Source organism: Saccopteryx leptura, chromosome 13 (genome assembly GCF_036850995.1).
Source record: "Saccopteryx leptura isolate mSacLep1 chromosome 13, mSacLep1_pri_phased_curated, whole genome shotgun sequence".
Lineage (NCBI taxonomy): Eukaryota > Metazoa > Chordata > Mammalia > Chiroptera > Emballonuridae > Saccopteryx > Saccopteryx leptura.
The window spans coordinates 29,448,464-29,710,068 of record NC_089515.1 but is presented as its reverse complement, the minus strand read 5'-3'; the positions used below and the strand labels follow the sequence as shown (position 1 = coordinate 29,710,068).

Genomic DNA, 261,605 nt, shown 5'->3' with positions numbered 1-261,605 from the left:
ATTAATAACCCCACTTTCCAGATACAGGTACTGAAAGGGGTTAAGAAAGATTAAGTAAGCACCGGTGAGGGGACTTGAACCCAGGTAGTCTGGTTCTAGTGTCAGAGAGGAGAGGTCTGGATTTAGAGCCTGCAGGCTTAATGGCTATAGGTGGGGTGGGGTGGGGGCTCAGAGAGGTCAAGTAAGTGGACCTTGGTCACATAGCTAATAGGTGAAGGAGCAAGGATTTGAATCCAGGTGTTGGGCTCCAAAGGCCAGGGCCAGGGCAGGAAATGGAGTTTGGAGAGCATACCCCCTCTGGGAGCCAGGAGGAGGAAGGAAGTGAAGGACATATTCAGGGAGGCATAAGAGAGGAAGCAGGCTCTGGCCGGTTGGCTCAGCGGTAGAGCGTCAGCCTGGCATGCGGGGGGCCCGGGTTCGATTCCCGGCCAGGGCACATAGGAGAAGCGCCCATTTGCTTCTCCACCCCCCCTCCTTCCTCTCTGTCTCTCTCTTCCCCTCCCGCAGCCCAGCCGAGGCTCCATTGGAGCAAAGATGGCCCAGGCGCTGGGGATGGCTCCTTGGCCTCTGCCCCAGGTGCTAGAGTGGCTCTGGTCACGGCAGAGCGACGCCCCGGAGGGGCAGAGCGTCGCCCCTGGTGGGCGTGCTGGGTGGATCCCGGTTGGGCGCATGCGGGAGTCTGTCTGACTGTCTCTCCCCGTTTCCAGCTTCAGAAAAATACAAAAAAAAAAAAAAAAAAAAAAGAGGAAGCAAACTCAGGAGCCAATGTTTGAGGTCTTTCCCTTCTGTCTGGGTCCTGCCTTCCATTGGCTTCCCTGTGGGAGGAGCTTTGGACAAGAGGCTTGTGGGTTCGGTGGCTCCAACTTGGCCTCCCAGCCTTTTGCTGGAACAGGGTTCCCTGGGGAGGTGTCTTGTAGGAGGACTTGGGGTGCTCTGCGGCTGGCTCTGCTGGGAGGCCAGAGTGCCGGGGCACTTGTCCCCCTCCACACCTGCCCTTTCCCCTCACTCCCACCCCCACCCCATCCTCCTGAACTTTTCCAAGGCTCCTGGCTTCCCATGGTTCTGTCCTGGATCTGTCCTTGCAGTGGTAGTGGAGAGAGGCACTCTCTTTTTTTTTTAAATTTTATTTATTGATTTTAGCGAGATAGGGGAGAGAGAAAGAGAGAGACAGGAACATTGAGCTGTAGGCAGGAACATTGAGCTGTTCCTGTATGTGCACTGACCGGGGATCGAACCAGCAACCTTTGCACTTTGAGAGGATGCTCTAGCCAACTGAGCTATCCAGCCAGGGCAAAGGGCTGCTCTTAATACTCACCATGCATGGAGCACCCACACACACAGAAGGGGTTACAGAAATGCAAAAGACATAGGCTCAGCTTCATCTGATCTAGTTGTGAAAAGTCAGAAGGCAAAGGAGGCAGAAGAAAATTCAGCCAGACAGAAGTGGGGGTGCGACAGAATATCTTTTTTTTTTTTACAGAGACACAGAGAGAGCGTCAGAGAGAGAGGGATAGAGAGAGGGATAGATAGGGACAGACAGACAGGAACAGAGAGAGATGAGAAGCATCAATCATTAGTTTTTTTTGTTGCACGTTGCAACACCTTAGTTGTTCATTGATTGCTTTCTCATATGTGCCTTGACCACAGGCCTTCAGCAGACCGAGTAACCCCTTGTTTGAGCCAGCGACCTTGGGTCCAAGCTGGTGAGCTTTTGCTCAAACCAGATGAGCCTGTGCTCAAACTGGCAACCTTGGGGTCTTGAACCTGGGTCCTCTGCATCCCAGTTCGACGCTCTATCCACTGCGCCACTACCTGGTCAGGCCATAATATCTCTTGATTGCAGATGACCCAGTTGGGTCCAGGTAGAACAAGCTGAGGATATTTCCTCCCCCTCTCCCCTCTCCCAATCCCCAGCACAATGAGGTTCTGTGGATGACTACTCAGGAGGTGAAGGAATAGTTCCCACAGGGTCAGACAGCATAGTGTAGTAATGGTGCAAGAGTCTGGACTCTGCAGACAGAAAGAGTCAGGTTCGAATCCAAGAGCATACTCACTGAGTGACCTCGGGCAAGTATCATACTTAGCCTTTCTGACTCCCGATTTCCTTGTTTGTAAGCTGGAAACTCCTCAGCAGTTATTGTGAGGGGCAAACAAAATGATGTATGGAAAGAAAGTCCCTCCCACAGTGCCAGCACATAATAGGCACCTAGGACTGTTAGCTCTCCGAGGGATGTGTGATTACAGGGTAAAAATACGGTGTGAGTTCCAAAAGCTTCCCCAGGACACCTGAGCCCTGGCTCTGGTTTGGGACCAGACTCTGCATGCCAGCTCATCCCTGAGCCTCCCTCCTGGTTTGGCCAGGCTTTGCTGTCCAGGGGAGGTCTGGCCTTGGGCACTGGGTGGAGAGGGACGTTGAAGCTCCCCAGGTGGTTGTACGAGGTGCTGACTCCTTGGGCAGCCGGTCCCCTGCGCTGTTCTCGGAGTTCCAGTGACTGGCCTGGACAGAGGCAGGCCCTGTTCCTGCTGCTGGTTATGTAGGAACTGCAGGTGGTGCAAGAGCAGTGGGTCTGTGCCTGGCAGCTTCAGGGGCTCTGAGGGGCCGAGGGCTCAGGCTGGAAGCCTCTTGGAAGAGGAGGATGGGCAGTCTTGACCCAGTTCTGCCTGGGGAATCCTTTAGGCTCCCTCACATGGAACCCATGATGAGATCAGGGAGGGAAGCTCTTCACAAGAAGGGTGCCCAGGTGGTGGTTGCACCCTGGGGCAGTTCTTCAGGGAAGCTCTCCCTCTGAGGCCAGGCCGTTTGCTTCTCCTGGCTCTGCAGCCTGAGGATGGAGGAGGCTGCTCTCCAATGTGATGCTCCTTTCTTTTTTTTTTTGTATTTTTCTGAAGCTGGAAACGGGGAGAGACAGTCAGACAGACTCCCGCATGCGCCCGACCGGGATCCACCCGGCACGCCCACCAGGGGCGACGCTCTGCCCACCAGGGGGCGATGCTCTGCCCCTCCGGGGTGTCGCTCTGCCGTGACCAGAGCCACTCTAGCGCCTGGGGCAGAGGCCAAGGAGCCATCCCCAGCGCCCGGGCCATCTTTGCTCCAATGGAGCCTTGGCTGCGGGAGGGGAAGAGAGAGACAGAGAGGAAGGAGGGGGGACAGGGTGGAGAAGCAAATGGGCGCTTCTCCTGTGTGCCCTGGCCGGGAATCGAACCCGGGTCCCCCGCACGCCAGGCCGACGCTCTACCGCTGAGCCAACTGGCCAGGGCCTATGATGCTCCTTTCTGATGAAGCTGTTCCAGAGCCCAGGCAGCTGGCGGAACACCTGGCGTGCTGGGCATCTGTCCATCGTGGAGTGTCTGCAATCTGTCCAGGCACACATTCCCCCGGCAGAAAGAGGGGACCGTTTGTTTAAAGGAATGTTTATTCATGGTTTGTTGTGAGCAAAATCCTGTATAGATACTCCGTTGATTAAACTTGTTGATTATGTTACCAGATCCTACAGTTTTCTACTTATTTATTGCCTACTTCAGTGATTATGTATGATCAGGATTGGGACACTACAAGGTCAAACTGGTACATAATTCCAAGATCCACTCAGAGTATAAGATAGACCAATAAATTTTAAGGTAATAGATAAGAAAAGTTTATTAATATGGATTCAGATTTTACACTACAACCATCATTGAAGGAACTGCCACATGTCAATTTCTGATAGTATTAAAGAAGAATATCCACAGGCCCTGGCTGGCTAGATCAGCGGTAGAGTGTCGGCCCAGTGTATGGAAGTTTTGGGTTCGATTCCCAGCCAGGGCACACAGGAAAAGCGCCCATCTGCTTCTCCACCTTTCCCCCTCTCCTTTCTCTCTATCTCTCTCTTCCCTTCCCACAATCAAGGTTCTATTGAAGCAAAGTTGGCCCAGGAGCTGAGGATGGCTTCATGGCCTCCACCTCAGGCACTAGAAGGGCTCCGGTTGCAATGGTGCAACACCGCAGATGGGCAGAGCATCGCCCCCTGGTGGGCTTGCTGGGTGGATCCCTGTAGGGCCATGGGCCATGTGGGAGTCTGTCTCTCTGCCTCCCTGCTTCTCACTTAAGAAAAATACAAAAAAAAACCCAACCAAAAACCAAAAAACAAACCAACCCAAAAAGAATATCCACAATACTGAAAAGGCTATTAAAATATTCTCTTTTCCAACTACATTTTTGTATGAGGCCAAATTTTCTTCATCTACTTTGACCAAAACAAGATGTAACAACATATTGAATGCAGAAGGAGATATGAGAACCTATTTTCTTGTAAACCACACACGAATGAGATTTGTAAAAATGTAAAACAATACCACTCTTCTCGCTAATTTTTTTGTTTTATAAAAAATAATTTTCACAAAATTTATGTTAACATACAATGGGTTTATTATTGTTATTTTAAATAAATTAATTTTTTCTTAGTGTTAATTTTAAACATGGTAAATACTGATAGATGCAAAGCCATGTAAACAAAAGCTGTGTAATCTAAAAACCATAATAATTTTAAAGAATATAAAGGGATCTTGAGACCAAAAAGTTTAAGAATCACTGATTTACTTATTTTGTTCATTTCTGATAGAGGTGTACTAAATATACTTTGATTGTGGGTTTGTTAATTTTTCCCTTTGAATCATTTTTGTTTTATATACTTTTTTTTTTCGGCATGTCTGGATTTTATTTTTTTACTATAATGTTTTATATACTTTGATGCTATGTTGTTAGGAGCATGAAGTTTCATGATTATTATTATATGTTCTGGTTGGATTGTAATTTTTATCTGTATGAAGTAGCTTCCTTTGTTCTGTTTAAGGTTTTAGACTTGGGAATAATAATTCTTACAAGCCAACATTAGAGCCTGCCGTGGGCCAGGCATACACGTGAAAGAGTCTCAGTCTTTGGTCATGTGGAGAACATGAACACACAAAGGCGGAATAGTGTAGCAGGAATAGTCTGGGCTTTGAGTCAGACTGACTGGTGCTGAATTCTGACCACTTCCTATTGGTGTGTCCTTGAGCATATGTTTGTTGGACTCTAAACGTTACTTTCTTCATCTGTAAAATGGGGTTAATAACACTTACTGACTGGGTGGGAGTGAAAACTTACTGAGTAAAGGGTGAGAGAAACACCTGGCAGAGTGCCTGGTGTCTGTGGTCAGTGCTCCAACAAGAGCCAGGATCCAGGATATCTGCCCTGTGTGTGCCTCCTTCCAGAGCACCCAGGAGAGGCTGTGTGTGGCAGTGGGGAGTGTACCAAGCTTGGATTCAGAAGATCTGAGTTGCGTTTTCAACTCAATAACAAATCCCCCCCCCCCGAACACCCTAAGTCTCAGTTTCCTCATCTGTAAAATGGGAGGACCACCTCTGACTTACATTCTTCATTCTTCCTGAGATTATTTTGAAAATCAAATGTGATAAAGGAAAAGGAAGGGGGTTGAGATGATGATGAGGTTGACTTTGTCCATGGCCTGAGGTTGGGACCTCTTTTCTGTCCCCTGCTGTGAGGGGGTCCTGCCAGCAAAGGCTTGCCTACCTCCCAGGAAGGTTGTATCAACTGATGGTCATTGGTGCCAATTCAATGCCAACAAGAATCTCCAATTTGGGGTATAGTGAGGAAGAAAACTTTTTTTCAGTGCAAAACAGCTCAATTGTGATACAACCCAGCTGCAAAACAGCTCTGGGGCCAAGTGGCCCTGGGGACAAGCTCCTCTCTGGCTAGACAGCTCTGCTCTGCTTCTTGGAGGTGTGCTCCGCTCCGCCCCGCTCTGCTTTGTGCTGTGCAGTCTGCTTCACTCTGTGCTGGCTAGACATCAGGCAGTGAGAGTCTTCCTTCCTTCCTTCCTTCCTTCCTTCCTTCCTTCCTTCCTTCCTTCCTTCCTCCCTCCCTCCCTCCCTTCCCCCTTCCTTCCTTCCTCCCTCCCTCCCTCCCTCCCTCCCTCCCTCCCTCCCTCCCTCCCTCCCTTCCTTCTTTCCCTCCTTCCCTCCTTCCCTCCCTCCCTCCCTCCTTCCCTCCTTCCCTCCCTCCCTTCCTTCTTTCCCTCCTTCCTTCCTTCCTTCCTCCCTCCCTCCCTCCCTCCCTTCCTTCTTTCCCTCCTTCCCTCCTTCCCTCCTTCCCTCCCTCCCTCCCTCCCTCCCTCCCTCCCTCCCTCCCTCCTTCCTTCCTTCCTTCCTTCCTTCCTTCCTTCCTTCCTTCCTTCCTTCCTTCCTTCCTTCCTTTCTTTATTTCTTTCTCTCTTTATTTCTTTCTATTTTAGCAAGAAAGAGAGGGACAGACAGGAACAGATAGATAAGAAGAGAGAGAGATGAGAAGCATCAAGTCTTCATTGTGGCAACCTAGTTGTTCATTGATTGCTTTCTCATATGTGCCTTGACTGGGGGGCTCCAGCTGAGTTAGTGATCACTTGCTCAAGCCAGTGACCTTTGGGCTCAAGCCAGTGACCATGGGGTCATATCTATTATATAATCTCACACTCAAGCCAGCAACCTCGCGTTCAAGCTGGTGAGCCCATGCTCTCAAACTGGTGACCTTGGGATTTTGAATCCTGGGTCCTCTGCATCCCGGGCTGACACTCTACTCACTGCACCACTGCCTGGTCAGGCAACAGTCTTTTTTTTTTTTTTTTTTACAGGGACAGAGAGAGAGAGTCAGAGAGAAGGATAGACAGGGACAGAGAGAGATGAGAAACATCAATCATCAGTTTTTCGTTGTGAGACCTTAGTTGTTCATTGATTGCTTTCTCATATGTGCCTTGACCGCGGGCCTTCAGCACCGAGTAACCCCTTGCTTGAGCCAGCGATCTTAGGTCCAAGCTGGTGAGCTTTTGCTCAAACCAGATGAGCTCATGCTCAAGCTGGCGACCTTGGGGTCTCGAACCTGGGTCCTCTGCATCCCAGTCCGACGCTCTATTCACTGCACTACCACCTGGTCAGGCCCACAGTCTTCATTTTTAAGTGGAAAAGGGAAAGTGGGTTCCCTGAGTCAGAGGGGAGTTGGCTTTTTTTTTTTTTTTTTTTTTACAGAGACAGAGAGAGAGTCAGAGAGAGGGACAGACAGACAGGAACAGAGAGAGATGAGAAGCATCAATCATTAGTTTTTCTTTGCGCATTGTGACACCTTAGTTGTTCATTGATTGCTTTCTCATATGTGCCCTGGCTGCGGGCCTTCAGCAGTCCGAGTAACCCCTTGCTTGAGCCAGAGACCTTGGGTCTAAGCTGGTGATCTTTTGCTCAAACCAGATGAGCCCGTGCTCAAGCTGGCAACCTCGGGGTCTCGAACCTGGGTCCTCGGCATCCCAGTCCGATGCTCTATCCACTGCGCCACCGCCTGGTCAGGTGGGAGTTGACTTTTTTTTTATTTTATAAAGATTTTATTTATTCATTATAGAGAGGGGAGAGAGAGAGAGAGAGAGAGAGAGAGAGGAGGAGCAGAAAGCATCAACTCCCATATGTGCCTTGACCAGGCAAGCCCTGGGTTTTGAACCGGTGACCTCAGCGTTCCAGGTCAACGCTTTACCCACTGCGCCACCATAGGTCAGGCAAACAGGGACTTTCTTTTGCAGATTTGTGGGTAAGATTGAATGAGAAGTACCTGAAGATGCTCAAACCTGCAGTAGAGTGAGTATTCAAACAGGTGTGTGCAATCACAGGAGGCAGCCAGTGGGCGGCCCCCACGCTTGGCCCCCATGCTCAGCCTGGCTGTGGTTGGGCCCCTGGAGACCCCAGATTTATCAGACATTTCAGCTGAAAACTATCCTCTGCTCTGGTGGTTCTCGACCACCCAGGGTCTGTAAAGGAACTACTAAAGGTTCATAAACTATTCTCCATGTTTCCCCGAACCAACACAGAATGGTTCATTTGCCCGTAAATAAAACAGCAGATTTCTTTGCTTTTGGCTGAAATTACACGCTCTCCTTCTCTCATGCTGAACAAGAAGTCAATTGGCAGTCCGTGTATCTTTGATTAATTTAAAAACAGAGGCTGGGAGAGGAAAGTGAGTGGCTTAGCGAGGGGAAGGGTAGGTCAGAGGCCCCAGGGGAGGAAGTCAGGAAGCCCCCAGGAGGTTCCCAAGGGCAGGACTCTGGAGGGGAAACCCAGGGCAGTGGTGGGAGCGGTGGGGGCCCGCTGTGGGGAGAACCCCAGGGAAACAATGGCCTCATTAAGGAGCGGGTGCGGGTGGGGAGGGGCCGGGCGAAACTGCAGCCGCCGAACTCCTCTCCCTCACCCGAGCCAATAGACCGATTGTCCTCTGTTGGGAGAGAGCTGAGGCATTGGCCTGGGAACTGCTGGGCTCTTGCCCTGAGGGACACCGCGGTGGTCTCGGCCTCTTTGCTTCATCCCAGAATGACTCTTCTGTGATCCAGGCCACAGTAGGGGCTACCTGTTCCTAGCTTTTCCAACTGGCGGTTCAGGGTGTGGGTGCCCACAAGAGTCCCTCGGAAAAGAGGCCCTACTTGCCTTCTGCCCACGTCTGGGAAACCGAGACCCTGGTTCGGTCGGTCTGAGACCAGAGCTTAGCTCACTCCTGTTGGCTGTCTGATCCTCTGTTCTGTGGCCTGGGGCCAGTTGCGTGGCTTCTTGGATCTCAACTGCTCCACCCATAGAGTAAGGAGAGTTGAGCTAGAAGTGCTTCCCAGCTGGGTTTTGTCATCAGGAGCCAGGGGTGCTAACTTCCTGCAGAGCCCGCCCACCCTGCAGGGGAAGAGCTGTGGGGCCCTAATAGCTGATAGAGCCCCTGTTGAGAAGCGCTCATAGGTCAATGCTTTTCACTACTGGTGTTTTTACAGTAAGATGATACTGTTTTTAAATGATGTGGCTTGTGGGAACTCAGCTGGTAAAACAGATGAGAGGAGAGGAGAGTGAGTGTGGTTAGGCTGGAGCAGGGCCCAGGGCCTGGAGCCCTACCCTCAAGCATTCTTATACCCTCTAGTGCAGTGGTTCCTAACCTTTTTTGGGCCACGGACCGGTTTAATGTCAAAATATTTTCAGACAGGCCTTTAGGGTGGGATGGATAAATGTATCACGTGACCGAGACAAGCGTCAAGAGTGAGTCTTAGACGGATGTAACAGAGGGAATCTGGTCATTTTTAAAAAATAAAACATCGTTCAGACTTAAATATAAATAAAACGGAAATAATGTAAGTTATTTATTCTTTCTCTGCGGACCGGTACCAAATGGCCCACAGACTGGTACTGGTCCGCGGCCCGGGGGTTGGGGATCACTGCTCTAGTGGACCCTGAACAGCACAAACTCTCTCCAGGGCCTCCTGCAGCTGACTGGGCCCTAGTTGGCTGTTCCGGGTATTCTGATTGGTTGACAGTGTCTGATACTGGTGAGTGGCTATGCTGGGCCAGTAGTTACTCTTCACCTTTGCGTACACCCCGTGGATTTTTGTTTTTCTTTAATTGTTAGAGGTATGATGGGCAGATGAAGTTTGTGGCTGTGAATTGTCCCTGGCCTCCTGGGCCTACCTGGAGCAGGCTGGCTGACATGGGCATCACAGGGCACACCCATCACCAAACGAGGAGAGAGGTTCCCAAACCTGCCATGTGAAGCAATCACCTTAGAAGCCAGTTACAAGACACATTCAGATTGCCGGGCCACCTGCAGACTCCAGTTCAGCACCTGTCACTCGCAGGTGGTTCTGATGCAGTGATCTGGGGACCGGGGTGAGGAACACTGGCTTCCGAGGGCGCGGTGCCTGCTTTCCTCTTCCTGCCCTCCCCTGTGGTCGCAGCCCCTCTCCAGGGCTCAGGGGCCTCCTTGAGGCGGAAACGAGAACTCCCTCCCCTCTGGAAGCCCCACACAGCCTGTCCCCTTGGCCCAAGGATGCGGTTAGTCAGTCGGGTTCGTGTCCATCTTACTTTGCCCGGCACCCAGCTCAGGACTCTGAACTGGAATAGTGATGTTGGAAGACATTTGCATGTCTAAGCACTGTGCTAAGTGCTTTATTATCTCATTTAAAGCTCTGCACAGTGCTGAGAGTTGGACGTTATAGTCATCCTTTACAGATGAAGCGTCAGAGGTGACCGAGGAGCTGGCCCAAGGTCACATAGTGGACTCTTCCAGACAGAGTTGACTCCACTGCACACATTCAGAATGCAGGCAGAGCAGCCAGGCCGTCTCTCCATCTGGGGTTTCATCACCACTGCTCAGTCAGTCTGACGCGATGCTATTATTAGTGGTATTATTAATGAGGACTTAAGACTTCCCAGGGGCTCGTGCTTAAGAAGAGAGCCTCATGTAACTGAGAACTGCTGGGGTCCTGATGGGAACAATTCACCTTTAGAAGGTGTTGGGAGTCATGTCTGTTACTTTGTTTCAGCAACCGAGGGAGGCGTGCATGAGTCCCCGCTTTACAGATGAGGAAACTGAGGCTCAGCAAGGTTAAGTAAGTAGCAACTCAAGGTCACCCAGGCAGTAAGGGATGGAGTTGGAATGAACAGGCTCTGACTCGCCCCAGATTCCACGCTTTTCCACCACCTCATGAGTCTGGATTGTGCCAAGGTCAGGAAAAGAGGTAGGTCTTTTCAGCCTGAGGCGTGTCCCTCCCAGCCCACCCTGGAGGCTCTGCAGGCAGCTCAGGGTCAGCTAGAGACAAAGAGGCCCCTGCCCTCTTGACCTAGTTATGTGGCCGTGCAACTCCAGGTTAGGAAAAGGTGCATTCTTCCCTCTCCGCTCACATTACCCAGCCTCTGGCTTTCTGGAGTTTTTGTTAAAATTCCAAATCACTTGGCAATAAGTCCTCTTCCCCACAGTTTTTGCAAACAAACAGGAATGAAGCACCCTTCAGCTTCCAGATCGCACATTTTCACACCTTTTCCCACTTTAAACTGGTGCCAGGGCCCCTTAGGAGATATGTGGGCAGCACATCCAGACAGACTGTGGTTGTTCCTTCCTGGGCCCAAGCTCATCTCTGGGGGAGGCAGAAAGGACCCCAGGCTTGATGCCTAAGGAGCCCTGGCTGCCTCTGCCCGTGCAGCCGTGGGTGCACTTAACTTCTCTGGGTCCCAACTTCTCCATCTCTTAGCTGCCATCCTGTTGAGAGGGTCAGATCAGATCACGTATGTGAAGAGGTTTTATCACTATTATTATTGGATAACCTTAAGGTCAAATTTGTTTAATAAATCTCTGCAATGATGGAAATTTTCTATATCTGTGCTCTCCAATTCAGTAGTCGCTAGCCACATGTGGCTATGGAGCACTTGAAATGTGGCTAGTGCTACAAGGAACCAAACTTTTTTTTTATGTGAAAGCTGTGTGTTTCTTTTTTTCTTAAAAAAATTTTTTTTAAATGTATTGATTTTAGCAAAAGAGGAAGGGAGAGAGAGAGAGAGAGGAACAGGAAAATCGAACTGTTCCTGTATGTGCCTTGACCGGGGATTGAGCCAATAATCTATGAGCTTTGGGACAATACTTTAATCAACCGAGCTATCTGGCCTGGGCTGGAATTTTTAATCTAATTTAGGGTTGTTGTTTCTTTTGTGAGCTGAAATTTACATAACATAATTTAACCTTTTTTTTTTTTTTTTGTATTTTTCTGAAGCTGGAAACGGGGAGAGACAGTCAGACAGACTCCCGCATGCGCCCGACTGGGATCCACCCGGCACGCCCACCAGGGGCGATGCTCTGCCCACCAGGGGGCGATGCTCTGCCCCTCTGGGGCGACGCTCTGCCACGACCAGAGCCACTCTAGCGCCTGGGGCAGAGGCCAAGGAGCCATCCCCAGTGCCCGGGCCATCTTTGCTCCAATGGAGCCTTGGCTGCGGGAGGGGAAGAGAGAGACAGAGAGGAGGGGGGGGTGGAGAAGCAAATGGGCGCTTCTCCTGTGTGCCCTGGCTGGGAATCGAACCCGGGTCCCCCGCACTCCAGGCCGACGCTCTACTGCTGAGCCAACTGGCCAGGGCAATTTAACCATTTTAAAGTGAGCAATTCAGTGTCATTTAGTGCATTCACAATGTTATGCAACCATCACTTCTATCTGGTTACAAAACATTTTTGTCCTGCACCCCATAGAAAGCTCTTCCCAGTTTCTCCCATTCCCCCTGCCCCCAGTCCCTGGAAACCACCAAGCTACTTTCTGTCTCTATGGATTTTCCTCTTCTGGACATTTCATATGAATGCAATCACATGGTATGTAATCTTTTGTGTCTGGCTTCTTTCACTTAACAGAATGCTTTCGAGGTCCACCCATGTTCTAGTGGGGATCAGTACCGTATTCCTTTCCAATGGCTGAGTATTATTCATTTTAGTGACTTTAGATTTAGTATATGTGCTGCCGAAGTGAGCACGACTTAATTTAAATTTAAATAGCCTCACGTGCCTGGTGGCTAGTGGCCCGGACAAGCAACAGGCAAGGGAGGTAACAGAAGAAGCTGCGAGGGCCTGCTGGTAGCGGAGGGTGCCTGCCCGATGGGAGAGAAGACGGCTGGAGGGTGAGAAGGCTGAGAGGGAGCCTGAAGCTGTGGCCAGTGGCTGCCATGCTACTGTGTTACGTATGCCAACTCCGTCCATCCTCGCAGCAGCCCTAATGTAGGTCTGTCCTACCATCCTCCCTATTTTCCAGAGGGGAAGACTAAGGCTCAGAGTGGTTAAGTCACTCGCTCAAGGTCACACAGCTGGTAAATGGGAAGGGATGGATCTATGAATGTGGGTCTTGCCCTTTTCTTGATAGCTTCACCACTAGCTTACACAGTCTTTTTAGACTCATCCAGGACCTGCCAAGATGAAGGCAGATCCAGGCCCCAGCTGCACCCACTCAGACCAGCACCCATATATATGGCAGGGGTTCCAGTGCCGCCCGGTGTCAGCCTTTCTGAGCTAAGAACCAGCTGGAACCTGGGTGCCTCTTTGGGAGTCAGGAAAGGGTGGTTGATGAGACACCTTGGAACAGGATTAGGGAGTAGCTACCCTCCATCAATTCCCCATCGTTTATTAATGAGTAACCTGGCCTGTCGGGGCTCCCGGGGCCCTCTCTGGGCCCCCACTATTAATTGATCTGGGAAGGAGCTCAGTTAATTGCAGACCCAGAGTAAACAGGCTGGGATAAATGGGGCTGATAGCAGATAGCGTTCCTTGGCGGGGCTGCCCTTTGCCCTTTGGGAAGGAGCAGTGGGAAAGGCAGAGGGAAGGAGTGGTCCTAGGAATGTCCTCAGAGTGGGGGAGGGAGGACTGGCTTACTGGGACCCCAAAGAGTCAATCTGTGTGTCCTAGAAATGGAGTTCTCGGCTGGGCTCCCTGCTTGCTGTGCTCTGCCACAGGGATGGGGGACAGCGAGACTGACATTCACCTCTCTTCATCTCTCTCCTGTCCATCTGTCTCTTCCCCCCTCCCTTTTAGCATCCTACCTTTCTTCCATTCCTCCACTCCTCCCTATATCCACCTGTTTTTCTTTACTCCTCTCTCAATTTCATGCATCCATTCTTCCCTTGTTCTATCTACTCATATGGAAGTCCACCCCACCTCCTTGCCTCCCTCCTTCTCAATCCCTCACTCATCTTTTTTTAAAAATTATTTTTATTTATTTATTCATTTTAGAGGGGAGAGAGAGAGAGAGAGAGAGAAGGGGGGAGGAGCAGGAAGCTTCAACTCCATTATGTGCCTTGACCAGGCAAGCCCAGGGTTTTGAACCGGCGACCTCAGTATTCCAGGTCGACGCTTTTATCCACTGCGCCACCACAGGTCAGGCCTCACTCATCTTGATATCTTTTCTTCTGATCTAGTGACAGCGTGTTTCTCGAGAAAGCTAGGGAAGAGATTGGTGGGAGTCCTCTGAGATGGGTGGAGCCCTCCATGGGTTCTGATCTGGGCCCAGGAATGGCCTGGTGGAGTCCTTGCCTGACTTCAGACGTGCTGGCCACACGTGCTCAAAATCAGGTGGGTTTTCTCTGTCCCTGCGGGAGGACAGAACATCTGGTGCCCCTTCCTCAGCCTAGCCTGTGACCCTGTATCTGAGGCAGCCTCTCTCCCAGAGCTGAGCCTGCATTTGGGGTTGGTTCTGGGAGCAGCAGCACCCATCAACACGAACGCGTTGGCTGGAGTTTGAGGTCTGACCCCTCTGGGATCCCAAAGTCCACACCCCAGCATGACATGGGAGAGCCCTAGTGGGGCTTTCCAGAAGTTTCATCCTAGCAATGCTGTGTGGAGCGCAAAGCACGGACTGTCGTACCCTTTTTACGGATGCAGAAATTGAGGCTGTTAACTGAATCCTTACAGCTGGATAATTAAGTTCCTAGAGCCATTCACACATCCCTTAATAAAGTAACGTCAGACCTGTAACCCTGTTTCCAAACCCCAAACCTGTGTCCGTTTTACAGACGGGGCACCGGAGGCTGGAGTGGGGAGAGGACTTTCTAGTTAGCCCGTGGGCATTCTGGTGGTGGAGACTGGTCAGCAAAGGGGGGCAGCTCAGCCCCAGGACAGGCACAGGCCCGGACTCCAAGTGCTAACAACAGCCGAACTTCACAAGGGCAGCCATCTGTTGAGCCCTATTCAGTGCCAGGCACCGTCCTGGTGCTGTACACATTCTGTGGTGACTGAGTCAGTTCGGTTCACATGGGAGACCAAGATGGCAGCTAGAGAACAGACCCTTTCGGTCCCCTCTCCGCCTGCTCCCACCCTCCTGTGGCGCTCTCAGGTTGGTCTGGGGGCAGCATGTGTCCTCCCAGGGCCCTGCCACCACCCATTAATCCCTAACCGCTGCAGCTGGGAGATAAGATAGCACCAGCCCATTAATCAAGGCTGCCTGGCCGGGAGGCTGGGGGTGGGGTGAGACAACACCACCTCCCAGGTGGAGATAAGTCCCCTCCTCCTGGATCCCTTGAGGCTGGGCAGAGAAGGATGCTGGGAAGTTTGTCTTCAGGTTCCAATCCCAAGTATCTGGGGTGGTGGTGTGTGGGGGGCAGTGGAGCCTCCAGTGGACACTGAGGCAGCAACGCTGGGAAGGGCCGCCCCTGTGTGAGGCCAGACAGGAGCCGGTAAAGCTGGGTTCCAGCCACAGTGCTCCCTCCGCTGTGTCTGTGCCCTGGGACGAGCCCCTGTACCCCCTGGGCCTCGGTGCTCCCTCCGCCGCGTCTGTGTCCTGGGATGAGCCCCTGTACCCCCTGGGCCTCGGTGCTCCCTCCGTTGCGTCTGTGTCCTGGGATGAGCCCCTGTGCCTCCTGGGCCTCAATGCTCCCTCCGCTGCGTCTGTGTCCTGAGACGAGCCCCTGTACCTCCTGGGCCTCAGTACCTCCTGGGCCTCGGTGCTCCCTCCGCCGCGTCTGTGTCCTGGGATGAGCCCCTGTACCCCCTGGGCCTCGGTGCTCCCTCCGTTGCGTCTGTGTCCTGGGATGAGCCCCTGTGCCTCCTGGGCCTCAATGCTCCCTCCGCCGCGTCTGTGTCCTGGGATGAGCCCCTGTACCTCCTGGGCCTCAGTACCTCCTGGGCCTCGGCGCTCCCTCCGCCGCGTCTGTGTCCTGGGACGAGCCCCTGTGCCTCCTGGGCCTCAGTACCTCCTGGGCCTCGGTGCTCCCTCCGCCGCGTCTGTGTCCTGGGATGAGCCCCTGTACCTCCTGGGCCGCAGTGCTCCCTCTGCTGCGTCCTGGGCCTCGGCGCTCCCTCCGCCGCGTCTGTGTCCTGAGATGAGCCCCTCTACCTCCTGAGCACGTCTGAACGAGTGGGAGGGGCACCTGGGCTAGGGGACCTGGAGGACCCTTCTGCCGTGTCCATGCTGAGTGACCAGTCACTGGGGCAGGTGAGGGCGGGATCACTTGACAGCAGGGAGAGAGCAGAGGCACTGTCTTCTCTAAGGACGACAGGCTGGGTGGATCTGTCCCAGAACCTGTTAGACATCCTCACGGGAGAGCAAGTGGGCGGTGGTCGTGGTGGACGCTAGGGTGAGACAGGAGGGAGGAATGGACCCATTGAGCCACTGCGCCCGGCAGGGGGCCATACAGTACACTGGTTAAACACTGGGGTGCTGTAATTGTGGAGAACGAGTCAAATCCCAGGTCTGGTCTGCTATCACCCTGTGTAATCATAGGTGGGTTTCTCAACCTTTTATTTATTTATTTTCTGTGTGTGTGAGACAAAGACAGAGAGAGAGAGAGTTAGAGAGAGAGAGACAGATAGGGACAGACAGGAAGGGAGAGAGATGAGAAGCATCAATTCTTTGTCGCAGCTCCTTAGTTGTTCAGTGATTGCTTTCTCATATATACCCTGACTGGGGGCTGCAGCAGAGCGATTGACCCCTTGCTCAAGCCAGGGGTCATGTCTATGATCCCACGCTCAAGTCAGCGACCCCGCGCTCAGGCTGCTGAGCCCCCGTGCTCAAGCTGGCAACCTCAGGGTTTCGAACCTGGGTCCTCCACGTCCCAGTCCGACACTCTATCCACTGCGCCACTGCCTGGTCAGGCTGAATTACTCAACCTTTTGGCACCTCAGTTTCCCCATCTGTACAGTGAGGATTATAGTATTTCCCTCTTGGGATTTTGTTAGGGAAATAAATGTCAGGTGCTCAGCAACTGTTAGCCATTATTCCTTTTTACACAGGTAGCAACCAGGCCTGGGCCCCTTCAATGCAGAGTCTCTGTGACAACAGATATGGAGGCAGTTGGGGCAGCTGGACCCCAAAGAATTGCTGGTCCAAGGATGCTGACAATAAAGGTATTTTTACAACTAATAAACCACAAATTTAAAACAGCAAACTTGTTACCGGAACCAGGCCGGCTGGTAGTGTGTGTGCTCTTGACTTCTTGCAGGAAAGATTTCACAACACGAGTCCAGGTAATTCTGAGAGCTTGTTTATTAAGGTTGAGTGAGGACAGTGAAACGAAGGGCTTAGGATAGAAGTAGCAACAGGAGAGCCTCGGCGGGCGGCTTTGACTTGATCAGAGAAAGGGGGGGCCTTGCAGACAGGTGCAGGCGGTTAGCCCGGGACGATCTGCTGCTACCCATTGCTCCTCTGTTTACAAGTCTCCTGGGGTCCCTGAGAGTTTGGGAGATACACACCTGTGGGGAAAGAAAAGGAGTTAAGGGAAGGAGCAGACATGCTCCAGGGAGGGAAAATGCTTGCTGGGGCCTTTGTTTTGAGGGTTTTAAAGGCTGGGAGTTTGGGGGAGGTCTTAGGGGAAGATCTCAATAGAATACTGTATACACCAGCTTTTCCAGGTGTGTCCTTTCAGGGTTGTGGGCTCCGCTGATTGTACAGGTGCCAGGGCCGGGGGTGATTAGGCATCACAGCTGGTCCTGGTTTCACCTGCCTGGTTTTGCTGCTGTTCTGGGCCTGGAGCTGAAATACAACTGAAGCCTGGATGATATCTCTAGGGAGGTGACCCTCTGCATCTGGTCATTGCACATCTGGTGCATCTGTACATTGCTCAGCTATCTGTCTCAGTTTCCCCATTCCACTTGTCAAGGAACTTTCCTAGCTTTTTACTATCCGGCCTCAAACATTTATTATGTCCACAGTTTCTGTGGGTCAGGAATTCAGGTGTGGCTTGGATGGGTAATTCTGACTCCGGGTCTTTCAGGAGGCTGTAGTGGAGATGTTGGCCTGTGGCCTGTTGACTGGGGCTGCTGTTATCAGAAGGCTTGTCTGGGGCTGGAGGACTTGCTCCCAGGTCACTCATGTGGCTGCTGGCCGGAGGTCACGTGGGCACCTTGAGTGTCCTGATGACATGATAGCCAGCTTCCCCAGAGTGAGTGATTTAGGAGTGGCCCCGGAGGAAGGCAATGGAAGGTGCAGCACTTTTCATTGCCTGTTCTCTGAAGTCATACACCATCACTTCCACTTTATTCTAGTCATTGGAAGGAAGTCGCTGAGGCCAGCCCACACTCAAGGGACGGGAGGAATGTCAGAGACAGACACATGCAATAACATGGCAATGACCACAAACAATAATAGCTATTCTGCGCCTAGGTGCTCTGTGCTGGGAACTTGACCACGTGATGGCTAATTCCCACAGCTACTTTCTAAAACTACTTCTATTGTCACCAGAAACTACCTAAATTCTGTGGAGAAGAAATTTTTTTAAAGCTCTTTTTTTGTGATCATATTTTAATGTTTTTATTTTAACTTTTTTTTTATTTTTAAAGTGAGAGTAGGGGAGATACAGAGACAGACTCCTGCATGTGCTCCTGACTGGGATCCACCTAACAACCCCTATCTGGGGCCGATGCTCTGCCCATCTGGGGCCATGCTCACAACTGAGCTATTTTTAGTGCCTGAGGTGGAGGCTCGAGGGAGCCATACTCAGCACCCAGGGCCTACATGCTCGAACCAATCAAGCCATGGCTGTGGGAGTGGAAGAGAGAAAGAAAGAGAGAGAGAGAGAGAGAGAGAGAGAGAGCAAGTGGGGGGGGGGGGGAGAGAAGCAGACAGTCACCTCTCTTGTGTGTCCCAATTGGGAATCAAACCTGGGACTTCCACACACTGGGTCGACACGCTACTGCTGATCCAACCAGCCAGGGCCAATATTTTTATCTTTTAAAATATTTTATTTATTGATTTTTAGAGAGAGATGGATATATATATATATATATGTATATGTATATATATATACACACACACATCAACTCATAGTTCCTTCACTTTAGTTGCTTATTGTTTCTTGTATGTGCCTTGACCTGGCAAACCCAGGGTTTCGAACTGGTGACTTCAGTGTTCCAGGTCGATGCTCTATCTACTGCACAACCACAGGTCAGACAGGAATTATGTTTCTTTTATGGTTGAAAATAGAGTGGTTCATCTTGATAAGTGATTTGCCCAAAAACACCCATCCAGGAGGTGCCCAGAGAGCTGTCTGCTCCTGGGGCCAGTTCCTTCCCCATGTCAGGCACCACTGGCTTCGGCCACACACAAGCTAGCCTTGACTTGGAGGCCACATGTGACCATCGGGAATGAAGCCTCTTTAGAAGTAATTTATGAGGCACATACTTGCAGGGTATGGGAAAGGCAGGGATTTTTAGTATATGTGCTGCTGAAGCGAGCACAAAAGGCAGGGCTTTTTAGAGCCACACTAACCTGCGTTTGAATTCCAACTACACCACTTCATGCCTCAGTTTCCTCATCTGTGTGGTGGAAGAGACTGTTTCCATCCTCATGACCGCTGCGAGGATGGAAGAGGTATGTACATAGCAGGTGTGCGGTGCTAACTGTTATTATCGTGGGATGGGACCAGGTAGCTCTCAGGGCCCAGTTGCTAAAGGGCTGCCTTCCCTCTGAGTACTGTGCTCTCCGGGTAGAAGCAACACCCTCTTTCCTGGTCTGGAGTCTTTATCAGGCCTTGCTTGGCAAAGACAGTATCTGAGGCATGTTGTTGCTGTGCCAGCCCCGTAGTAGGGGCTGAGGCCAGGTTGTGCAAGCCTCAGGGCCGGGGGCCCCTGGCTGTGGAAGACAGGCCAGGGATTCTGGCTGCGAGCTCCTCTGAACCTCTCCCTCCTGCCTTCCCGGCGTTTCCAGGGTCCCCAGCCTGGAGGGTTCTCCATGCACTTGCCCACTTCTACCAGCAGAGGGAGGAAGTGCTGTGTCTGGGAACCTAGGAAGCTCCAGGAGGCCTGGCAGGGGGTGCTCCTGGCTGGGGTGGAGCGGGCTGATTTGGAGCAAAGCTGGCTAGATTGGGGGCTTTGCCCCTGCAAAGAGAGTACTCTTTGGAGCCCTAAAGCCCGGAGATGGGGCTGTGGAAAAGGAAGAAGAAAGGATGGTGTTTCCTGGGCCTGAGATGTCAGATCTCAGCCCTGCCTCCCTTGGGATCCAGGGGAAGAACTGAAGCCATCGTTTTTCACTCTGTAATCTGTTCAGCAAATGTCATCAAAGTACCTGTCATGTGCCTGGATCCTGGTAGGCACTGGGCGCTTGTGTCAGATGTGGACTCTCAAAGGGCTGACATTTGGGGGAAGGGGCTGGGACAAACCAAGATGTACAAATGGAGGGATTGCAAATATGACATCAGGAAATAAAAGATAGGACTGGGACAGGCGGTGACTTTAGCCTATGCCTCCCCTCACTTACCTAGATGACCAGGTGGGGTTGGGGTGGAGCCAGTCTGTGAGTCCAAATGGGAACTGCCTCCTCCGCAATGCCCTTCTGAGTCATGGGCTCCTAACACCACCAGAAATGACCACAAGTCGCCCTAAGGACCTGGCAACGGCAGCAGGGAGGGCGTGTTGTCCACTAGCCTCCTGCAGGGTCATCTACGGAGCAAACCCCCTGAGGCCTGGAGTCAGACAGGCCTGGTGTCTAGTTTGGCTTGGTCACTTACCAGCTTTTCTACCTTGCCTAAGGTACCTAATGTCTCTGTTTTGGCATCTGCAAAGCAGTGGTAAGAATTCCTACATAGCATGAGCTCTGGGGTGTGTTCATCCTAGCTCTTCCTCTGGCCAGCTGTGAGGCCTCAGGCATGCATATTAATTTTCTATTGTTGCTATAACACATTTCCACAAACTTAGCAGCTTAAAACAAGACACACTGATTATGTGACAGCTCTGTGGGTCAGGAGTCCAGGCACAAGTTAGCTGAGTCCTTTGCTCAGGGGACCAAAGCTGCAATCAAGGTATCAGCTGGAAGTTAGGGTCACTGCGGCTGTGGCCCTCTTCCAAACTCTGGGACTCTGGGCAGCTAGGGAACTCATGGAGGCTGCATCTTCAAAGCCAGAAGGAGAGATCTCTCTGCAATGCCACCTTCTTGAAAAGGGTTCAGCTGATTAGGCCTGGCCCACCCATGATAATTTCCCTTTAGGTTAACTCAAAGTCAACTGATGAAATATTCTATTATATTTGCTGGTCCCAACCCCTCACAAAGGGAGGGCATTTATTCACACCATGTACACCAAGGGGCAGGAATATTGGAGGCCATCTTAGAATTATCAACATGACAAAAATATTTTAAAGTAATAATCATGTAACAATCAGTAATAATTATTTAAATTTGTTCTTTAGTCTTGAAAAATAAACACAGAAGAAATGTAAAATTTAAAGATATTGTTCAAATTCAGTTAAATATTTCACCAAATTTGCTTACCAAACAAAAATGTTCCGGTTCTTTGCTCACAGTCTACATCATGGTTTTCGATTTTTTTTTTTTTTTTTTTTGTATTTTTCTGAAGCTGGAAATGGTGAGGCAGTCAGACAGACTCCCGCATGCGCCCGACCAGGATCCACCCGGCACGCCCACCAGGGGGCGATGCTCTGCCCCTCCGGGGCGTCGTTCTGCCGCGACCAGAGCCCCTCTAGCGCCTGGGGCAGAGGCCAAGGAGCCATCCCCAGCGCCCAGGTCATCTTTGCTCCAATGGAGCCTTGGCTGCGGGAGGGGAAGAGAGAGACAGAGAGGAAGGGGGGGGGGGGTGGAGAAGCAAATGGGCGCTTCTCCTATGTGCCCTGGCCGGGAATCGAACCTGGGTCCCCCGCACGCCAGGCCGACGCTCTACCGCTGAACCAACCGGCCAGGGCCTCATGGTTTTCGATTTTAAGCACAAGACAAACCTCCATATGGCACTAGAGAATGACAGAATTGAAGGAACTCAAGTCCTAGTTTTTGTTTGTTTGTTTGTTTTCACACTCAGTAAGCTCTAATTTTTAAATTTAAATTTACTATTTAAGTGCAGAAATGTGCAATACCTTAGGGTTTGGGGACACAAGCTGCTCCTAAAGTGAGCTTGAATGATTTGGAACTGTTAGGAACCTATTCTAGAAACACACAGGTGGGAAGTGAGCAAGATGTCCTTCTGCAGGTGAAAGGACAGTGGTACATCTAGACAATGGAATATTATTTCACAAGAAGAAGAAATCAGCTATCAAGCCATGAAAAGATGGAGGCACCTTCAATACATATTGCTAAAGGGGAGAAGCCAATCTGAAAACCATAGGATTCCAACTAGATGACGTTCTAAAAAAGTAAAAAGTGTTGAGACAACATGACCAGGCGGTGGCACAGGGGACAGAGCATCAGACTGGGACACAGAGGACCAGGTTTGAAACTCCAAGGTTGCCAACTTGAGCACAGGCTCATCTGGCTTGAGTGGAGGCTTACTAGCTTGAGTGTGGAGTCGTTGGCTTGAGTATGGTATCATAGACATGACCCCATGGTCGCTGGCTTGAAGCCCAAGGTCACTGGCTTGAACAAGTGGTTACTTGCTCTGCTGTAGTCCCCCCCCCCCCTAGTCAGGGCACATATAAGAAAGCAATCAATGAACAACTAAGGTGCTGTAATGAAGAATTGATGCTTCTCATCTCTCTCCCTTCCTGTCTGTCTGTCCCTATCTGTCCCTCTCTCTGTCTCTGTCACACACAAAAATAAATGTTGAGACAGTAAAAAAATTAGTGGTTGCCAGGGGCTCAGGGAGGGATGAATAGGTGGAACTTATTGCAAGGCAGTGAAACTATTATATGATAGGAGAACGGTGGGAACATTGTATATTTTTAAAATTCATAGAACATCTAATACAAAAAGTGAACTCTTATGTAAAGTTAATAATAATGTATCAACATTGGTTCATCAATTGTAGCAAATGTACCACACTAAGGGAAGATGTTAATAATAGTGGAAACTGTGTGCACGAAATTTTTCTGTAAACCTAAAACCGCTCCAAAAAATAGTCTGTTAGCTAAAATAAAAAAGAAGCCCACATGTGTAACTACGTCTGTGTGTCACAGGCTGCCCAAATAACCCGGAGCTTTTCGAATTACAGGCATGCAGAATGTGACCCTTATTAAAGGATAAGCAATAAAAATTTGCTAATTGGAAGTTAACACACATTAAAGAGCAACAGTAACCGTTGTTTTTGTTTAGGACTTAGGTCAGCAAAAGATTCTTTTTTAGAGAAAGGGTCTTTTATAGAGTTTAAAGTTGCTGCGCGCTGCCGGGTAGCTCAGTTGGTTGGAGCATCATCCTGTTATGCAAAGGCTGTGGGTTCCATCCCGGTTGGGGCACATACAGGAACAGATTAATGTTTCTCTCTCTCTCCCTTCCTCACTCTCTCTCAAAATCAATCAATAAAATTTTAAAAAGTTACTGCTTGGTAAAAAGAAAATTGCTGCGTGGTGATAATTAAAGGGAGACCAACTTTTGGTTTATTTTACTAATGATTTGAAACTATCTGAAATTACACCACTGTATAGGCTGCACAGAGGTGGACCACTGCACTGCCTGCGCTTAGTTTACCACAGCCAACAAGCCTGGGGTTGATGAGAAGCATCCATTCTCCATTTTCCAACAGCATGTCCTTATTCAGGAACATGTCACATGGCCTATTAACAGGCAGAAAAGAAAAGGAACTATTCTTTTCCCATGTCCTTTAATAAACCTTTTTTTCTTTTTTTGTATTTTTCTGAAGCAAGAAGCGGGGAGGCAGAGAGATAGACTCATGCATACGTCCAACTGGGATCCACCTGGCATGCCCATCAGGGGGCGATGCTCTGCCCATCCAGGGCATTGTTCCTTTGCAACCAGAGCCATTCTAGCGCTTGAGGCGGAGGTGCTGGAACCATCTTCAGCACGCGGGCCACTTTGCTACAATAGTGCCTTGGCTGCAGGAGGGGAAGAGAGAGATAGAGAAAAAGGAGAGGGGGAAGGGTGGAGAAGCAGATGGGCGCTTCTCTTGTGTGCCCTGGCTGGGAATCAAACCCAGGACTTCCACACGCTGGGCTGACGCTTTACCACTGAGCCAATCGTCCAGGACCTTGTTTCCTTTTTTTCTTTTTCTTTTTATTATTTTAGGTGAGAGGAGGGGAGATAGTGAGGTGGGCTCCTGCATGTGCCCCATATGGGGCCAATGCTCAAATACCAAGCTATTTTTAGCACCTGTGACTGACTCGCTTGGAATCGAGCTATCTTCAGAGCCTGGGGTCATGCTTGAACCAATTGAGCTGGCTGTGGGAGGGGAAGAGGGAAAGAAACAGATAGTTGCTCCTCCTGTGTGCCCTCACTGGGAATCAAACCCGGGACATCCATATGCTGGGCTGGCACTCTATCCACCGAGCCACCGGCCAGGACCAAAACTTTTTGTTTTCAATAGACTATTTTTTTTAAGTGCATTCTTAGGTTCACAGCAAAACTGAGCAGAAAATACATAGAGTTCTCAAATACCCCCTCTCCCTACTCATGCACAAGCTCCACCTCCCCGTTGACATTCTGCACCATAGCAGTGCATTTGTTACAATCAATGAATCTACATTAGCACATCATTATTATCTAGAGTCCATAGTTTGCATTAGGGTTCACTTTTGGTGTTGTACATTCTATGGGTTTGGACAAATGTATAATTTTGTCCAAAAATTTATAATACATTATACATTAACATAATACATTACAGTATTATGCAGAATAGTTTCACTGCCCCTCAGACCTGTGCTCTGACTATTCATCCCTCCCTCCTCCATAACCCCTGACAACCATTGTTCTTTTTATTGTCTCCATAATTTTGCTTTCCCAGAATGCCATGTAGTTGGAATCATACAGTCCATAGCCTTTTCAGATTAGTTTCTTTTTTTTTTTTTTTTTTTTGTATTTTTCTGAAGCTGGAAACGGGGAGAGACAGTCAGACAGACTCCCGCATGCACCTAACCGGGATCCACCCGGCACGCCCACCAGGGGGCGACGCTCTGCCCACCAGGGGGCGATGCTCTGCCCCTCTGGGGTGTCGCTCTGTTGCGACCAGAGCCACTCTAGTGCCTGGGGCAGTGGCCAAGGAGCCATCCCCAGTGCCCGGGCCATCTTTGCTCCAATGGAGCCTTGGCTGTGGGAGGGGAAGAGAGAGACAGAGAAGAAGGAGAGGGGGAGGGGTGGAGAAGCAGATGGGTGCTTCTCCTGTGTGCCCTGGCCGGGAATCGAACCCGGGACCTCTGCACGCCAGGCCGACGCTCTACCACTGAGCCAACTGGCCAGGGCCAGATTAGTTTCTTTTACATAGTAATATGCATTTAAGTTTTTTCCATGTCTCTTTATGGCTTGAAGTCTCACTTTTTCTTGCTCAATAGTATTCCATTGCATGGATATGCCATAGTGTATTCATTCTCTCGTCTCACATGTCCCTTCCTAAGCCAGTCACAGGCAAGGGGAGAGGGATTCCCACATGTGACTAAGGGACTGACAGGTGTCAGTCCTGGGGCAGGGGACAGTCCAGCCTCCTCTGCAGCTCAAGCTGCCTGACACAGGACAAATTCCTGAAGAGTCACTGAATGAGGTTGGAATGGTGAGATGACTGCTGTGTGGGTGACCAACCGTGCTGCTGCAGGGGCCACATCTTTTTTTTTTTTCTTTTTTTTTTTTAAATTTCTTTTTATTTATTCATTTTTAGAGAGGAGAGAGAGAAGGAGAGAGAGAGACAGAGGAGAGAGAGACAGAGAGAGAGAAGAGGGGAGAAGCTGGAAGCATCAACTCCCATATGTGCCTTGACCAGGCAAGCCCAGGGTTTCGAACCGGCGACCTCAGCATTTCCAGGTCGACGCTTTATCCACTGTGCCACCACAGGTCAGGCCACATCTTTTTTTAAACAAATGAGATATTTCTCTATAAAACAATTCATTTTAGCAAATTTGCATAAAAATAAAATAAAATAAAACAAAACTCAACCACCATCCCAACTTCAGGTGATTACTATTGTTAGCATTGTATGGTATTTTCTTCCAGCATTTTCTTGTTAGTAGTAGTGACACACGTAATGAGACAGTAACTTGGGACTTCCTTTTCCAGTTGTGTCTGAGGCCTGAAGACAGAGTCACCACGTGTGGACGGAGTTGCTGGGCAGACGTTATGGTTGAGAACCAGTGAGGTGGCTCATCTGTATCGAGGGCAAAAGAGGACTAAGAACTGGAGTTTCGGGGGAATTTTTTTTTTTTTTTTTTTTGTATTTTTCTGAAGCTGGAAACGGGGAGAGACAGTCAGACTCCCGCATGCGCCTGACCGGGATCCACCCAGCACGCCCACCAGGGGCGACGCTCTGCCCACCAGGGGGCGATGCTCTGCCCCTCCCGGGCATCGCTCTGCCACGACCAGAGCCACTCTAGCGCCTGGGGCAGAGGCCAAGGAGCCATCCCCAGTGCCCGGGCCATCTTTGCTCCAATGGAGCCTTGGCTGCGGGAGGGGAAGAGAGAGACAGAGAGGAAGGAGGGGGGGTGGAGAAGCAAACGGGCGCTTCTCCTATGTGCCCTGGCCAGGAATCGAACCTGGGTCCCCCGCACTCCAGGCCGATGCTCTACCGCTGAGCCAACCGGCCAGGGCCTTTGGGGGAATTTTGAGAGGATGTCTGTAGAAAGTTGTGCTTTGAATTCCCAACCCCTTGGGCAGCTGAGGTTCCCAACCCCAAAGAGAGGAGTTTCCCTCATCTCAAGCCTGGTAGGATGAGCTTCAAGGAGACCCATTGGAGAACCTGGTATGTACTTCCTGGAGTTTGGGGGGCCAAGGAAGCATGTCCGATATAAATCCAAGGAGTCTAAAGGTAGGGGGCTGTGGCTTTAAACTTGAGAAGGCAAAAGGGTAAGAATTAAAAAAAACAAAAACCCAAAACAAAACCCAAACCTCCTTTGGGAGCCAGTTCCATTTTACAGATAGATGTATGCATGTTCCCTGTGGACCTGTAGAGGACTGTGTGTGAGGAGGGAGAGGTGGCCTAGAGCTGCTTTAGATTTGGCTGGAGAGGACAGCCGTGGGTGATGGGACCCCAACCCACGATCAGTATGGCTGGGCTACTGGAAACAGGTGCTTAGGGGAGAGAGGTCGTCAAGTGCTGTCTAGGTCTTCAGAGGGGTTCCTGGGACTCTTCTCAGCTCTAAACCCTGCTTTCCAGCTTCGTCAGGCTCCTCCCTCTCTGGTGTCTCCACCTTCTTTCTGTGGATACATTCCCCCACCTCTCCAGGCACCAGAGTCCCAAACCTATATACCCTTTCTAGTTTCTTGCCAAACTCTGCCCTTTTCGGGTTCAGCCAGATGTTAATGGGATCTTCCTCTGCCCAGATATTTGCTGGTTGAAAATTAAGGCAGGGCTTTGACGAGGAGGAAATGTTTAGACTTTCTCTACCAGGGCTGTGAACAGTTGCTTACTTAAGGGCAACACATCTTTTTTTTTATTTTTTATTTATTTATTTATATTTTTCTGAAGCTGGAAACGGGGAGAGACAGTCAGACAGACTCCCGCATGCGCCCGACCGGGATCCACCCAGCACGCCCACCAGGGGCGACGCTCTGCCCACCAGGGGGCGATGCTCTGCCCCTCCGGGGTGTCGCTCTGCCGCGACCAGAGCCACTCTAGCGCCTGGGGCAGAGGCCAAGGAGCCATCCCCAGCGCCCGGGCCTCTTTGCTCCAATGGAGCCTCCGCTGCGGGAGGGGAAGAGAGAGACAGAGAGGAAGGAGGGGAGGAGGTGGAGAAACAAATGGGCACTTCTCTTATGTGCCCTGGCCGGGAATCGAACCCAGGTCCCCCGCACGCCAGGCCGACGCTCTACCGCTGAGCCAACTGGCCAGGGCTAAAGGGCAACAACACCTCTTATTGCTGTACAGAAAACAAAGCAAAACTCAACAAACCCACAGGGTAGATTCACATGAGGAATGCTTTGCTACATGCTTTTTATCCTTTCCTTGTGGAACTTCTATTAAAAATGTGATAGGCCTTCTTACTCTATCTTTTGTGTCTCTTTCTCTTGCTTCTGTTTTTTCCATTTTTAATCTCTCTCTGCTGCATTCTGGATAGGTTCTTTAGACCTAACTTCTAGTTCACTAATTCTCTTTACATTTGTGTCTAATCTGCTGTTAATCCCATCCTTTGAAATCCCAATTTCATTTTTCTTTCTAGAGCTAGAATTTCTATTTGGTTCTTTTCAAATTTGTTACATCACTTTTTATTGTTTCTTGTTTCCTGACAGATTTTTCATGTTTGGCCTTTTATTACTTTGAATACGGTCAGCACAGTTATTTTTAGTTTACACTGATAATACCAATACTTTATCTACTTTTGGTTCTGTTTCTATTGTCTGCTGCTTCCTTGGTTCTTCTTGTGAATATTGGAATAATATCTTGAAACCTTGGATTGAAAATCCAGAAAAAATATATATTTTTTGCTTCAGCCAAATGCTTGGGGATGTTACAATTCTGGGACCACCACAATTCAATTTCAAGACTTGCTATTTCCTGGTAAGATACCAGGGTACAAGCAAGGACTGGTTTATACCAAGTTCATTCCCTGCCACCTCTGCACCCCATCCAAAGTATATAAAAGTCCACTTCTGGACTCCACAAATGACAAGCTATGAATTTTCATTTCTTTCCTTCCAGCCCTGAGAATACTCAAAGCCCAACTACTGCTTTAGTACCTGTTTCTTCCGCACAAGAAAATGTTCTCAGACAAGAGCAGCTTTGTAGGCTGGGTTTATAGCACTGAATTTTTGTCTTCTCCCAGGTTTTAGCCAAGTAATTCTTCAGGAGTCTGTAATGTTGATATTTTCAAGAAGATATTTTTCTAATTTTTGGCCCAACTTCCTTTCATTGTCCTCCGTGGTGATCTGGTCTCTGAATTACCTTGTTTACTGTGACCAGGAGTTCACACAATGAATGAGTAACTGTGACCTTAGTACTTGAAAAACAGCAACCCTGGCCTTGTTCTCTAGAAGAGGCTTTGCTGCCTTCCTCAGCTTATTTAATCACAAAGAGACCGACATTGGCCAAGAACACATCTGTCTTAGTCACGCAGGATGAGCAGTGCCAGCCTCACATAGCTACTCTCTGGGCCCCAATTTTTCTCTTGCCACAAGCATAAGCAGCAATAGTCAAGAGGCCAGGAGAGCCCTGGCCGGTTGGCTCAGCGGTAGAGCGTCGGCCTAGCATGCGGAGGACCCGGGTTCGATTCCTGGCCAGGGCACACAGGAGAAGCGCCCATTTGCTTCTCCACCCCTCCGCCGCGCCTTCCTCTCTGTCTCTCTCTTCCCCTCCTGCAGCCGGGGCTCCATTGGAGCAAAGATGGCCCGGGCGCTGGGGATGGCTCTGTGGCCTCTGCCTCAGGCGCTAAAGTGGCTCTGGTCGCAACATGGCGACGCCCCGGAAGGGCAGAGCATCGCCCCCTGGTGGGCAGAGCGTCGCCCCTGGTGGGCGTGCCGGGTGGATCCTGGTCGGGCGCATGCGGGAGTCTGTCTGACTGTCTCTCCCTGTTTCCAGCTTCAGAAAAAAAAAAAAAAAGAGGCCAGGAGATTTCAGTCCTGGCTTTGGCACCAGCTCATTCCCTGTCATGGGTAAGGAAGTCACTTCCCCTTTGCTTTTTAAATAGTATCTCTGCAACATAAGCTTAAAAAGCAGAGATAATTCCTGTCAAAATACTCAACATGCTGCTTGCCACATTTAGATGCTCAAAAATGTTTGATGACTATTAATCTAAACCAGGTACATGACTATATCAATTTAGTTTCATAAACTAGAAATATCTCCCAAATAACAATAGTTTTTAAAATTTATTTATTAAATTTAATGCAGTGACATTGATAAATCAGGGTACATATGTTGAGAGAAAACATCTCTAGATTATTTTGACATTTGATTGTGCTGTATACCCCTCCCCCAAAGTTAAATTGTCTTCTGTCACCTTTTATCTGGTTTTCTTTGTGCCCCTCCCCTCCCCCAACCCCTCTCTCCTTCTTCACCCCATCCTCCCTCCCCCCACCCCCCACCCCCCACCCCTGTTGCCATCACATTCTTGTTCATGTCTCTGAGTCTCATTTTTATGTCCCTTCTATGTATGGATTCATGTAGTTCTTAGTTTTTTTTTCTGATTTACTTATTTCACTCCGTATAATGTTATCAAGGTCCATCCATGTTATTGTAAAGGATCCGATGTCATCATTTCTTATGGCTGAGTAGTATTCCATAGTATATATGTACCAAAGCTTTTTAATCCACTCGTCCTCTGATGGACACTTGGGTTGTTTCCAGATCTTCGCTATTGTGAACAATGCTGCCACAAACATGGGGGTGCATTTCTCCTTTTCGAGCCGTTCTATGGTGTCCTTGGGCTACCCTAGCCTTGGACCACCTGCCTCCAGACGTCTGTACACGAGAGAGAGAGATACTCTCTTTTTAAAAACTATTGTTATTTGGTGCGGACATGAAAAGAAATAACATCCGCACCAAATAACAATAGTTTTTAAAAAGAGAGTATCTCTCTCTCTCGTGTACAGACGTCTGGAGGTAGGTGGTCCAAGGCTAGGGTAGCGACTCCACATTCGTCAGGGCCTTGGATGCTTTCCATATTGCAGTTCCTCCCTCTTTAGTGCTTTGCCTCTTGGCCTAAGAGGCTGCTCAGGCTCCCGCTGTGTCTCAGGCAGCATGAGGAGGAAAGGCAGGAGAGGGGCACCCCTCCCATTCCAGGAGACCCCTTGGCAGTCCTGCACAATACACCTGTTAATGTCGTGGACCAGAGCTTCCGTATGGCTCACACTAGAGCTACAGGGAGAGTGGGGAAGCAGGATCTCCAAGCCTGGTGGCACCTGGCTATTTGTAGGGTTCTTTTTCTTTTTCTTTTTTTTTTACAGAGGCAGAGAGAGGGATAGACAGGCAAGAATGGAGAGAGATGAGAAGCATCAATCATCAGTTCTTCGTTGCAACACCTTAGTTGTTCATCGATTGCTTTCTCATATGTGCCTTGACCGTGGGCCTTCAGCAGACTGAGTAACCCCTTGCTCGAGCCAGCAACCTTGGGTCCAAGCTGGTGAGCTTTTTGTTCAAGCCAGATGAGCCTGAGCTCAAACTGGCGACCTCAGGGTCTCGAACCTGGGTCTTCTGCATCCCAGTCTGACGCTCTATCCACTGCGCCACCGCCTGGTCAGGCTGTAGGGTTCTTTCTCTAAGGACGACAAGGAAGAGGGGGATGGGTAGGCAACTGACAGTTTCTGCCACAGTGACTTCAGTGACTTGGACTGGAGCACTTTTCCTTATTGAACTTTCGTTTCCTTTTCTATAGAAATTGATGGTGGCGGTGGTGGCACTATTAGCATCTTGGGTGGTACAGTTATTTCCCGCACAGAACTTCTCTGATGCAATGTGGGGCATTAAACATCCATGGGTCGTGTCTGTTTGCTCTCAGTAGTGCCCTAGGCATAGGGACCACCAGAGCAGCCCCACTCTTTTCTAACTGCTCCAGGGACAATACGCTGACTCCCTGTTGAGAATCCCTAGACGGGATGAGTCTGAAGTCCTTCTAAGAATGGCGTTCTTTGAGAGCCTGTGATTCTATAATGCTTGGGTCTCAGTAACTCCATCTGTCGAATGGGAAGCAGAGGGGAGAAGACAGGAATGCAAACGTCTCCATCTTTAGTCTTCCCCAGCTTTGTGGGGAGAAAGGAATCAATATGCAGTTAGATTCAAGGTCATTGGCCTCCGGGTGGTCAGAAAAGGAGAAATGACAGACAGAAGGAAGGAGCCAGGACAGAACTTTCCAAGAAAGGAGAGGTAAGGGAGGCAGAAACCCAGAATATCTAGTCCCAGTAGGGTCCCTCTGGCCCTTCTCAAAGCCCTCTGCCCTTGCTCTGTCATTAGAGGTGGAGGGAGAGCCATCTTCGAGAACTTGGCATGCTAGCCTTCATCTGTCATGATGGCCTCATTAGCGGCTCCCATGTCCATTGGCAGGACCTCATAAGTGGGGCCTGTCTGACCTTTGGGGCAGCAGATGGTACATCTGGCAGGGCTGATGAAAGACCCCAGGGCTCAGTCCCTTCCTGCCCCTAGTCGCTGCCGGGGTGGCAGGTGGGTCACAGTGTGCTTACTGCAGTGGGTGAGGAGGGAGGCAGGGGGAGGATGTGTGAGGCTTGAGAGTCAGGCTGCCTGGATTCAAACCCAGTTCCCACACTTATTTGATCATGTGACATTGGACAAGGCCTTTCTGGTTTGTTCCCTTGTCTGCACAATGGAGACAACAATAGTACACATCTTACACAGTTGTTCAGCGTGAGCAGAGCACGGGAATAGTGCCTGGCAGACAGTGGGCACTCAGGAAGCGGCAGTCCTTGTCCTTCTGGGTGGAGTGCCACCTCTCTCTGTTCCTGGTCACGTGACTCTCATGCATACTGCATGGCTTCCAGAGTTTAAGCCATTGCCTGAAAGTTCCACAGTTTACCAAAGCTTGTACTTTCCACCACTCCTTGCCGGAGGGAGGCGTTCTGGGAGGGAGTAGGGAGTGGACCAGTGGAGGCCACCTAGCAAGCAGAGCCAATCTGGGCACTGCTCAGAGTGGGCACCTGAGCACCCAGCTGCCCTCAGCCATGCCCATCGTAGGTCAGGGAATTAGTGCCCCCCTATGCCACGTGCTCCTGTGCAGACAGACACAGGGGGCTCACAGCAGCATTACAGTGTTACCTGCAGCTGCCAGGAGCCCAGTAAAAGGCTATTGGAGCTGCCAAGCCATAGGCAGGGAGATCCCAAGGGGCCCACGAATGAGCTCTCCTGAGTTAGCCGGCAGCTCAGACCCGACTCAGATGTTGCCGGGGAAGGATACTCACAGTGTGGAGGCTCTCAGTGGCCAGCAGGCCGGGCCCTGAAGGCACACAGTGAGGCCAACATTTGGGGCACCTCTCAGTTGCCCTCATGGCACCTGCTTCTGCCTGCCCTTGGCTCACTGTTGCTGGGTGTAGAGAGGGAGAGTATGGTATGGGCAGAGGCTGGGGGCAGCAGCAGGGTCTGTGGCAGACACTTTGGGTCTGAGGTCAGAGACCTGAGCACCAGTCCCAGTTCTTGGATTCATTATCATTGAGCGTGACATTTAAACTAACAATAATTATGGCACTATCATTACAGATGTCAATGAATAATGAATATGAACTAACAATGAGAATAACTATCTATTCTTAGTGCTTACTATGTGCTGGGCATTACGCCAAGTGCTATCTATGAACTCCCTCCTTTAATTCTTCTAGTCTGACGAGGAAAGTACCGCCAGTCCTGTTTTCAAAGAGGAAACGGCGCTGTGAGGGCTTACTGGCTTGTTCCAGGTCACACAGCAGGTAAAGGGGAGAGGCTGGGACTAATCCCTCTGCGTCCACTCTGCGGGCCACAGGATGGACGTCCATACTGTTTATGAGATGTGAACCACTTTGCCTTCCTGTGCTTCCTTTTGCTCAGTGGCAAAATGGTTTTAAAAACTTTTACTCTGGCCTGACCTGTGGTGGCGCAGTGGATAAAGTGTCGACCTGGAAATGTTGAGGTCGCTGGTTCGAAACCCTGGGCTTGCCTGGTCAAGGCACATATGGGAGTTGATGCTTCCAGCTCCTCCCCCCTTCTCTCTCTCTGTCTCTCCTCTCTCTCTCTCCTCTCTAAAAAAAATGAATATAAAAAAAAAACAACAAAAAAAACTTTTACTCTGATTGTATTACAGGGTAGTGGTTAAAACTAATTGAATAGGGATGTGACAAGTATTTGTAAGTTCAGACAAGTATTTGTAAATTCATCCATTATTCGGTCAATGATGATTTTTCAACCCCCTATCTTTTGCTGGTTGCTTTTCTAGGGACCAGAGATACAACAGTGAACAAAGCAGGCGAGGTGCTGCCTTGGTCCCCCTCATGGGGGTGGGATAGGGAGACATACAACGCACTAGTCAGTGAATGAACAAGGGTGTTGATTTCTGATGGTGCTCAGTCCTCTGTATAAACTAGGACAAGTGGCAGGACTCACCCTACTTCTGGGTTGGGAAGAAGGGCCATCTTGTAGTAGGCGTCACTTGGAGTTGGAGCCCACTGACTCAGAGCCAGCCATGCAGAGAATGTCAGCCATAAAGGGAGAGCAGGGAAGGGCTGGCCTGTGGCTGGGGACAGAGTGGAGGGGACCACAGTGCGAGAGGGAGACAAGTCAGGCAGAGCTGGCCTTGAGAGTCTGTGGGTACTGGCAGGCGGTCTGGATTTTATTCTCAGGGCAGTGAGAATCTAATTGCATCATTTAGAAACACATGTGTTGTCAGCCTGACCTGTGGTGGCGCAGTGGATAAAGTGTCGACCTGAAAATGCTGAGGTCGCCGGTTCGAAACCCTGGGCTTGCCTGGTCAAGGCACATATGGGAGTTGATGCTTCCAGCTCCTCCCCCCTGTCTCTCTCTCTCTCTCTCTCTCTCTCTCTCTCTGTCTCTCTCTCTCTCTCTCTCCCTCTCTCTCTCCTCTCTAAAATTAAAAAAAAAAAAAAAAAAAAATAGAAACACATGTGTTGTGGAAAACTAGAGCAACAATGGTTTAAACAAATAGAAGTTTGTGTTTCTTAGTTATAAAGAAGCCTGCAGCCAGACGGCTGTGGATACCAGTTCAATGGCTGACAATGTTAGGATTGACATCCTACCCCTCTCCTGTCCTGCTTGTTGTAAGTGGCTGTGCTGGCTCCCGGTGTCACATCTGTGTACGAGGCGGATTCTGCTCACTTCTCAGCAATCAGAACTGCTCTTAGCTGTAAAGGAGGCTGGAAAATGAAGTCAATTCTAAGAATATTCTTCTTTGGCCTGACCAGGTGGTGGCGCAGTAGATCGTGCACTGGCCTGGGATGCTGAGGACCCAGGTTCAAAATACTGAGGTCGCCAGCTTGAGCGCAGAGGTCACTGGCTTGAGCGTGGAATCATAGACATGATCCCATGGTTGCTGGCTTAAGCACAGAGGTCACTGGCTTGAGCCCAAGGTTGCTGGCTTGAGCAAGGGGTCACTGGCTCGGCTGGAGCCCCCCAGTCAAAGCACGTATGACAAAGCAACCAATAAACAATTAAGGTACTGCAACTATGAGGTGATGCTTCTTATCTCTCTCCCTGCCTGTCTGTCTGTCCCTGTCTTTCTCTCTCTCGCTCGCTAAAAACAAAGAAAAAAAGAAAAAAAGAATATTCTTCTCTGGCCCCAAGAGGAGAAGCAGGAAAGAGAGCTGGGCTGGAGGCTGGGTGTGGGTGCCCAGCCAGTGTCTGCAGCACCAGTGCTTGTCAGTCGCTCACAGGCTTAGGGTCTTCTGGGTGGGGCCTGAGACTGCATCTCAGACAAGCTATCCGGAGAGGCTGATGTGGATGCTCTGGTGCCCACCGTTTGAGGAACACAGGTAGACATCACTGGGGAGTTTTAAGTAAGAAGGTAGTTACTGGCCCTGCCCAGGTAGTTCAGTTGGTTAACTGTTCGCACGCCGTCCTTATATTCCAAGGCTGGGGTTGAATCCTCAGTCAGGGCATGTACAAGAATCAGCCATTGAATGCGTGGATAAGTGGAGCAATGGATCAATGTTTCTCTCTCTCTAAAAATCAATAAAAGAAAAAAAATGTAGTTACCTAATTTCTATGGTTTTGTGATGAATGAATGCAGTGTAGGGGACTAGAAGGGACACTGGGGAGCTAGTTAAGAGCTCAGATATCATGGCCACTCGGGTTCAGGTGGTGGCAGGGAGATGGTATGGTGGGTAGTTTTTTTTTTTGTATTTTTCCGAAGCTGGAAACGGGGAGAGACAGTCAGACAGACTCCCGCATGCACCCGACCGGGATCCACCCAGCACGCCCACCAGGGGTGACGCTCTGCCCACCAGGGGGCGATCCTCTGCCCCTCTGGGGCGTCGCTCTGCCGCGACCAGAGCCACTGGGGCAGAGGCCAAGGAGCCATCCCCAGCGCCCGGGCCATCTTTGCTCCAATGGAGCCTTGGCTGCGGGAGGGGAAGAGAGAGACAGAGAGGAAGGAGAGGGGGAGGGGTGGAGAAGCAGATGGGCGCTTCTCCTATGTGCCCTGGCCGGGAATTGAACCCGGGTCCCCCGCACGCCAGGCCGATGCTCTACCGCTGAGCCAACCGGCCAGGGCCTGGTGGGTAGTTTTGAATGAAAAATTCCCCCCCCCCCGTTAATTTCATAGAGAGAGAGGAAAAGAGAGAGAGAGAGAAGCATCGATTCGGTGTTTTACTTAGTTGTTCTATTTAGTTGAGTACTCACTGATCGCTTCTCATATGTGCCCTGACTGGTGTGCAAACCCATGACCTCTGGTGACCGGGTCTTTGCTCTATTTGCTGACCTAGTTGGCCAGGGCTTAGATTTTTTTTTTTTAATAAAAAAATTGTGGTAAAACATACATAAAAAAGTATCATTTTAACCATTTTTAATTTTATAATTCAGTGATAACCAGCACAACCATCCATTTCCAGGACTTTTTCATAACCCCAAACAGAAACTCCCGTACTCATTAAATAATAATTCCCCAACTCCCCCTCCACTCAGTCTGATAACCTTTATTCTGCTTACTGTCCCTATAAATTTGCTGATTTTAGGCACCTCATATAGGTAGTATCATACAATATTTGTCATTTTGTGCCTGGCTTATTCCACTTAGCATCGTGCTTTCAAGATTCATCTACAGTGTAGCATATATCAGAACTTCGTTCCTTTTTTTTTTTTTTTCCTTTATTTTTCTGAAGCTGGAAACGGGGAGAGACAGTCAGACAGACTCCTGCATGCGCCCGACCGGGATCCACCCGGCACGCCCACCAGGGGCGAAGCTCTGCCCACCAGGGGGCGATGCTCTGCCCCTCCGGGGCGTCACTCTGCCGCGACCAGAGCCACTCCAGCGCCTGGGGCAGAGGCCAAGGAGCCATCCCCAGCGCCCGGGCCATCTTTGCTCCAATGGAGCCCTGGCTGCGGGAGGGGAAGAGAGAGACAGAGAGGAAGGGGGGGGGGTGGAGAAGCAAATGGGCGCTTCTCCTGTGTGCCCTGGCCGGGAATCGAACCCGGGTGCCCCGCACGCCAGGGCGACGCTCTACCGCTGAGCCAACCGGCCAGAGCCAGAACTTCATTCCTTTTTAAGGCTGAATAATATTTCCTCTTGTGGCAGGACCGCATCTGTGCATTCATTCCTCTGCCCATGGACATTTGCGTTGTTTCCCCCTTGTGGCTATTGTGACAAGTGTTGCTAGGCACACGGGTGTGCAAGTGTCTGTTTGAGTCCAGTGGTTGCTGTGCGGTGTTCTGGGCCAGCCGAACTTGCAGGAATAGGAAGGAGAGGCAGGACTAGAATTGAGAATGACTCCGGGGTTTCTTTGCTTGGTGGCGTCGGCATTTATTAAGATGGGAAAGAAGTTGTAAAATGCTCAGCACACAGCGGGTAATATCATTATGTTATTCAGAATTGTTTTAAGGAGTTATCAGCTATGAAATTGCCCTAATAAAGGGACCAACACATCACTTCCAGAACTCATACATCTGGGGCCTGGGAATACAGGTTTCTGCATTCCTCCAGGAACTGCCTGATTTAAATCAGAAATTGGCAGACGGTGGCCCAAGTCCAAATCCAGCCCACCACCTGCTCTTGTACAGCCCGAGAGCTGAGAACAGTTTTCACAGTTTTAAATGTAAATGTGAAAAAAAAGACCATGTAGCCCTTTAGCTAGAACAGTTGTTCAACTTTTCCTCTTGGCTGGGAAAACCTAAAATATTTACTATCTGGCCCTTTACAGAAAAGGTTTGCTGACCCCCGGCCTAAATTAATTGGTTTGGCTCAGACTGAAGAAGTGTGCTCAAGTGGAAATAAACAAAATAAAACAACAACTAAAACCCTCCTTCCTCACCACGGCTGATCGACTTCTCTGCCCCCCACCCCTCGCCATGAGTATGTGCTGGTCATACCATACAGCAGGGGTCCCCAAACTTTTTACACAGGGGGCCAGTTCACTGTCCCTCAGACCATTGGAGGGCCAGACTATAAAAAAAACTATGAACAAATCCCTATGCACACTGCACATATCTTATTTTAAAGTAAAAAAAACAAAACGGGAACAAATACAATATTTAAAATAAACAACAAGTAAATTTAAATCAACCAACTGACCAGTATTTCAATGGGAACTATGCTCCTCTCACTGACCACCAATGAAAGAGGTGCCTCTTCCGGAAGTGCGGCGGGGCCGGATAAATGGCCTCAGGGGGCCGCATGTGGCCCGCGGGGCGTAGTTTGGGGACCCCTGCCATAGAGCAACCATACCACCCAGCTGAGCCCTCTGCAGGTCACTGTGGTTACGGCCCCAGGTAGTTCAGACCGTGACTCTAATTAATGCCAATGTGGTGCTGTTTACCAGGATCAAGTGATTTATTTCAGCATCTAAATTTTAAATGGTGTCTATGCTTCCCGGGAAGCTGTCTGGTTAAGAAAATTGCCCATAATAAATGCATGCAATAAATCTATTATTTTGAACCTAAGGAAAGGTAGCCAAATTTTACAAGAGAAAATCAGTTTCTCCTCAACTTACCTAAATACGTGTTTGATAAATAGTTTAAAGCAATGATTTGAATGGGTGCCAAATTATCAGCTTGCCAAAGTGCAATCATGGCTCTTATTTTTCCAATTAATCAGGCAGAAAAGAAAAATCCATTTGCTAGAATCTCCCTAGTGAGGCTTCTTCTCTACTCCCTCCTCAATTATCCAAGAATCCATGGCACTGATTCGGTCCAACAGGCTTGGTCGTGCTTTGAAGTACTGAGTGGGAAGGTGTCTGGAGAGGGCGACTTGTCACTCAGTGGCCCTGGCTTTCGGAGTAGACTGGAGGCTTGCACCTGTCCACTGTTTTTGGTGCGTGTGGTGTGATTTCTATAGCAAGCTGATCCTGGTCAGTATCAAACGTCTTCCCTGGAGAACTCTCCACACCCCCCTTGGAGGGTGCAGGGCTTGTGCAGGAGACTCTTTGGATCCTTTGCAGATTTACCCCCCTGCTCCTCAGTACAGCTAGTGCTCGACTTACGACCACGACCGGTTCCGACAGACCGGTGGTAACACAGTTTGGTCGTAAGTTGAGTAGGCTATATGTACAGTACTGTGAAATGAAGTTATAAAAATCTTTAAGTCATATTTTATCATAATTTTCTTTTATTATTGTTATATATCATAATTTTCTTTGTTCATTTTATGCCATTTGTATCATCTCTATACCATTTTGTTTCTTATTTTTACATTCAGCAGGTTTAAGTAAAACACTACATTACCAGCACAACTGGTTTAATATTTGCAAAACATACAAAATTACAAAATACAGGTGTAAAAAATACCATAGGAAACATTTTCCCAATTGCAAAACATATCAAAATATATAAACATGTATGAAACATTTTATTGGCCGCTGGTGCTTGGCTGTGGATCGTTGATGTCGTCATCTGAGGCAGCAGTTGGGGTTACTGGAGTTGGTTTTTTCATAAACATGTGCGATCACATTCACTTTCTTTCCTCCTTCATACTTGTTTGTTGATTGCTGTCTCATATGTGCCTTGACCAGGGGGTTACAGCAGAGCAAGTGGCCTCTTGCTCAAGCCAGTGACTTTGGGCTCAAACCAGCGACCATGGGGTCATGTCTATGACCCTATGCTCAAGCCAGCGACCCTGCACTCAAGCTGGTGAGCCTGTGCTCAAGTCGGATGAGCCCGCGCTCATTTTTGTGTCGAGATCAATGGCCTTTCTTTCTTTCTTGGCAGGCTGAGGCGTAGATAAAGACAATTTCCTCTTGGTAGACACCTTGGGAGGGGTTTGATGAAAAATATCCAAGACACAAAACACAAATTGTTGTGCCGAGCCTGGGATAACAGTTGAAATGGTGCACGCAGAGATGGTAGTGCTGCCGGAAGCTAGTCCTCACTGTTGAACGCTCAGCTGGGCAATGCTTGCATTGCCAGGCGCGGAGCAGTCGTGGCTAGCGATTGTGGTCGTAAAGTTGAATGGTCGTAAGTTGCACAGGTCGTAAATCGATCAATATCTGTAATCCTGGCCCTGGCCGGTTGGCTCAGTGGTAGAGCGTCGGCCTGGCGTGCGGGGGACCCGGGTTCGTTTCCCGGCCAGGGCACATAGGAGAAGCGCCCATTTGCTTCTCCACCCCCACCCCCTCCTTCCTCTCTGTCTCTCTCTTCCCCTCCCGCAGCCAAGGCTCCATTGGAGCAAAGATGGCCCGGGCGCTGGGGATGGCTCCTTGGCCGCTGCCCCAGGCGCTAGAGTGGCTCTGGTCGCTGCAGAGCGACACCCCAGAGGGGCAGAGCATCACCCCCTGGTGGGCAGAGCGTCGCCCCTGGTGGGCGTGCCGGGTGGATCCCGGTCGGGCGCATGTGGGAGTCTGTCTGACTGTCTCTCCCCGTTTCCAGCTTCAGAAAAAAAAAAATATATATATATCTGTAATCCCTTCTGCATACCAAGGTAGATCAGGAGTGATGGGCTTTCTGAGGCATAGAAAGTCCTGGGCAATGGATATCTACTTGCCTCACCTTTTGCATAACCAAGAGGGGTTCGTGGGAGTCTTCCTCTTCTCCCCCACTGAGAACACTGGACTCACATGATTTGTTGGTTCACCTGGTGGAAGTGGCCAGCAGCTTCTGTTTTGCAAAGTTCATTTATTCACTCATCAGATGCTTATACAGCATCTCATGCACTGGGCACTGTCCTAGGCACTTGGGACACACCACTGAGCAAAGCAACAAAGAACCCCTGCCCTCATGAAGCTTCATGGGAGCATGTTAAGTTCTGCTCTGGAATACAGCACACTGCTGGGAGGCCCAGAGGTAGAAGGACCAGGTGCTGTGCATGTGGGTGTCCAGGGCACTGGGAAAGGCTTCACACGAGGAGATTTGCTGGGGTTTTGAATGCTGAGTGGAATTTGCCAAGGCACACCGGGGCAGGGTAGGGGAACAGATGCCCCAGTTTCTTACAAATAAATCAGCTCCAGGAGGGGTCACTCAGGGAAAAAGGCATCTGTGAGTGGGCTCGGGCCACTGAGGGATTTGAATGCTGTGCAAAGAAGTTCGGACTGCATTTATGGCCTCGCTTTCAGGGACCCCAGTAGTGAGCAGGTTAGGGGGAGCCATTTACAAAGGTTTCACGGTGAGTGGCGCCCTCTCCAGCTGTTCCCTACCTCTCTTCCATTGGTTTATGGTCCAGCCAAAGTCTCCGTTCAAGGGCTGGCTATGTGGGCGCCTAATGGAGGGTGCCCTGATGTGCTGTCTCATCCCCGACCTTTCTAGTGATCTCACTGAATAACTTCTCTCCTTCCTAGGTGCCTGCGGGCAGCACCTACTGATTTAGGACCAGAATTCATTAGCACCCTTTCTCCCTCTGGGCATCTTCAAGGGCCAGGATGATTTCCTCCGCTGGTCTTTTCAGCTCTAAGTGGTTCTCTGTATACAGTGTTTCTAACTGTAGGCTCAGTCCCAGCCCTGGGGGCTCTGAAACAGCAGCAGGTGGGACTCTGACCAGGTCTCCTCAAGGTTGGTCCTTGGACCACGTGAGCTTGCATCACCCTGTTGAAGATAAATGCAGACCCCACCTCAGATCGGCTGAATTTGAATCTTCAAGAGTGGGGCATGGAGTCAGCTTTTAGGATATGCCCCCTCCCCAGTAGTCCTTATACATGTGCAAGTTTGAGTACGACTCTGTAAAAGAGAAGCTCTTAACATTTTGGGGAGCTGGGGTGAGCTTTCCTTGATTAGATTTTATGCATTTGGCACCCAGATATGATGGAACCTTGGCTCTGGCCTCTGCCTGCTGGTGTCTCAGACTCCAGAGTCACCATCATGAGGCTGTTGTTCCGTGTAGAAAGGGTGAAACTGTCTAACTTAAAGCTACATCTTCTTGCCTGGGGTTTACACCCTATGGCTCTGGTTCTGCCCTCTGGAGTCACACGAAGCAAGCCCAGTGACTCTCCTCCACGGCAATCCTTCAGGCATCTGAAGGCTGCTGTCATATCAAGATCCTTAAATTTTTTGACTAGTCTTTATTTGTTATGATTTCCATTCACTTTTCTGTCCTGTGTGCTCTTCTGAATGCCGACTCGGTGCTATGAACTTTCTATGTGTTAACTTTCCCTTAATCCTCCCAACGTTCTGATAAGGCCGCCTTTATCATCTCCATTTCACAGATGAGAAAATACAGGTCCAAAGAGGTAAAGAGACTTTCCTAGTGTTACAACTAGTTTGTGCCAGAGCTTGGATTTGAAATCAAGGTTGGCTAGAACACCAAAGCCAGAACTGTGTTATTATCCTCATTTTACAGATGGGGAAACTGAGGCTTAGAGAAGTTAAGGGCCTACTTAAATCACATAGCATCAAGCGGGAGAGCTGGGATATAACCTTAGGGCCTGTATTCTTAATCATTATGCCAAGTACTGCTTTCTCACGTAATAATCAGGCCTGTATCAGAACTCTGCTGCTTAACACAGGGACTGGCAGGCACATAGCAGCCAGAGAAACATTGGCCAATATTATTATTGATTTTATTCTAGAACTTGACACTGTTCCTATCTAATATAAAAAATATATAGACACATATATATTATGGACAAATATACACATATTATATCAAAGGGAATGTATTTGCAAACTTGAAGTACTGTAAGATCACTGAAATTGCTGTTGTTGGGGGGGAGGGGAGGAGGTTTCAAACCATCCTTGGGAGTGGCTGGTGCCATTCAATACCACCAGTGCTTACTGAAAACTTAGCACATACTCAGAAGAAGAGGGTCCCTGTGTCAGAGGCAATGCTGTCCACTCATAGCCAAACCCCTTCCTTACACACTGGCTCAAATTTTGTTTGGGTGTTGGGCGGCCATGTGCTTCATGACCCCTTCCCCATTAACAAAGGCTAAATGTTAATTATCCCAAACCTCTCACCCCTGATTGCACATTAGCATCCCCCAGGGAGGTTTTCAAACCAGGACATGAGGAGAAGTGCGGCAGGCCAATGAAATCAGACACTCTGAAGGGGTGTGTGTAGGGGGTTAGCAGGTTGTTTTATTTTAAGGTGAGAGGAGGGGAGATAGTGAGGCAGACTCCTGCATGCATCCTGACCAGGATTTACCTGGCAACCCCGTCTGGAGCCGATGCTCAAACCAACCGAGCTATCCTCAGTGCCTGGGGTCACACTCAAAACAATCAAGCCACTGGCTGTGGGAGGAGAAGAGGGAGAGAAGGGGAGAAGGAAGGGAGAGAAGCAGATGGTTGCTTCTCCTGTGTGCCCTGACTGGTAATTGGGAATCGAATCCAGGTCATCCATATGCCAGGCTGACGCTCTATCCACTGAGCCACTGGCCAGGGCCAGCAGGTGATTCTAATGTGCACTCAGGGCAGGTCTAAGCTAATTATGATAATTCCGTCCCTCTTGCTCACTAGCCTTATGTCTGGCGTGTGATGCAACGCTGGCCAATAAGACACCAGAAAAGTGTGTACAGGGGGATGTAAAGGAAAGCTTTGATTTCTACTCTCAACACTCTCTTCTCAGTGCTTCACTCCCGACACTTCTTGTGGTGGTTTTTCCCTCACCAAGCGATTCTGTCCGATTAGTGCCTGAGGGGCAAGTCCTCGAGAGACTCAGACCCGGAGCCAAGAGGGTTCTTGGCTTCCTGCTGGAAAGAATTCAAGACGTGAGCCAGACAAGAGGTTAAAGCAGAAGCAAGTGTATTGAGCAGAGAGGATAAGCATAAAAAGTCACTCCACAGACAGCCTGACGGACTCACCTCACAAGAGAAGGAAGAGAGACCCCCCCCAACCATCTCTAGAGGCTGAGCTTGTATCTGTTTGTAGTTTCTATGGAAAATTGCTGGTATAGGGAAAGAGAGAGTGGAAAACAAACATTGGGATTAGCTTTAACCTTCATAAAGTCTATGTTGTGGTCTGTTTTCCCTTTATGCTATGGGTGAACGACAAGGTTTGGGTGAGTAGCTATGAATCTTCGCAGGGATTTTCTTTGTCCGGAGGCTCGTCCTGGTCTGTTTGCACCTCTGGTCAGCCGAGTTCCGTGTCAGGCAGCTCATAAGCAGGCCCCTGATTTAACTTTGACTTTAATGCATATAATTCTCACACCCTCTCCTACATTATTACAACTCAATTCAGCTCTGGCGCTGTCTACCTGGAGTTAGCATCAGATTCCACAGGTCAAGGGCTAAGTCCTATGAAACTGTCCCTCAGCCTACTTTAAACACGAACGGCAAGTTCAAGTTGTTATCTGTGCTTCTAACCTACTGGCTGTAGAGTGGAGGTTCTCACAACCTCAGTGAGCTCGAGGAATTTGATAGAATGGCTCATAGAACTCAGGAAAAGTCTATTGACTAGGTTACCAGTTTGTTATGAAAGGATACAACTCAGGAAAGGCCAGGTGGAGGAGACGCAGAGGGCGAGGGAGGGGGAAGGGCCCCGTGGGCGTGCCGCATACCTGTCACCGCTGCACCTTCACCAGCCTGGACGCTCTCTGGACCCCTTCAGTTAGGGCTTTCTTGTTTTTGTTTTTAAATGGAGGCTTCATATAACAGGCATGGTTGATGGAATCATTGGGCATTGGTGATTCAACTCCATTTCCGGCCCCTCTCTCCTCCCAAGAGGTTGAGTGGTGGGGTTGAGTGTCACCTGGTTGCTTCCTCTGGCGACAAGCTCCCATTTTGTGGCTGGTTGTCTCGGGGATTTCCAAAACCACCTTGTGAACATAAACTCAGGTGTGGTTGAAAGGATCTTGTTATAATTAACAAAAGAGTCTCCTTTTACCTTTATGGCTCTTATCACTTAGGAAATTCCAAGGGTTTTATTCGCTCTCTGCCAGGAATAGAGACAAAGACCAAATGTATATTTCTTACTCTACATCACAATATCACAGGGGAACCTGGGAAGGTTTCAATAGCTCTGACCCTGTTTTTGGATGTTATTGTCGAGCCTGGGCTGTCTGTCTGTCTCTGTTCTAGGCCTCCAGTGACTACACTGGTAAAGCCAAAAGGATGCTAAAGGAAGCTAACTCAATCCCCTGACTTTTTTTTTTTTTTTTTGTATTTTTCTGAAGCTGGAAACGGGGAGAGACAGTCAGACAGACTCCCGCATGCGCCCGACCGGGATCCACCCAGCACGCCCACCAGGGGCGACGCTCTGCCCACCAGGGGGCGATGCTCTGCCCCTCCGGGGCGTCACTCTGCCACGACCAGAGCCACTCTAGTGCCTGGGGCAGAGGCCAAGGAGCCATCCCCAGCGCCCAGGCCATCTTTGCTCCAATGGAGCCTTGGCTGCGGGAGGGGAAGAGAGAGACAGAGAGGAAGGGGGGGGGGTGGAGAAGCAAATGGGCGCTTCTCCTGTGTGCCCTGGCCGGGAATCGAACCCGGGTCCCCCGCATACCAGGCCGACGCTCTACCGCTGAGCCAACCGGCCAGGGCCTCCCCTGACTTTTTGAGCCATTAAATTAACATCATCTGGAAGGCCCCTGCCTCTAGGTTTCTTGTCCTGTGAGATATTTAATGGAGATACATTCTTATAAATGCATTGTTAGGTGATTTTGGAGTTGTGAAAATGCTTAGGGGCAGTGATGAACAAAACATGAGTGTAAATCAAGCAAAAGAGAAAGTGATGCCATCAAGAGACTCGGTAAACATGGCATGTATTGATAGACAGACATGAGCGGGGCAGGAATGATAGGCCAGGTGCAGGACGTCACCAGGGCGGAAAGCCCCGGGTGCCTAGCTACAAGAACACAAGTACTGTAGGGTGGGGCTTCTCCCCCAAGGGTGACCTTTCCTCCCCCGGCATATGGTAGTCATGTGGTAGACCCCCTGAGAGGAACGAGGGGGCCGGAGAATAGCCTACTAGAACTCCCGTACAAGCCCTTGCATGACCACCCCCTTAACAATTAAGCTCTCTGTCCAATGAGGTTCTGACCCACATCACATAATCTTAGGAACACAGTTGTGGTCAAACTAGAGATGACATCTAGGCCTCAGTTGTGTTTCAGCTCCCGGCTCAGAAAACCAGTAAGGCCAGGCAGGACAGTGCTATGGATGACATCAGGACCAGCTGTGATGACTAATGACTTCCTGCCCTGGTGCTGACCAATCAGTGGAGACCATGACCCTGAAAGAACACATCTGGAAAGCTGATGAGTAGTCTATTGAGATCCTCTCCTGAGACCTCCCCTAAAATCCCCACCTTTACAGAACAGATAAAACCCCTTAAGATGAAGGACCCAGTGTGCGTGGGTCCTCCCTCTCTGGGGCACACCTGTGCCTTTCTGCCTCATCTCCTCCCAGGTGTGTTCTCCTTCCTTTCTCCTACGCTCCAAGGATCCTTCTTTTGCCTCTGTACTTGCTTCCTGAGCCCGTACAGCTCAGCTGGCTCACTTCTTCTACCCCTGTGACTTTCTAAATACATTTTTGCTTGTATTTGAGTTTTGGCTCTGAATTATTTCCTAGCCAAAATCAAGCACCAAGGTCTAATATCTGGTACCGTTAACCGTATGAAGCTGCTGCCTGGGTATCATGGCATACTGTTTGACAGCAGCCTTTTCTTTTTTCTTTCTTTTTTTTTTTTTTTTTTGCATTTTTCTGAAGCTGGAAACAGGGAGAGACAGTCAGACAGACTCCCGCATGCGCCCGACCGGGATCCACCCGGCACGCCCACTAGGGGCGACTCTCTGCCCACCAGGGGGGGATGCTCTGCCCATCCTGGGCATCGCCATGTTGCGACCAGAGCCACTCTAGCGCCTGGGGCAGAGGCCACAGAGCCATCCCCAGCGCCCGGGCCATCTTTGCTCCAATGGAGCCTTGGCTGCGGGAGGGGAAGAGAGAGACAGAGAGGAAGGCGTGGCGGAGGGGTGGAGAAGCAAATGGGCGCTTCTCCTGTGTGCCCTGGCCGGGAATCGAACCCGGGTCCTCCGCATGCTAGGCCGACACTCTACTGCTGAGCCAACCGGCCAGGGCCGCCTTTTCTTTTTAATACGTAGAAAGAGTATACTCTAAAATGTCCATGTAAGAAATGTCCAAACCTGTAGAGGATTTTTATAAGTTTATCAGAGGCAAACTGATGACATTGCCAGGAAAGCAAGATCTCAAATTCTTCCAAGAATGATAGTTTTACAGTTTCCTTTATACATTAGGAATTGCGGGGGCAATGTAAGGAAGATTACATGAAGGTAGGAGACAGCAAGGCCAACATCATCACAAATAGGTGAGTAATGCGTTGCACTAACGACATGGTGACTATGACAGCTACATCACTACTAGGTGATAGCAATTTTTCAGCTCCATTATAATCTCCTAACACTGTTATATATGAGGTCCATTGTTGATCGAAACGTCATTATGCAGTGCATGACTGTGATGTGTCCTTATTACTGAAGCTGCTTTGAGTTGGGACTTTGTTACTTGAAGCTAATAGCATTCCTGATTATGGTCCCTAAAGAGCTCACAGTGCTGCTTGGGTGACAAGGAGCACATCAGGTCTCATTAAGTCACCACATGGCCCCAGTTAATAACTCAGCACCAACCCCTGTTAGAGGCTCCACGAGCTGGGAGAGCAGGCTCGACCCAGAGGGAGCTGCTGAGTGTGGGAAAAGTTCGTGGAGAAGAAGGAGGGGAGGTGAAGAGTGGGTAGGCAGACTTGAATTACAGAAGTGACTCCGAGCTTCAGCTTTAGAACTTGCCTTGACCACTTGCTAGCACTGAGACTTGGGGAAACCGACTTAACCTCAGTTTCTTATCTGTTAAGTGGGGATAATAGTAAGGCCGACATCATGGGGCTTTGTTAAAATTTCAACAGACATTTAGCATGGTGTGTAGCACATGGCAAGCTTTAAGAAAAAGCCTTTGTGATGGTTATTCCCGAGGCACGAGTCTCCGAGAGCCCTGGCTGCAGCCACATTCGGCCGCCTGTCCTGAGCCAGCTAGCGCGTTTTCTCTCTCCGCAGGGTCGCGCTCAGCTGCTGCAGGTGTGATGAAGACATTCACTGGAAAAGCAGATCTTTTCCCCGGGATGCTTCTGTTTCTTCTTGCTTGTGCTGTGGCCTTGTTCCACGAGGTTCTGGATCTCAAGGCTCAGCTCTCCCCCTGAACCAGATTTCCCCCTTTATATAGATCCTGAACTAGTCCCCAGTCGCCTGGCTTGTTTCTGGCCATGAATCTGGACTCCCTTGTCTTACAGATCTGGAGGTACCCATCCTGACCTGCCCCGGTGGATGCTCTGAGGGTAAAACTTCCCTGTTGATAAGTGTGCTCAAGGCTGCGCTGAGCTTCCTTTAGGAGTGTGAATGTTGGGAGACCACCGCAGTGAGAATGCACCTGAAGCCTCCTGTCGGATCTTTAATTTATGTGGATTTTGTATCTGACTTACTGACTTAAAAAAAATGTTTAAGATGGTTTATTCTGGTTTGTTTTCTAACCGTCAGTCTAGTAGGTAATTGAAGTGAGAAGGAGCGAAGCTGGTCCTGGTGGTTCTGGTTAACCAATTAGCATCTGATAACTGGGATAAAAACATGATCTAACCAGTCTAAGCCTCGAGTACCTTTCTTACATATCTATAAACAGACACAGCTAAAGAACTGGCTCTTCAGTAATGATGATTTTCGGTCACTGTTGGCCTGGTTTGAGCCCGGAATTGCTGCCCCAGAAAGGACATTGCTGTCTGCGTATTTCATCCAGTTGCTCCGGCTCCACTTCCTCTCACTTTTCCGGATTCTGTGCCGCCGTATCTTTGTTGGCTGTGGTGTCCGTTTCTAGGAGTCTCCTAAATAAATAATGATGTTTGCTCTCTGATGGCCTCTTACCGATGCTGCTAAAATGTTTTCGTTCTTATCCCTCCAAGCTCTAAATTTTAACCGTTATAAAGAAACCCTTTCCCCTTTAAAGTTTCAGTTGGCGGCAGTACTGGCTCATTTGGATGGCCTATTATTATGTTGCTTAAAAAATTTTTATTGGCCCTGGCCGGTTGGCTCAGTGGTAGAGCGTCGGCCTGGCGTGCGGAAGTCCCGGGTTCGATTCCCGGCCAGGGCACACAGGAGAAGCGCCCATCTGCCTCTCCACCCCTCCCCCTCTCCTTCCTCTCTGTCTCTCTCTTCTCCTCCCGCAGCCAAGGCTCCATTGGAGCAAAAGATGGCCCTGGTGCTGAGGATGGCTCCTTGGCCTCTGCCCCAGGCACTAGAATGGCCCTGGTCACGACAGAGCAACGCCCCGGATAGGCAGAACATCGCCCCCTGGTGGGCGTGCCGGGTGGATCCCGGTCGGGCGCATGCGGGAGTCTGTCTGACTGCCTCCCCATTTCCAGCTTCAGAAAAATACAAAAAAAAAAAAATAAATTTATTTATTTATATATTTTTTCCCAGAGACAGAGAGAGTTACAGAGAGGGATAGATAGGGACAGACAGACAGGAAGGGAGAGAGATGAGAAGCATTAATCATCAGTTTTTCGTTGCGACACCTTAGTTGTTCATTGATTGCTTTCTCATATGTACCTTGACCGGGGACTACAGCAGACTGAGTGACCCCTTGTTCAAGCCAGCGACCTTGGATCCAAGCTGGTGAGCTTTGCTCAAACCAGATGAGCCCGTGCTCAAACTGGTGACCTCGGGGTCTCGAACCTGAGTCCTCGGCATCCAAGTCCGACGCTCTATCCACTGCGCCACCACCTGGTCAGGCATGTTACTTTTTTAAACATTTTTTTATTCTTTTTTTTTTTTTAGAGAGGAGAGAGAGAGAGAGAGAGAGAGAAGGTGAGAAGGAGCAGGAAGAACCAACTCCCATATGTGCCTTAACCAGGCAAGCCCAGGGTTCCGAACTGGGCACCTCAGCGTCCCAGGTCAATGCCTCATCCACTGCTCAACCACAGGTCAGGTGCATGTTGCTTTTTTAAAATTGTTATTGTGAAGCCATTTATCATTTAGTCAAAGGATTAGTCAAGTCTGGAATTGAGGGTGAAACGGGCATTTTAAAGGTCCCCACTAGGCCCTTTATATTTACTTCTGAAGAAATTTTTCTAATTTTATTAAATACATGTCCTTTTGCCTTGAAGTAAATATATAATTGTTGGCTATCATGCTGTTCTGAGGAGAAGCAAATAGTGCTCTGATGGACTCAGTTACGTTTAGGAAAATAATTGGAGAAAATAAAGGCTGTTGAGGCAAAAATGTTTCCAACCTTTTAAATTTTGAGTCCTAAATTTTCGTGTAGGTTTTTTGTGTTGTACCTGTGGTATGGGTCTGTTATATAGTGCGATTCTGGGGAGGAAAAATGCAGTTTGGGAAAGTGAGAAGATCCATTGTAGGATGTCTTTGGGGACATCCTTATTCGGGTGGCTTGAAATTGGTTGCCATGGATTTTTTGTCAGTATTGGCCAAGAACTGGGAAGTAACCACAGTTTTTTAGATTTAGTGAAACCTTTTTGATGAAAAAAAAGTTTATTTATTGATTTAGCGAGAGAGAGAGAGAGAGAGAGAGAGAGAGAGAGAGAGAGATGGAGACAGGAACATAGATCTGCTCTTGTATGTGTCCCGACCAGGGACTGAACTGGCAACGTCTGCGCTTCCAGATGACACTCTAACCAACCGAGCTTTCTGGCAGGGCTGACTTCCGGACTTTAACAGGTAATCATAATGTGAAAAGTTTATGCTGACTTACCATCAGGAAAGAATACAAAGAACTTCCATAGGTGCCCTATTGATTCAGGCGTGGGCTACATTTGCAATGAGTCTAGCTATTTTTTTGTCTTGGGCTGAATAGAAAAGGGGATCTCATTGCCCAGTGGGTTAGCGTCTCTCCTCTGTCGAAGTTTACAATATGTCAGATTCTCAGATCCCCTAACTCGTGGCTGTAAAGGACAACAGTTCTTTTTGAGCCAGCTTTGGATAATCATCAATGAAAGACACCTGGAATAGTATCCAAGTGGTGGGTGTAGAAGGTTCTGTAGGTAGGTCAGGAGCCTAGAAAATGCCAAGAAATCATCCCTTAGCCAGATGATGCCTCCTACAGCCCTCCAGAACTTTGACTAGCCTGTTCCTGCCTCTCATCTAGGCTCATTCATGTGACTTTAATCCTGCAACCTGTGTCTATCTGCCTCTGTCCTTTGTGTCAGATAGGATATACATAACAGAAAACTCCAATAGACAGGTGGCTTAAACCATAATGATACTGAATCATCTCAGTAAGAGGTCTGATCCAGAGGTAATGAACAGCTCAAAAATGTCAACAAGGACCCAGGTCCTTTTGATCTCTCTGCTTGCCAATCCTCAGTGCACTTGCTTGTATTGAGCTTATTACCTTTTGATGACAAGATAGTTGCCACAGCTCCAGCCATCAGGTCCTTGCACAACCACATTCAAGGCAGGAAGGAGGAGGAAGGAGTAGTTTCTTCCATTAAGGGTCTATCTATTTTATCAGGAAGCAAGAAGCCTTTCATTAGATTTGTCTTTGTCTCATTGGCTAGACCTGTATCATGACCACAAGGTAAACCAGGAAAGTGTGTCATCATCAACCTGCTGGTTCAAGTTTTCAGGTCCACTCCATACCTGTTAGAGGAGGCCTGAGGTTCTGGCAAAGGGGTGGAACACCCACAAGGCCATATCCTCTTTTGTAGCTGTTGATGTCCTTTTTGAGTTTTGTTATAAAATCTGTCAAATGGAAGAGATGTCCTCTTTCAACAAGTCCCATAGAGTTGCACTCTATCAGATCCTGCTGGTCTGAAGGGTACAGATGAGATAGAGACAGCTCTCACCTCGACACATCTGAAAAGACTGCCAACTCTTGATTTTTCAGGAAAAAAAAAAAGACTGAACCATTAGTTCCCATACCAAATTATTCCCCTAGTCAAATTTGGGTAAAACGACTGTCCCTAAAATTGGCTGTTTGTTACAGACAAAGAATTCCACATGTTGGCATTGCTCTCCTAGGAGGGGTGTAGTTTCTTCTGTAGATGGACGCTGAGATTTGAGTTCCAGCATGGCCAGTGTGACCTCAGGTATGTCCTTGAACTTCTCTGGGTCTCTGCTTTTCCCTTCTAAATCGGAGACATACCAGCCACCCCCTGGGGTTGCTATGAGGGTGAACTGGGGTGAGGAGGCCAAAGGACTTAAGAGCAGGCAGTGTGAGGTCCCCACAGCTGCCACAGCTACTCCCTGCCTTCAACGCTTCTTTCATGAGCACATTTCCAATTCTGCATTTGCATTTGAACTTGGCCACCTGCTGACCAACTTTGTTAGAGCGCAGTCCCATGGCTCATTTGGGAGTACACCTCATTGGCCTTTTTGCCTCTTTCTAAGCTTTTTCCAAAGAGCTGGTAATAGGTGTCCAGCTTCTCGATTTGTGGGTGTCTGTGAGAGGCCTCCCCCCTTTTTTCTTCCATTACTGTTTTTAAAATTTTATTGTTGAGGTAAAATTTATATACAGTGAAGTTCACAAATTTTTATTTATTTATGTTTTTAAGTCCACAGATTTTTATGTGTACTGTATAGTATATATATTTTCCCATATGTACACACCTGGGTAAGTACCTTCCAGATTAGGATATGAAACCTTTCCATCACTCCAGAGGCTTCCTCATCCCCTCTACCCCCTCAGTCCTGCTGCCTGTCCCCACCCCAATGACCCAGCTTGTCCTCATCTCGCTCAAAAACTGTCCTTGAACTTTATATGAAGTGGTATTATATACCCTGAACCTCACATTGTCCCCTTTGTTGGGAAAACAGCTGTGTTAGGCTTGCTCGCTTGCGCTTGGCATGATTAGTGCTTGAGCACGCTGCAGAGCCACGTGTGTGTAGCCTGCATACGGCTATGGGTGCTCTCCCTCAGGGTGGCTTTGGGCAGATTGCTTGCCCTCCACTGTGCGGGGCCGGTTTGCTGTTCCTTCGCCTGCTGAGTGAGAAGAGGTTTCCCCTACCTGTTTGCTTGTCCACCGTTGAAAGACTCTATCAAACAGAAATGGCCCAAAGCTTTCCAGCTCCGCAGTTCCTCTACCGTCTGCCCGAATCCAACGTGGACCTGCCTGGCCTCGGCCACCGGCAGTACACCCTCAACACCTTCACTTCTATTTTCTTTTTCCAAACAATTTTAGACAGCCTATCAGTCACTCCTTCTGATGGGCAGAGCTTCCTCCTTCTGGTCCATCGCCTATGACTGTCTGCTTTTGTCCCTTGAGCTGGGCAGAAGCGTCAGCTACGCCTCCTTTAGCAGGGGGTGCCCGGGACAGGTGGGTACTCCTCCCATGGCCCCGGAAGGGCAATTCCTCCCTCTTCCTGCTTCCCAGGCGGCTGCAGGGCTTTGGTGGCTTTTGCCCCTGCAGCTCCAACAACCTGGGCCTGGGCCTGGGTGCCCTGAGCAAAGATTTCTGAAAAGTGGCCTAAAGTGAAGGAAGCTGAGGGGCTCTATGAAATAGGGCCTGGGGGCCTGGGTCCGGGTCTCGGTGGGAGACAGGTGGGGAGGATTTAGAGGGGAAGAGGTAAAGCTGGAGACCCAAGGCAGGTGTGCACTGTTAGGGATGCTCACAGAACGTCCAGGGCGGCTGGAAGCAGCCGTTACTAGGTGTGGGTGAGTGAGTCATTAGCTCGGGCCTCCTCGGGGTGAGGGAGGGGGTTGGGGCCTCAGCGCCTGACAACTACCGACTGACAAGGCTGACCGAGGTGTGGTAGGGGAGGAAGTCCCCTGTCGCTTGCCCACCGGTCCATGTCTTCACTTATTCGCTCACATAACACTTACTGGAAACCCCCTGGGTGTGCCAGGCACTGTGTGGCACCAAGGGTGTTGACATGAACACAAGGTCTCTGAACGCAAGGGACTCACTGTCTACAGCAGGCTGCACACGGATGGCCCACTTGTACCCAGATTTGGCCCTCAGAGGTGCTTGCTTTGCACCCCCCCACCCCCAGTTTAAAAGTTGGAAACTGACCATAAAAATTTGGATTTCTGGCTTCTCTTGATAGATCAGCGGCAGCTGGTAGGACCGAAATGTCGCTGCTCCCTTCCCTGTCCTCCCCCGTGGGCACAGCCGACCCAGCTCGCTGTGGCCCCCACCGCTTCCCGTTCTTCTGCTCAGTGCATCTCCGCCTGGCCCTTGTAGACACTGAGGCTAGTTTGGACGGGAGGAAGGATGCAGGCTTCACGGAGGAGGGCACTGGCCTTGATCTCCTGTGACAGCGTGTTCCCCTCCAAGTCTTCTCAGTTTCCCCTCCTCAGGCGGAGAACTCCCTCAGGCCCTTTCCTGAGAGGGTGTACGGTGCGTGCTGGGGGCTGGAGGTGGGGGCGGGGTGGGAGAGGAGATGCCGGGCTGACACGCCCGCCGAGGCCCATGGAAGTGGTTCTCAAAGCATGGGCCACGGGATCAGAACCACCCGGGGATGCTGGCTCACAGAGCAGACCAGGCAGTGGGCTTGGGGGGAACTAATAACTGCGGGGGTCACTCAAACGTGAGGACCACGAAGAAGAGGCTGGTTTAAAGGGCAGTGAGGGCAGACACACGCCATGGTTCTGGGGCCAGGCTGGGGACCCCACTCCATCTTGTAGCGTGCCTATGGAGACGTGTGAACGCCCCCTTCTGGGCCCAGCTGAGGCCCTCACAGCACGTAGGGCACGGGACACATCTTCTCCACCCTCCCCGCCTCGCCCCTGCACCTGGAGGAAAGGTCATGCTTGCCTTTGCCAAGCCTTGTCATTTCCCCGAATCTTTGAACTGTCCTCTGGGCAGGGGGCCAGCTCCAGGGAGTGGGGCAGTGGCTGGCCGGCTGGCAGGCAGGTACAGGCCATCTTCTCAGCCAGGTGACCTGACAGCGGCTGGGCTCTGGCCAGGGGGCCGGAACCGTGGCCCCGTGCAGGGAAGGAGGAGGCCGGGGACAGTCGTTCCGGGGATGGGGCCTGGCAAGGCTGCTGCACGGCTTCTCCCTTTGGAGCCTTCCAGCACCGTGTGCGGTGTGCTGGGCCGGCCAGGGCAGCAGGGGCTGCGGAGCGGGTCGGGAGGTACTCGTTCTCGGGGCCCTGCCAGCAAAGGGGAGTGACCCGGAGCACGAGAGCCTGCTGAGGGGGGTGCCAGGGAGCAACGTGAGACCTCGTGTGCGCCTGCAAGAACCTAAGATAAATAAATGCCTCCTTAAATGTCATCTCACTTCCTTCCCCTAGTCCCTGTCCTGCACCCCGGTCACTGCGCCTCAGGGAGTCTGTGAGACACGCAGGATTGCAGGCAGAGGAGGGGGGCGCGGAGTCGAGAGCATTCTTGGCTCTGGGACAAGACCACTGCTTCTAGCCTTGGCTGCACATTGGAAGCCCCTGGAAGCTTTACCGAGTCCTGCCGTCTGGGCCCCAGCCCCAGAGGCTCTGATTTAGTTGATGGGGTGCAGCCTGCCATGGGCTTTTTCAAAGCTCCCCGGGGGATTCTTTTTTTTTTTTAATTTTATTTTATTTTATTTAATTTATTTATTCATTTTTAGAGAGGAGAGAGAGAGGGAGAGAGAGAGAGAGAGAGGAGAGAGAGACAGAGAGAGAGAAGGGGGGAGTAGCTGGAAGCATCAACTCCCATATGTGCCTTGACCAGACAAGCCCAGGGTTTCGAACCGGCGACCTCAGCATTTCCAGGTCGACGCTTTATCCACTGCGCCACCACAGGTCAGGCCCTCCCCGGGGGATTCTAGCGAGCAGCAAAGTGGGAGAACCTGTGCTCTAGACTGCGCAGGGCAGGTGCGTTGACCGGTTTTCCTTTCGTTGGTTTTCAGACCACCAAGCACAACACAGACTTGCACAGGCAATACCAACACATAGCCCGCAGTGGACGGCGCAGGAGGGTGGGAACCAGTCTACAATCCAGTCCCCAGTCTGTACCAGATGCATCTTGTCTTGTTATTTAATAACCAAGCCCAGGAAGTGGGTGTTCCCAGACTCGGGGTGCAGGTGAGGAGCCTGAATCTCGGCCACGCTGACCATGTCATCCAGGTGGAGCAGCCGGGGGTGGCAGAGCCACAGATGAATTGACATGTGACAAGTGGAGGCAGGATTGAGTCAGCACTGTTGTTTACAGGCTAGATTTTCAAACAAAGCATTTCTGGGGTCAGCTGGTGGAGGACAGGGTTTTGCAAAGAGTTGAGCCCCCAGCTTGTCTTCGGGCCGCAGGACAGAGGGGGGTAGGAGGAAAGGCTGTTCTAGTTTCTCCTCTCCCATCAGATTCCGGTTGGAATCTGGTCTGAACCAGTGGCCCCAAGTGATTTTAAAGAAAGTGCCACTTTCTCTCCCTCTCCTTTAAACTACAGAAGTCCCTGGACCTAAAGCAAGTTGAATAGTGTGATAAAACAAGGGGACCCCTCACTTCCAAAACAACACACACACACACACACGCTCATGCACACGTGTGCATACCAGAGTTGCAGCAATTCTGCCAATTAGGTCATTGGATTCAATCAGAATATACTCATGGCGGGGTAAATAGGAGACTGTTAGTCAGTAACATCATACTTCGGGTTACTGAGTAATTGTGTGGGGAGCCGGTCCCAGCCTCCTGAAAACACCCCAGGTATTTAGCCACAAAAGCTTCTGAAGATATGGAGGAAGCATTCGAGGTGAGGCTTAGAAGATGCTGAGAGTTGCTATTTAATAGGTAACTTTATGCAAAAGAACGATCACACTGGCTTCCCAAACCAGTGACAATGCTGTGAGCAGCTTTTTGCAGGGGTGGAAAAGTTCCCCGCATCCTGCCACCGGCTCCTTCTGCTTTCTTAGGGCGGTTCATGCAGGAGCAGTGGGGCAGGGAGGGAACGCAGGCCCCGTGTGGGGAGAGCTGCCTGGGGTCCTGTTTGGCCACTCACAGGCTTCCTCGCCTTGGGCAGGGGGCTTAGCCCCTTCGTCCTGGTGTGCTCATAAACACTGGGACTTCAGCTTCTACCCGGAATGGAGTAACAGGGACTGGATTTACTCTTCCACCTGAAATAATGAACAAACAACAGACCAAATACATGAAAGAGTTGTTTTCAAAACACGGGTCATCAGGCCACAAGGTTTATCTCTGCTTATGGCCTCGTGAGAGTTTCTGGGTCATGGCCCAGGGAGAGAGGACTAAGGTCAGAGGGGAGAAATGGAAGTATACTATTGTAAGGTTCTCATGTTTGATGTGAAGTGGTACGATATCACTTGAAGGTAGACAGTGTTAAGTTTAGGGTGTATGCTATAAATGCTAAAGCAACCACTCAAATAGTAACGGGTTAGAGCCAATGAAGGGGATAAAATGGAATCATCGTAAACACTCAATCCAAAAGTAGGCGAGAAAAGGGAACAAAAACCAGATGGGAACAAATAAAAAACAAATAGGAAGATGAGAGACTCAAGCCTCATCATATCAATAATCACATTAAACATAAGTGGTCTAGGCCCTGGCCGGTTGGCTCAGCAGTAGAGTGTCGGCCTGGCATGCAGGGGACCCGGGTTCGATTCCCAGCCAGGGCACACAGGAGAAGCGCCCATTTGCTTCTCCACCCCCCCCCTCCTTCCTCTCTGTCTCTCTCTTCCCCTCCCGCAGCCAAGGCTCCATTGGAGCAAAGATGGCCCAGGCGCTGGGGATGGCTCCTTGGCCTCTGCCCCAGGCGCTAGAGTGGCTCTGGTTGCAGCAGAGCGATGCCCCAGAGGGGCAGAACATCGCCCCCTGGTGGGCAGAGCATCGCCCCTGGTGGGCGTGCCGGGTGGATCCCGGTCGGGCGCATGCGGGAGGGAGTCTGTCTGACTGTCTCTCCCCATTTCCAGCTTCAGAAAAATACCAAAAAGAAAAAAAAAAACATAAGTGGTCTAAACATCATTTAGAGATTGTCATGTATTTTTGGATATTAACCTCTTATCAGATACCTGGTTTGTAAATATAAATATTTTCTCTCCTTCCATAGGTTGTCTTTCCATTTTGTTGTTTCCAAGAAACACACTTTATATATAAAGATGCAAATACGTAAAAAGTAAAAGGATGGCAAAAGATATACCATGCTAACACCACTCAAAGCCGGCATGGCTGCCTTAATATTGGACAAAGTAGATTTCAGAACAAAGCACATTACCTGGGTGATCTCTATCAATATCTCTATATCTAATCTCTAGCTATAATTTAGGAAGCAGTGATCTTTGCCTCATTGGAGTTTGGTAAGAACCAAGTGAGATAATATCTGGAAAAGTGCTTTGTAGACTGTAAAACCGGAACCAGGTGTCATTAGGCTTTAATTATTAGAAATTAGACTCTCCGAGTCCGTATAAAGAGCAGGCAGCCAGGTTTGAACTATTTGATTCTCAAGAGCAAAAGGACCCACCACCCAGGGGCTGGCCAGAGCAGGTGGGGCCCAGTGCACGTGTGCCTGGACCGGCACTCAGCCTGGCATGTGTGCTGGGATCTGTGGGCATGCGGGCTCTCAGCTGCAGGAGCTCTGGAATCCCAGCAGGTGCTTGGCTGAAAAGAACAGGACAATGATGACAGTGCTAACCCCCCCTTTTTTTTTCCTGTATTTTTTTTTTCTGAAGCTGGAAACGGGGAGAGACAGTCAGACAGACTCCCGCATGCGCCCGACCGGGATCCACCCAGCACGCCCACCAGGGGCCACGCTCTGCCCACCAGGGGGCGATGCTCTGCCCCTCCGGGGTGTCGCTCTGCCACGACCAGAGCCACTCCAGCACCTGGGGCAGAGGCCAAGGAGCCATCCCCAGCGCCCGGGCCATCTCTGCTCCAATGGAGCCTCGGCTGCGGGAGGGGAAGAGAGAGACAGAGAGGAAGGAGGGGGCGGGGGTGGAGAAGCAAATGGGCGCTTCTCCTATGTGCCCTGGCCGGGAATCGAACCTGGGTCCCCCGCACGCCAGGCCGACGCTCTACCGCTGAGCCAACCGGCCAGGGCCAGTGCTAACCCCTTTTTGATGTTCTTCTCATATATCAGTCTTACCTGGTCAGGACTCATGTCATCATCTCTACTTAACATTGAAGGAAATGGAAGCCCCACATGACACAGCCATTAACCCAACAAGTCAGAGGTTAGACCTATGAAGACTAGAGCAGAGCCCAAGCCTTAAACACGACCCTCACGGAGAGGTGAGGTGCAGGGAAGGTCTCAGCCAGCAGGGGGTTACGCTGAATTCCATAGGAGGGAAGCGGTGGGATGTGGGGTAGGACAAGCCTCTCCACCGTCCACTACAGGCGGGACATCCCTGCACCTCCCCCATCCACCTCCTCCCCCAGCCCCAGGGTCCTTACCTAGCAGGGGCCAGCAGATGAGCCCCTCGGGGGCTGCGCCATATTCCTCTGACTGCCCTCCAGTCCGGAGTCTCAACCCTGCCTCCCAGTCACGTAGAACCTCAGTTTTCTTGTCTGAAGAATGGGATAATAGTAATGGCCCCTGGTGGTTGTCCCGAGGTTCTGTGAGAGTTTTTTTTTTAATTTTTAATTTTATTATTTTATTTATTCATTTTTAGAGAGGAGAGAGAGACAGAGAGAGAGAAGGGGGGAGAAGCTGGAAGCATCAACTCCCATATGTTCCTTGACCAGGCAAGCCCAGGGCTTTGAACCGGCAACCTCAGTGTTTCCAGGTTGACGCTTTACCCACTGCGCCACCACAGGTCAGGCCTGTGAGAGTTTTAATAAAATGCTAACACGTGACATGGAATTGCTCCTGTCTCTTCTCTCTCCCCTTCCCATGCCTGACCATGCTGTCCCCTCTCAGTGATCTCTTTTCTCCCTTCAGACCCTCCTCTGCTCCTCATGGCCCTTGGAACCCAGGCTCTGCCCTGCCATGGGGCAGGTGGAAGGATTTTTTTCATGACCCTCAAAGGTGGTGCTGGTGACAAGAGGAAGGACCGGGTGGAGAAAGCATGAGTGCCCCATGAGCCTGAGTTTGTTAGTGTTTCACTGGTTTGTGTATACGGGGGTTCTCAGGTTACAACACAGTTCTCTTTCCACCATAGTGATGTAACCGGAATTTTGGTGGAAGTCGAAATACACCAAGCCTGTCACTTACCTATCCTAACAGTTGTAAAATCATAATCTAGAACATAAAAACACAACTAAGCCACAGAAAAAGAACATAAATATACTGTCCTGTATACTGTACTATAGTAACAGAAAAGTGACAAAAAATGAGTATAAAAAAATTCCTTGCCTTTATTCCTGTGGTTGGCTCCCACACTGGAAGGGGCATTGCAAGGTGGGAGAGAGTGACCTATTGGGGGGAGGAAGCTGGGGAGGCAGGAGAACCTGCAGAAGGAGCTGGAGACACTGGGTCAGGTGAATCAGGATTGCCTAAGGAACATGCAGGAGACACTGGAGACGATTTTGCCTGTACTACAGGTGTTTCAGCTTGAGAAGCAGCTGATGTAGAGGGTACAGGATCTGTGGCAGGCCTCTCCACCTTCTTAAAGAATTGTTCCAGGCTAGTCTGGAAGGTTGATGACTTCTTCTCTTCCAAAATCTGCCAATAGCATTGCAAGGCATCCATAAGAGCTCTGTAGACCTTATTGAATCTGTCATCACTGGGGTCCTCAGCCTGAAATTTTGCCAAGCCACCCTCACCATAGAAAAACCTTCTGCCAAACCCCTGGTAGTAAATCTCTTGGGTTCTGGGGTTTCTGTCTCTTCCTCTTCAATCAGCTGCTTCTTCAGCTGGATGAGGTGCTCAGCAGACAGCTCCTCTCCATGGGATGCCAGTAGCTCATGGCTTTTCTCTTCTTCGAAGCACTACCATCTGAAGACTCTTTCATTGAGGAGCCATGATAAGGGCCAAAAAGTCACCAAAAAACGCAACACAAACGGAACACTTGCGCTTTTAACAGTCAAAAATGGCGTAGGTGAGAGCAGTGGGGGCGCCAGTCCTCTCGCTCCAGGCCGTGTTACTGCGCATGCTCCAGGCCGTGTTACTGCGCATTCGTCTGCCGGGCTCAACCAAACTAGTTCGCCCACATAGTTCCTAAGTACGACGTTAATGGCATAAGCTGAAGCACTCACATCTCAATTTTTTTTAAAAGTTTCTTTCTGGGAGTGAATGTCGCAAACTCAAAACATTGTATGTCGAGACTGTCCAGAGGACCCCCTGTATTTTTTTAATCTAGGTGAAATTCACATAACACAGTTGACCATTCGAAAACATACAATTCAGTAGCATTTACTGCATTCACAATGTTGTGTCACACCACCCTTCTCTAGTTTCAAAACTTTTTCATCACCCCCGAAGAACACCTGTATCTATTGAGTCATCACTTCTCTTTCCTCCCCGCCCCGCCCCCTGGCAACCACTGATCTGCTTTCTCTCTCTCTCCATACATTTGCCTATTCTAGTCATTTCATACAGGAGGGATCATACAATATAGGACTTTTGTGACTGGCTGCTTTCACTTAACATGTTTTTGAGGTTTATCCAAGTTGTAGCATGAACCAGTACTTAATTCGTTTTAGTGGCTGAGTAATGTTTTATTGTATGAACATACTGCATTTTGTTTATCCAGTCATTGAAGGACAGGTGGGTTGTTTACACCTTTCAGATAGTTGTGGATAGTACTGTTGTGACCATTGGCGAACAAGCGTCTGCTTGAGCACCTGTTTCCAATTCTTTGGGGCATACACCTAGGAGTGGAATTAATTGCTGGGTTGTATGGTAATTTTATGTTTAACTTTGGAGAAACTGCCAAACTGTTTCTACAGCCGCTATCCCTCCTTTTAGTTTTTTTTTTTTTTTTTTTTTGTATTTTTTTTCTGAAACTAGAAACCGGGAGAGACAGACTCCCGCATGCGCCAGACCCAGATCCACCCGGCACGCCCACCAGGGGGCGACGCTCTGCCCACCAGGGGGCGACGCTCTGCCCCTCCGGGGCGTCGCTCTGTTGCGACCAGAGCCACTCTAGCGCCTGGGGCAGAGGCCAAGGAGCCATCCCCAGCGCCCGGGCCATCTTTGCTCCAATGGAGTCTCGGCTGCCGGAGGGGAAGAGAGAGACAGAGAGGAAGGAAAGGGGGAGGGGTGGAGAAGCAGATGGGCGCTTCTCCTGTGTGCCCTGGCCGGGAATTGAACCCGGGACTTCTGCACGCCAGGCCGACGCTCTACCGCTGAGCCAACCGGCCAGGGCCACCCTCCTTTTAGTTTTAAGATTACTTTATTCTAAGTGGAAAGATGATTTATTGAGCATTTTTGTTTTAAAGTAATTTTTAATATTATAAAATCATATATATGTTTATTGTCACAATTCAACTAAAGAGATTTCTAGAAGAAAAAAGTCTTTTATCTGTTTCATCCTACTCCTTTCCCTGTGACCGACCAGTGTTAATTCTTTGGTCTATATCCTTTCAAACATTTTTCTATGCATTTATATAGTTTTTGAATTTTCTTTTATATATATACACGTCATACTATCCGTATTATTTTGCTTTGTAATCTTTCTATTCATTTTCTTGCCACTTTATTTATTTATTTATTTTTTTTCTGAAGCTGGAAATGGGGAGAGACAGACAGACTCCCGCATGCGCCCAACCGGGATCCACCCGGCAGGCCCACCAGGGGCGACGCTCTGCCTCGACCAGAGCCACTCTAGCGCCTGGGGCAGAGGCCAAGGAGCCATCCCCAGCACCCGGGCCATCTTTGCTCCAATGGAGCCTTGGCTGCGGGAGGGGAAGAGAGAGACAGAGAGGAAGGAGGGGGGGTGGAGAAGCAAATGGGCGCTTCTCCTATGTGCCCTGGCCGGGAATCGAACCCGGGTCCCCCGCACGCCAGGCCGACGCTCTACCGCTGAGCCAACCGGCCAGGGCCTTTCTTGCCACTTTAGCTTGTTCCAGTGACTGTCCTGGAGTGGTCACTAAGAGCCTCAGGACCCTCAGATCTGAGGCTGGACTTTGCACTGTGTGAAAAAAATCTGGGCTTCAGATGCGGACAAGCCGCCCGTGGGTGGCTGGATAAATAAATGTATTGTAGTTGTTCTTCTGTTATCTGCATTTCTATTTTCTTATAAAATGAATCTGAATTGCTTTTATAATAAGAGAAATAAAATGAGGAAGAAGAATTGAGGTCCAGAAGGCCCAGCCCACAGCTTGTATCTTAATTTAGCACTTACTTCACACTCCTGGTTGCATAATGAGTTGTTTATGTGTTTGTTTCCCTAGAGGGCAGACAGCGGCTTCCTCTTCCGTGGCCCTCCCTACTCCTGCCTATTGTGTGCCAGGCACACAGGTGGCTCCTCCCGCTGGGGCTGCAGAGGAAAGGGTGGGTTCCAAAGACCCCCACGTGCCCTCAGTTCAGGTTCACCGCTGATGTGCATCTTCTCTGTGTTGGGGGTTGGGGGAGCTCGCCCCCTGGCTGGTCACGCTCCGCGCGGGGCATCTGGGCCTGCCACAGCCTCCGTCTCCGCCTCCGTGGGAAGCTGGGTGTGAGCGCAGGGGCAGCTATTTATGTGGCCCCAGCCAGGGTGCCTGTGGCAGGCGGCACCCAGCTGAGGAAGTAATTAGAGTGCCGCCAGGAGCAGGAAGCAGGGAGAGGCTTGGAGGCACCGGCTCCCTTTCCAGAGAGCTATAAATAGCCGGTCTGTTGGCGGAGGCGGAGCAGCACACACAGGAATAGAGGTGGGAGCAGCCAGTGCCTGGGTGCGGGGGTGGGAGCCATCCTCTTGGGCTTGTCTGTCTGTCAGTCTGGTTTGGGAAGGTGCAGGGGAGTAGTAGCACTGCCTGGCAAGGGGCATGTGGTCCAGAAGTTACCTGGCCAGGCCCTCCTTTCCCGGCCTGGGGTTCTCCCACCTGTCCCCTCACAAGACTCGCTGCCTGGGCTCAAGATCCTGGCTGGGCTCAGACCCTTAGTCGGGGCATCAGGACAGCCCCGCAGACTCCTGCTGGGCCCAGCTCCCTGCCTCATCTTTACACCAGGAGCTGTTGAGGGCTGGGGTGGGGTTCCAGAGCCTTGGGATCATTTATAGCATTTTCGAGGGAACACACACACTCTCTCTCTCTTCTGGTACTGGGCAGCTCTGCACCTGACTCATCCGAAAACACTATAAATAACCTGGAGGAGGGACATTGGCTGTCCCACCCTGGATCCCCCACGCGCTGTGAGCAGGTGGCAGGCACCAAAGGCCCCAGGGCTTTCTGGACGCTGTGGGCTGTGACGGAGAGAACTAGCTCACTCTGGTTGGGAGCCAGAGCCAGGGGTGCTGGGAGGGTCACCAACTTCTGGTAACTGGTATTACAGCACTTCTGGAGCCCGGAGGGGGCCTCCTCTCCAATACAGCTATGGCTACAATGTTGTCTGCGTCGCTGCCTGTGGGGGTGCATGGAGCCAGTCTGAGCTAAAGTTGCTGGGTGACCCAGGATGAGACCCTTCCCCACTGGGTAAAATGAGTGAGTGCTGAGGGCCTGTTCTGTAGTCCCATTTCTGACATGGCACACGGTAAGTGTAGCTGAGTGCCTAGACATTCCCAGATCACCATATGGGTGTGTGTTGGGTGTTGGGGAACAGGAGGAGGAACAACGAGTCACATCTGGAGCCCCGTGTGCTAGAGAATCTCTCATTGATCAGGGCCAGATGTCTAAAGGGTAACATTGGAGAGGGTCTGATTGTTGTCCCGAGAGAGCAGAGACATTTGACCATGTTACCACAGAAGCCTACTGGGACCTGAGAAGCTGACTTCAGCTTTATGGCTAGGGCATGTGTAATTTGTGAGGTATTGAGCTCCCTGCCCCTGAATGAAAGCTGTTCTATAAGGTGAGGAGGAAGAGGATCCCCACTGGGTGAGGGGCTGTAGTTCAGCAGTTCCCAATGGGACAGGGCTTCAGAATCCCTGAAGGAGTTTGGCAATAATACAGATCCCTAAGTTTCCCCAAGCTACTTACTGAGTGGGACCCTCCAGGGGTGGGCTAGGAGTCTGGGCGCCATGGCCCCATGTTGGCCTCAGTTCTGTACTTCTGTGGTGCTGACGTCCGAGGGCTGGGGCAGAGCTAGCCCAGTTTCCCCTCCCCTAGATGTGCAACCCCAGGGAGCCTTCAGGCACTTGGCAACTACTAATATGGTAACAACAGCTCAAACGACCCCAGCAGACCAGGAATATGAAGCTTAATCAGTTGATTTGGCAGCCACCACATGGTGTCCTTGGAGGCCACTGAAGAAACAGATGTCCTTTGCCCTGGGTTATAGATGACCATAGCAATGCCCAGGTGAAATAATGTGCTCACAGCCTCACAGCTGGGGAGAGGCAGAGTAGGATTTGAGCTTGAGTCTGGCTGATTCTAAAGTGCACCTCCCCTTCCGCTAATGTGATATCAGCCCAAGATTTTGCATATACCGTATTTCCCCAAGTATAAGATGCACCTTTTCCCCAAAAATTTGGCGTCTAAAAACTGGGTGTGTCTTATATAGTGGTTGTAGACTTTTTTACTTGCATTTCTTGCTTTTTCACGCTTGTTCTTGCGCTCATTGTTGAAGACAGCGATTTATCATCAGACACAGGTGAGGACAAGCTAATGGATGGGAGTTTGACAGCGATGAGGAGTTGTATGAGTTTTATGATGAATAAAACTTGAGTTTAATAACTTTATGTAATACTTTTTTTTAAACTTCGGGCCCCAAAATTGTGGTGCATCTTATAGATGGGGAAATACGATATCTATCCCAGGTCAGTGGTATATGCACATAAGTGAAATGTTTGAAAGTAATGTGATTTAGAATAAAATTGCACTGGAGAAGTTTAAACTACCCTAGGATAACCCAATATAGTGTCTGAAGAATTTGAACCTGAGGCCTACCTGGCTGCAAAACTGATTGTTAAGAAATGCAGGTGAAGAAGCATTGGCCCCTGGTCTTGAGCTCGCGGGATGCTTGCGAGGTCAGCTGCAGGATGGTTGCAATGCCTTGAATTTCTGGGGAGGATGGCATGAGCCACCATGCTGGAGGTTCAGGGAGGACCTGTCCCCCCAAAGAGGCAGAGCTCATTGCTCATTGCCTAGAACTGGGTCACACTGCCTCTTTTAGCTGCAAGGAAAGCCAGGAAAGTATATAACATTTTCAGACTCTAGCAGGCGTCCCCAAACTACGGCCCGCGGGCCGCAATGCGGCCCCCTGAGGCCATTTATCCAGCCCCCACTGCACTTCTGGAAGGGGCACCTCTTTCATTGGTGGTCAGTGAGAGGACCACTGTATTTGGCAGCCCTCCAATGGTCTGAGGGACAGTGAACTGGACCCCTGTGTAAAAAGTTTGGAGACCCCTGCTATAGGCAGAGGGAGGCAAAGAATAAGAGGTTGAAAACAGCCAGAGAGTGGGTATGTGACCAACTGATTTCTGAAATCTGGTAATCATAATCAGAGCGACGCTGAAGATAATAAGAAGGCTGGGAAAGAGTTTAAATCATAAAGGAGAGAGAAAAGGACCTGGTTTGAGAGATATAAGAGGAAGTCTGCCAGGAGGCTTCTGGGAAATTTTCTTGAAGATTTATCTCCTGAGAAAAGGAACTAGGCTCTCCCCCTTTCGTCCTGTCCTGCCATGGATGTTTGGAGCTGCAGCAGCCATCTTGCAACTATAAGGCAATAAATCTGCAGATGAGAAAGCAATGTACTTAGGATGTTGTAGAGAAAGCATGGAAAAGCCTGGGTTCTTGAGGACATTTCTGAGCCACTGAGCTGTTCCTGGAGCTCCCGCTCTCTGGACTTCTTGTTCTGTTCATTAAATGCCTTTACTGCTCAAACTCTGTTAGGATAATCTTTTTACAACCTAACATCCTTACTGATAGGCGTGTTGTGTGGATCCTTCTCTCTTGCTTTTTTCTGGTATTCTGTTCTCTAGCTCCTTTTGTACTCCTCCAACTTGCACTCTGCAAAGATTTGGTCATGTAATCCCTGCCACTCCAGTTGCTCCCCAATTTTCTTAATACTTGACACTGTTCATCCCCCCTTCCTGAGGACTCGGCCTCCTTGGGTTTTTGTGATGAATCCCATCTTCTCTTGTTCTTGCACTGACTTCTTCGCACCATGAGCTGCCCTTGCTGAACGCCTGCTACAGAGTAGGAGTTGAACTTGAATGTTTCCAAAGGTCATTTTATTTACTCTGTATAAAAAAATCTTTCAATTTAGGTATTATTATCCCCACTTTACAGATGCAGAACGTAGGCTCTACAAGGTTAATTAACTTGCCCAAGGGTCTTTGGTTAGTAAGTGACACGGCTGGGATTTGACTGAGGTATGTATCTTTGGCTTCAATTGCACCATTTTGCCCAAGTCTAGGTAGTGTTGGTCCCTTTCTCATAGTTTTCTCTCTCTTTATTTTTATTAAGTGAGTGGGAGAGAGAGACAGACTCCCACATGTACACTGACCAGGATACACCTGGCAAGCCTCCTACTAGGTGATGCTCTCTCCATCTGGGGTTGCTGCTCTGCTGCTTGGCAACCAAGCTATTTTTAGTACCTGAGACGAGGCCATGGAGCCATCCTCAGCGCCTGGGCCCAACTTGCTCAAACTATTCGAGCCATGGCTGTGGGAGAGGAATATATGGGGGGGGGGCAGGGGAGGGATGGTGAAGCAGATAGTTGCTTCTCCTATGTGCCCTGACCACGAATCAAACCCGGGGCTGATGCTCTAATGTTGAGCTAACTGGCCAGGGCTCTCATAGCTCTCTCTCTCTTTTTTTTTTTTTGTATTTTTCTGAAGTTGGAAATGGGGAGGCAGTCAGACAGACTCCTGCATGCACCCGACCGGGATCCACCCGGCATGCCCACCAGGGGGCGATGCTCTGCCCCTCTGGGGCGTCGCTCTGTTGCAACCAGAGCCATTCTAGCGCCTGAGGCAGAGGCCACAGAGCCATCCTCAGCACCCGGGCCAACTTTGCTCCAATGGAGCCTTGGCTGCAGGAGGGGAAGAGAGAGACAGAGAGGAAGGAGAGGGGGAGGGGTGGAGAAGCAGATGGGTGCTTCTCTTGTGTGCCCTGGCCGGGATCGAACCCGGGACCTCTGCATGCCAGGCCGACGCTCTACCACTGAGCCAACCGGCCAGGGCCACTCTCATAGCTCTCTTGAGAGAGGGTTCCTAAGGTCAAGTGACCCATTCTTATGGTAGCAACTATTACTTATCTAGAGAGACCTCCCAAGTCTTTTTTTTTATTTATTTTTTTATTTTTTATTTTTCTGAAGCTGGAAACGGAGAGACAGTCAGACAGACTCCCGCATGCGCCCGACCGGGATCCACCCGGCACGCCCACCATGGGGCGATGCTCTGCCCACCAGGGGGCGGTGCTCTGCCCATCCTGGGCGTCGCCATGTTGCGACCAGAGCCACTCTAGTGCCTGAGGCAGAGGCCACAGAGCCATCCCCAGCGCCCGGGCCATCTTTGCTCCAATGGAGCCTCGGCTGCGGGAGGGGAAGAGAGAGACAGAGAGGAAAGCGCGGCGGAGGGGTGGAGAAGCAAATGGGCGCTTCTCCTGTGTGCCCTGGCCAGGAATCGAACCCGGGTCCTCCGCACGCTAGGCCGATGCTCTACCGCTGAGCCAACCGGCCAGGGCCCCAAGTCTTAACTTATAGTCTTACACTGTCCCCTTAGTCCTAAAAAAGAAATCACTGAAGCTTCTCCTTTCCTTTACACCTAGCAAATACAGAGTTACCTAGTCTGCCCTTGTGATTTCTGACCATGGCCTCTCCCAGCCAATGGATGGATAGTCCTGCATCCTTTTTGTCTACCCCTCCCTTCTTCATCTCCTGTGCTCAGTTGAAAGCAGCAGCCTGTGGCGACTCCATTTAAAATGTTTCTTGATTCTGTCCCTTCGCCCTCATTCCTAGGCAGTGACCCGTGTGCCTCCCACCCCCACCACCTGGTTTTTAGCACAATAGCTTTCTTCCTGTTCTTCCTGCTTCACCCCCTCCCTCTAATCCATCCCTGAGGTGCTCCCAGGTGACCTGTTCCAGCACATTGCTTTCCCTTTGCCCTCACTGTTTCGGCTCCCTCGCAGGCCCTCGTTGCCTTACTTCAACGACTTTTCATTATCTGGTTCCGGCCTGGTTTCTCTATGGAGTAGTTCAAATCAGCCAGCAGGGTCTGCTGTTTCAGATGTGCCTTCCCCTTCCTTAACTTGCAGCTGCTCATTGGTCCAGCCCTGCCTGTCCTCCTCTAAGTACCAGACACCTCATCGTTCAGAAGCATCCTCTGGGCCCTCGAGCCAGGGGAAGACTCCAGTCACCAGACCACGGGGGCCTCTCCCTCCTCAGCTTTCCCACAACTCTCATTATCTCCCAGTGGGTCACTGGGGCACCTGTCAGTTGTTCATTGTGCCATGGTGTCTAACTTGGCTTTCCCAAACAAGACTGTAAAGTCACTTAGGATTGGGACCATGCCTCTCCCTGCCTGAGGCTCAAGGTTGGAGAACTGAATGGTCATTCTCTTTCCTATAAGTCACCCTACCTTCCTATACAGATACTAATTGAGCACCTATTATGCTCCAGGAACTATTCCAAGCACTGGAATGCAGCCAAGGAGACAGAGTTCTTGCCACCAAGGGGCTAATGGTTTAATAAGGGAAGACCGACAAATAAATTTTAGAAGGGTATGGTTATTTTGTAGGGGAAGTATAGGATGCTCGTCATAGGGGCGCCTAACCACAGCTAGCATGCCAGGGAAGGCTTCCGCAAGGAAGTACATTTTATTTATTTATTTATTTATTTATTTATTTATTTATTTATTGTATTTTTCTGAAGCTGGAAACGGGGAGAGACAGTCAGACAGACTCCCGCATGCATCTGACCGGGATCCACCCGGCACGCCCACCAGGGGCGACGCTCTGCCCACCAGGGGGCGATGCTCTGCCCCTCCAGGGTGTCACTCTGCCGCGACCAGAGCCACTCTAGCGCCTGGGGCAGAGGCCAAGGAGCCATCCCCAGCGCCCTGGCCATCCTTGCTCCAATGGAGCCTTGGCTGTGGGAGGGGAAGAGAGAGACAGAGAGGAAGGAGGGGGGGGGTGGAGAAGCAAATGGGCGCTTCTCCTATGTGCCCTGGCCGGGAATCGAACCCAGGCCCCCCACACGCCAGGCCGACGCTCTACCGCTGAGCCAACCGGCCAGGGCAAGGAAGTACATTTTATTTTCTATTTTATGTTTTAAAAGTTTCAATTTCTACTGTTAGTTTCAGCAAAAAATATAACATCTTAATAAATTAGAATAAACAAAATGTAGGATGGGGGAAACTGTACTTCCCCAGGGAAGTCAGCTTTAGATTGGGACCTGAGGGGATGTATCCCGGCGAAGAGGAGGGAAAGCACACTCCAGGCAGAGCGCAGATGAGGGAAGGCTGAAGAGAGGTACAGAGCCTGGTGCATTCGAGGGACTGAAACCCAAGTGCACGTGGCCGTGGCTGGCGTGGAGGGGGAGAGGGAGAGAGGGGGGAGAGGGCGTGGGAGTGATAGGCAGAGCCAGACGGGCTGGGTCCAGGAACAGTAGGAGCCCAGGGTGTTGTGGTCTCGGTGGACAGAGGGTGATTTTTCGCTGAGGAAGCTGTAGACCAGGGGTCCCCAAACTACAGCCCGAGGGCCGCATGCGGCCCCTGAGGCCATTTATCCGGCCCCCGCCGCACTTCCGGAAGGAGCACCTCTTTCATTGGTGGTCAGTGAGAGGAGCACATTGACCATCTCATTAGCCAAAAGCAGGTCCATAGTTCCCATTGAAATACTGGTCAGTTTGTTGATTTAAATGTACTTGTTCTTTATTTTAAATATTGTATTTGTTCCCGTTTTGTTTTTTTACTTTAAAATAAGATATGTGCAGTGTGCACAGGGATTTGTTCATAGTTTTTTTTTTTTAATAGTCTGGCTCTCCAACGGTCTGAGGGCAAGTGAACTGGCCTCCTGTGTAAAAAGTTTGGGGTCCCCTGCTGTAGACACAGGGCACGCTCAGGGGGCCCAGAAGCAGGAGTAGATGACACGGAGGCAGGGAGTGGTCAAGTAGCTCATAGAACTCTGGCACTATGGAAACGTTCCAATCACTGGAACCCGCCTTATGACCTTGCTGGTGGGCGGGAGTTCCGGAAGCACTGCAAGGAGTTGACCACCCGCAAAGCACGGTAAGAGGAAAGCCAGGAACAAGGTGCCTATAAAACCTAGTGTCCGGAGTGGGATGGTTCAGACCAGGTCCTGGGGCCCGGAAGATGGGCCTCATAGTGCTCAAGGGCTCAGGACAGCATTTCCTCCTTCCCACCAGCGCCCAGTACCCAGCTCCTGGCTAGTGGCTTCTGGCTCTGGCTCTCGTGGTGGCTGTCACTCTGGGAGGAGACATCTCTGCCTCTCCTTCCACAGCAGGAGCTGTCCTTGGGAGAGTGGGGTTAACGAAGGCCACTTCCTCAACATTCATTTCCTACCCAGCCTGCACCAACCTAAGCAAATAGCGACTTTCTTTTCAAGGCCATTGGACAAACTTGTCCAAACATGCAAAGCCAATAAGTGAGCCTGAACTGAGGTCTTTAACTACTATAGCACCCCACCCCTCCACCCCTGCCGCCCAGAAGGATTTTCTATCATTTACAAAATAAAATTTTCATTTATATTCATTCCTTCTCCTAGAACAAATCAGATGTAAAATGGTTGGTTCAAACACTGTCTCAAAGGAATTCCGCTTTCTCTCTCTGTTCCAGAGATTTGGCTTTAATTCAACAAATGTTTATTGAGCCAGATATTATTCTAGGCATTTGGGATACATCAGTGAACATAACAAAGATCCCTGACCAAGCTTACAATTTAGAGGCAAGACAAGCAGAAGACATAGTAGGTGATATTGTTGGCCAGACAATGAGATGATTGCTACAGAAAAAGAATAAGAAGGTGCAGTAAATAGAGAAGTTCTCTATTCCCACGAGCCAGCCTACCCTCGTGGGAATGAGGGTGGAGAGCTTGCGAGGGAAGGAAGAGAGAGGAAACCCTGCTGTTTTCCTTTATAAGCCCTTGTTCCTGGTTGGAATTTTAAACTAATTTCATGTATTACTTTGATAACAATTAAATTCAAACAGTGCTGTAACTCTATTGGGAGGTGAAGGTGGCAGGGTGAGCTGAGTTCTCTTCTGTCAGTGCAGAAAACAGGATGAGGTTTCTAAAGTTAATAAACCAAGAAACAGAAGGCATATCATTTAGCAATGTAAAAAAATAAAAACCTATCAGAAGAATTTAAAGCGGAAAGAGCCAAAAGAGTGAAAAGGTATTCCTTCTCGGGGTGGGGGAGAACGGCTAAAGGTAGGAAAGCATAGGGTAGAGCAGGCAGGGCACTCTTGCCGTTATTATAAGCCTTTTAGTATGTTGGGATTTTTCAAAATCATAAGCATGTGTTACTTTGATGATTAAAAAAACACATTCTGGCCCTGGCCGGTTGGCTCAGTGGTAGAGCGTTGGCCTGGCGTGCGGGGGACCCGGGTTCGATTCCCAGCCAGGGCACATAGGAGAAGCGCCCATTTGCTTCTCCACCCCCCCCTCCTTCCTCTCTGTCTCTCTCTTCCCCTCCCGCAGCCAAGGCTCCATTGGAGCAAAGATGGCCCGGGCGCTGGGGATGGCTCCTTGGCCTCTGCCCCAGGCGCTAGAGTGGCTCTGGTCGTGGCAGAGCGATGCCCCGGAGGGGCAGAGCATCACCCCCTGGTGGGCAGAGCTTCGCCCCTGGTGGACGTGCCGGGTGGTTCCCGGTCGGGCACATGCGGGAGTCTGTCTGACTGTCTCTCCCCGTTTCCAGCTTCAGAAAGAAAACAAAACAAAACAAAACACATTCTCCTAAGCTCTTGGGCAGGTCATGGCAGTGTCTTGGGGACTTTTGTAGGGTGTGAAGGGTGGTAGAGCAGGTAAGTTCTGCCTCCCTTTATCCAAGTCCGCTGTCTTTTATTTGTTTTATATATCTGCTTTTGTGCAAGATTTTGTCTGAACAAAAGGCTCTGTAGGTGAAATCGGTTTGAACTCCATGAACCCTTTTGACTCTCATAATTAATGATGCTTTATAAGCACCTATTACCCGTTATTCCCCTGCCTATATACTTCCTCAAAGAATTTTCATCATTGAACTAGCAGCCTTGCAGACTTCCCCAGCTGGGTATGGTTTGAAGTGACTGGTGTGTTTGTGCAGTTTGTTTGGTATGGAAGTGAGACTTGTGGTCAATCATTTGATGATTGTTATTCTTGTGTCTCTGGAGCCACTGTAAGAACAGGGGCATATATCTTTGGGTAGTGTCCCTGCCCTCTAGCACAGTGACTCTTGTAATGACAGGTAGCACTTTAGCTGAGTGTCCCCCAATGTCATCCCATTTTCTCCTGGGGTAGCTGTGAATCCTGATGGAAACTTGCCTCACATCTCTCTTCCTAGATAGATAGATAGATAGATAGATAGATAGATAGATAGATAGATATGAAAACTGACTATGAATGAAATTAAGAAAGGGAGGCAGGCCCTGGCCGGTTGGCTCAGCGGTAGAGCGTCGGCCTGGCGTGCGGGGCACCCGGGTTCGATTCCCGGCCAGGGCACATAGGAGAAGCGCCCATTTGCTTCTCCACCCCCCCCTCCTTCCTCTCTGTCTCTCTCTTCCCCTCCCGCAGCCAAGGCTCCACTGGAGCAAAGATGGCCCGGGCGCTGGGGATGGCTCCTTGGCCTCTGCCCCAGGCGCTAGAGTGGCTCTGGTTGCGACAGAGCGATGCCCTGGAGGGGCAGAGCATCGCCCCTGGTGGGCGTGCCGGGTAGATCCCGGTCGGGCGCATGCGGAGTCTGTCTGACTGTCTCTCCCCGTTTCCAGCTTCAGAAAAATACAAAAAAAAAAAAAAAAAAAAAAAAAGGGGAGGCAGTCCCCCACAAGCTTATTCATTTCCTAGTGACTCTACTTCCAGATACGTGTTTGATACTATTGCTAGGATGGGTCCCCTCCATTCATGTTTCTAGGGCCTTTGTGATCATCCCTATTGTTGCCCAGCAGCTGCTTTCATGGGTTTGAGGTTCCAGAGATTCTGCATTTCCAGGCAACTTTCATGCCTTCTCTTTATTTGTCTGGGCATATGACACTAGTCCTTGAAGTCCAAACTCAAATGTCATGCAGTTGTAAAACCTTTTCTGGATCCCGACTCTGAGGCAACTATTTCCACCTTAGCACTTATCACAGAGCCTGGTCATTGATTATATTTTGGTATCCTTTGGGGGGAGGGGTGGAAACATCCCATGGTCATCTTTCCGTATGGCATACAGTAGGTGTTCAATAACTGCTCACTTAGCTAAATGAAGCGTGTTTGTTGATCTTTTCTGTGCTTTAGGAAATCTTGCTGAGCCTGAAAGAAACATCACTGTGAGAAGATTTCCAGCAAGGCTTCTCCACAAATCTTTTCCTGTTTTCCTCTTGAAAGACCAGATTTGAAAAAGTCAGGTAACATCCAGAGAAAGCTCCGCATGCTTGGAGGGATCCTATCTGGGGAGGGAAAATTATTACCACCGTTGTACAGATCAGAGAAACTGAGGCTCAGAGGGATTGAGACTTGTATTCACACAGTAAATAGCAGAGCAAGTGGTTGAAACCCTGTCTTCTGACTCCAGGGACCCTGTTTCCTACCACGCACTTCCTCCGAGTCTCTGCAGCGTGCTCTGAGATGACACCATTTAACTTTCCAGACCACAATCTCCCCCTCAAACATTCAAGCAATTGGCCCTGGCTGGTTGGCTCAGTGGTAGAGCGTCGGCCTGGTGTGCGGGGGACCCGGGTTCGATTCCCGGCCAGGGCACATAGGAGAAGTGCCCATTTGCTTCTCCACCCCCCCTCCTTCCTCTCTGTCTCTCTCTTCCCCTCTCGCAGCCAAGGCTCCATTGGAGCAAAGATGGCCCGGGCGCTGGGGATGGCTCCTTGGCCTCTGCCCCAGGCGCTAGAGTGGCTCTGGTCGCGGCAGAGCGATGCCCCGGAGGGGCAGAGCATCGCCCCCTGGTGGGCAGAGCATCGCCCCTGGTGGGCGTGCCAGGTGGATCCCGGTCGGGCGCATGCGGGAGTTTGTCTGACTGTCTCTCTCCGTTTCCAGCTTCAGAAAAATACAAAAAAAAAAAAAAAAAAAAAATTCAAGCAATTGTTTTCCTCCTTGACCCAGGTGCTGAGAATGTCCCTGGCTCCCCTGCGTTTTCTCCGCTTCCCTGAGATTTGCTAGCTCTTTCCCTGGCTCTGCTGCAGTTTACAGGAGTTCGTTTTCCTCTCATCTCTTTCCAGGTATCATGCTTTCCAAATCTTTCAGGTGGTTTCTTTCTCTGGCTATGGTCCTTTTTTGGGGGGGGGGGGGAGGGAAGACTTTCCAATAGCTTGGAGCCATAGATTAGAGAATGATAACAGTGAATTCATTAGTGAATCTCCTTTGATGTTATTTTGTGGGCAAACTCATCAATTTATGACAAAAACATCAAAGAGCTAGGCTCTTGCATAGAACTGGTTGGTCTCAAGGCAGCTAGGTAATAATGATTAGTCAGATTAAATCTCAACATCTCCTCCTGCTTAAAAAGTTAAAGTCCCAATGACTGGAGTGTGGGAACATTCCGTTCTGTCACATCCCATCCCAGCCTGAGTCAGCTCAGTATGAAACTATCCCGACCCCAGATTTGGACCTTTTTGCCTGGCCTCCACTTGAATGCCTCCAGGCCTTGAGGTCTGCTGAGATTGTTATAACAGCCCTGGAGGCAATGTGGTAATAAAAGCTAAGGCTGTTAAAGTCTCTTTTCAGTCAGAGGAGCTGAATATTGAGAGAGATCATTCACCCTTGTGTGGATGATCTCAGTGTTCTCTCTAGAGTCTTAGTCTTTTAAAGTCAATTACAAGCAGGAGAACTCTCTTTGGACTACATAGGGAAGTGCCAGCACCATGCTTGGCACATAGCAAGTTTTCCATACATAATGTTGAACTTGCTTGTCAAAGAAGGTCATGATGTATGAAGTCTGGCTAGTGGAAGTGGAGTAGAGAGTAGAGCTCAGGTCTTTACTTATACTACAAAACTTCCTAACTCACATCTCTGGCTGTTTATTCTGCTTCTTCTATGGTGTGCATGGTATACAAAGCCATCCCTTCCATGTTTCCCCTGAGTCCCATCCTCTGCTGACCTATTAAGACCTTGCTTATGCAATGAATCCTCTCTTTTCTGAACCATCAAGGTTTCCCTGTGCACTTGCTTATTTAGGATACAAACAAGCTCTGATGTCTCCCATCTTAAAAGAACCTGCCTAGGTCCTGGCCAGTTGGCTCAGCAGTAGAGCATCAGCCCAGTGTGTGGAAGTCCTGCGTTCGATTCCTGGTCAGGGCACACAGGAGAAGTGCCCATCTGCTTCTCCACCCTTCCTTTTCCCCTTCCTCTCTATCTCTCTCTTCCATTCCCGCAGCTAAGGCTCCTTGGAGCAAAGTTGGCCCCTGCACTAAGGATGACTCCATGGCCTCCACCTCAGGCACTAGAATGGCTCTGGTTGAAGCAGAGCAACATCCCCAGATGGCCTGAACATCGCCCCCTGGTGGGCATGCCGGGTGGATCCCAGTTGGGTGTATGTGGGAGTGTCTGTCTCCCCCCTCCACCACTTCTCCCTTTGGAAAAAATATAAAAACAACAACAACAACAACAACAACAACAAAACAACAAAGAGCCTGCCTGCTCTTACTTCTCCTTCAAGTCACCATGCTACTCTTTGCTCCTTTTACAGCAAAATGCCTCTAAAGAGTTGTCTACACTCTCAGTATCTCTGCTTTCTCTCCTCCATTCTAACTCTCAAGCCCACTGTAATCAAGATTTCATCCCCACTCTCCATTAAACCAGCTCTTATTAAGGTCACCAGTGACCCTGTTGCTGCCGTGAACAGAAAAGGGGCCGCACACTAAACCTGACGAGCTTACAAACACAGAGACAGAACACAACCACACAGGGCGGTGGTCTGAACATAAAACTCCCTATCTAAACGTGGGTCGTGGCGGGAGTCACAGCCGAGGCCTGTAGCTTCCTTGACAAAGGTCAATCTTCACTTTCGAAATTGTCTGTTGTCTTTGTGCATCTAAGATAACATATCTTTGAAACGTCAGAATGATCTTTTTCAGACGCCTCGAAGGCACAGCCGCTGGTGCCAGAGCAGGAGGCCGCGTGGTTGTTCTGTTGCCCACCTACCATTCCATGTGCCATCGAGTAGATTATCCTGCATCCAACGTGAAGGAAGCACGTGTCTCTCTCCGCTTTGCTTTTCATCCAATCTCCGAGACTTCTCCACTTTGCTTTCTCCTGCCTCCTTAGTCTGCTGCCAGGGAATTTCATGTAATCCCTCTTAGGTTTTCTCCCTTGAGATTTTGCTTCTCTGTCATTGCCATCAAATAAACTCTTACAAGACTTTCTTAGCCTGGATGTTCTTTGGCCGATACTGCCCAGTTCAGTGGCATTTCTCAGTCCTAATCTTATTCTACACGTGAGTAGCACTCAGCACGGCTGGTTAGGCTCTGTCACCAGGTTTCTCGTCTGGCTCCAGGACATTGCTCTCTCTTGGGTCTCCTCCTACTTCACTGGCCACTCCTCGCAGCCTCCTTTAGTCTTCCCAATCTGTAAGTAAGTAACAAATTGCCCACAATCAGTTCTTGGACAATTTTTTAAAGTTATACCCACTAGAGGACCTTGTTGAGTCCCATAGTTTTAAATATCACTCACATACTGGTTATATTTCCTGAAGTTATATTTCCAACCCTCTTTCTCTCCCCTTAACCTCAACTGCCGACTCTACTTAGATGGATAACATGCATATCAAACTTCAAACCTAAATCAACTTAACACAGTGGTAGTCAACCTGGTCCCTACCGCCCACTAGTGGGCGTTCCAGCTTTCATGGTGGGCGGTAGCGGAGCAACCAAAGTATAAATAAAAAGATAGATTTAACTATATAGTAAGTTGTTTTATAAAGATTTATTCTGCCAAACTTAGCGAAAATCCCACATAAAGTACTTGGTAAGTAATTATTATTATATGCTTTAACTTGCTGTAACTCTGCTTTATAAATTTTATAAAGTAAAGTGACTTCCTTACTTTATAAATCACCATTACTGTGGAACCGGTGGGCGGTTAGAAAATTTTACTACTAACAGAGATACAAAAGTGGGCGGTAGGTATAAAAAGGTTGACTACCCCTGACACATCCAACACCCTGTACTCTCCATCTCCACTCAGCCCTTAGTCTTCTCTGCTCAATAAACAGCAACTCCTTCTTTCAGTGGCTCAGAATTCAAAACTTGGAATCATCTCTGACTCTCTTTTATACAACACCCCCAAACTATCTACAGATCTTGTCAGCATTTCCTTCAAATTATATCTAGAGTATGGTTGCTTTTCACCACCTCCACCCTGGTCTAAGCCACCACCATATCTTGCCTGGATGATTCTATCAGCCTCCTAATTGGTCTCACTGCTTTTATCCTTGCCTTCCCCAACACTAGCATACAGAGTAATCTTTTTAAAAAACTGCAATTAAGTAATGCCAGGCCTGTTCTGTAAGTCTTTTAAGGCTTGCTATCTTATTTGCTGAATGAAATCATAAGTCCTTATCAGGGCCAACAAGCCCTATAAGACTTGGCTTTTGCGACCTCTGTGATCTCAGCTCCCATCTCTCTTCGTCTTGCCCACACCAGTCTAGCTACTGCTTTCCCTGCTATTCTTTGAAGATGCTAAACCCCTTCCTGCCTCAGGGCCCTTGTACTCTGCTCTCTAATCCTTATCACTCTTCCCTTTAGTATCTGGAGGTTAAATTCTCTCACTTTCTTCAGGCCTCTGTCCAAATTTCACCTTATCGAAAAAACTATGACTATTCTTTCTGAAATAAACTCTCCTCATTACTGTGCTTTATTTTTCTTCCTAGCAATGAGCATACCTGGACATATTTTATACTATTTGCTAATCTGTTATTGATTGTTAACCCCCTTAATAGGTAAATTCAATAAGAACAAAGTCTTTGTGCATTTAGTCATTTACTCATTGCTGTATCCCAAGCTCCCAGAAGAGTGCCTGATACATAGTAAGTGTTCAAAAAATTATATGCTGAATGAATGGGTATGTTGAATAAACTCACGGAGGACTCTTGTCATCAGGTGAAGAGGGTGGTTACCAGATGGTTGTCTAATTAATATGATCGAAATCAGGTGTGAGACACTGGGAGCGTTATACATAAAGATCATCAGATTATGCATTTATTTATTACCAGTGACCACCATGGGATTTAGTTTTCAGGTTGCTTCTTTTTTTTTTTTTTTTGTATTTTTCTGAAGCTGGAAACGGGGAGAGACAGTCAGACAGATTCCCGCATGCGCCCGACCGGGATCCACCCGGCATGCCCACCAGGGGCGAAGCTCTGCCCACCAGGGGGCGATGCTCTGCCCCTCCGGGGCATCGCTCTGCCGTGACCAGAGCCACTCTAGCGCTTGGGGCAGAGGCCAAGGAGCCATCCCCAGCGCCTGGGCCATCTTTGCTCCAATGGAGCCTTGGCTGCGGGAGGGGAAGAGAGAGACAGAGAGGAAGGGGGGGGGGTGGAGAAGCAAATGGGCGCTTCTCCTATGTGCCCTGGCCGGGAATCGAACCCGGGTCCCCCGCACGCCAGGCCGATGCTCTACCGCTGAGCCAACCAGCCAGGGCCTTCAGGTTGCTTCTTGATGCTAAATCACTTGTCAAATTCTAAGGTAGAACACACAGCTGCCTTTGACTACTTTAGCATGTCACTTATCCTCAGGGACTCAGTGTGTTCATCTGTGAAACAGGCAGTTGGAGATGTGGTTCTACTAGTTTATGGTCCATGAGATGCTGGAGGGTGTCAGTGCCATCAAGAGGATCAACCACATGGGCCCTGGAGCTTGACTGCCTGTGTTTGAATCTCTCCTCCATCCTTACAAGCCACATGACTTTAGGAAATTTTACTCAGTTTCCTTCTTTGTAAAGTGGGAATAATAAAAGAATAATGACTCGTTTAATGAGTTATTGAATAATTAATAATTCAATAATGTATTTAATTCAAAGAATAACTGTGAGAATTATATATAATAATACATGTAAAATACATAGCGTACTGTCTGGCACATAGGAAGTGCTCAATACATGTTAGCTATCAAAAATGAAATGTTCTGGGGGAAGTTTTGAGGGGTCATTGCTATTAATGTGTCTTAGGGGCAACAATATATCCTAGAATATGAGATGAGATGGAATCTTTAAAGGTGTGGTAGTAATATTATGATTATTATCACGTAGGTAGGAGAGTGCCTTTATCTTTGGAGATGCATGGTGCGGTCCTTAAGAACAAAGCCTCACAATATCTGTCACTTCCTAGCAATCTAGTCATATATTTCTCTCTGTTTTTGTCTCTATCAAGCACATATGGTGAAATATTAGTTGTTGAAGCTAGGTGGACAGGATAGTTTATTGTATTATTCTTTCAACTTTTTGGTATGTTTAAAAAATTCAAAATACAAGGTTGAAGGAGAATTAAAAAAAAAAAAAGAACTCTAGAAATAGTCTAGTTAAGTCCAACATGTTTTACAGAAAGAAGGCTCAGATGTGAAGCGTTTGCCTCAGGTCATACAGCTGGGAAGCCCGAGTCAGACTGGTTCTCCTGGTTGCTCACCTCTCCCGCTGTGTGGGCTGCTGCTGTAGACCCTCAGGCAGCCATGAGCGGCAGGGGAGCGCGCTCAGCTTTCCCTCAAGGAGCCCAAAGGCTATTATGGGTGTGTAAAAAGACACCTGTGTTGGTGTTTCCTTTTAATTTATTAAGCAAATAGGTCATCTGGTTGGAGGGTGTGATGTCGAAAATATGAAGGCAACACCAGAGCCAGACCTGTCGTCCTTAGAGAGTGGGCATACCAGTTTGGCACCATTAGCTTGTGGTTTTTGAGTGGCTGTGGTGTGTGTGTAAACTCTGGGAATTCAGAGGAGAGAGGAGAGAGGGGCGGACGGGGGTCAGGAAGAGCAGCAAGGAGAGACTGGCTGCAATTTCTGGAGCTCCCTAGAAAAAGGGGCCCCAGGCCTGACCAGGCGGTGGCGCAGTGGATAGAACGTCGGACTGGGATGCAGAGGACCCAGGTTCGAGACCCCGAGGTCGCCAGCTTGAGGGCGGGCTCATCCGGCCTGAGGAAAAAAAAAAAAAAAAAAAAAAGACTCACTAGCTTGGACCCAAGATTGCTGGCTCCAGCAAGGGGTTACTCGGTCTGCTGTAGCCCCTCAGTCAAGGCACGTATGAGAAAGCAATCAATGAACAACTAAGGTGTCGCAACGAAAAACTGATGATTGATGCTTCTCATCTCTCTCCGTTCCTGTCTGTCGGTCCCTATCCATCCCTCTCTCTGACTCTCTCTGTCTCTGTAAGAAAATAAAAAATAAAAATAAGGACCCCAGGAGACCAGGGTATGAAACGCGGAGACATATTTAAAGAAAAGAAATGATTCTCTCTCTGCGGTCTGCAGCATCCTCCTCTAGCTAATAGGGTTCAAGGCAGTGAAAGGAAGAGAAAGGGAGAAGAGGGAACGTCCATGGATGCCTGGGGTTGGGGGCACGGAGAAGAAACAGGAAAGGAAGGAAATAAATACTGAAGCTGCAGCCTGGGCCACGGTGGGGGAGGGGCTACAGGGGGAGGGGTGACACGTGAGTCCAGGACGAACGAGTCGAGGACCCTCAGCCTCCGCGGGTTGGAGTATCTTCCCCAGACCTGTCCTGCCTGTCCGTCCCTGGACGCGCGGCCGCGGGCGCAGAGCTCCCGGCGCTCCCACCGGGGGGAAGGGCAGGCGGGAGAGGCGGGGCCTCGGAGGGCGGCGCGGAGCCGCGGGCCGTGGGCCGCGGGCGGGGCTCCTCTCGGGCGGGCGGGCGCCGGAGTCCGGGGCCGCCGCTTCCCTCCCGGTCCGCGGAGGCGCCTGGCCCCTCCTCCCCCGCCGCCCCCACCCCGTCGCCGGTGTCAAACATAACCCCGGCCGTTGCCTGCAGGAGCGGCGGCAGCCGGCAGCCAGGCGGTGCGCAGCCTCGGGCGCGGCCTCGCCTCGCCCGCATCAGCACCGCGGACAGCACAGCGGCCGTACCCGGGACCCGGGACCCGGGAGCCCGCCGGGCCGCCCGGCCACCCGGCCGCCGGCGTCGGGGCCCGCGGCGTCAGCATCAGCACCACGGACAGCGCACAGGCTTCGCCGCCGCCAGCCCACCTGCTCCGCGAGTCCGCACCGCGGTCAGCCCCCCGTGACCAGCCCCGCAGCTGGCTCCGAGCTCTCAGCGCCCCGGAACATGGCCACCGAGGTAGGGGGCGAGCACTCGGCCCTCAGGCAGTGCCAGACTGCTGCGGGAACAGATCCCCGCTAGGGGCGGACTGGGCGGGGAAGGATGACGGGGTGTGGGGGTGTGGGGAGTGAGGTGGGGTGCGGTGGGTTCCCGGCCGGGTCCAGAGCGAAGGGGTGGATGGGGCAGTGGCAAGGTGGAAGAGAGAGGCTCCTCTTTGAGAGCTCATCTCACTCCTGGTGTGTCAATCTTCCCCATCTGAGCCCCGAAGCTGTCCGTGCCACTTGTTGGCACTAGTGCCAGGGTTGCTCCAGGGCTTCAGCTGGGGTTTCCCCTTCCTCTAGACTTCAGGTTCTGAGGCTGCTTCCCTAGAGGGTTGGAAACGAGCCTAGGAGAGGGAATGCGGCTGGCTGCTGTTGCTATGCGGTGCAGCTCTCCAGTTCTGAGCCCACAAACCTGGCTAAGGGACCATAAACTCACCTGCACATCAGCACTTCCCTTTGGGGACCAGGGGGAAGACGAGGGATCCTCAGACCAACCCCCAAGTGGTTGGTTTTAATGAGCTGCCTGCACCAAGCCCTGCTTTTGCACCCTTACTTGCTTTCTCACCTGACTCCAGTTGCCTGTACCATGCGTCTGCATTTCTCCTGTGTCTGATGGGAGGAGCCGCCTTCTGCAAGGTGTGCCTATAGGTGTGTCACCTTCAAGGGACTTGAAAGCTGAACCAAAGGACTTGTTGGCTGAGGGCAGAATCTATGAGCAATGCTTAAGAGATCAGGAATTACCTCCTCTAACCTCTCATTTCATGAGAGAAATAGAGCTCTTTATGTTACCACTTAATAAGTGGTAAAGCTAACACATGGAGCAGGGGAGGTCTACTTGATATTCACATAGCACACCAGCCAAGTTGCTGAAAGTTTCTTCCTTTGAATTTTTGGAGTCGGACCCAGAACATTAGTGTCTCCCAAGTTCTGATGTTGACTTCTTTTGTGCTGTTTCTTCACTTTCAACACAGCTGGAACACAGCCATGGGGACAGCAGAGGCTTTTGAATGATTTTGTGCAGTGCCTCTGGGCATCCTGGTGAATAGCATGACATCAATACTAAGCGTTATTGTTGTTATTCTGCTGTTGTCGCCACCACAGGACAAGGTGCAATTGCTTGGCATCCCTTGGCTTTCTGACAAGGCAACAGTGTTAGCTAGGAGAGCTTGCCCCAAGGACTGTGTGATGGGGAGGCCCTGAGCAGACCCATGGAGCTTGGTTTCTAGGGTGGAGAGATGCAGTTTGCTCAGAAAGTGCCAAAGACACTGGGAAGAGCAGGAAGAACAAAGGAGAAATAGCCAAGGAGCTGGTCACTTTCCAGATAGGCTGCCAGACTGCAGCAGAGCTGCTGGTATTAGGCAGGAAGGAAACTTCAGCCACATGGGCACATTTGGGCCAGTGGTGTGAGCAAAAAAAAAAAAAAAAGACAGCTACATTTGTGATGTAATCTGACAGATTCCAAGAGGCCCACCTGTCTCAGCATGTCTTCCTGTCAGGTCTCCTAAGGTTCCCAGGTTCCAACCAGCATCTCTGGGTCGAGGCAGTGTTTTTGAGAGTCTGCTGTTAGGCATGTGTGACTCTACCCAGGAAGAGGCTCTGCTCATCACTGTTCTGTGAATCTAGAGGCTTTCCTGTGTTTAAAGCACTATCACGTGTGTGATTTCCTTTAGATCTTAGAGCAACCCTGTGAAGTGGGCAAGGATGGTGTTATTATCCCAATTAAGAGATGAGACACTGAGGCTTAGAAGCTTGCCTGATTCCTGTGAAAAAGCCAAGGAAGGCATCATTAACTCACTTTACAGATGATGCAACTGAAGTGCTGAGACTTACCCAAGAAAATATAGCTAAAAATTAGCAGGGCCAGGACTCGAACTTAATTCTTCTGCCTCCCCTGGCCAGTGGTATTTTGGCTGTATCCAGGTATATCAGCCAGCCATGGTGCCCAACAGAGAGGAGAACACTAGGGGTCTTGACATGAAGCCTTGATGGGGAGGGGTACAGCGGAGTTCAGGAATGGCTGACATGGCCCATTTCCCACTTTTGCCTTGGGTGGGCTCTGATGGCAGTGCTGAGGGAGGAAGCCATCGCTCTGCCAAGGCACAGGACGAGCGCATATTCTGGGCTGCAGAGTGAGTCATTCTCCCTAGGCTGTTTTTAATGTTTGGAATGATTACCAGATTACCAGGAAAAAGCTGCTGGGAGAAGGGAAACCTCATTGCCAAGCTCCTATGGCCGTCCCCTTAGGATTCTGCATGCGATGTCCTTAGCTCCAGCAGAAGGTGCTTCAAGGGGAGGAGAGGGGAAAGAAAGGGGAGGAAGGGAGAGAGAAAAAGAGAGAGGCAGGGAGAGGACAGTGAGGGAGACTGAGACAGAGAATTAAGAGAGAGTGGAATTCCCTGGGTTACTGGGTAGAAGGCATGGAAACTGGATCCTTTCTGCTCCCCAATTTCTGTTTAGGAGTCAGCGTTAGGGGAGGGCTCTGTGTAAGGAACTCAGAGAAGGGAGAAGCCTCCTGAGTGATGTGCTGACCTCATTTGGAAAACTGTAATGAGCCCATTTCCTGAGTGACAAACCTCTGTGAATGTGTGTCACTGAAAGCAGGTTCTTCCCGGATGGCCAAGGACAGCTAGGAAATGCCTGGCCGGAAGGGGCTTCTCCAGGAGGTGGAGTTTGGCCCCTAGGAGATTTAAAAATGCATCCAAGTAGTACTATCCAAATGGAGGTTTGATCTCTGAGGCATGGAATTAACAACCAGCAGACAATGGGTTGGGCTTGGGCTCCGTTGTCACTGAGAAACAGGGAGGCCCTGTGCCCCGGTTTCCATCCTGAGTCCTGAGTTGCCTGCCTGTGATTCATGGTCCTCACTCCTCCTCCACAGCCTGGCCATGGAGCATGGTGTTGGCTCACCAGCTGCATTTCCTGATTCCTGAGTCTCCAGAGCAGCCTTTGGAATTAGCGGTTTTTAATGAGGATGGAGAGGTGGGCCAGAGGGGCCTACTGTGTGTCTAGGGCAGACAGGCCTGGGAGTCCTCATCTGCATGCACGCCAGTGCTTGCTTCTCCCACCTCCACCAGGTTGACTCCGTTGGGTGTAGAAGCTCTCAGTGTTTGCCCTGGGAACTCATTCTCCAGGCAGCCTCCCCCTCCCTCTCTGTCACACTGCAGTTTGCAAGTAGGGACCAACAGATCTCACCATTGATTTTCTCTTTCTTCCTCATGAAATGCCCCTTGGTCCTGTTCTTACTTTGCTGCCAGCAGGCTGAGGATAGTGATGGGAGGGTTGAAGATGGTGAGAAGTGGAAGAGAAGAAACTCAGGTGTCTGGGTCAGTGCCCCGGGTAGAGGGACCGCCCAGGGGAGACACAGAAGCTGTGACCACCGGGAGAGGCCTGTGCATGTTCTAGGACCCTCCTGTGGGATTTCAGAGCATAAGGCCAGCTTCCTGAAAGCCACGTAGCTGGCAAGTGACTGGGCACCTGGCTCTAGCTTTGGTCCCAGGGCCCCCTCCCGTGGAATTCCTTCTTCAGAGGTCCTAAACTGGTAGCTCTAGGAATGAATCTGGTTCCCAGGTGTGCCTTATTTGTCCAGCTTAGTGTTTATAAATGTAAAAAATGTACTGGAAACATTTAAAATTTAGAATATTTAATATTAAGGAAACCTGGATTTACGCCTTTTCTTTAAAAATCAGAATCACATCCCTGCACACATGCTCACATGGCAATGATCAGGTGTTTTCCTGAGACAGGATATAAGTTCTCTAATTAGCCACAGTCCCCACCTGGCCCACTTACACGTTTAGTCCCTGTAAGCATTTGCATTCATAATTCTTTTTTTTTTTTTTTTTGATAGGCCATTTTCTTTAATTCTAGCTTGCACCCGGTGGACAAGTAAAAATATACACTGGGCTCCAAAACCCACTCACATTCAGTGCTCACAAAGCCACTGACTTATCCGAGTTTCCTAGAATCAAAGGTTTCAAGCTCACCAGCCTTATTCTCCTCAGTTCCCCATCTCCTTCCTTCTCTCTACACAAACTCTACACAAACTGGCATCTCACTCAGCACTCCGCCATCTTGGCTGCTTCTCCTGGCCACATGGCCTCTTTCTGCTCTCTGCTCTGCTCCCTCTGCTCTCTCATGCTAATCATCCCAGGAACCAAGAGCTTCATAATTCTTGATGAGGCCTCCAGAACGTCTGAGCTGGAAGGGGTTTTAGTGATGATATAGTTCCAACCTTTTCAGTTTCTCCTTGAAGAAATGGAAGCCCAGAGGAGGGAAGACGCAGGGCCATGTTGCCAAGGCTAGCACCACACCAGGTTTCCTGCTTCTAGGTCTTTCCATCAGAGCTTTTTGGTACCTCATGACTGAGCCACCATGGATGGAGAGAGCCTGAGACCCTGCCTTGCCTTAAATCCCACGCTTCACTAACTACAGATGAGTTGTGATGTGTGTGCTCGAAGCAGCTCTGGGAACTAAGGCCCTGGCACATAAAGTGTATCTGATGCAACTCCTCAAGAACCCACAAACACTCTCCAGGGAGGAAAGAATGTCCAGGATAGGCCCTGGCCCGTTGGCTCAGTGGTAGAGCGTCGGCCTGGCGTGCAGGAGTCCCAGGTTCAATTCCCGGCCAGGGCACACAGGAGAGGCGCCCATCTGCTTCTCCACCCCTCCCCCTCTCCTTCCTCTCTGTCTCTCTCATCCCCTCCCGCAGCCAAGGCTCCACTGGAGCAGGGTTTGCCCGGGTGCTGAGGATGGCTCTGTGGCCTCTGCCTCAGGCGCTAGAATGGCTCTGATTGCGGCAGAGCGATGCCCCAGACGGGCAGAGCATCGCCCCCTGGTGGGCATGCCGGGTGGATCCTGGTTGGGCGCATGCGGGAGTCTGTCTGACTGCCTCGCTGTTTCCAGCTTCGGAAAAATACAACCCCCCCAAAAAAAAAACAACAAAAAACAGAATGTCCAGGATAGTGTCTTAAGGCTCAGGCTATTGTTAGGGTTGGAAGGGGTGTTGACCCTTCCCACTGTGGCTACTTTGAGAACCCGTGGGTAAAAGTAAATAGGACTGGTAGCACCCTAAAATCTTAATGGCATAATATAATAGAAGTTTATTTCCCACTCGGTAAAGTTGCAGACAGGTGTTCCTGATCAGTGAGTGGGTGAATCTCCTCCAGGCTGTGATTCAGAGACCCAGGCTCTTTTCGACTGTGGTTCCACCATCTTCACCATGTGTCTTCCTGTTTCTGTGGGAGCGGAAAGATCACAGAGAAGTGGTTGGTCTTTATGAGCCAAGCCTATAAATGATATTTATCACTTCCACTCACATTTCATTCTGTCAGATGGCCACACCTAACTGCAAGGGAGGCTGGGAAGTGACCTGGCTGTGTACCTAGGACAAAGAAGAGGTGGCTGAGGTCAACGGCTAGCCAGTCATTGGAGACACATACCTTCACAGTGCATAGGTGTGAATTCGGACCAAGGAAGAGGATGGAGGGGAGGAAGCTGAGTCTGTCAGAATGGCTAACGCACTGTTATTTCCTTTTCTGTCCTCTCTCACCATCATTTTTCTGAAATTAGACCCACTTTAGTTTTCTCCTGGATGTTATTCTTCCAACTGGTCCCCTACCCTAGTCATGCCCACTTCTCATGCACCACTCACAAAATTGCCAGAATGATCTGTCTGGGGTAAGGGGAATTCATCCATAAGACCGACTGGTTCATGTCAGTTGTTTTAGAAGGCAGTAGAAGGAGGCCACAACTCCTTTTCTTTTGAAAATAAAACAGTATAAAACCTGACCTAGACAGAGCAGACACAATGATGAATAACTTATTTACATAAGCAAAGCATTCTTTATTTTTCAATGTTATCATAGGATCTTAGTAGATGTCAAGGGAGCTTTCTCAATTGAAACCTTGATTAGGGGAATCAAGACTATTAAGGCCTGACCAGGTGGTGGCGCAGTGGATGGAGCATCGGACTGGGATGCGGAGGACCCAGGTTCAAGACCCTGAGGTTGCCAGCTTGAGTGCAGGCTCATCTGGTTTGAGCAAAGCTCACCAGCTTGGACCCCAGGTCGCTGGCTTGAGCAAGGGGTTACTCGGTCTGCTGAAGGCCCACGGACAAGGCACATATGAGAAAGCAATCAATGAACAACTAAGGTGTTGCAATGCGCAATGAAAAACTAATGATTGATGCTTCTCATCTCTCTCCATTCCTGTCTGTCTGCCCCTGTCTATCCCTCTCTCTGACTCTCTCTCTGTCTCTGTCAAAAAAAAAAAAAAGACTAGAGGAGCACTTGCACTTTATTTCAGCGATTTTCAATTGGTATACCACAAGATTTTTTTTTTTTTTCAGAGAGAGGGACAGACAGGGACAAACAGACAGGAAGGGAGAGAGATGAGAAACATCAATTCTTCATTGCAGCTCCTTAGTTGTTCATTGATTGATTTCTCATATGTCCCTTGACGGGGGGGGGGGGGGTACAGCAGACCAAGTGACCCCTTGCTTAAGCCAGTGACCTTGGGCTCAAGCTGGTGAGCCTTGCTCAAACCCGATGAGCCCGCGCTCAAGCTGGCAACCTTGTGGTCTTGAACCTGGGTCCTCCACATCCCAGTTCGACACTCTATCCACTGCGCCACCGCCTGGTCAGGCAAGATTTTTTTTTTTTTAAATTTAAGTGAGAGGAAGGTAGATATGGAGACAGATTCCCACATGTGTCCCAACCAAGATCTACCCAACGACCCCCATCTGGGGCTGATTCTCACACCGGAGCAATTTTTAGTGTCTGAGGCAGAGGCTCCTGAGCAATTTTTAGTGTCTGAGGCACAGAGCCATCCTCAGTGCCTGCTGGCTGCAGGAAGGGAAGAGAGAGAGAGAGAGAGAGAGAGAGAGAGAAGGGGGAGGGGGAGAGAGGAGAGGGGAGGGGAGGAGAAGCAGTTGGTCGCTTTTCCTATGTGCCCCGACTGAGAATAGAACCTGGGACTTCCATATGCCGGGTCGACACTCTACCACTGAGCCAATAGGCCAGGGCCAAGAATTTTTAAAACATGTAATACCCGAATATTTAGACAGGGGCACTGACCTCTTTTCCCTTAGATTGTCAAATAAAAAAAATGACAACATCCAACAACAATAGTGGTCTGGTATGAATCAATCAAAATTATACCTATTTTTTTTTTGTCAGATCAGCAAAAAAATATAGTTTTGAGGGTGCTGCCGAATTCTAGTAATTAGTTTTCGTGTGCCATGAGATGAAAAGGTTGAAAATTGCTGCATTATTTAATCCAATCAAAACCACTTTGAGATTGCGTCTCTTAGGTAGAGCAAGGTTCACCAGGATTTTGTAAAGTCTGTATAGTGGTCAGTCTCTGATTCGTACCTTTCCAGAACCTTGATCTACCAATTATCTGCTTCTACTACCATATTGACAACTTTCTCTCATTACTTATTCTTTCCCCAGCATTTAAGCAACTTTTTTTCCATCTTAAATCCTCCCCTCCAGTATTTATCGAATTCTCCTCTGTACTATTCCCAGGGTTCTTACGTAATTTGCAAACCAACTCCGCTCTTGCTGAAATCAGCCTCCAGCCATAGGAATAGACTGCCTTCTCTGCCATCTTCATTGCTTTGCACAAGCCTCCTCCATCTGGGTTGCCTCGTCTTCTTATTTCCAACTTTCCACACCTCCCTCCTTCCACCTGCCACTTGTAACTCCTGGCCTTCCTTTATGACTCATCAGAGACCTCAGGAAGCCTTTCTGAGTCAGTGGCTCTGGGTAAGATGTTACTTCTCTGTAGCATTTATCACAGTCGAATTCATTATATATTTACGTCTCTTCCTCCCTGGAGCTCACAGACTGTCTTCTGCTCAGCATCCCTAGGGCCTGGCAATAGCCGGGACTCAATAAATGAAAGCTGAGTGTCTGAATAGATTCCCCTTAATTACACAGGATGAACTGGCTGTGTGTTCACTCTGCCTTCGGGGCTTGGTCTCCACATGGTTCTAATGTCTGGCATATTTCACCCAGTGGGTTGCTTGTCTGGAATGTGGATGAGTGAGGCTGGAAGTGGAAGAAAGAGGTGCTGTTCTTCTGTGGAATTGAGCCCACTCCCCTCAAATGCTAGGGTCTGTGTCCATGTCGAGCCTGCAGATGTGGACAGGAGACAGAAGTCACCCCATTCCTTCCTACCAAGACAGGGAATTTCTTCTATTTTTGGCTTCAGCCCACTTTATCCAAAATCTTCTCTGGGGACTTGGGTATTTGTGGATCTCTTGTTTCCTGTGGTGAGAAGAGCTGGACGCGATACTCATTCGCGGTGCTCCCCCAGCTGGGCCATAAGTTGGCCTGAGCCCGAGTGTCCCTCCGAGCAGGGGCGTCAGGTACTTCTCTGTCCCACACAGTCCCCTCTCCCAGCCCTGTGGTAGGCTCCACTCAGGGCTTGAGGCTTCAGTCTTGTTCCGGGCTGGGTTTCCTAAACCAAGGCCTGACAAGGTGTGAGCATTGGATACTTGCTGAGTGAATGAAAGTACGGAAGGCCCTACCTGTGTGTATGTGTGTGCGTGCATGCATGTGCACATGAGAGCAAGAGACAGAGACAGAGAGAGAGAAGGATTGGGCCAGCCACCAGGAAGACTTCCTCTAGTGAAAATTTGTCTCTGCCTCTGTTGATGGTTCCAGAACCTTTCATTTTGGCTCTGTTTTGGCCTTGCTTCAGGCTTTTCCGAGATTTTTCTGGGTTTGCTCAAGGCATCGTCTGGGGTAAACTCTACAGTCCTGCTTCCCTATGACCTTTCTGGAGCCTATGTAGGGTGGCCAACTCATCCCAGTTTGCCAGAAACTTCCCTGAGTTTTGCGTTGAAAGACCCACACTCCCCCAAGCCTCCTAGTCTCGGACAAACCTGGAAGGATGGTCACCTGATCACGTGTCATCTCTCTGTCTCCTCAGGTGCACAATCTGCAGGAGCTGCGGCGAAGTGCATCCCTGGCCACCAAGGTCTTCATCCAGAGAGACTACAGCGATGGGACCATCTGTCAGTTCCAGACCAAATTCCCCCCAGAGCTGGACAGTCGGGTAAGGATGTCTTTCTCTAAACTTGGAACGCAGGCCATGATAGAACTGAGGGGCTTATTCAAATGTATTTTTTTTTCCCCCAGGAATAAAGTAATAGATGTCTCATGACTTTTCAGCCATGTCACATGGAAGAATAAAAAAGCATCCTTGCCCTGGCCGGTTGGCTCAGCGGTAGAGCGATGGCCTGGCGTGCGGGGGACCCGGGTTCGATTCCCGGCCAGGGCACATAGGAGAAGCGCCCATTTGCTTCTCCACCCCCCCTTCCTCTCTGTCTCTCTCTTCCCCTCCCGCAGCCAAGGCTCCATTGGAGCAAAGATGGCCCGGGCGCTGGGGATGGCTCCTTGGCCTCTGCCCTAGGCGCTAGAGTGGCTCTGGTCGCGGCAGAGCGACGCCCCGGAGGGGCAGAGCATCACCCCCTGGTGGGCAGAGCGTCGCCCCTGGTGGGCGTGCCAGGTGGATCCCGGTCGGGCGCATGCGGGAGTCTGTCTGACTGTCTCTCCCCATTTCCAGCTTCGGAAAAATACAAAAAAAAAAAAAAAAAAAAAAAGCATCCTTAACATGGTCTTGCTGTCACTTCACTGAAAGTTAGAATTAAAGAAAGCTCAGACCTTTTCTGGTCAGCAGCTCTCAGATTTCAGTGGCACAGCCCAGAACTTGTTAAACAAACGCGCGTTTCTGAGTCCTGTTGGGTGATATCAGGTGTCCTCAGAGATGCGGGCTCAGTTTTCGGATGGGGTTCAGGAATCTCTACTTCTCAGCAGCAGTCTTCAACCACATGTTAGTGTTTTCTGGGGAGCCTTAAACCCTGATGCCCAGGCCGTCATCCGAGGGCTTTCCCCACAACCCTTCCCTCCAGGCTCAGCGTCGAGTGCCGTGTGCACCGCGGCCCCTTGCAAGGCATCCGCTTTTCCCACTGAGTTCTGCTCCTGGTTCTGGGCGAGGGCAGAGGGCAGACCCTGCAGAGTCATTCAGCAGCCCAGGCAGATCTCAGTGGTTTGGGAAGGTGGAACAGGCCTGGCTATTGCTGATCTGACCCCCTAAGCAGCTTTTGGGGAGCCATGTGGGTCTCCTTATGCCTTTGAAGTGGGGTGACCCCTGGGATAAAGCAACAAGGCTTATGTCAGGAGCCAGATGGGCAGATTTTTCTGTGTTCACGCCAGGTCTGTGTGGGGACAGTGGCTGGGAACCCCAAAGCTTCTGACTACTCGTGGGGAAAGGTTTTGCCCTATGCAGGCATGGGAGGTCCCGAACCTGTGTGGTGGACAGTTCTGGTCCTGTGGGGGCGAATGGGGCACAGGGTGCTCTGAAGAATATAAAAAATGGAGTGACAGACACTTTGATATCTGCTGGGTTTAGAGTATGACCTTCAATCCAAGTTGTCCAGTGTAAGGCTGCGTGGGGAAGAGCCCAGGTCCGGCTCAGGGCCGCGTGGGGAAGAGCCCGGGCCAGGCCCAGGGCCGCGTGGGGAAGAGCCCAGGCCCGGCCCGGGGCCGCGTGGGGAAGAGCCCGGGCTCGGCTCGGGGCCGCGTGGGGAAGAGCCCAGGGCCGCATGGGGAAGAGCCCAGGCCCGGCTCAGGGCCGTGTAGGGAAGAGCCCAGGCCCGGCCCAGGGCCGCGTGGGGAAGAGCCCGGGCTCGGCTCAGAGCTGTGTAGGGAAGAGCCCAGGCCCGGCTCAGAGCTGTGTAGGGAAGAGCCCAGGCCCGGCTCAGAGCTGTGTAGGGAAGAGCCCAGGCCCGGCTCAGAGCTATGTAGCCTCGGACACGTCCACTCAGCATTCAGCAAGTGTTTATGGAGCAGCTACTAGGTAACAGGCACTGGGGACACAGGAACAAACTCATGGAGCTTATTTTTTATTAGAGGGTTCAAAATTTTTTAGAAAACCAAACAAATAAATATATAGTAGCTCAGGTGGGGACAAATACTAGAAAAACAAGGGGGGAGGTCAAGGTGGACCCAGAGAGAGCTGGGGATAGGGAATGGTCAGGGGTGGCCTGTTGGGTAAGGTGAGACCTGAGGGAAGTAAGGGCACAGGGGGCAGGGGACAGTGGGGTGTCTGGGGGAAGCGGGTTGCAGCCGAGGGCCACAGGCACAAAGGACCGGTGGCAGTTTCAGGAAACAGCAGTGGGTGGTCAGTGTGGCTAGAGTGGGGTCCAAGTGAGGAGGAGAGGAGGAGCTGCCTCAGCGGGGACACAGGGCCAGGCATTGTAAGGCCTTCCTGGGTCTCACTTGGAGATAGACGGGAAGGCTTGGGAAGCTCTTGACTGGAGCTGTAACATGATCCGACTTTAACAGGCTCCCGTGTCTGGGCGGTGTGTGTGTGTGTGCACGCGTGTGCACGCGCAGGGCAGGGAGGCCAGCTGAGAGACCAGAGATGAAGGTGCCTGGACCATAGAGCAGAGCGTCCATCAGTCCTCACTTCGTGAAAGGGGATTATAGTTGCACTGCTCTGATGGGATTGTTATGAGGCTTCAATGAAAGAATACATGAAAAACGCCTGGCACATAGGTAGTGCTGAATAAATGTTAGTTATTTTGATTGTGGATGCAGTCAGGATAGCTTCCCAGTTGTTCACACGCTGGGCTGCTGTGTTCTGCGTGAACTCCTGTCTAGAAGGAAGTGCCCTCTCCTGGAAAGACACTTCTGAGGTCTCACCCAATCAATTTCATGCAATTGAAGCCCCACGCAAACCTGGAAAGCTCCTGCCAATTAGGTCCTAGGTTCTGTCACAGCCATCAAGACAGAGGTGGAGGTGGTGACAAAGCCCCTGGGGTTCTTGCCTAATCCCCTGCAGAAAGCATTCATATCGAGGATATTCTTGGAGTTTCCTGCTTCTAAGGGTAGTCAGGTAGCCACTCTTAACTTCCATTTCATAAGTGTGGAAACTGAGGCTAGAGTAGTAAAGTCATTAGCCCAAGTCATATAGCCAGTTGATGGCTAGGTCTAAACCCCAGGTCTCTGTGGGCATCTGCAGCCTCTCTGGTCTTGCCCGTGTGCTGCCCACAACCCCCGGTGCCATCCTCCCGTTCCCTCCATCTGCCCCAACTGGCGACTGTTCACCCTCTAAGGAGGCTGGCCCGGCCTGGTTCCACCCCTCTCGCCCTGCAGATCGAGCGGCAGCTCTTTGAGGAGACCGTGAAGACCCTCAACAGCTTCTACGCAGAGGCCGAGAAGATCGGAGGCAGCTCCTACCTGGAAGGCTGCCTGGCCTGTGCCACCGCCTACTTCATCTTCCTCTGCATGGAGACCCACTACGAGAAGGTGCGTCCTCCCTGACCGCCCCACAGCCCTCCCCGGGGCTCCGGCCGCGCCCTCCTCCTCAGACAGCCCCTCTCCTTGCAGGTGCTCAGGAAGATCTCCCGTTACATCCAAGAGCAGAATGAGAAGATCTTTGCCCCTCGAGGCCTCCTGCTCACAGACCCCGTGGAGCGTGGGATGAGGGTTGTATCCTTCCTGTCTGTTCTGGGGGGGCACAGAGCCGACAACCAGTGGGGTCTGTGGTGAGGCTGCCAGGAAATGGGACCCCTCGAGGGGCCTCTGCTCAGGGTTTTCCCAAGATTCCCCACGTCTGGTCACCAGCCCTCCTCGCCCACTGTAAGTTATTGCTGCTGTTTGTGAATTTCAGGGTTTGCTTTTATTTATTGAGCTGCGTTTGTTCAGTGCTCAATACATGCCAGGTTGCATGTGAAGTGCTTTGAAACTATGGATCCATGTAACTCTTGTAGCACCCCTGTCATGTGGGTAACTGTTAACGTTTCCTTTATAGATGAGCACACTGAAATGAGGGCCCTGGCTCAAGGATTTGAGCCTAGGCACACTCTTACCTATGAGGCTGTACTGCCCTCAAGGAGTATGTGAATGTCTACATACATTCACATGTCCACAGTCTCATGTAAACCTCGCTGAATCCCAGGTAGTAGGACCCCCGGCCCCACTTCCACAGATGAGAAAAATGAGGTAGGAGGCTGGCCGAGGGGTAGGTTATAGGTCTGCTTACTCCACCTTGTCCAGGTGTGTGTTCCCCTCTCAGTTAGCAGCAGCAAGAATAGAGTGGTTAAAAACTAACCTTTAGCCTGACCAAGTGGTGGCACAATGGACAGAGCGTCGGACTGGGATGTGGTGGACCAAGGTTTGAAACCCCGAGGTCGCCGGTTTGAGCGCGGGCTCATCAGTTTGAGTGCGTGGTCACTGGCTTGAGCGTGGGATTATAGACATGTCCCCATGGTCACTGGCTTGAGCCCAGAGGTCGCTGGCTTGAGCAAGGGGTCACTTGCTCTGCTGTAACCCCCGGGTCAAGGCACATATGGGAAAGCAATCAATGAACAACTAAGGTGCTGCAACAAAAAACTGATGCTTCTCATCTCTCTCCCTTCCTGTCTGTTTGTCCCTATCTTTCCCTCTCTCTGACTCTGTCAAAAAAAAAAAAAAAAATTAACTTTTACTAGAAAATTGAGAGGAAAGAGTGAAAAACCCACAAATACCAGAATCTCACGTTCACAAAGCCCAGTGAGAGGCGCTTGTAACTGAGCCGGTATGACGTGCTGCATAGTGGCATGTGTTATTTCATTTGAGCCTTACAACAATCCAAAGATTCTATCTATTGTTTATCCCTATTTTACTGATGTGATCACTGACAGGTAACAGCAAAGTGCCTGGTCTAAGGTCACACAGATCTAGAGTGAGTGAGGTAGAATTTGAACTCAGGACACCAGAGTTCTCACATGTCCTGTACAGTAACACCATATCCTGGACACATCATGTCCTGGGATTCAGTAATTACCCTATTTCTCCATGTATAAGACACTCTCATGTATAAGATGCACCTTAATTTTGGGGCCCAAAATTTGAAAAAAAAACTATTACATAAAGTTATTAAATTCAAGTTTTATTCATCATAACATTCATACAACTCCTCATCACTATCTAAACTCCCGTCCATTAGCTTGTCCTCATCTGTGTTTGATGAGAGTCACTGTCTTCATATATTGCCTCGTCCTCAGTTCCATCTATGGCATTTCAAATGCCACAACCACTGTGTACGATGCACGCAGTTTTTAGACCTCAAAGTTTTTGGAAAAAGGTGTGTTTTATTCATGGGGAAATACGGTAGACACCACAATGGGAGCTCCTGACCCTGGCGGTGCACTGGCACAGTGCCTGGCCCTACAAGGCCCTGTGACCGAGCTGCGTGTGCCCGAGGGGCTGGGGTCTAGCTCCCCCAGGCCTCCAGGTTCTTACTGTCTGGGAGGCAGGACCAGCTCTGCCTCCTGCTCCCCAGCGGGGCTCCATCCAAGGTTCCCGTCTGCCCTGCTGAACGGAACAGTTTCCTTAACGCTGCCCCAGATCGAGATCTCCATCTACGAGGACCGGTGCAGCAGCGGCAGCTCCAGCAGCGGCAGCAGCAGCGGCAGCGGCAGCAGCAGCGGTGGGGGCGGTGGGGGCGGGGCGGGGGCCCGGTGACTGGCCGAGAGTCCCAGCAGGGAGGTGTACGGCAGGACCGAGGGCCTTGCAGACCTGCGGCGACTGCGCTATCAGAGCACCCGCTTCTGAGTCCTTCTGTGGCCCACGTGCTGCTTGGGCGGAGGGAGGGTGGCTGGCCAGTGTCTCCTGCAGGCCATCGGCTGAGCCCCCTTACCATCACCCCCTGGAAGACTGGTCCACTTCCAGACCTGGCTCTTCCGCTAGGGCTGGCCTGGGTCACATGGGGGATGGGGTGGGGACAACACAATTTGGACGCCCCTTTCTTCTGTAGCAAGTCTTCCAATACCCTGGAGAGGGCCCAGGGGTGTCACACAGAGAATTCCCATCCCGCATGATTCCTCTCCGCAGTCCCATGCTCCCCAGGACGCTCTCCCCTCGGGTCCCTGCTCCGCGTGGCTCCCCAGACATACCACCTCCGGGCCTCTGTCTATGATCCTGCCTCCGCTTAATTTGAGGTCTGGGGAGATGGGACTGGTCAGACCATGGGCGCCGTGGTGGAGAGCTAGCTGTTCAGTCCCCTCCCCTCCTGACTTCTTCTGGATCTGTGGCTCCCCTGCCCTCCACCCAAAGCCTGAGGCCACCTTGGCCTTGCCAAGCATCCAACTCCTGAGACTTCATAGGCCACCAGGCGCTAGTCCTGGGACACACAGCCTGGGGCTCTGGGAGGTTGTACAGGGGTCTGGAGACGTGCTTCGTGGAGAGATGTAACCTTGGGGCTTGAGCCTCCAGAACTGAAGCCAACTTCCTGAGGTTGGAACCTGCGCGTGAGTGAGTGGGCGGCGCACACGCAGGCGCAAAGGCGAGTGCACTGTGCGCAGGAATGCACGTGTATGTGTGTGTGACTGAGCGCACCTGTGTGAGAGTATGTATACACACGTGTGGGTGCATGTGTGTGTGAGAGCACACTTGTGTGGTCCCGCTGGCTGCTGGGCCGATGACTGTCCCTCTCTGCATCCTGTCTGATCCTCCTGCGTGATGGTCTGCGTCTGCGTCTCCGCCTGGGCCCGGCTTGTCTCCCTGTAACCAGATGTCCTAATGCCCCTTGCCCTGTGCCCCAGGGCTGCTGGCTTGGCTCTTCCAGGCCTTTTCCTTACCTGCAAGGTTCTCCCCACCTCCTAACTCTACTGTGGACATTCTAGCAGGAGAGAAGCTGGGGTTCTGGGAGAGCAGAGCCAGCCTCCGGGGCCTCCCACGCCCCCATCCCAGCCCCCCATGACAAGGCAATAGGGCCACCGAGGCTGCATCTTCGGGCCGCCAGGCTCCAGGGCTCTACGGCTGTGTCAGTGAGGCTTCGTGGACACTCCAAGGCACTGGCAGCCTGCAGGGGAAAAGGCAAGCCCCTTCCTCGAAAGGCAAGAGGGCATCCAGCCCAGTCCCTGGCTGCCAAGGCCCGGACATGTGAGAAGGAAGCTGCCCTGGCCTGGGGCCCTGAGGACGGACAGAGGAGGCTGCCGGCCTCAGGCGGCAGGAGGTGCTAGAGGTGGATGGGAGAGACCAGCCACTGCAGGCAGCTTTTTGAAACCAAAGAGGGACCTGCTTTGCTAAGACCCAGGATCAGTGTGTGGGAAGGAGGTGCCCATGCAGAGTTGGAGAGGGCGTCCCAGTCCCTGAGCCCAAGTGGGTTCTGACCCAAGAATCACCCCAGTGCTGCAGTCCAGGGGACTCCACCACAACCCCCTGACACCTGGCCTGTGCCCACCCTGGCCCACTGTGTGACTGGGCCTTGTGTCTGACCTGTGCCTCTCCAGTGGGATGGCTGGGCACAGGTGATGCGGTGGCCTTTTAGTATTTCTTTTTCCAATAAAAGGATTTGCTCATCTTGAGGCTCTGTGCTGTTTCTCTCCATAGCTGTGGCGATGGCGGACCAGGTCTGTGCCCTGGGATCACAGGGAGGGGAGGGGGGGCTGCCCATCCGCCTCACGCCGAGGAGGCGGGGCTGAGCGTGTTCTTGAAGAGGCTGCGGGTCTGACGCTGCAGGATGGACCATGTCTTCTTGGATCTTGTAGACTAATGGGGAGGCCAACATGCCAGATCCACTGATCTGTAGCTTACACGAGGCACTGTGGCCTTGGATGGGGGGAACAGGTTAGACTGAAAGCCAGGTCTAGAGTAAGTAAAGAAATAATTCAATAAATACCCATTCCTTGAGCTCTTACCCTGGGTTGGGTTGTTAGGTGTTAGATCACAGTTTTTACTCAGTTCTAAAGACTAGAAAAGTATGTGGGTGTTGGAACCTAGCAGAGTTGTGTCTTGGATCTTAGAAAATAACATTGAACACCGACTGTGTGCCACACACTTTGCTAAAACCATACGCTAGAGCTGGGAGGGGATTTCAGGATCATCCAAACAAGGCTCAGAGAGGGTGAGTGACTGGCTCCAGGTCACAGAGCTAGCTGGTGCTGATAGTGCCAAGTTTAGAACCCAGGTCTCATGCAGTGCTCACACTTACACAAGGGGGTATGGCCCCAGGCAGAAGTACCTGAGAAGACCGGGAGGCAGGGGTCACACACTCAAGCTTTGGGCCAAGAGAGGAACTCACCAGAGTTTGGGAACAACAGCTCCAGCCTCTGGGCGGAGGCATGGGGAGGAGTTCTCTCTGGGCAGTGAATGAGAGGTGGGGTAGCTCTCCAGCTTATACTTACTGCTCTAAGGGCCGCTGGGCCTTCGCCTGAGCCCTGGGCAAGCTGGAGCCCTGGGCAAGCTGGACTGGCTGCCGCTGCTCAAACCTGGGGAGTGCGGGGATTGTCACGTGGATGCTGTTCCTGTAGGTTCACTCCGTCTATCCTGTTTGCACCTACTTACTTCATGTTACATTAGTGATAACGTGGGGCAGCTGTGTTAGGCTTGCTCACTGGTTTACCAGCTGCAATCCCTTTGCCTGATTGGTGCATGAATGCGTGGCTGTGCCATGTGTGTATGGCCTATACAAGGCAATGGGTGCGTGCGCTCAGAGGTTGGGAGTTGCGGTGGGTGGGTTGCCTGCCGGCCACTGTGAGGCGCCATTTTTGCTGTCTGTGTGCCGTTGGAGAGGTTTTCCCTGCCTGTGTGCTTGTCTGCCGTTGTGAGACTTTATTAAACAGAATGGCCCAATGCTTTCTGGCTCCACAGTTTCTCTACCATCTGCCCAAATCCAATGTGGACCTGCCTGGCCTTGGCCACCAGCAGTACAAATAATAACGTAGTAGCTAACATTTACTTAGCACTTATTGTGTGCTAGGGACGAGGCTAAGACGCTACATAATTCATCAGTCAATCCTGATAACAACCCTCTATGTTGTGGGCTATTACTCCCACCTTACAGATGAGGGGATCGAGGTTCACAGAAGTTAAGTAACTCGCCCAAGTTTACACAGCTAGGAAGTGGCAGAACTTGACACTGAATCTAGACAGTCCGGTTCCAGGCTATGGGGAAGACGACAGATCCAGAGACCCCTCAGCAGCTCGAGGTCCTCAGCCGTCCTACGGTTAGGATTTGGCAGGTTCCCAGGGAAGGGCGTGGGGCTGTGCCTGGGCTCTGAGGCAGGGCTGGTCTCTCCCAGAGCAGGGCATCAAGGGAGTGAGGGTGGACTGCACTCCTCACGGGCCTCCCACAGGGGCCGCCTGGTGAAGGGCAGTGGCAGAGAAGCCGCACCTGGTGTGCTTCTTTCAGCCCGGCTTTCCCTCTGCTGGCTCAGTGATAGGGGAAGCGGCCTGTCCTGGGTCCTCCCTGTCAGCCAGAGACAGGCCTCAGCAGGCCCCAGGAAGCAGAGGAACCCCAGCAGCTCTGGACTTTTTCTCCCCTCTCCCACCCCTCATTGCCTCTGGGACTCCCACTTTCTAGCTTCCTTTGGCCAAAGGCAGAGTGGGGGGTGGGGTAGGGGTTGAAAACAACAGTTTACAGGAGCTTGTGGTGCCCCCAAGTGGCGGAATCATGTACTGCACCCAGGAATCGGCGGGGCCAGAGCTCCTCAGCTGTGGGAAACTTCCCAGTGTCCCCCAAATCAGCAGCTTCTCCCGCCTGCAAGGACTTTACCGTGGCTTCCAGAGGCGCGAGGCAAAGGCCGATTCCAGTTGATGGTGACTGTCCCTACAGCCAGCCCCTGGTATGCTTGCTGCCTTTCTCCTGGAGGTGTGGTGCACGGTGTGTCTGTGAGTGTAGGGGCGGTGGTCGGCAACCTGGAAAACCCCACCTCCCTGCCTAGCTCCAGCAGTCCGGACAGTGCGGAGGGTCTCTGCAGGACGCACCCCCAGCTGCTGTGGGCTTTCCTGTTCACCCAGGATGAAGGCAGTGCTACTGCGAGCCCAAATCAGATCTGAATTGGGCGCTGGCCTCAGGACCGGAGCACGAGGTGGAGGCTCCGGGAGCCACGGTTTTGCCAGGAGCAAAACCGGGATACTAATGCTTTACAAAACCGCCTCGCCCAGCGCTTCTTATGCTTGCCTGCACCTGATGTCACCCGGGGAGCAAGACAAACTGCCGAAGCCTGGTTCTGTTCCCAGACCCCATGGTTCTGGGGTGCAGCCTGGGCACCCGGGTTTTTCAAAGGCAAGACTGAGAAGTATGGTGTCAGATGGGTAATTAGTAAGTTATATAATGGCCAATCACTTTATGCACCTGAAACTAATATATGTCAACTGAAATTGAAAAATAAAAAAATATTAAAAAAAAATTAAGGCAAGGTCGAGAGCCCCTGGTTTGAGCAGTACCTGGGAGCCTACGAGCTTTACAAAGGCCTCTGAAAATGTCTGACACCTGCATAAAATGTTTATGGGTCCCATGAAAGCAGCCAGACACAAAATGAGTGTGAACTCTACCATTCTAGTTATAAAAAATTTGAATACAGGTGAAACTAATCTATGGCGTTAGGAGTCAGGATCGTGGCCGCCCGGGCGCGGGGCGCGGGGGGTGGGAGGGGGCTGGTGGGCTTCCGGCCGCAGGGTGCTCTGTTTCTCAGCAGAGCGCCAGTCCAACCGGTGTGCTCCCTTCCTGAGAATTCACTGAGCTTTACATTTAAGATTTGTGGATTTTTCTGAACCTATGGTACATTTCAATAAAATTTTAAAAGTTTATTGGCTCCAAAATAGGAAAAGAAAGAACAAAATTGAAAATGTTTTATTATATAGCTACAAAATATAGCATTGTGTCAGTCAACTGCAATTCAATTCGACTCGTGTATTTGTGTGTGTTTGTGTGAGTATAATTTAATGTGGGCTGTGGATATATATATGAAGATATCTGATATGATGAGAGGTGAGATGTTCAAAAGAAAAGGTCCTTAGTGTCTAAGAAAATCTTCAAACTGCCCGGGTTTACACCAGGAGCTCTTAGCCTTGCCCTGCTGCACTTGTATGCAAAGTGATGTCATCTTATCTGGAGCACAGAATCCACAGCTTTCAGGAGATTCTCAAAGGGCTCTGTGACTCTCACCCCTTCCTGCAAAAAGTTGAGAACAACTGGGTTTGAGGAATCCGTGCTGAGCATGTGTCTGGCATGAAATGAGTGTTCAGTCTGTCAGTTTCTTTCCTTCTTTTCAGTGTCCAGCCTTCCCAGACTCCCCCATGGCCCTTCTCAGGCGACTGTGGGAGGATTTACTCCCTCGGCAGCGCCCAGGGCAGGCGGCTGAGCTCACAGCTCTTGCCCTAAGAGGCTGTTTTAAGGGCCTGCCTTTTCAGCATCTGCTGGATGGCTGCACTTGGCCTGTAGCGTCCTGGAGCCGCCCTGGGATTTGTGCTTTTGAATCAGGGATGATGGAGGAGGCGAGAGCAGGAAGGCAAGCAGGGAGCTGCACCGATTCGTGGACCCTCCGTAATTCACTTAACTATCCTGAGTCTCAGCTTAGTCATTTGTAAAATGAAAGCATTATGTCAATGCATCTTTATAAATGGTAGTCTGTTTCTCCAATGTAAGATATTATTGTTATTGCTGAAGTTACACTGGGAACTCATTATACGGTGGCCTCATGATATAGATTTATGGTCAGATTTCAGATCCTTACACAGAATAAACAGACATTTATCCAAGGGTTCACTGATTCCCTTATATATGCCAGGAACATTTGTGTCCATTAGCATTCCACTTAGTTCTCTAATACTCTGATGGTGGTGATAGTGGAATCCTTATAGATGAGGAAACTGACATTCCATGTGGTTAGGTAGCTTGACAAGTGCCCACACCTACGAGCAAAGACTTGGGCCTACGTGTCCGACCCAAGTCCTGCTCTCACGCTGCCCAGGCGCTTCGCTGAGCACCTGCATTGACTGCTGAAGGCAGGTTTCAGATCTGAAGAGAAGAGCCTGGGCACGTGCAGACACAGAAAAATTAGCTCTGCGGGGCTATGAAGGGCCAGTTATTTTGGAGTAATTCCAGTCATTGATTTCTGTAATGGAAAAGTGTCTGGGGCCCAGCTACCGCCTGAGAGCCTGCTGAGTGAGGCCCCGGAATGGGGAGACGGTCCATACAGCTTACAAGATGGCATGCATGGTGATGGCCTTCTTCCCTCTGTCCCCAGTTCCCCGGTGACTCTAGGGGGGATGGGGAGCTTGTCTCACTCATTTCCATCACTGCCCTCGCCCCTGCTGTGAGTGCCTGTCACCATGCCTCAGCCTTGGCAGGGGAATGGGAAATGCAGCCCGCCACAGGCTGGCAGGAAGAGATAAGGATGTACAGATGTGTAATCCTTAGGCCGCCGGGACAATGTGCCACTGAGTAACATCGGCAGATGCAGACAGGTGAGTAGTCTGTGGATGAGACAATTCAATGGCAAGTGGTCACCGGATAACTCAAAGGGAAGAGTCAGTGACCTCAGGCAGCCCCTGTGCCGGGCAGCTGCTCTCAGTGATGTTGCTGTGTATGTGATCTTGTGTCTCTGCTCATGACCTCCACCCGTCCTGAGAGGGGAGGGAGGAAGTGGGTATCCCATCCCACTCAGCCCATGCCTGGTGCTCCCTGGTGCCATTACTTTGAGATGGGCTTATCCTGGTGGGGCTGAGTGCTTTGCTTGGAAAGTCTGGGCCTGGAGTCCTAGAGATGGACAGATGGACAGATGGATGGATGGATGAATACAGAGAAGACGGGTACAGGGAGATGACCGATGGATCAGAGGTGATCAAGAGGGCTACCTGGTCTTGAGATGGATGCTTGCAGACCCTGGAGAGGCAGAGGAATGGACAGGTGCTGAGTGGCCCTGTGCTCCCCAGTACAGATCTAAACATAGGGCTGGAGCTTTTCACAGGGAAGATACTATGTAATCCAGCCCCCAAATGAACCCCGCATTTGTGACTCTAAGTGATAAATGTGTCTTGTTGGGAAGGAGTCTTATAGGTCTAACATCACCGCCATTAATGACTTACGGAGTGCTGTAAACTCAGGAACTGCTAGACACGGAACCAGGAGGATAAAGGGCCTGGAACAGATTTTATCCTATTAGCTACATTTTATCAATCCAGGCACTTTACTGAGCACCTGACATGCTTCGTAGCCATGAAGCTCACAACAGCTCTATGAGGTTGTTACGGCTCTCTTTTGTGGACAGAGAAACGGAGGCTCAGAAAGGGGAGGCAGCTTATGTAAAGCACTTACAGGGTGTGTGGGTGCTGTGTCTGGGCCTCAAGTCTGAGTTCATCTGATCCCAGAGTCTCGGGGGAAGAGATAATTTTAAGGATAGATGGAAGGCCTAACCAGGCGGTGGTGCAGTGGATAGAGCGTCAGACTGGGATGCGGAGGATCCAGGTTCGAGACCCCGAGGTCACCAGCTTGAGCACGGGCTCATCTGGTTTGAGCAAAGCTCACCAGCTTGGACCCCACTGGCTTAAGCAAGCGGTTATTCCGTCTGCTGAAGGCCCACGGTCAAGGCACATATGAGAAAGCAATCAATGAACAACTAAGGTGTCACAATGAAAAACTAATGATTGATGCTTCTCATCTCTCTCCGTTCCTGTCTGTCTGTCCCTATCTATCCCTCTCTCTGTCTCTGTAAAAAAAATAATAATAAAAAAAGGATAGAAGGAAGGAAGGAAGGAAGGAAGGAAGGAAGGAAGGAAGGAAGGAAGGAGGGAGGGATGGAGGGCACTAGGGTTGGCTTTTGATCACCTCTCTAAGAATGTGGCATTTGGGCACAGAGACACCTTCTGCATCGGGGTGGGGCTTTGAGGCCTCTCTGTTTCCTCCTCTCTTTCCTCTCTGTCTCTGCCTTCAAGGCCTGTAATCTTGAGCCCAGGTACCTGAATGGGCACTTACCACCCTCTAATACACCGCATACTATTATGTTGTGTGTGCCTCCTGTGTGACCAGAGCATTTAGGAGTCTTTGTCCATGCTGCTCACAGACACCCGCACATATATCCCAAGCCACTAGAATTATGTCAGCACTCAGTAGGTGTCCAGTCTGTGGGTGCCAAGTGACAACTGGTTAAACAATCTGCCAAGGCATCAGTTACTTGAAGATGGCCTGAAGTTATGTAAGGCTTAAGAACACAGACTTTGGAACCAGATAGTTGTGGGGTTGAGTCACAGTTTTTTGCCACTTAGCTAGTCCTGTGACCTTAGCAGCTCTTTCTTTTTTTTTTTGTATTTTTCTGAAGCTGGAAACGGGGAGAGACAGTCAGACAGACTCCCACATGTGCCCGACCGGGATCCACCCGGCATGCCCACCAGGAGGTGACGCTCTGCCCACCAGGGGGCGATGCTCTGCCCCTCCGGGGCGTCGCTCTTTTGCGACCAGAGCCACTCCAGCGCCTGGGGCAGAGGCCAAGGAGCCATCCCCAGCGCCCGGGCCATCTTTGCTCCAATGGAGCCTCGGCTGCGGGAGGGGAAGAGAGAGACAGAGAGGAAGGAGAGGGGGAGGGGGTGGAGAAGCAGATGGGCGCCTCTCCTGTGTGCCCTGGCCGGGAATCGAACCCGGGACTTCCGCACTCCAGGCCGACGCTCTACCACTGAGCCAACCGGCCAGGGCCTTAGCAGCTCTTTCTTTGTGAGCCTCAGTTTCTTTGGTAATAAAATAGACTAACAACATTTCTCTGCTGGGATGAGTGTAAGGATTAATGAAGATGCATATGTCAAGTTCTTGGCATATGGTAGGTGTTCCATATGTGTTAGCTCCTCTCCTTCATGAGGGTTGTTTTTTCTCTTCTTGCTTCTCACTTTTCTCTAACAGCCTACTCTTTCGACCACTTTGCTGTTCAATAGCAGTTCGCTAAGAGGATAAGCCCTGCAAGAGGGGCAGGCATTATCTGTAGAGCTAACCAGCCCATGCTTCCTTGCCCCGCCCCCTCCCATCCTCTTTCCAGTATGTATCTGTTGCTAAGGAGACGTAACATCAGCCCCTGACAGGATGTGGCTGGGGTCTGGCCCACACCAAAGCACACAATGGCTGTCCCCGGGGAGGTTTGCCTCCTGGGCTGAGTGTGGATGGAGGTATCATTCTGGAATCTGCTGGAAAAACCCAGCTGGCTCCCTGAGAAAGTTAAGTGTTCACGCTCCAGTCTCCATGATGCTCCTGAGAGGTGACTGGCAGCCCTGTTCGGAGGCTGGAATGAAGTTCCTGCTTGGCTGCAGTCCAGCGGTGCTGGTAGGCTGTGATGCCCAGACCCTGGGAGGGGGCCATAGCAGCCAGAGTGACACATAATCAAACTCCTGGCCCTCAGAATGGCACCTCCCCAAAGCAGGGCTGGAACTGAGTCGACGGTCGAAGAGGCCATCTGGGGGTGATTCACGGGTCTGTGTCCACGAAGGCTAGCCAAGCGGGCCCGGTGACAGAGCTTAACACAGGCGCTGCTATTTCTTCTTGCAGCTTGGATGTGGCCATGAGGAGACTGTCGCAGATCCCAGGGCCTCCCGGGACTCCTTTCCTTCCTTCCCAGCCCATCGCTTGACCCTGGACAGCCTGAGAGATTGTGGCTTTCGCCTGACCAGCTAGCCACCCAAACGGAGAAGGATGAAACAGAGGTTAGAGCACAGGCTGGGGGCTAGACTGCCCTGATCGAGGCCTGTCCTGTCTGTCCCAGCTGTGGGACTCCATGCAGACCACTCTGTTTCTCTATAAAACTGGGACAGTTACAGCACTTGCCTGTTGGGATTGTTGCAAAGATTAAACGAATTGATTCTTGTAAAGAGTTTAGGTCTGACAGACACTCTGAGCTCACAACATGTAAGCTATTTATTACTGTCACTTTGCCAGGTACATTCCAGCACACAAGTGTTTTAGGCTTGCTCGCTAGCACTTTGCCTGATTGGTGCACGAGCACATGGCAGCACCACGTGTGGATAGTCTACTGAGGCTGCAGGTGCCTGCCCTCAGGGCGGCAGATTGTCAATTGTGGATTGCCTGCTGCCATTGCGAGGGGCCGTTTTTTGCATTATTTGCAGGAGAAGCCCTCCCCCCCCCCCATTTGCTTGTGAGTCTTGAGAGAGAGAAAAGCAGTTTGCCCTGCCTGCTTGCTTGTCTGCTGTTGCAAGACTCTAATAAACGAAATGGCCCACCATTCTTTGGCTCCGCTGTTCCTTTACCGTCTGCCCGAATTCAGTGCGAATCTGCATGGCCACAGTACCCAGCCTTACACTGGGCAGAATAGAAATGGTATTATTTTTATTATTTGGCTTTTCTTAAAAAAAAAAAAGGGAGGTCTGGCAACGCTGGCCCATCTTCCTGCTCTGCTGAAGAGAGTCACGCTGCCCTCTTCAGATGGGGCCAGCTCCTGCATTTGCATAATCCCTCCCAGGCAATTCTGTTATTGGTCAGTCCTGAAGGCATTTGCTGTTTCTGTTACAAAGTCAAATCCACCGTAGGGCCAATAAAGATGTCAGGAGTGGAGGTAGGGGGACAAATAAAGAACTGAATTGTCTTTTGGATGATGGGAATGCAGCATAATCAAATGTCAGAATAACCTGGAGATGTTTTCTCTGAACATATGTACCCTGATTTATCAATGTCACCCCATTAAAATAAAAATAAAAAAAGAACTGAATTGTCTGTGTTTAGAAGGGGGAGGCAGAGTTTGGGCCCCCTGGACCTCAGAGAAGGGGCAGTAGAAGGAAGGAGGGGGATGGGAGCCCTGAGCCTGAGAGCGTGGGTGCCATTCTGCATGCGCCCGTCTGTGACTGGTTCAGCGCAGAACAGTTCATGTCCTGGGCTGGGGCGCTTGGCTCAGACAGTCTGGACTCCTGGCCCCCTGGGGAGATCTTGTTGTTTTGGAGCAGGTCATGTTGAGTCGGTTCACTACCCACCTGTCCTCTGTATCCGTTAGCCTCATATTTCTTCCAACACAGCATCTTGGGGAAAGAGGACTTGAGCCACTCACTGGAGGGACCTTGTCGTATTCCTCATGGGGTGGGGCCCACTGCTTGTTACACAGGAGGTTCTCACTGAATGCTTGTGAAATAAATATATGAATGAATGCAGAGGGCCAGCTTTCTGGTATAGCAATCCCTACATTTAGTTAGACCGTTTATAAAGCCCCTCTGAATCCCAGTTCTATCCTCTGAATGTGGCTCTGGCTGGAGGAAAGTAGTGTGGGGACAGCAACAATGTCATTTTACTGTATGCCCAGAGCCTCGCTCAGTCCCTGGCACGTAGTAGGTGCCCAACCAGCATTTGTCGAATGAATGAATTTAATGGAAAGCCTTCTCACCCTGGGATCAGGATACTGTCGTTGTGCTCTTAACAGCTGGCAGGATTTTTTTTTTTTTTTTTTTTTGTATTTTTCTGAAGCTGGAAACGGGGAGAGACAGACAGACTCCCGCATGCGCCCGACCGGGATCCACCCGGCACACCCACCAGGGGCGACGCTCTGCCCACCAGGGGGCGATGCCCTGCCCCTCCGGGGCGTCGCTCTGCCAAGAGACCAGAGCCACTCTAGCGCCTGGGGCAGAGGCCAAGGAGCCATCCCCAGCGCCCGGGCCATCTTTGCTCCAATGGAGCCTCGGCTGCGGGAGGGGAAGAGAGAGACAGAGAGGAAGGAGGGGGGCGGGGTGGAGAAGCAGATGGGTGCTTCTCCTATGTGCCCTGGCCGGGAATCGAACCCGGGTGCTCTGCACACCAGGCTGACGCTCTACCGCTGAGCCAACCGGCCAGGGCCCAGCTGGCAGGATTTTGAACTCCTCTTAGTAACTCATCTGGCCCCACTGATGAAGTAGGATAAAACAACACAAATAGACCTTCTTATAAGAAACTCGGAGTGTGGGGATTCGTGGTTATTGTCTCTAAGCCATCCTCTGAAGTTGCTGTTGCCCCGAATCTCTCGATGTCCTGGGCAGGCTGCCTCACCAGCTGTTCTGTCTCTGATTTCCTGTGTTGTGTGTGCAGCCAGTCAATGGACACGATCGCCTCTGTGGGTTTCGGGTATTACTTATCTTACCATCTTAGATTCACTTGTTTCTAAAAAGGAAGCGTCTTCCAGAATGACTAGGGAATAGTCCTGAACAGTGACAGTGCTGTCTGTTAACCCCCCAACAAGACAGGGTGGTGGGAGAGGGCTCCAGACCTGGCTCAGGGACCAGCTAGCTGTGTGACCTTGGGCAGACACTTGATCTCTCTGAGCCTCGACTCTGGGGCTCTCTGAGATCTTTAATTCTATGTCAACACACAGGAGTGGGCCTCCCAGGAGTGGAATCATTTTTAAGTTGGTGTATGCTTTTCCATGAAATTGTAGCTGGTTTTTATTTGAAAACTTTTCATTTCAGTTCCTGTTCTGAGTATAAAAACAGCCCTAGCTACGAGGCATTCCTATTTTGTGATTTATTGGAAGTATTAATATTATATCAGAAAGTGGGAGTTTTTTGGTTAACTATGTTTTTAAAAGTCTTGCTGCATTCTTAAGTGTGATTTTATTATATCTTGGGATGACTGTTTTCTCCATGAAGAGTAGAACTGTGATTTGTAACACACTTGCATACCGAGGCTGGCCATGAAAGCATTGTGTGACTTTACATCATTTCCAAAGGGCGTTCTGGCTTCGGGAGCTCCCAGTTTCCAAGCATATTGCAGAGGAGGCCAGGTCGCAAGGTTCACTCTAGAAATCAGGGTAAGCTGAGATTAGCCAGGCCTATGTCCAGGCACACACTGAGGTGGCTTAGAGAAAAAGGGGTGCTTAGGGATGCACCAACTCAATTCTCTTATTTAGATTAGGGAAACTGAGGCCCAGAGTGGCGAAGTGGCTTTCTTTAGGTGGAGGACCCAGAGTACTCCCTCCATGTCTGGACTCACTCATCCCACACCCCTCACCTGGTCCAAACCCCAGTCCCCCATATGTGAGCATTGATGCACACACCCAAACCATTGCTCATGCCCAGGGCACTCTCCCTGTCTCATGATTTGCTTTCCAAGTGCCATGCGATAGAAAGAGGGCTGCTGCTCATTCAGCATTCTAACCAGCATCTACTTTGCCCCAGACACATTTTTTTCCCCCACCAGCTAGGCACTAATATCCAGCAGAGAGTTTATTGACATAATTTCTCCAGAAAGAGGCTGAAAGACTAAGCAAGTTCAAGCTTTAACATTTTTATCAAGAATACCAAAGGACCACCCTTTGCCCTCCCATCATCACCACCAACCGCCATCAGGCTTTCTCTACCACAGGAAGTCGGGGCGCACAGAGAAGAAACAGCACAGGCCAAACTGGCAGGCACATGAGATATTATTGAATCAACTGAGCAAGCAACCACCTGAGAGCCATCTTTGTTAAGGGCAAAATAAGCTCCTTAGGACACTGGAGGATACAGAAAACATAGGACTATCTTGATTCTTCTGGAGCGAAGGAGACTTTCCTTTTCTGTTTTCTCAGAAAACAGGCAAAGAAAGGCTTCACAAACTTCTAAAGTTACACCAATATCAATATTCCCAAACTTCCCTTTTCAAAGATGGCCGCCCCTGCTGTCCGTTCGGAAAGAGCACACAGCAGAAGCTACTGGGCGTGGAAAGAGAGATAGGCAGCAGGAGAAATTTAGTTTTCCACAAAGCTTGTTAGTTTTTTTCCTTTATTGATGGGATTTAAAATGCATATAACTGAAGGCAAAGTCCAAGGCCTAGAGAAAGATAGGAGGTCCGAGAGAGAGGCTCAGAGATTCTAAAGGCGGCAGAAGGATACCCACCTAAAAAGGCCACTTGAGCTGCAAAAAGCATGGAGCAGAGAGATAGAAAACGGGAAAAAGAGAAAGGAAGTGGGGGTGGGGTGGGGGGAGGGGAAAGTGTTTGGGAAGAAGAAGACAAACACCAGTTCAGAAATTCAGACGAAGGTTCATAATAGGAGCTAGTTTATACCCCAAGTAAGAACAGATGGGCGGGCCCTAGGGTAAGAATATTTGTTTTAGAAAACGGGAAAAGGGAGAAATGAGAAAAGCAATGACCTCTGGCCAGAACCTAGCACCCCAGGGGGTTGGTGGCAGTGGTGGTGGGGTTTCTCCAAGCCTCTGTCATGGTCTTTCTGGAGACTCAACAAGGGTCTAAGGAGACTCCATCCAGCCAGGAGAAGGCAGGGCTGGGGACTTCGATCTGGGGCCTCCCCAGAGCTCCCACAGAAGGGAACGTCTTTTTGCTACTGGACTGTGGTCAGGGCAGACTCACCCACACAGGCTGTGCCATCCTCATTGGGCTCGTAACCCCGACTGCACCTCTTGTTGGTCCGACACCGGTAGCTTCCATATGTGTTGACACACACGGGCTTGTCTCGGGGACACACAAATGGGAACTGGATGCATTCATTGGTGTCTGAAAGGTAAGGGTGTCACTCACTCGGGAGGCTGTGGGACCTTATTCAAGCTCTGCTGCCCCACCTACTCTGTGACCTGGGACCTGTCACTTCTCTCTGGGCCTCCAGTTCCTCACTCCAGTCCCCTTGGCTGGCTCCTGCTGTGCCTGACCTCTACGTGTTTGGGTGCTCAGGCTGGGTCCTGGATCTTCTATCTCACTCTTTCCCTAGGTGGTCCCTTCGTTCATGAATGATTCCTATTTCCAGGCACAACCTCCCTGGGGCTCCAGACTCGTGAACCTGCCTAACATGCATCTTAGACTTAGCAGGTCCCCAATGGAACTTTAGATTCCCTCCCTCCAGTCCTCAAACCTCTTCTGCCCCCTGTTCCCACCTCCCTTCACTCAGTCGGTGCCACTGTTGTCCAATCAGCTGCTCAAACAGAAGTCAGTGCGATCCCTGATTCTGTCTTTTTCCTTACCTCTGTAGGCAATTTAACCACAGACCCCATCGGTTCTGTCCCCACAGTAACCCTCTTGTCTGTCCACCTGCTTCTCATTCTTCTGCCACCAGCCTATTCCCAGCCAGAACCATCTCTTGCTTGGACTTCTGCAAATGTAATCACGTTATGGCACTCTCCTGCTTAACTGCACAGGGCCTGAGAACAAAGTCCAGCCACCTCACTGGGGCTTCAAGACTCTCCTAGACTTGGCACCTGGCTCCTCCACCCCTCCAGGCACGTCGGCCTTCTGCCTGTTCCTCTGACAGACTAAACTTGTTTTCTGCCGCATGGTCTTCACTCTTCCCTTTGCCGGCAGAGCTCTTCCCTCAGCTATTTCCGTGGCTGGCTCCTTCTCATCTGTCAGGTCTGATCTCAGTGATTCCCTTCTCTGGACCCATCCTGACTGCTCTGTTCAGAACAGTCTCCAGAGCACACCTTGCTTCAAGGGTTCTTAATTCATCTAGTCCAGCTGTTGGGTCGTACGTGTGGTCTGTCTCCCCCACTAAGATGAACGTCCTCCGGGGGAGGTGCGTGGCCCGCATTCCCAGGAGTCCGCACGGGCCTGGTGTGCGGGAGGCACAGACATGATCGCTGGGGAGTTAAGAGGAAGAGGCGGCGGACGGGGGTCTCACGGGGTCCTTCCAGCACACAGAGAAGACGCTGGGATTCCTGTGTACACGCACCGTCTGTGTGGAGGGGCCAGAGTGGGGACGTGGAGCGTGGAGGGGACCCCTTTTCTCCTCAAGCCACCCTTACGTCCATATTCTTCCACTTTCCCGCCTGCGGTCATCTGTCCACCGGACACTTGTCTCTGTCCGGCCAACTCCTCATTACCTCTCAGGTCTCAGCTGAGATCTTGCTCTCTCTGGGGTGTCTTCCTGAACCCTCCCTACAGGGGCTCCACCTCCGTGTGCTCACAGGCCCTGCGCTCCCCTCCCCAGCTCTGCTCACACGAGCCTCTCCCCTGGGCTCTAAGCCCCGCGAAGACAGGGGCTGTGTCTGTCTCTCAGTGGTGGACCCATTTGCCTGTGGTTGATGGACACGTGCAGAGTGGACTTGGGAGGAAAGCTGCCCGAGGGCCGAAAGGCAGGAGGCATCCTTGACTAGGCCCCTCATTGCCAGCCAGTGGGATGAAAGACATCTGTGAGCCTCTGAATGCTGAACCTCTAGGCCGCCCCTCCCTACTGCCAGTCCTTGGGGGACTTTCGGAAGGTCACTGGACCTTCCCAGAACTGCTGTCCCGGCAGTGTGACAGCTACCTGCCCCCACACTGCCCAAGGCTGCAATCTCCCTTCTGTGCAGAGACCATACCCCACCCCCTCGTTTGCTCCAGCGCCCCCGGCAGTGCCCGCCCTCGGCTGGCCGGGGTGAAGCCGCCATCTCTCTGTGGGGGACTGAGCCTACCCTGCCATCACAGCCCCCAGTAGTCAGGCCTCCCTGTGGGCATGGTGCCGGCAGTGTGTGTGTCTCGTGGCTCTACTCAACCTCTCTGTATTCATGGGAGGGAAGCAATGCCAAACCCCAGCGCTGTGGCGACCCAGCCCGATGGTTGCTAACATCACTCCCACCTTAGTGAGTCACAGGGTGGTTGTCTTGGCATCTGGAGCCCCAAGAACAACAACAAAAAAATGGTCCCCTCCTTGCTTTTCCACCCCTTATCTGCAAGCTGAACTTTGCCAGGGCCCAGGATGACTGTCCCCAGGGCGAGTCCGGCCTCTGCCCCATCCCCCACGCCTGCAGGCAACTCACCCGTGCAATGGCCACTTTCCTGCTGGGAGAATCCTTGGCCGCACTGCAAGGTGGGCAGAAGCAGAGACACTGGTGAGTTGAGATTTCATCTCAGACCCCGTCCCAGTCCCAGCCACAGAGCAGCTGTCACCCTGACCCCAGAATGAGGGTGCTGTTGGCTCTGGGCCTGCTGGGAGCTCCTCTCCGCCAGGACCCCTTCCCTTGCCCTGAGAATAAGGCACGGGGGGGGGGGGGCAAAAGGCCAAGAAGAGATTCAGTCCAACTCCTGCTCGTTCCCCTCACATGGGGCCCACGTGTCTGAGCTGGGACGGCTAACAGCAATGTGACCTCCTGTGGCACCGCCCTGCCACCGAGGCTGGGTCTCAACTGAGGCAAAGTGTAACTCAGGGGTCCCCAAACTACGGCCCGCGGGCCACATGGGGCCCCCTGGGGTCATTTATCTGGCCCCCGCCACACTTCTGGAAGGGGCACCTCTTTCATTGGTGGTCAGCATCCATATCCTGTGCTCCTGGAGTACTGTATGTAGCAGCGTCGCTCACGTACAGTACTACTTCCGGTGACGCGGGATGCACGCGTCCCGGCTCCGGAAGCGCGTCATATCACTTGTTACGGCTAGCAGTGACAAATATGAAACTGGACATTGACCATCTCATTAGCCAAAAGCCGGCCCATAGTTTCCATTGAAATACTGGTCAGTTTGTTGATTTAAATTTACTTGTTCTTTATTTTAAATATTGTATTTGTCCCGTTTTGTTTTTTTACTTTAAAATAAGATATATGCAGTGTGCATAGGGATTTGTTCATAGTTCTTTTTTATAGTCTGGCCCTCCAACAGTCTTGAGGGACAGTGAACTGGACCCCTGTGTAAAAAGTTTGGGGACCCCTGGTGTAACTGAACCAGTGCTGGACAACCCAGCAGGATGCATCAGAGGCGTGGCTAGAATGTGAACTCACTGAGGCTGAGACAGATTTGGAAACCTGGACATGTCAAACCGTGGGGGGCTTTGTTATGTCTATATGGGGGGATCTTAGGGACAGCAGATTGGTGGTAGGGTGGGGGACTCAAAACAACACTCTACACAAGACAGAAAATGTCAACTGCCAGTACAGAGGGATGAGGAGGGGCTGGTGGGGACAACTGGGGAGGGGAATGACCTCCTCACCCCCAGGCCAGCACTTGAGTGACCAAGGTGCTTGAGTTCCTGGGGTTGAGGCCACTGGGATGCCATGGTTTCTGCTCATCCTTAGCTTTTTCTTGGATCTTGTGAGCTCCCCTAGAAGTCTCCGTATAAGTCCCCTGTTCTCTGTAGATTTAAGAGGATTCTTGCTATTTGCAACCAAGTGGCCCCGTCAGAGTTAGAATCTGGAGCTCTTCCTCCAAGAGCTCCCAGAGGCCCTACCCCACCCTCAGAAGCAACCGGGGGCTTGTCAGAGACTTGGAAAGAGCGGCCATCAATTCCTAACGCTGCTCACAACTGGCTGTGCAACCTTGGTGGTTTTTTGCTTTTGGTCTTGGTTTTCCTCCTCCATAGAAGGGGTGCAAAGATACTGGTACTGCCAATAGCCCCAGATCTCTGTGAGGATAGAAGAGATGGGTGCGGGTACTGCTGTACAAACTACAAACAGTGGGATTGTTACGATATCTGCCCTGGGCTAAGATTTCCATCTTTCTAGAGGGTTTGTGGATGGAGCCTCTTTTGTGGACATGAGGCCCAGATCCCTTCCTCACCTCCAGCGGGGCTGGGTCCTGAAGTCTGTCCTCATCCTGGGGGTAGGGGATCTCTAGCACCGAGTTCATCTCCCCGCTGGCCACGTTCCGGCTCGCCATCTTGCCATCTGGCCACGTCACCTCCACGCTGCTGGCTTCATCCTTCCCTGTGGGGCAGAAGGAGAAAAGGTCAGCAGCAGAGGCGAGCGGGAGGGGGGGTTCTCAGAACCAGTGTCCTCGTTCATCTATCCATCCATTTAATAGAAGTATGAAGGGAGCCCTGTGCTAGTGCGAGGGCAGCAGGGAACCTGGCAGACGAGCTCCTGCTCTTCGGAACAACCGCATCCAGTGGGACTGCAGTGTGGCAGCGTTCTCTACCCACGCTGTCCGCCCTGGCAGCCGCAGGCCACAGGTGGCTGCTGAGCACGTGGAGTGAGATCAGTGTGGCAGACGAGCTCCTGCTCTTCGGAACAACCGCACCCAGTGGGACTGCAGTGTGGCAGCGTTCTCCACCCACCCAGTGTGGCAGCGTTCTCCACCCACGCTGTCCACCCTGGCAGCCGCAGGCCACAGGTGGCTGCTGAGCACGTGGAGTGAGATCAGTGTGGCAGACGAGCTCCTGCTCTTCGGAACAACCGCACCCAGTGGGACTGCAGTGTGGCAGCGTTCTCCACCCACCCAATGTGGCAGTGTTCTCCACCCACGCTGTCCACCCTGGCAGCCGCAGGCCACAGGTGGCTGCTGAGCACGTGGAGTGAGATCAGTGTGGCAGACGAGCTCCTGCTCTTCGGAACAACCGCACCCAGTGGGACTGCAGTGTGGCAGCGTTCTCCACCCACCCAGTGTGGCAGCGTTCTCCACCCACGCTGTCCACCCTGGCAGCCGCAGGCCACAGGTGGCTGCTGAGCACGTGGAGTGAGATCAGTGTGGCAGACGAGCTCCTGCTCTTCGGAACAACCGCATCCAGTGGGACTCTGCAGTGTGGCAGTGTTCTCCACCCACGCTGTCCGCCCTGGCAGCCGCAGGCCACAGGTGGCTGCTGAGCACGTGGAGTGAGATTAGTGTAACAAGGAACTGAATTTCAAGTTCTGTTTAGTTTTAGTTGTGTTAAATTTAAATAGCCACAAGTGGCTGCGGGCCACCATACTGGACAGAGCCACTCTAGAACTTCCATCCTAGTGGATAGGCCAGTCAGCCTGAGGTTGTTTTGGAGGAGAGGGTGAAGCCTGGTGGTGAGCAGGTTGACTGTGCAGTCCTAGGTTCAAATCTTGACTGCACCACTTACCTGGTAGGTTGGAAAGAACAAGGTGGGGGGTGGGTGCCTGGGAGACCTGGGGTCAAATCCCAGGGCTGCAGCTGGCTCGCGGTGCACTCTGGAGCATGTCACATCACATTCATACTTACACTTACACTTACACTTACACTTATACTTATACTTACACTTACACTTATATTTACACTTACACTTACACATACACTTATAGCCTGCTAGTGGTCAGGCTCATTTTTGTTACTGGGAACGTCCTTGTTTTCAGGGAGCTTCCACTCTAGTGGGGATAGACAGGCAAACTGATGAACAAATAAATAATGGCTGATACTGACAAGCTCTATGAAGAAAACAAAAATAGGGAAATGAAGTAAAGAGGAATGGAGGGTTGTCTGGGGGCCTTTTCTCATCAGCATGGTCGGGGTCGGCTCCTGGGGAGAAGGCACATGAGCGGAGCTCTAAAGGAGACCTGGGAGGTGGCGGGCACAGAGAAATACCACTCCGGGAAGCTGATGGAGAAGCTCAGAGAATGTTCCCGGTGAACCCATCCGCACACAACCACAGAGCAATGCATTACATCACTGGCAGAAAACAAGTTGGAGAGATTTGTCAGGTGTTTAGGCATTGTCAAAACCAGCCCCAGCTCCCTGCTTAAGGCACCAGGCCCGTCACCGTGGCAAGGTCAGGCTAATGGTGATGGATTGGGGTGCAGAGAAGAGCGAGCGGGGCCTCACCTGCAGAGAGAAGCTGTTCTAGTCAGCTGCCCCAGGAAGAGGGCAGCGCTCAGCAGGGAGGGAGGGAGGGTGCACCCCTTGTTAGCACCCACCCCAGTTAGAGGGCAGTGCTCAGCAGGGAGGGAGGGAGGGTGCGCCCCTTGTTAGCACCCACCCCAGGAAGAGGGCAGTGCTCAGCAGGAGGGAGGGAGGGTGCTGCCCCTTGTTAGCACCCACCCCAGGAAGAGGGCAGTGCTCAGCAGGAGGGAGGGAGGGTGCTGCCCCTTGTTAGCACCCACCCCAGGAAGAGGGCAGTGCTCAGCAGGGAGGGAGGGAGGGTGCGCCCCTTGTTAGCACCCACCCCAGGAAGAGGGCAGCGCTCAGCAGGGAGGGAGGGAGGGTGCACCCCTTGTTAGCACCCACCCCAGGAAGAGGGCAGTGCTCAGCAGGGAGGGAGGGAGGGAGGGTGCGCCCCTTGTTAGCACCCACCCCAGGAAGAGGGCAGTGCTCAGCAGGGAGGGAGGGAGGGAGGGTGTGCCCCTTGTTAGCACCCACCCCAGGAAGAGGGCAGTGCTCAGCAGGGAGGGAGGGAGGGAGGGTGCGCCCCTTGTTAGCACCCACCCCAGGAAGAGGGCAGTGCTCAGCAGGGAGGGAGGGAGGGAGGGTGCTGCCCCTTGTTAGCACCCACCCCAGGAAGAGGGCAGTGCTCAGCAGGGAGGGAGGGAGGGAGGGTGCTGCCCCTTGTTAGCACCCACCCCAGGAAGAGGGCAGTGCTCAGCAGGGAGGGAGGGTGTGCCCCTTGTTAGCACCCACCGAGCTGACCAGATGTGGCAGGCGCTCAGGGGTCCACACTCACAGACATTCCCCCAAGCATCATTTGTGGGCTGAATAAATAACATGTCACCCACATGCATGGGTTGCTTCCCCTTAATGTATATAGATACTGTTAGAAAACAAGCGAAACCCAAAACTGCTCTTGAATTTATACTAGCTTTTGGTCATTCTTGTCCATTCGTGGATTTTACAGTGATAGATACTGTGGGGACAGAGGGTAGTTTGCGAAATATCTTTACGTACGAAAGGGTTCCCATAGTTTAGAAAAGGCTTGGAAGCCATGTCCAGACTTGGTGGAGAAATCCTTGTGCAGACGGGGCTCTGGGGGTGGCGGCGGGGGGCGGGGGGCACCCAGCTGCATCTTTCTCCTGAGTCCTGTACTCTTGGAACATTCCAGCCTCGCTGCCGCTGTGCCCTCGAGCTAATGAGGACAGGGACCAGCCGCCACACTCTGGGAGTGTCGGAGGTGAGCAGCCCTCCCCTGCGGGCAGGTGGGCGGCCGCGCCCAGGAGAAGTTCCCGGAGAGGGCCGTGTGCACACACAGTGCAGCTTCTCCTCCCACACGCCGGCCCCGCCCAGGCCGCTCCCCTGGTTCTGGGGATCGCTTCCTTCAGCTAGAAAACATTTCTCACAACCCCTCTATTCCCCCATCCGCTCAGTCCATGATCGTTTCTTTTGGAGAAGGGGGTGGAAACGGGAGGGGGGTGTCAGCTGCAGACTTCTTTCTGTTTTGGAGTAGTTTCTTGAGAGGTTCAAGCGAGCTGGCGTTTGTAGGGTGTATAGTGTCCAAATTAAGTGGCATATGTATAAAGTAAGCGTTTTTTCCACTAAGAAAAGGAGACAAAGAGAAGCAACTGTTTTCACCTAAGCCAACAGAACATGAATAAATTTTTCCAGCCTGACTGAGGTGCCACAAATAACTCAAAAGAGTTGCCGAATATTCATAGACAATCACAAATTTACATCTTGTATTTACAGCCCAGAGCGTCGAGTCCTGCTTCCTCCCTTTCTCCAGACCGAAGGAGGGGCGGGGCTCTGAGAGAAGTGAGCCTGTGAGCCGGGGACTCCCCCCTCTGCACTGGTTATCTCGCTGGCTTGGGTACTCCTTTGGGGCCTCAGTTTGTTCATCTGTAAGGTGGGGGTGTGACCCAGAGCTCTAGCACTCCCGGGAAGGCCAGTCCTTCTCCCCTGGAATGTAGACTGGCACCCTCAGCAGCTCCATCCCCATCATCCCTTTGACATGGGGGCACCCTGCAGTTCCCAAAGGGCTTTCACTTGTTGGGCAATAATACAAGAAAATATATACCCCAGACTGGACCAGGTGTCTCTCAGTATTAGTGCATCAGGTCCTCGTGGCAGCTCCATGAGGGAGGTACTAGTTTTATCATTTTCACTCGAGAGCTGAGGGAACTGAGACTTGGAGAGGTAAAGTGAACTGTCCAGTTACCCAGCTAGGGAACAGGGTGTGACCCCAAAGCCCACACCTGCAGCACCCTGTTCTGTGGGCCAGCCCACCCCCACCCCCTGCTCACCACAGCTGAGCAGCATGCAAGGGTCTGGGATTCAGCAACAGGGAGACAGACCCTGGCCCCTCCGGGAGGAGCTGAGTCCTGGGCGGGCAAGAAACACAGGGATTATGTTGTAATAAGCTGAGAAAGTGCAGCCATGGCATTGGTACCACTTGGCGAGAGAGGCGGGTGCTAAAAGTCTTTTCCATCGGGTGTTGCAGAAGTGCTGGAGTTTATGAGGCAGAGAAGGGAAGAAAGAGCACCCAGGTGGAGGGTGCAGCATGGGCAAAGGCAGGAGGTGTGCACCCAGGTGGAGGGTGCAGCGTGGGCAAAGGCGGGAGGTGTGCACCCAGGTGGAGGGTGCAGCGTGGGCAAAGGCAGGAGGTGTGCACCCAGGTGGAGGGTGCAGCATGGGCAAAGGCAGGAGGTGTGCACCCAGGTGGAGGGTGCAGCGTGGGCAAAGGCAGGAGGTGTGCACCCAGGTGGAGGGTGCAGCGTGAGCAAAGGCAGGAGGTGTGCACCCAGGTGGAGGGTGCAGCGTGAGCAAAGGCAGGAGGTGTGCACCCAGGTGGAGGGTGCAGCGTGAGCAAAGGCAGGAGGTGTGCACCCAGGTGGAGGGTGCAGCGTGAGCAAAGGCAGGAGGTGTGCACCCAGGTGGAGGGTGCAGCGTGAGCAAAGGCAGGAGGTGTGCACCCAGGTGGAGGGTGCAGCGTGGGCAAAGGCAGGAGGTGTGCACCCAGGTGGAGGGTGCAGCGTGGGCAAAGGCAGGAGGTGTGCACCCAGGTGGAGGGTGCAGCGTGAGCAAAGGCAGGAGGTGTGCACCCAGGTGGAGGGTGCAGCGTGGGCAAAGGCAGGAGGTGTGCACCCAGGTGGAGGGTGCAGCGTGGGCAAAGGCGGGAGGTGTGCACCCAGGTGGAGGGTGCAGCGTGGGCAAAGGCGGGAGGTGTGCACCCAGGTGGAGGGTGCAGCGTGGGCAAAGGCGGGAGGTGTGCACCCAGGTGGAGGGTGCAGCGTGGGCAAAGGCAGGAGGTGTGATACGGGCTGTGTGAGGACCAGGGAGAAGCTCACAGTGGGAGAAGCAGAGTGTGAGAATGTGTGTTAGCTGGGTGGGAGAGCAGTCTGGGAGCCCTAGCATGGGTGGCGGACTCAAACCTTCCCAGCAACCCTGCCAGGTGGGTGTTTTATTCCCACTCTCCAAATGGAGGCCCCGAGGCCGGTGAGGTCAAGTGACCCGCAGGTGTCTGAGCTAGGACGGGAACCCCGGCTCCGGGCCCAGGCCTGGCTGTCCCTCTGCCCCAGACACTGCAGTTCTTCATGCAGCCGCACAGCCGGGGTCCCCCCTGGCCTCCAGCCACTGCACAGCACAGCCTTTAAGTGGCTTGTGGGTCTGTGACCAGAGGTGGCCCCATTAACCAGCCACAGCTCTCTGGCAGCTTTTAAAGGACAAAGGCCAAGGAGGCACAAAGAATTGTGCTTTTCAGAAGAATTACAAGCAAAACAGATGGTGGGAATACAGTTGGAATATTTTTGCACTTTAATAAAGCAATTTTCATGTGGGACACTGAATTTTCCTTCCCTAAATGAGCACCAGCCGGCGTGGAGGCAGCTCAGAGTCAGTTGCAAACAACTAGCTGAAAGGAAGGAGGTGTGTGTGGGTGGGGGTACCCTCCACGCCTGGGGGCCTGGGGCGGGCTGGCCACTGAGGGAGCCCCTAATGAAGGCCGGCGGGGCCAAGTAGGTTATTGGCGCTTGTTTTCATTTTCTGGGTTTCTGTGAGCTGCCTCAGCCCTCTGCTTGTTAGGAAAGAAAGAGACGGGGTGTGGGTGGGCAGGAGTTGCATGGGGCAGCCAGGGGGCAGCAGGGGCGCTCAACAACGGCTGAGAGTGGAAACGCTCTGTGAGCCTGGCCGCCGGCTGCACCAGCAGGAGCAGGGAGAGGCCAAGGCAGGGTGGGAAGAGGAGGAGGAACAGGGGCCACACTGAGCAGGGGTGGCTGAGGTGGGTCAGCAGGGACAGATCTGAAGCTGAGAGCGCTTTGCACGACAGCCAAGGCCAGGGGGCCCTCTGGGAAACCCCTGGAGAGTGAAACCTCCAGTGAGGTCCCTGAATTTTTATGGTATGACTCCACACAGGGGAGACCCCCAGAGTCAGGAGTGCAGTGAGGGTCTGTCTGAGAAGCTCGGTCTTCTAACCACGGCTCAGTGCTGGCCGAGCCAGGCCTGCAGCCATCGCAGAGATGAGCCTGAGTTGAGGGTGTGCTGGGGGCGGGGCACATGTGTATCCACAGGCATGTTCCCACAGCACGCCTGGCTGTGAGGCCAGAGCCAGAGGAGGCGGGGGTGACCCATGGAGGGAGGGAGGAAGCAGGGTCAGCTGGGGTGAGCCGGAGCGAGTGCTGGAGAGGAGGTCCTGCAGCCTCTCCCTTAGAGACCGCTGCCATCCTCACAGCTGCACAGCTCAAGCCGCCATCTACTCAGTAAGTAATTCGGACTTTACGCAGGACTGTCTTCCATTCATGTTCTGGACATGCCCCCTCTCACCCCAAACACCACAAAACAAGCTGCTCAGGATTGGAAACCACCGAATTGTCCATCAATAGGGGACTTGCTAGCTAAATTATGAATGCTGCCGCACAATGAAATACTGTGCAGCAAAAAAATAAAAGATAGAGCTGCCACATGGTCCAGAAATTCCACTTCCGGGTATTCAGCCCAAGACCCCAAAAACACGTAGTAGAAAAGATATATGCACCCCTATGTTCATTGTGCATTATTTACAATAGCCAAGAGATGGATGCAAACTAGCTGTCTGTCAATGGTGATGAAGACAGCTGAATGGATAAAGAAGATGTGGTATATATACACACACACACACACACACACACACACACACACACACAATGAAATATTATTCAGCAATAAAAAAAGAATGAAAATTTGCTATTTGCAACAGCATGGATGGACCTAGAGGGTATTATGCTAAGTGCAATAAGTCACACAGCGAATGACAAATACCTGGTACCCCTGCTAGTGGCCCCTGGGCTCCTTCTAAGCCCTGCCCTGCACAGCAAAGCCTGGCTTTGGCTTGTCCAGCTCTCCAGACCCGCTCTGTTCCCCCTGCCCTCTCGGCCTGGCTCTGGGTGCCCCAACAGTGTGGCCCTGGCCTCCCTGCCCAGGCGCTGCTCCCACCAGACCATGCCCATTTTACGGACACACTGAGCACCCTCATCTCTGGGCATTTGTTCAAGCCAGTACAGCCCCTGGAATGCTCTCCTCAGTCTCCCATCCACACTTTCCCAACTCCTACTATCCTTCTAGACCTAGTTCTGGGCCCACTTTCTTGGGAACTTCCCAGAGCAGAACTAATGTCTCCCTCGGTCCGCTCCCAGGCGCTGGGCCAGGGTGACGGACGTCCGAGTCTGCCCTGCACAGAGTTCCTGTGTCCGCCGGCCTCTCTCAGTGGGCTGTGAGCCTGGAGGGCAGGGAGCGCTTCTGCTGTGTCTGACCTGTCCCTTCCCCACGTCTCTCTGTCTCTGGGTCCCTCCAGGCCCCGTCTCCGTCCATCTCCACCCCGTTCCTTCTCCTCAAGCTTCCCTCCCATCCAGCCTTTCCCAACGGCCCCCTCTCTTCCAGCTCCTGCGCTGGTCCCTCCATCAGGAAGGCCTGTGCTGTGCTGGATCCATGAACAAGATCCTCCGGAATAGGAGCGTCTTGGAGCTGTAGGGGCGGAGTCTGCCTGCCCCTCACCGTGTCTCAGGCCGCTAGCCCTGCTGCCTGCGGAGCTGCCTCGGGGAGTCGCACTGCCAAGGCCAAGGCTGACCCGAGGGGCCCGTCTCTGGGGGCAGCCTTCCGCCAGCGCCTCTCTGGGAGTGGATCCTGGCAATAGAGAGGAGTGTGCAGGGGGACCCATGGAGCAGTCCGAGCCAGAGTTCAGACCCAGAACAAGTCTCATGTCTTACAAAAGACAAGGACAGGCCGTCAGGAGGGGCTCCCAGCTAGGTGCACTGTCCACATCCTGAGCACGGGAGGCAGACAGCTGAAGAGGCTCGGAGGCTCTCAGGCCCCACGATCCCACCAACGACCGGGCCGAGGAGGCCCAGTGGAGAGAAGGTCTGTTCTCTTGGAAGGGCAGATGCTGGCCAGGTAAGAGACCCAATAACACCCATAATACGTCTTAAAATAGCAGAGGCAGTCCATGGATGTGGGGAGGAAGAACTAGCCTCTGTCCTGGCCTCATTACTGATGTGCTATGTGAGTCTCAATTCCCTTATTTGTACAATGGGGTGACGGTTGATGTCCATCCAGACACCTGGATGAACATCCCGCCTATGGTACCATGGCAGCCACCATGGTACTTGGACGACCTCACTTGGGTCATCTGGTAACTGAGGGGGCAGCAATGTCCAAGGAGAAAGAGGAAGAGCAGGAGGACCTTGGCTGGCTCCACATAGAACAGCTGCCGGAGGTCAAACATCATGTCACAGTGGTCGAGAATTTGGAAGCAGTGTCCAAAACGTCAGGGCCCAGATTCAGCCCACCCTACTGTCTGAAGCTGTGATTTGGGGCAGGTTGTTTAATCTCAGCCTCAGTTTCCTGTCCTGTGAACTGGTGTTTATGGCTCCTCATGTTGTAGTGAGAAATGAATAAAGTGTTTTATGAAAGCACTTAGCCCAGTGCCCAGCACATACTAAGTGCTCGATTCATGTCGGCTACTGCTCTATGACGATGTATTTAAAAGTCATCCGGTACTTTTATGGCCAGCATAACAAATGGCTGCCTTCAAAGTGATAAACGCTCCGATAACCAGCAAACCCATCCAGGGTGGACTAGCCCAAGGACACCTTCAAATAACCCAGCCTTGGGTCCCCTAAATATTTATGCTTATTTTTCAGATTGCATAAAAATTATGTGTTTCCTCTAAAAATCAGAAAACACACACACACACACACACATAAAAAAGAAATGGAAGAAAAAAAATCACCTAGTAAGGCAGGTCTGGATTTGAATCCCATCCCTGCCATTTCCCTATGATAGGATCTTGGTTGAACAGGTTTCTTAATTGTTTTAGCCTCAGTTTTCCCACTTGTAAAATGGGGATAAATAATGCCCATCTCACAGGGTAGTCGTGAGGATAGCGCAAATAGGAAGAGCGAAGGGCCACTGTGCCTAGGATAAGAGTTACCATACTAGTTTATCCACTCAGCAGAATCATTATTCACACTTTTTGCAATTTTCTTTCAGTTTTTTCTATAGACATATGCTGTGTGAATAATCTTAACATATACATATATATTTATTAATTTGAGGGCATACTGTCTATTCTTTTTATTGTTAATGTTATACCACCTCACGAGGTGTTAACACACGGGGGAAGGTGTCTGATTTTGAACCTCGCTGTATTTGATTCAAACGATTTCTTAACCATTGTGTTTCTGTAAAGACATTCTTGGATCCCTCCCCACCCCCAGTGTACCTCAACATCTTTTTCCATTATTGCCCTTCCTCCTGAAGAAGGCCTTTTTAGAATTTTCTTTTCCTAAGTCCATCCCTTAATGCATTTCTTTAAAAATGTTTTACTTTGAAATAATTACAGAGTCACACACAGGAAGTTGCAAAGACAGTACAGAGAGACCCTGTGTACTTTTCATCTGGTTTCCCCCAATGGTTACATCTTCCGGAACTGTAGCACAAGGTCAAATCCAGGAAATGGATGTTGGTACAAGGTGTGTGGGTAGCTCTATGTCATTTTATCACATGTGCAGATTTGAGTAACTATAACCACAGTCAAGATACAGAAGCATTTCATAACCACCAAGATGTCCCTTGGGCCAGCCCCTTCTAGTCCCACACACCTCTCTCCCTTCCACCATTTCTACTCCCCAGCAACCGCTGATCTATGTTCAATCCCTACAATTTTGTCATCTTAAGAATGTTATATAAATGGAATCAACAGTATGTGACTTTCTGAGATTGGCCTCCCCCCCCCCCCCACTCACCATAATGCCCTTGAGAGCTATCCAAGTTGTTTTGTGTGTCAATAGTTCATTCCTTTTTATAGCTGAGTAATAGTCCATGGTGTGGATAGACCACAGTTTGCTGAACCGTTAACTTATTGAAGGGCATCTAGGTTGTTTCCAGTTTGGCTATTACAGATAAAACTGCTATGAACAATCTTGTATAGATATTTTCTGTGGACATAAGTTTCCATTCATCTGGGATAAATCCCCAGGAGTGCAATTGCTGGGTCTGATAGCAGTTGTGTGTTTAGGTTTTTGTTTTTAAAAGAACTGCCAAAGTATTTTCCAGAATAGCTGTACCATTTTACATGCCTTCCAGCAATGTATGAGTTCCAGTTTCTCTGCATCCTTGCCACTGTTTGCTGTGGTCACCAGGGGTTCGGTGAGACACTTTAATCACCGAGCCAACTCTCAAGAGGCCAGGGAAATAGCTGGGTTGGATGAGTTTGGTGCAGGCCGGTGTTTGAAGAACAAGGCCACAGCCTGGAAAAATGGAGAATCAAATACTTTGACCCCAAGGCGAACAATTTGACAGAGACGCTGGGGTGGGGACCCTATAAAGGGCGGTGCACTAGAACCTGCCTCCTGAGTGCAGGCCCACGTCAGAGCAGGGTTGCCTCCACTAGCCGGTCTGCCATCACCATGGCAACAATGTGGTACCCAGGAGGTGCTCGAGCTGAGTCCTGCATCACTCAGCATGAATGATTCAAGATGCAGTTTCAGGACCCACTGTCCTGTCGAAAGCTCATTGCCCACCCTCTCCCCGGCCCTGACTCACCCAAACCAAAGTGTGCCACAGGCTCCATCTCGCACAGGTAGCCCGAGCCTCCGTCGATGATCCTCAGGTGGGCCCCGCTCTTCTTGGTGTAGAGCACGACCTTCGCTCCCCTGGCGAAAGCCCCAAACCGGGTCCGAGGCACCACTCGAAGCCAGTTATTGCTGAAGCCCTGTAGGGAGGGAAGGCTGGGCATCAATCAGCAGGGTGGGCAGAGGTGGGCAGAGAGGGAGAAAGGGGAAGAGAAGAAGAGGGGCAGAGGGAAAAGAGAGGAGGAAGCTGACAGGGAAGGTGAGTGAAACTTCAGAATGGCTGAAGTTTGGAAAGAGAAACACTGGAAAAGAGGAGGGACACCAACAGACTCAGAACAGTGTTTAGAGAGGTGCCCACGGGAGGCCGAGGGACAGAGGGCTTCTCCAGGGAGGCGGCCCTTCTGGGAGGTTTACTGTGCTGCTGGGAATCTCTTTCCATTTCCTGGCACGAACCGTGGGCTCCTCCGCCCTCACCCACCCTGGGCCCAGGGAGCGCACCAGGCTGGGCTTCTGAGCCCCGAGGTCCTGCACACCTGATTCCCCCGGAAGACGGACAGTGGCTGAGCCATGGATTCTCCGTGCGACAAGATGAGGTCCAGCATGCCGTCTCCGTCGAAGTCTGTCACCACGCCCCCTGCAACAACGCAGATTTCGCTCTGGTCATTGGCCAGGAGACCCACAGGGGCGGGGCCTCCCGCCCAGCGCCAAGTCCACAGCCCTGCGTGGGCGAGGCGTGGGGAAGGACACGGAGGTTGGAAGCCCGGGTCCCCCGTTTCTAACAGCCACCTCATAATATGAATTCCCGGAAGAGGGTTCCCTTTCCTTCCCCGGGACTCTGCATGGGCATGGTGGGTGCTAGTTATTCAGGCCATGAGGATTTCTTTCTCATATATACCCTTTTTAGATTTGTAGTTTTTGTCGCTTTATCAAATATTTGCGTATACGCAGTTTCCTTTTGGCCTCACTACACCTTAAAGAGATTAGCCCTATTTTATGGATGTGAAGAACAAGACCCAGATGAACTAACTTTTCCAGGAACACCATCGAGGCAATGGCAGGACTAGGTCTGGGAACTCCTAATCCAGTGCTCTCTCTGATACCAGGTTGAACGCCCAAAGGGGAGGGGTTAGACTTCAGGACCCCCCAGCCTCTCCTTTCTAGTCCCACCCAGCAAGCCATGACCAGAGAAACTACTGCCCACCAATTCCGAGCCCCACCCCCGGCTGCCCTGGGACTGGCAGAATGGACCATCCCCTCCTCTGCTTCCTGCCGGGGCCCTTTCAGGGGCTCCTCCGTTGCCACTCTCGCCCTGCCCTAGGGTCTCAGCCCTCAGCTTAGGAGGTGCCCTATGGTGGAACTGGCTGACCCATTCTTCCCGCCCTCGCCCCCGGGTATGGGCGGGCTGAGCCCTTAGGTGCCCTCACCTGTGCCCCGGCCCTCAGGCTCCAAGGCATCACCAGGATTGAGCTCCTCAATGAGGGGGTCACCGTGTTCCCTGCGGATGACACTGTAGGAGAAGACATGCCATTCACAGATGGGTGACTAGCTGGCGAGGGCCTCTCGGGCACCTGGACCTAGAGGGCTATTTGTTTATTTCAGGCTGTCCCTTGGGCGCCCCCGGATCCCACTGAGCATGGGCTGGACCTGCAGCCTACTGAGCCACTCTGTCCACAGACCCTGTCTCCGCCCTGCCTGTTCTCGTCTTGTGTTTTTTTCATTTCTCTTGGTAAACATTGATTTTTCCTTTCCTAATGGATGAATTATAGACGGTCTGGGAAAGGGCAGTTGATGGATGGAGAATGGGCAAGGACCCAGCTACCTTCAAATGGCCTTCACTTTCCTTCCACTGGCCCTAGGTTTCCATGTTCTGGGTGGGACCCAGGGTTCAAACTCCACTCAAATGCCACCTCCCCCGAGTTCTCCAACTGCCCTGCTGGAGGCAATGCCTTCCTGCTCTGCCCTTATCACTTTCTACCTTGTGTCAAAAGCTCTGTATGAATGTGTCTTATCTCCCCAGTTAGACTGCGAGCTCTTTGCAGGCCGGGCCCATGTTTTATTCATCTTTGCATCTACCACAGCATCTAACATAGAGCCTGGCTCTCAGAGGGCTCCAAGCACACATCTGTGGGACATGTGGGTGAGTTCCAGAGGCAAAGGGAGGAAAAGGGTCCTTTGGGTTGCAGGGGTTCTGTCTATTTTGAACACTGAATCACAGTAATATTTGCTCCAGAAAAGGCCACTGTGAAAGTCCTATTCTTTCTCCATGCTGACTGCTGCTGCCAGCCATGAGCTTTCCTCTCTAATTCTTCTCACTCATGACATTTTTCCAGTTTTGGGGTGCCCTGTCCTCGGTGTGTGAGCAATGCTGGGGGAAAACAGAGGGCCAGGGCCATCTGTGTCACCCCCCTCCCCATGCACACATATGGTAAGTGACTGTTGTTGTTTGCCCAGATCACAGAGTCACTAGAAAGCTGTGGTGTGGCCAATGCTCTCAGAAGGGGACTGGGGTCCCCTGAGCTGGAACCTATGGGGGCTGGATGGCAGAGAGTGTTGGCAAAACTGCAGGGTGTTGACGGACCCTGAGAGATGTCCTCTGTCCACACAGGGCATCTGTGCTGAGCACAGCCACATGTGCAGTCTGGGAAGTGGGCAGCGTGCCCGGCCTCCCTTGGCCGTGTGCACACCTGCTGGAGGTATGTATGCCTCAGCCTGCTGATACCCACAGTCCTTTTGAGCACTTGGGTCCTGCACACTCTGCCACAGCTGGGCAGAGAAACCCTTTGGTTCAGGTGACAAGGCAGTTAAGGGTTTTCCTAAGGAGAAAACCAAGCAGTTCCACTGCACTTATGTATCCGCTGAGCATGTTCTTCTGCAGCCACTTGTGTGTGCCGGGCACTGCGTGGGGGCCTGAGACTAAGGTGTGCATCGGGAAGGTAGGGGGAGCTCAGGACACGTGATGACGGGGAGTCTCAGGCAGAGTTCTGAAGGCTGACAGGGAGAAGTGCGACTGAGGGGAGGGCAGAACTGGGCAAGCTCATCCAGATTTGGGGAACCAGGGCAGGCTTCCTGGAGGAAGGGCTAACTCAGCTGAGACAAGCATCCTGAGTGAGTACAGGTCACTCAGATGAAGGAGTGAGGCAGAGGGTGTAGACACCATGAGGGGCCAGGCCTGGCACAGCTCAGAACTGGAAGAAACGGGGGTGCCTGGTGCTTGGTTGTAAATGGGGAAGTGGAGAGCGTGGAGGCTGGGGCAAACTGGTAGGCGTGGAGTGTGTCAAAGAGAAGGCTTTAAAAAGGTTTCAAGTGGAAGAAGGGTGCAGCCAGATTTGCATTTTCAACTGCTTGCTGGGCAGGACTAGACATAAGGAGAGGGCTGGAGGTGGGTACAGGAATCCCCTGGAGAGCGCAGGGGTGGCATAGGGTAGAGAGATAAGGAGGTCAGAGGCACTTTTAGATGGATAAGTGCTGTGACCAAGCATGTCCCAGTTGATGCCTGTTATCTTTCCATTATTAATAGGGTCCCATCACACTCTCACTAAGCATCCAGTTTGGATGGTGCATTCCCTGGTCAATCTAAGCATCACTATAGGACTTGCAGACTTGAGCACAGGGAAGCTTTGCCTCTCCAGTACCTCCTACAAGGAGCCCACCATGTTCCATTCAGCGACAGAGACAGGTGGGGGCTAAACTTTCAGAGTTGGCAGCTGGAAGGGGTGCTTAGTTGCCTGCTGAAGACCCAGCCATCTGCCACAGGGACTTGGGGCACAGCCATGTACCTGGGAAGTGGCTTCCACTGCAGCTGCATAAAAGCAAACACACTAACTCATGGGGCAACTGCATGATGACACTGTCTAAGGACAGCCCTGTGCCAGCCAGCCCTTGGGGTGGCCCAGAGGAAGGCCAGGAGGTTTGACGGGGCTAGGCAGGCAGGCAGGTAGACAGGGGTGGTGTCTGGGTTTTTGGGCCACAGAGATGAGAGCACTATGCTCTTTGGTGATCAGGGGCCCTGGCAAGTGACACTTTATTAGCCAGAGAAGGAAAGCAGTGTCTCTGCTAACAAGCAATTGATCTTCTGCAATTAATCTGGAAGTTGTGAATAAGCTTTTTGCAAGGCTCCTAATTAGTAAATCTGGTGCCTTCGGGGGGTGATTCCATTCAGTCAGGATTGATGCTTTGTTAATAATTATAGTTTAAACACACTTAGTCACAGTTCTCACCTTTTATTAATAGTTGGGGCCCTCCTGGAGGAGGGGATGGGGAGCCCAGCTGGTGTTCTGGCCCAGTTCCTGAACCCAAGGCCCCTGGCCCACCCTATCCTCTCCACCTGGTCCTGAGCCCCATTAGCATGTCAGGAACAGGGCCATCTCAATGCCACATGGATTCTGAGGTTTGTTACCCAACTTTATGTGGTTCTTAAACTTTATGCCTGGTGCTTCATGCACTTGTTTAAAGTAGAGGTTCCTGGGCTTTACCTCCTGAGATTCTGTTCAGGAGATCAAGGCGGCCCTGGGACTCCACTTTACGTAAGCACTGGGTGGTTCTGATGCCAACCACTTCCGAACTCCCCCAGACAAGTGTTGCCTCCCAGTTCTTCCTCCCCAGATATGATGCCCAGATGTTTGCAGATTTCTTCCACTCAGCTTCTCCTTTTTACTTGCCTACCATTCATTGTCTTGTCCAGCATTTCCCAAAGGGTGTCTTGCAGAGCACCAATCCCAAGAGAAAAATCTTGGAAAAAAGTGTGGCCAAATCTATTTGGAATATTTCATCCACCTTTTGGAAACTAAAAAATACCTATGGTTAAATGCTCTGAGGAGTCCTGCAGCCAATAAACTGGCCTGTATTTGCTTGACCCCGGTGTGCCTAGACAGATTCGACTCTGGAACCGCTGTGTGTGGCAGTGGAGACTTCTATCCTGTGGAGCTTGGCTTCTGGGGCACACTTCCAGCCATATCCTCTGCCCCTGGTACCCCAATATCAGGAGGCCCGCCTCCTGCCCAGAATTCACCCTCTGTCCCTGCAGCCTCTCGCTCCCCCTCCGTCCTCCCCTCCTCTCTGTTCCTCTATCAGGGTCCCTTCTTCCACCTCAGCCCTTGGAACTCCCCTTTGGGGTCCTACACCTTCCTCCCTGCCCCTCGGCTGTCAGGGAGGAAGGGCGAGTGGTCACGAGCCAAGCGGAAGCGTCTACCGGAAGAGGCGGTTGGCGGAGGAGCTTCGGTGGGCAAAGTTGTTGAAGAAGATCTCCAGCTCCTGGTCATTGTCCAAGTCGGCGGCGATGACTGTGCGAACAGGGGAGGGCATGGAGAACTTGGGTGAGGCGATGTCCTGGGAGGAGAGAGGGCTGCAGGTCAGCAGACAGACAGGTGGGAGCGTAGGAGTGGGTAAGGCGCTGAGTCCCCGTGCGCGCGCCCGTGTGTGTGCGCGCGCGTGTGTATGTGTGTGTGTGTGTGTGTGTGTGTGTGTGTGTGTGTGTGTGTGGTCAGCAAAGATAACACAGCTCAACCTAACGCCTCCTCTCTCACCTCCCAGCAAGGGACCTGGAGGGTTGCATTTAGGACCACAGAAACTTCAGGCTGCTTGTAGAAAAAGGAGGTAAGAGGGACGGTCCCCATTCACACATGTGAAGCACGCGGCTGTTCCCAACTGGGATCAGATGTAGGCCTCCCATCCCTCACTGGAGGAAGCACAGACATTAGCATCCCCATTTCACAGGTGAGGTAACTGAGTCCCGGAGAGGAAGGAGAATTGCCCATAGTCATAGCTAGTGAGTAGGGCCATGGCCAAGGCTTCTGATTCCAGATGCTGGATAGACCCTTCCGAGTACACATCCTGACTCCGTCTTAGTGAGAGTCAGAGCCGGGTGGATGCAGGAAAGGGCTGTGCATTTGAATAATAGGTTTCTCTGCTGATGAGCTATGTGATCTCAGGCAAGTCACTGAACCCCTCGGATCCCACTTTCTTCATCAGAAACACGGGAATAGTAATAGCAGCCCAGGTTGTGAGGCTGCATGTGACATGCACGAGACAGTTCACCGGCAGTCTGGCCTGGCCCATGCTCCAGCCTCATGGAAGGTGGCAGAGGCCTCTTTGCAAATGTTTTTGCTGCCTCTGTTATCCTTACATTGTTTTGATTTTTTTAAAATGACATTTGTGGCCCTGGCCAGTTGGCTCAGCGGTGGAGCGTCGGCCTGGCGTGCAGGAGTCCCAGGTTCGATTCCTGGCCAGGGCACACAGGAGAAGTGCCCATCTGCTTCTCCACCCCTCCCCCTCTCCTTCCTCTCTATCTCTCTCTTCCCTTCCTGCAGCCGAGGCTCCATTGGAGCAAAGATGGCCCGGGCACTGAGGACAGCTCTGTGGCCTCTGCCTCAGGTGCTAGAATGGCTCTGGATGCAACAGAGCGACGCCCCAGAGGAGCAGAGCATCGCCCCCTGGTGGGCGTGCCGGGTGGATCCCGGTCGGGCACATGCGGGAGTCTGTCTGACTGCCTTCCCGTTTCCAGTTTTGGAAAAATGAAAAAAAAAAAAAGAATTTAAAATGACATTTGCTTTGGGGGGCTGCATAGATAGATGGTTGTCCAGGGCCCAGGGGAGACCCCAGACCCATGACAGTCCAGCTGGGACCCTGAGGTCCCAAAGTATGAACAGGGGTCTCAGTGGACCTGGCAAAGGGTTCCAGGTGTGGGACTTGCCTTTGAAACAGGAGAGCTGTGTAGGGTGACCTTTAGACCCTGGGAGCCTGTCTAAACCCCAGGGCCCATGTGGAGAGGGCTGGGAAGGGCACAGTGGTGTTTCTGGGGGTGTCCCTCTGCCCCTCGGCCTGGCCCTGCCCCTGGGCCTTGAACTGCAGGCCCTGTCCATTGGCTGCAGGAATAAGCTCGCCTGGGACAGCTGGTGAGCTGCCCGTTCTGGGGAGGCTGAGGAGGGAGGTTGACCTATCAGCTCAGGAATGAGACTCATTAAGAGGCTGTCCAACTGGCCACAGAGGGCTAAGTAGGGCCTTTCGGGCTGGGGAACAAAGAGGCCTCAGGACCTCTAACTCGTTATTATTCTATTGATCCTGTAAAAATGGAAACCTGCATAGCCCCCGTGGGGCTGCCCCACTGGATGCCTGAGCTTCCAAGATAATGTATGTAAAGCGCTTAGCGCAGTTCCTGGCACATGGAGGGCACTTGATAAATAGGGCGTCTATTATTGTTATTGCTCCTGTGAGCTCTGGGCAGGAGCCATCGGGAGGGTTAGCAGGGCTCCTCACCCCCGGCACACTGACCCTGGGGCTGGGCCATCCTCTGCGGTGGAGCTGTCCTGCGCATTGTAGGGCGTTGAGCAGCACCCCTGGCCTCACCACACTGGATGTCAGTAGCACCCTCTTTCCCATTTGTGACAATCAAGAAGACATTGTTCAGTGTCCGGCTGGGGGCAGAACTGCTGCTGCTTGAGAACTTGGGTTAGAACAAAAAGCTGGATAAAGATGAAAATCATCCATGATCCCAGGACCTGTGGCCCTGGCTCAGGGCATACCTCCTCCCCACCCAGGGAGCCTGCCTTCAGGCCCCTGCAGGACAGCACAGCTGAGTGCCCCCAGGCAGTGCCTGTGGGGCAGGTGGTTGTACCCAGACACAAGGTTCCTGGAGACTTCCCTGGAACCATCAAACCTCAGGCAAACCTGGACCTCTCTTACTCCCTTGGGTTTTTTTTGTATTTTTTCTGAAGCTGGAAATGGGGAGAGACAGTCAGACAGACTCCCGCATGCGCCCGACCGGGATCCACCTGGCACGCCCACCAGGGGGCGATGCTCTGCCCCTCCAGGGCATCGCTGTGCCGCGACCAGAGCCACTCTAGCGCCTGGGGCAGAGGCCAAGGAGCCATCCCCAGCACCTGGGCCATCTTTGCTCCAATGGAGCCTCGGCTGCGGGAGGGGAAGAGAGAGACAGAGAGGAAGGAGAGGGGGAGGGGTGGAGAAGCAAATGGGCGCTTCTCCTATGTGCCCTGGCCGGGAATCGAACCCGGGTCCCCCGCACACCAGGCTGATGCTCTACCGCTGAGCCAACCGGCCAGGGCCCCTTGGGGGTTTTTGAAAGACCCAGGGGCTCCAGCACAGTCCCACCTCCCTGAGGTCAGCTTCAACCATTCACTGCCCTCCTTCGCCTTTCTTGAGAAAGCCCCAAACTCAGGCTCCTCAGGCTGGTGGCCCCTCCGTTACTGTCACCAAACAGCCCCTTTGAAGAATTATTGGCATCACAGTCTATTGACAGCTCAAGAGGGGACAGAGAGGGTTTTGCCCACCCTCTGCCATTTGTCCTTAGGGGCAGCTGTTGTATCTCTGTGACCTCAATCTTCCCTACACCTGCATTCGCGGTGGTGCCCTTGGCCCGAACCTCAATTTGCAAAGCTCGGCCCGGCTACAGATCAGGTTTTCCAGAAGTCACCAGGTAAAACGCCCCATCCAGAGAATAAAGTGCCCCTCACAGAACCTTCTTTGCTCTACCCACCTTGTGGGAGGCTGTTGTCCTCCTCGGCCACATGTTATCTTCCCTGTGGCTCCCCACCCCACCCCCGCACTCTGCAAAGCCACAGTCCTTCTCAGCCTGGTGGGAGGGCAGAGACCGGGGCTGCAGTCCTAGGACCTGCCAGGGCCACTCACAGTGCTGGTGGCCCAAGTGAGGATGGTGGGAGGGAAAGGCCCCTTCTTACCCGAAAGCGGACCTTCCCGTGGGCGCTCATCTGCAGATAGAGGCGGTGGGGACCATTCCAGTTGCCGTAGACGATGTCCACTTTGCCGTCACGGTTGAAGTCTGCCAGGGCGACACCTCGCCCATGCTGGTGGGGGTCGTCCACACCTGGGAGGAGAGGCAGGAGCGCTCAGGGCCACGCCCCTTTTATTCCTCAGCACTGGCCACCCATGTTCCTTTCATTCCTCAAACGAACCAAGCTCTTTCTAGCTTCTGGGCCTTTGCTCAAGCTGCTCTCTCCTCCTGGAATGCTCTTTTCCTGGGTCTTAGTTCCCTAGCTCCTTATTTTGCTTCTGCTTTAGCCACAATGTCACCGCCTCAGGGAAGCCTTCCCTGACCACTCCCATGAAAGCATCCCCTCCCACTCACCCTACTATTCACACCAACAGCCCCCCATTCTCTTCCTTCATCGTGCAGATCATGTGCATAATTACATTCCTTGGGGGTTTACTTGTTTAGGGTTGGTTTTTCTACGAGACCTTAGGCTCCGTGAAGTCAGAGACTGTCTTCTTATTCACCTGTGTTCACACAGTATCTATCTCAGTGCCTGTGGTGACTTAGCAGCTTTCAGTAAATACTTACTGAATAAATAAAGAGACATAAATAATTTACCAGAAGGCAACTGGGGACGCTGGTGACAGCAGAGGAAATAACGCACCGTGACAGAGAAACCCACAGAGTGCCTTGTGAGATCTGGGAAGGGAAGCTGGTGTGTCCAATGTCAGTTGCTTGTGCTGTCCCTGCATCTGCTAGTGGTCAGTGGCACTGAGCTAGTCCTGGGGGAGGATGGAGGGTGGCTTTGCCCAAAGGGGTGGTCTGACCTCTCGGCTGCCCAAGGCAGACACATTCCCTGGGCCAAGTGCAGAGCTGACAGGTAGTGGACGCAGCCCAGCCCCAAACACCCAGGCTGACTCTTTCAGGGGACAATTGCCGTTGGTCTTTAGGCTCTCAGAGCCACCAGGCGATGGGACAATAAAATGGGGAGTAGGGGGTCACAGACCCAACTGCAAACACAAGGATCCTGAGGATGGGAGCCAGGAGAAGGTGGGGTGACCCCAAGGACCCTGGAGGCTGAGCATCCCCTTGGAGAAGAGAAGGAGCTGAAGGATGGGGTGGGGGTGGGGGAGGGGAAGCAGTGAGACCCAGGCTTTGCCATGACATGGGGGTGGCCTCCAGCCTCCAGGATTAATAACCCATTAATACTCTGCGAAGCTCCCCAGCCCTAATGTCGGTGGCCTTTTGTGTTGGCCCATTTCTCTCCTACCTAGGAGGCCCCTTGACAAGGAGCTGGTTCCTTTTCACGGGAATAACCGGTCCCGGGCTGCATTTCACAGCGACATCTGTTTGGGTGATGAATGCCCTCTTGACATGTCTTGTTAAACCCCTGCAATCATTCTGACTTTCAATTATGGGCCTCGCACCTTTCCTCTCTCCTCCCGCCTGATACCTTCTCCCACTCCAACTGGCTCGCTCACCTCTGCTTCCCTCTCTTTCACACCTTATCAAATCCTCTAGGTTCCTCTACTACCACCTTGCCTTCATCTTATGATTTTTCAGCAATGAGAAAATTTGCTGCCAGAGTAGATCGCTGTAGGAGGGGTGAGCTGGTGGGGAGGACTGGCCGGGGGCGGGGGGCTGCCTCTAACTTTGATTTTCCCTGGGAAGGAGGAGAGGGAGAGGCAGGATGAGGAGCCGACTGGCTGTGTGTGTGTGTGTGTGTGTGTGTGTGTGTGTGTGTGTGTAGGGGTATGTGTGTGTGTTCAAAATGGGAACTCTGAGCAGAAAGCTGGGGGAAGAGGTGCTCGTCTATCACAGAAAATGGACTGACACAGGCTCAGGGATCTGATGCTCCCGCCAGCACTAGCTGGAGCTTGTCAGACCTCTGATCTACGTCTCCAAGTCCCCGCTCACCTCTCCTTCCGGAGGCCAGCGCGCTCACCCCTAGGCCACCAAGAAGGAGGTGAAATCAAACCTTCCATTCATTAGCAAGGCAGGGGGAGCCTGGGCTGGGAGAAGTGGTTGAAGGGCAGACTGATTACATCCATCAGCTTTTATTGTGTCCATTCTGTCATTCAGCAAAATTTACTGGGTGACCACTGCATGCCAAGAATGAACAGTACACAGCCTAGTCCTGGTAGACACGGAGGGATTATTACAGCAATGTAAAAACCCGAGTAAGAGGTTCACGCAGGGCAGTGGGAACACAGGAAGGAGTGCCAGTCTCTGCCAGGCGACAGAGAGGGAGGCAGGAAAGGCTTTTCAGATAACACGGGAGCTGTGTGTTGAAGGGTAATAAGAAGTTCTGCAGATAAAGGTGGCAGTGGGAAGGTATTTGAAGTAGTGAGAACAGCAGGTGCAAAGGCCCTGAGGCAGATGAGGGAGGAGCACAAAGGGAGAAAGAGGAGCAGAGCTGGGAGCCTGGAACACTATTTTGAGTGGATTTGATCCTGTTTCTTATTATAGCTCTTTCTTTCTTCATCCGTTTCCCTTTCTAGAATGTCAGTGCCTGATGTGTGTGTGTGAAAGCGTGGGAGAGGGTGATCTTAGCTTCATTCAGGCCAGAAACCTCAGCTCTTAGCACCAGCTGGACAGTTGGCAGGAGCTCAATAAATGGTTATTGGATCGAATCGAATGCTTAAGATAAATGTGGGGAAGGGAAATAGAGAGAGGCACCTTGGAGGGGAAATTGATGCTGAGACTCCAGCAGGATTCAGAGGGACATGGGCGAATTCCAGCTGCTGGGAAATGGGTAATGGTCAGGAGTTCCAGGCCCCCTCTCCCCCACAGCAAACACCCCCTGTGGCCTGAGCCTTGGTGGGGAGTGTGCAGCTGCAGGTGACAAGCAGTGTTTCTCCGTGTGGGGCAGAGGATGACTCGCCCTGCTCTCTCTGAGGCCTGGGGATTGATGCCAGAGCGGGCAGTGCAGCCCAGAGTCCCCTGTGGGCTTGGGAACCGAGGGACCCGGCAGCGGCTACACTCACCAGCACTGGCAGCTGCGTCCACGAAGGTGCCATCGCCCTGGTTATGGAAGAGGAAGTTGGGCCCATTCTCGTTGTCACAGAAGATATCCGAGGCACTACTGCTGAGGATGGGGCCCACGCTGACTCCCCGGCCCCCTAGAGAAGGATGTTGACCCACGGTAAGTGGCAGAAGCCAGGACCCAGCTCCGTGTGGAGGACGTGGCTACTTCTGAGGCTTGCTAGTGGTGCCTCAGAAGAGCCTGGTGCTGGTGGAGGGGGTGGGTTCTGACCGTCCAGAGGCGTCCCTGAGCCTGGAGCTGGGCTGGAAGTCCCACAGATCTAAGTGGAGGGTGACCACACTGTGGCTGAGGCAAAGGAGGAGCAAGAGCACATCATTTTGTGCCAAAGGAATAATTCCATGAACCGAGAACACAGGAATGGCTGAATTACAAGAATCCCTAAACCTAGCTCTAACCACAAAGTGTGCTCAAGTCACAGACTTCTCTGTCAACCCTACCCACACCCCGAGTCACACATATTCTGCTCAGGACACGGGGTAAGTTCCTGTTCTAAGGACTTACAGGAATAGTTTCCAGCTCTAGGTACAAGGATGCTTCCCTTGCTTGGGTATAGTGAGTAACTGGGAACAACCTGCATGTCCATCAACAGCGACTGCCTGTTGGAGTACGTTACATCCATATGATGAAACCATTCGTAGCTACTAAAAAGACGGGGTAGACCCATATGTATTGACTTGGAGGAGTGCCCACGACATATTTTTAAGTAACAAGCAATTCGCCAAGTAATCATGTTGTGTGATCTTATATTTCTTAAAAGGAAAACACATGATATTTCTGAACATGTTTGTGCGAACTTGTTTTTGAGTTTGGGGAAAAGTGGGAAAGGCTACACCCTGAGCAGCCCTGGCTACTGGACGGGGTACAATTTGGGGAGGGCAGAAGAGACGGTAGTTGGCCCTTTTCGTGAATGTCTTCATATTGCTTAGCTTGTTCATACAAGAGTTGTTTCTTTAGTTTAAAAGGAAAAAAGCCAATGAAGCATATTTTCTAGAGAAAGAAAGAAAGAAAGAAAGAAAGAAAGAAAGAAAGAAAGAAAGCCAATCTACATTAGAGTCTGAAGTCTCCAAGATCAAATTTGGGCTACCTATGTCTGCAAGTCCCATCTTAAGACATCTTGAACAAGTCTGACCAAGCAGAGGTGCAGTGGATAGAGTGTCGGACTGGGATGCGGAGGACCCAGGTTCGAGACCCTGAGGTCGCCAGCTTGAGCACGGGCTCATCTGGTTTGAGCAAAGCTCACCAGCTTGGACCCAAGGTCGCTGGCTTGAGCAAGGGGTTACTTGATCTGCTGAAGGCCCGCAGTCAAGGCACATATGAAAGAGCAATCAATGAACTAAGGCGTCGCAACGAAAAACTGATGATTGATGCTTCTCATCTCTCTCTGCTCCTGTCTGTCTGTCCCTGTCTATCCCTCACTCTGACTTTCTCTCTGTCTCTGTAAAAGAGAAAAAAATAATAATAAAGAAAAGACATCTTGAACGAACCGCCACAGCCAGCGGGGTTCAAACAAAGCCCTGGGGGCCACACTCCCAAACATAGGCAATAACACGCAGAAGACAGCCTGACCAGGACCAGGACATGGATTTTAGCCCCAGCTTGACTTCTTTCAAGACCATGTGACATTGGGTGATTTGGGTTACCCTTTGTGCCTTAGTTCCCTCATCTGCAAAAGGGGGGAGAGTGTGAAGTGCTTTTGTCATTTCCAGGTTTTTGAGAGAATCAGGTGAATCCTTGACCCTCTCAAGAAAGGTCTTTGTGAATCCTGTCACCTCGCTCCTCAGAGTCAGGTCCATGGACCCGCGGCAGGGACCCCGCTGGGGAGCTTGTTAGCATGCAGGCTCAGGCCCGACCTGACCAGGCTTCCATTCCAGCGGGGCCGGCGTGGTCTCTGCGCAGGAAAGTCAGAGAAGGGCTGCAGTAAGGGCTGCTCAGTGCTGTAAATATAGCTACCAGAGCGCTCAAAAGAACTTGATTTATTTTTTCTTCTTTTAAATAAATGAGAGCTCAGGTTGATCCGAGTGATGCTAGGTCGGGCGCTCCCCTGCCTTCTGCGTATGGCAGAAGTTTCCACAAAGCGACTGTGCCAATTTGGAATGGAGGTGCTCTTGGTTCCCAGGCTCCTTCTGTCCTCTGAGAGATGCCCTTGTAGGAAATCCCTGGGCCTTTCTTGCAAATAAATGGAGCCTGCCCACCAGGGCCAGTGTTTGGGGACAGAGGGAAGGGACAGGGCAAACAGCATTGATGCTTTCATGGTGGGGCTCCTTGTCAACACATCCTGAGCCCCATGCCTCCCAGCTCCCTCCCAGGTAATCCAATTAGCTCTCAGAGAGCCAGAGCCTCATAAAATTGAAGCCGCTACATCCACAACGCTGCTGGGGAGCATTATCGGGCACGCGACATGGCTTTTCATTAGGAGAGCACAGCGCGGGTGGGAAGGTCTCAGCCACCTCTCCTCAAGCAGCGGGGAGGGCTGCTGGGCCGCAACCTGGGCACCGCTGCTGCCCGTTCAGAGAGGAGCTGCCGAGTGGCGGTTGGCAGCTGTCCCTGCCCTGGTCCTGCCAGACTCCAGCCCGGTAGCAGGCATCAGTGAGAAACCCCAGGCCTGGCCCGGGCCCCTGGAAGCGCCAGGCGGGACTCCGGGACTCGCCGCCGTGCAACTCCACCCTTTCTCCCCTGCTCCAGCATCCTCCAATTTCCTCTCTGCCTCTGGCTCCCAAGCTGTGACACATTCCCTTCATTTTCTACAAAGCAGGTTATTTCCCTCTTGGACAAATTTCTAAATCTTTCTAATTAACTAATTGGGTTGGGTTGAAGCCTTGCACCATTTGTAACCTGTAATTACTAGGAAATTGCCATGGTAACCACACTACTAATTAGTGACAATTTATTGCCATGGCAATCAGACCATAACAGAGATGTTACCCACAACTCCTTCTTGGCAAGTTTGCCGCACAGTTGGGGAGCAAGTGAGTTGACGGTTTGGGAGCTGGCCTCCTGGGCACTGGCCCCAGCGGCCTCAGCTAGAGGGGCCAAGCTGGGCTCCGAGGCAGCCAGGTGTCTGCACCCCTCACTGGGGAAACTCTCCTCCCAGGTGAATTCACCCTGCAAAGTCTTCCTTAAACCAATAAAATCCACCCACCCTAAGTGTAGCCTGACACAGCTACACTCAGAGGTACCTCACTCAGCAAGTACCTTTACCTGGGCCTTCCCCCTCGTCCCCGTCCCCCAGCCTTCCCCCGCCTGTGTCACACCCTCCCTGTCCTCCCCTTGCTAAGGCAACACACACCTTAGGGGGCTACCCAGGTCAAGGACATCTTTATTTGGCCTTGGATAATGATGTCCCAATAGGGAGTTAGACTCCACTTGACCATAATGAATTCTTATATACTTGAGGCAGGCACGTCCTCTTGGGGACAAGCAGTTCCCCGTCTGGGGCTGGAGAGGCAGCACTGGTGGTGGGAAAGACCTAGGGTCAAAGTTCAAGCTGTGTGACCCTGGGCATGTCGCCGGACTTTCTGGGCATCTGGTTTTCCTCACAAGAGAAAGACTGCTACGAATAATAACAGCTCTTTCTCTGGGCTGTCATAAATATTAAGTCAGCTGGTTTTTGGAAGGTACCTTGGAAAATGTCAGGTGCCACACAATCATTAGCTAGGACTATTTCCCACCTGCTGGGTGAGTAATATCTCTTCAAAAGCCTCCTGGTTCTGCTGTTGGGTGTGCAGGCTGCTCCCTGCCCATCCCTTGCGGAAGCTTTCTCCACCCACCAGGCTGGGTGGGACAGGTGGAGCAACAGGGAAAATGTGTCCCCAGGGCTCCCTCTCTCTTCTGTCACCTTCTGGTACCCCTTTCAATGATCTGCTCATTGGGCCCGAGCCCCATGGGGCAGCCTCATTTACTCTCAAGAACGTCACCCCTCAACCTCTGAGCCCTGCACTCGGGTGATGCCGACTCAAGTCCAATTTGGGTGCAGGTGACCCGTCTCTCAGACCTCACCTGGGCCAGTGCACAGGCACGTGAGGTGGTGGGGCAAGGAAGGGAAAGAGAGTGTGTGTTGCTGAATCACCCCAAACTGTGGACCCGAGGACCGAAAGACCAAGAGGCGGGGGATTCTCTGAGCTACGGAAAAGCCTCCAGGTTCTTCCCCGGCCCCTACAGCCTCTCTGGCCACGGGAACCTGGGAAGCGTGCCTTCCGGCCTTGGTCTGGCTCCCTGTGAAATGGGTGGGTGGGGAATCAGATCTCTGAGGCTCCTCAATGCATCCTCCAGGCCGGGCCACAGGATAAACGCGAGTGGGAGTGGAAGCCTGGGCCCATCTAGACTCAGCACAGTGAAGGCTGAGGCTCAGGTGAGGCCTGTCGGCCAAGGAACCTGGACCCGTGAGAGCAGTCTGCAGAGCTGGGTAGAGACATGGCGCTGGTGGATGCAGGTGGCGCTGGTGGATGCAGGTCCCGCAGGCCGCCCAGAACATCCATGATACTGTAAGAGTAGCAAAGACGCCAGAAGACGTGGGGGTGGAGGAACGGGCAGTGTGTGTGTGTGTGTGTTGGAGAAGGGGCGTGAGGGTAAGGGCAGGATGGTAACAGGGTCTCTCATTTTAAATCTCCTGAAAGTTCTAACCTCTAATAACGCTGTGTTGGTGCTAGTGTTGCTTCCCCTCCCCCCAGACCTCTGTGAGCGATGTGGTGCTGGGCAGGGCTCTGGACGAACCTATGGGTGTACAGGGTGTTGATCACACAGGCCATTCCCACTGTCCCCCCAGGCCTCCCTGCCCGTCCTGCAGGGTGCTCACGGGCAGGTGGGCAGGAGGACAGGCCCCAGCACTTGTCCGCTGGGTGGTACACCTCGGGCACCAGGTGGTTACAGGAGGGCAGTGATCCTCACCGCACGCCGCACGCAGGCAGGGAGGGGCTAGGAGGAGGCGCGCCTTCAGGAGAGAGGGCGGTACAGGAGCCGCAGGAATAGCTCCTCTGGCCACCTGCTGTCCAGTCTTGTACCAGATGTTGGACACCTTTCCTCTCACCTGACCACTTCCTAGGTGAGGAAACCGAGGCTCAGGGAGGCGTGGTGGCAGCCAGCAGGGGACAGGTCAAAGTTCAAACCCACGCCCGCATGCCCCAGGCCCGACTCTCCCCACAGTGCTCTCTCAGAGGTTTCTACTGAAGTTCCCTCTCAGCAGAGGAGCCGTCTGTACCTCTGGAGGCAGGGCCCAGAGCAGCCAGCCACAGCTTGACTTTTTAAAAATCTCTTTATTTTAGCTAAAGAATTTGTGTATCAAGGTTGAATCTGTATTGTAATAGCATATCTGTGTTTGTTTTGAAAGAAAAGTCATGTCCTTTTTTGTCAATCATCCAATGCATCTGATAGCCTGCGCACCTCAGGGCTCTGGGCGCCCCTGGCAGGGGTCCCGGGCCCTGGCTGAGGAGCCTGGCACTCCAGCCCGCCTGTCCTTGGCTGTCAGATCTGGCTGCACTCCCACTGCAAGGCCAGCGCCTGCCTGGGAAGCGGGGAGGCCCGGTGGCCCCCACTCGGCCACCCCGGTCGGTCACCTCCCCAGAGCAGGCTGGTGAGGGTCCGCCAGAAGGCCTCAGCTGGGCTTTCGGCATCTCTGTCTCCTCCAATAATGACTTCCTATAAATCAGGGCTGCCCTCCGCTTTGTTCTGCACTGCTCCCAGCCAACAGCAAAACTCCCCACCCAACATCATAAATCCACCTTCATTTTCTTTCCAAATTTTTTTTAAGGTTTCTTTAATCACCACCTTGCAGCCCAACAGATGCTCCCTTATAGGGTGAGGCCAAAATGCTGAGCTCCCGGGGAGGGGTGGAGTCCGAGGAGAGACAGGGTCAGAGAGGAGGGAAGAGATGATTCCAGCGGAGCCAGGGCCAAAGAGGCCCCGTTTGTGCCCAGCGCTGGAGGCCAGGCCTGGGGACACACAGAGAGTGCCCAGGGCGGGGGCTGGGCCTGCTTGCTTTGTGCTTCCCCCTGTGTCCAGCACGGTGCCCCTACACCCAGGAAATGCCCAACAGAGGGTCCTGGCATCTCTGTCAGACCTGGTGGGGCAGGGTCTGCACCTGGCACTCTGGCTCAACCCTGTCCTCTTTTTTTTTTTTTTTTTCTTTTCTTTCTGAAGCTGGAAACTGGGAGAGACAGTCAGACAGACTCCCGCATGCGCCCGACCGGGATCCACCCGGCACACCCACCAGGGGTGATGCTCTGCCCACCAGGGGGCGATGCTCTGCCGCGACCAGAGCCACTCTAGCGCCTGAGGCAGAGGCCAAGGAGCCATCCCCAGTGCCCAGGCCATCTTTGCTCCAATGGAGCCTTGGCTGCGGGAGGGGACGAGAGAGACAGAGAGGAAGGGGGGGGGGTGGAGAAGCAGATGGGCGCTTCTCCTATGTGCCCTGGCCGGGAATCGAACCCGGGTCCCCCGCATGCCAGGCCGACGCTCTACGGCTGAGCCAACCGGCCAGGGCTCCACCCTGTCCTCTTAACAGCTCTGCTAGAGAACAAGTGCAAGGTGCTCACAGGGGCTCAGGGACTTGCCCAAGGTCGCTGGGCCCCGGAGGCAGTGCAGACTGCTTGGTCCCCACCTTCCCCCTCTCTGGGTTCCTTCCATGCCAGGGCCTCTGCCATCAGGATTCCCATGAAGGGTAGTTCCCCACACTGTGCAGGCTCCCAGAGGCTGCGGGCAGCTGGCGAGGTCAGGACTTGGGATTCTCACTGAACCAGAGCCATGGGGGAGTGGCCTTCCCTCAGCTCAGCCGGGCTCAGCACCACTGGCTTTCCCAACACAGCCCTCCAGGGGCCCTGAGTCTCCCATGTCCCTCGAGAGCAGGCACGTTGGCCACTAGATGGCACTGTGACCCAGCAGAGCGGTGGCTGCTAGCGGAATTGACAGTCTTGGAGAGGAGGTTTCCCCTCCCCCTCCAGAGGAGCTGGACAGCCAGTGCGGGCAGCGCCATCACCTGGGCCCGCCTCTGGGGTTGCTGGGCACCTCAGGGCAGGCAGCTGCTTCAGCCATAAAAACTGGGGACCACAATGAAAGTCAGAGTGCCAGCCCCTGGGGCTGCATTCGGTGGGTGTGGGGCCTTCCTCCTTCAACAGCCCCTCCAGTCTTGGAGGCTGGAGCAGGACTCGCAATCTGGAGGTCATCAGAAAGGTCAGCTGGTTGTGGTGGCTTAGGCATCAGGGGATGGGGCTCTACCTGCTGGTTTCTCTACACCCTCCTGTGTGACCTTGGACAATCCTTTCCCTACCTGGACCTCCTTTTGTTCTTTTGCAAAATGGTCAGTTCTTTGAGGTTTGTCCAGCAGATTGATGTTGTGTGGCTTGGTTCTGAGGACCTGCGGCTCCCTGACTGCACATCTGGCCACGGTACCCTCCCTGCCTGCTCAGGGCCCTGCCCCTCACTGCCTGCTTCCTCACCCCTTCCCGGGGCTGTGGCACTGGCCCGGAGCTGAGCGCCGGCCACGTGTCAGAGCCTCCGCAGTCAGGCTCAACTCCAGGGCTGGTCCTTACATTTGGGGTCCATTCCTGGGACTCAGGGGGGTGCTCTGGGCTAGGTCAGCCAGATGTCCACAGGTTGTTAAGGAAATGACAAAGGGGGCTGCAGGGTAGAGTTGGGGGCTTGGCAGGCAGGGAAAGGGTGGGCTGACATCACAGTAACTCGGTGGGCCAAATAGGTTGTGTCAGCCAAATGGCTTTTGGAAGTCTGCAAAGCTGCTCTAACGTGTCCTCGGGGCCTGCCAGCTGCCCCGCCTGCCTGTGTGCTCCACAGAAGCTGCCGTTCCTTCCCGGAGCTGCCCTGCCCTTCCCACACAGCCTGGCACAGTTGGCTGGTGCTCCCACACCGACCTGTGCTCCTCAGCTGTCTCCTCTTGGTCCTCTTCTTCCCCCTTCCTGGGTCCTGCCAGCCCCTCTGCCAGCCGAGCCAGCGTGAACAATGTCCCCTTCATGCTCAAACCCAGCTACAACCTTCTGAATTCTTTCATTCTGTGTATAACCCTCTCTTCCAGACCCTGCCTCCCTTCCATCTCATCATTTTCAAGTGCGACACCTCCCTAGCCTCCTTCTGCCGCAGATCAAGGCACTTAATTGCCAAGCCAGCCCAGTGCACAGAACTGGGACCTCCTCAGAAAAACGGACTGTACACATCTAGGCTGAAGCCCCTGCATGTTCACTCCTTTCCCCAGGAAAACAGTTTGTTGCTGACACTCGGCCTTTCCGCTGTCCATTCACGTTTGGAGCTCTGGAAGGTTCTGATGGGTTTGAGCTGTGCGAGCTGTTTTATTGTCTAGTCATACGTTCCCACAAACTTTGTCAAGACAGGCCAACATCAATCTCCCCCTTTCACCAGGGTGGAAAGTTGGCTGGAGAAATGCACCATAAACTCAGGGAAGGCTATGACAACCCTTTCTGGGTAGGCCTTCGAGATTATGTCACCAGCCAGGTGTCTGGAGGCAGGCGGACAGCCCAAATGGCCCCTCAAGTGTCCTCCCGGCCTTAGGATTTGGATTCAGGCAGACCACCCCTTTGGAAGGCGGTAGTGCAGACTGGGGCGGACATATTAGGAAGGTCAACCCATGAGAGAATTTCTATGCCCACAGGGCAGATGCAGTGAGTGTGAGGGTGAAGTTCATGGGAGAAGCTCTTGGGCACGGCTCTGGCTTCCTGATTTTTGGCACCCAACACAGGAAACTGGGTTGCTCTGCCATCAGCAGTCTATTGGCAGATTATCAGAGTTTAGTCAGCAGCCGTGCTAGAATTAGAAAAACAGCCTTCCTTAGAAAGATCTCTCTGTCAGAGACTCTGACAATAGGTCCCCCATCCAGAAAGATGCGGGGGAAGCTTGCTTCCAAAGAAGTGCTGGAGAGGTTTTGGAAGAACACAATTCTTTGAGCTAAGTTATTCGAAACGGGACCCAGCTGAAGCTTAGGGATTTAGTTAGCACTCAATTTCTGGCTGCTTATGTGTAAGTAAATAATTTCATCTGCTGTTTGGCAATAAAGAATGCTTTAAATCTCAGTCTTTGTGACTTGTCAGTTTTCTCCTACAGAACCTGTTCACCCATCATTTGGGTCACAGCAGGAAATGGGTCTAGAGGTTCTAGAGACAGGATGACATTATGGTATTCACACCCTATATCTGATGTACTCCAAAGGGCCCCCTTAAGCCCACACCTGCCAGGTATCTATCTCATCAGCCCTTGGAGAGGCAATGTTGGTGGGTGATGGGGTAGGATAAGGGTTTCATCCTTCCCCCCAGGGACACCACCCCTGCAAGGCTTGCCCCCCAGCCCCAGCCCCCACCCCCTCCAGCTGGCAGCCTCCCATGGCGCCCTTCATACCTGTATACTTGCTGACCCCAGCCTCAGCAGCCACATCTCTGAGCGCCAGAATGCCCCGGGAGAGGTCACTGGCCTCGGGGTCCATTTCAATGAGGGCATCAGGGCCCACGTTACCATAGGCATAATTGGCGATGTAGATAGAGTAGCGTCCGGAGCCCTGAGGAGGAAGGGAAGGAGGGGCGGTGAGCAAGCCCGTCAGGACTTTTCCCTCTTTCACGGGCTTGGTTCTTCTCCTTGGGTCTGGTGTGCGCGGCCTTGCAGGCTGGGCACTGCGCAACTCCAGGGGTGCTTTTCACAGAGGCTACGAAGTGCACGACGGCCCCTGGAGTCCCACAGAAAAAGCCCTCCTTCTCTTTCTTTCCTGCTCCAGAAGAACACATCCCTCACTCTCCCCCACAACCACCTTTTTATAGACAATTTTCTAATGTGCCTCCCTCTAGCTGAGCTCTCTCCAGCTGCCAGCCAGGGTAGCTGCTCAATAAATATTTGCTGATTGATTGATCTACCAGTTCCCATTATTCTCAGTCTCTCTCTCCCATTCAAGCTCACTCCAGCCAAGATGACAAGCAAATTCCCGAGACATCTCCCTCCCTCCCCCCTCCCCACCCTATACTTCTTCATTCCTCTATGTTGGTACACGAGAGGCTCAGATATACAGGGTTCCTCCTTCCCTCTCCCATTCCTTTGTTTTTCCCACATTAGATAGAAAGAAATATTATACTGCTCCTGCCTTTATAACACTGTCTCAAATATTTTTTTTTCCTTGGCACCCTCCTCGTCACCATAGTCATTCTCTTTTGCAGTCCGAAACACTGCTGATGAAAGATTCTCTTCTGCCCGTCATTATAATGGGGTACTTCTTCAATGGATGCTTCCTTTCCCCCAAGAAATCCACACACTTTCTAAATCAGTTTTCTAGCTTTCTGCTCACCCTTTTCATCATTTCCCTCCAATTAATCATATAGTAGATATTTCTTGAGCTCTAACTACGTGGAAGGCACTTTGCTAGAAATGTACTCAAGATGAGTCGAGTTTAAAGGCAAGCCATAAACACAAAACAAGCAAGAGACACAGCTGAATTCAAGACAGTAGGAGTGCCCCCTGTCGCCCCCTCTTTTCAACCTTCTTGCTTGCTTCCGTGTCTTACCCAGCAGCCCCATGAGCAGGACCCTGTTCTAACTAACTGATTGCCGACTTTGTCTCTTCTTTGGGACCATTTTTCTTGGGAAAGCTAATTAAGAGCCTCTGGGTGAGTGTAGCCCACAAAGGACCTCAGGGTGTCCTGGGGGGATGCAGACACGTGGACAATCATACAATTATGTATGTGATTGAGAGAGTGTGTACGTGATTTCCTGGGTGCTCAGGAGAGGGGCTCCTAGCCCGGAGGAAGGGCACCTCGCCATTGGGAATTCAGAAGAGGTTTCCTAAGAGGAGTCTCGCCAGGTGAAGTGGAGGGGAAGAGCCTTCCAGGCAGAGATGAGACAGAGAATGATGTATGTGGGGAAACCACAAGCAGCTCGTCCTATGTTGCTGGAATGTAAAACAAGGCAGGGCACGACAGGGGACACAGCTGGAGAAGGTGGCAACGCTGTTCCCTAAGGGCGTCTACGCCCTTTCTTTTTTTGGTTATCTAAATCTCTATCCTGCTACCTGGAAATCGATGCTTTACCAATCTTTTTTTTTTTTTCTTTTTCTGAAGCTGGAAACGGGGAGAGGCAGTCAGACAGACTCCCGCATGCGCCTGACCGGGATCCACCCGGCACGCCCACCAGGGGGCGACGCTCTGCCCCTCCGGGGCGTCGCTCTGCCGCGACCAGAGCCACTCTAGCACCTGGGGCAGAGGCCAAGGAGCCATCCCCAGTGCCCGGGCCATCTTTGCTCCAATGGAGCCTTGGCTGCGGGAGGGGAAGAGAGAGACAGGGAGGAAGGAGGGGGGGGGGAGAAGCAAATGGGCGCTTCTCCTATGTGCCCTGGCCGGGAATCGAACCCGGGTCCCCCGCACGCCAGGCCGACGCTCTATCGCTGAGCCAACCGGCCAGGGCTTTACCAATCTTTTTTTACTCAAAGGGGTCCCTGGACCAGCAGCATTGGCGTCATCTGAGATCATGTTAGAACTCTCAGGCCCCCTCCCATCCTAAGCCCCCCCCCCCCCGCAAGGTGATCCCCTGCAGAATGGAGGTGTGAGATGTGCAGCTTCACAACATGGCTTCAGGATTAGGGGCGAGCTGCGGAATGTTCCTGCCATCACGGCCGCTTGGCGCGTGTGTGTGGGGAATGATTGGACAGAGAGTGAACGGATGGGGCCAGAGGAGAAAGTGCACCATCACTGTAACTGTTCCTGACCCTACCAGCTGTTAGCAATTTCATCAACAAATGGGCAATTAAAGCCTAAATAAACTGAAATGCACTCGGCTAGAAACGGGGATATTTATAAAAATTCTGTTATACCTAGTTCCTCACTCCAATGCACTGGGGTAATTCAACTGACAAACATAGGTGTGTGGCAGTGGTAGATGGCAGAAAGTCACAAGTGAACCTGACCACAACCCTTCTGGGAGGGTGTGACGGAGTTTCATTCCAGGAAAAGGAAGACGTTTCTGCAGCTTTGGGTCTGGGAAAGAGGGTCTCGCCATCTAGCCTAGCACGTGGAGCGCTTGTTAAACCATAGATGCAGGGTTCCATCCTCGGAGTTTCGGATTCGGGAGGCCGGAGTGCGCCCTGAGACTGAGTGTGCATTTTCCAGCACGTTTGCAGGTGAAGCTGATGCTATTGGTCCAGGAACCACACTTTGAGAACCACTGGTCCAGGGCTATTATTATCCTGGGTCCTAGTCTTAGGCTCTACCCCTAACTGGCTCCTGGTCCTTGGGCGGATTCCTCAGCCCCTTCAGCGCCATCTCCTCACATGTTAAATTGGGATCGTGTTCTCCCTGCTTCCTGGCGGGGTTGAGAAGATAAAATGAGACAATGCATGTGAAAGGTCTTTGAAAGATAAAAATGCTATATAAACATGAGGCATAATCATTATCGATCAGGCGGCGTTTCTTATAAGAGATGGGCTTTGAGTTGGATCCAGAAAGGCGGTGAATGATGAGGCAGCTGAAGATGAAGGGCAGGCAGCGGTCCAGGTTTGGGACAGAGAACAAATGAGGGCCGACAGGGGAGAGGCCGAGAACGGCCGGGGGCAGCAGTGGGACATTGACCTGGTGTGAGGGTCCTCACCAGAGTCACCTGCAGGGCTAAGTGGAACCCAGATTGCTGGGCCTTGCCCCCAGGAATTCAGAATTTGCATGTTCATCAATGCTGATTCTACTGATTGGAGATCACACTTTGAAAACCACTGACAGGTAGATTAAAAGGCCCCAGGCAGGAGCTGTGGTGGGGTTGAGGAAGCAGGGTGAACGCTGTAATAGAACTATGGTTAGACGTGCTGTAGGACTGGGCACCACCTGAAACCTGCATAGTTATGTTAACCAGTGTCACCCCCCATGAAATTCAATAAAAAACCCAACAACTTGTGGTTAGAAATTTGTGTCTGATACCGGTTCAATCAGAGGCAGGGGTAGCTGAGGAGTCAACGGGTACGTGACTCATTCTCAGGCAGGCAAGACTCAACTCTTGGCTTTGCCTGCCACTTACGATGCGACTAAGGTCAAGCTGCTCAGTGCTCCGAGGCTTAGTTTCCATATCTGTAGAATGGGAATAATGAGACCATCTACCTCATAGGCTTATTATAAGGATTCAATAAGAGGATGCTTGTAAACTGGGCACAGGGCTTGCATGCTGTTAGTTTAGTAAGTGGTAGCTATTATTGTTATGATTGCTCTTGCATTTTCCTACATCATGCTGCATTCCTGTCTCTCAACTTCCAGACTGGCTTTGACCTCTCCCTCTGCCTCACCCCCCACAGCTCTCGGGCCCCGGGGACTGCCAAGGAGGTGGCGGACTCAGAAGCAGCCCCTCTGCTGGTGGCAGACGGCTGAGGCTTGGATTGAGCAGGACTGAGGGAGCTGCTATGCCCGCCTACTGTGCTGCGTGCCAATGCCTTTTTTTTTTTTTTTTTTTGCATTTCACATGGTGCCTTTGTCCTGTGGTTAAATGTGTGGGTGTGCAGATGACCTTGTTAGGACAGAGAGTGCATCTCTTTGTGATGAACCCTCAGGCCCTCCCACCAGCTCTGAGGTTCCGCCTTAGCAGGGTGTGGGAAGCTTTGCTCCTGAAAGACCGAGACAGGAGGCCTGTGGGAGCCTGGGTAGCGGTCCAGGCTGCCGGGCCTGGCACCCCTCCGCTGCTCCCCACATTCTGGGGCTGCTCACAGAGCCGCCTCCCCGGCCCCCCTCCTACCAGGCAGGAGTCCAGGTGGCACGGATTCAGGTCAGGGCTAAATGTGGCTTCACAGCCCAGCTTGGCTTCTCTTCTCAGCACCAGCTTGTTAAGAAATAAATATTTATACCTGGCACCTGCCTTCTCCCACGTCCTGGAGGGCCCTGCTGTGAGCTTCACGCTGAACCCCCAATCCCCGCTGTGCCATCTCAGTCCCAACAAGCCAGCCCCCTTGCTCCTGCCCTGGAATGGGGGCCAGAGACCCTCTGCTCCGCAGAAGCTGGGCAGCAGCTGGGTCCCTGATTTAGTGATGACTGTTTTGTCAAGTCAAGGAGGGGGCGGCAGGGGAACAGGTGACAGGAAGGATAAATCACCTCCACAGCAAGCCTCCGGCTTTGGCTGGGATGCAAGCCCCGTGGGGGCAGCCCCACAGGGCAGATGGCTGCAGCTGCGCCTTCTCCTCCTCACTTGGCCTTTCTCCCCCACCAGTCTCTAGGGTGGATGAGCAGGGCAGGAAAGCATTGATGGAGCTATTGATTAAAGTCCTTGTATATGTGGCAATACCCACTGACCGCCCCCTCCCCCTGCTCCTTTGTCATGTCTTCATTTGTTTGATAAAGACTTACGGGCCTCCCTAGGGCTCAATGCCTGGCACGTAGTAGGCACTTAATAAATGTTAGTTGAATGAATGAATGAGCAGTTTAGAGCTAGAAGATTCTGCTTCAGGTCCTAGCCACATCACCAATCTGTTTCGGGTCTTCAGGCAAGTCCCTGCTCTAAGCTGGCCCTTGGTGACTCTGTCCAGTGGATGACAGCACCTGGCCAGTTTCCTCAGTGGTTGCTGGGAAGACCTCATGGGAGAAAGGATGTGAAAGTATATTGTAACTATTGTTACTATTTTTAGCATCTACTATGTGCAAGACAATGGCAGCTGCCAAGATGGTACAGCCGTCCGTTCTGCCCTTGTGGGCCATACTCTGTCTGGGGACATCTGCCCGTTGGCTCCCCTCTAGCTCTCACACGGCTATGTGTCCCCCTTGCCCAGGCCCTCATGCACCCCTGAACTCACCGTCCTGTCCACACAGGCCACAGAGCGCCCAGCAAAGAGACTGGCCACGCCACGGGCCATGTTGACCTCGTCACTCAGGATGTCTTCCCACCTGCTATTGCGGAACTTGAACAGCTTGTCCGTGTATGTGGCCACCCCTGGAGAGAGGGAGAAAGGGAGGCTGGTGGGTGGTGGACTGGGGTGCAGCTATGTCTCAGAGTGCCTGCCACAGGCGTTGGAGCCACAGGTAGAGGGGTCGTTTGCTTAAGGGGAGCACTCCTTGCAGGACTCACTCCAGCAGGGGAGACTCCTCTGTTCAGGGAGCACTCAGGTATTTTCAGTTGAGAGCAGACACGTGGAGGCTTATAAATATGGCCAGCCCGGCCTCGGGAACTATGGAAGAAATGTTACTGCTACCGTGCGTCTGAGAGGACCGTCGCCAGTGAGATTTTACCGTGTGTGTGCTCCTACCACACCGTCAGGGAGCTCCTGGGGTTGCCGATACATATTTCAGTGCCCAAACTCCCCCCAGAATGTCCCTTTTTCCAGGCGCTGTCCCCTACACTCTTGGCTGGATTGCAGGACCTGTTCAGGTCTCAGAAGAAACTGGGTGGGTGTCTAAGTCTTGATCGAGGAAGAGGCTGGGAGTTGAGCTCTAACAGGTCTGTCACGTCCATCCCCCAGGGAACCAGGTGGCAGGAGGGTCAGCGTTCAGACAGCCCTGGGAGGTCCCTGATCCCAGGACTGGGGAGCTCTGGAGGGTAGCAGCCTCTACCTCAGGGGTCCCCAAACTACGGCCCGCGGGCCACATGCGGCCCCCTGAGGCCATTTATCCGGCCCCCGCCACACTTCCGGAAGGGGCACCTCTTTCACTGGTGGTCAGTGAGAGGAGCACATTGACCATCTCATTAGCCAAAAGCAGGCCCATAGTTCCCATTGAAATACTGGTCAGTTTGTTGATTTAAATTTACTTGTTCTTTATTTTAAATATTGTATTTGTTCCCATTTTGTTTTTTTACTTTAAAATAAGATATGTGCAGTGTGCATAGGGATTTGTTCATAGTTTTTTTTATAGTCTGGCCCTCCAATGGTCTGAGGGTCAGTGAACTGGCCCCCTGTGTAAAAAGTTTGGGGACCCCTGCTCTACCTCTTTGGGATACTGACTCCACTGAGAACTAGATGGAGGCAAAGGCCTCTCAGCTCAGAGCTCTGCACCATGCACCATGCTGTGTGTAATTGCAGGAGGTCTGTAGCCTCCGCAAGCTCGCTCATGGCCAAGAAGCTTTGTTCTGGGGAAATGATGAGGAACTTCTGGTGGCAGGAGCTCAGGCCCTTCTGAGACCACTAAAGCAGAGCTCTCCCTCACCCTCAGTTTATTCCAAATGTGAGACTCAGAGCATTCATATTTTAGGAGGGCTGATAGCCTACCCTCAAGGATTCGTGCAAGAAACAGAAAAGGAGCAGCTGAAGGAATCAGGGAAGGTGAGCCTGAGGAAGAGTGGACTTGGGGACAGAGTCCCTGGACTTGACTGGCCTGTCTAGGGGAGAGGCAGCGGCTTAGCCTGAGGGAGCAGCATGGCACAGTGGTTAAGACCGCGGCTGCGGGGGTCAGAGCAAATAAGCCCGAGGCTCAGTCCCAGTGCCACCCAGATTCTACTTCTAGGTTTTAGTTACTGACTCGGGGCAAGTGGCGGAGCGTCTCTGAGCCTCAGTTTTCTTATTTGTAAATGGGAGCGACAATAACCGCATTCAAGTTCTCTGTAAGGAGTGAGTGAGACGATGCACTTGACGGTTCCGCACAGCACTCCCCTAAGCGGCACATGTTAGACGGAAGCAACGGTTCCCATCTCATGGATGAGATGTTCTTAAGGTCCTTTAGGTCCTTTCGGTCCGCACTGCAGGGGTCTGGTGAGGGTCAGTGTGGGGATAAGGACATCAATGAATGAGTGAGAATGAGGGTGTGAGAATAAGCAAGTGAGAGTGGGAGAGCGTGTGAGCGTATGGGAGGGAGTGTGAGTGTGACAATGAGTGGATGTATGAAAGGGTGTGAGTGAGTGAGGTGAGTGGAGGTGTGTGTGAGTGTGCGTGTGAGCATCTGTGGGTGAGGGTAGTGTATAAAGGACCCCCGGGTGGCTCTGCTCAGGAGAGGACAAAGGGTTTGCTCTCTGAGCGGCCTCACACGGGGGCTTCCTAACACCACGGGGACCCACGGAGGCTGGTGCATAGTCTGGGGTCCGGAGTTGGTCTCGGGGGTGCTCGCCAGGCGCCAGGGAGCTGGCCTTGGAGCGGAGCCCCCTGCCCTGCCTGACCGTCCCGGGGAGGGAGAGGCCCTTCATGAGCAGAGCGGGAGCAGATCCAGGGGACCGGCAGGTGTTTGTACAGGTGGCATCTCGGGCTGAGGAGTCTGCACAGAGCGGCTGCCGCAGGGGCGGAATGCTCACCGGGGCAACTGAGGACCGGGCCCGACGGAAGCACAGGTGCTGTTCTGACTGTGGGAGCTCAGGGGCCCGGGCCAGCTTTCTTTCCTTCCAGCCTTGGTTTCCTCTGAGAGTCAGGGAGACAGCTGTGCGCTCCCCCCCCCCCCAGTCACTGGGAATTACAGGAGAAATCGCACTGATGCCTGGCCCCAGGTCAGGCATCCCCAGCTGCTCACCGGCAGTGCCACACCCCCCAGGTCCACAGCCCCTTGTTGCAATCTCTGGGGACCAGAGATGTTTAGAAATTTAGATTTTTCTTTTATAGCTTCGCAATGTAACACAATGTACGCACTGTTTATTACATAACACCCCCAACAGGGACTGGGGCGGTGCCCCATAATTAGACACATTAATATTTCTGCAGTGAAATAGATGAATATTCACAGGAATAAATAAAGCCATAAATAGCTCACGTCAGCTCAGGACACGTTTTTTGCTATCAATTCGTTTTTCCACAAACTTTAAAAAAAGCAGCTGAGGCTTTCAGGACCGCGGAGAGGGACTGTGGACCCAGACTGCCGTCCTCACGGCCGTCCCCGAGGCAGTGGCAGCCTTGTCGTCGCTTCCTGATGCCTGGGAGGCCTCCGAACGGCCCTGCAGGCAGGCTGCCTGGTCTCTAGACTTCACCAACAGTGAGTGACCCTCGCTCTCCTGTCAAACCAGGGTCCCTTTAGACTCTCCTTCCAGCTCGTCTAGTCTCCCCCCCCCCCCCGAAATACGGAGGTTCAGCTCTACCAAAGCCTGGGCGAGCTGAGGGCAGCCGCTGGCAGCTGGGGCTCTGCGTCACCCTGACGGGCACCCCTGCATCCAGTGGGAGAAACCGCTCCAGCTGCGGAGTTCCTGCCTCGCCTGGACGAGAGGAGAAAACGGGCCCAGGGTGACTCTCTCCCCTTCATCACCTCCAATTCCACCCAAGAACATTTCTCAAAGTGCGCTCTGTGGACCTGTTCTCTGAGCTGCCCGGACAGAAGACCTCATGATCAGTGGAGTCCAGGGACGGCCACACCTTCCCTCCCTCTCTTGGAGATCCACGCTGGACATCAGTCCGTTCAAACTTTGAAAAGTCCTACAGTAAATAACCTGTTTACTGTTATTTAATCCAGCCTTTCCCAAATGAACTTGGTCATGGAACCCCTTTTGGGGGCTCACCTATGAGCATCCTTGGGGAGCTAGTGCTGTTCTTATCTAATTGCTGTCCTATGGTGTTGTTGTCCGGCCAGGCTCTATGCTTTGTGGCCAGAGGGGTTAAGGGTGTCCAGGGCCGTTAGCTTCTTCCCCCGTTCCAGCCCCCTGGCTTCTGGGTTGACGGAGGACGCCCAAAAGAATAAACTAATTAAGGTAAAATGTGCAGCAGCGATGCGGAGCCTTGTAGATCATAAATGGGAATGGCAAAATCAATGGCAGCCCTTCTGCAGGCAGAGGCCCGAGGCCCGGGCGACGGAGGGACGGGAGCCTGTGATTTAGGAAGCGCAAACGCTCTGGCAGCCGCAACCTGGGTAATTAGGTGTGTCAGGAAGACAGATAAACAGCGGGCAGTGCGGGTCGATGGCGCTGGCAATAAACACCCAGCTCTGGCCCCCGGCTCATGTCAGCACCTAATCCTGCCTCTGGCTCCTTGTCGCTGCACTCTGTCCTGGGGTCCCCCACTGACTCGGGGGGTGGGGCTGCTGCTCAGGGAGAGGGGAGGCTGCTCGTTGCAGGAGAGAGAAGCTCTCTTGAGTCCCTGGGGGAGACTGGCAGGTCTGGGGCCCGAAAGAAACAGGAGGGTGTTCAAGGGCTGGATGGAGGGCTCTGGAGGTCACAGCCCCTGTGAGAGCACTGCTGGGGTCTCCCATTCTTACTCTGACTCTGACATCTTGGCATTAAGGAGCCTTGAAGGTCTCCGAGTTCAGTGGACCGGTCAGTGGCTGCGGGCAGTCAGTTGGGAAGGCCGAGTAGGTGAGGCTCAGGGGCCCGCCTGGCCCTGCTGGGCGCCAGGTGCTGTGGAGGCCCCAGGGAAGTAGGGGTCTTGCTTCTGACTCACGGTGTGTACAGGCCATTTGACAGCAGGAGGGACAGACAGCCATGGGACTGCAGTAAAACTAATACCACATGACGTTTCCGCAGCACTTCCTACATGCCAGGTACTCACTGGTTAACCCTCACGTTAACCCTCACCCCCACCGCACAGGCCCATTTTACAGATGAAGGACCTGAGGCACAAGAGACAAGGGCACTTGCCTAAGATCTCACAGCTAGCAAATCCCTCGGGGCAGGGCACGACGGCGCATCCTGGAATTGCTGTGACATCAGGAGGGGAGAGACGACAGTGATCAAGGAGGGCTTCATGATGGATGAGGCACCGGAACGGGGACTTGTCAGAGTAACACCAGCAATGACTCTGCTTTATAGAGCCCTTAGTACCGCCCGGTTTTACAGGAAGCATTCCCCTTTTCAACCATCTCCTTGACTAAACCCCAGGGCCACCCTGAGAGGTAGTGTCTCCTCATTTTACAGATGCAGAAATTGAGAGGTAGAGGGGAATTGGCCAAAGCCACAGAGCTAGTAAATGGTGGAGACAGACTCGAACCCACGTCTTTCTGACTCCGAAGCCTGTGCTTCAGAGCCTTGCACGCCATGGCTTCGCCAGGCTGGGAGGCGGAGGTGGTGCGCCAGGCGGGCAGGTGGCGCAGCAAAGGCACAGAGGGGCAGCAAGCCTGCCGAGAGGAGGGTCCGTGCAGGTGGCAGGGCAGCAGAGACCCACCACTATAGCACAGAGGGCAGAGGGGTCATTGGTAGTTTCTGATATGGGGAAGACAGTGTTTCCAGAAGATTCCCCTGGCAGTGGAGTGAGTGGTGGGCAAAGGAGACAGTGGAGTGTGAGGCCACTTCTGTAGTAGCCCATGTGACAGGGTTACGGCAGTGGGAGTGAGAACGAAGTGCTGGGTACAGAGAGGGCAGAAGGGATTGACTGGGTGTGGTGGGTCAGAGCAAGGGAGTGGTCCACAATGTGGCGGCAGGGACAGAGCAGGGACATTGGGCCAGCTGGGTGCGGGAGCAAGGGAGTGGTCCACAATGTGGCGGCAGGGACAGAGCAGGGACATTGGGCCAGCTGGGTGCAGGAGCAGGGGAGTGGTCCACAATGTGGCGGCAGGGACAGAGCCGGGACATTGGGCCAGCTGGGTGCGGGAGCAGGGGAGTGGTCCACAATGTGGCGGCAGGGACAGAGCAGGGACATTGGGCCAGCTGGGTGCGGGAGCAAGGGAGTGGTCCACAATGTGGCGGCAGGGACAGAGCAGGGACATTGGGCCAGCTGGGTGCGGGAGCAGGGGAGTGGTCCACAATGTGGGGGCAGGGACAGAGCAGGGACATTGGGCCAGCTGGGTGCGGGAGCAAGGGAGTGGTCCACAATGTGGGGGCAGGGACAGAGCAGGGACACTGGGCCAGCTGGGTGCGGGAGCAGGGGAGTGGTCCACAATGTGGCGGCAGGGACAGAGCAGGGACACTGGGCCAGCTGGGTGCGGGAGCAAGGGAGTGGTCCACAATGTGGGGGCAGGGACAGAGCAGGGACATTGGGCCAGCTGGGTGCGGGAGCAAGGGAGTGGTCCACAATGTGGGGGCAGGGACAGAGCAGGGACATTGGGCCAGCTGGGTGCGGGAGCAAGGGAGTGGTCCACAATGTGGCGGCAGGGACAGAGCAGGGACATTGGGCCAGCTGGGTGCGGGAGCAAGGGAGTGGTCCACAATGTGGCGGCAGGGACAGAGCAGGGACATTGGGCCAGCTGGGTGCGGGAGCAAGGGAGTGGTCCACAATGTGGGGGCAGGGACAGAGCAGGGACATTGGGCCAGCTGGGTGCGGGAGCAGGGGAGTGGTCCACAATGTGGGGGCAGGGACAGAGCAGGGACATTGGGCCAGCTGGGTGCGGGAGCAGGGGAGTGGTCCACAATGTGGGGGCAGGGACAGAGCAGGGACATTGGGCCAGCTGGGTGCGGGAGCAGGGGAGTGGTCCACAGTGTGGGGGCAGGGACAGAGCAGGGACATTGGGCCAGCTGGGTGCGGGAGCAGGGGAGTGGTCCACAGTGTGGGGGCAGGGACAGAGCAGGGACATTGGGCCAGCTGGGTGCGGGAGCAGGGGAGTGGTCCACAGTGTGGGGGCAGGGACAGAGCAGGGACATTGGGCCAGCTGGGTGCGGGAGCAGGGGAGTGGTCCACAGTGTGGGGGCAGGGACAGAGCAGGGACACTGGGCCAGCTGGGTGCGGGAGCAAGGGAGTGGTCCACAGTGTGGGGGCAGGGACAGAGCAGGGACACTGGGCCAGCTGGGTGCGGGAGCAAGGGAGTGGTCCACAATGTGGGGGCAGGGACAGAGCAGGGACATTGGGCCAGCTGGGTGCGGGAGCAAGGGAGTGGTCCACAATGTGGGGGCAGGGACAGAGCAGGGACATTGGGCCAGCTGGGTGCGGGAGCAGGAGCTGGCTTGTGGACAGTCTGCTTTTGCAGTGGTCATAGGGAGCTGAGAAGGTATGTTGAAGAGGTCACTGGCCATCAGGGATGGCAGCGTGCTGAGTAGTGAGGCTAGAGCCAGGACAGAAGGGAAAAACCAGAGCCACAAACTGAGTCCCAGGGAGCAGCTGCATTTGGGCCATGGAGGAAGAAGGGGCAGAAATGAAGGAGTCATCAGACACATAGAAAATGAAGTTGTCGGCCCTGGCCGGTTGGCTCAGTGGTAGAGCATCGGCCTGGCGTGCAAGGGGTCCCGGGTTCAATTCCCGGCCAGGGCACACAGGAGAAGCGCCCATCTGCTTCTCCACCCCTCCCCCTCTCCTTCCTCTCTGTCTCTCTCTTCCCCTCCCGCAGCGAGGCTCCATTGGAGCAAAGATGGCACGGGTGCTGGGGATGGCTCCTAGGCCTCTGCCCCAGGTGCTAGAGTGGCTCTGGTCGCAACAGAGCGACGCCCCGGAGGGGCAGAGCATCGTCCCCTGGTGGGCAGAGCGTCGCCCCTTGTTGGGCGTGCCGGGTGGATCCCGGTCGGGCGCATGCGGGAGTCTGTCTGACTGTCTCTCCCTGTTTCCAGCTTCTGAAAAATACAAAAAAAAAAAAAAAAAAAAAAAAAAGAAAATGAAGTTATCCAAGGTTGGTGTTGTCAATCAAGCAAATGGCACTCAATTCACCATCCCCTCATCCCTTTCACACCTAGCTCTGCTCCCAGAGGGCAACCTTGAGCCACTGGGAGGGGGAGTTTGGGCCATAAAGGGCTCTTCCTAAGGACCCTTGGTCTGAGTGCCTCCTCGCCCCAGGGCTGCCCAGCCTCAGGACGATAACCCAACCCGTGGCCTGGTATTGGCGGCAAAGAGAAAGGTGAGCAGATGTGTGTGGCAGGGGAGAGGCTCAGCCTCCGACTTCATTCCTAAGGCAAAGGGATTACTGCCAAAGTAAGGTGAGGGGGTAGCTGGCAACATCCCCGGCCTAGGTTGACCTTGGGCAATTCACAGACTTGTACTTTCCTTATCTGTAATAATCTGAGATCATGAAAATGGCCACCTATTCATTGGGTTGTTGTAAGGATGGAATGAAATAATGTAAGTAAATATTTGGAACAATACCTAGCACATGATAAGTTTAATAAATAATAACCACAATACCACCACCATCATCATCATCCTTATCCTTTTCCTTATCTTCACCATCATCACCACCTTCATCCACCTCCTCCTCACCATCATCATCATTATCAAGGGAATTACAGGCATGACCACTGAAGGGCCTCATGAGCCACATCCCAGGAGGCGTCTGTGACATTAAGTATAAAATGCTTTACAAGACTTAGTCAACGAATAACCAGCAAAGCAGTGATGGCCCCAGGGGAAGAAAGAACTAGTTCAGACAAAGAACATTTTAAAAAAGAAGGAGCCAGGCTTCCAGGAGTCCCTGATATCTCTGACACCCGTCTTCCTTTCCACCTGGGACAGAGGAAAATCTGATCACCTTGGCCAGGTGCTTCCCCGCGGTAGCTCATTCAGCCCTCTCTATAGTTGTGTCCGGAAGACAGAGTCTTCGTTTTACAGAGAGAAATTGGGGCTCAGAGGATAAAGTAATTTGCCTAAGGTTGCACAGCCCCTGGGGTGGGGGCCCGTGGAGGGCAGTCCTCAGTTGCCAAGGAAACTAATTCTGTGTTATGGCCAAGGAAATGTCCTCCAGAACCTCATACTCTATGATGCTGATGTGACAGCCTCACCCCATCCTTGCTGCTTATGAGGTCCCAGGTGAATGAGCCTGAGCTCATCCCCCCAAATGGGGCCATGCGAGATGAGCTGAAGATCAGGGCTGTGCACCCTAAGGAAACATCACTGGGGATCCAGAGGGCCTAGAACCTAGAAGGTCCTAGGAAAGAGGGTGGAGACTCGGGGCAGCGTATCGCAGGCTTTACCAGGCGCAGGAGGTCCTGGACATCCTGTTAAAATGCAGATTCCAGTCCTGGGGTCTGGGGTGAGGCCTGAGATTTTTTTGTATTTACGAACTTCCAGCTGTTGCCAGAGCTGCCGGGCTGCAGAGCACACTGTGAGCGGCGAGGATAGAGTGTCTGGGTGCAGCTGGAGCCGGGCCTGGGCGAAGGCGCCGTTGGACAATGGGTGTGCTCGCTCTCCGGAGCAGATGGCTCGTCTGCTGCGGAGGCGGAGGAGGCTGGAAGCGCACCTGCCCCCCTTCCCTTTCTTCTCTCCAGCACAGTGACGGACGCCTCCTCTCTGAGAGGTTGCAAAAGCCCCCGCTGAAGGCCTAAGTATAACACAGAGCCCAGAAGCCATCAAAGAGGAGGGTGATAAATCCAAGTCCATAAAAACAAAAATTTTCCGCATTGCAAAACCCACCATGAGTGAAGACAAAAGAAAAATGACAAACAGGGGAAAACTATTTGCAACTTGTATTGTAGACAGAGGGCTAATTTTCCTAATTTATAACGAGGTGTTACGAATCAATAAAAAAAAATGGGCAAAGGCTATGAGCAGACAAGCCATTCAAATATATAAAAATATGCTCAGCCTCACTCATTTTAAGAAAAATGAAAATTAAAACTACACATAGGCACCAATATTTCCTATCAGATTGGCAAATATTTTATAAAATGATGACATTGTGTTGGTGAGAATGTTGGGACATGCTCACTTGTGTCAGAGCTGATGGGAATGTAATTAGGAATGTCCCTTTGAAGCACAATTTGGCAATGACTACCAAAACTGCACACGTATACTCCTTTGATATAGCGATTCTATTTCTATGAACTTACAGAGAAACACCTGCAATTGTGGAAAATAGCATGTTATACAAACTTATTGATTTGGTGGCACTGTGCGTTAAGGGCAAAAGATTGCAAGGAATCTAAGGGTTCATCAATAGAGGACTAATTCAATGAGTCGCAAATCTATACAACGAAGTACTATACAGCCATAAAATTGAGAATGCTTTCTGTGTGCTGCCATGGAGTAACATCCAAAGCTGACTGTTAAATGGAAAAAGTAAGGGACAGCACCGTGAACAGAATCTGCCGCCACTTGCGTAGAAAAGCAGGGAGGAATATGTAGACTGAAGATAGCAGATTGGCAGTGACCGTTGTCCCTAACGGATGAGCGAAAATGAATGAGGTGACTGGGGGGCTCCCAGCTCACGCTGGCCGAGCCAGCACCCACACTCCTGTAACCCCCAGAGGCAGGAGAGCTCAGGACGCTGGGTAGCCAGTGCAGGACTCCCGGGGAATGGGCTCTGATTGGGAACTGTAGGAGGTCCTGAATTCCTGGAGATGAAGGGAGGTGAATTCCTGGGACCAGCCTCTTCTCCCCTTTGTCCTACACTCTTCTATGTGGTTTTCACCAAGTTATGTCAACTGAAATAAAGTGGCTTGTATTTTCCCAGGTCGGTTAAGCCATAGCTGGTTTCCTGGCCCCGGCCTTCTTGGGGTTGTGGTCAATCTTCCTCCATGCCCTCCCTCTTACCTACTCTCCAATCTGAGCCCTTAACCCACGCCCACCCAGAACCATCGTCTGTGCGGTGTGTTCTTTACACTATGGTCCTTTTCGCTTTCTGCTCCTAGAGTCTCTCTTTCCCATGTGCCGGGGCGGGGGGGGGGGGGGGGGGGGAGGCATACGGTCACTCTGCCAAGGACACATCTAGAGGCTGTGGCTTTCTTCATGCCACAGATGGATAACACAGTTTCGGACAATGACAAGTGCTCTGCAGAGAAATTTCAAGGTGTTCGGGGAAGACCTCATCTGAGGAGAGGCCCAAGTGAACATAAGGAGTGAGCCCTGAGAACAGTGGTGGGAAAAGCATTTCAGGTAGAGGGAACAGCATTTCAGGTAGAGGGAACAGCATATACGAAGGCCTCAGGGGGGAATGCAGTGAGGAAACAAAGTCAGAAAGGCAACCTGGCTCATGTCCGGAGGGGTGCTGTAGGCTCTGGTAAAGACCTTGGATAGAGTTTATGGAGCCACTGTAGTTGAGCTTATGAAGTTGATATGATTTTTCCTATTCTACAGATGAAGGGGTTGAGAAAGGTCAAATATCTTGTCCAAGGTCACCTGTGAGTAAAGGGCAGATCCCAGGCTGTAGAAAATGACCCCCACGGGGCATGGCCAGGATTCGGAGTCTCAGCCTTCTCCCAGGGACGACAGTGCTGACATCCAAAGGCTGACCGAGGGAGGGGACAGGGCTGTCCTTCCACAGGTCCATCTGATGCTCTGGCGAAGCTAAAGGAGCCCCCAGCTCTTTGCCACAGGCTGGCAGGGGCTGGCAGGGGGCTCCTGGAGTGGCTTGCAGGTTCCCCACAGTGGGGGGGGTGGCCATGGCCGAGTGTCATGCCAGCTGAACCTAGGGAAGTGCTGACACAGCACAAATGTGCCGGCTCCACACCCCACCCACTGCCGATGAATCAATTGAGTCACTCAACTGAAAAATTAACTCATACACACAGAAGGTCACTGAGAGGGGCATGCCTAGAGCTGAGGCTGTCCGGCATCATCCTTACCCCAGCCCTGGGGCCCAGCTCCAGCCTCTCTGAGGGGAACACTTGTGCCCTCAAACCCAGGAAGCCCAGGACCTTCAGGGGAGCTCCATCTTGCCTGTCTCCCCTCATCTGTCCTCCATTAGCAAACCTTCTCTCAGGCCTGATGATCGCTCATGTCTTGTCTGCTCTTCCTGGATTTATTTATCAAGTTTTTTTTTTATTTTATTTTTTTATTTTTTTCCTTTTTCTGAAGCTGGAAACAGGGAGTGACAGTCAGACAGACTCCCGCATGCGCCCGACCGGGATTCACCCGGCACGCCCACCAGGGGCGACGCTCTGCCCACCAGGGGGCGATGCTCTGCCCACCCTGGGTGTCGCCATGTTGCGACCAGAGCCACTCTAGCGCCTGGGGAGAGGCCACAGAGCCATCCCCAGCGCCCGGGCCATCTCTGCTCCAACGGAGCCTTGGCTGCGGGAGGGGAAGAGAGAGACAGAGAGGAAGGCGCGGCGGAGGGGTGGAGAAGCAAATGTGCGCTTCTCCTGTGTGCCCTGGCCGGGAATCGAACCCGGGTCCTCCGCACGCTAGGCCGACGCTCTACCGCTGAGCTAACCGGCCAGGGCCCTATTTATCAAGTTTTAATTGTGCTTTTAGGATGCTCAAAATCTGCTGGGCCAGAAGGATGCACAAAATGACCAAGATAGGAATTTTGCCCTCAAGGAGCTTAGAGTCCACGGGGCTGTGAGCGGGGAGTCAGATACCTAGAGAACTATAAGGCCATGTTGGGGGACGGAGTGTAAACTTCATAAGCACAGGGTTTTTCTCTTTTTCATTCACTGGACATGCTCAATGTTGAGAATAGTGTCTGGCACACATTAGGTGCTCAGTAAAGATCTGTCCAATGAATGAACGCGTTAGTAAATGAAAGAGGCTATGGTCAGGCTCCGCGTGAAACTGATGTGACTCTGGGGCAGTGCCCCCCCATCTCGACTGCGCATGAGAATCACCTGGTGATCTGAAGACTGGGTCCCATCCCCAGAGGCCTGGACTGAGCTCGACTGGGGTGCACTCGGAAACTGGGAGTGTTAAATGCTCCCCAGGAGATTCTAATGTGCAGCCTTGGCTGGGCTCCACCGCTCTAGGATTCCCAGTGGCAGACTGTAAGAGGGTGGGCGGGGCTGCTGCCTCAGAGACACCTGACGGGTCCCATCCCAGGTGCTGTGTGCAGTGAGGAGGGAGGAGAGTCTGCCCCTCCCGCTGGCATCTTGCCTGCAGGGCCCTTGCCCGACACCCTCTTCAGAACTCTCCCCGTTTTTATTCCCTGTCCTCCAGCCTCTTCCTAGGGACTCACCCCCTTCCTCAGCTGTCCCTTGCCGCTGTTCCCCTGCTGACCTTGCCCCACATTAAAGGGTTGATCAGCCCATCAATTAATCGTGTCCTAATCCAATCTTGGCTTGGTTGGAGAGAGGGCAGTAAATCCAGCTGGGTAATCACGGCCTGATATTTGTGGAGGGATAATTACTGTCTCTCAGGCCTCACTTGGTGGCAAGATGAGATGAAAACCCATAAAACACCACGCAGGGCTGTGGTTCATTGTTTCTTGGCTGCACAAGGCTGGCTGTTGGCCAGCCAGCTCTACCCGCCCCTGCCCCTGGCACTGGCCCCAACCTCGTCCCCTCCCACTCATGCAACTGGCAGGGCTCAACATCAGGGGCAGTCTAGGGGCTGGTCCCTGGCTTGGGCTCCACAACCAGTAGGGATAACATTATGGGTCCTGGGGACACGCAGTGTGTATGAAAGGGGGAGAAGAAGGGAAGGTGGTCCCCGTCACCAGGAAATCAATTGCCCTCAGGAGGTTAGGACAGGGTATACACAGGTGTGAAGCACAAGGTATCGTCCAGACCAGCCCAAAAGCCTGCTGCCATCTGGAAGAATCCAGTGCATGTCCAAGGTAGCCTCACAGGGACATGAGGTCCTGCATTCTTCAGGAGGATGCCCTGGCCTACGACTTCCCTGCAGATGTTATGATGCTCCCATAGGGAAGTCTTCGTTCTAATGGACTGAGGTCAGGCCTGAGAGAATGTGAGAATTAGGGTAGAAAGCACCTGTATCCCCAAGAACACAGCTCCTCAGCTCATAAAGCACTGGACGCCCGATATAAGCCAGGCTCTTCGGGACAGGCCCTGAAGGCACAGGACTGAGTATGGCCAGAGAGCGTCTTGACTAAAAGGAAGATGCTGGAGTCAGACCCCTCAGTTTAAATCCTGGTACTTAGAAGTTGTGTGGCTATGGGCAAGTCATGTGGTCGCTTTGTGCCTCAAGTTTTCTCCATTATAAAGTGAGATATGGCAGTATATACCTAATCGAACTCCTGTGAAGTTTAAACGAGATAATTATTATAAAGTGCTTAATCAGGGCCTGGCACACAGTAGGTGCTATTTAAGTGATATCTGTTATCATTCTTTTTACTATTATTCAGCCTACTGGATATCAATTCCCTTCCCCCATTCCTTAGAGCAGGGGTCCCCAAACTACGGCCCGCGGGCCACATGCGGCTCCCTGAGGCCATCTATCGGGCCCCCGCCGCACTTCAGAAGGGGCACCTCTTTCATTGGTGGTCAGTGAGAGAAGCCTAGTTCCTATTGAAATACTGGTCAGTTTGTTGATTTAAATTTACTTGGTCTTTATTTTAAATATTGTATTTGTTCCCATTTTGTTTTTTGTTGTTTTTTTTTTTACTTTAAAATAAGATATGTGCAGTGTGCATAGGGATTTATTCATAGTTTTTTTTATAGTCCGGCCCTCCAACGGTCTGAGGGACAGTGAACTGGCCCCATGTGTAAAAAGTTTGGGGACCCCTGCCTTAGTGTGTAGGACCTTGCTACTCAAAGTGTGGTCCCTGCACTGACAGCAGCATCATAGCCCAAGTGTGTGAGCGATGCAAGATCTCGGGCCCTGCCCTAGACCTGCGGAGTCAGAATCCACCTTTATACAAGACCCCCAGGTGATGCGGAGAGACACTCTGGGCCAGAAAAGTCTCCGTGAACTTGAGGCCTGTCTTCCTCTAAGTTGTATCCCCCTCACCCAACACCTCTGGACTGGCGGGAGTAAGTGCTTGGTGGGCGTTTATGGAGTGAATAAATGAGATCAGCTGAAAGCTGTGGGGGCCGCGGAAGGATTTCAGAGCATTTCGGAAAGGCCCCCTTGAAACTGCACGGCGGCAGTTCCCGGGGACTAACTGTTGGCTACAGTAGCCACCTGGGTGAGAAGGGCTGCGTGTCTGAGCCAGGCAGGAGCAGTGGGAGGGAGAGGAGGGGAGGGGGCTGCTTATACTGCTCAGACTGGGAAGCGAGAGGACATGACGTCTCTCATGGGCCTCTGCTCAGGCCCTCCATCGCCAGGCCCAGGGGTCAGGAGATGAGAGCAAGCTTCCTGTCCAAGAGAAGAAGGATCCTCCTGCTGGGACAGAGCGAGGTCCTGCAGGCAGCAGGGGACTCTGCCTGGGGGAGCCTGTGAAGTCGCCTGGGGAAGGTCAGGGTCCCCAAGGCCCTGTCCCCAGCTGGCCCCGGGAGGAAGAAGGTGGGAAGCAGGAAGAGAGCCAAGGCCCCAATCCCTTACCTGAGAAGGCATTATTGGTGTTGAGGAAGTAGATCTCCTCACGGCCATCCCCGTCGATGTCACAGGCTGTGACCCCAATGGCGTTGCCCTGCCGGTCCCGCAGCGCATAGTAAGGGGAGCTGCGCTTGTCCACTGCGATGTTTACCAGCCGCTTCTGGGCCCGGTCGTACTTCAGAACCAGGTTGGGGCCATTGTACCTGGAGGGGAGGCGGAAGGGGACGTTGGGGACGAGCAGCTGGGCCCCCTGGTTCCACCCGACCGACACTGGGCTCAGAGTCCTCCTGGAGAGGTCATTGTAGAGCAATTCACAGTCCCGAGGGACCCTCAACAGCCTTGCTGTGGGGACCCTGGGGGTTTGATGAGTGTCCCCGAGTCAGACATGGGCCCAGGCAAAGTGAGAGCCAACTGGACTCACATGGGATACAATATAAGGAGTAGGGTAGTGGAGGGCGTCGGAAGCCAGAGACAACACCCTTGCCACAGGCTGTGCTGAAGAAAACAAGAACCTCCCAGACATTTCATCTTGGCACTTTCGTATTTATGATCTCATTAATTTAAATCTAACAACAACTAGGTGAGGAAGGTGAGGAGGCTGTATAATTAACCCATTTTACAGAGGAAGCAACTGATGAGCTTCATTAGGGAAACTAAGGTTCAGAGAAGTTCAGTGCCCTTCCCAAGGTAACACAGCTAGTAAGTGTCAGGTTCTGGGGCTCAAACTCAGTCCCTTTCTGCTGTTCTAAGAGCCCTTGCACAAATGAGCCAAGAAGGAGCAGAGGCTTTGTTGATGAAGTTTGGAATGACTCTCTCCAGACAGAAAGTCCCAGCATTTATTTCTTCTTCCTCCTCCTCCTCCTCCTTCCCTTCTTTTTCTTTTCTTCTTCTCCTTCTCCTTCTCCTTGATCAGGCAAGCCCAGGGTTTTGAACCGGTGACCCCAGTGTTCCAGGTCGACTCTTTATCCACTGCGCCACCACAGGTCAGACCCAGAAAGTCCCAGCATTTAAACAGTAAATATGAACTTCGCATCTCAGATGGGAGATTATGAACACATATAAAGTCATGAGGTGGACATGCTGGGTTTCTTTTTCTATGAAACTCACAACCAAAAGATTCAAGTTCTCATCAGTTTTTCTCTCCCCCGTTTCACTCTCCTGTAACCACATGGCCCCTCAGGTGTGGTCTTGCCTCAGGTACTTTCACTCTCCTGTAACCACATGGCCCCTCAGGCGTGGTCTTGCCTCAGGCACTTTGCAGTTGCTGCTCCCTAGGCCCAGGATACTCCCACGTTCCCCCATGTTCCTGAAACCTGCAAGCCCCGCCCCTCGCCATCCCCATTCCTCTACCCTGCTCTCTGTCCCCATGGCTTTTACCAACAGCGGGCAGTCTGTGTCTTCTCGGTTATCTGTTCCTTCTCTGTCTGAGTCCACTAGAATGTCAGCTCCACGAGGGCAGAACTTTGTTTTTTTTTTCCCTTTGGGTCCACAACAGTGCCTGGCACACAATAGCTGCTTGATAAGTATTTGTTGAATGATTGAATGAGTAAGACCTCAGAACTCATGTCTGAGTCATAGGGTTTAGGCATCTCATGGTTGATTTCCTCCCATCACATTTCTATCTGGAGAGAGAGGCATACCCAAGGTCACCTCCCAGACAGCACAGCCGTGGATGTCTGAAGGCCTCCTCCTGCTTCTGGAACACCAGCCTGCCAGGCTCTCCAAAGGAACCTGGACAACCCTCATCCGCTAGTCTCCGGCCTCCTGCCTTTGTTTTAACCTGAGCGCATCCATACCAGGTTCAGCGCCAGCCTCTGGATGGTCCCGGCAGAGAACACTTGGGGGGAAGTAGGAAGAACTCGCCAAGGTTTTTGAGAGAAATCATTTCCTGCTTTCCTGAAAGAGATCCAACTTGGCCCTTTCCTTCGTCACCAAGATGCAGACAGAGCCAGTCAAGTTTGGGGGATGCTTAACAACTGGCCGGGTGCCTTCTGGCACCCACGGTGTGTGAAGAGGGAGACAGAGCTCCCCGGGGGCTGAGTCAGCACCTGGTGACGGAAGGCTGCACCTCAGACGTCTTGACAGAGTGTCTGAAGGCTGTGTTGAGGGAACGGCATGACCTAGGGGACGCGTCCAGGCAGGAGAGATGGAACACTTGGCTTCCAGTACTGTCCCCAGGGACAGGAAGTGCCTCTGGTGCTAAACACTAGTCCTCCAAGCCTCTGATTTTCCTGTCCACTACTGTCCCTTCTGCTCCTCACACGACACTGTAGTTCTAGGGTGCTGTACCTCATTAAAATCACTCACAAGCATTGTCTTACCTGAGCTCCCCTCCCTCCAGTCTCAGAAAGAAGGTAGGTAAGATATTTTTTTCTAGAAAAAGATACTGGGGGCCAGAGAGGCAAAGTGAACTGCCCAAGGTTATACAGCTCATACACGGCAGTGCTGGGCCGCTGTCACCAGGGTCCAACCCCTGTGTTCCTTCCGTGTCACCTATGATGCCAGCGCTCTGAGTCTCCTGCATCGTTTGTTCCGGCAACCCCCCACCCCACCCCACCCCCAAGCAGCAACTGGGAGAAACACCCGAAGACTTCACGTCAACAGTGGAGATAATAACTCTACATTTCTACAGCACTCTACATTTACCAAGAAATGTCTTATCCTTGATTTCATTTGCTTCTCGCAGGTCTTCACCTGCCAGAGATGAGCTTTGTGACCTTGGCTGGCCAGAAACCTATGTCCTGTGTTTCTCTTCCGCAAAACGAGGGAGTTGGATTAAATCAGAGGGTCACAAAATGTGCAGACAAATATGGCTGTGGTGGCGGGCCTCCGCATTTCTATGTTGATGCATTTTATTTTATGCATCACATTCCATCAGATGAGGTTTAGCTCAGAGACTCCGGAGCCAGCGTTGAAAAGGCACTGGGCTAGCAGCTCTGTGAGCCCTTCTGGCTCCATGTCTCTCGGGCCACAGGTCTACTCTAACCTTAGGTGACGGGCAGAGTGGCTGGGTTCTCCTCCAGGCTATAGCCGGGGAGACATATAAAGTTCAGCCTTGACACCCCCTTTTTTTTAATCTCCTGTGTCTGGTCTCTTGGAGTGGCTTCACTATCCCCTGGAGCCAGCTCCTGGTGGGAGGGGAAGGGCCATGGTTCTAGCACATATTGGAGACTAGTCTTTTCAGCCTAAATCTAGGATGATGGGCATGTCCACAAGGTCCCTGCTCCCATGGTGGTGACTGTGGGGGAGCAGAAGGCTCAGGGTCTTTTCCCTTGAAGATTTGGGGGTGCTAGTTTCTGGCACTCCCTAAGGGGACTGTTGGGTGGGGTTACTAGGCTGGTTCAAATTCCTCCATCTGTTATAGCAGTGGTCCCCAACCCCTGGGCCGTGACCGGTACCGGTCCATGGGCCATTTGGTACCGGTCCACAGAGAAAGAATAAATAACTTACATTATTTCCGTTTTATTTATGTTTAAGTCTGAACGATGTTTTATTTTTAAAAAATGACCAGATTCCCTCTGTTACATCCATCTAAGACTCACTCTTGACGCTTGTCTTGGTCACGTGATACATTTATCCGTCCCACCCTAAAGGCTGGTTCATGAAAATATTTATATTTTCTGACATTAAACCGGTCCGTGGCCCAGAAAAGGTTGAGGAGCACTGTGTTATAGAGTGAGAACTATAGAGTCCCACCCAAGCTACACGGCAGCCTGGAATGAACCCTACAGTCTCTCCCCTTCTCTCCCACTACCAACCCTAGGGCTATAGACACCAAACCAGACCAACAGGCCCTAAGTAGGGTTCTCCACAACCCATGGAGAGGACTGGGGGAGACACACGAAGGGAGTTGCCACGCCCCTCCACCCACGCTGCCCTTTGCCGTCAGTCAAGCTGGACAAACATCTGAGTTCTCACAATCTTCTCCCGGGGTAGCCTGGCTTATTTCCTCCCCACTTCTCTGCAGAGTGGAAGCTCCTGTTGGGTTTCTGAATAGGATCTGTCTTTTTGGGCTTCTTTGACTTTGCTCAGCTGCAGCTGCCCTCGTGGGGAATGCTCTCCCCACCCTCCTGTCTCCCATGCAGCCTACCCAGCCCCCATCTCGTCTGGATGGGATCTCTTCTCCGCACACCCATGTTCGGCATCTCGCTCGTTCCTGCGAGGGCAGAGCTGTTGTGTTCCAACATCCCTTCCCTCATTAAAACATATGCTCCTCAAGCCCCAGAAGCATGTGGATACATCTCTGCATTGGCTGTGTCTAGAGCCAGGCTTGGCATAGAGAAGGTGCCCAACAAATTTCTGTCCAATGCAAGAGGAAGGGAGGGAGGAAAGAAAGGAGGGAGGGAGGGAGAGAAGGAGAGGGTAGATGAATAAATAAAAACAATCATAGGCCTGACCTGTGGTGGCGCAATGGATAAAGTGTAGACCTGAAAATCCTAAGGTCGCCGGTTCAAAACCCTGGGCTTGCCTGGTCAAGGCACATTATGGGAGTTGATGCTTCCAGCTCCTCCCCCCCTTCTCTCTCCTCTGTCTCTTCTCTCTCTCTCTCTCTCTCTCTGTCCTCTCTAAAATGAATAAATAAATTTAAAAAATTAAAAAAAAGAAGCATTTAAAAAACAATCATAGGAGCACTGACAGAGCAGTGGCCAGGTGTCAAACACACTTCGGAGCACTTCATGTCCACATCTCATTTCATCCTCATGACAATCTTAGCATTTTACAGATGTGGAGAGCCTTTGGGTATTTTTCTGAGGTACAGAAGTTAGCCGCAGTTGCTAACCCACCCACACACAGTCCTTCTGGGCGGTGAGTTCCCACACAGACAGTCCTGGGGAGCTGGATGTAAGTTATGTGACATTGCATGTCTTCTCTTTCTGACACTTGCCAGAGATTGTGGGGCACTTCTACAAGTTCAGGAGGCTTCGAAGCTCAGTGAAATGGGGATAGGCACTGAGACAGGGTCCATGTTCTAAAAAGGCAGATGTGACTTCATAATATCCAAGGCTGAGCCAGCAGGCAGAAGTGATTGGTTTGGTGGCAAATGCAAAGTCTGCTTGAGAGACTCCAGCAGGGCACAACCCATACTTGTGTGAGTGCCATCCAATGTTGGCGCCAATCCACTGGGACGGGACTGCTCTGGGCAGAGAGGGGCTCGGGGGTTGGGCCCAAGGCAGCCTGGGCGGGGGCTCCTGGCCCTGCCACTTTCCGGTGCTGACCTTGAGCTTCTCCAAGCTTCAGCTTCCTTATCTATAACTTGTGCTACATAGCTCACAGGATGGCTGTGAGGGTGAGAGTGTGACAACACTTGGTAAACTGTGAAGAGTCCCACAATTGTGTGTTCTCATCATTATTGAACAAAACAAAACAATGAAGGCACAACTCTCACTCTCCAGTGATCATTTTGAGAGTTTCCAAAGACTTCTCATCCAAAACATCCCACCCTGATGCTTATCCTCTGCGTGGATATTTCTTTATTTCCCTTTATGACTGAAATTCTCGAAGAGTCTTCACAAGCTGTCTCCACTTCCTCACCACCCACTTACCCCTTCCCAATCCACATCCCCCCACCCCCAATTCCAGCCAACCTGCTCTTGTTACTTTCATTGGTGGCTTTCGTGGGCCACACCTAGGGACACCCTTTCCATCTCCCTTGACCCCCACCACACCTCTTCCTCCTTAAAACACTCTCCGCTGCTCTGCTGCCCCCGATGCCGCCAACCTGCTCCGGCGTTCCTTCTCTCTCTCTGCTTCTCCCTCCTTTCCCCCTTCACAGGTGCATCCTCCTCTCTCTGCCTTTTTTTTTTTTTTTTTGTATTTTTCTGAAGCTGGAAATGGGGAGAGACAGTCAGACAGACTCCCGCATGCGCCCGACCGGGATCCACCCGGCACGCCCACCAGGGGCGACGCTCTGCCCACCAGGGGGCGATGCTCTGCCAGAGCCATCCCTAGCGCCCGGGCCATCTTTGCTCCAATGGAGCCTTGGCTATGGGAGGGGAAGAGAGAGGCAGAGAGGAAGGGGGGGGTGGAGAAGCAGCTGGGCGCTTCTCCTTATGTGCCCTGGCCGGGAATCGAACCCGGGTCTCCCACACACCAGGCCGACGCTGTACCACTGAGCCAACCGGCCAGGGCCTCTCTGCCCTCTTAATGTTGGAGTCCCCAGGCCTGGCCCTGCGGCCCCTCTCTTCTCTCTGTCCCCTTTCACTAGGGGATAATATTTATTCCCAGGACTGACAACTCACAAATTTATTTCTCCTACCCAAATCCCCCGTCCAAGCTCAGACTCATATATCTGACTGCCTCTCTGACATCTCTCCTTTGCACCTGCACAGCCGTCTCTGATGGAACTATTGATCGCTCGTCCCCCAACCCTCACCCTGCAATGGGCACCCAAGTGCTAAAGCCGGAAACCTGGTGCCAGCCTTGGTTTTTCCACCCTCTCATCTTCACATCTAATTCATCGGCCAATCCTGTCATTTCTACCCTTTAAAATAGTTAACATCCATTCTCGTCTTTCCTCCCCCATGGCTACCATCTCTGGAGAGCCTCCTTTCTCTGTTTCCTCGCGTGGCCCCTCAGTCTAATCCCCCATACCATGGCCACACTCAGCATTTTAACACACACATCGACCAGCCATTTTCCTGCCTTAAACCCTTGGGTGGCTCCCCATTGTGTTGGAATGGAACCCAAACTCCTTATCACACCTGAACCAGAAGCTCAGCTTGATCTGAAGCCCATGTCGCTGACCTCCTCCAGCCACACCGGCCCCAGCGTCCTCGCAGGCGCAGTCCCAACCCCGGCCTCTCCCGGGGCTGCCCTCTCTGACTAGGACATTCTTTCCACACTTCCCTCTGGTTTCTTCTCATCCTTTAGGTCTCACCTAGAAGAATGTCTCAGAGAACTTGTCCCCTGTCCCCCGGGTATTCTAATCACTGTATCCACTGTCCCACTCTTGTTTAGTTACCTATTTATTGCCCATTTCTCCCAGTAAACCATAAGCTTCATGAAGGCAGGGACTGTGTCTGCTCTGCTCACTTCAATCTTCTCATCACTTAGAGCAGGGGTCCCCAAACTTTTTACACAGGGGGCCAGTTCACTGTCCCTCAGACCGTTGGAGGGCCGGACTATAAAAAAAACTAGGAACAAATCCCTATGCACACTGCACATATCTTATTTTAAAGTAAAAAAACCAAAACGGGAGCAAATACAATATTTAAAATAAAGAACAAGTAAATTTAAATCAACAAACTGACCAATATTTCAATGGGAACTATGGGCCTGCTTTTGGCTAATGAGATGGTCAATGTGCTCCTCTCACTGACCACCAATGAAAGAGGTGCCCCTTCTAGAAGTGCGGCGGGGGCCGGATCAATGGCCTCAGGGGGCCGCATGCGGCCCGCGGGCCATAGTTTGGGGACCCCTGACTTAGTGCATGATGAGTGTTCAGTAAATGCCTGTAGAGCGGATGAGAGAGAAGCAGCCGGTGGAAGGTGCTCGTTAAGTCGTGTATGGCCCAAGAGCTAAAAATATTTACCATTTGGCTTTTTGCAGAGAAATATTTTCTGTTCCTTCAAGGGTTGTCAGCCTTATATTGTGTCAGCCTTATAGTAAAAGTTCTAAGTGATAGTTATCAGAACAGAACAGAAAATTAGAATAAGCTTTAGTAAAGATTACTTTGGAGTCAGTACTTGGAAAGACACAGTTTTCTGAGAAAAGTATTTCAGGGAGAGTATATAGGTTGAATGCAATGAAGATGTTAGGTCTTAGGATGGAGATTGTGAGGCAAAATAATCTGCAGAGAAAAAAGAGACAGAGAAGTTGTCTAAGATGAGAGCAGGGTTCTCTATATGGGGGTTTATCTAAGGCTCAGAAGTGAGTGAGGGCGTGAACATCCCTCTCAATGAGCGAGGTGGTCGAAGGGGCATGGGAGATGACCTCCAAAGATGGCTCCCCTCGTCTTTCTTCTGTGTGCACGTTACTCCACCCAGGAGGAGGTGGGATCTATTTTGCCTCCCCTTGAATCTGGCCTGGCCTCAGTTAGCAGCATAGGGTGGAAGTGATGTTGGGCCAGTTTGGGGCACAGCCTTTGAGAGGCCTACTTTTTCTCTTGTAAAATCCAGTTGCCATGGTAGAAATTTCACTACCTCGAGACCATCACGCTCTGCAGAAGCCCAACCTGGCGCCATGGAGAGTCCATGCGGGATAGTGCAGAGGCACCAGGCATGTGAGTGAAGACTTGGTGAGCCTTCTACTCCACTAGTTGAAGAACTTATGGGCTCATATGTCCAAACAACCAGAACATCCAGGGTACAGGTAGGCTTCGGGGTGCCTGGACCCAGGGTTCCGACCAGAAGGTTGTCAGGACCTTGTCCCTCTTTCCTCTGTCTGTTGGCGTCCTTTTCTCACCCCATCCTTCTTCACAAGACTTGGCCTGAGAGAACGCTCTCAGCCTCACTCCTCAGCTTCAGCGCAGACTGGAGCTGCTTTCTTTCCTCAGTTCCAATGGGCAGAGCTCCAGGCCAGGGCTAAGATTGGCCCACATTGGGCCACATGTCCAGCCTCAGAACCGGGAGCCAGGAGCCTATGATTGACAGCCTTCCACTAGTACCAGAACCAGTGCGAGCAGCATCTGAAGAGGGACCTATTTTCAGGAAGAGCAGTGTCAGCAAGGATGAGGCCTGTGTCTCTAGATAGACAGCCATTCATCCGGGTCTGTGCATCCTGGAGACAAGCCGGCCAGAGCCTGCTGATGGAAGCAATGATTCCCTGGCACCAGCAAGTCCCTGCGTCTTCATCTAGAGCAGGGGTCCCCAAACTACGGTCCGTGGGCCGCATGCGGCCCCTTGAGGCCATTTATCCGGCCCCCGCTGCACTTCCAGAAGGGGCACCTCTTTCATTGGTGGTCAGTGAGAGGAGCATAGTTCCCATTGAAATACTGGTCAGTTTGTTGATTTAAATTTACTTGTTCTTTATTTTAAATATATTTGTTCCCATTTTGTTTTTTTACTTTAAAATAAGATATGTGCAGTGTGCATAGGAATTTGTTCATAGTTTTTTTTTATAGTCCGGCCCTCCAACGGTCTGAGGGACAGTGAACTGGCCCCCTGTGTAAAAAGTTTGGGGACCCCTGATCTAGATACATCTCAAGGTCCTCCCATTCCCCTCCAGAAGCCCCAGAAAGAGGTGAATACAGAAAGTGGAATGACTGTTTGAGTCACTATGTTCTGGAAATGCGTCTGGCTGGCGTCCTGCTGACTCCAGAGGCCTCTGTGCCTGGCAGCGCCATTGGCCGCGAGGAGCAGGGGCACAGAGGGCTGGCAGCGACGAGCCCGGTGTGGGGCGGGGACGAGCTCTGGCCCAACTCTGTGACCAATTCTCCGAGGACTTGGGAAAATCACTTAACTGCTTGGTTACAAGATACTTTAAATCTCTATTCAAACTTTCTTCCTGCATGCTATCACTATCTGGAAACTTCTAGCTAAAAAGCCATTGGTTTTCGTCTTTGTCTCTCTTTTGTTTGAAGGGGTGGGCTAATTTAGGGGCAGAATTGTGGTACAAATAGCCAATGGAGTCTTCATTCTTCTTTAAGAGTAAAAAAGATACACCAATTATTCTCTAATGAATTCATTCTACCCTCCAGGACCCTATTTCCAGCCTGGGCACACTGCATGGCACAAGATGTAATTCTCCGCTCACAGACCCTCCAGCCGAATATGACAAATAAAGAGTGTCCTGAATTCCAGACTTTCAGAGGAGGGAGAGGTGACCAGTTCTGCTACAGTAAGCTCTTTTAAAGAAGGTGCAGTTGATCTAGAATTTAAAGGATGCTTAGAATTTTAATAGAAGATATTTAGTTAGGCATTGACAAAAGAAATAGTGTGAATTGTGAAGCAGATCAGAGAACAAAAGAATATGCTTAGGGAGCGAGCATAGGGTAGACCAACTGGTACAGAGATGAGTGCCGGACAATAGTAGAAACGAGAGGAAGGCTAACTGGACATGACATCCAAGATTGTGGAAGATGCGGCATGTAAACTAAGATTTAAGATTTTATCTGGTAAGAAATGGGAAACCACTGAAGAGTTCTGAACAGGGTGTACCATCATATCAAAGAATGGCTTTGGAGAACATTGTCTAGTGGCTATGGAATTGAAACAATAGTGCAAAAGCACAGAAATTTCCCTGAATTATTTCAAAAACAATTTCTGAGCTAACTTGAGCAGGTTTCTGTTCCTTGCAAGCCAATGACTCCTATGACAGAGCAGAGCCTGACCAGGTGGTGGTGCAGTGGATAGAGCGTCGGACTGGGACGTGGAAGACTCAGGTTTGAGACCCCAAGGTCACCAGCTTGAGCGCGGGTTCATCTGGTTTGAGCAAGGCTCACCAGCTTGAGCCCAAGGTCGCTGGCTTGAGCAAGGAGTCACTTGGTCTGCTGTAGCCCCCTCGGTCAAGGCACATATGAGAAAACAATCAATGAACAACTACGGTGCCGTAACAAAAAACTGATGCTTCTCATCTCTCTCCCTTCCTGGCTGTCTGTTCCCTATCTGTGCCTCTGTCTGACTCTGTCTATCACACACACACACACACACACACACACACACACACACACACACCACAAAAAAACAAACAAAACACACACACACACAAAGAAATCAGGAAAGCAAGGGTTAAAAAGAAAGGCGTGGCCAGCAGTGCTAAATGTCCTGAGAGGTCAAAAAGGTGGAATAAGCAAATGGATCTGGCAATTGGGAAGCCGCTGAGGACCTTCAAGGAAGCTGCTTCCTTCCAGAGGAAAGAGGAGCTAGATTAGGGCGGAAAATAGTGGCTGAGCTACAGTGTAGATGACTCAGTGGGAACAAGAAGGGCTCAGGAAGGTCCAGGATACTGGCCAGGGGACACGGAGTTAGGTGATGGTTTCACCAAATGCTGGGCCTGTGCGTGTTTGTAGGCAAGAGGAAAAGACCCAGAAGGGCAGGGGACTGGGAGGCTACCTACCTAGGCAAGACGTGGAGAAGGTGGAGGGCAACAGTGTGCCAAGTACCAGCAGAGGGAGTAAAGGAAAGGAAGCCAGGATGGGTAAGAAGACAGGAAGAGATAGAAGATAGTGACTAGCAAGTTGATACCCAGAGAACTTGGTCTGCTTATAGGTCAACAAGAGGTGAGATCTTTAGCTGGGAGGAAGGTGCAGAAGTCATAGCTTGGAAAGGAGGAAGTTGAAAGAGCAACTGAAGAGCCAACACATGGCCCCTTTCTATGGTAAATGAGAGTGTGCCACCTCAGTTGGGATGACTTGAGGGGTGGTGAGATGCAGAGCGCAGGTGGAGAGACAGGATTAGTCTTAGAGGGTGCAGAGAAGATACAGTCTGCACCAGGAGCAGAGCAATCACAGCAGGGAGGCCGGACCAGGTCCCAGGGAGTCAACCTGGATTGGAGGGTACAGGCAGAGGGGGGGTGCAGGCAGGGCTGCCTCAAGGAGCTGAGCTCCGGGTGGGGGCAGGTGAGGGCAGGTGTTCAGGGTCTGAAGTCTAGAATGGGAGCTGCCTGCCCTTGGCCCTGGAGAGAGGCTGGTAAAGGTGGAGGGAGCATCTGCTCTCAGGAGTGAGGTGGGTTCTATGGGGGCAACACGGAGCAGCAGAAAGGAGTTAGAATAGAAAGGTTGAGAGGCAGTATAGCTCTGTGGTAAGGAATTTGGCTCAGGAGTCAAGGGCAGAGCCCTTCTCTGCACCTCGTTAGCTGTGTAGGTTTTCTTGGACAAGCCACTCAGCTTGTCCAAGCCTCAGCTCCCCTGCCATGGGGTTTTGCTGAGAATTAAAGTAGTTAATACAGTGCTAGGCACACAGCAAACACTCAATAAACACTAGTTAGTACGTCTGTCTTCTTCTCCTCCTCACATATACAGTCAGTCAGTGGGAACTCGATAAATATTTTTGAAAGAATGAGTTATGATGATTATTACCTGTGTAGCCTTGAGCACAGGAGACTGTGAGCTCCACGGAGTTCTGGACTATATTTTATCCTTCTAGCTCCTAACACAATGTTTCATAACAGAACCTGCTTACAATCACTGGAATGCAGTTTCCTCATCTATAAAGTGGGGCTAATAATATTTGCTTTACCTCAAGGTCAAACGAGATAACGCAGGTGAGCCATGACACAGCTGTGGGTTTTGCACGCATGCATATACATACACACGCACGCATGCGCGTGCCCACACGATATATGGCTGCTGTCGGCAGCAGAGGCAGCGCCTGGGCCCCCCAGGGAGTCCACGCTCTTCTTTCCTATTTGACAGGAGCTGAATGATGGCCCGCTGAGCTGCAGGAATGCTCTGTGAAAGGAGATGATAGGAATTTGTTGAGGCCTCATCAGAAGGTGGCTGTGGTTTTCTCTGCAGGGAGGGAGTCTGGAGCTGGTCACTGCGCTGGACAGGAGGTATGCAAGAGTCTACTTTAAGTCATCCTGGTCTGATACCTGCACTGGACAAGCAAGGAGACACAGGGCACTAGACACAGGTCACAGGCCCTCTTGGCTGGCAAAGAGCAAAACTGTCATGTGAAGACAAGAACCAGGTGGGCTCTTGATGGTCTAGCTCAGGGGGATGTATAGAGATGGCCATCTTTAGCTTAGAAAAGGCCTGTCTTTCTAGCCCAGGGCTATGTCTAACTAGAGTCTTAGCTCAAATACTAGATGAGTGGCAGACCCCTCTTCATGATAATGAGCTTCCCCCATGATGACCATCGGCTTGAAATTTCTCATAGAAATCACTGTTGGACACCTCCATCCCTTGTGCCTATCAGGGTACACGGGCCAGGCTGTCTGGGTCCCTGTCGGGATCTCCACATTCTCTCTCCAGACCCAGGGGATATATATGCTGTTCTGCTTGCTGGCCTCCACTCCCGCTCACGCTGGCTGTCCCATCCCAACGGGAAAATCAAGTTCCTCTAGTTTTCCCGCATGTTGCAGCTAATGGGGGCATGCCTGGCTGTGTCTTGTGAAATAATGATTGGAGGAAGCAGCAAAAGCCTTCTAGTGGCTATGAAGTGTTAACCGATGAATTAAACTCTTCATTTTGATTTGAAGGAAATAGTCCTAGAAGACACTCTTGCTTTAAAAAAAAATATTAAGCTGCCAACTATGAAAGGCGTTCATTTGGAGGGGTCTTTGTTGCCAAGCTGGCTTGAATTCCCTTAGCTGTGCATTAACACTAATCAGAATCTGGCTGTGAGAACAAATATGCATTCAAGTTTAAGGACAGAAAATGTGTGTAAAGTATTTAGTGAGAAAGTACCAAATATACCCATTTATTCTTTAAAGTGCTTGCAGTATAAAAATGACCTATCTGACAAGCAGTTAAAATAAACAGTTATTTTAATTACAAATGAAAGGTACATGACTATAATCTAAGAATATTAGGTAACACAGACAATTTGTGTTGGAAGCATCCATCTAGATTAAAGCCCCTGCTAGAGCTGGTATATCCTGATTGCAGAAGATGAGCAGGCAAATCCTTGCTACTCAAAGTGGGGGTGGGGACGGGTGGCACTGGCAACATTCAAAAGCATGATAAACATGTAAAGTCTCAGGCCCCAGATCTCCGAGACAGAAACTTCATTTTAACCAGATGACAAGACATTTACATGCACATTAAAGTTTGGGAAAGGCTTGCCTGGGTCATGTTTCTCAGAGTAGCCTGTAGAGCAGTTATACTAGAAATACCTGGAGAACTTGTTAAAAATGCAAATTCCTGAGCCCCACCCAGACCCATGAAATCAGAAAGCCCAGACAGAGAGCCTAGGAATCAGCATTTCAAACAAATTCCCAGGTGGTTTTTATTTGCCCCGAACTGTGAGACCCAACCCTAGTCCTTCCTAGCTCATGGAGATCCATTAAGGACCAGTTGACATTCAGTGTTCTGAGTCCAGTACAAAGGAATTGGATTGATGTCATGTCTGACATTTAGGGGTTTTAAACAACATCACTACAGCTGAACATGTAGAAGACAAGCTACGGTATAAATACGGTATAAATACTGAGAAGGATTATAGTATTGACTAATTCACAGAGCATGTGAGTCTCCCACACTTGTGAATATATGTTTTTTCCTGAGGGTGGAGAAAAAACAGACACGTTGTCCTCCTCCTTAGTCCATCCTTCCTAGTTCTCCTGGAACCGAGTGGACTTCCGCTTAATGGACCATTATTTCTTCTGGGCTACTGGGCAGAGCCCACAGCTCAACCACTGAGTGTCCTGCTCAGAGCAGACAGGAAGGACATCAGTGATCCATTTCATTAGCCTTTTCCTATGGACCTTCCCCTCTCCTCCTTATACCCACTAGCCCTTCCCGAGGCCAGGGGGGCCCGCCGCCCCCCTGCAGCTCTACCCGAGTCATTCCCAACACGCAGGTTAGGAAAGGTTTGGATCAAGCCTGGGCATCTGCAAGTCTTCGGTCCTTGGGGATGGCGTGAGCTTTCTTCTCTTTCCTTTTGATATCTGCATTTGGTTCCTTCAGAAAGAGAGAAATGTGAACCATAATCCTCTTTTAGAGGTAAATAAACCCAGAACCAGCAGCCTCTTCGGAAATGCAATGTGCAACAAGTAGAGATGGGGCAACATGTGACAGGCACTCAGCCAGAGGTCTCTGCCGACTCAGCTGACATGGCACAAAAGCTGGTCCAGAACTTTGGTCCATTAGTGGAACAATGTCTAAGTCAAGTCCCAGATCTTGGGACTCAAAGTACAGGTCTCGTAAGCATGCATGTGCGGTTATACAGAGCTTCCTGGATTACGTGGCTGAATCCTCTCAGAGATCCAGTGGGGTCATTATTTCTCACCTGCCCCTTTAGTGCAAAACCAGAGGTTAGTTATATGCCTGTCACATAGCTGGGAAGTGGCAGAGCTGAGTCTTGAATTTGCTTCTTCTGACCCAAATTCTAGTTTCTTTTTACTCAACCATATGCCTTGCTTGTCTTCTATTCATGAACTGACATATTATTTTAACTAGAGCAGGGATTCCTTTTGGCAAAGCTCTCTCCATATTATACCAGAGAGCGCAGGATTAGCACGTGATCACCTCTCAGCAGGTTTAGTGGCCAGAAAAGAGCTACTGCTTCTTTACTTTGCGGCTCCGGCAAATTCTCTAAGGTGTAGGTGAAAAATCAATGCCAGATGGCTCTTGTGGAGGGGACTGCACAGCTTAGCTGCTGTGGACTCACCCTGGGAGGAAGGTCATTGCAGCTGAGGAATATGGCAGGACCAGGCTGGGCCCGGGCACAGGAGCCCCACGGGCAGCCCTGCCCTGACTCGGCTCAGCTCCGCTGTCTGTTTAGGGCGACCAGGGAAGCGAACGAGGGAGGAGGAACTGCGGGGAGGGCCGCTTCCAGGAGGCGTTACCGCTGCCCTTGAGGGACCGCTCCCCTTGAGGGTCCCCTCGGGCCGGACAGGGATGGTGATGAAGCTCCACCGTGTCAGCACAAATAAGGCTCCTGTCTGCACAATCATTGGCTCAACAGATAAATGCGGACCTGTTGTCAGAAATGACAATCTGGGTATTACAAATAACAGACTCGACGTGGTGATTGCTGGAGCGGAGTTTCAGGAGCAAAGTGGAATCCTGAGCAGAAATCCACAGTGACCAGGAGTTTCTGCCTCTGGAAGGGTCTGGAAACAGCTGAGAGGACAGCTCACAGAGCCTGCGTGTCCACACCCAGGAATGATGTGTGCACCTCCGGTGCAGTATTGTGCCGAGGACTCCAGCACGCGCTCCTCCATCTTGGTGCGGAGCAATTCCCACGCGCGGGGCATGCGCTGGGGCCAGGCCGGCGCAGCGCGCTGGTGTTTGTTTCTTAGGGCTGCCGTAGCGTATAACCGCGAACTGGGGGGCTTAAAAGAGGACTTGATTCTCTCACAGCTCTGGAGGCAGGAAGTTCAAAATCAAGGTATGGGCCCTGGCCGGTTGGCTCAGCGGTAGAGCGTCGGCCTGGCGTGTGGGGGACCCGGGTTCGATTCCCGGCCAGGGCACATAGGAGAAGCGCCCATTTGCTTCTCCACCCCCACCCCCTCCTTCCTCTCTGTCTCTCTTCCCCTCCCGCAGCCAAGGCTCCATTGGAGCAAAGATGGCCCGGGCGCTGGGGATGGCTCCTTGGCCTCTGCCCCAGGCGCTGGACTGGCTCTGGTCACGGCAGAGCAACGCCCCGGAGGGGCAGAGCATCGCCCCCTGGTGGGCAGAGCGTTGCCCCTGGTGGGCGTGCCGGGTGGATCCCGGTCGGGTGCATGCGGGAGTCTGTCTGACTGTCTCTCCCCGTTTCCAGCTTCGGAAAGGTACAAAAAAAAAAAAATAATAATAATAATAAAAATAAAATAAAAAGCAAGGTATGGACAGGACCAGATTCCTTCCCGATGTGCTAGGACAGAGCCTCCGCCAGCTGCTTGTAGCGCTGCAGGCGTTGCGTGGCCTGTGGCTGCCTCCCTCTCTCCTTGGCCTCTGTGCTCACATGGCCTCCTCCTCTCTCAAAAACCTCATCTGCCTCTCTCTTTTCAGGAAATATGTGATTGCATTTAAGGCGCACCTGGATAATCCAGAATTAAACCACATCTTTTATCATATCAGATAAGGTAATGTTCACAAGATCCAGGGATTAAGGCATGGATGTGTCTTTTGGAGGGGGCACCATTCAACCCACTACAGGACCCTCTGAATTATCTTTTATTTTTGCAATAGGCTTATCCGTTAGGGTCATAATAATGGTACTTAAGGAATGTGCTAGGTGCTTCATATGCGCATTTAATCTCTCCCCAAATGCAATATTTTTATTTCCCTTCATAAAAAAGAACAGAAGCTCGGAAGATTTCACCAGAAGCTTTTGGTTTGCGTCTTTGGGGCCCAAAGGTCCTCAAGGACCCCCAGGGGAAGGGGAGAGGATGAGAAGGACTCTGAACCCCTAATCTTCAACCACAGCATTTCTACTCTGGTTTTATTTAGATGGTTGGAGGTTGCAGAAGATTTTCTTTCTCTTCTTTTTTTTTTTTTTGTATTTTTCCGAAGCTGGAAACAGGGAGAGACAGTCAGACAGACTCCCTCATGCGCCCGACCGGGATCCACCCGGCACGCCCACCAGGGGCGATGCTCTGCCCACCAGGGGGCCATGCTCTGCCCCTCTGGGGCGTCGCTCTGCCGTGACCAGAGCCACTCTAGCGCCTGGGGCAGAGGCCAAGGAGCCATCCCCAGCGCCCGGGCCATCTTTGCTCCAATGAAGCCCCGGCTGCGGGAGGGGAAGAGAGAGACAGAGAGGAAGGAGGGGGTGGGGGTGGAAAAGCAAATGGGTGCCTCTCCTATGTGCCCTGGCCGGGAATCGAACCCAGGTCCCCCGCACACCAGGCCGACGCTCCATAGCTGAGCCAACCGGCCAGGGCCTTTCTTTCTCTTCCAAAGGATTACACTGAGAAAAAGTTTGCAAACCACAGCTCTGTGTTGTTTAGACAGGGGCCCAGGCTCAGGAGCCTCACCTGGGGAGGCAGACACAACTGGGCTCAAATCTCTCCTCTATCCTGTCCTTGTTCTGTGTCCTCGGGCAAGTTACCTGACTTCTCTGAGCATCATGTTTCTCACCTGTGCAATGGAAATGATAACAGTGTCTACCTCAAAGGGTTGTCCTGAGAACGGAATGAGATAATGCACTTAGAATGCTTTAAAAAGTACTCAGCAAAGAATAGCTATTATTTTCATTGGCTTGTGCATTGCTTCTACTGATCAGTTCCCTTGATGGTCAATCTGGGACCTCCTAAAGGTGTAATTGTTTATCCAGAGTAGGTGGGTCCAGCTGTTCTTCCCTCACTAGAGCTTTCAGAGGAGGGGGTAGCATCAGCCCAGGGCAGTGACAGGCAATGTCAGTCTTCCCAGTTCATGTAAGAGGGCGCTGTCATCTACACTACGCCCCAAGGGTCTGAGTCACATGCATGGTGAAGAATTCCAGGTGCAGTCACTACCTCAGACAAGAATCCCCAAAGAGGCTGTGATGACAAAACTTATAGAGGCTGGGCTCTGGAGGCGGTATGGGACTTTCTTGACATCTTTAATAATTGCAAAGGTTTATTCAACATCTGTGGGGTTCTAGATGACCTTGTAGTAGGCCACTGCTGCCTCAGTGACCAAGAAGAGCTCACTCTGAGGTACAAAGTGAGTGGCGAAGGGACGCTTACCTGCCTCTGTGTGAAGGGCTGATGATTATATTTGCTTCCAGATGAATGAAACATGTGAGTTCCAGGAGGCAGGCTGGCTGACACCAATCTCTTCAACATATTCCAAAACAGCTGCTTTAAGTACAGGTTTTGATTGAATTTTGGAATGTGTCATAATGAGAACTTAGCATTTATTGACTGCTTACCACCTGCCAACTACTGGGCTGAGGACTTTGTCGGCATGTTTTCATGTTCCCCCAAGTGAACCTATTATCCCTCTTTACAGATGCGGCGCAGGAGGTCACGGGACTCCTTGAAGGTCACTTCGCCGTGAAGCCGCAGTGCGTGGTGCAGAGTGGGACGTGCGGGAGCCTCCGGGGGCAGTACTGCCACCCAGCCCAGGGCCCCACGCTAGGACCAGGGCAGAAAGAACTCACACTGCCTGCTCTTGTGCATCTTCATTTTGGACAGGATCTTTTCCTGATCATTAATGAATGTTCTATTCAGTAACGTGGTAATTAAGCAAAACAAAACAAACAAGCAAACACCACCAGCCATCAACAAAACCCAAATTAACAAAAATTCACTTTGGGCCAGATTCTCCTCCAAATCACATCTATCTCCAATGATAGGCTTTCAAAAGGAACAAACACTAACACAGACCTAACCCATTTCTCTCAAGGCACACAGGTGTGTCAGGGTGACAGATATGCTTTCAGATGAAGGGGTCAGGGGCAGAGAGAAAGTTCTGGAAAGTGCATTCCAAGAAGCAGGGCACTCATTTAAAAAAAAAAAAAAGTACCACTCTGAGGAGGAGAAGAAAATATACCAAAAAGACGTTGGGATGAGAGGATGTCTGGCATTAGTGGGACCTCTCCAGGGTACAACAGTAGACATCTTAGAATGAGGACAGGGAAGTAACAGAGTGGAGGTAGAGAAAAGGGTGGGAGAAATGGAGTGAGTGATAATAATAGGAGTGTTTCTTCGCTGTGGCCCTGGGAAGGTGGGCTTGTTCTTAACAGCATCAGCGACATCTGTCAACGGTAGAAGCAGCAGCTGATATTCACTGAATGCTTCTTGATGAGTGAGGTACACATCAATGATCTCGTTTAATCTTCACAACAACTCTATAAGGTAGGAACTATTATTAGCCCCATTTTACTGCTGAGAAAACTAAGACTCAGCAAGGTTAGGCAACTTGCCTTAGGATGCATAGCTAGAAAGCAGCAAAAGCCTATTCAATGAACCGGGGCTTGTGGGATCCTAGAGCTCACATTCTTACACAGCTTTCTTCTTGCCTTTCACCTGGCTGGCCCCTGAACTTAGTCTTCTGAAGGTGGTATGTTTTCGATGCAGTGGGGAATGCCTCTTTGCATTGACTGTATCTATTGCATTAGAGTGTGGTGGACTCTCCACACACAGGAAGTTGGGTTTTTTTTTTGTTTTTTTTTATATATAATTTTATTTTTTTAATGGGGTGACATCAATAAATCAGGATACATATATTCAAAGATAACAAGTCCAGGTTATCTTGTCGTTCAATTATGTTGCATACCCACCACCCAAAGTCAGATTGTCCTCTGTCACCTTCTATCTTGTTTTCTTTGTGCCCCTCCCCACCCCCTATCCCTCTCCCATTCCCCCCTCCCCCCCGTAACCACCACACTCTTATAAATGTCTCTTAGTTTCACTATTATGTCCCACCTACGTATGGAATAATACAGTTCCTGTTTTTTTCTGATTTACTTATTTCGCTTCGTATCATGTTATCAAGATCCCACCATTTTGCTGTAAATGTTCCGATGTCATCATTTCTTATGGCTGAGTAGTATTCCATAGTGTATATGTGCCACATCTTCTTTATCCAGTCATCTATTGATGGGCTTTTTGGTTGTTTCCATGTCCTGGCCACTGTGAACAATGCTGCAATAAACATGGGGCTGCATGTGTCTTTACGTATCAATGTTTCTGAGTTTTTGGGATATATACCCAGTAGAGGGATTGCTGGGTCATAAGGTAGTTCTATTTTCAGTTTTCTGAGGAACCACCATACTTTCTTCCATAATGGTTGTACTACTTTACATTCCCACCAACAGTGTATGAGGGTTCCTTTTTCTCCACAGCCTCTCCAACATTTGCTGTTACCTGACTGGAAGTTGGGTTTAAAATGTGTAAGAAGAGGCCCTGGCCGGTTGGCTCAGCGGTAGAGCGTCGGCCTGGCGTGCGGGGGACCCGGGTTCGATTCCCGGCCAGGGCACACAGGAGAAGCGCCCATTTGCTTCTCCACCCCCACCCCCCTCCTTCCTCTCTGTCTCTCTCTTCCCCTCCCGCAGCCAAGGCTCCATTGGAGCAAAGATGGCCCGGGCGCTGGGGATGGCTCCTTGGCCTCTGCCCCAGACGCTAGAGTGGCTCTGGTCTCGGCAGAGCGACGCCCCGGAGGGGCAGAGCATCGCCCCCTGGTGGGCAGAGCGTCGTCCCTGGTGGGCGTGCCGGGTGGATCCCGGTGGGGCGCATGCGGGAGTCTGTCTGACTGTCTCTCCCCGTTTCCAGCTTCAGAAAAGTACAAAAAAAAAAAAAAAAAGAAGTGTGAGAAGACACACTGAGTAGGGGGTGGGGAAGGAGATGATGGGGGAGGAACTTAGAAACAGGAAGTGGCAATGACATTTATTAACATGCATCATAACCTCTTTCCACTTCTTGTGTCAATCAGAAGTGGATTTGAATTTGGGGGCTCTGAGGCAGGCCTTATGAGGCTCTAGTCCCTCCCATCCCTGTACCATCCATCCCCAAGGTGACACAGGGGAAGCCTCTCCCTTTTTTGCCTCCTCTACCGCCTGCCAGGGTCCTGTGATATCCCCAGCAGACAAGTGGGGGCTACAGGAAACAGGCCTAATAAAAGTAGGAATTCCAGGATAAACCTCTGGCTCTATCAGCCAGGGCCCCTTAGGTGAAGGATGTACTTTAAATATAGAAAATTGGGCATTCTGCGCCTTCTTAGGTGAGAGGAAGAGATGGGCACATCTTTGCCAGTTGGCAAAAGGAGACAGTTTCTTCCCATTCAAAGACATTTCAGTGCATTTACTGGAGATAGCAGTGGGGGACATTAGAAGTTAGTCACTGTTTTAAGAAAGTGGCCATCTCTTGCTGCCCGAATTCACACCCTAAACCACACGTGGAGAGAGGGAACATGTCTGTTTTTTTTTTTTTCATTAATAAATTCTATTTTTTAAGAGCGGTCTTAGATTCACAGCAAAGTTGAGCAGGAAGCACAGAGAGTTGCCCTGTAGCCCTGGTGACCACACTGACGGCTGCCCCCACTGTTGACGTCTGGCTCCACAGCGGTGCGCTGGCCACCATCGGTGAACCTCACTGGCACTTCATTATCACCCCGAGCCCACAGTTCCATCAGGGCTCACTCTTGGTGGCACAGTCTATGGGTTTACAGCATGCCCGTTTTTCAGCTGATAGTTAAAGGAAAAAATGACTGGCTTGTGGCCATCTCCTGGGGCGAGGCTGCGGCCAACATTAGCCCCAACCCCTGGTTGGTGCTCACACATGCACCTTCTTTGCCAGAAAATAGAATCAACTGGTCTCCCAGGGACCCGATAACGAGGAAGAGAGGCAGAAAAAAATCCACAGGGATGAAACTAACAAGGATCAATTCCACAGCCTGAAAAAATAGGGACCACCCCCTGCCTTTGCTGCTTCAAGGTGGGCTGTTCAGGGGTTTATTCTCACCCCAGAAGACACTGAGATGAGGCTGGAAGACTGGAAACCCAGCAACAGCGGGGCTCTCCATTCAAGTCCTAGGGCCTGTCTTAGCGGCCGGTATAAAAGAGCATCAGGTTATTCTGCGATTCTGTAGATCAAGTGGGCCTGGGAGTCTTCTGGGTCCAAACCCTGGCTCTGCAAGTTACCAGCAATAAGTGTAGGATTGCTATAAGAATCTATGATGTAATAAGTACCACGCCTGTGGGTCGGGAGTCCCCAGACCACCCCCAGCTCATTGTTCCTCTAGGAAGAGTCTCAGAACTCAGCATATAGTACCCATGGCTAAGATTCATTACAGTGAAGGGATACAAAGTGAAATAAGCAAAGGGAAAAGGTGCACAGGGCGAAGTCTGGAGGGAAGAGCTTCCAACAGCCCCTCCCGGTCGTCACAGAGAATGTGCTTAATTCCCTCAGCAACAGGCTGTGACAACATGTGTAAAATGTTGTCTGCTAGGAAAGCTCATTAGAGACTCAGCGCCCAGGATTTTTATTGGAGGCTGGTCACGTAGGCACACTCTGCCTAGCACATACCAATATTCCAGACTCCCAGAAGGAAGGCAGGTATTCGGCATAAACCGCAGTTTATATAGGCAGTTTAGGCACAGTGAGCTACTCTTATCAGTCCTGGGGATAGTGCAAATGCTCCCCAAATCCAAGTTCCCCTATGCCAGCCCCAGACCAGCCCTGCAAGTGGTGTTTACTGAGGACAACAGTCTTAGGCCTGCTCTGTTAACTCTTCTGCACAGCCTGCTTCGTTGTTTGACACATGGTAGATGTTCGATGAATTGCAATGATCATTGCCGGCAGCATCACAGTTTTGTACCTTTCTAAAGGAAGGAGAGCTCAGGATACCAACACTCGCGTCCTCCAAGGCAAACCAGGTGCCCCCTCAGAAAGTGAAGAACACGGGCGCACACATATATGCAGACGCAAGTGTGTATCTAAAATAAAGTAACTGCTGACATAGTAAACCTTTCTTTCCTCAAATGTTGAATCCTTATTAATACTTTCATCTCTGGTCTTAGTTTGCCATTTAGAATTCTAATTAGCATGCTTTCTGTATCCTCAACTGAGTCATGAAAAATAGGTTCATCAAGTCAGAACCCAGGACAGAGCCCCAGGCAACTTTACTTAAAGCCTCCGTTTACTTAAAGCTCTTGAATCAACCTTTAGGAAGTGATCCTGCTAAGAGAATGATCATCTGGCTCATAGCTACAATAATACGCAAGAAGGCCGTTAACTGCTTCATTAAAATAAAAATAAACTATGCCTACAGCATCCAGCCAGTCCACCAGGCAAATGCCGCCTTGCAAGGAAACGGGCTTAGTTGTGTATGCAGTCAGTGCCAGCTCCTGGTGATCACACACTGTGTCCTAAAAATTTATAAGCCATCTGAACTTAATGTTCTTTAATTGACAGATACGCTCTTTTTAAAATTTTCCCTGTTTGAGATCATTTGCCTGTTCTCTTCTTCGACTGTGAGTTCCCCAGCCCCTGGGATGCACCCTGTCTTGTGATTTAATGTCAGATGACCAGATGTACACCTTACCTGCCTTAGGCTGCAGCTCCCTTAGTAGATTATTGGTTCTACCTGCTCAAGTGTGAAGGCTCCCCAGGGAGAAGATGGAAGTCAATAGAAGTTCTGAGTTCTACCTTCTTTCTGTCACTTGAACATTATAGTCTACCCCAACCTATTCTTTTTCTCATCCTTTGTTACTTTAAAGAAGAAATGTAACAACATGGCCATACTGCACTGCAGGACATCAAGGATTAGAAAAAACAGTTATTAAAACCCATCAAAATTGCCCTGGCTGGTTGGCTCAGTGGTAGAGCGTCGGCCTGGTGTGCAGAAGTCCTGGGTTCGATTCCCGGCCAGGGCACACAGGAGAAGCGCCCATCTGCTTCTCCACCCCTCCCCCTCTCCTTCCTCTCTGTCTCTCTCTTCCCCTCCCGCAGCAAGGCTCCATTGGAGCAAAGATGGCCCGGGCGCTGGGGATGGCTCCTTGGCCTCTGCCCCAGGCACTAGAGTGGCTCTGGTCGGCAGAGTGACGCCCCGGAGGGGCAGAGCAACGCCCCGAAGGGGCAGAGCATCGCCCCCTGGTGGGCATGCCGGGTGGATCCCGGTCGGGCGCATGCGGGAGTCTGTCTGACTGTCTCTCCCCGAAAAAAACCATCAAAATTACTGGGGTTCATTATACTATTCTGCCTACTTCTGTATATGTTTAAATTTTTTCAATATATTTTTTTCCATAAACCAGTGAAAATGATTTCAACACCATTAGAAAAGATGTTACCAGTCTGAATCTTGGGTCAGAGGGAAAGGAGGGGAGAGACTAAACATGTATTCAAGGAGTGGATCAAGTAGACACAGGATCTTGGGGAAATAGCTTCCCTAGGGCCTTGCAATCCTAAACCCGAAAACGCAAAGGCACTCTCTCCTAGTACTTCTTCCCCGTAGGAATAGAATTCTGACCCCGTTGAAGCATAAACACCCCAATGCTCACATGGGGTGGTCTTATGCCTTCCCCTGCAATAAGCACAGACTCCAGGCTTACATCTAATATTAATACTAACTGGTTAATTTCCAGATGTACTTAGTGCCTGTGTCTTCTCTGTGTCTACCCTAGGTGTTTTGTTGTTTTTTTGTATTTTTCTGAAGCTGGAAACGGGGAGAGACAGTCAGACAGACCCCCGCATGCGCCTAACCGGGATCCACCCGGCACGCCCACCAGGGGCAACGCTCTGCCCACCAGGGGGCGATGCTCTGCCCCTCCGGAGCGTCGCTCTGCTGTGACCAGAGCCACTCTAGCGCCTGGGGCAGAGGCCAAGGAGCCATCCCCAGCGCCCGGGCCATCTTTGCTCCAATGGAGCCTTGGCTGCAGGAGGGGAAGAGAGAGACAGAGAGGAAGGAGAGGGGGAGGGGTGGAGAAGCAAATGGGCGCTTCTCCTATGTGCCCTGGCCGGGAATCGAACCCGGGTCCCCCGCACACCAGGCCGACGCTCTACCGCTGAGCCAACCGGCCAGGGCCCCCTTGGTGTGTTCTTTAGAGCACACAAGACTCCAGTAGGCAGTTTCCATGCCTTTAACTTTCTTCAGAAAGCCCCGGGACGTCACTGTGCTTCGCACTAAGCTTCCCTATCCTGGTCGCTCAGGCTCCACACCTGCTGCTGTCCTTCACTCAGTGCCTGTCTGTAGTTGGGCCTCATGCTACAAGGGCCAGGGCTCTCTGTCCAACTTCCTAGTCACCACCCCAGAGAAGAGAAAGGAGAGAGACTGAGAAGATCAGAAGCAGCCTTCCCGAACAAGACCAGGAGGGGTGGGTCACAGCCAGCTACTTAAGGGAAGTCCCTGATCCACAGAAAACAGGACACTCTGTATCAGTAAGAAACATTCAGAACCATTTTTCAAAATTAGCAGCTGTAAAGGAATGAAAGCCGATCACCGTTCAGTGCACACGCAGACTCATTCCACTCTCAAAGAGCTTCGCAGTCATTATTAAAGAACACATTTCAGAACATAATATTAGGCTATTGATTGCTGTTTGTTTCGATGTTTAATTCAGCAACAGCTCAGGCTGTGGAGAGCTTTAAATGGAACGGATGCTTCTGAAGACCTGCACAAACATTCCAATTTTCCACTGAGTTTCACAAGGAGCTTTGGTAATGCCGTGGGGACCAGGGGCTCCTGGCACCCCCAGGTTCTTCTAGGAGAGGAACTCAGGGGCCGGGTGCTCAGCAAAGCTCTGTGGTCTTTCTACAGAAAAAAAGCAAAGGCTGAGAGTTCCACATGAATCCAAACAACCTCCACTCCCTCTGCCACCATGCATTAAATGATCTGGGACCGAAATTCAATACACACCTCAGGCACTCTTGCAGAACGGTGCCCGCACATCTTGGAGGCATCAACATCCCGGGAGAAATAGAAAAGAAAAAAATAAAGGTTCTCCTCTCAACATACACAGAGATAAAGAGAGACCACAGAGGAAATCCCACCTGGACAACAGACAGGCTTGAGGGTTCCAAAGAAACAGCCGGACACACACACGGGCTGCTCCTCCTCGCCCCTGAGGCAGATGTGTAGACAGGACCCAAGGGTGTGCAGAAAACCCAGGGACAAGCAAACCCTGAGGCCGGACTTAGAGACGGCCCAGCCTCAGTATCCCGGGGCCCTCTCATTACCATTTCCTGTCCACTCCACCCCCGATTCTGCCTACAACCATTCCCCCACTGACTCTAGTTTGCACTTGCATCTTCTTGACATTTTCATGTTCTCTTATTTGCCCGGATCCATAGTCCTTCTATTCTGGCCCCTGACCAGTGGCAGCAGCAGCATCTGGGGACTGGTTAAAAATGCAAGTTTCTCAGACTCCACCTTAGATTGTTCACATCAAAACTGAGGATGAGGCCTAGCCATCTGTGTTTCTAAAAATGCCTCCAGGTGATTGTGATGCACATTCAAGTTTGAGAACCACCGACTTAAAACTGTTGCAACTGTTAGTAATGGTCTCTTCCTTCTAATCCATTCAGCTTCGGTGCCTGGCACAGCCCAACACATAGTAGGTGCACAATAAATAATTGACTGACTAAATGAAATATGACCTCTGCTTTTAAAACTTTGATGGTTACTCATGGTCTATACAAAATAACCTACAAACTCCTCAATAAGGTAAATTAATATTTATCTCCTTGTTACTTCTTGTTAGTACTATTTTTCTTACAGTTACCATTTGTGGGGCAATCTACTCACAATTTGAGAAGTAACCTGTATTATGCTCTTTATTCTTTTTCTTTCTTTTTTTTAACCTGTCAACCCTGATCAAGGTGGGTAGGTGCCCTTTACAGGTGAGGAACCATCAGAGAGGTTATGTAACTCACCTAAAGACCTACAGGCACCATGTGATGAGCTGAAGTTCAGTGCAGGTTTGTGTCTCCGAGGCTCATGCTTTAAGTGTATTTCCTTTCAAAAGTAGACCTCGGCCCTGGCCGGTTGGCTCAGTGGTAGAGCGTCGGCCTGGCGTGCAGAAGTCCCAGGTTTGATTCCCAGCCAGGGCACACAGGAGAAGCGCTCATCTGCTTCTCCACCCCTCCCCCTCTCCTTCCTCTCTGTCTCTCTCTTCCCCTCCCGCAGCCGAGGCTCCATTGGAGCAAAGATGGCCCAGGCGCTGGGGATGGCTCCTTGGCCTCTGCCCCAGGTGCTAGGGTGGCTCTGGTTGCAACAGAACGATGCCCTGGAGGGGCAGAGCATCGCCCCCTGGTGGGCGTGCCGGGTGGATCCCGGTCGGGCGCATGCGGGAGTCTGTCTCTCCCCATTTCTAGCTTCAGAAAACAAACAAACAAACCCCTCCCCCCCAAAAAAAAGTAGACCTCAATGACCATTCTAAGCTCTTCCCACCCTTTCAGGATTTGGCTTAGGCTATAAGTGTTTGTGAAGTCTCACCCGATCCTCTTTCAAGACAGAATGAACTCCTTGCTAATTGTACTAATGACCCGAGTGCACTACGGTGGGTGGTTGATGGGGGCCTAACAATCCTGCAATGAATGTTTCCCAACGTGTAGTGCTCGGATTACCTGCATCGGAATGAGCTGGGGGCATGCTAGAAACCCAGAGTCCCAGGCCTTGGACCATCCCTGCCCAACCCAATTCTAACACAAGGGGTTTGAAGGAGAGTCTGGAACATCTTTTTTTTAATTTTTTTTTAATTTTTTTTAATTTTTTTATATTTATTCATTTTAGAGAGGAGAGAGAGAGACAGAGAGAGAGAAGGGGGGGAGGAGCTGGAAGCATCAACTCCCATATGTGCCTTGACCAGGCAAGCCCAGGGTTTCGAACCGGTGACCTCAGCATTTCCAGGTCGAGGCTTTATCCACTGCGCCACCACAGGTCAGGCCGAAGGAGAGTCTGGAAACACCTGTTTCCTAAGTGCCTACCCCCATGGCTATTCTGCACAGTGATGTTTGAGACCCACTTCTCTGGAGTGTGAGCTCATCTTGTCCATGCTGGTCCCCTGCGGCAAATGCACAGGGCTGCCACTTGACAGGCCATCAGAGAATGAATGAGTGAGCACTTTTCTATGAAAAGGAATGAGGTGGGGTAGGGTGTCCCATAAAACACTCATTGGAGAAAAGAAGCCACGGCAGAGACAGGCTTACCAGATGTGGCACCAGCTGTTGGCACATAAGAAACAGGCCCGAGTGTGAATGGAAGACACATGTTCCAAGCCACAAAAACTTGACATATCGACTTTGGCAAGGCTTGCCAACCACACGGCGCCAATAATGTTATTAATGCTGAACGTATTTGCCTGACCTTATCAGGCCTTATAAAGAACACAGGAGTCTAATTAAGTTCAGATGCCAGCACCTCTAAGTTCTTTCTCGATAGCTACCGAGCCCATCATTTACCCTGATGCTCCTGAAATGATTGGTCTTTAAAAACCAAAGGAAGCTGGTCATTAGCATGTATAAGGTGCTTGTCATGATTTGTGGTAAGACCAAGCTGGCAGCCAGAGATGGAAGGTATTTCATTCTGCTTGGCACAACACCAGGCAGCTGGTAGGAGACCCGGCCTTATCACCCATCACACTCACCGCAGGGCTCTGCCCTCCATCTCCTTCCATTCAACATGCACACAGCTGGGTTGGAAGGGGACACTGATGGGCTTGCTGATCAAATGGGTAGATGACATAAGCTGGGGAAGAAGCCAGGATCTAAAAAGGATCTGAGTCAGGAGTAATTTATAGGGGCTGATGGCAGGTCTTATATTTGGACTGTCTCCACCCTCAAAACAAATATTAAATAGTAACTTAAAATAACAGCAAACACTGATATAGCACCGTGTGCCAGAAACGCTTCTGAGCACCTGTGTACATACCCATTCACTTATTTCTCAGCACCCTATGAAGTAGATTCTGTGGCTGTCTTCATTTTTTAAGATGAGGAAACTAAGGCAAGAGCAGTTCAGTAACTTGTCCAGGGGACTATAAACATTATTATTTATTTTTTGGTTGTTGTAATGATTGTTTATTTTTATTTTTTGTGACAGAGACAGTGAGAGAGACAAAGAGAGGGACAGACAGAGATGAGAAGCATCAATTCTTCATTGCAGCTCCTTAGTTTTTCTGTGATTGCTTTCTCATATGGGCCTTGACTGGGGGGCTACAGCAGAGCGAGTGATCCCTTGCTCAAGCCAGTGACCTTTGGGCTTAAGCCAGTGACCATGGGGTCATGTCTATGATCCCACGCTCAAGCCAGCGATCCTGCACTCAAGCCCATGAGTCTGTGCTCAAGCCGGTGACCTTGGGGTTTCAAACCTGGGCCCTCTGAGTCCCAGTCTGACACTATCCACTTGTGCAACCACCTGGCCCGGCTGTAATGATTGTTTATTTTCATTTTACTTATTTTGTTGATTAAAGGTGTGTTGGAGTCTTGACTGGGTTAGAATAAGATTGGATCAAATGTATCACAATGCATTAGAAGCCAGGGAACCCTAAGGAACACTTTCCTCTGCTTAGGAGCCTCTGGTGGGGTGGCGGCGAGGTAGAGCTTTTCCCACACTTAGGCTTAATCATACGTGGGAGAGTCTGATGGATAGTAGGGTGGATTGCAGGACAACTGCCAGAGTCCCTGAGACAGAATTCACCCGGAAGAAAGAAGTCTTGCCAGGAAAGAAAGACTCCGCAGCAGAGCCTGAGCTCTGGAGCACAGTGGTCCTGTGGTGCCTCCGAGCCTCTGGGTTTTGATCCAGTCCTCGGGATACTCAGGTGACATCCCTTTTCCCAATATATCTATACATGAGATGTTATTTATTTATATACTTATTATTAGTTTTTTGGTTTTTTTTAGTGAGAGAGAGAGAAAGAAAGATGAGAAGCATCAGCTTGTAGTTGTGTCACTTTAGTTGTTTATTGATTGTTTCTCATACGTGCCTTGACCGGGGGGCTTCAGCTGAGCCAGTGACCCCTTCCTCGAGCCAATGACCTTGGGCTTCAAGCCAGAGACCACAGGATCATCAACATGACCTTAAGCCAGTGACCTTAGGGTTTTGAACCTGGGATCTCAGTGTCCCAGGTCGATGCTCTATCCACTGCGCCACCACCAGCCAGGCTTCTTTTTATTTATTCACACAAACATTTCTCTATAATAGTAAACCTTAGAGAATAATTCATGAAAATGCTGCAGTTCTGAAAGCTGGGAGTCCCAGACCAAGGTGTCAGCCAATCTGGTGTCTCCTGGTTTACAGATGGCCATGTCCTGTTGTCTCCTCACAAGGCAGAGAGCAGAGAGAGCTGTAAACATTATTGAATTGGACTTCCTTCTTCAGTTCCACCCACCACGTCTCCCCTTTCTTTGTAGCTGCCATGTGTTTTGAGTATTCCATTGATGGAGCATTCACTACCACCTCCGGAGGCAACACACGTACGTACGTACGTACCCCCATTATTTTTGGTAGGCTTCGACTTTGCAGACAGTTATTCCTTATGTTGATTGTAGTGAAGCTGTGTTTTAAAAAGGGGTAGCTCAGTTGGAGCTATTAATCTGAGGTGCCTTCTCCCTAAAGTACAAGTCACTGAAGTCACTGTGGGCTTCCACTACTAGAGATACAGAGTATGGACTGAAGGAGTTGACAGAGCCCTGCCTTTCTGGGTTGCACATCCACACTCAGACTGCTCTGTTCAGTTCTGGGCAAGTCCATGAACTTGGGAGGCAATTTAGGAACTGAGCTTTTTGGAGAGGGGGAGGTGGTCAGTGAGAGAAACTGAAACCAGGACTCTGATGAAGGAGATGAAGATACCTGACTGGGAAATGAGAAGACAGATGGGGCAGGGAGTATGATGACTGTGTCAGAGAATGGTTTCGGGCCAAGGACAGAGCCCAAGTGAGTAGGTGGGCAGGAAAGGCTGACTTTCTTTTTCAAGTAAACTTTTTAGTTTGAGATGTTTTGATTTACAGGAAAATGACGAATATAGTACAGAGAGTTCCCATATATACTACACACGAGTTTCCTCTATCATTACCATCCTATTATTAGTATGTTAATGAGCCAGTATCAACACATTTTTAACTGAAGTCCATACTTTATTCAGATTTCTTTAGTTTTCACCTAAGATTCTTTCTATTTCAGACTCAATTCAGGATACCACATCACATGTAGTTGTCCTGTCTCTCCAGACAGGAGGCTCCTCTTAGCTGTGACAGTTTTTGTTTTACTTTCCTTGGTTTTGATGACCTGGACAGTTTGAGGGCTACTGGTCAAGTATTATGTTTTGTTGAATGTCCCTCAACTGAGAGTTTCCTGATGTTTTTCTTGTGTTTAGCCTGGGGTTATTGGTTTTTGGAAGGAAGAGCACAGAGATAAAGAACCATCGTCATCCCGTCATGTCAAGGGTACATCCTCTCAACATGACTTGTCCCTGTTGATGCTGACCTTGATAACCTGGCTGAGGCAGTGTTTTGTCAATGCCCTCCCCACCTTTCCACAATGCATCCTTTAGAAGGACATCACTATGCAGTGCCCACACTTAAGGAATAGGGAGTTATGCTTCACCTCCTTGAGGATGAAGCATCTACAGATATTATTTGGACTTCTTCTACATGGGAGATTTGTCTAGTCCAGGGGTCCCCAAACTACGGCCCGCGGGCCACATGTGGCCCCCTGAGGCCATTTATCTGGCCCCCACCGCACTTCCGGAAGGGGCACCTCTTTCATTGGTGGTCAGTGAGAGGAGCATAGTTCCCATTGAAATACTGGTCAGTTTGTTGATTTAAATTTACTTGTTCTTTATTTTAAATATTGTATTTGTTCCTGTTTTTTTTTTTTTTTTACTTTAAAATAAGATATGTGCAGTGTGCATAGGGATTTGTTCATAGTTTTTTTTTTTTTATAGTCCGGCCCTCCAATGGTCTGAGGGACAGTGAACTGGCCCCCTGTGTAAAAAGTTTGGGGACCCCTGGTCTAGTCTCCCTCATCCATATGTTTGCTCAATTTGTTTCTATCATAAAGATTCACAAGATTCATTTTATACTTTCAGTTGTAATCCAATGCCACTTTATGTTGTTGCTTTAATTCCTCCAGCTTTGGCCACTGGAATTTCTTTCAGTTGGTTCCTGACCTCTTTGACATACCCCATAATTGTGGATTTTTGACCATCTCCTTACACTCTACCACTACCAGATGCTCTGGGTTCATCCTATATATACATTTCCTGCCCTAGTCCTAGAAGCAGACATTTCTCCTGAAGGCCCTGGTTCCTATTGGAGAATAGTTTTAGAAATCAAGATCTGGGGACTAGGTTTGCTTGTTGCTGTTGGGGTATCCATTGTTTCTAGGCCCTTTCAGATGACAAAGCAAGGAGGTATTCTAACTCATACACACACACACACACAGATGTATGTGTGTATATATATAACTATTTCTATATGTAACCATCTGTACCTAACTAAACATGAGTTCACGCTGATGTCTTCAACTCAAATTCATTACCACATGAATCATTCTATCCTAGGGGAGGCTGGTTGTTAAGCAACAACAACAACAAAAATTTTGTAAGATGATGGATGTGTTAACTAACTTTATTGTGGTAATCATTTCACAGTACACGCACATGTCAAATCATCATGTTGTATACCTTAAAATTACACAATGTTATATGTCAATTATATCTCAGTAAAGCTGGGGAGAAAACTTCATTAAAAAAACATTCTGCAAATTTGGAGCTGGTTGCTTCTAGAGGTAGCAAATGTTCCATCACTGAGTGGATCCAAGCAGACTGGGCAGCTGCGAGGAAAGGGGTGGCTGGAAAAGTTAGTTCAACCTTGACTATGTTCAAGGTCCCTTCCAGCCCTATGACTGTTGAAGCAGAAGTGCCACACAAGGAAAGGGTATGCATGGCTTCCCAGACAGACTCATTATTTTCTAGCTTCCAGAAGTCTAAGATCTGGACAAGGAGAAAGAGCTGGCATTTCCAATAAATAAAGTAAGCACTATTCAACAGGTAGGAAATTTATGGCATTTGTAATCCAAAGGAGAAAAAACAGTCTTAAAATATAAATGAAACTCCAAAGAGATTTTAAATTCACAGATGTCAGCCAGAATGCATTATGAAAGGGGAGTGACACTAGCTGCTATGGGAGGGACACATGCCAAGGGACAGACATCTAAGGAGCTAAGCCTGCTGTTTCTTTAAGAGTCTTGGGAGTCCATAGTCAGAGGGACAATTCTTTATATTTTATGACCGGAGCCCAGGGAAAATGTGGTAGCCCAGAGTCCAAGAGAAAGAGACAAGAAATTGACAATCCTGAACACACAGAGGGAGCTGGCTTTCCCAGGAAGGCGAGGCCGCCCCAGTTTTGGGGTGAGTTGGAAATAGAATGGACATCCCATTGCAGGAAAGAGGAACCCCTCCTCAACTAGCAGTTCTTCCTTCCTGCCACAGCCTTGTCCAAAAAGAACATAAGTCACCTCTGTAGGAAAGAAGAGAGAGAGGAAGGGATAAAGAGAGATTTCCTCCACCAAGGATGATTCCCTCCCCAAAGATTCTGAACCAGTACACCTGAGACGGGCTCAGAGATGTACTTTTATAACCCGCAGGTGACTCTGATACTGGGATTTCTCAACCACTTTTGGCGCTATACCAGTGCTCTTAATTCCAGAGTTTGCCCAGGACTGTCCTGGTTCATGCTTGTTGTTCTGGCAATTATTAGTAGGTGACCCTTCCTCCCATGTCAAAAGTGCCTGGTTTGGGTGATAAATTATCATTTGTCTTAAGCCTGATGCGTCTTTGAGCCACACAGGGAAGGAGTCACACATCTGCAAACTGTCCTTTTGGCCAAGCACTGCTATTCTATCCCAGCTCCAACTGGAGAGGGTTTCATATTGAAAGTGAGGGTTCTTGGCCTGACCTGTGGTGGCGCAGTGGATAAAACGTCGACCTGGAAATGCTGAGGTTGCCGGTTCGAAACCCTGGGCTTGCCTGGTCAAGGCACATATGGGAGTTGATGCTTCCAGCTCCTCCCCCCTTCTCTCTCTCTCTGTCTCTCTCTCTCCCTCTCTCTGTCCTCTCTAAAAATGAATAAATAAAAAAAATAAAAAAAAGAAAGAAAGTGAGGGCTCTTTACTGGGGATGAGCAGGGGTTCACGTTGGGGCAGAAGAGGGGTCTAGAATCTCCTGGGGTCAGAGGTTTGGGGGATAAGAAAAAATAGACTGATAGATTCCCCAAGTGTTTTGATGCCCGGCCCCTTCCCCAGGCGCTTGAGAATCACTGCTGACGGAGGGAGCTGGCGGAGAGCGACACGCTGCCATTCCAGCCCCAGCCCTCCCTTTGGGCCCCTTGCCCCTCCTGTCTTCTTCCTCCTTTCTCTTTTCCTCCTACATTTTCCTGTGTCAGTATCAAAGGGCTGTCAATGTGATTCGCCCTGTTGATGATGGCTCTTGAGATTAAAGAGTTAGCTGATCTTTGGTCAAAAGTAACCATGGAAATCTGAGACATTAACCGTTGCCTGCTGGGGACCTCTGATGGGAAACTCTCAGATTCTCTCCACACTCAAGAGAGATGGGCTAAACCACAGGCGACTGATCTGAAACACAGATGTGATCACATCTTTATCCGCACCCCTACCCACTCCCAGCCTCGTAACCCTTGAGGTGCCAAAACCATGCTGAAAGGTGCAAATCTCGCTGACTTCGGAGGCAGCGGGCACAGTCATTGGGCTTCTTCTCTCTCTTCCGTCCATTTCCCACTCCTTGGTGACCGCACACAGCACCAGGGCTTTAAATACCATCTATACACTGACAACTCCCAAATTTATATCATCTCCACCCAGGACCTCTTCCCTGAACTCCAGACTCATATATCCACCGGCCTGCTCGACATTGCTCTTGAATGTTTAATAGACATTTCAAATGTTACTTGTCAGAAACTGCGCTCCCAATCGCCCCTCCAGATCCACTCCTGCCGCCTTTCCTTTCTTATCTCCTGACCTCCGGTGCTCTGGCCCGAAGCTCGAAGTCCTGCTTGACTCCTCTCACATATGACGTCCAATTCATTAACAAGTCCCACTGCCTCTACCTTAAAATATATGTAGATTCTGGTCATTTCTCACAGTTCTGCTCCGGTCTAACCCATCCTCTTTCTTCTGGATTAATGTAAAAACTTTCCAACAGTTCTTTCGGTTTCCCTCTTTTCGTCCCTTCACTCTGTCCTCAACATGGAAAGAGAGCGAGCCTTTCAAGTGCAAGTCACATCACATCCTGCCTCTGCTCAAAGTCCATCTCCTAGCGGCCTTGCTCTCATTAAGGGAAAGAAACAGGCCCTGGCCGGTTGGCTCAGCGGTAGAGCGTCCGCCTAGCGTGCGGAGGACCCGGGTTCGATTCCCGGCCAGGGCACACAGGAGAAGCGCCCATTTGCTTCTCCACCCCTCCGCCGCGCTTTCCTCTCTGTCTCTCTCTTCCCCTCCCGCAGCCAAGGCTCCATTGGAGCAAAGATGGCCCGGGCGCTGGGGATGGCTCCTTGGCCTCTGCCTCAGGCGCTAGAGTGGCTCTGGTCGCAATATGGCGACGCCCAGGAGGGGCAGAGCATCGCCCCCTGGTGGGCAGAGCATCGCCCCTGGTGGGCGTGCCGGGTGGATCCCGGTCGGGCGCATGCGGGAGTCTGTCTGACTGTCTCTCCCCGTTTCCAGCTTCAGAAATGAAAAAAAAAAAAAAAGGGAAAGAAACAGGCAGACCTCAGGGCTGGCACTGTCTGCTGCTGCGGCCACACTTAGACCTGACTTCTCACTCCTCTCCCCTTCCTCACTCTGCGCCGCTCCCACAGCCCCTGGGTTCCTGCCTCGGGGCCCTTGTGTGAACTGGACCCTTTGCCTGACGACTAGGGGCTCCCTCCCTTCCCTCCCCACGACGGGCCAACACTTTAGCTCCCTTCCCCAGTTTACCTTTATTCCTTAGCACTTGCACATCAGGGTGGCTTTCTGGCCATCTAGCATATTGCATCGTTGGCTTATTATCTGGTTTAATGTCTCATTCCCTCACTAGGATGTCAACTCCACAGGGCAAGGGGTTTTATTTGCTGGTTCACAGCAGGACTACTAGGGCCTTGACAGTGCCTCATGCAAGACAGGAGGTTCTCCAAGCATACCGGTGATTGTTCAAAGGAACCGTTAATCTAAGGAGCACATACAAGTAGAATAGGAAATCTTTAATAGGAAAATGATCAGAGAACACAAAAAGACAACCTATTAAGAGTAAACACATCCAGCTAATAAAGATGTAAGAAAAAGCTCATCTTTATTAGGAATGCTTCAAGAAATGCATATTAAAACAGTTGTTTTTCTAGTATCAAAAATAAAACAAATAACAATATCCAATGCTGACATATGTGCATATACACTAATAGAGGGGATATAAGTTTACATAAAATTTTTGGAAAGCACTTCCTATATGTATCAATAGTTCAATTTTTTTTTCATCTTTTGATCAATGACTAGAAATCTGTTCTAGAGAGAGAATCCAAAATTCATATAAAAGCTTATGTACACCATGGATGAATGGATAAACAGAATGTGGTCTACAGTCATACAATGGAATATTATTCGGCCTTGAAAAAGGAAGAAAAATCTGACACATGCTACAACATAAATAAACCTTGAGGACATTATGCTGGTGAGATAAGCCAGTCACAAACTGACAAATATTGCATGACTCCCCTTATATGAGGTACTTAAATAGTCAAATTCATAGAAATAGAAAGTAGACTGGCGGTTGCCAGGGGCTGGGGTGAGTTACTGTTTAATAGGTACAGGATTTTCGTTTTACAAGATGAAAAGAATTCTGTGGATGGTCAGTGGTGAGGTTAGCACAACAGTGTGAATGTTCAAATGTCACTGAACTGTACGCTTGAAATTGGTTAAGATGGTAAGTTTTATGTTATGTGCATTTTAACACAATTAGGAAAAAAAAGCTACAGGATTAAACACAGAGCTACAGCTAAGTTCACCAATTGTTTATTTAGGTCCCTTGGAGAGACAGGAAGTATACCATGTTTGTCAAAGACAAGTCTTATACCATTACAGTGTTTAGCTCATGGTGTACATTTACCTCTGAGAAAAATATTAAAAACAAAAACCAAAATATTAAAAAATATATGCATACCGCTGTTCACTGAGGTAGTAAAACAAACAATATCTATTGATAGGAAAATAACTGCGTGAATTGTAAAACATTTATGCAATGGAATATTATGCGGCTGTTAAAAATCATCTTGACAGATACTTTTATAACCTGGAGGATTCTTGTCCTATAATTCCAGGTGAAGAAGCAGGACACCAAATTTGAAATACATTGAAAACTTCAGTTTGGAAAAAAAGACATGGCTTTATCTCATCAATTCCAAGTCACAGATTCATTCCCCCCCCCCACACACACATTTTAACCTCTCTGAAATGGAACGCGTCTCACTCTCTCTGAAAAGAAGCATTGTATCAAGTGTAATTGCACATTCTTAGTGGCACATAAAGTAATGATGTGCTCCCAAATGATGGTGTCTCAGACTTAACGAAACACAGTGCACAGAAGACTGAAAGTACTGTGCCACAGCGTTAGCCGTAATCATGTGTGTGCTTCTTGATATTTTCTCATATTTTAAAGAAAGTTTATAATGAGCTTGTATTGCTTTTAGAATCAGAAAGGGGAAAAAGTATCTCTTTAATAACTTCATTGCCTGACAGGATACAAAGCACACACTGCTCAGCCCCGGTGCCCTCTGGCTTGCGCCTGCGTTTCAGTGGGTTCTCCCTCCCACTCTCCTCCTCTCGTACTCCAGCACCAACACATTATTCCTGGAGCTCCAGACGCAGCCAGGTCTTGCATGCTTCCATTTCTGTGAAAATGCTCTCTCCTTCCTGCCTGAAATGTCCTGCCTGGGTCCTCTTTCTGCCTGATGGATTTCTGTTTTATTTTTTAATGAACCATCTCAAAAAAAATCTCTCCTCTTGTCTTCCTGTTTACTCCCCACTGAGAAAGGAAGAGTTCCCGCCTCTGTTTCCAAAACATTATTTGCTGCTTCTTCCCACTCTGGCCCTAGAGTTTTAAAAAGTAATCTACATGTCCCCTCCCTATCATCTCACCGATGGGTCCTTGAACATGTGAGACCTGGTCCTCTCCCCACTGAAACTTCTCTCCCAGGTTACCAACAACCTGCTGAATTCTCAACCTTACGAACAACTTCCCATTCCTCTTCTCTTCTGAGCATCTGAGGCATCTCATGGGCACCGTTTCTTCAATCCTCAACCCCTGTTGGCCTGTGGCTTCAGGGACACCTCACTTTTCTAGAATGTTCTTCTCCACTTCTTCTTCCTGACCATTGTCATTCATCCTTTTGTTTAGATGGTCACAGCAATGCCAGTGTCCCCAGCCTCCCTTCCCTGGCTCCATGGTTCTTACTTGGAGGTCCAGCTAGTCTGAGGACAGGCCCTATAGGCACCCCCCCCCCCCCATAAAACTATAGACAAAATTTTGTGATTGTGACAGAATTGGGGCAACAGCCACGGCAATTGTCTCATAAAAGATCCCGTGACCAACAAAGAAAAAAGGTTAAAAATGACTGCCCTACACATTCTCAAGTGACCCCTCTACTTTTCATTTGAAGATAAGATACCACTTATATTTTTATCTGCCCTCAAAGAACTTCTGAACGGTGGCTTCTGCATGGTGTGTGCAAGAGATATTTTTGCATGGGGAAGAGGCGTTTCTCTTAAATCGCAACTCAGCCTGTTCTGCCTACACACTGTAGGAGGAGGGGAGGAAGCTCATAGTCTCCCAGGAGGGGGGTGTCTGTGTGTGGTGGGGAGGATGGGATCGGGGGAGGAACAGCCGGGAAACCTGACCCAGGAGGAGGGGCCGGCCAGAAATCCACCCTGACGTGTAACAGGCACGCTAACTTCGTTGTACGTTTGGTGTATTCGCCACACTGAAGGCGGCGGTTCACCACCGGTTACTGCTCAGGCAGCAAGGTCATCTGCTTACAACGTAGACGAATATCAGAGACAACACAGCGTAGGGCATTCCAGTACAAGCCCTTCTCCCCGACTAGCAAGTCAGCCTGTTTTAACACTTCCCATCTCCTTAAAAATAAAGAAAAACAATCTAGAGGGAGAAGTAAGTCTGGTGGAAATGATCTTCAGAGCTGTTTAACTCTTGAAGATCTAAAACGGACTTCATCTCTAATCCTGGGCATCTCCCCGGCATGCCCTGCACCCCGCCTTGCTTCACCCCTGCCCCTGCTGGGGGCGGGGTTCTCCCCTTCGCCTGTGTGTGGGAGGGGTGGACTCCAGGACCGCGGGGCCAGCTCTGGGCTGCCTCCCGTTAGGAATCAGGGAGGGGCAGCTTGGATCCTAAGGCCAGCATCGTGCTCCCTGCTCAGAGACAGGGAGAAAGACCCCTTTTCTTCTGCTTGATATATTTAGTAACGACCTTAAAGAGTCTGCGAGGCTGAATGAATTGATGCATCTCGCTGCATTGGAAGCAGCTGCCACTGCGCAGACAGGAGGAGAGAGAGACTGGAGGGAAGGGGGAGGCAGGCGGGAGGCGTTGGGAGAAAGGGAGCGGGAGGCAGGGGAGAGGAGAGAGGGAGACTGCGGAGGAGAGCGGCGGGGCGGAAGCCAAGAGGACGCGCTGGCAGCGGCAGAGAAGGGCTGGAGTGTGCTCGAGCCCGGCTGTCTGGCTGTCTGGGCGGCTGGCCTGGATTGATTCGGGTGGCTCTGGAGGGGTCAGTGTAGGGAGGGGTGGCGGTGGGGGCAGGGGGTGGCCAGAGCCTCCTGTTGAATCTGACTAAATGGCAGCACTTAAGGGCTGTGTGAAGGAATCCAATTTGCTCACAGGGAACGTCTACAAATTTATGTTGTCGGCATTTAACACAAAATGTTCCTGGACCAATCCCAGGACAGAGAGGGACCAGGGTCCTGGCTGACTGACTCTTGGCTGGCCCTCACTCCCCTCCCAGAGACTGCAGATGGGGGAGGGGGGCGCTCATGCTCCTGACCTGCCTTCTGGCTGGAAGGTTCAAAAGCCCTCAGACCTCCCAGCTCCTGAGTACAAGGATGCCAGCTTGGGCAGGGCAAGGAGAGGTGGGGAGGGGAGCTCACAGACCTCTCTTCCTTCCTTTTCTTCAGAGAAGTAGCTGAAAGATTCAGCACCACCTGGCATCAAAGAGGAGAAAGAGGATTAACTATGTCGATGCCTGGCCCGGGTCAGAAAGGAACCATCTCTTCTCCCCTAAGGACGTAGGGTTGTCAGGTGGCACCATTTCCGTCCAGCCTGCCAGCCTCATCTCCTTTGTAGCATCCTAATGGACCCTCTGTGTGAATGTCAGGAGGGTGCCCCTTCTTCCAGGTTCCAGGCCGGCACAGCCTCGTACTGGAGGCAGGGCTGGGCTGGGCTGGGGGGATTTCTGAGCCCCCAACTCCCATGCACAGGCTCTTCGTAAATGCTACTTTCTTCCCTGTACCAAGAGCCTCCTCTCCACCTCCTAGAGGAAACAGGAACACCTGGCAGAGTTTGCTCCTGGGTCCATCTGGGGAGGAATCTCCTCACTGCTGCCTCCTGGGGCCACGAACAGCCTGAAGCCTGGACTATGGAAGAAAGAGGAATCATCCCCCTGGGGTGTGCCTCCCTCCCTCAACCACAGCTTCCTGGGACCCTAAAGTGACCATGGACACAGAGCCCAAAGCCCTAGAGAAACAGAGAGGGCTTAGCTGGCCTCTGAGGACTGGGGAGACTCTCCGGGGTAGGGGGTGGCCGCGGGGAGAGCCCTTCCTTGGCTTTCTAGAGCTCAGAAAGGTGCGCTGCGCAGCTGAGCTCTCTTGGAGGGCTTCGCTGATTAGGTGGCTCAAAAGCCCACAGTGAGAGAGTAAACAAACATCTTCAGTGGGTCCTCAGTGCTTACTCTGCTTCTATCAAAGCTCAACGGAGCTGATTAGTGATTTTTAAATGAGGGTAATAAAAAAGGAAACTAAATGCCTTATACGTAGAGGCCACCGAGTTCAGTGGCTACCAGCTGGCCACTGGTTCCAGACTGCCTGGGTTCAAATCCCAAGTCCCCCTAATCCCCTCCAGTAGTATTTTGGCCCAGGGCAGGTTATCGGACCTGTCTGGGCTTCACCTGTCTCACTTGTAATATGGGGATAATAACCTAGGTCCCACCTCACGGGGTTAATAGGATGACCAAAAGAGCTAACACACATAATGTACTTAGGACAGCGTCTGATACGTGGTAAGAGCTTAATAAATGGCAGGTGTTGTTCGTTTCACTAAAAATGCTTTTCCCTGGGTTGGAATTCTGTCTGTGCCATGGGCAAACCAGATTCATGGCTACCCCTCCCATGAAATCTTTCCAGACTTCTCCAGTTAGAATTAATCTTCTCTCCCACCCAGCTCCCAACCACAGTCTGTTCCTGCCTCGGATCCTGAATTTATCACATGCTCTTTTGCATGCCAGATATTTGTGGACGTGTCTATGGCACAACTATAATAGATCACAATCTTCTTGACAACAGGAACTGCACCTTATACATCTTTGTTTCTTCTCAAGTGATTAGCAAGGTTCCTTCACACAGCTCAATAAGTATTTGTTTAATTGAATAAAATGTAGACAAATACAGGTCAGCTCAGTCATATTTGTTCATTTAGGCCTATGGATCATCTCATTGGAAGGTGTGAAATAGATAATTCCCCAAATGACTCAAGAGTCTTTGCTGGACCTTCAGGATGTCACAGGGAAAGTGGGAGGATTTGCCAAGCATGTCTCTGCAGTTAATATTCACTTGCAGTTTCCTGCTGAATTCGTACTGGGTTTGCCTGGAATTTATGGCTAAGTTTGCACCAGCTGGGCCAGGTGGGCCCGTGACAGCCAAGAGGGCCCAGGGTGATTGACAAAGGGGCTTCCACTAAGGCACCTTTTGTGACAGGTTCTAGAAGTCTTTTGGCAAGCTGCTCGTCATGACTGGAGCTCCCGTGTGATGTCTGGAATATTATGGTCGGGGAGCAGATCAGCAGTCCCAGGAACACTGCCTGGCTCACAAGAGAGATGGGAGTGAGGCTCAGGAGCCCTTAACACATCTCCACGGTTTCCTTTTGGGACCGGCCCTGCTCACACAAGGGGACAGGCCACTGTGAGGTCTCCCAAATCAAGTATTGTCACTTTTTTCCCCCTCTGTGGATAACAGTGGCTAGCTAGTACAGTGCCATTCCTGCTGTTAAAAAGAAAGCCAGATGTTTACCATCTATACTAACTGTTTGTTTTTTTTTCCTGAGATAATCTTAATGGCGGCTCTCTGGAATACTAATCCAAATTGGAGACTGAAGAATCCTGGGAGGGACATCAACTCTGAGGTCTCAACAGAGAAACAAGGTCTGGTTAGCAAGGCAACCAGAGAACTAGAAGGCAGCTATGCTGTCCTTGGCAACATCACAGAAAAGAAATGTTGGCTTTATGGAGCTGATTTTTGCTATCAAAACTGAAAACCTAAAATAACTCAAGAAATTGCCTATGGGAATTGATGAGCACTTCACGAGTGTAAATCAGAGTGGCCGGGAGCCAATCTGCACGGTCATCGGCGTGTATGGCCTGACACGGAGCCTTTGCAGAAGACAAAGGGAGGATTTCACAGCAGCCAGGATGCTGGCTGGCCTCTCTGATGCTCCTGAGGGGGCAAGGTGGCCCCCAGGGCCGTTTCCTGGCTGTCCCATCAGTGTCTGAGAGAACTTCAACCTCTGATCCTGGACCCCTGGGTAGGTAAGAGGTGGTCAATTCCAAGGACATAGTCCATCTGATCAAATAGCCAGAATAAGAAATAATGACCTAAGGTCTTGCTACTGCAAGTGTGGTCCATGGACCAGCAGGAGTGACATCACCTGGGAACTTGTCAGGAATGCAGAAGCTCAGGTCCCACTCCAGACATTCCAAGTGAGACTCTGCATCTGAACAAGGTTCCCAGTGATCGATGTGCACATGAAAATCTGAGGTGCACTGCCTTAAGCTCCATTTCTGACAGCCCTCGGGAATGACCCTCTACCTCTTTCCACCTCATTTTTCATACAAAAATGGAGAGACATACTCTCGTTCCTGTTACGTCACAGGGCTGCTCCAGGGCTCCCAGAGGAATGGATGTGAAGAACTGTCATGCTAGCAATGCAGTGGTGGTGGTGCACACATCAACCTCAGCTTGCTTTCTGCTCTCCCCATGCACCACGCTCCTCCTGCCTCAGGGATTTCTGCACAAGCTGTTCCATCTGCCCTATGACACTTGCAGTTGGGTTCCTCAGGGCTCTCATTATTCTTAAGAACCCAGGTGTGGCATTCTTGATACAGGGGCTCTTCTCTCTGCTCCTTGAAACACTAGCTTCTCTTGTCATTCAAGTCTCAGCTGAAAAGTCCTCCCTTCCTGCTCCTCCCAATCTATAGCTACAACCTCTATCCCATCACCCTGATTTGCTTGCTTCATATCTTGTACCATGCTCTGAAATTATTATTTATCTTTATTTGTTTGTATGTTTGCTGGTTCCCTACAAGAGCTCCATGACGGTAAGAATCCAGTCTGACTGGTCTACCATTCTCCCAGCTACTGGAACACTGCCTGGGATGGAAGAGGCATTACATACATTTTGTCGAATGATTTCATGAATGGACATTCGTGTCCAGAAATGTCTGTAATAATCTATGACTGAGGCCGGGGGGGGGGGGCGGGGATGGGGCTGGTTCTTAATTTTTTAATTTTTATTTTATTTATTCATTTTTTTTAGAGAAGAGAGGGAGAGAGAGAGAGAGAGAGAGAGAGAGAGAGAGAGAGAGGGAGGGAGAGAGAGGAGAGAGACAGAGAGAGAGAAGGGAGGAGGAGCTGGAAGCATCAACTCCCATATGTGCCTTGACCAGGCAAGCCCAGGGTTTCGAACCGGCGACCTCAGCATTCCAGGTCGACGCTTTATCCACTGCGCCACCACAGGTCAGGCTGGGGCTGGTTCTTGACTCATCTATGTGGGTATTTCCGTGATGTCTCCTGAAAAAGTCGTGGTCCAAGGGTCTAAGACCTAACCGAAAGTTCTGTCAGAGAAATTCTTCCTCTAAAGCAGTTTCATACTGGCCAGGAGGCAGAGCTGGGCCCTCCGTACGTTCACGTAGCACGTGAGTTCAGTGACAGCCAAAATGCTGCAGCAGTCGTCTGAGAAGGGTGGTCTCCTGACGAGTCCATTGGAAATCATGGGACAGGGTCCCGCAACCTGGGTTAGCCAGCCCTCCGTGCGGTTCCGGGACACAGCAGGCCCAAGCACCCGGGCAGCCAGGGCACAGGGACGTCCCCTCCTGTCTGAGCTCTGGCCTGGGAAGCACCTTCAGGGCATCAGATTTTGGTGTTCAGTCGGGAGCTGGGAAGCGAGTGGATGCAGGGACTGATGTCAAACCTGCTGAGTATTTTGCTTTTCTTCTTTCGGGCTTTCCATGACTTCCTCTGATTGCTCGGCAGGCAGGAAGCGGAGGCTGCTGGTCCGGTACTGGGTGATTCTTCTCGTACCAGTGTGTTTTAGAGCAGCGATTTTCAACCTTTTTCATCTCACGGCACATGTAATTACTAAAATTCTGCGGCCCACCAAAACATATAATTTTTTGCCAATCTGACAATAAAAATAAGTATAATTTGATTCATTCACACTGGACGGCTATTGTTGTGTTGGCCATTGTCATTTTTTTTTAATTTGATAATCTACGGGAAAAGAGGTCAGTGCCCCTGACTGAATAGCCAGGTGCCGCATGTTTTAAACACTCTTGCAACACACCGGTTGAGAATCACTGCTCTGGACTGAGTCAGGCTGATTTAATTCTGATCAGCCATGGCACCAGAGTAGTGGTTCTCATCCTGGCTCCACTCCAGAACTACCTGGAGTTCTTTAACATACTGATGCCTGGGTCCCACCCCAGTCCAATTAATCAGAATGTCTCCGGGTGGAGCTGAGCACCAGGATTTTTTTAATAAGCTCCCCAGATAATTCTAACCCGCAGCCAGGCTCGAGAACCACTGCAGCATTGTTTGATAAGAATCACCAGGGGCACTTGTTAAAACTACCAATTTCCAGGTCTCTCCCCGGACCACCCTGTCAGAAAAGCTCCAAGGGATGGGGGCAGTCTCTCTTTAACAAACACTCTGGGCGATTCTTCTAAGCAAGCTTGGGACACACTGGTCAAACTGCTTCACAATTCAAATGTTCCTCAGGTAAGTTTCCTAAACCTCAGTTTTCTCATCTTTAAAATGGGGGGATAATAGTTTCAATTTTGAAGGACTGCTGAGGACTGCATAAGAAGATTCATGCGAAGCACTTAGTATGTCAGGCGCACAGGGGGTACTCAATAAACAGTACTCGCCACCCCTACCATCACAGAAGGTAGGTTTTGGGAAGCTGTATTTAGCAAGGTAATGTTTCCATTTCAGTTGTGGGCAAATGTTTGGGTTCTGCCTTCCCTTTAAATCAGAAACCATGTCTACCATTGCTTCTAAGCTTCTAGAATCTCCAGTACTATATTCTGTACCCCAAGTCCCGTTCTTGCCGATTGAAGGGAGGGTTTTAATCCACCCTCAGTAGTGTCTGGGAGGAAGTCCTGGGATGTACTTCCACAAAACAAGAAAAATGAAGGAGTACAGGAAATCACCGACTTAAGTGTCATAAACACAAATCGGGTTGGAATACGAGGGCCTTATATGATGTAGTCCAACCTCTTCACACCATAGCCAGGAGGTAGGAAACTTTTAATTTCCAGCAAGCTGATGCCATCTCAGAGGGAGAGAAATTGAGACATCTATAAACCAGGGCAGTGGCTCAAAGAAATCTGGCACAATAAGATGGAAGAATGACTCTATGGAAACATCTAACATTTCTGCAACATCTTATAACACATGTAGACTTAAGTGTTAGACACACACACACACACACACACACACACGGAGTAGCCACCAGCCCCCTTGTTATTCCTTGAATGGAGAGCTGCTAAATGAGAATGAAGCTGTCACCGAGCTCTGGAAAGAGCATTTCGGAGATCTCAGTTAAGACAATTATTGAGGAACACATTTTCAACTCCATCTTGCAATATCAGACAAGAGAAATCTGCAAAAGCCCTCTGATTCTTGACAAGGTGCAGAAAATCATCAAACAGCTGGACAAACAAGGAAGGCATCCTGAACCCATGAAATTCCTCCTAAAATTTTCCAAATTAGGTGAAGAGAAACACATAATTGCTGTCCCCATTTTCATCTGAAGGCTCTGAAATGCTGAAAAAATTGTTGGGTGACCCTATGGGTGCTGTGATTATAATCATTACACATTTCCTGATTATATAGATTAAAAAAGTGCTGTGTGCAAATTGTACAAAAATTGAAAAATACAGAAATCTTAAAGAAGAAAATTAAAATGACATCTAACTCAACCATCTAGAATTGTTAATAGTTTGGTATATTTCCTTCTAGTCTCTTTTTGTGCATATTTAAATGTTTAACAAAGTTAGGATCACACCATATGAGGTCTTATATTATACTTCTTTTGCTTAGTTGTGATATCATGAATATTTCCCTCATGTCTTTGAATATTTCTTTGAATAGAATTTTTAATTATCACATAGTATTTCATCATGTTGGTGTACTGTAATTAACTTAACCATTTTGCTATTAAAAGATAATAAATTTGCTTCAGGGCTTTTAATTTCTATTATAAAAAGGTGCAACAAATAGCCTTGCACATAAATTTTTGATCATATATTTTCTGTTATTTCCCTAAGACAGAATTGTAGAAGTAGAATTACAGTGTTAAAGGGTCTGAGCATTTTTAAGGACCTTAGTACCATCTGACAAACTTCTTTTCAGATTTTTGGACTCCCATTAGCAGTTTGTGAAAATATCCGCCTCTCAGCATCTTTGCCAACACTGAGTAGTATAATCTGCCTAAATTTTTGCCAGGTTTGTTACTGAAAATTAGCCTGATTTTATTCACATCTTAAAAATTCTAAGTGAGCCTGACCTGTGGTGGCGCAGTGGATAAAGCGTCGACCTGGAAATGCTGAGGTCGCTGGTTCGAAACCCTGGGCTTGCCTGGTCAAGGCACATATGGGAGTTGATGCTTCTAGCTCCTTCCCACCTTCTCTCTCTCCTCCTTCTCTGTCTCTCTTTCTCCCTTTCTTTCTCCTCTCTAAAGTGAATAAATAAAATTAAAAAAAAAAAGAAAATATTTTAAAAAAAAATTCTAAGTGAGATTGTATATTATTTTCCTGTCTCTTGTCTGTTTACATCTCTTCTTTTGTGAATTACTGGTTGTGATTATTTAAAAAATTCTTATACAGAGTAAAATGACACGTATCACCTATAAAATTCCTGCACTGGACTGTTATGAGCTTTCTCCTAGCGTCTTACTATGGCTCTAAGTCATGTAGGCTCAGACTTATAAATGGTTACTTTCACCTCTCGCCAGTGGCAAGAAAAATCCAGAACCCATAATCCTATTCTTTTTTTACCTTATCTGATTTCATGAAAGCCTCTGACTCACTCAAATGATAGCTACTGTTGGAAGACACTCATCAATACAAAGGTCCACCAGCACGTGTCAGCATCTATTTTCTCTGCGATGCTCTATGGGCAGAAGTCTTTGATCATGTGTACATTTTCAGCCTCTTCAAGGTCATTCCACACAAAGTCAAATAAGGGTGGGTTTTTGTTTCAGCGCTCCTCGGCACTTCTTTTTCTGATGGTAAGTTATGTCACTAACCATCTTCTAGCATGAAGTTAAATCAGTTGGTGGACAGTAAATCTCTGCTGACTCTGAGGGAGAAATAAAACCCACTCCAGTCTAATCAAATTTAATCATCAAGCTCAAAAATGCTGCCGCTGCCGCTTTAATTCCAGTAACAGATCGTCACACAACTGTCAACATCATTACCAAAACACATCAGAAAATCGGATGAAAGTGCAACACGTAGACAATCATAATCCCTATCATCAATCTCTAGTTGACAATTCAGATTCGAGGTGAGCCCCTAGAGGATATACTTTGTAAATCAACTTTACGAAAGAGCAGTATTAACCCCAGAAACACTTCAATTGTACAAATGCAGCACGGGCCAACTGAGAAAGAGGTATACAAGGAGCAACTCAACATTTGAACAAAGTCTACTGTCTTGCCTATCTGCTTGTTATGGATGACATGACATAACTAAGAGTTGGAGGAAGCTAGTAAGCTATTGTATATTAAAAGCTTACAAATACACAGAGTAAATGAGCAAACAACTTTAGGTGAACAAAAGTCAGGAGCATTGAGCAAAGGGGGTCAATAGCAATTCTGCTGGAAACCATACGGACCTTCAATTTTAGACTCGTGAGCTGAACTGTTGCACAGAGTGGTACTGAGCACGCTTAGGAGGATGGCAGAATAATGCTTTCGAGAATAAACGACAAATAACTATGAAACATGCCAAGGGCAAAGGTGTTGTCTACCATGGGGAGGGGTCCCATCACTAGAGGGATCCACTCAATTACCAGGAAAACCACAGGGTGTTAGAGCTGAAAGGAACCCTAGAAATAATCTCACTTGCCCACAAATACTTATTGAGCATCTATATTGGGTCAGGCACTGTACTTACACTCAAGAAAACAGATTCAGAGAGGTTAAATAATTTGTGCAAGGTCAGACAGATAGTTAAAGCCAAGACATCCACTGAGAAACTAGCATTTCAATTTTTTATGACAAGAGATAGAAAAAGAATATTTGACAGAAATGAGTTACAGAACAAATAAATAATCCAAGACTGTCTTGGAGTCTGCCAGAAGTAGAGATCCCCTTCGCTCTCCTTTGTTGGGCTGTGATCTTTTGCTCACAAAAAGATGGAAATCGCCAGACATCAAGATACAGAAATCAATTCATTCTTCCTTTTCTTTCCCATCAAAGGAAATATCAAGACAACCACATTTCTCCAGCCACCTGCCTAAGAGTAGGATTCTTCAGTTGGCAGGGTGGTCCAGAACCCTGGGCCTGGCAATGGCATGGGGGCTGGATGGCAGCAGACTTTGCCATTCCTCGGCGGAGTGTGGACACACCAGGCAAGCACATCAAAGTGGGATGTGGTTGGGGGAGGAAGTGTTTTGCCCATTCTAATGTTTCAATTTGAGCCCACAGTGTCAGCCAAACATACGTGGACTTGCGTGTGCACATACGCACACTTTTATTTTGGGAAATATAAGGTCAAGCCTTTCCCCGATTTAAGAGAAACTTACAAAGCAAGGAAGCATGCCACCTCCACAAGAGGCTCTAAAGCAGCATTTGCTGATGAATGTTATGTGTTCTCTTGTTTTAGATTTGCGGCCCATCCTTGGGCAGAGGACACACATCCTGTTTAAGAACAACAGATAAGAACTACTGCCTGTTAAACCTCACCTCCTTCCAATGTGAAGGGAAAAATCCTTACCTGGTGCCTGTTAAACCTCACCTCCTTCCAATGTGAAGGGAAAAATCCTCACCTGGTCATGGTGGGGGGTGGGAGGGACTTTGAGGGGAATGTTCTCAGGCTGTGTGTAGGGGATTTTCCAAAGGGTCTTTAAAACAAAGTCTAATTTTTAGGCTTAGAAATGTGTTTCCACCACAGAGTGTGACTTTTAGATAATGAGATGGGCCACTTAATAAGTCTACCAGAACATATTCGTTCAAACGAGTATCCTTCGCGTTCTAAGCGGTCATCCAGAGATGCCAGATAATTATCCCAGGACGGCTGCCATTGTCCCAGAGACTCTGGGGACACCCTGGAGAATTTTATTCAAATCGATGCCACATTATTTGGAATAAGCACAATGGTGGCAGATCCTCATCCTGTGAGGCTGGATGTTATTTTTGGAAACAGTCGAAAGGCTTTTTTGGCATTTGTAGCCAAGGCTGGTGAATAACCAGCTGACTGAGCTGGTGATGTTGTTTTGGGTCCAAATTGAGGCACAGTTATAAGGTCACATGTTGCTGTGTGGTGAAACAGCCCCCCCCCCCCACCCCAGGCCATTTCAAATAAGGAGTCTCAGCTCTGTCTGAGTAATGACAGCACTACTGGACTAGGCGTATGACCTTCCAGCGGGCCACCAAGAAGAGGACAGCACTAATTTGGGCAGGTGTTGCTCAGTGAGGATCTTTGGTTATAAATAACAGAAATGAACGCTGCCTAACTGATGTGAAAAGGAAATTGATTGGCAGGCTACGGAGAAGCTTGCTGGTTCAAAGCAAAGGGTGAAGGACCAGGCTCAGAACAGATAGCTCCAGAAGGAGCCGGAAACCTCTGACAGCCTAGTTCAGGTGCTACCGTGAAAATGACTAAATTTCCAACGTTTCTTCTGTCCCTGCATTGCTCTGCTCCAAGATGACAGTGCCAGGGGACATTCCAATTGGATGTGCTTAGGGCTTATGCCCACCTCTTGGCTCTATGCCTTGGCATCTGATGGAAGAAACTTCAAGGATCTTTTTGGCTTCTGTAGAGTGAGGACAATATTCCCTAACTACCATTTCTCCAAAACTGCCCACCAAAGGGTAAGAGCAATTTCTTACAAGAAAGGATGGGTGTATTTAGGAAAAGAGAGTAATACTAGGCACCAGAAAACTTCAAATATGTACCACCACAAAAGTCCTGCTATTATTATTAGTACTTCTGCATAATGTTATGTATAATATTAAATTTTGCTCTATTTGTCAGCATTTTCCTCACTTTGTAAATTACAATGGCCTCCTTAGCCATCTCCAGTTTTATAAGCTGAAGGCGACTTTTCCCTGTAGCTACTACTGCCTGAAAACGACATCGGTCTGGGGTCTAGTGCCAGACTCTCCAGGCAGAGCCAGGTCTGGTCCCTCTCCCTCAACGCTCGTGAGTCCAGGGACAAAGCTTAGTTCTCCTCTTCCCAACGAAGAGAACAGCACTCTCCCATCTGCACGGATGGCTACTGCAGCTGAATCTGACGATCACAGGGGGGTCACACTATGAGGCTGTGACTATGGATGAGCTGAGACACAAGTGGGAACAGCCTTTGGTCAACCCAAAGGTACATGTGTCTCAGCAAAGTGCCAAGGTCCCTTGCAGACCGAATGTGCAGCTTTCAAGAGAGCCAGCCCCAGCCTGTGCAGGGGTAAACCACCCTCCAGACCAGGCATCCCCAAACTATGGCCCGTGGGCCGCATGCAGCCCCCTGAGGCCATTTATCTGGCCCCCCACCGCACTTCCGGAAGGGCCACCTCTTTCATTGGTGGTCAGTGAGAGGAGCACTGTATGTGGTGGCCCTCCAACGGTCTGAGGGACAGTGAACTGGCCCTCTGTGTAAAAAGTTTGGGGACCCCTGCTCCAGACTTTGCACACGGGGAAGGCCATGGGCATGCAACATGACCACGGTGATCATGCAAGGCAGGCCTCGAGGCCCTCTGGCAGTGGCTGGCCCAGCTTGCCCCGCGCTGAGATGAGAGATCTCCTCATGAACTGCCAAGGGCTCTGGGGAACTCATTTGACCTCAGTGTTCCTGGCCAACGAGGAACAGAAGCATACAACTCTCTACCTCCCTGCTGAGTTTCTCCAGGAAGTTCTTCCGAGCCACAGAGAGTACCAGCAGAGAGTCACAAAAGCTGGGCTTCTGTCTCTAAAAGGCTGTTTTCAGAGGCCCTGAAGGTAATCAAAGCTTCAGTGTGTGGGGAAAGGGATGGGTTCTGGGAGAGGGGAAGTGTGAAGAGAAGATGAGGCTGTGACCCCAGCTGGGAATACGTGTCTCACATGAGGCTCCAGGAGGGAAAGGAGGGCTGCTTGGAGGTGGGATCCACAGAGGGCAGGCGGACTGGGCTCACAAGCAGCTGGCCGCCATATATGAGAGAGTGAAGGTATAGGGCTGGAGCCCGAGACCCTTGGCTGGGACCCTCACCTCTCTAAGCCTCAGTTTTCCAATTTGTAAAATAAGGGCAAGACCTCCATTTAATGGTTTGATCAGAGGTAACGTATGGAAACCATCCAGCCCAGTGCCCACATATGGTGGGCACCCAATAAAGGGCAGCTCTGCTTTTCTGAGATGCCAACATTATATAGAGCAGTTCTTTCCAAACTTTGAGATCACCCGGCCCAGTAAAATTTCAGGACATAAACTTTGCAGCACTAACATAGAAATACCAATGTTTTATTTTGCCAACTAAAGACAGTTTAAAAAACCCCAACAACTACCATCTACGATATGATGACCATAAAAATATTTTTAATACCAAAAAAGCAAAATGGACAAAATCTTAGAATTAAAAACATCAGTCCTATAGATGTACTATTTTTAGCTTATGAAAAAAATTACATCATCCTTATTTAGTTCATTTTGCTACAAAGTGAAAACAACTTTATTGCAGACTGGTCCAGTTCAGGAACCAGTGGCAAGAGTCAAAGAGGCCATCCCAGCTCTGTCCTTAATAACTATGTGACCTTTAGCAAGAGACCAGCCCTCTGGGTCTCACTTTCCTTCTTTATAAATAAACAATAGTGGGGGACCCGGGTTCGATTCCTGGCCAGGGCACATAGGAGAAGCGCCCATTTGCTTCTCCACCCCCCCTCCTTCCTCTCTGTCTCTCTCTTCCCCTCCCACAGCCAAGGCTCCATTGGAGCAAAGATGGCCTGGGCGCTGGGGATGGCTCCTTGGCCTCTGCCCCAGGCGCTAGAGTGGCTCTGGTCGCGGCAGAGCGTCGCCCCCTGGTGGGCAGAGCGTCGCCCCTGGTGGGTGTGCTGGGTGGATCCCGGTCAGGCACATGCGGGAGTCTGTCTGACTGTCTCTCCCCGTTTCCAGCTTCAGAAAAATAAAAATTTAAATAAATAAATAAACAAACAAACAAACAAACAATAGCAGCACTAGAGATGAAAACAGGTGGAAAGGGCAGAGCCGAGTCCAGTACATAGTAGGTGCTCATTAAATGTCACTTCCAGGTTTTGAAACTCTTGGTATATTATAAAAATGACTACTGGCCAGGTGGCTCAGTTGGCTCAGTAGGGTAGAGCATCATCCCAAACTGCAGAGGTTGCCAGGGCTCAATCCCTGATCAGGCTACATACAGAAACAGATTGATGTTCCCATCTCTCTCTCTCTCTCTCACTCCCTTCCTCTCTTGCTAAAAATCAATAAATCAAGACTTTTTTTAAAGAATGAAAAAGTGCTAAAACAGGGTTGCCAAAATCGTTCACATAATTTAAAAATATTCACATGAGAAAGAAATGTTCAGAACACATCCACACATAAATACACATGCAATGCATCTGACACAAATACATGAATCTCACGTTTGTGAGGTTGAGGCCCTGTGGCCCCCGAGCCCCCACGATAGGCCCTGGTTAACTCCATTCTCAACCACGGTTCTCGCGGATGACACACTCCGGAATCTCTCAGACACCACTTTCACTCATCTCCTTTTTCTTTTGTTCTTCTCCCCTGACTGCAGTTCATCTGGAACACTTCTCCAGACCTCTTTATCATTAGTTCATAATTCTGAGCATGCAAATTTTCTTGGAAATCTAGCGGGTGTCTTTTTTGCCTCATTGGATCTCAATAGGTTTCCAAAAAAAGTAAAAGAAAAAGAAAAAAGAAAAAGACCCCTGAAATTGAGGGCTAGAAAGGAAGATACTTGGGTGCTGAGTGGATGGTTTAGCTGAGGGATCACAGGGTTGCCTGGAGGGGAAGGGTCCGTGCCCGAGACCTCGAAGCTGGAGATGTAGGCTTCAGTTTTTAATGTACTAAGTGTCTCAAAAGCTGGAAGTGAACTAGTCCTCTCAAATTTTGGCAACGCCGTGTGAAATTGACCCAAGCTGTGTTTGCATGTGTGTGCGCACATAGGCATGCACCTTGTTTCTCAATAGAAATGTGAACTTCCTGTTTCTTTGTTTATATGCCTGTTAGAACGTCAGCTCCATGAGAACAGGGACCAAGAATATCTCATCCACTGTTGTGTCTCTAGTGTTGCATACAGGTGTGGACGCACAGTAGGTGCTCACTGAATGTTTGCTGAGTGAGTGACTGCATCCTGGCTGTTCGTATGTGCTCAGCACTTTGCCCTCTTGGGTCTCGGAGCAGAAACTTTCCTACTTGGAGGATCAGCACTTCCCTCTTTCCCATCCAGGCAGTCTCCTTAAACCACAGGGAAGAGCGCATGGCTACTCAGACTCCTTCTCTTGTTAACTAATTGGAACTTTCTCTCTAGTGCTCAGGCTGGGTAGATACCTGCACAGGAGTGGCTGGCGGTTTTGATTCCAGACTTAGGAGAAAGATGCTCTGAAATAATTAAGCTGCCAGGCTGAGGCACACAGGCAGGGATGAGAGGCAGAACGTCAGGGAGAAAGACACAGCCATGTTTGGACTCTGGCTCCTGTCAGTCCTGATGTCCCCTGCTGCCCCCTCGTGCCTGCTTTCTTGAGACTCAGTTGATCAGATTTTCTCTGAGTTATCTCAATAGGCCTCCACTAGATCCTCTCTCTCCCTTTTTCTCTCTTTTTTTGGTAGGAGGATGAGAAGTTAGCAAGGGTTAGTGTCTACTGCAATCAAAAGAGTTTTGAGGCCCTGGCCAGTTGGCTCAGCGGTAGAGCGTCGGCCTGGCATGCGGGGGACCCGGGTTCGATTCCCGGCCAGGGCACATAGGAGAAGCGCCCATTTGCTTCTCCACCCCCCCCTCCTTCCTCTCTGTCTCTCTCTTCCCCTCCCGCAGCCAAGGCTCCATTGGAGCAAAGATGGCCTGGGCGCTGGGGATGGCTCCTTGGCCTCTGCCCCAGGCGCTAGAGTGGCTCTGGTCACGGCAGAGCGACGCCCTGGAGGGGCAGAGCATCGCCCCCTGGTGGGCAGAGCGTTGCCCCTGGTGGGCGTGCTGGGTGGATCCCGGTTGGGCGCATGCGGGAGTCTGTCTGACTGTCTCTCCCCGTTTCCAGCTTCAGAAAAATACAAAAAAAAAAAAAAAAGTTTTGAATAATCCAGTTTGTTAAAGATGAGAATTGACCAGAATGTAGCACTCAGGTGTTTGCCGACCGGTTAGCCTGAAAGATCTCATGGGTAGGTGTACAGTGGGATGGGAGGAAATGATGAGGATGGCAATGGTAGATAATATTTGAGTACTCTCAAACACATTAGCAAGCATTTTGTGTCATTATTTTGCTTAACCGCTACCACAGGGCTATGAAGGTGGTTACCATTATCTCTGTAGATGAGAAAACCCAGACACAGAGAGGTTATGTAGCTTGTTCTGAGGTCCCACAGCAACGAAGAGAAGGAACTGGAGTTTTATACAGGTTTGCATGACTCCATCTTTCCCTTCTACATCCACTGTAATTTTCCTCTCTTCTCTTTCTTCCCCCAGCCCCGCTCTCTCATCCTTTCTCCATCTCCTGTCTAAAGTCTCTCTCTCTTCTTTCAGTGACCTTTCTCTGGCTTCTTTTAACCCCATTTTTTTTTAGACAGTAAATGAGCACGTATTTTAAGACTGTGGTTTTCAACTCTTTTCAAGTGTAAAGATACCTTTTTAATGTTAAAAAAATGTCCATATAATAGTAGCTATGCTTTACTGCCTATTGATAAAACGTCTGCGCACAGATGAATTCTCAGATACCTTGTAATAACTCTGTGATCTCTAGTTTGGCACCCGCTACTTTAAAATATATGGGAGAATCCATATAACCATCCCTCTTACTGCTACCTGCATGCTTTATTATAATATAGAAAAGGCTTATAAATGCTATTATAGAGCACATTTTTGCTCACCCTCTGCCTTAAGGCTACTAATTTCTTCAGAAATGTGGTCTTTTGGTCCCTCCTTTACTATGTTTAATTATTTAAGAAGGCATGAACTATAGCACTTACATTTTATACATCACCTCTTGATTATTCAGGGGCTGATTAATTCATGGGCTGCCTCAGTCATGTCCTTCACTTCTATCTAATTTGTTTTATCATTCTATTTCTTAGTAGCATCTTTTAGCAAGAATGGAAAGTGGGAATGAGAAATAATTCTGGTTACAAATTCTGAATTCTGAAAAAATATTTGGTTGGAGGAAGTTGAAATTCTTTCCCAAAGTATGAATTTCTTTAATTCATCAGGCGTATTGATTCCCTCTGAGCTCAGTGAAGGCAGGAGTTGCTCTTGTTCACTACTAACCTCCAGGGCTCAGCAAGGTGCCTGACACATGGTAGCTTAATAAAAAAGTGTAGAATGAATGAATGAATAAGAGCTGACTAATATAATAGGAGTAAATACACTTTTTCCTCGGTGGGACACTGATTTATAGGAAACTAAGTAAAATACAAGACAAGTTATTTTAGGATTGTATATCTGCAGACAATACAATATAAAAATATTTAAATGGCTGTGTTAAAAATTAACAACAGAGAATATATGGTTCTTATTAAAAGACAAAAAATGTTCCACAGTGCCATATTCAGAGGCGGATTAAGGTCAGTTGAGGCTCCAGGCGCAGAAGAAAATATTGGGCCCCTTAAAAAATTGGTGTCATTAGAAAAAAGTGTAAAGTTGGCATTTTGCGGGGCCCTTCAGAAGTTGGGGCCCAGGACACATGCCCAGTGTGCCTGCCGTTAAATCCACCTCTAGCCATATTATCTCATTGATGGAAAAAGGGATAGAGAGAGAGAGACACTAAGGTTTCTAAGGTGAGGATTGGTCTAGGTAAATTGTTACTGTTATAGTAGGCATTAAATAAACATAATCACCCTCAGCACACTAACAATCGAGCATTGAGTATGTGCCACGTGCAGTGATAAGCAATTTCTATACCCTCTCATTTGTCTTCATCACAACCTAAGAAGTATTATTCTCTAATAGGCACCAGAAAGTTACCGGAGTCCCTAAAAATTTCTTTAGGTCTCTAGATTTTTGAAGCAAGATGAACTTGTCTTTTTTTTTTTTTTTACTTCCTAGTTTTTAAATTAAAGATTTATTTTCCCATGAAATATTAGATATTTTTGAAAGATTGACTTAGATTTTAGATATGCCCTTGAAAACTTGGAGATATCTGTTATGTCACTAGCTCTTGCCTTTTGACAATAATGAATTGTCTGGAAAGGAAACTTTTATAATGAGACTTGCCATACTTTCAAAAGTCTTCCTAATTTGTGGAAGCAAAATGATTTGCATGTGGGGTTACCACAGGGGAAGAACAGGGTTCAGCTTCTAGACCTGTTCCAACGCTCTGGTTGCTGTCCAGGAGTCAGGTGCTGAAATGTCTTTAAGCAAAGCCCTCCAGGCCAGCCAGATGGAATAGTGGCTAATGGGAACTGGGGGAGTGCAGCCACCATTATAGGCTGGGACAACTGCAGCATCCCAGAATAAGGAATCAACTCGCAAAGATTCTGGATAATCTCAAATAAAATGGGATTATGGCCCATCTTATTTGGAGGGGGTTGGGGAAATGGCTAGCTTTCTTCCACCTCCTTCTTCTTCCATACTTTGCTCTAGCTTGGAGGGAAAGATATGAACAACGGATCACTGATGGAAAAGTATACGTTCTAAAAAGGCTGGCATTTGTACAACCGGTTAGTGGTGCATTTTGGAGAATTCCTTTGCATCTCTGAGGTGTCAGGAACCAGAATGAACCAGCACTGGAGGCTCAATGATGTCAGTTTCTTGGGATTACTCAGTCAACACACAATTATTGTGGTTTAATGAAAGGGAAATGAACACAAAGATCTTTGCTGTAATAAGTAAGAAAAGATCAAACCTGTAACCTCGTAGAGAAATTCCATACAAAGAGAAAAAAGCCTATTGCCACAATTTCAGATGAAATGCGGTGTTTATAGGGAACTGGAATATTCACTGGGTAATGAACCTGGTAAGTGTGCTGACCGTGAAGTGAGTGTCTCCTCTAGAGCTCATATGACATTCTGCTCTGTTATTTCCACCTATGCCTTATCTCTCTTATGACTAAGATGGCTTGAAGAAAGGAATGTATTCTTGTATCTGCCAAAGCACTGCGCACACAGCTATGCACATGCAGCTAGGCATGTAGGATTTGTTTATGGAATTGATTGATGCTGCTCTCAAGGCTAAGGCTCTTGAAACAATCACTTCTGAGTATAGCTAATGTTACTTTTTTAATTAACCTAAGGTCCTCTATCCATCTATAAGACCCCTGCCTATTTAATTTCATTCATTCACTGAATATTGACTGTGTGTGTACAGACGAGGAGAAAGTTCCTGCCTTTAAGAGTCTGCAAACTAATGTGAGAGGGGAGATTTTTTAAAAGAATTCTTGGTGCACTGTGTGTATATAGAATGTTTACTATTTAGTTAAATAACATTGTGATATTTGTTTGTTTGCTGTTTATCTGTGTCAATAAGAACCAGCTATCAAAACTCCTTCAGAAGCATAGGTTAACATTGATCTTAAATATCTCTTCTCTGACTAGATAGCAACAGGATCTCCTTTGGGGGTAGGTATAGTTATGCTCTGGTCTGTAACACACACCCGATAGGGTGCTTGCTCTGGTCCACAAAGGAGCTGTCTTTGTCTAAATTTACAAGTCATTAGTTTGGGCATTAGATGAGAGAAGTAGCTCTAGAAAAAAGAGGAAATGGGAGGATTTTTAAAAGTATATAAAGTGCTCCCAGAACTGAAGGAGAGCTGCAGGAGACCTATAGGTCTGGGAAGCTCAGGGACGGGGCCCATGGCCTCGATGCCTCCAGGATTCTCTCCTCTTGCTCTCAGGTGTCATTTCCATTCCCTCAGCTTCCTTCATAGGTCAGAGGATGTGGATATACCCTTGGTAGTTTTGTGATATATCCTTACAACTAATGATTTAAGATCAAAGGCAGAGCTTTTCTTCTTCGATTCAGGATGGGAACTCTCAGATCAAGACACTGATTGGACGTCTTAGGTTATGAAATTCCCAGACTAATCCTTAGTGGTCAAAGAGGTACTTTGACTGGCAGTCCCACAGGATCTTGTGATTAGAATAGTTCTCCAAAGAAGGAAGGGAAACGCTACAGAAGCCCGAAGAGAAGCTTCCGCTGCCCTGGCTCCGTGGCGAGCCCAGCAGTGCAGCGCTGTTCTCCAGCATAGCTCCCAGCTGGGGAGAATCCTCACTGTACTGCTCACCTACACGCTGCCTGTTCATGGTCAGCATACAGAGTGACCACAACACTAGGGCATGTCAAAGGTGACTGGGTAGTTGTCCATGAACTCACATGGCTGTAACCATTCAATAAACAACATGGAAATATGGCTCCTGATGGTGAAGGGTCCTTTTGGATGTGCACAGACAGTCACATAGTTTCTTGGTTGGCATAGCCAAACACCAGTCACTATGGTATCATCTATGCTGGAGCCTCCCACGCTCCTCCAGAGGTGCAGTGCAAGGGCCTGGCCTGGCTGCTCGAGTGCATGTGGCTTACTGCACGTGCTTCTCTCCTCATGCACATCCATCCATCTCCCTCTTTATCTCATGCCTGTCTCCCATGCTCAGAGCTCTCTATTTTGAAAGAAGTGACTTCAAGCATCTCTGAGTAGCTAAAAAAGAAAACCTCTTAAATACTACTTCCTTAAGCCGCCATGCCCTCCCATCTCCCCATTTCCTCTTGGTAATAATATATATATATATAAACTTTGGAGACCCTGAGTCTGTTGATAGCTCCAGACTTCTGTTTCCAGCTGTATGATGAATCTCTAAAAAATAACAACACCCTACCTCTAAAACAAGTAGGTACCAGGTAAAAACATTTTTTAATATATTGTGGGGTTCATAAATTTAAGAGAATCTTCAGTAATGACCACACACCACAGAAAAGTGAGTAGTAACTAGACCTGGCAGCAGTGAGGGGTAAACAAGTGGGAATGAGGGGCTCAGGGCACTTGAAGAGCGCTATTAACCCCGGAGCTGGCAGTATGATGGGGATGCTGAACCCTGGAGCCCTCCAGTAAGCCAGGAATCCAGGGGAGAGTTACAGTGTTCCCAGGCCCATAGGCTACCTGGGCCCTCAGATCAATGGGTACAAATCCTCTCTAGTAAAAATTGTCAGGGGCCCTGGCAGGTAGGCTCAGCGGTAGAACGTTGGCCTGGCATGCGGGGGACCTGGGTTCAATTCCTGGCCAGGGCACATAGGAGAAGTGCCCATTTGCTTCTCCACCCCCCCCTCCTTCCTCTCTGTCTCTCTCTTCCCCTCCCGCAGCCAAGGCTCCATTGGAGCAAAGATGGCCCAGGCGCTGGGGATGGCTCCTTGGCCTCTGCCCCAGGCGCTAGAGTGGCTCTGGTCACGGCAGAGCGACACCCCGGAGGAGCAGAGCATCGCCCCCTGGTGGGCAGAGTGTTGCCCCTGGTGGGCGTGCCGGGTGGATCCCGGTCTGGCGCATGCGGGAGTCTGTCTGTCTCTCCCCATTTCCAGCTTCAGAAAAATACAAAAAAAAAAAATTGTCTCCAACTTAGAACCATAAAATTTCCATATTTTAAGATCAAGCAAATATAATATGAAGGAAAGACACCCAAATAAGCAGCAGAAAAAGAAACAACAAACACATTTAAACATCAAGGACTTCAGTCCTGGCCGATAGATCCGTTGGTTAGAGCATCACCCCGAAGTGCAAAGCTTGCTGGTTCGATCCCCGGTCAGGGCATACACAGGAGTGGATCAATGTTCTTGTCTCTCTCTTTGGTTAAAATTAATAAATAAAAAAATTAAACTAAATAAAAAAATAAACACCAAGGACTTTGGATATTAGAATTGTCAAATAGAGTCTATATGTATGAAATGTTTAAAGAAACAAAGGACAAAGTAACAAAAATGAGTAAGCAACAAGACACTGTTAGAAAGAATTAGGGAGATTTGAAAAAGGATCACATAGAAATGAAAAACAGTTTTTGCCATTGAAATTCAACAGTTTAGATACAACTGAAGAAAGAATTGATGAACTGGAACATATATCTAGAAAGCTTACCCAGCATGCAGCATCACAACGAGACAGGAGATAAAATAATATAAGAAAGGTTAAGAAATTTGGAAGCTTGAATGAAAAAACCTGACATATCTGAGTGAAGTCCTGGAATGAGAGTAGAGATAATGGAGGACAGATTTAAAAAAATGGACGGCTGAGGACGATTCAGAGTTGACAAGAGATGTGAATGCTCAGATTCAGGAAGAACAAGCTGGGTTTCAAAAAAGAGAGATCCATATCTATACATATAGCAGTGAAACTGCAAAATCCAAAAGATGACAAAGGGACAAGACACAGATCCGCTGCAAAGGAACAACATTACTAATAAGAGGCATCTCGGTAACAAGTGGCAGCACAAGACAGTGGAATAATACCTGTCAACCTAAAATTGTGAATGCAGAATATTTCTTTTAAGAAAAGAGATACAATAAATATGGTTTTGGATTAAACAAAAACTGAGTTTCCCAGGATGTGGCATTCAGTAAAGGAACATCTAAAGGAGGGTATATAAGGAAGAGGAAAAGGAATCCTAGATGGTCTTTCCAAGATCATACAAGAAGGAAAAATAAGCAAATACAATGGTAACAATGGATGTGCATAATCAACATTGTCTTTAGATAACAACAACAATAATGATAATAATAACTGGCAGGAGTAACAAAGGGCGAGGATCAAATGCTATATGTTGGCCCTGGCCGGTTGGCTCAGCGGTAGAGCGTCGGCCTGGCATGCGGGGAACCTGGGTTCGACTCCCGGCCAGGGCACATAGGAAAAGCACCCATTTGCTTCTCCACCCCCCCCCCCCCCTCCTTCCTCTCTGTCTCTCTCTTCACCTCTCGCAGCCAAGGCTCCATTGGAGCAAAGATGGCCCGGGCGCTGAGGATGGCTCCTTGGCCTCTGCCCCAGGCGCTAGAGTGGCTCTGGTCTCTCACGGCAGAGCGACGCCCCGGAGGGGCGGAGCATCGCCCCCTGGTGGGCAGAGCCTCGCCCCTGGTGGGCGTGCCGGGTGGATCCCAGTCGGGCGCATGCGGGTGTCTGTCTGACTGTCTCTCCCCGTTTCGGAAAAATACAACAAAAAAAAATGCTATATGTAGACCAGGAAGAGATGCTCAGAGTTAAAGTGCATGCACTAAAGTCCTTGTATTATAATAGAAGAAGGTTAAAGATAATTTTAGAGTTTATTAAGTGAAAAATTTATCATAAAATTTCAAAGGAAACCACTAAAAGAACAGAAGTAAAGGGTATAAATCCTAAATCGTAGATGCAAAAAGTAGGATTTATTTTTTTATTTATTCATTTTAGAGAGGAGAGAGAGAGAAAGAGAGAGAGAGAAGGGGGAGGAGCAGGAAGCATCAACTCCCATATGTGCCTTGACCAGGCAAGCCCAGGGTTTTGAACCAGCGACCTCAGCATTCCAGGTTGACACTTTATCCACTGAGCCACCACAGGTAAGACCCCAAAAGTAGGATTTAGAGAACAAGAATCTTTCCCCACTCCCCTAAAAAAGCCCCTCCACCAATCGATTTTTAAAAAAGTAAGAATGGACTTTCATAGTAGGTTATTTCAAAGCAAGACTCTCAGTTATTTATAGGAAGAAAAATATTAATAAAGATTATGACCTAAACTATACAATTAACAAAATTAATGGGCATATATAGAATAATTGTTACACTTTTCACCATTTCTAAGACCATCATCAGCTCTCTGGGCCTCAGTTTCCTCAGCTGCAAAATGGGGACGACACCAGTGCTTTCATCAAATCTAAGGTGTTAGCAGTGATAAGGTGCACCATTATTTCCCAAACCTCTAGGGGAAAGATATTGTCATTCAATTGAAGCTGTCAGTTATAGGTCACATCCCAATTATATTGATGTTAAAATGTGAAAATAAATATGACCTAGAGTCAATTAAATACTGCATACCACACGGGCTGCTGTGACAGTTTAAAGTGAGAGTGAGATGATGTAAGTAAAATATCAATACAAGACGCATGTTTTCTGCCTCCACCCCTTCATAACTTTAGTCTGTAAACAGCTACGTCAGGGAGCGCCCGGGGAAGAACCTGAAGTGGGGAATGTTTGTTGTAGCTTCTTCACACCCTTGCACGCTTTCCCAGATACTGCACCGCCAAAGTAACCTCTTTCTCGGAGGGAAAATTAAGTCATAACCACAGCAGTTCTGAAAGAAAGTGACTCACCAGATCAGTAGGAGACCAGAAAGTAGTATAGAAGGCAAAATACAAGAGAGGGAGGCAGGGGTCAGTTTGGCCTCTAAGAGCAGAAGTGATCCTGGGAGTGGAAATGGCATGTGCTCCCAAAAAGAATGTGAGGTGTGCTTGCAGGAAGGTGGGAAGGGGAGAGGAGTAGGGGGTGGGGTGGGGAGAAGGTCTGTGGGCTGTAAGGCTATAAAGGTAAGGAGAGTTAGCCCTAGGGGCTCCCACCTGCGGTGTGCCTGTGCCTTCTTTGGAAGCCTAGAGAGGGACCCAGGGGCCGAGGAAGGCCTTTCAGCCAGCCCACCACTTAAAAAAAAATGGGGAGAAGAGAGATTTAAAGGAAAGTGACTGGAGACAGGGCATACATCCACTTCTGAATGGATGACAAATTCAGATGCTAAAAGCAGCTTTGCCGTTTTCAGCAGAGGCAATTTTAGTCTTAATTGTATTACTATTTTGGAATGGCTTTTTATAAATATTCTTCACTACCTTGTGAAAATTAGTTGTTTTATTTTTTTGTGGCAGAGACAGAGAGAGGGACAGATAGGGACAGACAGACAGGAACGGAGAGAGAGATGAGAAACATCAATTCTTCATTGCGGCTCCTTAGTTGTTCATTGATTGATTTCTCATATGTGCCTTGATGGGGGGGAGGGGGCTATAGCAGACCGAGTGACCCCTTGCTCGAGCCAGCGACCTTGGGCTCAAGCTGGTGAGCCTTGCTCAAACCAGATGAGCCTGTGCTCAAGCTGGCGACCTCGGGGTCTCGAACCTGGGTCATCCGCCTCCCAGTCCGATGCTCTATCCACTGCGCCACTGCCTGGTCAGGCGAAAATTAGTTCGATTTTTTTTTTTAAATGTTATCTTATAAAATTAATTGAAAAACAAATAACAAAATCCAAATAAGCTTAAAGGTCCCCCTGACCTGGAAAGACGCCCTTGTCCTCTAGTTAAACAGATCCTGTGCTATCTGTCCTTCCAAGGCTGTCCTCGTCCTGGTGGTTCTCATCCGGAAATGTCCCCCCAGCCCCCCCTAGCCAAGGGCAAAGAGATCTTTAAAAGGCGAGAATCGGCCCTGGCTGGTTGGCTCAGTGGTAGAGCGTCGGCCTGGCGTGCGGGGGACCCGGGTTCGATTCCTGGCCAGGGCACATAGGAGAAGCGCCCATCTGCTTCTCCACCCCCCCCCTCCTTCCTCTCTGTCTCTCTCTTCCCCTCCCGCAGCCGAGGCTCCATGGGAGCAAAGATGGCCCGGGCGCTGGGGATGGCTCCTTGGCCTCTGCCCCAGGCGCTAGAGTGGCTCTGGTCGCGGCAGAGCGACACCCCGGAGGGGCAGAACATCTCCCCCTGGTGGGCAGAGCGTTGCCCCCTGGTGGGCGTGCCAGGTGGATCCCGGTCGGGCGCATGCGGGAGTCTGTCTGACTGTCTCTCCCCGTTTCCAGCTTCAGAAAAAAAAAAAAAAAAAAGGCGAGAATCCCTTTCTCCTCCTCCAGCCATCCACAGCATTGGTGTCAAACAGTGAGCTGCAGGGTGAATCAATATGGGTGGTCACCAAGGAACAAAGTATGATTTTAGGGATTCTTTCCAAAACTACATATGTTCCTAAGACAGGGGATTGTCACTGATTAAAAATAATACTTTAGTTGGGGCGGTGTATTTATTTTAAATATATTCTTTTAAATAACATGCTGTAGGTGGTTTATTTATTTTTCTGCTATGAAGTTATTAAAATAATACTATTAAAATTCTCTGAGGTAACGGCCATCACCTCTCTGAAAAATGATAGGGAACACCCAATCTTTGCCTACGATATTAGTTTCTTATTGCTACTTTAACAAATCACCACAGACGCAGCGGCATAAAATGATACAAATTATATCTTACAGTTCTGTATATTAGAAGGCCAACCGTGGTCTCACTGTGCTGAAATCAAGGTGTTGACAGAATCTATTGTGTTCCGGAGGCTGTAGACTGTAGGAGTAAATCTTACCTTTCCTGGCTTTGAGAGGTCACCCCCATTCCCTGGCTTGTGGCCCCTCCCTACATCTTCAAAACCAGGAGTGGTGGGTTGAGTCTTCCTCATACTGCATCACTATAACCTCCTTTTCTGCTTCCATTTTCTACTCTCAAGGACTCTGTGATTACATTGGTCCCACTAGAATAATCCAAGATAATCTCTCCATCTCAAAGTCCTTAACTTAATCACGTCTGCACAGTCTCTTTTGCCATGTAAGATAACACATTCATTGGTTCTGGGGATTAGGACACTGCAGCTTTGGAAGACCAATATTCTGATTACCACCCCTGGCTCCGGGTTTGTGTGTGGCTAGGGCAATCACAGGGGTCTCAGACCTTTGAGCTGTGTGTGAGACTTGGAGGGTGGGGTGGGATTTTTGCCCATTGCTATGGTTGTCCAGGGTTGGGGAAAAGGTGGGAAACCTGCCATGTGCTTCTGAGTAAACCCTTTAGAAAAGTTTTAAGAATGGGTTAAAAAGCCCTGGCTCCTGCTCCAGTTTATGTCTTATTTAGTATTCAAAATCAGGGGCAGTTCACAATTAACCATAGCAGAAGAGCCAGCACCCCTCAATCAATCTTCCATGACACCTACAACAATGAATTTTAGGGTAAAAGGTGACTCATTTAAGATATATACAGAGGAGTATTTAGGGGAAGTCCTTCTAGCAATCTGAATTAGAAAGTATTGAAGTTCCTCAATCCTGTCATCAGAAGAAGCTTCTTTTGCAGACGTAGACTGGCTTCCCGCCTTCTTGAACTACTGGATCTAAATTGATAAAGTTCAGACCCTGAAGTATATACGGCTGTACACATAGTATGTGCTCAGGCAGCTGTTGAATTCAATAATCCCAAAGCTCATCTTTTATTTCTAGGCTCTCAATAAATAAAACAAGATTAAGATTGGAAACATTTTGGCCATATCTATTAAGATTTGAAACGTACATATTCCCAGGATTTCCACTTGTTGGTATGGGCCCCAGAGAAATATTTGCATTTGTGTGTAAGGATGAAAATACAGCATTGTTTGCAATGGTCACAGATTAGAGACAGCTTAAATGTCAACTCGAGGAGTGGCAAAACAAATGTAGTACATTCACACAAAGCAACTTAAAAAAATAAGCTAGACCTTGTGTTTGAACCATGAACATAGCCAGCGAAAAAAGTAAGTTTGGAATAATACGTAACAGTATGATTCCTCCAAAAGTTATTGTGTATTTTGTAAATAAAAATATATATACCGCTTACAAAAATTAGGGGATATTTCAAAATGAATACGAAGCTATAAAATATCCCCTAATTTTTGTGAGCAGTATATATATATATATATATGTTATAAATTTCTAGAAGTATAAACACCAAACTGAAAACAATTGTGATTCTGGAAGAAAACTGGGACAGGCTTGCAGTAGGTAGAGCTGGAGTTTTACTTTTAGCTATACTCTGTGAATTTCTTTTTTTGCAATAAAATAAATTTAAATGTTATTGAAATATAAAATATTTTAAATTAAAAAGAAAGTGAAACAAATGAAATAATATAACATCTTAAGATATAGAAACTTACAATCAAGTCTACTAAAATGTTATATTTTGCAAAGCAGCAGCTAGGACTTTTGAGTTCAAAAGTATTTCTCCTATTTTGTTAAAAATGTGTGTGTATGTGTATATATATTTATTTATACTACATGCCTAAATATATTTATATGGATGTTACATCTACCTATTACATCTATACTTACCATGTATATCTATATATATGGCTTCATGTATCTATATATACTTATAATAAAATGCATAAATGCTGCTTTGGTTAAATCATAGACAAATACCATATTCTTTTTAGTTTTTATTATTTATAATGGCAAAAATACCTCCTATGTAATTATGATTAATTGGGTAATTGTATACAGTTTGCCTTTTGAATAATTCAATTAACTTCAGTAAATTAAAAGTTTTCTGACATAGTTGCAAAATCAAGAGAAAAAGGAAACATGCCTTCACGATACCTAGGATCCTTTTAAATGAAATCCTTCCAAGTGTGAAGAATGCATTAAGATTTTATCAAATGCATGCTCTTTGTATAGAAAAACTGATCTAAATTGCGATTGAAACTTTACAACCACTACAATCTTTCCACGTGAGCAAAACTCCTGTTGGATACTGTCAGGGTAGGGAGATCATCTCAGACTTTTGGGGGTATCCCAGGAAACAAAAGCTGCCTGAAGCTGAAAGATTGACACCAACAGGAATTCCTTTCCAGACTTCATGGGACTGCAAATTGGGTGTTCAGTTCCACTAAGAAAAGGGGAAGCCACTGGGCTTTCTGTTTACCTAGGAAACCAGTCCTGACGATCCTCGATGTCTGTGCGTGCACACACTTCTCTAGGGGTGATCAAATCCTCCCCTCACCCTGCAGGGAGGGGACTGGAAGCAGACCAAAATCACACACCTGCCGGTCAACAGATAAGCCCTCCACATGCAGCAGCACTAGCCCAGCTGTGGCGGAGGAGCAGAGCTGGCCCACTCCCTCCCCCGTCCCCATAGAACAAAGGGCGGTCATTTTCTGCTCCTCCCAGAGTCAGACGCACGCACATGCTTTCCATCACAATTAACTCAAGAATCAGAAACACAATACAAACTCACCCACAACATGCTCAGAATCAATCCCATCAATACCCAGAATGAGGATACCGAAAAAGCAAAACAAAACAAACCTATTCAAAGAGTAAATACTCAAAGCAACAGGGCTTGAGGCAGACACACTACAAGGTCAACAAATCCAAGACAGGTTCAAGTGCAGACGTCTTATAAACTGAAGAGCTGGCCATTACCCAGGAGGAAAACGTAAATGCTTTCTGGGGCCAGCTAATGGAAAGGTCTATAAGATAATAGAGAGTGAGCCTCTATCTATTGAGGGGGACCACAGGTGCCCCAGGTAAAAGCATTCACATTCCAGTTTTTAAAAATTTCAATTCCTGCTACATGATTCTTAAACAGAGAATCTATAATCAAACAAAGAAGAAACAGAGTTAAATATGGGTGTGGGGTAGATGAAATAGAATAAAAGTCAAGTCAGAAATGTTGCCAAGGAGTCCATAGGGAATGTAAGGCATGGCAGTGATCCTAGCTGCCATTATTTGAAAGGATGGTGACAACTGGTTTATATCTTCAAAGGCAATAGCAAAACTAAATTTAAAAGAAATGGCTTATTAAGCTCTATGAGGGATTCAGATTAGTCAAATAGAGTCTTGACATAATAATAGAGCTAGATTACACAAAGATTGCACGCATTCTCTTGGAAGGCTCTAAATAAATGGAGCCTCCAAAAACCAAAGGTATAGCCTTATTGGAAGGCAAGGGGTGGACCAAGTGACCTCCCAAGGTCCTGATTTAAATATGTCTGTATAGTCAACCCCTGGTTATCCGGCCCAAAGAAGAAGACAATGACAAATCATCCTAAGCTGAAGATAATAAAAAGTAATATTTGCCATTGGAATGTATTTTGGTACTTAAATTAGAACATGACTTTCTGATGCCCTGAGAATTCACAATGCTCCATAACAGCCACAAAGAAGGCCTGACCAGGAGCTGGGAGGCTGCCCAATTTTGCTGTCTTGTCCTCCATGTTATTCTTCTTTGCTGGGATGAGCAATACTATCTTTCAGAAGAATACTCAGCAACCCAAGCTGTCTCAGACAGATGCTGCCTGGGTCACCCCTGCCCTGGGAGAAGAGACAAGGGCCTTTCCCCAGCCTCTGGATGATTCGGGATCAGGACCCAGGATGGTCTTGTTCTTGGTTCCAAAGGGCTACATGACCCACAGTAGGCAGCAAGCTGGACCAAGTTTAGACATCTACTCTCTGCTGATTACAAATGACAGCCTAGCTTCTCTACCACAGAGAACACAAAAGCTAATTCATTTCTTGAGAGAGAGAGTGACAGACTTTGCTGAAAGGAAGGTGAAATGAATGCCTGGAACTCGGAAAGAAAGAAGCTGCGTGCTCAGGAGGTGCAGCAGCAATCGGTGCTCATCTAGGATGGGTGGGACAGAGGCCTGCGCTTAGAGCCCGTTGTCCAAGAAGAAACGCGAGCATGCTCATAGAGTAACTCGTGAGGGGACTGGGAGGAGGGGAAGGATAGTTGCTCCATTGTTTTCTGTCCTCTGTCAGCCCACAGGCTCTACTGGGAGAGGCTAATGTCACCCACCAGGAAGCAGGACCAATCCAAACATCTCGAATGCATCTAAGTCCTTTAACCAGAGACTCTGGCAGAGCGGCGCGTGGCTCTGGGAGTCAGGATTGGGTCTGGAGCGCTTCTCTCTGATTCAGAGAGTGACTGGACAGTCACAGAACTGAATATGGACACGCTGCTTGGCCTCAACCCTGCTCAGTTCACCTCAGGGAATAAGGGTCATTACAACCATTGCTATTTTTCCTTCTTCTATCACACCTGCTCTTTACTTTTTCCTTCTGAAAGCCCAGAACTGTGCTGATTTAAATATGGCTGTATAGTTACAATCAGATAAAACTAAAAATGCAGTTTCTTGGTCACAGCAGCCACGTTTCAAATGCTCAATAGCCACATGTGGCTAGCAGATACCACATTGGACAGCACCAACACAGAACATCGACATCATCACAGGAAGTTCTATGGGATGGCAGGCCAATCTAGACTTTTAAGAAGTCCAACCTTCACAGGGCAGAAGAAAGGACTAAGTGAAAGAAGAAATGTACTTTACTAAGTATTTTTTTTTTATACATCATCACCATTGATCCTTACCACTGCCCTATGCGGTAGGCAGGGGATTTCAATATGCCCATTTTACAGATGAGCAAAGTGGGAGCTGCATAGCTAAATAACTTGCACCAGGCTCACAACTATTAGATGGTATGGTAAGAATTAAAACCAGGTCTTCCAATTCTAAGGTCAATGCTTTCTACAGTTACATGCAATGGCTACTACAATGCCACCTGCCCGTTACTTTGGTCAGCGCTGCCAGAAAGGCTCAGGCCTTCCAGAAGAAGGATGACAGCTTCCTATAGTGCTTTTATAGGTTAAATGACTTTTGAGGTGATAACAAAACTTTGTGCAATGTAATTTAGCAGCTGTTGAGTTGGGGAACCTTGGGGTTCAAATCCTGACCCATCTACTTACTATTTACTTGACAGAGGGCACATCACTCACCATCTTTGAATCCTAATCTCCTTTTTTCTAACTAGGGATGATGGGATACTTACTTTGTAGTACTGTTAGGAAGATTAAATAAGACAATGCATGTGAAAGACTTAGCACAGAGCTTGGCACATATTAGCACTCAATAAATAATAATTATTAATGTAATTGGCAGAATTTCTAATGTGCCGTCATGCACCATAACCTATTGAGAGACAAGAAGGCATTCCAGTCCCATTTTTATAAATGATATATCTGAATCTCAGCAAATAAGGGGGTGGATCAAAGTCATGCAACTAAAGAAGTATAGATCTAGGCCATGAACTCAAGCTATTTGGACTCCAAATCCTATGCTTTTCTTGCTATACAATGTTGTTTCTCAGGACAGAAGGGGGCAGTAGGACCAAGGTCTGGCTTAGAGGAGGTTTAGCTATCTTTCTTAATCCCCATCTTCCTGCTTTCTTTGAAGTGAGTCTTATGTACCATGCTGTGCAAAGGCAGATTGAGCACCCCCTTTCTATCACAACTGTCACCTTTAAGCTCCTCCTACACAGAATTCTAGAATCCCACTGATAAGGAAGTAATACCTGCATAACTAAGGCTATGAAGAGACTGCCTTGAAGCAAAGCACTCAATATTTTCTCCCTGGGAAGCAGTGTGGCTCAAACACCTTTCTCCAGTCTACCCTCCATCCCACCATTGTTATAACAGAAGGCAAAGCAGTAGCATATCAGAAGCCCCACTGAGCCCAGTCAAGGCCTATGAATGAGAGTGTGTGTTGTTGCAGGCCACTAGGTTTTGGAGTTATTTGTTACTCAGCCTTATCACAGTAAAAGTTGACTAATGCACCTGTCAAACTCAAAATGGGAGGCACTTACCCTGCCACAACGATCTCAAAGTCCCCATCATGGTCCACATCAGTAACTGCCACACCATAGTTGAGCTGGGTAGGGTTGCTGTCATAGTCAGGGGGCAGAACTGAGTTGGTGACTGCCGTGAACATGGGTTCAGCCCGCTGGGACCCCTCAGTGGGGGGCAGAAACCACAGCAGCAGCAGGAATGGAAACATCCTGAACATCTGAAACCAGAAGTCACAAATGTTATTGAAAGATCTCCGAGCCAAAGCAGCCCAGGAAAACCTAAGCCCTGGTAGACCCAGGAGAACCTTTCCCCCCTGTGCACACAGGGCCTGGCACTTCATACACTGCCCCTTTGCCACAAGACCTGCTCTGACTGCCCTCTTTAAACCTGCACCCTGTTGTAATGGGGGACACGTGGGTGGGGGGTAAGGATGCTATATTGAGTGGGACACTTGAATCCAAGTTAACAAAATAAATTAAAATTCATTAAAAAAAAAACTGCACCCTGTCCTCATCACGCTTGGTCACCCTGATCCTGCTCTGCGTTTTCTTTTTATATATCACCTTTCACTGTACAACATATTGTATAACACTTACTTACCATGTTTATTATTTATTGTCTGTCTCCCTTTGCTAGAATGTAAGCTCCACTGGGGTAAGCATTTTTGTCTGTTTCGTTCATTCATGCACACCAAGCCAAGGGCAGCATCTGGCATATAATAGGCACCTAATAGATATTTGTTGAGTGGGTGGATGAGGGAAGAAAAGAAGAGTGAGTATAAATACACAGGCATCTCCCATACTCTGGGAAAAAGATTGGGAGAATGAAGAAAATGACAGCTTTCCAACAGTCCAGGGGTGGGGGTGAGATCCCCATGAGTGTCCGGGTCTCGAACAACAGTAGAGGCCGTGACGAACTATCTTTCTGTGGGACATACCCCTAGAGGGACTCTAACTTAGCGGGTTTCCCTGGCCCAGACCGCACCCTAGGGCCGCTGGCCATCCCCTCCAGACCAGAAAGCAGCAGTTCGGGAATGTGTTCCAGCAGCGCACCATTCACTTGGAGAAATTAAACCGTTGGGTGCGTGTTTTATTATAAATTAATTATGTATAATCCATTGTATTATTCATTATCATATCGCTAACATAACTCAGGGGATGTCTGAGCAGCCTGGGGCTAAGGGAGCCTGCAGCACACACCCAGGAGACAGATGAGAACGCCAAGAAGGTGGGAGAACTCCACTCACTCCTTTCGTGAGCAAGGGAGACACTCAGAACGCAAGAGACGGCACCTCCCTGAGACTCTGCCCGCAGGCCTAGAGTCGGAACCTGGAGTGTTCTAAAGGTTCTGCTGGCGCAGGTCCCATAAAGACTGAGCGGGTCCAGTCCCCCAGGCAGGGTGGTGCCTTCCTGCCTTCAGAAGGCAGCAAACCCCTTCCTGATGCAACTCAACTTCTCCCGCTGGCCTGTCAGCGCGTCTGGCAGCCGAGAGCACGGCTGAGTGGGGCTGATGTCTTAATGAAGGGAAGATCTGAAGACTGACTCCCCGTTATGGAGACAGATGCGCCTGCCAGCAAACAGGCTTGCTCCAGTTCGGGACTCAGAGACCAAAATGGAGCGCCCAGGCACTGCCTTTGGAGCCAAACGTGGCTCCGAAGCTTCCTTACTACCTCGTTGGAGAGGCTGGAGAGAGAGACACAGAGGCAGGGTTCCAGCTGCAAGGCAGAAATGAACCCCGGAGAGCCTTCATGGGAAGGAAGTGCACGGCGTGTGCTCACACACAGGGCACATGTTGGGGGTTGTACTATCAGAGTGAGGTCAGCCCAAATTACAGAGATGTCTGAACAAGACCGCATCTTCTACTGGGCTGTCTAATCACCAAAGGCAAATGCATGGCTATGAGAGTTTGCAACTCAGCAGGAAGTTTGGTTGGATAAAGGAAATTCATAATTGGATTAATGAGCAGCAGGGGAGGAGGCTGAGGAGAAGCTAATGAGTATTTACTAACCAGTGCAGACATGCTGAAATGTGTAGTGGATCTACAGGTCACTGGACTTTTCAAGGTATGACCTCTATTGTAGGGACGGCGAATGTGCTTCAACTTGAGATCCAAACTCAGTTGACTGGCAGTGGCTTAAAAGAGCACTGTAGCCTGACCAAGCAGTGGCGCAGTGGATAGAGCGTCGGACTGGGATGCGGAGGACCCGGGTTCGAGACCCCGAGGTCGCCAACTTGAGTGTAGGCTCACCTGGTTAGAGCAAAAGCTCACCAGCTTGGACCCAAGGTTGCTGGCTCGAGCAAGAGGTTACTCAGTCTGCTGTAGCCCCACGGTCAAGGCACATATGAGAAAGCATTCAATGAACAACTAGAGTGTCACAATGCGCAACGAAAAACTAAATGATTGATGCTTCTCATCTCTCCGTTCCTGTCTGTCTGTCCCTGTCTATCCCTCTCACTGACTCTCTGTCTCTGTAAAATAAATAAATAAATAAATTTTAAAAAAGAGTACTGTAGCTTACAACACTTGCAATGGGCATGAAAGAGAAAAATTGTATCGGATATGCCTTCCAGAAGGTAGTTCGTTCCTCCCAGGCACCGTACCTGCCATTTGAATCACTGCCACCGGGGAGGCAGGCCCTATTAGGGTAATAGAAGCAACTGGTAGAAATTTTCTAATGAAGGCCACGAGGGGCAAGAGCCATGATCCAGCCTCTTGACTTTCACCTTTTCTGTGAAAAGTAAAACTTTTAATTAAAGGAGTCGTATGAAAGAAGTATAACTCCGAGTTATTCATTTCTAGATAAATAACCTAAAGGAAGATTGAAAAGAAACAATAGAGCTATGGGGCTAACCCCTATTTTGCTTGGTGACCCTGAACAAATGACAGTCTCATTGGGACCCAGCTCACTCCTCCAAAATGAGGGCTTGGGAGTAGATCTCGAAAGTTCCTTTCCAAGCTCTAAAATTCTATGATGGATTAAAGGATTATTATTTTTTTTTTTTAAAGCAGACCTTCATCGGTTTTTCTCTCCAGTTTCTTCTATAAACTTCAGACCAACCTGTGGGGTTTTCCTTTCTGAGATATTAGACATATTTTGAATTAAACAGCTCTTCAGCAGGGGTCTCTGGCCCGGGCGAGAGAGGAACCAGACAGAAGTCACCTGGAAAGGGCGGTGACCGGAAGTCACCAGTGCATGGCCTCCCCGTGGGGCTGGGTGGGAGTGCGGCAAGGAGATCGTACACTTTCCTTTTCAACCCTCTGCCATGTCAGAGGCACCCACTGGGATACTCAGCACCAACTAGAGGGTAAGCTGTGGGCCTGTCTTGATGGTGGGTCAGGAAATAGTGATGGTGAGGACACTCAGGGAAAGGTCTGTACATATCCACCCTCTACTCTCGGGGCTCACATGAAGGAACTCATTGAAAGGCAACTCAACATCCTGGCTACTCAAAGTGGTCCCTGTGCCCGCAGTATCAGCATCAGCCTCAGCATCAGCCAGGAGTTTGTTAAAATGCAGACTCTTGGGCCTCACCCTAGACCTCCTAAATCAGAATATGCATTTTAACAAGATTTCAGGTGATTCGAATGCAACTTGCTATGCAGTTATTTAAAAGCTGTTCTTTCCCTAAAGCAACACTCCTCAAATTGTAACATGCTTACAAATCACCAAGGATCTTGGTAAAATGCAAATTCTGATTTGGTAGGGCTGGGGCGGGGCCCGCGAGTCTGCATTCAGCGAGCTGCCGGGCGGTGCCTGGGTTGCTGGTCTGCAGGCTTCACTTTCAGCAACAAGACTGTTGACCAGCGGCTCTGAACCCGAGCTGCCCAACAGAATCACCCGGGGAGTATCTAGAAATAGGCCGCTGCCCAGGTCCCTCACCAAGGCTTGCCTGAGCTGGGATGGGCTGGGGTATGGGTGCTGCATATTTTTAGAAACTTCCCAGCTGATGTCAATGGGCAGCCGGGGCTGAGAACCACTACCCCGCAGTCATGGTCCCCAGATGGGAGTGTACGTTGCAGTCTGATTTGAAGTGAAAAATGTTTCTGCTACCAAAATTCATCACCGGCTTGTTGAAGTATATGAAGAAAATCTATTTAGCTGGAGAGTGTCAAAGGAGGGGGCAGAACAGGGAGTTTGGGGAAGAACGCAGAGCAGGATGGTACTGCCTGAGGCGGCCCGGCAGCAGGCACCCCCGAGTGGCCTCTCATTTCACACGGCTGGCTCGGGGAACCTCCTGTCACACCCCTGCGAATATCTGAATCTTTCGGGAAGAAAAGTTAAAAATAGAATTAAAAAGTAGGTTGGACTGAACTTTTTTGTTTTCCTGACTGTGTGTGTATCGAGCACCTGCACTGGAGCGCTGTGAGTGGTGCTCGCGGCAGGCGTGGAATTAAGGAGTGCGTGAGTGGCGTCAGTGTGTGGGGACCACACCTAGGGGCAGAGCGCCAGGTGGGGGCGCGGGGGCGGGGATGGAGGAGGCGAGGCGGGGGCGCGGGGGGGGGGGGCGGGGTGGAGGAGGCGAGGCACACATCAGAGGCACAGCGCGGGCAGAGGGGTGCTGGGCCTCAGTAAGGAAAGTGGCCTGCTCCTGCAAGGGGAGGCGTGGGGAGAGGGCCAAGAGGGGTTCAGCAAGGGTGAGAGGTGGGAGGACTTGTGTTTCAGGCAGTGAGAAGAATTGCTTTGTAGTAATCATTTCTTTAAAATGCTCTATAAGCAAACTTCTTGAACAAAACCTCAGCGGGCACAAGAGAGGAAAAAGCGAAACCCAGAGCTTGGAGTTTGGGACCTGGATTTGGATTTTTAACCCCACCACAAACTATCTAGTGACCTTGGGGATGTTCCTTAACCATTTAGATCTTCAGTGTCCTTATCTGTAACATGGGAATCGCATGACACGCAAGGTTTAAAGGGGTTAAGTGAGCTAGTGAAGGCCTCACGGGGGCCAGGCAGGGCTCACTGCTCGTTTCTGCTCCTTTCACAGACTGTGCTAAGGTTAGATCGTCTTTAGACACCGGCTGTGGGTCACATGCAGCCAAACTCAGTTTTCTGTGGCCTCGGGACTTTCCTGAATTGGGTCTGAAAACTGGTATCCAAGCAACCTAGATCTCTAATGTGGGGCCAGGCAGCTGTGGGGAGAGGCTTCCAGGGCAATTTTCAGGGCAAGCAGTTATTTAGCAATTATCAAAAGCGCCAAGGACACCACCTTGAGCTCTCACAAAAGCAAGAGTCCTGAATGCTTCAGATATTGGGAATGAGCAGGGAGCATAGAGCCCTTCCAGACCCCGCAGGCGGGCAGGGGCTCAGGGGAGACAGGAAGCTGTGGGACCCCCCTGCCCTGCATGCACTGGGCCACCAGATCGGCACAGAGACCCACCACGGAACGCCCAAAACTAAGGCACTGCTGGAGAGGAGCAGAGAGAGGCTGCCCTGGCTCAGTCACCCACAGCATCACTTCCTGTGGGCCTCGGCGAGCCAGGGATAGTGCTCAGCAGCACTGGGGTCACAAGGAGAAAGCTAGGCATCGTTTTGGGATACAGGGTGAGAGGTGCTGTGCAGGAGGGGTACTGGGAATGCCACCTAGAGGGAGGGCTGCAGCTAAGCCTCACAGGATGCTAAGAAGTTAGCTGGACAGAAAAGGCAGAAGACAGAGCAAAACCAAAGGTCTGGAGGACCCAGCTGTCACCCCGATCTGCCCTTCTAGCCCTATGTACGGGCCCGATTCCTGGGACACGAGTCAGGAAGAAGCATTCATTTCCCACTCCTCAGGTTCACATCCAGAACTTCCATTAGACTGGAGCACTGGTCTCAGTGGAGCTGATTTCGCTCCTCTCAACCCCCAAACATCTGTCAATGTCTGGAGACATTTTTGATTGTCACCACTGGGGAAGGGGGTGCTACTGGCACCCAGTGGGTAGAGGCTAGGGATGCTACCAACCATCCTGCAATGCACAGGACAGCCCCACAACAAAGGACTGTCCAGGCCAAATGTCAGTAATGCCGAGACTGAGAAAGCCTGGATTAGTGCAACATTCTGGCCTCCCTCCCGCCCCCACTTCCTCCTCCCAGGGCAGGAGCGGATTGGTCAGTGTGAAAGGACCGGGCATGGCGAGCCCTTTAGAGGCCACTCTGCCATGTGCAAGCTTGGCCAGCCAGGGTTGCAGTGGGAGGTGCAGGGACAGCAGCAGGCCCCATGAACCCCACTCCAGAGCCTGGCCTTCCAAACAGCTGTATCTGTAATGATGCATTTTAATCTCCATCTGCCCAAGCCCTGCCTCTCTCCTCCCTTCTCCACCCCCTCCATTGGTCCTGAATCTGAGTAGGGAAGAGGGATGCTATTCCCCCGGCCCCGTCAAATCCCAGCACTGCCACTCAGGTTGGAAATCTGGTATCACGTTTGGTTCTTGATTCTTCCTCTTCCTTCACAGCCACTGGCTCACTGAGTCAGTTCTGCTTCATGAATCTCTCTCAAACTTCCCATCTTTGTGTCCCCTCTGCTGGGGATTTGCCCCTCTGTCCTTCACCTGAACAACAGCAATACCTGCCAACTGCCACCCACCCCCCATCTCACCCTACTTCCACTCTGCTATCGGGAGCTCCCTTCCTAAATCTCAGAGCTAATCATGCTCGTTAACCTAATTCATTGCCTGTATACAAGGCAAACGGGAATTTTTACTGTAAGTTCATGTAACCAGTACCATATGAGGAATGGGTAGCAATAATAACTCCTACCACTATGTGCCAGGCAACACTCTAACCCTTCACGTAGGTGATCTCCTTTAATCCTCATAGAACCTTGTGAGGTAGGTACTACTATTGGCCCCCATTTTATAGATGAGAAAACGAAGGCACAGAGAGGTTAAGTGACTTGCCCAAGGTCACACAGCAAGTAACATTGTGGAGTCAGGATTTGTGCCTTAGCCATTTGGCTCTAGAATTGGTGTTCTTGGGCACTACACAGTTTCTCTCACTACACCAACCTTGTCTTAGATGACGGATGATGGGGAGACAGTGGAAGGAGCACTGCCTGGGACAGCTGGGGAGGCTTGAGAGAGGCGGTGAGCTGGCCGGAGGGGTGAGGTGGGGAGCGTCCCAGGCTGAGGGGCTAGCATGTGCATGGTGGTCAAGCAGGCTTGTGTCGCTCAATGAGGCTCTGCACGGCTGGAGCACGGGATGGGGACAGGACTACCGGTGGAAGGACTGTGGCTAAGGAGGCTGCAGGTGGCTGTGGAGGCCTCGTGACAGACACGAGCCGGGGCGTTAGAGAAGGACCTGGCAGGAGTGCTGGGGAGGGAAGAGCACTGGAGCAGCAGGGTGTGGATGAGGCCATGGCGGTGGGGCTGGAAGCAGATGCCGTGGCCCAAGTGGGAGAGACAGCTGGAGGCTGCCCATCAGTCCTTCACTCATCCATTCATCCCACACTCCTCTGTCCCTTCTCCAGGCCAGGCACTGCCTGAACACCAGGAAAACAACGAGGACAAAATCAAGTCCTTGCCCCCATGGGGTGTACATTCTAAAGCCCCAATTGCTGGCATTAGTCACTGGTGTTTCTCCAGCCCGCCCCCGTATTGGTGCTCTGCGTTGCCAGCCTGGAACACCAGTGGCAGACCTGCACCTCCCCCTGTCCGAGGGCGCACCATAACCTGTGCATCTTCCCCAGCACCAAGAGAGTGCGGGCTTCCTTCTCTTTCCTTCTCCATGGAGAGAGCTGCAGACGCTGCCTGCAGCCACCCTCGGACAGAGAGGACTTGGTCCTGCTCCAGAAAAGGCAGATGAAACTCAAGGGACCCAGGCTAGGAGGTGCCACACAGACCAGCAGGCTAATGAAATGCTGTTTCTGAAAGTGAGAGGACAAATGCAGTCAGTCTCCTAGCCTTATGCACAAGGCAGAGCAGGTCCTTAAGAAGTATTATTAACTGCTCAGGCTTCCTGGTCTGTAAAAGGGGAAATGAAAGGAGACAGTGTTAAGTGCTGAGCACAGTGCCTGGCAAACAGAAAGCCCTTCCATGGTAGGCAGCAGTGGCAACCATCAGACTATTACTGCAGCTAATAAATGTTTGTTGAATGAATGAAGGCATCTCAGGAGGTGGTGTCCAGGCCCACCAGGTTCTCCCCTTCCAGGAGGAGCTGCCAAATGTGGAACAGAATGCAAGGGCCCGTAAGACTTTGAGGAATAGGCTTGCTTCTGTTTCTAATTTGTCTAGGGACCTAGTGGAGTTCTTTGACTTTTAAATACTGCTTCTGAAACGCAGAACCCCTTAGTTTACCGTAATGTACACATTCATTCTTCAAGCATTTTGTAGATGCCGCTGGGCCAGGTTGGAGATGATAAATAAGACATGGCTTCTGGAGTGAAAGAGCTTGTGGTCAACTGGGAGTAAGTCACAGTCCTGGGGGAGAAGTCCAGAAAAGTAACAAGTACAAAGTCTAGACGGAGCCCACAGGAAGGCCGCGTGAACCAGCGAGGTGGCTGGGGGAGGGCAGGCAGGAGAGGCTCCTCCCTGGAGAAGGGGAGTGGAGAGTCCAGTGGGAGCTGCACGCCAGGTGGGGAGCCCTAGGGCCCGAAGGCATGGCTGTGTCACAGTGCATTGCTGGGGTAGCCAGAGTGCAGTTGCTGCTGCTGTAGGCAGTGTCGGGGGCGTGACATGGGAGAGGGAAGGGAGGATGCAGGCGACGGTGGAGACAGGCTCGCATGGAGGCAGCCAATGGGTCCTACAGAGCCTGCTTGGCCGAGGGAAGAGCCCTGGAGTCACACACACACCCTGGCGGAGGTTTGGAAGTTGGGCCAAGGCATGATCAGACTTGCATGTTAGAAAGGGCATTTTAGATTTGGGGCGGCAGCAGTGTACAGGACGACGAGGCTGGCTGAGTTTCTGAAAAGTGAGTGAGAGCATCCCAGAGGGGTTTGGACATCTGTGGTGGGGGTCAGGCACGGCACTGGATGACTTCTAATTCCTTTTCCAAGGCTTACGTATCTATGAATCGCACCCCCCCCCCCATATTTAAAATGCATTGTGGACCTTGCTATTTAAAAGCATCCTCCCAGCAATCTTTCTGTGAAGCACTGATCCACTTCCTAGTCTGTCTTCAGTGGAAATCCAAATGGTCATCTATCTATCTGCTTGGAGCCAGGCGAACCTGCACTGAGCCTCCTTGCGGCAGCCTGGCGGAGAGGCGAGGGGGCGGAGAGAGTGTCCCGAGTGTGGTAGAGAGGAGAAGCCTGGCCTTGCTCAAGGCTGCGAGCTGGCTGCCAGCTCAGGGGGCAGGTCCCTGCACCGGCTCCTCAAACCCTGCTTGATCACTGAGCCCTTGGGAGGTTTAAAGAACCCTGGTGCCAAGTGCAGCTCTGGGAAGGAGCCAGTTTAGAGATCTGCTTTAAGACCAAAAACCACGTCTGCCCAGTGTGGCCACCCACGTTCCCTTATTCACTTGTCCACGTTGAGCACTCATTGAGCTTTCCGCGTGCCAAGCACCACGCTAGGCACTGAGGTTATAGTTGGGAACAAAAGACACAGGGCGTCTCCCCTCCCCCACCCCTACTGCTTGCAAGGCAGCGTTTCTCCTTCTGGGACTCTTATTTCCCCACCTGCAAAAATTCTTTGGATATACATAGCTTCTCAGATGTGAGGTGCATGATTACAGTTTCCAAAAGAGTCTGTTCTCAGAGACCAGGGTGAAAGGGAACATGGCATCACTTAGATGCCAAGACTGCCGGTGACGAAAAGGGCCTTTCTGCTCCACTCCTCCGATTACCAGGACTGACCTCCGGAGGCCAAAGGCCTGCCCCGAACACGCGGAATATTCAGACATTCATGGAGGCACAGGGGTGAGATCTATGGACTGACCCCCACCCCCGATTTGGGAAAGGAGAAATGTAACCTTTGTCCTCTAGGTGAACCTCAAGGGACTTTCTACCTCCAATCCTGAGTACCAGGAGGGCAAGGTCAGGGACAGGCCTTCCAGGGAGACACCACCAGAGGCTGCCACTGGTCGGCCCTCCGAGCACTCCTCTTCCCACGGAGGGTGGTGGAGGACTCAGGAACCCAGCCTGTGAGTCCTCCTGGGACCTGTACCCAAATTTGCACGTCAGGACAGACATCAAAGGAGGGCAGAACAGAGGAGCCAGAAAGACACCTCCCCTTGGGGCTGCTCTCCAGGTAGGTGGAGACCGCTGTTAGGGAAGGAAGTCCCTGCTGTCCCTCCTCTGGTCCAGGGGACACCCTACGTTCAGTAGTGATTCCCGTGACCTTGTCATTCTTCTTGTCGGGTGCAAAGAAAGATAAGAGTAACTGGAAACAACAGCGAGGGTCACTTGACACTCTCTGCACTCATAATTCTTCTGTGGCTAATTAAAGTAGTATGTCAAAATGTCCCTGGGAAGAGATCTTTAAGTATATGCCTGTTAAGTAAATAAGGTTTTCACTAATTAGTGACACTCCTTCCCATCCTGCCTTGAAGTTCTTTGCCTAACTTCCCTGTGCCAAGAGGGTTGAGCAGGAAAGGGTGGAAGGAGTTGCCACCTCCCCTTCCCACAGGGAGTGGGGACAAATCTAGTCGCTTGTCATTTGTGGAGCTATCAGTTTCTCCTCCGGATGTTGATCAGATTTCCTGGGCTGGAACCAACTTACAAGGCTAGGGTACTGGAATTGTTCCAAGAAGCAAACGCTTTGCTTCTTACGAAGTCAACATGATTTCTTTCAAGGAAAAAAAATTTATCTTTTCTTTTTTTTTTTAAGTGCCTATGGTTTTTGAAGGGCAAATCTTTGGACTTTTCTCTAGAGATAGTGATTGTGATATACCTCTCATTGACTAAGACCACTCCCAGCACACACACACTCCCAGAGGCAGGGGGTGGAGGGAGGAAGCATCCGATATTCTGCAATGAGTCAGTGGCATGGCCAGAAATAGAATTTTCCAAACTCCCCGATACTTAATAATAGCAATATTAATAGTCTCTATAATTTTCTCGCAGCTCACATTTAATCTTCACAACTTTGGGGGGGGAGGGGTCTGGGTAAGTCAATCTCAGGACACAGCAGGTAGGTCTGCGTTCCAGACCAGCTTTGCCGCTTGCATGCTGTGTGACCCTGGCCGGTGTCTTCCTCTCTCTCGATCTCAGGGTCCTCAGCTGTGAAGTGGGAGAGTTGGACAAGTACTTCTCACCTCTGCCCACCGCTCACGTGCTGATTCCATGCTGCGATGCCCGTCCAGCCCAGGGTTCCCAACCTTGGCACTACTGGCTGTTTAGGCAAGACAATTCTCTGTTGGGGGGCTGCCCCGTGCACTGTAAGAGGCCTCAGCCCTGGGCTCTAGCACTCCCGACCTCAGTTATGACAACCAAATATGTCTCCGGCAGTCGCCAAATGTCTGGGATGTAAAGTTACCGCTCTAGTCACTGCCCAAGGACTCCTCCTATATAAGGTCAAGACCATGAGTGATGCAGTGGAGACAGATCGTCCCGGCCCTTTCTCCTCCCCAGCCCCCTTCACACTTTTGAAACACAACCTCTCAGACCTTTACTGCTTCTCATTTCTTAAATTCCCTAAGTGGTCCAGAGTATGTTTGGTGTGATAATGAACCAATTGATTTCATACTTTCTCCTAAGGAGAGTTCATGGGTTTATGTCCCCTAACTGAGCAGCCAGGCTCCCCAGAAATCCCTCGCAGAGCCCAGCTGGCCTGGGAACTGTATCTGCAGCCTGCAGGAGGCTCCGTGAGCATGGATTTGTCAGCACTCTTAAATCACTGGGCTCCGAGGAAGGCTTCTCCCAGCACAAAGATCCTTCCTTAGGAATCAATAGCTCAGGGCCTTCCATCACATTCAGAATTATCCTGGGACTTGTCAAATTTATTTTCCCCAAGCATGGCAAAACCCCAAAATGAAAGCCCCAAGGTGGAGGAGGGAAGAAGACAAGGAAGGAGTCTTGCCAAAAAGGCCTTGTCCATCAGCCCAGATGTTGCTGTGAGCAGAGGCTGATGTGCAAACGTGGACACTCGGTCTCATTTGCTGAGAAGAGAAAGACCCAGTGTGGTTTCCAGTGATCCTGTAATAATATCTCCTCCCAATCGAATACCTCTGTATATTTAATCAAGGGCAGAAGCATGTTAAAGACTGTCTTCCTTGATCTTCACTATCCCTACCCTCATCACAGGGTTGCCAGTTTCACCATTTTGCAGAGGAGGAAACTGAGACATGCAGAGATTAAGCAGTTTGTCCAAGATCCCTAAGCCAGTAAGCAAGGGAGCCAGGTTTTAGGCCTGTGTCCTTTCCACTACACTGGGCTGTTTTTCCCAGTGAGAATCAGGTAAGGGCCAATTATCTAGTGGCGCTCATGAAAGAGGTGATGTTTTCTTCGTGTTTAATGCCACTTCTCAAACACTCTATCACCTCCCCCATGAAAACAAAAATCCAGAGATCCTGTGCTACAGCCATAATTCATGCGATGAGATTCCTCTGGCCTTGCCCAGATCAGACTAACCTTTGGGCATGCTGGCACAATTCTTTATCCAAAGCCAGGAGCTTGGGTGGATCTTGAGCCCAGCCTCTCAGAACCCCATCACAAAGGAGGAACCGTGGCTCTCTGGTGGTCCACATTATCTTAATGCCTCCCTCTTTCCCCTGAAGATAAAGACCCAATTTATCTGAGATCCTGAGGAGATGAGGAAACTCAAGCATCTCCCCTGGCAACAAGCATCCCTGGGTGAACCTTAGGGACAGAGGCTCCATCTTTCAGAATTCTCTGCGACAGCACTGATTCCTCCTGAGGGTCGCTGACAAGCCAGCCCAGGCTCTGAGGGAAATGTCGCACAGTGTGCAAAGGAGCAGATGGGAGAGGAAACAGAAGGGCAGCCCCCAGGCCACTCAGCAAACCTCCTTCCCGGGCCCAGCTCAGATGTCGAGAGCCAGATTCACAGAACAGAAAAAGGGTAATGGAAATGGTAGCACCTTGCAGGTCACCCAAGCAGCCCTAACATAAGACTCTGCAAAAATAGAACACCCTAGCACACTCCGACCTTGAGCTGGAAGCAGCAACCATGGGGAAATGAGCAAATACTGGTTGAAAACTCTCCAATCCACCCAGGATCTGAGTCCTGGAGGTCCCATAGGCAGTGGAGTGACTGCCGGACAGAGACCCAACTTGAGCGCACCTTAGAGAAAGAAAGGAAGAGTTCCAGGTCTTGGTTTCAAGACCACCGTGAAAGACTGGGCACTTCTAATTCCTCAATGTATGCGCAGAACCCTGGACTCACACTGCTTTTGCCTAAAAATCCAGTTGGAATCATGAGAAAAGATAACGGAGAAAGGGGAAAGAATAATTAGGAATTTCTATTACCTGTACATACATATATGTACATTTTAAGAACTTTACCTGCTCCTCATCTCCTCGCTGTAAATAACACATTCAAAGGAAATTTCCCCAAATTACTACATTCATCAATTTACTATTTTTGATCAGTCAGCAATTATGAGTACCTACTATGCAGGGAAACACACATCCATCTCCACAGTGAAGAGAAAGCAGGCCATGGAGTGGAAAGAACTCTAAGTAGAGGACTAAGAATCCCTAGGATCCAGTCATACCTCTACAACAAATAGCTATGTGACCTTGGGCAAGATACTTGCCTTTATTGGGTTTCAGTTTTGACGTCAGTAAATTAAATGTGCATGTGAGTGTTGGATATGGGATGAGGTTAGACTAGATGCTCTTCAAGATTTCTCTGTTCTAGCTCTAATACTCTTTGGCTCTATGAGCTCTTATAAGTTCAAAGAACACACCAACACCAAGTACAGAAGAATGATCTCAGAGGGTGTGTGGGGTTGAGGATCAGCTGTTTCCTTGGAATGTTGCGTCTGTATCTGCCCTATTGCACCTGAGATCACAGAACCACCTGAAGTCCAGGAAGCATGTGGTAGAATGGTTTCAATCATGAAGGTGACCGTTGGGGGCTGTGGCCTGAGCTTGTTTATAGCATTAAGTTACTATTGACCAATGAAGGGCAAGAAGTGAGAAAGTCAGTGGTCCTGAGCTGGGTGCCTTTGGCGCCCCCTACTGGACATCAAGGAACCTGCAGTACAGCTTCGTTCGCATTTGCAGGCAGGAAGGAAGACTGAGAACAAGAGACTGTCACAGTTCTTTTTAAAAGGACAACCTTCCTTTTATAGAGGTCGGTGGTCCTCTCTCTATAGGTCTATGTTTCACTCCTTAGAATTACATAGGCCGTTGGTCCACACATTCACAGGGGCACTCCTGTGCAGCGATAGGCGTTCTTAAGCAGACATCAAGGTGCCAGGTAATAAGCATCAGGGTTCAGAACACCAGGTGCCGCACAGATGGGGAGAAGGAAAGAAGGAGTAACAAGCAGGTATTTTGCTGTAGAAATCCCCAGTGGAAAGAAAGTCTTGGGAAATGCAGCAGGAAAAAATGTTGACTGCAGGCAGAGGATGGCGCTGGGTTTGGAGGATGGATTGATGCCTTCATGAAAGATCTCGAGGCTGGAGCAGTGACCTCAGGAGTTCAAAACACTCGCACATGTTTAGAGATGGGGAACAGGTGAAAGATATATCCTGAACTGAGCAGCCCGCCCTTGACCTTCTCCAGAGACCATTAGTATCAACTGGAATATGCTAATCATGGTCCACTGTGCCAGTATCAAGACCCTAAACTCTCTTCGTTGCCTCTAAAATTAACTTTAGAATCTACTGCAAGAGAGATGTTTTTGATCCAGTCAGAGGGAGAGAAAGCACTTCTTCAAAGACCATAGTAAGACAACCGCCATGTTTCCACTCTTCCATCCTCCCTCCCTGTTCCTCGTGGCTGAGAGTGAGGTAGAGTGTGACTTTGAATTCACTCTAATTCAGTCTTGGGTGTCTCCAACCCCAAGTCATCAGGGTCAAAAAGTCAATACCACTTCTCTTCCTACACTAGTTCATCCTTGATTCAAAACAGCATTACAGAACTGCCCTATTCCTGGAACTCGCTTCCCTTCTTTTCCACATGGCTTCACTTGAAAAGTCCCACACCCATCCCAGAAGACATTTCAAGTGTGACTCAAGAATGTGTCCTGTCTGGAGAGCTGAAGCACCTCCTGGGATGCACAGCAGCCAGGTGCCCACCCTATCACCACCAGCAGCAGTATTCATTAATCATTACCAGAGGAGGGGATGTGTGCTCCCCCCAACCCCTGGAGCGTTCCCGAGCCACTGGGAGAGGCTCCCATCCAGACTGGGATGACTTTGGATTCTTGAGTTGGTTTCTGCAGAACTGGGACTAACCAGGGCTCTCAACTACTGTACTGTGAAGAAGCGCACTGCATTGCTGGGCATGCCCCCAAGACTGGCCTGCTGCCCCATCAACACCTCACGTGTCCCCACGGGGTTAGAAGATGACCTCGGGTTCCCCTGGACCGCCTGAAGCTGGCTCGCCGGAGACAGGCTGAACGCGAGGAGACCACACCTCGGTCCAGCCAAGGCAGCTGTCAGTCAGCTACGCCGCGCGGGGCTGGCTCCCGGAGCTCCCTGCCACCCAGCGCTGTGCCCAGGAGATCGGCTTCCCCGGGTAAAAAGCGCCAGCCCCCCATTTCTCTTTCCCATTCTGGAAGCTTAGACACCCGGCCGAGGCCAATAGCTTGCCCGGCCCGGAGCTGAGCCTGCCTGGCTGGGTGACTCCCGAACACCCCCAAGCGCATCCCTCCTCACCTGCTCCGCCCCCTCCCAGCCCTGGCGCCCACTCCCCGAACGGCTGACCTCCGGGGCGCCCGCAGTTAGAGGGCTGTCGCCCCGCACCTCCGCTCCCACCTCTCCGCCACCTTCAGCCCCGCTGCCGCCTCGCCCCCAGCCCGCAGGGAAGGCTCCGCGCGCCAGTGGAGTCCTGAGCCTCTTGGCAAGTTGGAAGCAAAGCCTCTGCCACCTTGGTGGTCTCTGTCTTTCCTGGCTTGGGGCGGCATCCCCGCCACCCCTGCGGGCGGATCGCGAGGGGAGCCCAGGGCGGGAGAAACTTTCTCTGCCCGAGGGGGTGGGGGCACCGGAGCGGGTACTCACGCCAGGGTCAGCGCCGGGAGCCATGCTCCGGCTCTCTCGGCGCCACCGCCTCCGGGCGCCGGAGCGCGGGTGTCCGCTGCCGCCTCTGCCGACGCCGCCTCCCAGCGCCCAGCCCCGGTCCCGGGCTGGCCTCGAGCCTCCCGCCCCGACGCCGCTCGCCGGCTTTATACAACTCCACTCGAGCGCGCCCGGGCTTATGTAAAGGCTGGCGGAGCCCCGCAGCCAATGGCGCGGCGGCTGGAGCTCGGGGCCGGGGAGCGGGGGGCTCCGCGCGGCCAATCGCGGCCCGGGGAGCCCGGGGAGCCGGGTGGGGGAGGGCGCGCCTCCCGGCGCTGATTTAGGAGTCGGGATTGCGGCGGCAGCAGCCGGCAGCACGGCCGGCCTGGCCCGACCCCGCGCGGCAGTCACTGGGGTGGGCGGCGGTGCAGGCGGCGGCGCGGGCGGGCGTCCCCTTCAGGAGGCGGTGGGGCCTGGCCAGCGGGCCGAGGGAGCCTGGCGGGACGCTGGAGGTCCCGGGCGGGCGGGAAGCGGGGGTCCCTCGGGAGGAAGCGCTGGGAAGAAAGGCAAGGGGGAGGGGAAGGAAGGGTCGGCGAGCCCCCGGGCTCCGGGCCACCCCTGCGCGCAAGGCCGGGGGCGGCGGCGGGAGCAGCGACGCTGCCTTCCCGTTCCCCCCCGGGGAGCGACCTGGCGTCGCCGGGCCGGGCCCGAGCGGCCGCTCCAGCCGCGCAGATGGCGAGATGGCGCGCTGCGGAGCGAGCGCGAAGCCGATCTTTATCCAGCCGGGGAACGTGTCCGAGCGCCTCCCGGGAACTGCTCAGTATGGAGAGCAGAGCTTCGCGACGGCCCCAGAGGGCGGGGAGCGGGCGAGCACAGCTCGGAGATGCGGCGCGGCGGTGGCGTCGGCGCGCAGTGTCTCCTCCCCCAGGCCCCCGCCCGCCCGCCGGCTGTGCCCCCAGCCCGCCCCCTAGCCCCTGCCCCAGCCGCGCCGGGGCTGGTCCCAGCCCACCTTCTCTGGTGCGGTGCGTCCTTCCAGCCTCCCTCTCCGCTTTGCTTACAGGTACTGCTGCCCCCTCCTCCGCCCCAAGCCCTCTGTGGTGGGCGGAATGGCCTTAGCCTCTCAGAAGCCGGGCCCGCGGGGGCTAAGCTTGGGAAGAGTGGTGCTTGGTCAGCGGTGCCCAAAATACTCGTGTGCCAGACAGGAAACGAGCATAGTTCGAGAGTACTCTTAATTCCATTATTTTGCGTCTAGAATAGAACCTGGCACATAGTAGGCACTCAGTAAGGGCTTACTGAATGAATTTTTGAGCTTCCATAAGTCGTCTTTGGGTTTCTGAAAGTTGGGACACGGACAAGACTTTGGAAGAGAAAAGTCCGTTTAATAAGCCATCAGAGAGAGAGGGAGCTAGGACTGTTTACCCATCTATTGATGCCTTTGTCACCATCATCCTGGCATCAGGACACTTCAATCTTAAAAATACTCCAAGTATTCTTTTATGAAAGGCCTCACCAACCAGCCCATTTTCCCTAGACTTTGAGCAGAGCCTTCAGGGCCTACTTTAGATCCTGTTTTCCAGTGTCTGTGATTGTCCTCTGGAAAGAAGTAGCTAAGCATAGGCAACCCTTCTAGTTTAGAGGCCCTGGATCTAGCTCAGGTTCTTAACCCTTTGAAGGTTAGGGACACTTTTGAGAATCTGGCAAAAATTATTGAATTGTTTCTTTAGAAACACACACACACACACACACACACACACACACACACACACACACACCTTGAGTGTAATTTGGGGATCATTAGGGACCCTGAGCCTCTCTTAGGGCTCTCTCTGTCTGATATAAACCTGTTTCTCTGGGGGTCTAATGCAGTAGTTTATAATCACCCTCTTTTAGGGGAAGCATAGAACCCTTTTGAGCCTTTCAAGAATCTGATTAATGTTATCAGTCTGCTTCTCAGAAAAAAATGCTCAATCATACACTCACATACATGTTGACATACAAGTTTCGGGGTTTATAGATCCTTTACTATTTAATGTAAGACCCCAAATTAAGACTCCACACTTGCCTCTGCATCTTGGTCCCCACCACCCTCTTGGTGTGGAAATAAGTTGTGCAGGTTGTCATGTTCTATCTGATCTGTGAGCGTTCCTTACCTAGAAACTCTAACTCAGGGAGACAGCAAGTGATTGGTAATTAACCAGTTTCACTCAATCCCAAGCATCTGAGCACACCTTTCATGGTTTCTGTTCTCACCTCTCTTTCTGCAGGTGAAGCTGTGAGCAGCAGCCCCAGCTGTGGAGCCTCACCTCACCTAAACCTGACAGATTTAGTAACCTGCGGGGTAATTATCAGCATTAGCCTTCCAGATGTGAATAGGCTCTCTGCACAAAGCGGCTCCGTAATGATCTCACACTTCCCTGCGGCTAGCCAAGTCAGGGTGCAACACCCAGAGGTGTTGGGGAAGGACAGAGAAATGCAGGAAATGATGGACACATTCTCACCAGGAAGTTCTCCAGGAAATGCCATCTGGTTTCTGTACTTGAATTTCTGAGGGTTGAGCCAGTGGGCTCAGCCATCCTGGTTCTATAATTTCTAATTCCTCTAATGTCCTCTATGGCCAAGTGCTCAATTCATGTCTGTGTCCACTCAAGGCTCCAGCCTTGCTCTGTTCATCTCATGGAAGACATCTTACCCTCATAATTGCACGGACACACCCTGCTGTCTGTGTACCCAGAGAAAGCACCTTATATACTAAATTGTGCTCCCCACCCCCAAACTTATATGTTAAAGCCTTAACTTCCAGTGTGACTGGTGTAAGGCCTTTAAGGGGGGGGGGCAATTAAGTTTAAGTGAAGTCAAAAGGGTAGGACCCTAATCCTCAGGCCTCATAAGAGAAAGAGACACTGGAGGTCTCCCCCTCTCTGCATAGACCAAAGAACAGGCATGTGAGGACGCAGGGAGGCGTGTGCTTTGCTATGGCAGCCCAAACAGGAAGACACACATTTTTAGCACACCCTTACCCCATCCAGCTTGTTCAGTCTTCCCCCAAAACTTTTTTTTTTTTTTCATTTTTCTGAAGCTGGAAACAGGGAGAGACAGTCAGACAGACTCCCGCATGCGCCCGACCGGGATCCACCCAGCACGCCCACCAGGGGGCGATGCTCTGCCCATCCTGGGCGTCGCCATGTTGCGACCAGAGCCACTCTAGCGCCTGAGGCAGAGGCCACAGAGCCATCCCCAGCGCCCGGGCCATCTTTGCTCCAATGGAGCCTTGGCTGCGGGAGGGGAAGAGAGAGACAGAGAGGAAAGCGCGGCGGAGGGGTGGAGAAGCAAATGGGCGCTTCTCCTGTGTGCCCTGGCCGGGTATCGAACCCGGGTCCTCCGCACGCTAGGCCGACACTCTACCGCTGAGCCAACCGGCCAGGGCCCCCCAAAACTTTTACTCTAGACTTTTTCACTCCTGTAAAGTCTCTCCATATTGTCACCTGGCCTTATTTATTCTAGGACACTGGCCTAAGATATTTTTTTCACCTTTTGGTACCCTAACTAAGTCTCACCTCTCACACCACTTTCCCAGCTGTTCTAGCCAGGGGCTTTGCCTCGTCAGCTCTCTCGCAGACCTATAGTGACTTAGCACTCTATTATGAGATTGTCCTGTTTTCTCTCTAATTGTTTCTTACCCATAAAACTGGTCTTTCCTATCAGAATGAAAGCTCCTTTATGTCCAGAGTTTGTACCTTTTCCATGACAACCTCCTAGAACCCAGCATGAACTGGGCGCAGAGGGAATAATACACAGTGTTTGCTGATTAATTTATTCCAATTAAACATTTATTTTAAAAAAGCTAAAAAGGTTATGTAGTACTTCATTTTCTAAAAGCTAAAGACATTTGTGTGTGTCATTTCAGTCATCCTGAAAGCCTGTCGGAGCGAGGCCCTCCGGAAATAGCTCTCTCCTGTAGTCCAGGCAGGCTGAGTCCATAAATTGTTCAGAACCGTACACACCCTTCTTTCTCCAAATCAGAGCTCATGTGATCCTTGGTTTCCTTGTGACCCTCACTTGCCCACTTGTCTGTCTCCTCCTTCTCCAGATGGAGAGGAAATACCAGGGAATCTCAGGTCTTAGAGATGCTTCATACCAACAGATCAGTTGCCAAAGAAAAGAGAAGTTGGCCCTGGCCGGTTGGCTCAGCGGTAGAGCGTCGGCCTGGCGTGCGGGGGACCCGGGTTCGATTCCCGGCCAGGGCACATAGGAGAAGCGCCCATTTGCTTCTCCACCCCCACCCCTCCTTCCTCTCTCTCTCTTCCCCTCCCGCAGCCAAGGCTCCATTGGAGCAAAGATGGCCCGGGTGCTGGGGATGGCTCCTTGGCCTCTGCCCCAGGCGCTAGAGTGGCTCTGGTCGCGGCAGAGCGATGCCCCGGAGGGGCAGAGCATCGCCCCCTGGTGGGCAGAGTGCCACCCCTGGTGGGTGTGCCGGGTGGATCCCGGTTGGGCGCATGCGGGAGTCTGTCTCTCCCCGTTTCCAGCTTCAGAAAAATACAAAGAAAAAGAAAAAGAAAAGAGAAGTTGGTACAGTTCCTCAAGGCTTGGAGCCGAGGTCTTTGGAATTTGGAAAGTAACATATATTCTGAAACATCCCCTGTGAGGTTTTGGGCAGTATCTCATAATCAGCCGTGTTAATATTTCTGCAGTTAAATATGTGAATGTTCCCACTACGTAGGTGTGAGGGTAAAATAGCAGCATGTCAGTTTAGGTCTGGTTTTTGTTGCCAGATGAGTTTTGGTACTACACTTGAAAACACACAAACAAAAACCCCTCAATGTCTACCCCTCGATTTTCATAGATATGGGAATTTGAGAATCACAGATAAGGGATGGTGGATGGCATTATAGGTTTGGTTGTCCAAAAAGAAGGATGTTTTGGGAGGATGTGAAAAGCAGCAGTAATGACAAATGACAAGTCATAAACTATGAAAGAAATAAGGAGTTTGAGGGAGTCTGAGGACTCCTGGTTCTATAATTTCTAATTCCTCTAATGTCCTCCATGGCCAAGCGCTCAGTTCATGTCTGTGTCCACTCAAGGCTCCAGGTGGTACTGAGTTGGAGTCCTTTTTTCTAAGGAGTCCGTGTTTTTCAGATGACAGTGAGTTTCAGGTGCACTTGTGTTAACAGCGGTTTATAAGCGGCAGACGTAAGGAATGGACTTTTGAGGGGAGACAAGTAGGGGTGAAGACGACAGAAGGTCTTGTGGAGAAGCCACAAACCATGGTCAACTTCCATGTGGTCAAAGAGAGTTAGTCCAGAAAGGCTTGAATTGGGAGCGCATGCTAGAGGCAAACTTCTCCAGGAAGATGGAGGCAGGCCTGAGAACCACGAAATAAAGGAGGACATCGTGGAACCCTAGAACAGTGGCTGGAAAAGTCAGCACCTCTTGAGGCTGGGAACCTAGGGGCAATGATGCAGGAAGATGTCTTCTCATGGTGTTAATCCGTACCCAGGTGGCTTGGGTGCTTTGAGGTTCCCCCATATTGTATAGAATGGCTTTGCTGTGTGGAGGACAGTAAGGGAAGGCCGTGGTGAACCCCTGACTGCTCTGCTCTCTGTGCCTGCTTAAGATGCTCAGCCAGCAATGCCCTCCTTAGTCAGCAGGCTCCCTGGAGACCAAGGTCAACAACAGGGAAGCTTCATCTTGAATCTTAAGGCTAGCTTTGTTGCTGACCTTGGTCCTGCTTTGCTTTGTTCCTAAGTCTTTGTACCTGCTCTTATCTTTCTCTTCTGACAGAGCTCTCTATCTGGGGCCCCTAGCTCCAATAACTGGGTATCTATGTCATCATTCTCCCATCTTTGTATCCTACCCATGACCCGGGTGCTCAGGGACTAGGAGTCTGGGGTTCAGATACTGTACTTCCCTCCTGTGGCTGAGTCTTTTCCCGCCTGCCGTCTCACATTCCTGACATCAACTGCCTTCTCGAACCTCTGCCGATTGCCTCATGCCAGCTTTTTTGGACATGCCCCCAACCTGGCCTCAATTCCTACCACCACCAGCTGCCAGGACCTCCCCATATCCTGGCCCTGCCTTGGTGTGTAGGTCTTGATCCAGGTTCCAGCCCCTCCTGGTCTGGCATATCCAGCTGCCAACTCCGCCAGGTTTCTGACAGACACGAGCTCATGGTCATGGTTTAATGAAGGAGAAGGGGAACCCCTGTAGCAACTGGAGAGGGGTTGCAGGCATACAGTAGCAGCAAAAGCTAGGGAGCTTCCAGGCTAGGGCGCCTTGGCCAGATTCCTCCTAGGGGAAGAGAGAGGAATGGGTGAAAATTGAACAGGAGAGGAAGTAAGCAGGAAGAAGCCCATAAAGGGAGAGAAAGAATCAGGAGGAGAGAGAAAGGGAAGGGCAGGTAGTAGGAAAAGCAGCAAAGGACAGGGAGAGAATGTTTTTCGTCTGACTTGAACTGAGCCTGAAGGTTCTTCTCATCAACAAAGAGTTAAGCATTGACCTAGAAGATGGGAAGGATAATGAGCCAGGGTGTGTGTTGGGGGAGGGGAGACAGACAGACAGACATGAGGAAAAGAGAAAGGGAGGAGTGAAAAGATGGACTCTCAGAGTCCAAGTAGGATAGAAGTGGAGGGCTAATAAGAATGAGTGGCCAAGAACAGATGGCCTCTGGGAAAAGTGACGCATGCTTGCAATTTGGAAAGGACGTTATGC

The 261,605-nt window shown here is 50.6% G+C and overlaps 2 protein-coding genes and 2 non-coding genes across 6 annotated transcripts; 2 read left to right on the top strand and 2 right to left on the bottom strand.

The window, feature by feature from the left end:
- Positions 1-63,158: 63,158 nt before the first annotated feature.
- GOLGA7B (golgin A7 family member B) lies at positions 63,159-96,382 on the top strand. Of its 2 annotated transcripts, XM_066355264.1 has the most exons (7): positions 63,159-63,207; positions 73,861-73,970; positions 81,538-81,840; positions 90,801-90,926; positions 94,031-94,183; positions 94,265-94,366; positions 96,266-96,382. In XM_066355264.1, exons 3-7 carry the CDS (start codon positions 81,829-81,831, stop codon positions 96,380-96,382), a joined length of 510 nt encoding a protein of 169 aa, XP_066211361.1. In that variant the 5' UTR covers positions 63,159-63,207; positions 73,861-73,970; positions 81,538-81,828. The 2 variants fall into 2 exon arrangements, with proteins under 2 accessions (XP_066211361.1, XP_066211360.1); XM_066355263.1 differs by lacking the exons at positions 63,159-63,207; positions 73,861-73,970 and having other exon boundaries at positions 81,443-81,840.
- An 8,874-nt stretch (positions 96,383-105,256) lies between these two features.
- Positions 105,257-105,332, bottom strand: TRNAS-GGA (transfer RNA serine (anticodon GGA)). Its single transcript has one exon. It is a non-coding gene; the product is annotated as a tRNA-Ser (tRNA).
- A 3,857-nt stretch (positions 105,333-109,189) lies between these two features.
- On the bottom strand, positions 109,190-255,052 carry CRTAC1 (cartilage acidic protein 1). Of its 2 annotated transcripts, none has more exons than XM_066355250.1 (15): positions 254,904-255,052; positions 238,885-239,084; positions 167,716-167,912; positions 152,671-152,807; positions 147,280-147,436; positions 137,873-138,007; positions 134,854-134,999; positions 131,352-131,488; positions 127,588-127,670; positions 126,697-126,797; positions 126,135-126,303; positions 115,041-115,186; positions 113,312-113,354; positions 110,937-111,080; positions 109,190-109,386 (listed from the first exon to the last, which is right to left on the bottom strand). In XM_066355250.1, the coding sequence occupies exons 1-15, from the start codon at positions 254,925-254,927 to the stop codon at positions 109,382-109,384; spliced, it is 1,824 nt and encodes a 607-aa protein (XP_066211347.1). In that variant the 5' UTR covers positions 254,928-255,052; the 3' UTR covers positions 109,190-109,381. The 2 variants fall into 2 exon arrangements, with proteins under 2 accessions (XP_066211347.1, XP_066211346.1); XM_066355249.1 differs by lacking the exon at positions 109,190-109,386 and adding an exon at positions 109,989-110,482.
- On the top strand, positions 202,961-203,036 carry TRNAA-AGC (transfer RNA alanine (anticodon AGC)). The gene has a single exon. It is a non-coding gene; the product is annotated as a tRNA-Ala (tRNA).
- Positions 255,053-261,605: the final 6,553 nt, after the last annotated feature.

Excerpts from the sequence above, each read along its gene's own strand:
- GOLGA7B (XM_066355264.1), top strand. Across the intron at positions 90,927-94,030 it reads CCCCAGAGCTGGACAGTCGG|ATCGAGCGGCAGCTCTTTGA; the intron begins GTAAGGATGTCT and ends CTCGCCCTGCAG. Across the intron at positions 94,184-94,264 it reads TGGAGACCCACTACGAGAAG|GTGCTCAGGAAGATCTCCCG; the intron begins GTGCGTCCTCCC and ends CTCTCCTTGCAG.
- CRTAC1 (XM_066355249.1), bottom strand. The coding sequence starts at position 254,927 with ATGGCTCCCGGCGCTGACCCTGGC. Across the intron at positions 127,671-131,351 it reads TCCGCCAACCGCCTCTTCCG|TGTCATCCGCAGGGAACACG; the intron begins GTAGACGCTTCC and ends CTTCTCCTACAG. Across the intron at positions 126,304-126,696 it reads CCGTCTTCCGGGGGAATCAG|GGCTTCAGCAATAACTGGCT; the intron begins GTGTGCAGGACC and ends CCCTCCCTACAG.